Consider the following 243,793-nt stretch of genomic DNA (forward strand, 5'->3'; position numbering starts at 1 on the left):
TTCAGCTGATTTGAAACTTGAGACAGGGAAATTCCCTTTGTAGGCCAGTCGTATCGAGATGGTGTTTGGTGTGTGGTGTGACCAGAGGAATTAGAGGTACGTTTTCCTAAAAGATGTACACTAAAAAGGGCTCATTATTTGCCAATTCAAATTACACACACTGGGGTCTCTAGCTGCTCTGGAGAGCAGCTTCCCAGCTGCATGCTGAGTCCATCATCCCACCACCTCTTCCAAGGAGAGAGAGATGAGCTGCCCTTATTAGAGCTCATGGAGAAGTGAACTCTCTGCTTGTTAGAGAACCAAGATTATTTCAAAAGCAAAAATGTCCAGTTAGGGTGAAAAGCCAGAAATTCTATTTCATAGAATGGCAAGTGAAGAAAAGCATTAATTCAGATTCATTTTTATGGTGCTGATCAAAATATTTTGGAATAGGATGTTGTACAGAGTAGGAATACTTTGTTCTAGCTCAGGAAACAACAAGCCTATGTCCCCTCTGCTGTTGCAGTGCCTTGAGAAATTTACAGTTTGCCAATCTCACACTTCAGTTCAGTATAAGCATTGCTCCCCGGCCGACCTGCATTTCTTGTGCTAACCTATGATCAAAATTCACGTGAAATGCAGCATTGATCTGACCATGGTTTGTTGGTAAAATGCATTGGAATAAAATGGGAACTAATGCCTTAAACTGCAGCTCCTTGAGCCTCAAAAACCAGAAAGACCAAACAGTTTAATTCAAAAATTCAGATATATACGATTTAAGTCAGCTTACATGTTAGATTTGTTTCCCCAGTTTTTCCACAGATAAAAAAAGAAAGAGAAAGGTATCTTTCACAGGGTGGAATTATTTTAGCTGAAAAACTGTTGATGAAATAATTTTTTCCAGCTATACAACCACTCATCAAGCATCTTTTCTCTAAAATACCTTCCGTTTGCAATTCAGACTTGCTGCCACCTCACAGGTACTTTTTTTTTCAGACAATCTAAAGCCTTGCTAACCTCCTCCTTCTCGTGGAGGATCCTAAAATGGCTGTTTGTGGCAGAACAGGCTGCCAAAAGAGATCACAAGAGATCATTGCACCTGACTCTTTTTTTCTTTATTTTTTTCATTTTTGTGAGTTGGGGAAGAACTTCAAAAAGTAACAGCTTCCTGAAATCTTTCTCATAGACCTTAAAACAAAAATGACAGAACAGCTCCTAAGAGTCAAAAAAACAACCCACAGGTGTGCATGAGTATGTATAATATGGAAGAAGAAGTAAGTATGCTCTCCAAGGTTATGTTAAAAACAGAAGTGCGCGAAAACTAGTTAACATGTGGGTTCGCCTTTGCTTTTTTGTTTGCGGGTCCCACCCCTGGTAATACATACAGCTCATGGAGTATGAATTATATGTACTGGGTGTTCATGTGGAAAATCTGTATGGGCAAAGCATCCCGGCAAACCACAGTTCCTGCTGGGTGAGTTAAGAGTCTGTCTTGAGGGAATGAGGGATTCAAAACTCCCCATGCAGGTGAGTGTAAATCTCTTCCTCCTTTCATGGTTTTAGCTTTGCTGGTGGCTTTAATTTCCATTTATAACCATTCATTGGAATGAAATGAGAGTCTCGAGGTGCCGACACACAGTTCATTAACCCCAGATTTTTTGACGGGCTCTTTCCTTGCTGTGGTTTCTCTGGCTAGTTCTGCTCACTGGAGTGATCCCGAGCTCGCCACTGGTCTCACCTGCGTCCACGGTGTAAAGGGAAGGTGCAGCAGGTGTCAGTTTGCATTGGGAGCAATAATTCATGGCTTCTGAGTCATGCTCTAAAGCCCAAAGGGTGTTTTCCTGCATCGCTTTCCCCGGTACCAAGCCTTTTCCCAAAGCAACAACTCTGGGCATGTTAAACTTGGGATTTTTATTTGCTTTTTCATAATAGTAATGAGTTGAAAGTGTTTCTGCATTATGTAATCATATAATTCTGTTTTGGGGTTTTTTTTAAAAGCCTAGAAAATAAAACCCAGAGTGCTGTGGTGAATTTATCCCTTGAAAATTAGTAGAGCCCATAAGAAGGAGATTGGATGATGATTGGTTAAAATTAGTCTCCCCCTGAGCTTTTGGCAAAGAATTGCAATGTGTAATTTATGCAGCAGGCTTTCTAATCCACCAGGCTTCAATAATGTAGTAAAAATATATTAGTAATGTAGATACATGTGGCTGAGGTTAACTGCCTCTGTTGAATTTTTCCAAAGGAAAAAAAAAAAAAAACCCAAAACAACCTTTTGCTTCGGCAAGCTAGGAAGGCTGTCCTGGGATGAAGGCCAAAACAGGTATTTTGGCTTGTTCAACTGATCCTTTGGGAAAAAGCTTTTGTCTTCAAAAGCCAACAGAAAACTGCCACAAGCACCTTGAATTTCTACCGAAGAGAAAACCCAAATCAGGTCTGAGATGCTGGAGTACTGTTGCCTACAGTCAGCGGGCCTCATGTCTGTTATTGCAGGCTGTAAAACACAAACATCTGGCTTGCCTAGGTGCATATGGAAGAGTGCTGATGCCAGGACTGCTCTACGGTTTGTGGGACCGTGCCTGACCTAGTGAGGAGATGTATTACCTCATTGTGCTGGGCAGCCAGGTACAGTCAGAAATTACAAACTTCAACCCATATAAGGCTTTTAACAATTCACAAAAACGGTTTTGTCTCTCGCCCAGAATGGTTGAAATTGCCTCAGTGCGCTTTAAATCTTGCAAAGCGTAAAATCCCCAGCAGTCGGTGCCGGGTCATGCTGCCAGGTCCCATGGCTGGCAGAGGAAGGGACCCCCTCAACTCTCCGCTGGGGTCCCCTCAGCCACAAGTACAGCCTCGCAGGCTGCGCTGCTCCTTGGTTTGCTCACCTGCGGTGAGTCCACATGGTTGCCCAGAGCCCATCTGCCTGGTAACGTGGCAGCCGCTGCCAGGGACGTTTGCCCACGCTGCTGCAGGCTTGGGGCCATCTGAGGATGGACAGCGTAACTTTACATAAAGCTTTTCCTGCGGGGCAGGAATGCCATATGTGGTTGTTAGCAATCACTTCACATGCCAAGTATAATTCCTCAGCAGCAGAAAACAGAAAGTTATCACAGCAGGCCAGCTATATATCTGGATATACAGGAATATGTACTTTGTCAGCCTCATGCAGAGCTTGTATCGGGGTGTCAGCAACAGGGGAGTGAAGTTTTGGAGTTGCGAGGTGTTCCTGTTAGCCAAAACAAGAGGCAAACTTGTATTCTGTGCAAGGCTTTTATTTTTGGAGGGCAATCATTCATTTTATTTAAAAAAAATACTTTATTTAGCCCCATGTTTTTCTTTCTGGAAATGGCTCAGCAATCTGAGCATTATCCATGCAAACCTCCACAGAAGTAAAACTTGCTAACTGTGAAGGCTCAAGGCTTTGCTCTACCCAGAGTAAGCCATCTTCATGCTACCGAAGTCAGCAACACTATACACTTGCACATCTGCTGAGCATCTTGTCCACAAGTATTTGCAATAAGCTGGCAGTGATATTTATTTCATAGATCAGGATTTTTTTTTAATTCTTCTTCATGTCATCCAAGATACAGACTTCAAGAACTGCTTCTCATCCTCTATGTCTGAGTCTGTGCTCAAGAGAGCTGTCCGTGAATGTGACCAGAGAATTGGGCTGCTGGCCAATAAAGCTAATATTTTAGGAAAGGACATATCAGGCAATGTAAACTGCCCTCACAAGGAAAGTTTACATGTCTAAAATGCCTAATGCTGTTTAATCTTCTTCCTCCCCATGTACTGCCAACTTTCTCCAAGAGAATCAAGCTTCCTAAGCCATCCTTTCCGACTGTAAATTATGCTTGAATATCTAGCCGAGGGACAGACTATGTAGTTGCTGGCCTGTCTCAAATGGATATATCAGGTAATTATTAGTCTCTGTAAACAATTCACAATCAGAGAAAGGATTTCTTTGTTTTAATTGTATGCATGACAAATGCATACATTAAACTTTAATCTGTTCCTAGCTGTTTCATAAGCAGCAGAGGAGTTAACATTAAATACATTATGAATTATTCTAAATCCTCTAATCCTGGAGTTTGTGAAGAACTCCATTGTCCTTTACTTCCCATATCCTGCTCTTTCTAGACCCAAACAAAACATCACACACCAAGGTGATTGTGCTTGTGCTCAGTTGCGAAAGAATACTAAGAGTGTGCTGGATTTTCTCGGTTCCACCTACATTCACTACCATTCCTAGATATATTTTTCCCTCTGTTGGCTCATGCTGCCTCTCCATTGGGGGTTATGGAGTTCCTTTAGAAATTAGCCCATGCTGCAGTTGCCAGAGAAATGCTCTTTCTCTCTAGATTCCATTTGCTCTTTTTTTTTTTTTTTTTTTTTTTTTTTAGCATGTAATAGTATATGTGTGCCTGGGGACTCACAAAAACCTGAGGCCTCTCATTATATATTCTTCTGCTCCTGTCACTGATGCACAGAACTTAAATGCTGGCTATATGTTTTTTACTCTCATGAAACCTTCAGTGCCACACTGACTTTCACCTCCATCTCATCTGTTTTAAGTGGGGTTTTTTTCTGCAACGTCTCTGTGGCTCAAGTCCTTATTTAGTTTGCTCTGAAAAGCTGCTCCAGTTCCCACAGTCCCTTTTGGAAGCTAAACCCCAGTGCCATGCAGGGGTTAAGGTCCAGAGCTCTGTGTTGTATTCAGGACCAGAGCAATCAGTTCACAGAAGCAGCTTCATTAGAGACAGATGCCTCTGGGATGAGGACTGTGGTTTTGATACTATATATGTGCATAGCCCTATGCCTGTAACGCTTTTCCTTGTCTCACCTTCTCGTTGTATTTGCAAGAACTTACAATACCTTTATTTTTAGCATTAGTGGCCTATTTCTAAGACTTTTATTATAAAAGATTTCAACAGGTGATGGTCCCAGGTGTGTTGCCCTGCAGGTTAACACTCTGCCTATGCAAACTTAACTTTTCAGGTTTTTAAAATGTCATTTTAACAATATTGACATTGTTTTCCATAAGACAGCTTAATTGTTATTCCCTGGCTATGAAGTAATGTCACTCAAATCACAGCTGTTAGAAAACATAATAATCAAATTGTGATCCAACGTCTGTCATTACTCTCAGCTAGTTTGCCATAGGTATCAAATACAGAGGTTATACATGAGATCATGTATTATATTCTTTAAGGAGATCTGGATAGTGACAAGAGTAATGCAGAACCACTACCCAGAGTCAACGTCAATGAATACTCCCAAGCCAAACTTGTACCGTGGATTTAATGTTTAATTTCAGACTGTTTTCATTCTGCCTTTTCTGTCATGTGTTTTTAACAATGTTTATTTTTTAAGAAGTTTTCTAATATTAAAAACAGACAGTAATGGATTGTCTATGATATTTCTTTACTTGCTGGCGATTTGTCTCTTCCTTTGGTGTACTCCCGTTTACGTTGAGTTTTACATCATGTCGAACTTGGTCTAACTGCAGTCCCACTCCCCCGCCATTCCCTGTCGTGCACAGCCTGGTAATGGTAAATGGCAGGTAAATCTCTGGCCAGGGCAGGAACTCATTCAGTGAATGGACTCAACACCGGAAATACTTGCTCCGATACTTTTTTCAATCCAAAACCAGGTATTCCATTTCCATAGGCAATTGTAAACTTTTATTTTTTTCCCCTCAAGATTTTCTTTCTCCTTACAGGGAATAATCTGCCCTGCGTATGCCTTAAGTTTTACTCATCTGTATTCCACATGAGTCAACTTTCTCTGCAAAATCTTTATTTTAGATTCAGATGTCACATTAATCAGTGTAGTCATGCCCCATTTGTAATAATCATCTCATCTAAATCCAACATAATATTCCAGTCAGTGGATGCAGCTAGCTCTTGAACTCTGATATTTTTTCCTTTCCATTGCTGAAATTTCTTTTATTCGGAATATGTACGCTTTGGACTGGTCTTCGGTATATTCTTTTCCTTTTCACAGACTGATGTAAAAATGTCTGGTTTTCCTGCAGACAGAGAAGTTTTTTCCAACAGCTGGACACTCTGCATGTCTGTGTTTGCTCCCATGTGTGCTCCTTACCTTCTGTAGGTTGGGCTGTCACAGACTTTGTAGAATAAGCCCAGAGTTGCCTGTGCTACTTGCTGTCTGAGGGTCTTCCCACCAAGATCTGATGGGTACATTCTGTACATCTAACCTTTATGTTTCTTCTAAGTTTAAATCCAGCAAGTTTTAAAAAGTTTTGGATTTCTGGTTGCCATTAAAATACTGACATGACTAAAAGACTTCGTAAGCAGTCCGGAACAAAGCGTTGACTGCACAACTGGCATCCTTTGGTTCTCTGTGGCATAGTTTGATACAGGCTACTTGTAAAGCTATAACTACTAAATGTCTCTCTAAAGCCTAAGAAACAGAAAAATGACAAAACTATGGCTACTTTATGCTTTTTTTGTTTGGTTGTGTGTTATCCTGGGGGGGGTTGTTTCGTTGGGGGTTTTTTTTTGGAAGTCTGTAGCCTGTCATGAAAAGAATATGTGCTTGTTCAAAGCTTCTTTATTTGTTGCATTCCTGGAAAGTTCAGGATGCAAAATTTCCATGTTCCTTGCACATTGTTTTTTGCTTTGGTTTCTCTCTTTTAAAAGGCTTTTTTTCCATCTCTACCCCAACCCTGCTAACTAGGCAGCATGGTTAGGTGCTAAATAATGAGAAGCAAACACCAGAACATACGAGATAGAGGGGCTGTTGATACAACTAAGAAACATTAGAAGATAGTGCTTAAAAGGGAAAGCAAGCAGAGCATGTCTGCCATCAAAGGCTCCAGGTCAAAGCTCTGGATGACTAACTAAACTGGTTCCTCTGGACAGCTGCATTTCAGCCCAAGCCCTAAAGACTGGATAGCCTTACCACTTCTAAAAGAATTTGGTAGCTCTGCTATTGATTTGTGGAGGCGAAAAGCCAAAAATTTGCTTATGTTTGTCTCTAAACTCGCAGGCATCTGACGAGCTTTCTAGGAATGGGCGTCACAGCTTTTCTTAAGGACCAAATAAAAACTGAGCAGAGAGTTTATTGTTCAGCTCCCTGTACTTGCGCTCACGTGGCTGGTGCCCATGTCTATTACTAAACATTCTGACTTTAAAAAGTGACTTGAAACTAATAAAAATAGGGGTAGTTTCCATAAAGTGGTGGTCTCTTGCTTTTCCACTGAACAGACCCAAAAATACTTTGGCTCATGTTAGATAACACAGTGAAAGAGAAAATGCTTTTTCTTTGATCCGTAGAGTTTGAACTGCAATGTAAACCAGATGGGAAAATCCCAGCAGATAATTTTCCCTTCTTTTGACCATTGAGGGCCATCAATCCAATCACATGAGCTCAGAGAGCCCTTGAACAGATATAGCATATTTACAAAATGAGTTGGACTGAGAATTTTATTGTTTGAACACAGTGGCTGCATGGAAATAATCTAATGATATGCCTATCATATTGTCTAAGGAAAGGCTGAATTGTATAAAAGACCTCTCACTCTGACATGGATCTGAGACACAGTGACTGAGGTCAGGAAATCAGGACATTTGTGGAATTCGTAGTTTGACATGCTTTATTTTTAATTGCCCTAAAGACTATGGGCAGCTCAGTGCTTCAATGTCTGCTGTACGTCATATTTTTGTCTTACCCTACTGCAAACAATTTTAATAAAATGTGTATTAAATTAATCCCAGTTTTACCGAAACAGTTTCAAAAGAGCGTAAAACAAATTGTAAACTGAAGTGGAACAATCCTGAAATACAATAAGCTTGTAACAGGCTGTTTATCAGACACATATGTTCCACTTTTAGGTTTTATGAGCTGAATAGATTTCCTACAGATACATCTATGCTGCAGAAAAAATAGTGGTAGAGAAGGAAAAACATACTGATATGTAAACAGGCTATGTAAAGGCTTAAATCACCTAATGAGCATTCCTTAAAGTGTCTCCATTTAAGACTTGTGTACACTGCCATTTACTTTTTACTTTCTTGGCACTTTGTTTATTTAGGTATACTTTTACGGCATTGATGCTAAAATCTATAGCAGTGTTCTCATTGTCAGTCTCCAGTCAACAGTGAAGAGCAAAGTCTCAAGATTGCTTTGGTTGTGTCCAGGATCTCTCATACACCCCTTCCACCTAAAATCAGGCCCTGCTGAGGTATTTACATAGAATGGCACATCGTGAGACCCACAAGGAAAGTTTAAGGAAGAAAACTTTATGGAAAACTTTATATAAAGGGGTACTTGCTGCAAAGCTGCTGATGCCTGGTCTGTCTCTGCTGTAGCTGTCTAGCCACACCTGTAATTTTCTGATTAAAGATTCAGCCAGTAAAGGCATTGGCTCCATTTCAGTAGCAGGTACAGATTTCTGTTGGTCTCAGTAGTGACAGGCAAAGGGAGGTGACCTCTATTTTAACAGATGAGTCCACCGGAGGTAGGGAGACTGTAGGCTTATGCTGCTGTAACTCCACTCTTTTTAATGGATTTATTGCAATGCTGGCATGCACCAGCGTTGGAAAAGATTCAGGGCCAGACACAATCCTGCAGAGTGAAAATACTTTGGTTCGATCAAACATTTTCTGTGGTACGGCTGTTTGTTGGCAGCACATAGACTTCAAATCTTGGAGAGGTGATCACAGGCAGGCAGATGCATTACATTACAGAAATTGCCATGCTTGGCACTTCAGGGTGGCACCTATTGTCTTTGCAGAAAGAAAAAAATCTTTGCTTTGATAAAGCTTTCTGATTCAAATTCTGTAGAAAGCTTGTTCACCTGGAATGGCTGCTGCATGCTCCGCTGTTAAACTTGTCAGTGCAGGGAGAGCTGCATTCCCGCATACAAGCACATTAGATAACTCATCTGCCTTTAAAGTGATCTTGGCATTTATTTTGGAGACTCATTTGATTATGTGAACACAGGTGTTCTCAATGCTGTCATTCTTAGCTCTTCAAAATTCTCCTTACTGTGTGGATTGCAGAATTTGACCTTTTTCATTAAGAAATTAAATTTTTCCTGCCTAGATCCTAATAGATATTTAAGAAAGCAGTCTGTATTCCAGTAAACCCTGTTCCGCTTAAGTAGATGCAAATGACTCTCTAGCAGGTGGCTTAGCGATCCAGTACAGCCGACATTTGCATACCTATTTTGAGCTAACTTACTGCTTCGTGACTGCTCTTGTCCTTGCAAGTGAGTTACAGTTTTCAAGATGCTGCATATGAATGCAGGACTTTGTTCTTAAATCGTGCCAGCCAACAGGTTTATTAGCTTGAGCAAACACTTTAGCGACTTGCTCTGTCCTTTGGAGCGCAAAAACTAGAGACTGAAATGGAGAAGTTTTCCAGAGAAAACCATGGATAAAGCTTAAAAATGTTTAGGCCTGTGTTTGTTATTGAATAGAGGAATGATACAACCAACCCACTGGAAGAGAAGGCAACTGCATTCGTGTCTAGTTATTTTATGAAAGATATATGCTTATATGTCTGCTTGGCAAAACTAGTTTTGAACAATAAGAAAATATTCAGAATAAGGATAATTTCAATTTCAGTCACCGTTTCTGCAATTGTTATCATAAAACTGAGCTACAAATTGGAAGCGCTTTGCCCAGGTGTTTAAACCAAAAAAATGTTAAGCCTGCCAGTAGTTTTTCCATGTTGGGATTACATGGAAAAATCTCGGTTTGTTGGTTTATTTTTCTCTTGCAAAATCCAGGTATTCCCAGGTCTGCTGTGAAGAAAACCAGGTAGCAGTTCAACTGGGCTAAAAGAACAGCTTCAAGCATTTCAACTGGACTGCCAAAGAGAGCAAAGAGAGGAGACAGATGTGCAGCATGAGCAAAACATGTAAGGTTTCTCATACTCTCTCACCTTTTTTTCCAAAAATATTTTGTTCTGCTGTTCCCCCATTCTTCTTGTTCAGACTTGCATGATTTAAACACTGCTGCAGACCAGGTTTGGTACTCAGTGGGGTTGTGAATGTTATGATCAAACAGTGGTTTTGAGGTTTGTCAAAAAGCTTTTGGTGGCTTTTCTCTTCAAGGTTATAAAGCTATAGTACACAACAATTCATGGGAGACTGAGGGTTTTGCTGAAGTCCCAGACTATATTGCAATTCAGCCCAGGGAGATTAGTCACCACATCTTTGCTACTTACTTTCTGTTAACACCAAGCCCCTAAACTGCAGTTCATTTCTTACCCTTCCCATTGCTGCAGTTGTTGGGTACCAAATTCAGTGGACCATTATAAGGGGACAGCTTAATGAGGAGTAGTGGTCACTGCAAGCTCCTCTCCATCGCATTTCAGTTTGCTCACTTGTTCGGGTAAGGATAAAGGCATTAAAGTATGGCAAGGAGACGTGGATTCTGCTTCCATCTCTGTCACCAAACTGTCGCACGGTTTTGGGGAAGTCACTCCACTCTCTGTGCTGCCCTCTTATTGCTTACAAAGTGGGAATGCTGGGCTCCACTTTCCCTGGGGGAGTGCATTGAAAACCACAGGCATTGGTTTCTGTATGAGAGCCCTGGATGAACAGATTTTCTGCTTTGCAGTGTGTAATGTGATCAGCTTAATAATTCTGCTTATTAAGAAAAAAATGAAAAGAAGAAAGGAAGGTAAAGGTAGGTCACGCTTCACAGCAGCCTTCTCCACTGAAGTGTTTGCTCTCCAAGGTCTACTTCCAGCATACTACAACTACCTATAAGAAAGATCCAGCCAGTGTAATTTGAAATTTTCATTTGTTTTGAAACAACTGTAATATATGATGTTAATATGTGGGTAGCTCTAACCAGTCTCAGAGGATTTATATATTCCCAAAGTGAGTGTGCTTTTGACTAGTTATTGTGTGCTTACGGGAAGGATTTGTCATCCAGGGAGATTTGTTTGTAAAAGTGGTGCTTGAAATTAATATCTTCCAAGTCACGATTCAAATTATGGCCCTTCTGCCACAACGAATTTGTGTTGTCCCTCTCCTCCCTGACCCATCCACTGCTGAAATTTTTGAGTTTGACCTGTTCAACACCAAGATGATCTCTAAGACCCTGTGAAGGATAGGATATACCAGCGTGTTAGGTACTTTGTGAAGCAGCTCAATTTAACTACCAACTTCTAATAGAGCAGCTGAGGCAAAATCAGTGTGTAGAATACTTTTAGCAAACATGGAGTGTAAAGTTCAAAGTTAGGCTTCCAAAAGGCATTTAGTGGTGGGAAGGTGGGCTCAGGCTGTGGCTCGGTTGAAGAATTCTACCTCTCACTGAAGTCCTAGAAGAAATAGAGGTAGATTTGGGGAATCTCTTTCTCTATTTGAAGATACATTTGTTTTGCTGCAGCTTAAATAGTGAGGAAATACTTATGCCACCAGTATTTTGAATACATTGGTCATACTGCTGAATAGTAATGTATTTTTCATATTTTACCGGGTCTCCTCTGTTGCATATATGGCTTTTTTATTATTATTATTATTTTTTTTTAAGCAACCACAAACAGGGAGCTTTTCTTTTTCCTTATATTCTTTGATTTCCAGATTCTCAGGCAAGTTTGCCAAGCGTTCAGGAAAACAATTCACTGCTTAGGCATTCAGTGTATTTTATTCCTGCTTCAGTTGCTCTTGGTCGTCTTCTCTCAGCTCTCTCTTTTTTTTTCCTTTTTTTTCCTCTCCTTTTTCTCCATTTCTTTTTTCAACCCTAATGTGCATTTTATGACTTTGTCCTTTCTTTTGGCAATTAGCAATATATGGATTTTGGAACACTTTTGCTTGAGTGTTAATTGTCCTTCACAAATTAGCCAAGGTCACTGGCTTTTGAATCAGCGCAATCTGCAGAGACAAGCACAGAGCCAGGAGCAAAAATGAAAGGAAAATATTCCCTTGGCATGGTAATTGTCTAATATACAAGCAGGTGTAATATTTGGAGTACGTCAGTGGTGTAGCCTGTTGATTCAAGAGAAAGCTTCAAACTGTATAAAGAATTGAATCTTTTTGTGAAAAATCACATTTTTCTTTGGTATTTGGTTACCTGCATCTCAATTCTCAAGCATATCTTTGTCTATCCTATAGCTTATTTGTAACATAATTACAACATAAAGGCCTGTTGCAGTGCTGTTGGTGTTGGTCAAATATCTATAGATATCTAAGTATCTGGGTGTTAAACAGCAGTTTTCTCAGCAGATCTTTTCCTACCAAAAAATGCTTTCATTTTGAAAGCAAATTTTTTTAAATAACATTTTTCCAGAGTAATTTTTTAAAAGTGCTTGGATAATGTTAGAAAATAGCTGAAAGTGCATAATTTTTCCTACCTATGATAGGTGTTACTGTAATTTTGGGGTGTGAATAAATAGGAGAATTTATCCTAAGAAGAAAATTACAAGAAGCTGAAGAAAAGGAAATTCCAAATCAATGTCTTAGCTCAGTCCTAGCCACAAATAGAGGAAGTATGCAAAAGCCACCTTAAAATTAAATTAAATACATGTGAACATGTGTGTCCATTAAGTAGATGTTTATACACATCTATAATGTTATTTTTGTACATGCTTTAATAATTCAAGCATGTAATTAAAAGCTGTGCATAAGACTTTGTAAGTGACTTAGATCTTGTTTTCAACAGTAATATTGGCACTCATGAGCCTTTACTTCCTTGAAAGTTAATGGACCATTCAGTCCTAGATGTTTGGAGCATTCACATTTGCAAAGGGAATTTGTTATTTGCGCTTGTTTAAATGCTATTTAAAAATGAGTTATGTCTGAAAATGTACATGCATGAGGAAACAACAATAAGAACACCTTTTACCTGAGCATTTTTTTCCACCTTGCTGCCTCCTCCATACATCAGTGGCACAAAGCAACCTGAACACAGCAGAGATTGGGGAGCTGCATCTCTTGGGTTCATCCCTTAGGCTGGAGACAGATTAGATGTAGGGAGCCACAGATCTCCTGGAACCTGGTGGAAATGCTGCAGCTGTGTGATGGTGAGACCTTTGCTGGCATACTTTACCCTTTGTCAGGTCAAAGCGATTCAGGAAACATTATGGAGGTACTGTGAGCCAGACTTCATTTGGCTGTTTCCGCTCCGGTGGCTTCGCTGAGAGTCCCTCAAAGGATGGGCACATGCAGGGGGGCTGCCTGGTGTTTTCTGTTCCTTTTCCAAACTGTACCCTGCCCTGCTTATAGTTTCCATTTACTTCCACTGAATAAGTATGAAGAGCATATCTCATCCTTGACCTCAATGAGAAATGTTAGCAGTAAGGTTTGGAAAACACGGATGCTAAGTCCCTTAACAGATCATCCGCTAACCACTAGGTTCATTTGGGAAATGAGAGCATGGAAACCCTGCTTAGTAATATCTACTGCCGCATGGCTGCCCCAGCCAGTGGCAATATGCTTTCTGTGGGAGAGGAGCCAGCCCTGGAAGGTCATGCAGAAAGCTAGTCCCCTGAAGGAGCCAGTCACAAATATTCCCACTGTGCCCCAGGGAAGACCAGGGCAGGGTTGGTATCAGTGCAATTTAAAATATCAGCACGCTGTGCCCACAGCAATGCTTGATAAAAGTATCATGATGTGTGTCCTCCCGAATTTTACAGACAGGGTTGTGGCAATGACACAGATGAGATGGTTCAGACATGTGTCTGCCTGGTGACTTGGGAATGCAGAGCTGCTCTACCACTGTGGCACTCACCACAGCATCAGCCTAAAAGAGATTTTGGCACAGCGTGTGCCACGTTGTCTCCCATATGGCAAGAGAACTCCATACAGTCCTTTCTGAACAGCCCCAGCCTCTCCAGCCGTTGTGTGGGATCGCACATCCAGGGATGTGTGTGGCAGGAGTTTGAACTTCCACAACCTACACTCTCAAACAAGTCATGCACAAATGCAATTGCTCACCAGCCACGGGGAAAAAAACCCCAATGCGCAGTCTGTTCTGAGCAGCGATCCCGCCTCCCAGCTAGCTTCCCAAGTTCTATCCGGAGCACGACATTACATGGCAGGGAACATCCCTTTGGCCAGCCTGGGCCAGCCGTCCTGGCTGTGCTCTTCCAGCTTCTTGTGCACCTGGCAGGGTGTGGGAAGCTCAAAAGTCCTTGACTTAGTGTAGACACTACAACTACCTACCAACAACTAAAAACATCAGTGTGTTATCAACCTTATTCTCATACTAAACCCAAAACACAGCACTATACCGGCTACTAGAAAGAAAATTAACTTTATCCCAGCCAAAACCAGGACACCTTTCTAACCTCACTGTTGTCTTTCTGCCAAATTTCAACTTCCTTCTCTGAACCTTCACAGTGATCTTCATGAGTGGATGGGGAAAACTGCCTTTGTCAATAGGTTTGGTTTTTTTTTTTCTGGAAAACATCTGATCTTTTGGGGATATTCCCTAATCGACCTCAGGTAGAGAAAGAGCATGGAAGATTTCAGCCCTTGAAAGTTAAAGGTCTGACAAAGTTACAAGCAACTGGAACCGGTGGATATGATGGAAAGTATTAGCCTGGTGTAACAATGGATGGAGCAGTAGCAACACCTATAATTATAATTGTAAGTGACAAAACAGAAAGGAAAACTACATTCCAAGGGATTTAAAAGAATTTTTTTAAACCTGGACCAGATTGTCGCCTCCCATGTTAAAACCCACAGGGGGGGATTTCTGCTTGGAAACCACTACGTGGTGATTTGCAGACCTCTCCCAGACCAACTCATCCCAGAGGCAGAATCTCTCTGCTCTCCAAAGGGCACAGATTTTCCCTTCCGATGGGCACAGAGATGCCTGCGCAGACTTGTTTCAGGTCCTGCCCTAAGGGTCTTTCTCACCCCTCACCTCACCCCTACCCCTAGTTAGCCTGTTTTCTTTGGAGACGCCCTCGTAGCTGTCTTGGTTTGTTGGGAACAGTCTCCAGAATGGAAAAGGGAGAGATATGGAAACTATGCGGCCTCCAGCCCCGGGGCTGCACAGGTTTTACAGAGAGGGAAAGGGACAGCAGAGATGGGTAAAAACCAGATCTGGCTTGGATGCAAGGAAGCATCTGCACAGTGTGAGGAATGCCAATACCTGGCTGCTGGCTTGCTGTTTTCCTAAAATATTACAACTGCCCTTCTGAGGTTGCTAAAAACCTAAATAAAACAGCACTATGCTATATTAACATTTTTTTCTTTTTTATGGTATGATATTTTTAATATAACTTTTGGCAGCATGTGCTGAGAAGCAGAGATTTTCACTGAAACACGGGACCTCAGAAGAAAGTCTGTTTGTCCCAAAGTGGCATGCTGTTTCATGACCTTTCACAGATGTTTCATGAATTTGTCATCCTGAGCTACAGAATGGCTTTTGTTAGGATGTAGAAATCATTCTGTACTTGCAGAGCTGTTGGTGACATGACTCATGGTCCCACTGCATAGACTTGGACTAGTGCAATAGCTGGATAGAGGGAGGGATTTTGTTTTTTTTTTTTTTTCCTCCAGTCTGTTGTGGTAACAAAGCAGAGAAATTTCACTAACGTTTGCTTTCTCCCCCTCCAACCAGTGGTAAAAGTCTTAAATACACTCATAAGAAAAATGAGTGATGATCTGTAGTAAGGATTTATTAGTTTATCAGTTACTCGAATTTCTCCCTTAAGATTACTCAAAGGGCAATTAGAGGTTTTTTTCTCATTCATAGAGAAGGGTCTAGGCAAAGCCAGGTAACAAAGAGCAAAGCTCAAAACAAATGACAACACCGTGAAAGAATCTGCCTTCAGTCACTGAAGAGTCCTCACAAAATCATCTAGTTTATCAAGAAACCATAGTCTGGGATTTATTATCTAACAAATGTTTATTATTTTTAATATCCAGTGAGTGTTTTTCAGATACACGTCCTAGAAAATGAGGGAAACATTCCTTCAAGCACTTGCTGAAACTCTCTTTGGACATTATGGAGCCACCTCTATCCTCTCCTTAATTGACAGCAGGCACCCTTTAAGCCAGCCAGCTGAGACACTTAGAAGTGCCTCTCTTGGCTGTCCTGATTGCAGGACAGGAATAAAGAGCAGGTCAAGCCACTCTCCCGGACTGCAGAAACCTAGCTGAGGACAGAGAGTTGGGTACAAGGCTGGAGGGTGGAGGGACATCTTTGGACCTAACTGAACGGTCCTGAGTGCCTGAAGGCCACTGCGGGTGCAGTGACGGTACAGCGAGGGAGACACATGCTTCCCTCCAGGGGAAAAGTTGCCCTGTCCTTTCTGTGACAGACACTTACAGCTTTAGTCCTACCCGGGGGCAAGGGAGCTCTGATGCTAACAGCGGTCAGGAGAGGTAACCTCAGATGCAGCCCATAGAAAACCTCAGGGACACTCAGCCTCCTGCCCCGCGGTGTCCTTTTCAGAGAGACGCTGCTCAGGGCTGCCCTGTTTTTTCCTGGGGCTGCCCTGCTTTGGTTCCTGGGAGGACAGAAAGAAAAGCAGTGAGACAGGGATGTCAAATCAAGCAGGATGAGATGTGATGTTTGTAATTATGGCAGAAACCTCTAGAAATCTGGATTACAGCATATAAATTCTGGCGCTTTCGTCCCTCTTTTGTATCAATATAATTTTTAAGAATTAAATCCAATACTCAACAAACAACTAGTGTGTCAGAGCAGGAACTGAACTGCAAACCAACAATCATGTCATAAACGCTCAGCTACTCCTAGGAGCCTGAGTGAGGGGAAGGAGTTACTCCACAAGGAGAGCGGTAGCGACCACAGCATAGCTATGAGCACGGAGGGTCTGCTCTGAGGTGTCCCAGAGCACGTTCTCTCCATAGCACCTTGGAGATGTACCAGATGTTGCTCTTGATGTTTGCTTGCAAATACCAGAGAGAAAGGCTGGCCTACAAGAGCGTGTTTTCCTTGCTTGCCCCACTGCTGTGTCAGCACTAGGCTAGGGCACCTCTGTGTGTCCCAGAGAGGAGGTGGTGGGGTGACATAGCTATGTGAGATGAGGGGTATCACTGGGGAAACAGGCTGAAGGGGTCCCTGACCCCTCCCAGGAAATCTGTGCCTGGTACCTACGCAAGGATGGCCAATACACCACTTCATAAGGACATTATGGAGATTCATCACCACTACTGCTGTTTGCTGCCCCAGGCACTAGCTCAGCCCTTGATTGCCAGAATTAAGGCTGGCCTGCTAAGCCTTCTACCTCCACAGCCACTAGTAACGGCCTACCTATGTTCAACTGCCCAAAATTTATGTGGCATGGATGGTGGCATGTTGGTGCTCTTATTTTGGTAGCCAAGCACATTGTGTATTTTACAGTTCATTTGCAGTCTCCGAGGTAACTAATGCTGATTTATGTCCTTCCGTTGTGAAATCCTAGTCTTGTGGTGTCAAAATGGCAGGCCTGCTCCCAGGATGCTGTTAGGACCACACATAAGCACAGTCAGTTCGCCACAATGCACATCTCTCACTCGCCTTTACAATATCGCTACGGGGCAAAGAGTAAAGCCTATTCATAGCCTGCCCCTCAAACCTTTTAAATCCTTCCTAACAGAGGCAGCATGACAAGGAAAGCAATGAGCGTAGGAACCTCATCAACGGCTGTTGGACTCTCAGTTGTAGAGTCCAGCCCCTCTGATGTCGCTAGTCAGCAGGAATCAGAGTGCAGTGTCAAGCCAGGTGGCCTTTTTGGGAAAGAGGCCTCTTGAGGGCAGGATGGACCCTATTCACCCATGCTGCCCATAAGGACTCCCCACTCAGTCCTTGGAACTACTTGTGCAGCAGCCACACCTGAAGACCGAGGCTCCTGGTCTGGGGAACTTGGGTGGTGGACGTCTGGGACCATGTTTAGCTGCTTTTCTATGTTACATCCCCCTTGCCACGCAGCCATGAGCACTTGGGCAGCATCATACTTGAAGGAATTTTTAATCCAATCCAGCTAAGAAAAATCTCTGGGGCTTTCCACCTTGGCATTTAGTATTGCTGTGTGAATAGGTGGTTAAGAAAACATAAAAATATAAAACAAGCCATAGGAACTGCCATAGTAGGTCAGACAAAAGTCCTTCTGTTGCAAGCAAAGCAATCGAGAGGCATATGACAGCATTTCTCGTGGTACGTACTCCCAGCTTTCTGGCCACCGGCTGCGTAGGGACGTCCTGTTCCAGGCACACTGCAGCCTGCACCTCCTGGCACTGCTTTCGTCGCACATAACATTGTCATTACAGCGACTCCTGGGATTGCAAGTATGGATGAGCGCTTTGCTGTGTTTATCAGCAGAAAGACCGCTGAAGGCAGTTTTGTCTGTGAGCTTGGCATGCAGGTGTCATTCTTTGCGGCAGGGAAACAAGGAGAGTCAGAGTTGAGCACAAAAAATAGAAAAGTCATAGGGAAAGAAACAGAAAAAAATGTATCATCTGATTAATTTTGCATCTGTTCTTACTTATGGACTACGCTCTTGTGTTGACTGGTTACCTCAGATTCAACATTCAAATGTAACACGTGAATTATTTTTAACTCCAGCCTGGTAAATATCAACTATCTGCTGCTAAAACTGCATTAGCAGATAAGTTGCCAGGCTAAAGTGAATTCATTAACCAGCAATGGTAAAAACATTTACGGGACAGGAATGACCAGAGGAGGAAAGAATTGAGACATCCCAAACTGCAAGCAAACACACTCTGACATTTCCCCAGCAGAAAAATTAGTCAACAGGACTATGAACTCCTGAACTGATCTGTGTCCCCTCAGCTTGGCCTCCCTGATTGTAAGCTGGAAGAAGTCTCCATCCAAGCAGGCTGAAAACATCTGCTCCACAACAGAAGCTTTTCCCTGCACATCTACCCACCTCCATTTTCCTGATTGCTGGGCTTATAGGAACGAGCTGTCTGTGCAGCTGCCTCTCAGGCGGTCTCTACCCATCAATATGGTTTTATTGGCGAAGCATCTGCATATCCTACATGCCCAGACATTTTGGTGAATGTCACGTGGCAGGTGTGACTCTAAGTCACCAAGTCTTTTCCCCATAGTACATCCTTCATGCTCAAGAGCATCCCGCAAGTCAAAATAGAGAATTGCAGAGACATGTCTCTTTACATAATCTAAATGTTCTGCAACATGCTTTTTTAATTAGACAGTAAAGAAAACTAAATGATTCCTTCCTTCCTGCTCATGTGGTTCTCCTTAGAGCCACCTTCTTCCCACCATCCCTCCTCCTCCTTCTTTTCCTCCAAACCAAAGCAACATTCCTCATTTTGCTCATGACGCTGTTTCCAGGACTGCTGCCTGCTTCCAGAAAGCAGCGCTGCCCCTCTATTCCCGTACTTCAGACTCGAGAAATGGACTAGCTGGGTGAGACCTTTCAAACAGAAGGTTTTACCAGTACAAAGAGCAGCATTTGCATTCTTCCTTGGGCTTGCTGCTGCCAGTGGGCTTTGCAGGGGCCCCAAGAGGTGTGACGGCAGGCCACAGCACCTCAAAAAAACAGTGGTTGTATCTGCATCTTGCTACAAGTGTGACGGTACCAATTCTGGGTCACTTCCTTTGCCCACCCTGCCATCTCAGCTGTGCTTCATAGGGATGTTACCAAGGATTTTTCTGCCAGCTACACAAACAGTTACCATCATTTGCTTTTCTTAGGGCAAAAGTACTGCTGAAGATCCTAGCACAGAAATATAATATTTCTTAGTTACCTCAGGTGGGTCCAGTGGTTCAGAGTTGTTCCTCAGCTGATGGTTTTTCTCAGTTAGATTTGTTTAAAAATGAATGGTTTAAGATCAGTTACCATCTGGCAACTAAAGCCCTCGGGGGAGTCCACTCCTGTAATCGATGAGCAAGCTGGGCCAGAATTAAAAAATGGGAGTGGGACTGTGCATGTAAATGTAAGACAAAGGACAGGTGGACAAACAGAAAATAAACACCTCTTACTAAAAGACAGAATTTCACTTCTCCTGAGAAAACCTTGAGAGGTGGGATAGATGTACTCGGGCTCAGCGTCACACAGATGGATACGTGGCCTTGGGCGCAGCCAGGAGCGGGGTGGGATGGCAGTGCCGTCCTTGCACCTCTGCAGGGATGCTGCTTGGCACAGCCAGGTGGGAGGAAAATCTCACCAAATGATGAGTTACGGGCCTCTGTCTGGCCAGAAGTGTCACTCCTGGCTTGGAGCACTTGGATCTGGAGGCATATGGTCCAAAAGCAAGTTGAAGGATGTTTAGATCTGTGAGTGGGGTGGTTCAAGGCTTCCTGTGTGTAAGAAATAAGACCTTGGATATGTTTTTATATAGAAGGAGTTACTCTCATGATGTCTCAGTCCACCTCCAGTTCTCCCTCTGGCTGGAACAGACAAGATCCTAAATCTCAGCTCATCAGATCTAAAGAGATAACTCCAGTCACAGCTTTGCAGCTGAGGGTTGAGTCATGTGGAGACAGGAGGAAATAACAGAGCCAGAGCTGTGCCGTACCACATTTTTTTGTCCATCTTGAAACACATTATTAGACACTTGGATGATGATGTAGTCTCCATCTATAACTTCAGAGACTGCTATAATCTGCTATATACTGCTATAACCTCTTCTCCCCCAAAATCTGCACATCTTGTCAGGTGCTGGCATTCCTCTTTAAAAAGAAATGTTCCTCTACAGCAGGTTCTTTTGACAGGTTTTTGCTGCTAATAGGTCAGAAGTTAAGGAAACTTGGTTAAGTGCTTGAATTTCACATATAAGGTCTGTTCCTACTAAAAAAGTACTTGATTTCTACATAATAAAATATATGGAAATAAATGGGGATGATGGTGGTGCAGGGAAATTCTTTGAGTCAGGAAAATAAATTATTCATTCAATTTTCAAGGGATCTATATTAGGATATGGTATTTTCTGTAGACAAAGTGGTAATATGGAGTGTTCATTCAAGATGAAAATGGCTAACTTGCCAAAAGATTTTGATTAGCCAAAATTTTATGCTTGGAAATTTACATCATTTCTTAATCCTGTTCCATAAAAATATACTGCCATACGTAAGTGTTTAACATCACATTTGTAGGAATTTGATCCAGTTTAACACATAGTAAATTAGTTACATGAAGGTTGCTTGCTTTATGCTACTCTGTCTGTTCCTAATACTCTGCCTGTCTGACATTCCACTCTGCCCATATGTTCCATCCCTGACATATAAAAATATAAATTCAAGATGAGAAGATTAGGACCACCCTGGAATATTCTGCCTTTACTCTTTTTCTTTCTTTTTTTTTTTTTTTTTTTTTTAAACAAGAATACTGTAGTTTGGCTTCCAAGTAAATAAAGAAAAAAGAAAGCTGATAAGAATTCATTTGCGGATGATATGCAATATGTACCTGCATGGATTTACAACATGAGTCTCTTCATTTGTGTGGAGTTACAAGGCTCATGTCATGTTTTCAGGGGCAGGTCAAAGAGAAGAGCAGTGAGTTTGTTTTTAACACAGCAATCCTATCAGTCAGAAGTAAAGACAAGTTTCCCAGGTGATCAAAGTACATTTTAAACTAGCTGACTTAAGGAGCTAATATTAATTTTGGTGGGATTTGGGTCAGATATGAAAGGATTTAATCCCCACATAGCTAATCCTCCCAAGAGCTAATTTAAATGGAGACTGATCTGTCAATTACAGCGTTGCTTCACTGCACAGTAGAACTTCTGAATTACTGAGACTCAATTTAGCTTGAAAATTTGTTAAAGTACTCTGGTACTTGTTCAAATAAAATGGAAGCAAATGACCGAATTGAGAAAGCAGAAGTCTATTTTTTTTTCTCCCATCTTTAAGGATGGATCGCTTTGACTTAAATTCTGTTTGGGGAGCTTGCTTGGTGATGTTTTTGTATTTTTTGGTCAAATGTGACCAAAAATGCAGATTCAAGGCAAAGAAAATTATGTTTGAATGTGTCAATTTATAGAAACAGCTTTTTAAGCTGGCTGAAAAAGAAATCTAAATGTTTAGTGTCAGTATTTTCTCCCAAAATCCATTTGTTATTTTGAAAGAAAATTTAGGTTTTGTACCTGAAGGACATTTGGAAGACCCCATTGCCTCCTGTACTCCCGAAATGAAACATTTCATGCCAGGTTGACCGAAACAACCTGTTTGACCAAAGACAAAACATTATGGCTATTAATTTCTATGTCAAAACTTGATATGTTCGATTTCAGGTTACTCTAGAGCAATGCCTTTGATTTGAGGGTTCACTCATCAGCCTCAAGTGTCTGTTATTTGTGCAGCTCTTCTCCGGGAGTCTGACAAGTCAAACAGCAAGAAGAGACCTCGGTAAGAGCTGAGCTGTGCAACCGGACTGACAGATCACAGAAAACATTCTAATTCAATTATGAAAAACATTCTCCTTATGTCCAAATTTGGTTAAAATTCATGACTTTTGAGTCCTGTTCCACACAACAAATGTTTTGTCAGACTCCATAGTGATAACGTAGCAGTGTTTTAATAGCATTAGAGAAGACAATGATATAAGCAGCCTCCTTAAATTGCCAGAAGTTTTGCACTCACTAATAAATACAGCTCAGTCTTGGCTGATTAAATGTGGAAGTAATTTATCCAATTGAAATGCTCCGTCTTTTGCCAAGATTTTGTGTGTGTGTTTGGGCTGGACTAGTCAAGAGTATAAGGCATGCTAGGATGGGAATCTCTCCTAGGTTTGGGATAACGTTTCTCTTTTCTGACCCTTATTTGCTCCCCTACTTTGCTGCCACTCAGCACAAGGACATTTTCAAAGGAGAAGAGTAGGGTGCAGGGTTGCTTTCTCAACCTGTTGGTGTATTCAGCCTTTTGAGTCTTTATTGTCTTCTGCTTCTGCATCATTGTAGCATTCATTTTCTCTGGAAGAAAAAAAAAAAAAAGTGGCAGTCACACTTCATTTCTCCTTAGTCAGCTCTATGTTGGGCATTTATCAAATTCCCCTTCAAAGCGGTGTTAAGGTTTCTATCGATTTCAGTACGTGCTGGAGCAGATCTTTGCACTATACTACCCCCTTTGTTTTATGTCGACAGGTTAGTCTGGGTCTTTGCATTTTTCTGTCTCTGAAAGCTTTTGGAGGATGCCTGCCGCTCTCTCGGTCTGTTCTCCCCTTTCCTCCCTGCGACCAGCTGTGAGTGCCCCACTGGCACCAAAAGGTCTCAAAAACGTACCCAAAGCATTGCTCAACGTCAGGGGACGTTTGCTCCCCTGCCTCTCTGGCTGCGTAGCAGAGAGGAGACTGAGGCGCACAAGGGCCACTGAGCTCTTTGTGGAGAAATGGCTGGAGGCACCAGGAGGTTTTTGCTGCTGATAGGAAGCAGCAACTCGGCAATTGCCACGGGCAGGCCAGAACAGCGACCAGCTGCCTCAGGATCCCCGTGAATAGGATCACCAGGCAAAGCTAATGAAGTTTTCTCCCTGACCTGGGATAGCTCTCCACTAAGCGGAGCTTGACTGTGGGATGAGGGCACGGCACCTCTTCTCTGCCATATCGGGGCACCCGGGCACTGCGCGTTGCCTCACAGGGCAGCACCCACCTTGGGGCACAACGTGCCTCTGCTCGGGGCCATCAGGAGTTTGACGGGAAGGGCAAGCATTGCTAGGATTTGCTCCATGCATCCCTCAGCTGAATACACCCTTCTGGCCAAGTACTTGCTATTCGTGTGTGAGAACATAAAATTTGCTGTGTCGGTCCTTTTTTCCCTCTTCCTCCCCTGTATTTATTTGTCTTTTCTGAAGTTTAATGCACTGTAGCCAGTTGAATAAAATATGACAGTAAAAATCCAGGCTAGCGTATGATAGAAGTCATTGCTTTTACTTAGCACTAGAAACTTCCTGTGGCTGTTAGACAGATAAAGGACAGAGTGGCTCTGGAGCCAAAGGCGTCATGCTGTATTTTCCAGTTATTTTTTAAGCTTTTTTGATAGACATAATTGCTGAAAATAGCAGTGCTGGTAAAAGCAACCTTAACATTTATACCAATGTAAAAAACACCACTAACAAGGGACTTTGTTATACAGGAATAAACAAAGTTGGTTTTCTTTATTTTGTTGCACTTCCTCCAAGAGCTTTTCAATAGTTTGGGGACGGAGGTTAAGAAAAGCTCAGAACATTACTTTCCCTTTAATCCTTAGATCCCTCAGCTGACTCTACACTTTGTTTTCATGCTGAAGGGGAAAAAAATATTTTCCTGGCAGGTTGAGAATGATTTTTCCATTAATCTTTTCTTTTGGAGCCAAAATACATTTTTTCACAGAGATCTGATGTGACATAATACTGTACCTGGAATTTCACACTAAAGAGAGTGGAAAAACATTCTCACCACAGCAAGCACTCACAAATGGGCTACAAACCCTTCAGTAAAACTGAGAAGCCAAAAGAGCAATTTAAAAAAGGGACAGAAAGGGAATATGGGGCATAGTCATTTCCCATAGGGAGGAAAGCTCTGAAATGTCGTGCTATTTATTAAAGCCTTTCTTCAAAGATAAACTGATAGACTATGGTATGTAGTGGCACAGGCCAAAAATTATCTTGCTTGAAAGTTATCTCAGCAGTTTGAAATCCTATTAATTAAAAAAAAAAAAAAAAAAAAGAAAAAGGCACATGAGGGCAGAATCTCAAAGTGTAAATGCGAGGAGCAATAAAAATGTTTCAGATTAATGCAATTCAAAGCAGAACAGAAACTGCTTCTGCAATTAAATACATATGTACATGATCTTGGATTTATGGAAGTTGATAGAATCCACCCATCTCCCTATTTTTGGCTTATCAGTGTATTCTTTCAACATTTAAAGTGTTTTCTTCAAAGCCCAGAACTGGAGCATCTCCAGGCAGTTTAACTGTCCAGATGTGGAGTGGATTTCCTAAACATTTGCAGCATGGGGAAGACATGATGGTTTTTGCTTGAAAGCCAATGAAAAGAAGAGAAATATTTTCAAATTCTGACTTGGTTTTCAAAAGGACTCACTGGAATGTGTCTTGAAAAATTCCCAGGCCTCAACAGACAAATACATCTGTCTCGATATACATCTAATCATGGTTCTGTGGTGAATTTGTCTGTGGCTGCCTGTGCATTCACAAGACACAGCCATTCCTGAGTTGTTTTTGTACCCATGGTAAAGCACAGTAAAGTATTCAAAGGACTTTTGTTAGAGTACTAGATGGCTGAATTTCTCCTTAAGCCTAATAGAGCTCTAAATGGTGATCCCGGTACTAGAAATCCCTAAACAATCCTGGAATAGGAGATAGATTTAACAAAATAGGTCCTTCTGTCAAATATTTTTGTACCATGAAGAAATGTAATGCTTCATTTAGTATGTTTTGAGGCCACAGGGCAAAACAAGCCTTGGTGTAAGTGAATACCACACTCTATTTCTACCTGCATATCGCATACCTGAGCTTGGCCTGACATTTCTAGTGACTCTAGCTCATTTCCAGAGTTTTAGTCCACCGAGACAACCAGGAGGATTCTGGTGACTTCCGGGTGGGATGGCACTTAATGTACTGGAGATACTTGCTTTATGCAGGGCTGGCATGAGATTGCTTAGTCACGTCACTGACCGCTACCAAAGAAGGAATCTGGAAGACTGGTTACATGGGAGACTCTTTCTACCATAACTAAGTTTTTTGAGCTAGTCAGCCCTGACTATACTGTGGAAATACAGAAACTATTGGTTTGTGCTCCATTGTCACCTGTACAGGCAGCACTTTATAGCGATGGCGTAGAGGAAAAGCTACCAGCTGTAAGAGCTGCTCCTGTACCAAAATAGCCACAGCTAAGCAAGATGTTTCAGGTGTTGAAGGGCTGTGAGCTGTGTAACTGCAAGAAACCATTGCTGTTGTATGCAGTGCCTTTGCATGAAGCTAGCCTATAGAGAATATGCATTGAGTCATACTCTTCATCGTATGCTGAAGTCCTACATACACGCTGCTTCCCTTTCCTAAGAAACTCATGCTCACTGCAGGGATGGTGTTGGAAATGCTCCATCCGTCTCACCCAACACAGGGCCCAGCTAAGCCCCCCGGTCCACCCCAGCTGAGGGAAGCAGCCACTTCCTACATATGAGCAATAAAAAATGTTTTTCTTACATTAAAAATTGTAATAAATCTCACCCCTTTGGTGTATGCCCTGGGCTCCATGCAGGCTTACTACGCTCTATTTGTATGACTCTCTGCCGAACTATTTCTGAGAATTTCAAGTGTGAAAACAAATAGAAAAGTTATATGTGAGGGAAAATCTACTGCCTGTGTTTGAAATCAGTTCCTAAATCTGTGGCTGGCTAAACCTCACCCTGATGTTATTGTGTGGTTACGGATTTTGGATGTTCTTTTTGCTGGAAGCTGTGAAGCCAAAGTGCACCCGTTCTGCAGAAGATCTGCTAAGGGAAAAAACAACTGTGTACCACTGCTGAATGCAAAAGTCAAAACAAAGATGGGAGCCTCTTTTGGCAAAATCCGTCAGGCTCTCAGTGTTATAGTGGGTAGGAAAAGGCTGGAGAACTTGTGTATCATTGCAGCCCAAAATAGAGCCATAACATAGTAAAATAAAAAATAGTAGGAAGCGAGACAAATATTCCTCAGTAGTCATTTTCCTCTTTCCCCTTCCATCTGTCCTCTCTCCTTAAATCTTTCAATTTTCCTTTCCCTTTTAGCTTTCTGTCTCTGTCAGGCTAATTTTTATTTTCTGTTTGGGGAGAAAGCAAATGATTTTGCTTTGTTCACTGGAAGAGCTGGAGCTCTGCTCAGAGTGACCAGGGAGCAGCCTGAGCAACGTGTTTGCATTGCTAGGTATTGTTATAAAGTTAATTATAGGCATTTTGGCTTCATAAGGATCTTTTAGCTAAGCTATAAAACAGAGGTTTTGTCTGCTTATGATCCTTAAAAAAAATCCTTCACCATGACCCAGTATCCTGATCAAACATCAATACTTATTTTCCGGGATCCTGTTGTAAATCATTGCGTATGGCTAATATGAGAGTGTTACAAGCTACATTTGACTTCAGGAATGTCAACACTGCAGTAGCAAGTGATAAAATACCCAGTACATACAATATTTCTGTTAAAAAAATAGTGCTATGCCATCCTTGTCTGCATTAGCAACCCTCTAGCAAATGTACTCCTGTGCTGGGAAGATGTAGTGGCCAGCAACAGGCACTCATGAAGTGAAGGACTTTTTCTCCCGTTTGCATTTCCCCTTCAACCTAGCTTCACAAAGGAGCTTTGATGCCATTCGCTGCCTTCTCCAGCTACCTTCCTTTCAGTAGTATGTCTGCTTCCAGATCCTCTTTTTATTCATCCATGCTGACTGGCACTCCAGCACCTGTGCCCTGCCCTACAAGCCTGTAACTTCCCTGTGACCACAAGCTGGATTTATCCAGCTGTGACAAACTGGCTTTGTCCTCAGGAGCTGGGCAACATCTCCTCGTGCCCCTGCAAGACCTCCACGCAGGCGTTGGGTGCCGCAGATCTGGCCCATCTTCCCTCTCCCTCTGCAGGTCCACAAGGCTGAAACACCTTTTGCAGGTCTGTGCCTGACTTTCCCCCAGCTGAGGGACACCCATCGGGGTCCTGGACAGGGCACAGGGATTCACTATTTTCTTACTTTCTCTGGCAGCAGAGACAGATGTCTTAGGACCATTTCCATAACTGAATCTCTCCCTGTGCTGTAGCTGATGTAAGTGCTTTTGAAATAACATCCTTCTGCCCCGTGTGCATGCCCTCCGCACTTCAGCCATCAGGGTATCCTCTTTCTTCCTTCTTCCTAGTTCTGACTGTGTCCCCTGGCAGCCCCTATACATTTATCCTTCTGAGGTAAATTAATATAGATAATTACTATGGGGAAAATAGTATGCTATTAATTTAGTAGATGATTTCTTTGTTCTGTTCCATTTGTCTAGTTGATACAATCCGCTTTAGCGCTCCCTTTCCACAACAAAAGCAACAGCCTTAATGCTCAGGCAGTTTGCACTGCCCTTATTTCATAGCTACTGCTACTAGCAGGTCTGCTGCTTTTAGTATTTGCTGACATGACACTTCACTGTGGCAAGAAGCGTTTGTTTCTTCCAACGTTCACAAGCATATCTCAAAATCACGTGTGCAAACTTTTTAGTCGACATTAATAATATTTTCATTGTGCAGGAAGCCAAGCCAGCAAGACTGTGGGGGAAATATGGGAAGTCTGAATGAATGAAATCAGACTGGGATTTTAGTGTAGAGACCCCTGTTATACAAATTATCGCACAATTTGCTGAGAAAACATTGCTCACAATAGGAAGACCAGTGCAATTTCTCTCTTTTTTATTTTAACTGCCTTATTTTTTAATAAAATCTTGTGCCATTGTTTCCAGAATGCTCTGTTTGAAAGAGTTGAAATACTAAAGGGTAATTTTGGGGAGGATGACCCTTCAGTTAACTTCTGCGTTTTAATTCACAGAATCACTGCAGAGCTTAGAACTTCTACAGCTTCTTACCTCAGAGACTTCTCAAACTTTGGGGCTGGGTTCCTCAACTTCTTAAATTTAGCACATGTTGTTGGATGGAGTCTCCAATCTGCCCTCTAATTCTATGTTTTCCCCAAATATTAATTGCACATTTATTGGAGCTAAGGCTGTTTCTCTGTTGTTGCTGAAATGCTGTTACTTGCTTTCTGTTTTCACAGGTTTGCAGTATTTTTATCCCCTTCTAATGGATGGGATTTTATTTTGCTTTAGTCTTTGTTGCTTAGGCTCGGCGTTTCCTTTCTTTAGTAAAATGTGAATTTGGTTATTCTAGTAGATATGGTCATCATTTCAGCTACTAATTGAGCTAGATACACAAATACGTACACGTGCGCAGATGCACACGCACTTGCGCGTGTGCGCACGTAGTCTAGAATATGTGTTCCAATGCCTGTGACTCTTGCCCCTCACATCTCATTGCCTATCCCTGGCTGCAGTTTGCAGCAGTTCCACTGGTGGATTGTGTCCTGCTGGGAGCCTCAAAACAGCCTTTTCAGGTCCTCCCCTCCAGCAGGACTTCCAAAGTTGTTATACCTTCAGTGACACGGTCCAATTCCTGAAGGACAGCTCTAAGATCCTGAATTTCTTTGCTGTTCCAGGAAATGCCCTTCACCATGGCCCCTTTTTTTTCTGTATTCAGCTCTGTCTATTTAAAATGAGACTTTTGGTTTAGGGTCTTCTACAAATGCATACCTGCTCCGTAGAGCTCTTACATCTGCAGGGTCTTTGCCTGGCTTCCCAAACTTGACTGCAGGGATGGCTCTTCATGGGCACATGCCACCTCTACCCCTGCTCAACACTTGTGCCCGAAGGAGCCCACCCCGAAGAAGAGCCACTCCGGAGCAGTGCTGGCACCGTGTCCTCTGTGGCCATGACTCCCCAAACTTACAGGCATGTGCTGTATTGCAAATCTGGGTGTATCACAATGCGCAGTGGATGTGATCATATGGCAAACCCTGCTCTGGCTACAGCGGGCCCTGCTTCTGGACAGCCTGCAGGGCTATTACACTTTCCAGGTTATCTGCTTACAAATCATACATAGCTTGGTATCATGCCAAGGCTATTCAGCAGGCAGCTAAGAGATCTGTGTGCTGGTCCATATGAATACCAGGTGATTTTCAAGGCAACCTCTTTTCCAGGCTTTGCTTATCACCTGGGAGGCAGCTGATATTTGCAGTCTCTAACCTTCTTAAAAGGCCTTCCCATCCTTTGTTTCATGAATTTAAGCCCTTCCCATGAGCTTTTTCCAGGCTGAGTGCTTCCTAACACCTCGCACGCAGGGCTGACAACGCCAATAAGAGCCAGTTCCAATGGCCGCTGCTCTTTTTTAGTGAGTCAGCTCCCACATCTCGCTTGGCATCAGCTCTACGAAATACATAGATACTACAGACACAGCAAAGTGTGAATGCTCAATTAATGTTACCATACACTTTCCTAAATATGAACTTATTTCCAGGGTTTCTTATATGCTAGCTTGGATTCGATTGAATATAATTGGCTGTGTCATTTGCTCATAAATATTTATCCTAGGGAACTACCAGCTGATAAACGTTCAAAGGGCTGTGGACACCAGTGGGAGTTAGGCACTCCACATTTCTGCAGATCTGGACCATTAAGGGTGTAACGCAGAGTTAATAGAAGGCAATCCACATAGCGCCATCTTGAAGACGTGATCTGTTGCCAAAGAGATTCATACACCGCATAGCTATTGAAGAAATATAATTAACGTTAGATTTCAGTGCAGGAGAGAATTTAGGGTCTCGCCAGTGTCGGGGAGCCAGTACTGGGGACTCCTCCGTCGGCTGGACTGCACAGCCCTTGCGCAGCCGGACAGACTCCGTTCTGCTGCCCCCCTCTGCTGTTCAGCGCAGAAAACAGCACACTCCCAGCCAGGCATCGTCTCCCCATTTCCAGAATATTTTCTCTTTAGCTGGTCTGGGACGGAGGTGGGAGGGGAAGGGAGCCTGGCTGCAACTGGATGTGTTTATTGTGCTTGGCAGCTGGCCACAAACGCAAAAGGAAATAATGCTGATTTCCTATGCACAGTAATTCTCCTTTTTGACTTTTTTTTTAATATATAGGGAAGAAAAAAGATGGTTTGCTGGAAAAGCAAAATAAATGGGACACAAAATCAGAATTGTGGCAGGAGAGATGCAAGCTAAATGTGCAGCGTGTGGAGATGGGCTGAGGCAAAGAAGCTTTAAAGGTTTAGAGTTAAGGTCAAATGAAGGCTGTGGTTCAACTTCAGATTTAAAAATATTGACACATTAACATGTCTTGCTTTTTCAGGATGTCAGTTCCTTTTAAATGGGAATCTCAGTGTAGGGCCTTTGTGGGTTCAGATTGGACTGCAAATAAATCAAAATCACATGCAATTCTTCTTCCCTCTCCCCCTAAAAATCCTTCTCAAATAACTTAGCTTTGAAATTTTGAATTCCAGTTTAATTCAAATAGCAAGCAGACTAAAAGCAAAGGCATTACAACATTAAATAATTATAAATGATAAAGTGACATCCTCAGAATTTTTAAGCCTGCCAGTTTAAGCAACCATTGCTTAGATAGAATTAATCACCTAGATTGTATTGACTTGCATTTCTTTCTTCAAATCAAACCCTGCTGCCAAATCATTCTTTACGTGTAAAAAAGAAAGAAAGAAAGAAACGAAATCTCCACCCATTTTGCTCTGTGGTCCTGATATGAGTAAACAAAACACACAGCTTGGACAGAAGACAGACTTTGCTTGCTATCTTCATCTTTTTCTCTCTTTTTGCTGGATCAGCCATAACTTAACTGCATTTTTCTAAAGCCTGACTAGCATTTGCAAGTTCAGCACAATGGGCCAGTATTTCTGCAATTCCTGTCTACCTACACTTCTCCTTTCACTTTGTCCTGTTTTGTCAGGAATAATGCCAATAAGCTCAGAGGGGGCTCAAATGTGAAAAGTTGGTATATCCTCTGGATGAAACCCCTTCAGGAGGGCTCTAAATGGTGCGATGGCATTTGGACTCTCCCCACCAGTAAATGTCCAAGATGGTGAGGGTTGCAAAGGCCCTGGGTGCTCTGACTTTCCTGCATGGAAAGCAGCGCACTCCTCTCTTGAGCAAACAAATACAGTGAACAGGAAGGTCTCCTTCTCCGGCTGCTGAGTCAGCTGGTGAGATGCAGGCAGGCGAGATGTTAATTTTCTGTGTTCAAGTGCTGTGTCTTGTGTGGCTACCTGGTCCATTTAGTAATTTTTCCAGGATGGAGGGGAAAAAGGGGCCCTGAGATTGCAGGACAAGCTGTGAAAGAACATGGATTTCTGTGTGGATCGTCATAGTGAGGGCCATTCTTCACAGAGAGAAAGCAGCTGATTTAAGCCTGCTCTGATCCCTCCATTAGACTCCCATTCGCAATTAAAATGGCTGCACCATGACTCTTGTTAACTCCTTCAGAAACAAAGTGAACTTGGTTGAATTGAACTAGTTTAATTCCGCATAGGAGCATCCACATGGATGTTTAGTGTGGTTAAACAAATCCTCTGCAAATTCACATCTTTGATAAATTTGGATGGATTTCCCCTATATCCCGATATGCGTAGACCCCGACTATAGCAGATCTAGGGAACATTTTGCTTCTTGAGGGCCCAGGAGGCCTCTCCAACTCATTTAGTAGACCAGAAGTTTAATGTGAACAATCAGTAAAGCAAAGAATTAATAACAATATGGCCACAGGCTGTGAGAAATGGAGTCGCATATTTTATACTCCCAGGTTTCAAGTATTCCGTGATTCATTACTCAGAGCAAAGATCAGACTCAGATTTGTTCTTTGAAAATACAGATCGCTGGAAATCATGTGAGTAGAGATCGCCAGGCCTCTGTTAATTAACGTAGGCTGCATCTTGCGTTTGTGACAAGCTGCAGTCAGCATAATGTCAAAACCCGTGCATGCTGACTGCCTGTATTGAGAACGGAGGGTGCAGCCTCCCCTTCTTTCTCAAATCATATCACTGCCTTACGGGCAATATAGCAGGGGTTCCTTTCATTTGTTTTCGAGCCTCTGAGTTTCCTACGTTCAAGTTTTTCTGAATTGCAGATCAAAAGGGAGATATTTCCAGTATAAACTTTGTAATCCCGTGATTTCAAGAGCAGAAGCTTTAAGTAAATCCCCAAATTTTCATGAGAAAATTGCAATTCTGTAGCTGCCTGCATTCCAAACGAGCCTGCCCAAAGTATTTCATTTAGATAGGTTATCATTCCTTATTATCTACATAGTGCTGCCAGTGACTGTAAAAGCCCTAGAAATAGTGGCATTTCCATTCATTTCCATGTACAGCTTGTAGAACATACTCATGACATGAAAATACCGCAGAAATGCAAGGTAATTATTATCATTATGTAACTCCTTAGCATCCAGGAGCAGAATTAACAATTTGAGTGGTGCCTATAAGAAAACCAGAATACATTTCAGTAAGCCTGTCATTTTTGATCTCTCGAGTAATCTTAAATAAAATTGCACTGGCTTAGTCAGTAGGGGGGAGAGAAAAGCGAATTTTTATAATCTTCACTATGATGACAATACATGTATTCCTTCATTTAAATAAAATCTCTGAACAGCACCTGGAATGTCACAGAGAAATCCTGCATTGGGGATTTGTATGCAGCACGCTTGCATACCAAATGTCAGAATTGCATGGACAAGGACAGCAGTGAAATGTAAAAGGTGATGGATAAGACAGATGGCTGAGCAGAAGTGGTCTGCATTGCCATGGAGAAAAGCCTGATGCCATCCTCAGCAATCAGTGCTCGAGCTTGCAAGAGTCTGGCTGCTATGGAAGCATCCGAGCCAACTCTGGGTGTTGCAATATGCCAGTTTTCCAAGAAGCAGATTGATGTACAGTGTGTACTATTTTTTATTTTCTTGAGGGAGGAGGGGAGAACTATCTATGGATTTGGGGCTGTCATTTGGCTTTGAAATTTGTCTTATCAATGCATTTATTGACATGTAGGAAGATTTCTTTGAAATAGAGATGATACTGTGAATATTGGCATTTCCCCCTTGGAAATGACTTCTTTTTTTTCTCCCAGGGAGAGCAGGAAACCACTATTTGTACAGAATCTACTAATTTCTACTCACTGTTCTGTGTCTAATCTGTGAGAAAGGTCCTGTGTTCCTTCCTGGAGACTGATAACAGTGTTGGTCTCTGATTTTCAGGGAGTTTCATTACCCTTTGTAGGCTTGCCTTTGTGAGGGGACTGCACTCCCAAGGGGCCCACGCAACGGCGAGTTAGAGCTGATGCCTACGCTGGGAAGAGGTTCCCGTTGGGTCAGGCTTGAGGCTGTGTCTGATTATAACTGGGACTGGGAGGGAAGTGGGGCGGGAGCCCTGGCTTCAGGGTTTGGAGTATTTGCTGAGCAATACAGGCAACCAGGATTGAAAGAAAGTGAGAATATCCCCAGAAAGGAAGCGTGAAAGCTTTCTGCCTTCCAGGTCTGAAATTCTCTGGAAATATAAAGGTCTACCAGAGAGAGTTTAAACAGTGACTCAGTATGTAACTGCAAGCAATGGGTGCCAAAGTAAAGATAGTTAAGCCAAACTGGTCTAATTTCTGACCATTGCTTTTTCTAAAGCATTTGATGATTGTGAAAGTTTCCATTTAATTTGCAAGAATGCAGCTTGACGTGAAACTGTATTACAGGAGTTTGAGTGGTACAGGCAGCCCGTGGAATGTGAGCAACGTGGTTTTAAGTGGCAAACCAAGAGGATGGCGAAAGCACAGAGATGTACGTGATGGCCCAATGATCCAGCGTTGCAATTTTGGGAAAATGTTGAACTCTTGGTAGGAGACTAGGCTGAGTGCAGAGTTGAGCAAAACACTCAGGAAAGGCTAAACCCTTGACAAGATAATTAAATCGTAGCCTGGGAGGAAAGTCCCCAGCTGCAATGAAGCTCACAGAGAGTGGGCAGTTCTGGGAGAATTCACGCCTGGTAGCAGACCTGAGGCAAAAATTGCTGTGAATCTCCAATAGAGAGTATATAAAAAATGTGAGCTGCACAGACTGTGCAAACTCCCACCCCCAGCTACGCCATGCATTTGGGGAGCGGTGCTGCCATGGGTTGTTCTCCCTTGGGAGAGACAGCAACCCCAAGGGGGTGACAGCGGTGACACGGGTGCCAAAGGGGACCCAGCGTCGCAGCGTGCGGCATTGCCACAGATAGTGAATGCCAGCAAATGAGATGTGGATTCATTTTCAGTTGGGTGGAAGCATGCAAGCTAGCGTGGTTTCAGAAGCAGGGATCTTACAGTACAGGATGAGCAGCCGTAGGAGGGAAAAGTCAAATTTTACAGTGGTAGGAAAAGCCCCTGTGAGAGTCTGATATAGCCAGTATCGGTTCTGATGACAGATAGGAGAGGGAAAGGCCATATGCTAGAAAGATGGGGGTGGAAATGACATAAACAGCAGCTCAGCAGTATTCCCTTATGTTGCTTGGGTCTAGACCATTATAGCTGAGGTCACTCCAGTCCAATTTCTGGACTGCAGGATGTTGAATCTCTCTCTAACCCTGAATTTTAACCTTTCTCCAGGGAGCAGATCTGCAAAGGGAAGATGCTGGGTTGGGGGATGTTTCTCTTCTCTTGTTTTGACTGAGGAGAGAAGACTTTGCCTAAGAGCAGCCCCCAGTCTTGCTTATGGATCCTGTTTTTAGGAGATCCTTATTGCAAAGAGAATGAGGAGAAGGGTGTTCTCCTTTCCTTTCCAGCCTCCTCTCTCCTGGAGTAGGACCCCAGAAAAATCTGGTGCAGGGTCCAGGAGAAAGACAGAACAGACTGAAGGAGGAGGTGACATCTCCTTGGCAGGAGGGGGGGATGCTGGAACAGAGAGCCCTTTGGGCCCAGATCTGGCCAGCGGCTGCAGTTCTCCCATTGGGACTTTCTAGAAACCATGCAGCTTCAACAGAGAAATTAATGCTCCCAAGGTGAGGGTGTGGAAAAGAGAGCTGAGAGAAAAATTAATTACGAATGAGATGTAATCATGCAATAGTACAGCTTCAGTGTCATGTAATTTCTGTGAAAACACAGCATGGTTTTGTGCTCATGGTTAGCAGGGGATGGATTCAGGAAGCTGTGTTAAATTCTTGGCGCTGTGTCTGATTCACTCCATGGCCTTCAGGAAATGACTTAATTGTGGGGTCCTGCGAGGTGCTGAGCACATGCTGAGGAGCCTTTCATTCCTCTGAAGAAAAGGGGGGTTTCTGGAGCAGAACAACAGCTCAGCACCTCAGAGGGTCAGGATGTGCTCATTGAAAAAACCAGTCCCCTTGTCTTTGTAGCTTGCATAAAAATTGAATTCAAGAATCCAGGGTGCTGGTATCCTTATCATCCGCAAAGCAAAGAGAATGGTTTGCTGGGGATCTGTGAGGAAGCCAGCTAAAAAGGGCTGTAATTGAATTAAAGGATGGACTGGCTTTACTGAGAGAACAGGGAACAGAACCACTCAGGCAGACAAGCTCACATCGTGAAACAAACTGCAGGCTGACACAACGGCTAATAATCTGCGCTTTGGTGCAATAGGCAGGAATAACTCAAAACCTCTGTGGCTGGCAAAGGGGAACTGAGAGTAATGAGGGAAGCTTGTTTCCACTGAAGCCCATCCCACAACCACTGACCAGGTCATCTGAACGTCAGCCCGAGTCGGCTGGCGGGGGACCTGCCCGTGGCGGTGCCGTGCCAGTGCAGCAGGTCCCTGAGGGGAACCACCTTTTTCACTAGACGTGTGAGTGCAGGGACTAAGGGGTTTCTGGCTGGCGGCGAGGCAGACGGTGACAGCACTGGCAGGACTGAATAAAGATACGTGCCTGTGGCTGGTAAATTTTATGTGCAATCCAATGCACACTGAATATTGCCTGGGCAGGACTGTATTCTCCCCAGAAACAAACAATTTCTCCAAATAATTTCACTCAACTGAAAATGGAAAAGGCTTCTGCGCACGATGGTTACTTCTTCCCACCATGCTTCAGGGATGCACAGTTCCCACCAGTGCTGCCCTGACATGGTCCCATGAATGTCCAGCCTGGTGCTCCCCATATGAGGGATCCAGGGCAGTGCTCATCAGTGGAGGGGGGAGATGGTGTCGGCCATCCTGCAAAGTGTGAGAGATTTGCATAGCATAAAGTTAAAGTCTGCTCTTAGGAAGATCATGGGACTTTTCCCATATTTTCATTGCAACTGGCTGCTTTTTTTTAATGGTTTTGTATTGCACCCCGGGAAGCCACCTACCATATGCACCCAGATAAATTCACGCTGGGAGTCCCGTCAGGCAGAGCTGGGCTGCACTACACCCTTGCGATGGACACACGGGCTTGGTAATGTGTGTTTTTTCAGGCCAGAACAGTAGATATCCTCAATCCACCAGATTTCCATGGCTTTCCTATGGAAGCCTCTAAAATCCTTTGTCTTCCTCCTCTGACCCCATGCCTTTGCTTTCCCCAGATACCCTGTCCTTAGATACAGACAAGCCTGAAACATCCAACAGCAAACATGAACACTACCATTACCCTCTGAGTTATTTACCGCATTTCCCTCGTTTTTGACATCATCTATCCCATCTTCATAGTGTGCTGGTGATAACATGTTTTGAGAAAGTGACACCACCATCTGCCGCCTAAATTGGTTCATTTTACTGGTTGTTTAACCAAAGAGGTTTGAAAGCATTCATTCGCCTTTTTTTGCTACTGAGCTGCGATGTTCCAGGAGCTCCAGAAAGAGATGTCTCAGAACTGTGCTAGGAACTGCTGTCATTGAATTAAATTGAGTTAGGCTGAGAGTGAAATTTGGCCCCATCTGTTCTACATAATCTAGTTCCTAAATCAGGAAAAACAGTCACCAAGAAATGACACCCAGTATTTTATTTTTGTGGGAATTTGATTTTTTTCACTTCTAAAAATACTCAAGCTAATAATGCAGACTAGCACGCTAAACAAGTTCGTTTCACCTACAATGAAATGATGATGTTTGAGGCTTTTTTTGTTACTTTTTTAGAGAAGAATGTGTCTAAGTAATAAAACGGTAATTAGTTTCATTTATTGGAAAAAAGAGACTGAGGATAATTAGTCCTCAACACTGCAGTTTTTAGAAAGGATGATTAAAGGTGAGCAAAAAAGAGACAACAGATGTAGTTCTTAAGCACTCAAGAACATTGCACTGTCTTAAAGAAAGGAAGAGTGACGTATTTTACCCGAGTAAGTTACTTTGGAGCTGAAGATCTCTAAATCTACTGGCCTCGAGGAGGCCACTTCCTACCCATAGGTGGCTGTCCCTTCCCAGCACCCGAACGGGCTCCTGGTTGGGGTCTGCCCTGTCCTGCTGCCAGACCTCTCCGCTCTGCAACGGACAAGCTTCACGGGGCTGTGACACGTGGCTCACGTTACTCTCTCCACTCTTGGAGGCGATGCTATAATTGCCATGGATATTACCCAAGTTCGTTAGAAGACTATGGGACAGAAATGTCCATACATGAGATTGCTCTAGGAAGTAAAGGACCTGTTAGTGGATTGATCAATAATCTGCTTTATAGCAGTGGACAAGTAAGTGCTGTTACAGGCAACGTTTCAAACACTGTTGCCTGGGAAGAAGGAAGTCTCTTAAAAATCACAGTTCATTTGTAGTTTAAAAAAAACCAACAAACCCAACCACAGATAGTATTAAAATGGCACTCTAAGTGTGGTGGTATCCAGGGGTTTTCTCCTGTGGTTGTTCTTGCACAAATGCGTGCCGGATTGTGCAACTGCACTCCTCCCTTCTGGCACAGTCTTGCTGGTTGCATGAGATCAGGTGCAGGTGAATAAAACAAAATAAAGCACTCTGGCCAAAATTTTCAAACCTACACATATGCATTGGATATGAGCAGCCTGATTTTTCAGAAGATGCCCAATATTTCCAACTCCCCTTGAAGTAAATGGAGCTGCTCCAGTTTTCTTTGGCAGCAGCGGAATGAACTCAGTTCTTGTGTGGAGGAGGCCATTCATTCAGGCACCTCATACTGACCGAGGTGCCTGGCTACAGAAGACCAAGCGTGGATCTCTCTGATGTTACTGTTTATCAAATGCCATGAACCAGACAACAACCAGCACATCAGAGTTAGGAGGGGTTTTTGGGGAATGAAGATTTGAGGTGGCTAGATTATCACTCATCATCAAATGCTCTCAGGCAGGGGAAGAGCTCTATTAACTTTAAAAAGGGGCTTAGAAATCAGACCTTAAATTATTTGCTATGCAAGGAATGTATTCCTTATCCTTTTGAAGCGCAGGGCAAATTTGGGACCACTGCATTTGGATTCCAGATGACTCTACTATAATGAAAGGCTCAGTTTTATAATATCAACATATGACTTCTCTTCAAAGAGAACATCCTCTCAAAAATGCTTATCTTACTGGAAATTATACGTTATGAAGTGTCAAACCTGTAAGTGAAACTATTTATGAATAATTTATGTTTATAATACAAGAATGTGTTAAACTTCACAGATTCTGGAGGATATTTTCATATAAAAAGTACATAGTGTAACTTAATACTATCACATCCCAGCACCTCTGCAGTTTACCTTCAATAATATTATTGGGATACATTTATTTCAATGCAAAATTAAAATGGAAGGACTGGCTTGTTTCCTGATATTATAGGATGATATCTACTGGTTCATTTAAATTACAGTAATCTGATTTTGGATTTATTAGCTAAGTTCCTGTGCACTTAGGAACTCAATTGTTGTCAGTATGTAAAATTTAGCAGCTTGCAAAACGTAAAAAGGGCCACAGAAATGTTCTGGGTTATATGTCACTGGGGGATAAGGGTTGGTTTACTTTAAAACAGGTTTTAACAAATAGTGCCTATCTGGAGTATGAAGATAATTTTGCCCTTGATCTTGGAAACACTTCTATGCTCCTGCTTTTGTATGACCAGGGGTACCAGTATGACCAAGGGTACTCTGTACAAGGGGACTGAATCAGGGACCTGTGTATATCACAGAAAGAGCACGGAGGAGATGATTAAAACAAAAAAAAAGGAAGGTTTTTGATTAGAGGGCTGATAGTTGGCATAGAAAGTTTTGTTTTGAAACAAGATTGATAATCTTTTGGTGTTGAGAGGTGAAAAGAGAGAAACTGAGGCTCTGAAAGCAGAGACATACAGAATTTGGGTAGTGCCACAACCGAGGTGCAGTCGCTTGTTGACCCTGACTAAGCCAGAGCTCCTGTGGGGGCTGAGATATTTCTTAGAGCATGCATGAGGCCCCTCATGCAAGCAAAATTTATTCGCAAGCACTCAGGATATATGCAGAATATACGCCTTATTTCGTTCCTCCATCTTTGAACAGAAAGTAATCATTAAAAACCTTTCTGTTATAATTAGTACTCTATCAAATTTTCCAGGCTCTCTCATTGCTCTTAAGCACACCATGTAATTACTGTGCTGGGGACTTGCCATGCCCGTGAGCTCACCTTGAAGTCAAATTATTAATAGTGGGACTGATGCTTATTTGAGGCAGTCTTTACAAAACTGTGACCGATCACTTCAAAAGCTACTGATAAAAGAAAACCCTCATGCGCTGGCCCGCCTTCTTGCAGTCACCAGATTATTGCTTACAAAAAAGATGTGTTGCTGCTGATCATGTGTGAGGAGGAAGCCTATAGAAACTGCAGTACCTGTGTGGAACCCAGGAGAGCCTGCAGACACAAAGACTACAGAGTTAACAGGAAAATAGTTAACATTACAGCTGGGTGCCTTCCTCTGAATAAGCCTTCTCAGCTGCGCTGTGTAATAAGTGCAGTCTTAATTTGCCACCACCTCTGACTCTGAATTACCTTACAGGGCAGTTTCAGCTTCTCAGCCAGGCAGTATGGAAATGCAGCACTTTTACTGGGAAAACCATTGCAGCTAGGGAAGTGTACGAGTAGCAATGTGTAAGATCTCCAGCCAGACATCAAGACTTTGTCATGCTGGGCAGTGCCACAAGTGGAGCAGAGGGTGGTCAATAATCCCAGCAACTAAAGGCCCAAATATTTAGACACTTAGTAAGAGTGAGGGGAAAATGTTTGGCTAAATGCAATGGGATAAGCATCTACATCTGTAAGCAATCCTGTAGGGTCTTTAGGGATCTCAGAGGCCTCAGGCACCTGGTTCCCTGTGTCGTCTCCGGACCATCTCCGCATGAGGACAACCTGGAGAAGCCACTTTGCTTGCCCTGGAAAGATGGAAGGCAGAAACACTCTTGTTGAAAACCTCAAATAGCTCTCGGATCAAATGCATCTGGAGGCAGAAGGCTGATACAAACCTGCATCAGTGTGATGCAGATGCCTCCAGCTGTTTTGCCAAAAGCACGGACCTGTTTTCACACAGAATCACAGAATAGTAGGGGTTGGAAGGGACCTCTGGAGAGCATCTAGTCCAACTCCCCTGCTAAAGCAGGATCACCTAGAGCAGGTTGCACAGGATCATGTCCAGGTGGGTTTTGAAGATCTCCAGAGAAGAAGACTCCACAAGCTCTCTGGGCAGCCTGTTCCAGTGCTCTGTCACCCTCACAGTGAAGAAGTTTTTCCTCATGTTCAGATGGAACTTCCTGTGTTCCAGTGTGTGCCTGTTGCCCCTTTTCCTGTCACTGGGCACCACTGAGAAGAGTCTGGCCCCATCCTCTTGACATCTGCCCTTTAGATATTTAAAAGCGTTGATGAGATCCCCTCTCAGTCTTCTGTTCTCCAGGCTAAACAGACCCAGCTCTCTCAGCCTTCCCTCATAAAAGAGATGTTCCAGTCCCCTCATCATCCTTGTAGCCCTCCACTGGGCTCTCTGCAGTAGTTCCTTGTCCTTCTTCAACTGGGGAGCCCAGCACTGGACACAGCACTCCAGATGTGGCCTCACTAGGGCAGAGTAGAGGGGGAGGATAACCTCCCGTGACCTGCTGGCCACGTTGTTCTTAATGCACCTTCTTGGCCACGAGGGCACACTGCTGGCTCGTGGAGAGCTTGTTGTCCACCAGGACTCCCAGGTCCTTCTCTGCAGAGCTGCTTCCCAGCAGGTCAACCCCTAACCTGTACTGGTGCTTGGGCTTATTCCTCCCCAGGTGCAGGACCCTACACTTGCCCTCATTAAACTTCATTTCGTTCTTCTCTGAGCAACTCTCCAGCCTGTCCAGATCCCACTGAACGGCAGCACAGCCTTCTGATGTATCGGCCACACCTCCCAGTTTTGATTCATCAGCAACCTTGCTGAGAGTACACTCTGTCCCCTCATCCAGGTCACTGATGAATATTTTGAATAAGACTGGAATTTTAATGCTTAACAGTTTGTTTCTTAACCAAATCTGTAGAGACTTAAGACACTTTGCTTTCTGGTTCATAAATACATGATGCCTACTTTTTCAAGCAAAATATTAGCCACAAACTAATGGGCCTGATTTACCTTATTGGGGAATCAGACACACTCGGGGACATACGATGGGTTACATACACATCCCTTAAGTCCTATTAAAATTGATTCCACAGTTTAAATACTGAATAGATCCAGGCAAAAGATCAGGGCAGATTTTCCACAGAATTAATAAAATAAACAGCCTTTGGCAAGGGGATCATTAAATAAGAAGCATGAATTGGAAACCTACCATTAAACATGATCACTAGTATGCTGTCTGCCTGGCGTCAGAGAAGCAAAGATAACTTCTGGGAAGCCCTCTAAATTCCAAAGGTAAAACGAGCACGAAAAAGAGCAGGACAAAACTGTGGACGAAACCATGCAAGCCATCTGCCAACAAAGTTAGCAGATCACCCAGGGAATCGATGCTGGACATGTCCTGGCAGTCAGGGAGAAAAGCAGAGCTGATGCCAATTTTCCTCAGTATTTATCAACACTATTATAGCACTGTAGCAAGAAAAAATCCAGTCAGATGAATGACAGGGGATTTTTTTCATCTTTCTTCCCCTGAAATATACGCCAGGGAAGTGTCAGCTGAGACATCTGGGAACTTCTGAAGGACAAACTGTGCAAAAAGTTTAGCCACAATCCATGAAAGCTAGAAAAATCCTGTTTTGAGTGATATCAAAACCCCAGCAAATGAAGCTGTTCCTGAAGCAACAGGCTCTAGCTAGCTAGCCGGACTTTTTATTTCAGGCTTGAGTGACCAAAAAAAACCCCTCTGAGAGGGAGAGCAAGGGAAGTGTTTTCATGAAATGCTGTTTCCTTGGCATCAAAAATGCCTTTGGAGGGGCTGGGAGGTCCTGCACAGCCAGACAACAGCCGGCACTGTTGGTAAGAGCGAAAACAGCCTTCTGTGACCTGACACGTGTTTTATTTCTGGTGAGGGGATGAAAGCACTTGCGATATGCTATGACATTTCTGTCAGTCCTGAAAATGCACTTGACGTTCCCGCAGAGAACATCGCGTTTGTGGCTTGGGGAGGGGTGGGCGGGAGGGTCCATCCCCTCCTCTCTGTGCAACCCCCGCAGCAGAGCTGCAGCAGCATCGCATCCTTGGGGGGGCCCCAGTGGGTGCCAGTGGGCTGGGGTGGCACAGGGTAGCAAATTCTGCTGCTGCTGTTCCTCAGTGTCAGGTCCCCTTTTATTTTTTGCAGTCCCACAAGAGCCAAAAATGCATTCACAGAGACCCGACCTGCCCAGCACTGGTGCTCCAGCAGGGAGCATGGGAAACAGCACAAGTGGTGAAAACTGAGCAAAAAGCTTACACTCCTTTTGATTCCAGTAATCCCTTCTCCAGCATTGTTCAAACCCCAGATAGACACTGTTTTTCCTAGATAGACGGGGTCAGATCCTCGGCTCCTATCAGCTGGCGCTGCTCCACCAACCGCAGTGCAGCTGACGCAGCCGTGCTAATTTGCTCTCACCGAGGATTTGACCCGCCGTTTTCTTCTTGACAGCATCCCTTAAAAGATACATGATGTTCTGCAGGGCCAGGCTAATCTGCTTGTGGAGGAGCATCCATTGTTCAGCCTGCCGCCCTTATCACCCGCCCTCGCCAGAAAAGAAGCCCGGGCTGGATGCTGGTGACAGCCCTCTTCAGGCATGGGTCTTGCTGAGACTGTGAGAAGCCTCCTGCTGCAGAAAGCCCCCAGGAAGACGGGAAGCAGCCGTAGCTATGAATCACCCTAGAAACAAATGATTCGCTATGGGTAAATTCATGGAAATGGCACGGTACTGTAAAGTGTGACTAAGGCTATTATCCCAGAGCAATGGAAAGTCTCCCAGCCCCGCCTCGTGCCTTCTTGAGAGTATGTTAATTATTGCTCTGGGTGTGAATACTCCACGTCTGGAATAAGTGACTCTAGCCAAGCAAGTCCATTGCCCTTTCCATGCGAAACAACACTGGATTGTCTAGAAAAGACTGTTGAAAACATCTGACAAAACATCATTTTAGTGTTCAAACAGCTGTGATTCAGCAACAACTGATGGACTTGAGGGTGGGTGATTATTTAATTAAAGGTTTTTCCCTGTTGCGCTTGCTGCAGCAGGGATCAATATGATGAAGACAGGCAGTCCCGTAGGGCTCTTAGGCTCTCCTAGCAATGTGTTAGGACAGGAGACATGTGAACTCTGCTGCTCTAAAAATCCTCGCTCAATCAACTGTGAAAAACGATTTCTTGGCTCCTTGACAAAAAAGGCGACAAGATTTGTACACGCTCTGTCCCTACCATCATCCATGAGCTCTGTGGGCACTCAGGCCCTTGGAATTAGCATTGTAACTTAAAGCAAGCCAGTTAGGACTGACTGACAGGCAACGTTGCTGATGGAAGTCCCACCTTGTGATGAACCAGTGGTGCTCGATAGCATTCCCAGACACTTCTGTGTCCCCTCATATTACACGAGCGTAAAAGTTCTCTCTGCAAAGTTGAACTGGATAGTTAGGAACACAATGGGAGTTTCACTCTCCTCTAAACTGCGTGTTTCTGGGTGATGCCGTAGGTTTCCCAAACTTTAGTTAATATTGGATCATGTTGCAGTTCGGTGTCTAAAGGATGAAAAAATCTCAAGTAAGTAAAAGAGTCCAGAACTGGACTGCTTCTCATCATGCTGGTTTTTCTGTTCCCATGTTATGGCCCTGCACTTTCAAAGATGCCTTTGAATTAATCTTTTAATTTGTTTTAAGGCCTGAATTGTCCTAATGGGCTGAAAATTTATATAGAGAAGCCAAGAGGATAACTTCAGAGGGAAAAGTATCGCGCCATATTATTGTGCAGGAAGCACAGAGGTATGCACAGTTTTTCTTTACAAAGGCTAGACACCTTTTTATATAAATAACCTTGAAGCAAGAGCATTACCATAGCAAGACCTTCACCAATAACTCCTTAAATGCCTATTAGCAGACTGCATATACAATATGAACTACAACAACATTACTACAATTCTGCTTAGCTATTCCAAAAGAGAATTCAGGCCAGGACTGACAATTATACTAATGCACTGTGTTGGTTAATTGAAGGAATTTATGACATAAGATAAATGTCAGAGTTCAAAGCCAAGTGTGTGCATGTGTGTGAGAGAGAGAACGTATGCAGGTAGGGTTGTCGTCAGCCAGAACACTAAATATAAACCTCTCTGATTTTACACCTGGGAAAATATCCAGAAATCCTTTCTAAGCAATAAATTATATGCTTGTGGGACAGTGATGATATAAAAGCAAAGCAGCACCTGTAATGAGCGTGCAACCATCACAGAGACCTGGAAACATTCATGCCAATTAATCTGGGAGGGAAGAGTAAGAATGTGGCGATGATGCTAGAAAGTCTCATAACATACCCACCTTGTCTTCCTGCTGAATAAGAGCACAGACTATTAATGAGAACACTATTTTTTCCCCTACCGGGTTCCTGGAAAGTACTTGCTTGTCAAAAATAGTTCACAGGGTCGTGGTACAATAATTTTCACTAGCCGTTACTGTTTCTGTCAGCTCAGTGACAACAACTACACTGTGAACTTGGAAGTTCATTTAAAAAAAATAATGATGAAAGCATGCCTTGATGAATGTTTACTCATCGGTTGCTTAGTATATGCAAAAAATTTTATCACCCTTAATTGCCTCTGTGATACTGCACTCTGAGAGGAATATCCCTCAAAGGAAACCCTTGGGAGAAAATGCTACTCTCAGCTTTTATGAGACTAATGCGGCTTGGACTGAATTGATCAAACTCACATTCCACGGAGTAGCTTAAAGTGCCCATTTAGCATTATACTCAGTTGGCAGTTTGCGCTGTCTAGTTTATAGATCAGTAAAAATGTTTCCCTTGGTTTTGGTTTATCCTACATTTTAGCCTATATTAATATTTAAATTCACTTTGAACAAACAACTTCCCTTTGATGACAACAGGGAAGATTAATGAAACTGAAGTGAGGTAAAGGCAAACTTTGGGATTTATTCTTCCATCTGCTCTCTGACACATATTGGCTTTTTCATTATAGCTCCTAAAGAGAAACTGGCTGTACAGGTTGGTGTAAAGTGCCACGTGAGAAAATGGCATTGTACTATTTGGTGAAGAAGTCTCTAGTCCAAGAGCTTTGGATCCAAAAAAGCACTTCAATAAGTGCCTAACTTTCAGCAGCAAGAGTAGTCTTTAGTCCTTTAGTGCTCGGTGCCTGTGCTGCACTTACGGCTCCCAGGGTGGCTGGGTGGATGAGAAGATGATGCAACCTCCCTCGTGCTCAACAAGACATGTCTTTGTGGCAGAGATTGCCTGGCAAACACCCTTCTTCTAGGTCACCTAGAAGATGGTCTTTGCCCAGCCTCTTCTTAAGAGGGCTCTGCTCTCTAAGTGCATGCAGGGCTCAGTTTACGAGCCTCTGGCACGTGAACTTCATGCCTTGGGTTGCCTGGACAAGCAGGGAGATTGATGCAGGCTCTTTGGCTCACGTGATGGATCTGTGTCCATGGGTTTACTCTGCTGTCTGGTTCCTGTATGCAATGCACTCCTTGCATGCTATGGGAGCGGCACGGGGAATATGTCTGGTAGTAAAGCCCTTTCAGTGTGGAGCAGAGGGCCAGCCTTGGCAACAGCTCCACACCAAAACGCTTCTCCCCCAGCGAGACAGCTCAGGCAGGGCCAGTCCGGAGAGCAGCAAGAGCACCAGTCCTGCACTCCAAAATGCAAGGTCCTGGCACCTCCGTGGAGCCTGGGGTGCAGGCAGACGGGAGCTCTGCTTGAGAGGTGTCATGGGAAAGGACAGCAGGGACTGTGATCTCAAAAGATGGAAAAGAAAATATGCCAGCCTTTACTAGGGTCTGTGCATAAACCTTTTCACAGCACGTATTGTTTTCACTCCTGCGCTAGATAAGTCGATTAGAAGCTGCATCAGCTACCAGAGGGTATATAATTTAAAGAGCTCCAATGCATATCCTATACCTAGGATGCTATTTTATGCAGACTATAGCCAGGGAAATAGCTTTTAGTATAAAAGGGTTTTGCTAGAACCTGAGGCATATGCAGTTAGCTTTCAGTTCACAATTTTCTTCTTATTGAGGGCAGGAGAGTTTGCTTTGGGGTAATCAACAACTTAGGCCAGAAGGGACCAGTCTGGTCTCGCACGTAACACAGACCAAAGAATGCCCCTCTCTTAATTCCCATGCAGAATTCATTAGCAGTGTTTGGTGCTAGAAAAACAGCCAATTATAATGTTAAGCTTTCCAACTGTGGAAAATCCACTACAGCCCTCATTAATGTTTACTTACCTTCACTGATAAGCAAAAATGCCTTAGCTAATTTATAGTCTGAACTCGTCTGGTTTCAACCTGCATCTACTGAGTCTTATTATACCTTTCTGTTCCAAAAGTGCCCTTATATATGAAACTGTAACATTAGCTAGAAAGAAAAAAGTCCAGGGGTGATATTCCATGGGAAATTAAGGTTCAGGCAGATAATGATGGTGCTCCTTCAGTGAATACATGTAGCAGTGCATGTCACCTTGCAGAACATAGCCAAGAGCTGCATTTTTGGGGTAATATACGTCAATCTCCTGGGATAGGAATTACATTCTCTACCCAGAGTCTAACGTCAATTACAGTCACTGTCTTTTAAGACGTTGAAACTACAAAAAGGGTCAACATATGAAATATTCATGCTGACATTTCCTTATAGCACATCCTTTCCCGGCTCAGCCATTTCCTTAGCAATACAGCGTATTGTACGGTGCTCCCCCGCTGCCCCTCTTCCCCTAAGCCCTGTGAATTCACCCAGCCTTGAGGCTCCTATGGTCTTGTTCCAGGAGAAACTCGATGATGTTTCCTAAGCTACTGCTCTGCCTGGACTGCTCGCAGCCCGCGCGGTCTGTAACCTGTCTGTGTTTCTAAACCTGTGTGATTCTTTCGGCCAGGCTCCAGCCGCCCGGCACCAGCCTGACCCCCGTTCTTGATACGGTTTCATACCTCACAGCATCACATTATCAAAAAAAATTCTAGCGATAAGCAGTTTATAGAACGTGTTGTACACCAAAGCAGGGTGAAACCCAAAGATCCTTACAGTTTACAGTAAGAGAAATTGTCAGAAAACTCACTTGTGATCACTCCGCAACCTTTCGTTGACTCTCTGTTGAAACCGATAGTGTATTTTTAACATACATCAACTTACGTGTAAGAGCAAAAGGTTAATTTCACATGCAAATGTTTTCATTTAGAGATGTCTAAAACATTTCCTTGTATGAATGTTTTCTTTCAACAAAGCTGAATGGGAAATTCATTTATGTAAATCTTCCTCTGCAAAATCTTTCCCTGCAAAATCTTTGCCTTTTAATAAATCGACATTTTCCAACAAATATAACACAGCACGATACAACAAAAATAATTGACAAACTATCTCCCAATCTGATTATGCCTAATTATGATTAACAAACTCATGCTGCAAGGTTTTTATTTTTTTCTTTGTCTGCTAAACACCATGTGCGCTTCTGGTGATAGAGAAATAACAGCATGCTGAATGAGACGTGATTGCCAGTTCACATGGCAGTTCCTCATTTTAAAGTATTTCATTTCCTAATGTAACCTTGGGTATCTTATAATGCCGTCCATCACCGCAATATTTTGAGCACTTCCTTTAAAATCGCAATATAAGGAGTATTTTCTGAGTGACTGGCACTTCTCCCTTTTTGAGGTTGTAACATTGTGGAAGAAGGTGACAGAGATGTTGCTAGTGATGGCTGTTGCCTGCACCACACATTTCCTCTTCTCCCCCACTGGCTTTGTTGAAGAAGGAAATTTCCACTGCGGAGCTATCCCAAACTCTTCTGAAGATATAGCCATCATCTTTTTAGTCGTATTCACCCAAGCCCGGGATTTGGAGGGGTTGTAAATCAGGGCTTGTTTATCTGGGGAGGACTATGGAGTTAGACCTGGCTTTTTTTTTTTTAAGTTGTTCCTTCTCTTTGACGATTATTCTGGACTAGCTCTTCCATGAATGTTTGTGAGGTGATACCCTGACAGTGAGTAGGGCTAATTTGGTGTGTTTAAAAGAGCAGTACTCAGGCAGCCTGCCCAGCCGCAAAGGTCTGCCCTTCCTACACACTGTGAGCAATAGGACAAATTCCATGTTCATCACCAAAAGTGCAGATGTGGTGACGGGGGTGTCTGGAAAAGTGGGTGCGTGCCACAGCACCAGGAAACCCGTCCTCCAGTCCCTGCTCGGCCATTAAGCTGATGGATGCCTGCGAGCGAGTGCCTTGCTGCATCCCACCTTTGCTCCCTCGCATCCTCCCTGAGCCTCCACGACAGACTGAGATCATTACCGCGTTGGGGAAGGCGCTGCTTTACATTCTGTATTGCTAGGAATATGGTGGCCAGGTTGTGGTAGGGTCTTTGAGGTGCTGCTGAAATAAAAATAATTAAAACCAAAACAACAGCCTCGAGCACATAGAAGTGATAAAGCAAGTTTGTTTAGAACAAGTTGTCTCACAGAGGGATATAGAGATTGTTTGTATTAGCCCCAGGTAAAGCACCAAGCGCTTGCATCCTCTGTGCAGGAAAACAAACTGACCCAAATTCTTTAAAATTCCTTTCATTCAAGCAACCCCAACTGACAGCAGAACCATGTGCCAGCTCCAAAGGAAGCAGCATCAGCAGTCCCTTCTTCTCCAGCTTGCGGGGCAGCCCCAGACCTGCGGCTCGCTCCTTTCCCAGCGCCGCGGGGCTCTTGGCAGGAGAGCTGATGTGCACTGGTGGGGTAGAGGGTGCTGGTCCGGCTCTCTGACCAGCTGCTGTGCCCTCTGCTAGGTGCTCTGCCCCATGCCACTGCTCTGATCTAGGCTCTGGGAATGCTGATTTCCAGTTTTCCTCCTCAACTGCTATGCCTCGGACAAACGTAGACATGAACTTGGGACCTGAACCCATCCTCATCGAGCTTACTTCTTTTAGTTAGCTCTAGCAACACCCGGTGAGTCGCCTGAGCTAGCTGTGTTTGCTCTGGCACACATCTGTGTGAGAGCAAAGCCAAATCACATATGTCTATCAGGTACTTTGTATACAAAAGGTGCACTGAAAGACACAGCCCAATGCCCTATCACGGACACAGCGAGGGGAAGCCAAACTGCCTGCGTGAGTCATTCTTTATCAAGAAACAAATTTGATTTCCCCTTTTAGGTACTCTCTGCAGTAAAAATGGAAAGCTGCAGCCTGTGATCCCAGCTAGCCCCCTGGTAAAGTGTCTGAGCTGGTGGCACTTCGGTGGCTTTGGAAACAGTTCTGGGGCTCTCTCCATTGCTGCCGAAGCCCCCTCCTTCCCAGGAGCAGAAGTGTGTTAATTAAGCCAGCAAAGCTGTGCAAGCCAGGCTGCCAGGCTCTTACAAACTGCCTCATCTGATCCTCTCAACAAAGGGATCGTCTCAGCACCATCGGGCTTCAGTCGGTTAATGATGAACAAAGTGCTCGTTTGCGCTCAGAACACGCTCAGCTCCTACGTTTTGCTTGTTCGGTAAACAGGTTTTGAATATTTCTGTCTGAATTAGTCTCAGGAATACAAACAAGAGAGGGGCAGTTGCAAAGTCTGTAAATTCCCTTGCAATTTCTGGGGTTTATTTCTGTATTAGCTCAGGTTTTAAATTAGCGGCAACTCTCAAAATTTTCATATCTCAATATCAGAAACTAGAAACTGAAAACCACAGAAACTACTTGTAGTGAATGACCCTGAATGACCTTCCAGCTTATGATGACCAAAATTGAACAGGTTTTTCTTTCAACACCTTTTCCGATCCTTTCTGTTTTCTCACTAGTGATGTGCAATCAACAGCTCTGTCATTCAAGCTTTTAACTTAGAGATACTTTTGAATCTTCCTTTTTGCTTTCTCAGTACATCCAAGAACTTTCTGGAAGTATTTAATGCTTGTAAGTACAGTCTAATAACACAGAAAATTAAAATACTATAAGGTGATCAGGTGATGATCCAGCTGGCTCAGCGTCTTCTTGTTTCTGACTGTTGGCAATAATGCAAGTATAGGGAAGAACATAATAGGGAAAACATATAGCAATGCTTCCCCGAAATACTCACATAGGTGCCAGCAATGTGCTGTGCAGGGACTTCTTGACCCCCAAACAGTGCCTTTGCAAAGACTAGCTCTTTATGGCTATTTTTCTGCATTTGTTCAATTCCTTGTGAACTTAGTGAACAAATGTTAGTGTCCCATTGTCCCGTGACAGAGAATTTAGTCTTGTTCATGGCACCCGTCTGTGAAAGTAATTTTTTAATGAATTTTAGCTTTAAAGAGGGCTCTTCCTTTACCAGTTTATTAACATTGGTAGCAGGACCAGAAGTCACTGCACTAGCGACCTGACTCCTTCAAAGAACGCTGCCTGACTCCGGTGCCACCCCCAGGCAGCGTGTGACCAGGAGTTGGGTAAAAAGAACGCGAATGTGGGACTTTGGGTTCAGGAAGGCAGTAGTGCATGAACAGCTGCCAGTGACCGGATGTCAAAAATTGTAAGGCAGTCCAGAAGGAGAACTTGGGAGACATTTGGGTTGACTTTTAATGAGGATTGGGTCTTTGGTACCTAAGGGTGGGAAAAACAGATGGGCACAAGGTGAAATCTTGGGACCTGCTAGCCTGACAGGGTGAGAGATTTGGCAATCTGCAGAAACAGGATCCTGCATAAAGTGAACTTGTGATGCTGGAACTAGCTTGCTTTATTGACTGTTGGAACTGTTGATTCACTGAAACATTGAACTGTCAGAGGCCACTAGACTTGAATAATATACTACTGCTTGCAAGGAAGATCTCCAGACAGTGATATTTCAGTTGGCCTTCCCCAAAGAAAAATGCGTGGAAATGGCAGGAGGAAATACAGCAGAGAAGCTGTGGTGGTAAATGTTTGGCCTGCCGATAGAGTGACAGTGACCAAGTTTGGGATTTCCAGGGGGAAGAGATACCAAGGAATAAAACGGCAGCAAAGTGGCCTAGAAGCATTCACTGATGTGCTTAAAAGGACTGCCTTGCATCAAGGATCAGAAAGGTCTTGGTTAAAGTGACACAGGCAGCACCCAGTATCCTAGATAGCTGCATGTGTTTGGACTGCTCTGGCTGGAGGAGACAATCCTAAAGATACTTGGAAAGTTGTGAGATTGAGAAATGGCTAATGTTAGGGAAAAGCTTTAGGGTGAGAAGGTGCTTGAACCTGAAAAATCAGGAGTGACTTAGACAGAAGGAAGGGGGCAGGGCAGCCAAACCCTGGACCCAGAGACCTCTGTGATATGAAAGCATTCACACTTGAGAATCAGAGATGCTGCTTCAAAATAATGGGCACCAACTTTGGGAAAGAGGTTTAATCTGAGGGGACGGAGTTCACTATGATGTGCCTCCTTGGCGGCTCAGCAGAAGATCCTCAAATGAGGATCAAGGCAGAAGCAAAGGAGCAGATGTGCAGAGTCCTCTGGGTAGACTAAGTGCCCTGCTGTGCCTGCTGTCACCCAGCTCCCTCCACAAGAGGAAGGAACGACCTTCGACGGACATGTCTTTTCCCAGAAATAACTATTTCTCTGGGATTAGAGAATGGGGAAACTGGAAAGACCACAGCCCAGGTGGGAAGAGAAGCGTGGGGCCTCCAGGTGCAGGGAGAGCTGGGGGAAGCAGCCCACCCCAACCCAAGCAGGAGGGAGGCTCCAGCTTCTGGCAAATGCCCTGTATGGGTGAATTGAAGTAAAGCATAAGCTGAGATCAGAGGTTGGCAGGGGAGTACCTTTGTGTGGTAAACAGTCTATGATGAAGCGCGTTTGAGTCTCGCAAATTCCTGATAGAAGAGCTTGCCCTATACCTTACAGAAATCTGTTTAGATGGGGAACAAAGTAATCAGTCTGAAACCGGTCTGCTTTAGGATACAGATAAAATCGACAATTCTTGTTTCTTTGAGAAGCAGTTTTGCTAGTGGCTCTCCCAAAACGAGTTCATTATCTCATACCTTCATTGCTGTCGTAATCAGGTTCTGAAGCTGTTTGCTTTACCTCCATTTCAGTTTCTTAGAGTTAGTCTCTCAAATGTTTTATATACAAGTTCAAAGACTCAACGATGCTAGCAGCACACAGTTCACATCAAGTATAGTCTTGCTTGTTTTATTGCAACTGATAACAATCTCATTCCAAAGAGTGGAAACACTATTTCTGACTAATCAGCTCACGCGAGATAACTTGCATGCTTCATTCAATATACAATGATTACAGTTAAGCATTACCCCATACAGAGAATATATTCAGCAAACTCATTCAATCCTTCTAATTGTGCCCATAAAAGTGTGTAATGTCCTCATATAGTTGATGCATTGTCGTGACCATGGTGCTCTGAAGGAGAGAGATTCTATTCTCACAAACTGCTAATTGCCACAATATACCATAGCTGTTACCATAAGTGATAAATTCCTGAAACTACCTCACTGGGATTTGGTCTTCTGTATGTTGCACTGTAAAAATCAGCTGAATGGCACCATATATATTTGGGGAAGAGGGCACACTAAATGATTCACATTTTACTTTTCTTATCCAAAGAGAATTGCAGACAATACTGCATAACACTACAATACCGTGTTAATACTGTCACTGCCACTTGAGTAATATATTTTTGCAGATAAAAAGGAGTCTGTTTAGCAGGATTTCAACATTTCTCAATGTGCACTGCAAGGATGAATCAAAAGGGCTGAGTCCTTCCAAAGTTTCTAGGTCACTTCCACTACTCTCTGATTCTATGATTGCTTTAGCTTTGCAATGCCAAAAATTTCACAATTTAATACTTTCTGCCAGTTATGTTGTTTGTTCTTGTAAATCCAAGCTGACTTAATAAATATTTTTCTTTATTTCTGCATAGAAAGAAAAAAATGTTTAAGACCTTGCTTATACTCAGAAAAGGCAATTAGTTGCACCCTGCCAGACATGCAAACCAGTTGGATGGAAAGAAAAATACAGACAGAAATAACTGATCTACAAAGCAACAGCTTTATCTTTGTGGAGGTGCATACAACAATGCCTCACAATTTTAAAACTCACCATTACCTAGTTGACTGTTCAAAACAGCTTGCACTGAATATCTTGGTTTTCTTGTCTACTGAGTGGACTTGTAGAAACTAGTCCTGATTCTAGCATGTTAAAAACTCTTTATTGACCCACTAGGAATGCAATTTATTGCTGATAAGACACCATGAAGTGGAATATGTAAAAGAGTTTGTTGACTGGGATGGTCTTGTAATGCTTGGCAGGAATGTCATTTCTTACCTGGCTGTGGTAGTCATAAGCTGCATATCAACACTAAATTATCTTTTTTTTTAAAGGGAATTTTTTGTTAGATGGAATACAGTCAGTTAAGGTAGATTCTTTTTTTTTATATGCTCCCTTTTCCTCACCTGATTTTCCCTTTTTGCAGGTAGAAACACACAAAACCAAAATAGGAGGAAAGTATGACAAATTGATTGTGCGATGACAGATTTATCTCTGGTTGTTGCTTGTAATCATGTGAAAGTCATCTTAATGAGAAAACACATACATCCAGCCACACCTTGCATTTTGCATAATTACATGTTGGAGTTTTTATAAATTTGTGTGCTCATGCTTTTTTTCCCCTCTTCATATTGCTTTCCTCAGCATTTGCACCCTGGTGAGGAAATACACAGCAGTGGCTGCTAGACTCCAGAGGCCTTTTCGGTCTGGGGGGTCCAGGCCTACGTGCAGCAGCCCCATGCACCGACAGCACTGCCCCCAGCCTACCTTGTAGCTGTTTCCTCCATAGCATTTGTCAGGTCTACACATGTGTTCGTATTTTTGCAGCCAAAATTCTTCCAAGCATGGATCACCCCCATTCCTTAATCACGGTTATGGTTTGCTGATCAGGAGTTATTAAATGGACAGTGTGTTAGCCCTGAAGACTGCAGAATATACACCCAGGGTGAAACTCCACTAGGATGCCACAATATTCAGAGAAGGATATTGTGAGGATATTGTAAGAGGATAATTGTACTCTGCTTTGTCTCTCAGTCGAAGCCCTCTAGTTGTCTTACATTGCAGAGAAGTGGCACAAAGAAGAACAGATGGGCCTGGTAAAAAGCCTGGGACAATGCTTAAAAATGTCAGTGGAGGCGTGGGAGAAAAGGGGTTACCACCTTAGTGCTGTGCCCCTAATTTTCTTCAGGGATTTCTACACAACAGATCTGGTGAGGAAAATGCAGAGGTGCCTTCTCCAAGCAGGAACTGCCTGCGAACCTTTTGTGACCATTCCCATTCAAGGAGACAGGATCGGTGTGAATTTTTCAGGAAGAAAATACCTGAGCGTGCATCCCCAGTTGCTGGATTTTATTGCTGCTTCTGTTCTAAGCATCCAGTCCTCCATCAAAAAGGGGCATCTTTTTCCATGGGGGTCATCAGCTTTAAACTACACTTGAGTATGGAAGCAAACAGTAGATTGGTAAAATGAAGACACTGAAGATTTTTCCCAGTGCCTGAAACTATATCATCAAACCCTACGGTGCTGGCCCTGCTTAATTTGACTCTACGTGTCAGTCTTAGGCATTAACAAGTTATTCCGATGCTGCCTATGGACCAAATATGAATGAGGCATCCTTGTACAAACAAAAAGTTGTAGGCAGTCTCTGTACTACACAGATTGAAATAGAGGTAGATCAGACATAAATGGGGTAGGGAAAGGAGTAAAATGCATAAGCAATGAGGTTCACTGGAATGATGGCAAAATTTAGGATGTTTGCTCCACGGGTGTTCTTCTTCTCCCTTTTCTGATGGGTTGAATTAGAAGGAAATCAGATAAACAGAAAGAAAATTGTGAAATGAGGATGGCTGAATAGAAAAGGTGAAAGAAGGGAAAAGAACAGATCGATGAATGAATGACATAGAGGTGACACAATCACGAGAGAGGTAGCACCAGAGCCAGCCAGCACACAGCAGAGAAAAAGTGATACAAAAGTAAAATGTTTTCCAAGCATCCAGAAAGCCTTGCTTCGGCTGCTCTCACCAGCTGGAGTCTCAGGCTAGCTTCTCCTGGCAGTTTTCCCCTAAGACTCAGCAGTGAAGGGAGAAGAGGCACCACCCAGGTCTCTCTGCCCTAGAAATTGTGTCTATACATTCTCAGGAAAGGCAGATGGTAGACTGAGGTGTCTCAGGTTTGGGTGAGGGTATGTAGACCTATAAAGCAAATAAAACTTTGAATCAGTTTGCTCTACGAACTTGTGCATGAAAAAGAGCAAAGTTAAAAATAAATAAAACCCTGCTTCATACTACATAAAGGACAGTGGTTAACACTATGGCTTTTAAATAAAAATAATAATTAAAAAAAGCATTGGATATTAATTAGTTGACTAAAATTTCTGTGTTGGAAAGTAGGTAATAGACCTTTGGGGAGGTTAACAATCTGACACAGAGGCTGGCAGAACAGGCACCCTGGAAAGCTTGCTAGCTCTATTAGCTCCTCAGCCCCAGGCTACCTATGACTTTGAGCCCAGGGTATCCAGTTAAGCCAAAGAAATAACTTGACCAGTGATCTAGAGAAGGGAACCAAGAAGCAACTGAGCTGGCAAAATTTTAACTTTTGTTTCTTGCTGCTTTTCTCTTCTCCTCATTTTGTATGTGCCTCTTGCTTAGAGTTTAGCCTTGCTGTCCAAGATTGAATATTTTTCCGATAAAGCTCTCAATCCATGAGAAGAAATTATCTAAAAAAAATCTTTGCTTCAGCTGGATTAGTATATATTATGCAATGGCTGATCTGATTGTGCTATGTTCTTGCTTTTCTTCAGCCCTGACACTGCAGGTAAATGCTAAATCTTTGAAAATCTGACATCTTGAATCTTTGGAAATCTTTGAAATCTCTGGTACTAGACCAGTAAGGCTGTACAGTCACGGTGCTCTCCAAACCTACTTAGTCTTCTCAAGAAAGGTTACACTCTGTGATGTCCACATGGTTCAGAAGTCATCAGCTCAAAGAAAAGACCCTTTTGCTACCTGTGCTTTCCTTTTCTTTGCCTCTCTTCCAAGTGTTTTATCTTGTCTCCTTGTCAAGACCAAACGCCAAAAATCTGAGTTATTAAGAGCCACTCCCCACCCCCAAAATAAATCTTTTACCATCTCCATAACTATCTAAAAACTATTGCACATCCAGTATTGAACAGAAAAAATCCCATAAGGTGATAAAGAGAGGCATTAAGTGAAAGCTCAGTTCATAGTTCTTTCTTCAGTGACTTTAATTCCTTTTTTCCCTCCTATATCTTCACTAAAATTTTCAAAGGGTTAGTAGTGGTGGTTGTTGATGATATGACTAAGCAGCTCTCTCCAGTCTGACTGGAGAGCAACATGTCCAAAGCGTACATGACTCATGTTGTCAAGCAGCCATCTGGACGGCATGACCACCCTGACACCTGAGAAACGCCCCAAAATTCAGACTATTTGCATCATATCCTGATGTCTGGCAAGTCTGGCCACAAGAGAGGGGAGCCTGCAAGTGTTTCAGGCATTCACAACCATCCTTTTGTTGGATTGGGGCCTGGTGCCAAGATTTGTGCTATCTTCTGCTGGCATGGACCAACATTTGAATCCAACCCTTGATATTTAATTAAGAAGAGTATTTGGAGCATCTGTTTGCAAAAGCAGTCAGAGTGTATTAGGATACCAAATAATGAGCACTTTGCAGCATGTTGTGAGGCCATGCATTTTGTTATTTAGAGCTTTCTTGGAACTAAATTCCTTGCAAAGATACACAGGATGAATTAGAAAAAGAGTCTAAATGTTCCTTCTTCTTCTGACCCCCAACACAGTAATGACTGTATGGAAACCACACTGCAGAACCACACAAAGAAAATGTCTTGTAGACCATATGATAAACCTAAAATTAGAGCACTGGTTTGTTTAGGATTGGCTTAGAATTTGCTTAGGAAGACAAATCACTTAAGCTGAACAGAAAAGAGTACAAGGAAGGATGCCAGGGTAGTAAGAAACAAAAAGCCTAGTTTGAATTATCCTTCCTTATTCATTATCATAGCTTTGATTTGGTGTTTTTTTTTTCTGAAAAGCAGATGATTCTGCTTTAAGCTACAAGAACATAATCACTAATGTATCCAGTGAATATAATATGTTTTACATCTAGGCAAAGATATTAAAGTCCTATAGAAATGAAATTAGAGTTATTTCAAATTACAGGACATTAACCTTACACACTGTAGAAAAATAGAAATGGCCTCATCTAGGTTTTGTTTCTGATTATAGCTTCTGGTGAGCAATAGGATGTGATGGACATGTCATTAACCCAGGAATCAAAAAATGCTTATTTAGTTACAGAATAAAATCTGCTTGCTCCCTTAAATAGCTATAAGTGAATGCACTTTGACATCTAACTTTGATTCTTACTCTCATTCTTTGGGAAATTGCGATAGGGACCTTCTTCTTGCGCTACAATGCATAACAGAATTGAATAGCTGGTGAATAAGGTAAAAAAAATATCTCAGAGATGAGCTGTAAAAACATTAAAAGCTTCCAGACAGGTCTTTCAAGAGAAGAGTGTGATGATAAACATGAGATGCAGTAACAACCTTATTAATGACAGAGGACAAACCACGATGGGAGTTTAATGGATTTCATAGTGTATTTTATCAGATGTTCTTATGTTCTGAGCTGCTATCTTCCACAAGGCTAGCAGCTCTTTCAACATGGTGAGGGAAAAACAATCTGCAAATACCAACCATTTGCAGAAAAGAGTGCTGATGAGGCGCAGAATAAAAAAAATGTGGGAAGACAGCCCCCTGGGTAGGCAGGAGCGGGGAGGGGTAGACAGTATCCAAACACAGTTCACACCAAGGGACAGAATGGAAGTGGTGGGCCAGACCTCTTGGGAAGGACAACCCAGGAAAGTACTCTCGGGCTTGGGGGGTATGGGCATGTGTCTCGAAGTTTTTGGGAACATGGAGAAGGGCTCTTGTCACATCGTTGTTTGAGCACCTTCAGTGCATGTTCTCCACCAGCAGCACATACAGTAACAGCAGGGGACTGCCCAGGTGGCTGTATGGCATCCTCAGCCTCGTCCCAAGAGCAGGGGGAGGCTGATAAACTGTATTGGTAGTTTTTGTCTCTGTCAATAAATGCCGGGCTGGGATGTGGCTTTTAAAGTACTCTGTAGGAAGATGAGAAATCTTTATTTTCGATTATATGGAAATGCACACGGCAGTTTTCTTATTTAAACTGGCATATATTCAGGAAGGTGGAGGCATAGGAAACTAAAATCCTATAAGAGTAAAAAAGAGGACTTCTCCTTAAGGAGAATACACAAAGATGAGAGTTCAGGTGAAGTAGCTCAGTCTTGGGGTCCAGGGGAATATCAGCAACATGTAGAGCACCTCTTCCTAGGACTAATTTTCATCTCACGTTCTTGCCTTCCTGTAGCTGAAAGACCAAATAAAGCCCCAGATCAGCATGTGCACATGTAGGCATTCCCTTTCAGATGCCACTGCTTTATAGTCATGCTTTGATGCTGGGGAAATGTTCCCTTGCACATGAGGCACGGTTTTCCAAAATAACACAGATATCTAGGTATATAACTTCTTGCTCCTACCTCCTCTGGCTGGCTTGAAAGTTGTATTCACTGTCAAGGTTAAACTGCTTTTTTAAAGCAAATCATCATCTGTGTTTCTAAAAATTAGCTTCATTGTGATGCAATGTCAGTATTAGACCTATTTATTACTATTAAAGTTATTTGCTTACCATTCATATTTTACTTACATGGACTATTAAACTATATCAGTTCTTTAACTTGTTTCTAATCAGTTTAACTTTACGATGTGACTAGCATAATGACATGTTATTTAAGGGTAGACATTGTGAAATAACGGAGGCATGTTTATTCATTATTTAAAGATTTATAAAAATGGTTCTCTTAATGTTATCTTAAGAAAAAATAATAAACTCTAATTTTTTTTGGCATAAGCTAGCCTCTCAGTGACCCTTTAGGCCATAGAAATGAAGCTACTGATGAGCATCTAGCCTCTAACCTTCAAAACATTTAAATATAACAGATGCTTTCTACTAAGAGGGCTCTTGCTAACTCACAAATTTCTTGAGTTAGACCACAGCACTGTGTTATAACTCAGCAACAAATGATAATGAAATGATGGCTGCAATGCTCCACTCCTCAGAGAACTTCTCTCCACATGTGCTCATGTATCCCATGAATAAAATGGGTTTGGTATGGGAACTGATGTTGCTGGTCAACATAATTACAGAAGGGCTTTCCAGCATGATGAATCTCACAGTTGCAGCAATGAGGGCTGGAAGGGAGTCCAGGAGCTCATCTAGTCCATCCTTTTGCCTTGCGGCAGAGCCAGACAGACCTTTCCCACATCTGGCAGCTGTTATTAAGGCCACTCTGTGGTGGTGAGTGCACAGCCCCCCCAGACCTCCTAGTCCTGTCTTCAACTAGCCCTTATGGTTAAACATTTTGTCTCCTAATATCTAACCTAAATCTTCCTTGCTGCATTTGAAGCCCTTTAGGTTGCATCCTCTCCACAGGGGATATTCCAATAAATACTAGTTCATTCCACTCCTCTAACCACTCCTCTAACATGTTTTAAGAAGTTTCACATCTCCCCCTAGTTCTTCTCCTTACTGGACAAGATAACTCCAGTTCTTTTAACCTGTGCTTATAAACCAGAGTGTCTGATAACGTAGCGTGATTCATTACTCTCACCCTGGCTTTCTCCACCAGATCCATACTCTTCTCAGCCCGTGCTCGCAGCGCTCCAGAGTAACATTTGACTTTTCACACCTTTATGACATTGTTGATTTTGATTCAACTTGTGATATATTTTGGTTGGAAATGGTGCGTGTTAATTAGTTTGATTACAATTATTACAATGAAATTGGGACAGGTAAACAATGGAATAGAAGTAATTATACACAACAGACTTGTATTTTTGGTTGACTTTCTAGTAGGATCTACCACTCTCTGTCCAGTTTTTACTATTTACGCAGGAAGAATTTGTTGTTACTTCAACACTTGAATTCTTGCAACTTCTAATGCCTGCAAATTTTTGGTTTCTGTCGTCTTTTATCAGGGTAGATAGTGCCATCATCATCTGAGTGCAATATCCCAGTGAGGGTCTGCTGTAATAGACATGAAGATCCAAACCTATTCAAATTTATTTTTCTTATAATGTCAAGAAATATTCTCTCTCATTCATAAAAACTGAGATGAGAAAACAGATATTCAAGGTAAAGTAGCCTGTAAAATACTTGCTTTAAAGAGGCTCCCCGTGGGTATTTTGCTGTACTGTATTCCACTGCAAGTGTTTAGGGTAAGAAAAAAGGGGCCAATTTTTTTCAGTAAATGTCTAAAAATAAAATGCGTTTGGGTTGTTATGTTAAAAGAATCTGAATCTTTGTACAACTGCTTAAATATGTTAAAGAATCTGGACCCTAGTGGGGTTTTCCAAATGCTGAGCTGCCTAATTTCATGACAATCAAGAGGAATTTGGTAGCTAAATACTTAGGCATTTTGGAAAGCCTTTTTAGCACCTGTCAGTAGTTAGGGCAGATGTCCAAGGCTATCCTGTGAGCAGTTAGACTGTTTTGGTTCTGCTCAGTGAGATGAAGGGGCAAAGCACTGAAAGACTTTTCTTATTCATTTCTTATGCCTTGAAGGAGTGCTTGGCCCGGTGCTGCCTTTTTTTTCCAGAACTCAGCAATACACTGTACCTTACTTGGCAGATTGCAGAGAATTACTAAAAAATTCATAACCCAGAAACATAATAATATAAACAGTAATGCTGGATGCTGCAGTATGTATGAAAATAGTTGATGCCAATTCTAAATGTATAATGCTAATTACCATAACTAGATTTGTAGACGCTAAAATGACATTTGTGTCTTTACTTTCAACATAGGAAAATGAAACATCAAGAGGCAAAAACATCTCGCAGCAGACAACAAACTCAGTGTTGAAATTGGTCAGTACTGCTTTCAACAGTCGCTTGCTTAATTATTTCTTGCTTTCCTTGTGCTGCTGCCAAGAACAAAGGTCATATTTAATGGCTGCCTAAATCATTTGCAATATTTTTTAGACTTGCCCTAGAGGTAGCTGATGTAGATCCTTTTGTACTTGGTAGGAAAGTCTCATATGGATTACCCTGTTAAAGAAACATTGCCTTTATTTATCCTTCTAAACTGATTTGAATCCCTTCACATCCTTCAAAATACATACTTTTTCCCCCTTTCTGTTTGCTGTCAAATGCTGTAGTGACAGGTCCAACAAGGCAACACTGGTTGTTTCAAGATTATACAGCACTCAGGACACCCACATCAGCTTTGAAGTAAATTAGTGGGAGCCACAAGCACTTTCCTCTGTCAAACATAAAAGAATCTATGTCATCACAGCATCATAGTAATGACATACAACCTTAACCAAGAGTCAGAGACAACAGCACAAAACTGAGGACCTAATTCTCCTCCGTCTTCTCCTTCAAGTAGAAAATGTCATGACTCCAGCAGTTGGAAGTAGTGGTTTACCATCACTGTTCCAGAAAGTGAAATCAATCAGCGTGCTGATCCAGCAAGGAATATAAACACAGGTTCGGCTGCACGCATGTCTGTGTAGAGGACATGAGACAAATTTTCAGCAGTGTCATACGCACAAGCAGTCTCTCAGAAAACACAAGTGGCTAAAACATGATTTGGTACACACCTTCAGCATCACTCTTGGCTTGGAGCTGAAATTATCCATCCATTATCTCTCACAAAAGCTGGAAAATAAACTTGCTCCTGTGTTTTAAATGAAAGCTGATATTCTGAAATCATTCCTTGGCCCAGGAGTATGTGCTGGTAACACATTAACCAACATGAGAACTGGTAACACCACGTCTATACCTAGGCATGTGCTTTCAGACCTTGCGAGACAGAGCAAGAACAGCTAAGCTGTGCATATGCTCCCCCTTTCCCTCAACGGGACCATAAACCAGCAAATTGTTGCACGAAGCTTAACTCTCATATTGAGATATTCCACTGAAATGATATGCGGTAAGCTTGTGATTAGCTATCAACAGATTGTCACTTAAATGTCATCCTTAAAGAGTTATTTAAATAAAATGAAATAAATTTAGCAGAGAATCAAGCTGCACTGGGGGGAGTTTAGCTTGTAGGAATTTGCTGTCCTACTAGGTCTGAGCCTCGTTCAGTTTTAATATAGTGTGTAATGACATGGGTAAAACTTACCCACATTTTGTATCATGGAGACACAGCAAACATTAAAAACCTTTTAATTAGTCATTTGTACTGACAGTAAAAATATCCACAATTACTCTTAATAAGCCCCAACTGGGAGACTGGCTTCCATTCCTCCGGAAACAGGCACACGACCAGATCATGGGAATTAGGAAGAAAATGCTTTCCTGCATTTGTTCATTCTCATGTGCCTGGCCACTTGGAGGCAGCTACCTCAACAAGTACCAAAAAGCCAGTTTCCAGCACTACTTGAGGACAGCCTAAGGCATTTGTCATTTCCAGAAAGAATGATGAAAGATCCCAGCGCAAGAGGAAGGCAGGGGAGGGAGAGACTGTCAGTGTAAATACTTGCAGTAGCCCAGCACTTCCTAACACACCCCCTTAACCTTTACTGGTAATAAATAGCGTGAATCTTCAAGTCAGAATTCGATGCTTTTACTTATATGGGGCTCTCCTGAAGTTTGTTATACTGGTTCCAGCAATGCCCAGTCTTCCCAGGAACGGCTTGCGCGTTTCACATCTTTTCTTTTGGGCAGTGCCTTGCCGACTTTTAGGTCGGTTTTGTCCACGGCAGGATATACGTTTCTATTTCAAGGGGCATTATTATTTCAGAAAAAAATTGTGGTAACACGTGGTGGCAGCAGTGAGTAGCAAGAGAGGAATGATGAAACAAGGACTCAAGCTTTGAATAGCATAAGGTATGGGCAAATTCCATAAAACTGTTGAGTTTTACACATACCTTTGTTCCCTCCTCCCATCTGTACATTTCTACATTCTTGGTACCTATCTTTACAACTCCCGGTATGACGTATGGAGGTTTTTCTGAGGGCATTTTATCCAGGGTGTGTATCTCAACATTTCTTATGAGCAGTTCAGATCACATATAGAAACAGCATGATCCTCAGAAACACATGAGCAACGTGACGCTTCTTGCCCGCTTGCTATTTAGCGTACTCCTCAAGCCCGGGTTGCACGAGGAACCTCTCATACAATATCTATTGCCAGTTCAGGGCTGTGGATGGGAAGCTGAAGCCTACAGTGAAATGCAGAGGGAAGGGTCTAGCTTGCTATGGTGGGATGTTGCGTCCTTGCTCCTCTTTTTCCAATGGAGACATTTCCTTCTGAGTGCTCCCTCAGGTACTGACAGCTGTTTGCCCCTTTGCTCTGGAGTCAAAGGCGATGCTACCTGTGGTAGGGAAGGCAGCTGTCTTTTCTAAGCAAATCCTTTTTTTAGAGTATTGAGCAGATGGCAAACATAATTAGGTTAAAATAGAGCTGTATGTAAGAGAGAAATAATAATATAAAACTAGTTAAGCAAATAGTAAGTATGTTTAATATTTTCAAATTTTTTAAATTTTTTTTTTTTTTTGAAAAATAAATATTAGTTTTCTGAACATTGTCAGCACTATGTGGTAATGTCAGTGCCTGGAAACTTAATTTTGGAAATTACTTTGTGTTTGGGGTATCTGAGCAGCCTAATGATCAAATATCATAGCACATCTCTGGGCTCAGACTCAAGAAAAGGCATAGTAAATGTCAGCACACCTGACCAGATTAGCATTTCTACCTCATTCTGAAACTTGTGAAGATACATTGTCAAATGACAGGCTGTGAATGGCAAGGGTTAGGAACTATCTCATGAACAGCTCTGCAGTCTGTGGAGTGGGGACAGAGCGGGTGACTCGGGGACGGTGAGCTCAAGGACCCCCCCTCACTGTAGGCTGCCTTTGCTCTTCAACCAGCGCCCTGTGAGCTAAGGGGGGAACAATAGCGGGGATTTGCAGGCATGACAGAGAATGAAGTCTATACCTAAAAGGCTGCCAGCCTTTAACTGCAGTGGTAATTCCAAGCATCCCTCGCCCATCATGGAATCAGTGTGGCTGGTGAGACACCCCTTCAAAGGCAGCTGAGAGGATGGGAAAACATGACAACACATTATTGTTTAATAAACTAAACAGAAGGTTAACACTTGTACATTTTCACTGGTTTTACAAAAAGATTGTGGACCGCAATTGTCATGGTCTACAAATTGATGACAGAATTGAAGGCAGATGCATTTGCAGCAATGGTGATTCCGAAGCTTTTTCCGTGAGACTGTAGTATCTGTAACAAATGTGCACGAAGAATGGATGAAGGGCTGCTGAAACACTGCAGTCCTGGAACCGTGGTGATGCTGATTGGATTTAATGCGGAAAAAAACTAGTGGGGAAGAACTTTCCACCCATGCAAGAAATAATAGCCCAATAATGTAAAGACTGGTCAGTTTTGCATTGCCATTTTCTCGTTTCCTGACTAATCATGTGTGAAAGCTTTTATTCCTGATGAATCCATATTCCTGTCTATGCCTTCTCATGATCTATATTAATTACTCCCGCCATACCCTAGAAGTGTCCTGGGCAGGATTTTTTAGTAGCCTTAATAGTATTGTTCACATAAACTGATTTGTACCTTGGCCCATGGGGTATTGCAGAGATGATTAAGGCATTTTCAGGCCATAAAGACATTTCTATAGGGTTGATGGAGAAACTCTAAACTCTAAGTATGCACAGGTGTGCATGTCATTTATGCAAAAATGTATACTGTCCATCTAATATGCAAATCTGAATTGAAATTACAGTCTGAGGTGATGTGCTGAGACCATAAGCCACTATTCTGTTGAAATTAAAGTCTTCAGATTAAGTTCCGTGGCCTCCTGATTGAGACATTTGTTTTGGAGCTATGCCTGCAGAAAGTATGTGCAGCTTCCAGTCAAAGGGCATTTTAAGGGCGGGGGGGAATACAGGTATTTTAATATGTAGTCTTCAAAACCCCCACTTTTCACCTGGGAAGAAGAGTTATCCTTGCCACGGGAACCCCTGTGTGAGTGGACGCAAGAGAGGAAAAGAGAAACCACACATGACTGGTCCTGCCTGAGCCTAAAGCAAGGCCTGGCCAAGGCATGAATGCTGTATTTCTGAAAGAGATCTTATCAGCCCAAAAGAGGAAATGGAGAGAAGATGTGAAAGATGTGCCTTTGTTTTTCTCGGGGGCATCCTGAACTTTTGCTAGCCCGCTGTGGTTTCCCAGTGCCTTCTCCTTAGGACAGAGCATTGCCTTGGAGGGAAACAAGAAGCAAGGAAGGAGAGCAGTATAGACATTGTTTGCATTAGCCTTGCATCTTCCAGAGATGGGAATATAGCGAAAGTGGAAAAGTAAATATAGGAAAGAAATTCCCAGATTTTCTACAGTTGCTTCCTTGGTCTTTTTAGCAGGCCTAGGTTTTGGGAACATTTGGTATCACCTCCACCATACAATAAGTTTCAGTACTCTATGTGGTTGTATGCTACACAAATTTAGTTGCTGAGTGCAACAATAGTTTTACAGCACTGTTAGAAGATGGCTAGAAACACGGTCCCATTGCAGTTTCATTAGCATAATTGGCATCCGCACTTATATGGATTCAGCATTACTGAAGCTGTTTCAAAGGCACTGATTATGTGCTGTATCCCTTGGAGCAGTATTTCAGGCGGAGATCCCACTGGGATGGAGCAGACATGAAAAGGAGCCCTAAATTTTATAGTGCTGTGTTAGTATTACTACAAGAAAAGTGTAGTATCTGAAATAAGGTTATCATGCATAGACAATTACCAGCTTAATGGATTTACACTGTTCTTTTAGATTTATCCTGATCAGTTCTCTGTTACAGCTTCCCTTGATCATCTAATAGGTTTGTTCTTTCCCTAGAAACCGAACTTCAGCATTTTCTGTTACTTGCATGCAAAATGTAGGCACTTACTATGTGATCTTGGAAAGAAGGCGTAGCAGCGTTCTCACCACATTGAATTACACGGACCTGTTAGCAGCAGCTTTCTTGGATTTTTTTGTTTTTCTTTTTGAAGTAAATGCAAAAATGCAGCTGAGCATTCAGCACTCAGTTGTCCCCTGGTCTGGGGATACGCTCGAGAACAGCCAAATAACTTCTGACAGTGGCAACAGCTTCTGAGAGCCCCAACTTGTACTTGGAGATTGCTGGAGTTTCAAGGATGTCCAAACCACCCCCCTTACTCCAGCCAGCCTCTGCACTGCAACGTAAACCCCTCAGGACTCCACATGTCTGTCTTTTTCTTCTTTTTTTTTTCTCCCCCTGGATGCACCAAGAAGCAGGTGTACTGCTTTGGGATAATTTTGCAGTGGAAGGCTAGTGGAAGGATGCTGAAGAGGGTTACAGAACCTGACTTGTACTTTTTTTTTCTTTTTAGAAGCCATTTCAGTTGTTAGATAAATATAACAAATATTCTTTTTATATATATATACATACACATGATATATATTTATACATGTGCTATGCAGATTTAACATCATATAAATGTTTGCGTATTATGCAATAAGGAATAGGGAAATTATGAAAAATGTCGTTGTTGCTAGCGTTACAGTATGCGTACATGCAACCGTGTACATCCTGAGAGACCTGGCGGCTGCCAAGTCCCCCTGTCCAGGTGGGGACCCTGACTACGTACTGACCAGTTCTGAGGACAGAAGCTAATCCAGTGTTGGCTTTTGCTTCCCCAGGTAGAAACCCAGGTGCGCTTTATGGAAAGCAGCCGTCACTTCTTTCTGGAGAAAGGTCTACAGCAGCAGGTCCCTGCCATTCGGGTTATCCAGAATCATCGGGATCTACCCTCAAGGCACGGGGCTTAGCGGCTACAGGATTAAACCCAGATTTGCCACTTGCGACAGATCAAGAGAGACATGATAGTAATGGAGAGCTAGTAGTTTTTCAGTGAGTCCTTTGTCCCTTGCCATTCCCAAGTTAATTTATCCTTTCCCATACCTTGACAATTATTAAAATTAAATGATTTGAATATATTCCATGTTTTCAAATTAAGAGCGCTTTTTTTTTTTTTTAACCCAAAGGGGACTAGAACACTGAGTGTAAATATAAAATATAATCTCAGAAAAGACCACAGGCTCCCTTAAACTGTCTTTGGGACACATATCGGAGCAGAAAATTGGTTCCTCCATTTTCTTTATTAGACTGCTGTGGGAAACAGCAAAGAAAGCATCCCATATTTCTTCTGATATATCACAGAGAGTAAGCTATAGAGTACTGTAATACAGTGTTAAATGTGAATATATTTTTGGGAGGATGATTAGACTTAATAAGGGTATTTAAAAACAGCACTAAATATGTCAGTGTGAATGCAAATAGAATACTTTTATTATTTCTAAATTAAACTTAGAAATAAGAAAAGGGATTTAAATTTCTTTTTTATTTTTTTAGAAGAAAGAAAAGAAAATCTAAGTTTACATTACAAAAGGGATAGCGAGGATTTCCTTGTTTGCTCTTCAGAGTTTTCTTAAGCCTGATGTTTTGAATCAATAAGTCAAACAGAAGAAGGATAGCTTCAGATCAGAAATGAGGAACCAGATACATATGGAATTCTCGAGGCAATTAATATCACTTTCCTGTACGTTTCAAAGGAAATGTATTGTGTCCTGCACAGAAGTGTTTGTTTTGAGGCGAACAATCACCAGCTATCTCACAACTTCTTTGCATTGTTTCAGTAGGAAGAAAAATCACAAAGTCTCTGTCTACCATACTCATAAAAAAGCAAATTGAACAAGGACCGAAGGGCTGTAGTTCAAGCAGCGAGCAGCCCGAGATGTCCCAGCCTCACTAATGGGATGTGCTTTCACTCACGTGCATTTTGGCAGCAGCCAGAGGAAGCAGTTCCACGGCTCCCACCCCTCTCGCCCAGCCCCGTGCTGTCCTTGACCATTGCTGGTGGGATTATTCCTGTGGCTGTGCCATCAGCTGGCTCAGTGGACAGATCACTCAGGGGAAATAAAAAAGGAAAAGCAAAAAAAAAAAAGCCAAGCAGAAAGAAAAAAGGTATTTTTCAGCCTGGCTGACCAGGTAGCAGCAGTGGGTCCCCCCCAGCAGTGAGAGGTGGCATGGGGGGGGCTGCCTACCTCAGCTCCCAGGAAACCACAGCCTCACCGCAAGAATCCTCTGCTGAGGAATGGGAAAGAGTGAGGGGAGAGCTGGTAGCTCCCTTCTCCCACCCTGGTGTTTCTCGACGTGGAAGAGCAGTGTGCTGGCTCGGGGGAGTTGGATAAAGGGGCCGTGTGAGAATGGAAACAAGGGTAGAGCCAACATCAAGCATTCAGAAATCCTCCCTGAGTCGGGCCTGCAGAAGTCATGAGGTCTTTAAAAATAAGAAACGTGGTATTCTTTTTATTTTCTTGCTGCATTCTTAGACTTTAGGATACATGAGATATTGAAGGTACACATTCTTAGACTTTTCAAACACAGGGACTAGATACTTTCTTTGATGCCACCATAAACCGAGATTCTCATGCTGTTCAGAAAATATACCCAGTCTTATCTTGGTGACTGTTCATCTATCTGGTACATCTATCTAGCACATCTGACACTTGTGTATCAGAAAAATGAAACTGGAAGATAAGTCAATCAACACTTTCCAGGCTGACCGGGGCTGGCCATGATTTCTTGCTGCCAGCCCTGGGGTGAGCCACGTGGTCCCTGAGCTGCAGGCACCCGCTGTCCGCATGCGAGATCCCGGGCCACCGATCCGCTGGTGTGCCACACACACTGGTTTGGGTCGCCTCCTGCTCTGGAGCTTGCCAAGTCGGTCATCCTCGGGAAACAATGCTTGCCCTCACCCTGCTGATTTAATTTCACAGACCCTTTGAAGATCAAAACCTTCTGTGAACTAGTAAAAGTTTCAGATTATGGGTAACTCCTCTTGGCTTTATGGTTGATCAGAGTATGCCCATATGTATTATTTATTATGCCGCGGAAGCATTTTGACAGAGTTGGAAAATTGGCTATCGGGAGACAGTTCCAGCTCTGCATAGCTGACGGTCCAAGAGAAATGACAAGAATGATTGCACAGGGGAAAATCTGCAGCTCAGCACACACAGACCTGCCAATATATACACGCAGATCTATATCCTGGATTGAGATATGTAGCTTTTTACTACCCTAACTGAAGTGCCAACTTTCTTCTTCCTTCCCCTCCTCTCCTGTGTGTCCTCACACGGCTCAGCCTCATGCTAGCCTGTCCAAAAGCCTACTAAAAGAAAACAGACACTGATTTCACGTGGATGAATACGTGATTCCCAGCTGAAATCACTTTGCCTTGCACAGTACTTCTGGTTTGCCTTTTGGGTAATTATATCTACCTCCTAACAAAGGGCTAAGCAGCCATGGCCCATTTTATGCAGGATCTGGCCATGTCAGTGCAGAGGGCATGGCTGGGTTTCCATGCTGAGAACATGGTGGTACAATGTCCTCAGCCCTGAAGATGTAAACATCTATACCAGATGTCAGGTGAAGCGGTTTGCGTTGGGTTTTCCCATGGTGGAAAAGCAAAGGTATTAGTCAGTAAAATGACTTTTGAGGTAGATTTTGGTTCAATTTGTTCAGCACAGAGCGAGGCACAATTCTAGCTGGTCTCCGCAAGTGAAGTTATTAACAATCCCTAACAGCAGATGCGATCACGCAGTAGAGCTGGTCCGTTTTCCGACCAGCCATGGTGCAAGGTTAGCAGCTGGCAGTTCTGGGCGGCTGGGGAAGGTGCACCACGGGCTGAGGCACCATGCAACAAGCCAGTTTGCTTTCCTCTGCCAAAAAGCTGCCAGGGAGCTGTGGGTTCGGGGCTCTTTATACCCTGTGATGCTCTGATAGATGTATTTATTTTCTGGAAGTGTCAAAAGTATAGCCAGATTCACTCACCCCGACCTCATTGGTTTATTCCTGTCACGAACATTTCAGACCTTTGAAATCACGCCGAGCAGGTCAGCAGCTCCGACCTTTGGCTGGGCAAAGCCACAGCCATAACCTCCTCCGTACAAACCCCCAGCAGGAGGGACCCCGAGAAGCCTCGTCTTCCACCGTTCAGGCACTCCCGTCCCTTTGCCGCAGGCATCAGCAGTCACACAGCCCTGCCCGCGGCGGGGAGACCACCGAAAGCTATTTCCAACCACGACCCCAACCCATCATCGTGCCCGTGAGCACCCAACGCCGGTCAGGTTACCCGTTAGCTGACACCAGCCACCACGGCCGCCTCGTCTCCATGTCCTGCACTGCTGCCGCTTGCCTGAGGCAAATGTTCTGTGCTCGTACAGTGGCTACTGCTGAAACGGATTCTCTTCCGCTGGAAGCGTGTTGCTCTGATACTCAGAGAAAGTTGCAAAAGAAACTCGTGGCAGGAAATCTTAGCTATGACACTAATGCAAATAATAACAATAAAATGAAACCTTCCACATATAGCCAACTGCCTGCACTAAATGACAGCAATAAGGAAACATCTATATATTTATATGGGTACAACATATAGTTGTGGGGGTGTCTGAGCCATATTTCAAATGCAAGGAGGATGCAACTTAGTATCATACCTACAGCAGGTCTAATGGCGATTCTCTTCCAAGATTTGTATTTTGGAGGACATTCAACTTATTACCTACTGTGATAACACAAGGTGTTTTAAATTCCACAGCGTGACTGCATGACATAATTCTTGAAAACCTAATAAATTCATTTTAGAATATTTTATATAATTGGAAAACCTGCAGTTTAGAAACAAAAATCCATTCTGTGCATGCAGGATTTTCAATACATGTTCACGTTCAGCTTCACTTACTAATGGGCATGTGTGCAAATGCAAAGTCTTTCCCTAAATCAACACTATATTGCACAGACCAGCCGCCTGTATAGAACCATTGCCAAATATGTTATATGGAACTTTTCCAGTATTTCAATTTAATTATGCCATTTTGGTGTATATAAATTTAAATTTAGCAAATTCACCTTATGGCAATGTAGAACTCTACAGTCAGTACTTTAGGGAATATTTGGTGTTAATGTCTTCAGTAAAAGAGCTTTAATCACATTCATTCCAGTGCTGGCTGATGTGGAGGTTATTCTTTCCACTTCTCCAAGGAAAGCATCATACTTTGCTATTTAAAAAATGAAAATACAGGCTATGCAGCATGCATTCTGAGTTAAGAAACTCAGGCTGTGGCAGGGAAGGAGAGAGAGCATATTCACCGGTACGGAGCCTGAACAGAAAACACACCGCTGGCAGCTTGCTCCCGTTCAGGGCTCAGTCTTTGCACCTACTAAAAGAAAACACCGATTTCAGCGCTGAAGTGGCAGACTTGGCTACCAAAGAGCTGAAACACCTTTCTGATTTCATTTGTCATGGCATATGTTCTAGGGGAGGGTGGGGGGAGCAAGTTATCAAATCATAATTAATAATAAAGTTGTAGGTGTTTTAATGCATTCTCTCTGTGCATGTCAACTGTCAGGTCCAAAGCAGCTCTAGAATCAGTGCTAATGAAAAACCTCAGACTAAAATAACCATGTATTAGGTTCTCTAACTGCTGCGACTGACAGAAGTACTAACCCTTACCTGTACGACTCCATCTCTTTTTAATATTTTATACAAATGAAAATCCTCTAGCATGAGAATGAAGACAACATCATGAAAACAGGAATAAGGTTGTCTATTAAGATGCAAAGATAAATGCAAACAGTTTGCTTCATTTTCTCCTCTTTGAGTTACAAATTTCTTGCTGTCATGAAAAACCTTTTCATCTTCCCTGAAATTCATCACAATGGCACTCAGTTGACAAATATATTCATCACAGTGGTGTATTTCCCAGAGATTCCTGTCTTCTGCCTCAAGCGCTTTATTCCTTTAGATGATAAAAGTATTTATCTGAGAAGAGTTTACATACGTATCTGCGCGGCTGTAGACTCACGTACACCATCAAAGTATTCAAAAAAATCGTACTTCAAGAAAAAAGACCAGCTTTAAAGATGGATATTCTTTATGGCAGAATCTTTATTCTACAATGGATATACAGTGATCATCCTTCCACTACATTTGGGCAATGAAATGCTCTCTGCTGTAGCAATTAAGGAGGCCGTAAGTGTATTTTATGCACTTAAAAGTTTTATCTGAGGTTCTCAACGTGTGGCAATGCAGCTGCATTACTACATTGATGTGGGTAATAGCCATTTACATAAAATGGCAGCAGGCAAGAAAGCCTTACTTGGTGAGAATACGTGTGTCCGGTTGCTGCAATTTGGTTTGTATTGCAGTCTTGAGGGAAACGAGAGCTGAGAAAGTTGAACATTATTGCAGCAACTGTGATATTGGTAAAACAAGCTTTTCTTCATCTTCACCCTTCGTTGTAGGACACACTGTCCCCATTTTCATGGCACCTACTCCTGCAGTATCGGGTGTGAAAGGGGAACTTGTGAAAGCAGAATCCCAAATCATCCTCCTTTCTGAGCTCACGTTGTGTTACATGTAGCTAATTTTCTCATTTCAACTGGAATATGGCTATTTGAAAAAACATCTTTTCCTTCACTCCCCATCCCCCGCCCCGGTGACTACTTAAGTGCTTTATAACCAAATATATAAACTACACACTGGAATCAGTTTCCCACAATTGAAACCAAACCACTCTGAAAGCAAAACCCAGAAGATATAGTCAATAAGGCATCTCTAGCTCATCAGGAGAGGAAATTTATGTATGCAGAAATCCTCTTCTCTAAATGAGGAGCTGGCTGGGATATTAGAATTACATCATCCATCATTGGAAAGTAAGGGGTTCAGATGCTCAGAAACTTCTCGTTCAGAAGCCAGAACCTTTATTTTGCTTCTCACATGAAAATCAGTGTTTCCACTTTAATAATTCCACTTATTATTCCATTTAAGACTTTGCTAGACCACTGGTGAACTGCATCTTTAACAAAATATCCCTGTGTAGCAGGTCATGTAAAACCTCCCAACAAGACTTTTATGGTGCATTAAGCTTTTGGCCAGCCGAGATGACTGACCAAAACTCATTCCCTTTTGTGCTTCACTTTGGGTGTTACTCTTTGAAGAACTGGCCAAGCCTGAAAAAATAATTTGCAAGATCACATCCCACTGGAGTTTCCAGTTAGTCAATACTGTCCATGCTGAGGTACGATGAGCATGGCAAAAGGCCATTTTGAGGCATTTGTTTGTTTATATAAGCAAAACAGAATATTTTGTTAAATAAATATTAATAAAACATTCTATTTTGTTTATATAAAGAAATATATAACAAAATATTCTATTCCATAAACACTAGTTCAAGGTAAGTTGATGTATGTATGAGGGTGCTGATATTCACAGTGTTTTAAGAAGGAGTCATCTTGGGATGTGCTAATACTAGAAAATATGTTAATTATGTCTTTTCTTTCTCTTTCCTTGTCTCAGTTAAATTTAAATCTACAGTTTATTTCTTTAATTTTTATTAGAATCATTTTGGCTTTACAGCTACTTAGAATTAATAGTCTTTTATGATCGCATTCCCAAAGGTGTGCAACTTCTTTTCACTACTGTTTGGACAGTTTTGAGACTTATTAAAAAAAAAGAAACCATAAGAAGAATTGGGATAAAATTCTCCTCTGTGTAAAAGTGAGCCCAGAGCCCAGAGTCCTTTACACCTTTCTTAAGCCTCTTTTAGGCTCTGTCCTGCTGAGGAAGATAAACTTAATTTTAGGGGGGGGTGGGGGCTGGGGGGCAGGGGGGAAAGTACGTTATTTAAACTAGAAGAAACATGAACAAGATTTCTAACATGCAAGTTCAAGCCAAAATTGCTACCTTTGTAAAAGCCACTTTTGTATCCCCTTGTTGAGTACGTTCTTCACCAGTAATACTGGCAATGAGGCAGCATAAGGACACACCGAACATTTTTCAAACACGCCACATTTTTCCCATCAAACTGCAAGAGATGTAATTTCTTACCCTTGTTGCCTCACTTTATATATTAATTTTCTATTTTCTCTTGCTCCTACTTGAATTTTCCTTAGAATACGTGACTGACAGGAACTTATAACTGTTTGACAGGCCCTTGCTGCTTGCTGATCATACAAAGGACACTCATATTTGCCCTACCCTCCTCCGAATATTAATTTTGTTCTTTGACTAAGGGAGGGCACACGAGTTATTTCTCCTCCTGTCTGCACCAAACAGGGATGAAATTGGTCAAATGAGCATCCGTAAGCATAATGGTGCTTTAGAAATGCCAATCAATGATATTTGATTGATGATGCCATTATGATATTCAATATGTTTCCATTACAATCAGTAACTATGAACAGCCAATGATTCAAAATGTAATCTCTGGGACAGAATTACAAAACCTTGACTGGTTTAAACTTTGATAGATAAAATGTGCCACAGCATGTGTAAAAACCCTTATGATGATGCTCCCAGCATACCATTATAAAATGAGTGTGGTTTCCATCAGAAGACTGGCTCCCAAGTAATGCTGATTCAGGGTCATAAAGATAAATGCATCCTCCCGTAGGAAATTATAACATTATATTGATTTCAGACACCTTGTATTCTGTGCAAAAGTAAAATTAGCCCTGCTTTGATTTAGGAGTACGGGACAGTGTTTGGAGGAGGGCAGTGGCAATCAGGTCTCCTGGATTCTATTCCTAGCCACGGCAGTGACTCGCGCCATGACCTTGTGTAAGTCTGTCGACCTCTGTGCCTGTTTACCCATGTAGAAGAATGAAAAGAGAATAAATACGTACTTCGTGGGCGTTGAAAGCCTTGGCTAAAAAGAGCTAAGTATACAGGAGGCATTCCTGGCAAACTAAATAAATCATGAGCATGTTTCAGATGAGTTCACAGAACATCTCCACTATGAGATTTCTATGGTCTCTTCAGTTCGATCCCATTATGTATTTCAGTGCAGCACATATGGTCCTATCTTTAAAACGCTGGGTAGTGTTACACACTGTGGGATAAGTTACAGCGTGAAGATTTAACATTAACGGGAGCCATGCAGTTAAAGCCTATCGCACTCTGCTGAAAGTGTGCCCTCAGGAGAGCCGCATTGCTAATAATTTACAAACCGTCTGATTTAAAGGGTGATGTGGAAATTTCTAACTTCTGCAGATGCATATTCCGAACATTGTCAGAAATGTCGTAGCTTTCAGTATGTTTGTATGTCAATACTTCTGTGAAACACTATTAATGTTTTTAAGGGATGCCCGTGCAGTTACCTACCTTGTAACACAAGCGTTTAAAAATAACATAGGTGAAGTTACCCTGATATGTATGCTAGTAAATGAACAGGAAGTGCTCATTGCCTTACAGCTCTGCTACATTTAACTTTTGAGGTTTCATTTCTATTATTTCTATCGCTCTGCAGTCAAATACTGTATTTTGCAGGACACTAGCAGATCAGATAATATTGTTGGTGATATTATCATATTTTTGTTCCAGTTGTGATAACCATTTGAACTGTTTACACAGAATAAGAATAGGACAATAATTTATATTGTCACTTGAGAAAAAGTACCCAGGGAAACCACGCTCAGAAAATCCCTCACTTCTGCGTTACCCACCTTCATGTATGTAAGCCATCTCAATAACCACCCGTGCTTAAACTGAAACAAGACAGGTATCTCCAGAACCGGTATTGTAACTTCCACGTTCTACCACTTAAACTTTTTCTACTATATTAGCTTATTGCTCACAGAACAAAACAAAACAAAAAAAACCCAACCAAAGACCTGGGGTCAGAGTTCAGTTGGTTGATGACATAGCTAAGTACATATGGTAAAACCAGCAGGCCTGGTCCCTAGCTGTAGCCTGAGTATTGGAGTAAGTAGCTGGGGAAGCAATAAAATGAAGATGCACCTTCGCCTAATGAAACAGAGCCTGGCTCTGTGCTGCAAGAGGTGCTACTGATTCCAGGTGCGACATTTTTATATATGATTTGTCTACATATAGAAATGACTCTAAATAGCAGGTGAAGTGAAACTAGATGTTATTCTGAATAACTCCATAAAGTGATAAGCTTCACAGGAGGAAGCAGAACTTTATCAGCTCACAGACATTCTTTTCACTTTGAAAAGGAGCAGTCTAGTTTGGGGACAGACAAAGGCAATGTTTCCTGAGTCATTTTCTCCTTCACTGACTGCATTGATAAAATTATCTCTAATTTCCACAACCATTGGTCTCTTTACCATGTCATTATCCTAGTCCTCAGCCATTTTGCAGTGTCAAAAATCTTACCTGGTTCATATTTGCATACAATATGCTTTTATTCACAAACAAACGAAAAATGTTTTTTTTGCACAAGTGCTAACCTGGGGGCTATTTGAAATTAAAACATTTACTTCGCATAATCAGCATTTCTGGCCATATCTAGATGTCAACAAAATTGATTTAGAAAATGTGACAATGTTGAGGGTTTTTTTCCTTTGCCTGGTAAAATAGGATTGCAATCTTAACCAGTTAAAATAAAACAACACAAACAAGCAAACGCCATCAGGCCACTGCTATTCAAAGATAACGAAAGATCTGCCTCAGCTAGCACCTATAGAAAACCCTTCTGTTCTTCTCATGCTGCCAGCCATCAAAAGAATATGTTCACGTGCCAGGCTCCTACTGGAATCAACAACAAGCTCATAAGCAGGGGCAAAAATACACAAACGAGTGTTCACACGGAATACACTTAGTTGCTTTATTAAATTTTCTTTCTTCTTAAGGTAAAACTAAAGTCTAAGTAGATTTAACTACATGTGGAGTGTTAAGGAGAAGTCACAGTCTATTTTGAAGCTACAGGAAAGTCAAGAAACTGGAAGCATTCGTATCAGTGTTGTCTGTAACAGTATGCAATTCCAAAAAAACCCCAGCCTCTTCAGTCTGGGTTTTTTTTTTTGGGGGGGGAATCAAATTTTAGGAGGAAATAACCCATCCAAATCATAGTTATCACACTGGGCTGGCTGGTTGCAGTGTTATTTTATGGAAGAGCAACACTTCATCCAATTTCAGTGTCCCATATACTGCATTTTGTTCCTTTCGTGAGAGGTTTTTAAGGTACTATCTATGAAGATTTTCTTTCTGTCTGATGGACTGAGGCCTACCACCAAGTAAATTACTTCTCAAAATACGGTATGAGAATTACACAGGCAACATGCCAAAAAACACAAACATTTAATACATAGTGAAATAATCTCTTTTTAGAATTATCTCCTGTATTCAATTTGCATACAGCCACTCCATCCCGCCTTTCGTCAAAGTGTCTCTTTGTGCCCTCACTTGGCCTGTTCACGCTACCCAGCACGATGCCAGTTCTGCTGCTCCTTCCTCCCATGCCAATGAACGCTGGAAGCCGGGGTCTGCGATGGGCCCCTCTGCCAGGCGGCATGAGGGGAGTACGGTGCAACTCCACACCTGCACCCGCACCCGCCTTGGGCCCGGGTGACCCCGGGGTTTAACGCGTCCCCCCGCCAGCAGAGCTGCAAGCAGAGGGGGCTGCAACTCTGCCACACGTTTCTGACACAAAAAGGTGGGAGCAGGGGGACGGCCTCTGCCCTCGGCAGCCAAGGGGCTCACACCGGCTCTAGGCTGGCGGGTGACCGCACCCCGGAGGGCCGCGGGCGGCTGCCGGACCCTTCCCCCGCGGAGACCAGGGGCCGGGTGCTGCCTTTGGCCGAGGGATGCCGGAGGACTCCCACCTCGGGCCAAGCCCCGAACTCGGCAGTGCCGATAACCCCCACCCGGGGCTTTTCTCTCGCCTGGGGACACCACGGCGATGCCTAAGGGAACCGCGGCTCCCCCACCCCTCCGTGCCCACCTCACATTATCTCCCCTGCCAGCCCGCCTCACGGCCCTGCCAATCAGCGCCGCTTTTACTCCGCCCCGCCTCTTGCCGGCCAATCAGCACCGCCCTTGGTGGTGCGGGCCGAGGCCGCGGCCGGCGGCGCGGGCGGGCGCCTTTGATGCCGGCGGGCGGTTAATTCAGGAAGCTCCTCGGGAGCGCGAGGAGAGCGGCGGGGCGGGGCGTCGGGCCGAGAGGGCGGGACTGGGAGGCGGGGCTGGAGAAGGCCCCGCCCCTGGCGGGTCCGCCGCGCGCCACCGCCCGCGAGTTCGGCGCGAGGCCGCGGCGGGGAGGGGGGCGTGGCCGGCGCGAGGGCGGCGGTGGGGGGGGCGGGGCGGTGAGCAGAACCGAGCCGAGTCGTTGGTGGCCGGAGGCGGCGGCCGGTCGGTGCGGCGGCCTCGCCATGGTGTTCCTCAAACTCCGCGAGCAGGTGGGTGCGCGGGGGCGGCTGCCGTCGCCCGCCGCTCCCCTCCTTTCCCTCTCCCGTGCCGCCGGGCGCGGCGGCTTCGCGCCCTTCCCCGCCCCCTCCTCGCTGTGGTGTGCTTGTGCGTGCGTGTGTATGTGTGACAGGCGGCGGGCAGGGGGAGGCAGCATGGCTGCTGCGGCGGCCCGGCGGGGCCGGGGCCGGGTGGCGCCCGCCCGGCGGCGGGAGGCGCCATGTGCTCCCGGTGCGGGCGCCGGTGCCCCCTCCGTGGCCCCGCTGGGCGGGCGGGGGCCACCGCCCCGCGCAGGTATTGGGCCTAACAGGTGGCCGTGGGAGCCCGCCCGCCCCCTGCCCTGCCCTCCGCTCCCCGCCGCGGCGGCGGGCCGGCTCCGGGGCGGAGGGAGGGAGGGAGGGACGGGCGGACGGCGCCCTGCCCGCGCGGGGCTGCCCCGGCCGCGGGTCTCTGCCGTGCCCGCGGGTCTCTGCCGTGCCCGCCGCCTGGGGAGCGGAGGAGAGGCCCGGGAAGGGCAACGAGAGGGTCTTGCGGGCTCCTCCGGGCCAGCCCTGCCAGCGCCTGTGTTTTGGGAAGGGAAAGGTCTCGGGACGCCGCCGGGGTAGGGCGAGGGAGCCTGGGCCTGAGGGACTGCCCGGTGTGAGGGGAGCGATCTGGAGAGACCCGGCGGCGGAAGGCGGCGTGCCCGGGAGCGGGACCTGGCTCCTCTGCTCTCCTCCCGGACCCGGGCAGCGCTGCCATTCGCAGTTTCGTGTGCCCGAGAGCTGCCTGCTCGTCCCTTCACGCACCACCTTTCCCTTTCAGGCCTTTAAAATCTTTTGTTCGGTAGCTGTATCTTTCTTCTCCGTGGTCTTGACAAACCATCCCCGAGTCTACGCTCCCCTTCGAAAAACGGAAGGCTTTTCGTGCCTTTAGTGGTCTGTTGCTTTCATCACATCACACCCTTCTTTGTTTGCTAGACTCTTCGGTTTCCATCTCAGCTTATGAAAAATACTTGTCTTGGCTGCTGTGTCCTTTTTCTGGTGTCTCCCCTGTCCTACCTATTGTCTCCCGTGCGGTATCAAGATACAAAGGTGGGAGGGTCTGCTCTGCCAGTTTGCCGCGTGTAAAAAGATGCTTGCTAGAAAATGTCTCTTCTCATGTTTTCATGTGTGTTAGACCAAATTCTCTCTAAAAACTCCTACACCCTGCTGTTGATCTTCTTGATACTCTTCCTTAAAATAATGAACTGTAAGGCTTGGAGACCCCACCCCCCAATAAAAAAAACTGCATAGAAAAAAACACCTAGAAACTTGGCAGTGGTTAGGTAACTGGTATCTTGTGTCTATTATGCTGATCAGTTACCTGCAAGTCCTTTCATCAGCCTGCATATACCTCTGTCTCTTTACGCTTAGGTCACATAGTCCCTTGGGATTTTGTTCTAAAAAAGTGTTTAGCGATATGGGGCTGGGATCTTTAGGTCCTGCTGTATTGTATGTAAACTTAATGAAGTGTCATATATTTTTAGAGCCTCATCTATGAATGAACAATGATTGTGGACCCGAAACATGCTTAGTGTCTGAGTTAGGTTTTTTCTTAGGCTTCAATACTGTTCTTCTATGGGAGGCTCTCCACAGAAATGAGCACTTACTTGTTCATCTATGAAATAAGTCCTGTTAAAATCAGGAAATACAACTCTTCTGCAAGTAATCATTGTGAAATAACTATCAAAACACCCATCATCAATATGTTAACATGAAAGTACTGTATTTCAGAACTTTTCTCCTGGGAAGGATCCTGCTATTGACTGATGCTGAGGTGAAATGCTGGACTATGTGGGACCACTGGTCTGACAGAGTAATGCATGTGAGGCTTTCAGCTTCTATTGTAATGCAAGTTTTAATCCAGAAGTATGAGGTGGATTTTTTTGTAGAAGCTTCATAGATCTGTAAAGGTGCATTGATACACTGGGAACTGAAGTATTCTTTCATTTAAAAAGGGGGTGCTAAGGGCAGGGAAAGGAGAGAGGGAAGGGAGTGCTGGTTTTGAAGAGGCATTTGTAGAAGGAGTGATTTTTAGCAGCAGCTGTATTTCTGCTGGTCAAGTGTCAGTTGCTTGGTAAATCAGTTATTACGCACTAAATTATGTTAAAATTGCTTTCTTTAAGAATGCCAAAAATCATGAGGAATCATATGAAGATGAAATATCTCAGTTTTGCTAATTACAGAGAATTCTTCCAGGTCAGTGTTGTTGTGCAGTATGCTGCAAGGTGGTTTGACTTCAGGACTAGATGCTGCGCTAAGATTATAACACCACCAGCTCATTATAAAAACCAACCTGTTGTACTATATGAAAGTAGAGGTGTTTATCTTCACCATTTCATGAAATGTGCTTCTCGTTTGCTTGAACCATATACTTTGCTTCTTAGTGACACGTTCATTTAGAATAAAGTAAGTTGTCATGTGCGTTTGTAGTCCCTATAGTGAGTCTGTCTTCAGTGGTGGCTGTGTTTCGTGGGGGAGCGCAAAGGCTGCTCTGTTCTTTGTACTGTTCAGCTAATAAGGAGGAGGGAAGGGATTTGCTAGTTTCCTTCTACAACAGTCAGATCAATAACTTTCTGGAGCAAAAATTCTACTAAATGAAGTATTACTTTATTGTAATTCTCAAGATTTTTTTTTTCCAAAGTCAACCTGTTGATTTTGTTCTTTGATAAGGACTCTGCTACTTATTTGAATGTCAGAATTACGCTGGGGAGCAGCAGACTTAGGGCATACAAGCAGCTTGACATTTTCTTACACTTGGTTTGGTTTAGTTTTTTAAGTTAACTGCAAGCTAGCGTAAAAGCAGCGATTGAGAACTTAACAATGAGGTGAGAAATTCTGCTGTAAGGCTCTTAGTTGAACTCAGAGGGTGAAATCCCAGTTCTACTTGCAGTTGATTAATTTACTTAGTACACTGATAAACAAAACTTTGATCCTACAGATGCTTAATGTGTTTGTGAAGCCCAAATATTTGGTTGTCTTTGGAGGCTGATTTGATATGTTTAACTTTCAGAATAAAGGTTTTCCATGCACAGAGAAGAGTAGGCCTTTCCTTGAGTTCAACAAGCAGCCAGCAGGTACATTCTCTACAAATTTGTAACACTGCTTGAGCTTTATTGCTTTGCAATCCTATGGGGTAGGAATATCTTTCAGAGTTTTGAAATAATTCAAGGTGTACGTTGCACTTTCAGAAGTGACTTATGTTTGCTTTCAGAGTATGTTAGGTATCAAAAAAACCCTGTAAGCCATATTTGCAAAAATTTTATTTGAAGCTCAATTGAACTATATTGAGTAAAGTTGATAACTGTAATGCTCAATAGCAAACTTTAACTGGGATAGAGAGAGCAGTCATTCAAGTGTCAAGTTAGAATCTGTAGATTGTTCTTGTTGCTCTTGGTTTATTGTACAACATTGGATGGACACATTTACAAACAGAGGAAGCAAATCTGCGAATTCTGTTACTGAAGGTTAAGCCATTCAAGGTGGAGATGAAAAATATAGTAAGTGTACCTTATGATTAAGGTATTTGCTCTTCAGTTTGTTTGCCTTCATGCTGTCCTGGTGCTTGTGTACCAGGTTCTTCTAGATGAGAAACTGCTTTAACTACTAAAATGCCATGTGAGAGGGAGGCTATAAAAGTTTGTTTCTTCCTGAAATGCTGGTACTCTCCTGTAAGAAACTGCACTGAAAACAAAGTTTAGGTCAAGGTTCACTGATGTTTTATCAGACCTTCTTTTTGGGGTGGGGGAAGAAAAAGGAGTAACTTGCTTGTGAATCTCCATAATGGTATGCCTCGATCTCCTGTATGAAAGCCCTCTCAACTCTGCATAGTGAACTGTGGAAGGCTGTCTTCTAGGTTTTTTTGCTATTCAGTCATAGTTTCTAGGTATATTAACTGTTCCTGGAACAGGTAAATTCTTACTGTAAAGGGCTGTGCGTTAGTCTATCTTACACATAAGGGGTAATTGACAGCCCAGTTTTTCTTAGTGGGTGGGTAAAATTTGGGTTGCCTGGCAACCGAGGGATTCCTTGCTTTTCTGTTACAAGCCTTACCTGCATATGTGCCTACAGGTCATCTTTTGGGCTAGCATAAGCCTACATTTCAGTTGAGTTTTATTGAAATGCATGAAGCTCTGATCAAAACAGGCTGATTTTTTTTTCTTTAATTTTGCAACTATATAACTATTTGTGGCAAAGCTCATTGGATGCAGCATCATTATAGGTGGTAATTTTTTTCTTTCAGTACATCATAATTTTACTTATGCATTTCCTGTTTTCTCTGAATCTTAAATACGTAATAAGAAATCTTACAGCTCTTAATAATGGGCATTTGAAGAGAATTTGTTTGGGATTTTTCTGTGTGACTCCTCGACTGTGCTTGAGGCAATGCATTTATTCCCAGAAGTCAGATGTGAGTGGAAAGGATTGGAGTATGAACAACTGCATGAGGATATTAGAGCGACCACTTATCTTGAAAGTCCTTGAACAGTGAGAGCACTGACTTCTTTATAGCCCATTTATATCTTTCTCTTAGCTAAGATGGATCTTGTTCAATTGGCAGTTAAACAAATGTTTGCAGTGTCATAGTGAACGCTCTGAATGCTTCTATGGTTGCTATTTTCATTACTGCCAGCGTTAGACTTCATTCTTTTAGAATTCATGCCAAGAATAAATGTCCCAACTAGTTCCTTGTTACGCGAAGAGGAGGAACGGTCTCCTGTGGTGATGAAAAGGAGCTGCTGCTGCTCGATGAGGGAGGGATATGGTGAGAATGGAATTATGTGGTATTGCTCTACAAATTCTGTTCAGACATAGACTTAATAAGATATGTGTTTAATTTTTTTTTAGTAGAAGTTGCTTTAAAAAACATTACTTTCAGGAATCTTGTTGTTGAGAACCAGTCTTTGTGCTCTACACATTCTTCCTAAAACTTGCATCTAATCTGTTTTAACTGTATACAAGATAACTAAATTAGGAAGTTGTAATACTTATCAAGACACCTTAAGTCTTACTGCTTCCCAGGCTAGGAACTCACGTGTACAGAAAAGATAAGTTTCTTTAATTGATGGAAAACTTTGAGTAACTTGAACTCCATTTATCTTGTTATACAAAGTAATTACCAGCCCTTCCATTAGAATGTGTTGAGAGAACCTGGTTCTACCGCGTGTTCGTTTTGGGGATCAGATTCCCTGATGATAACTCGGGAACTCCTGACTTGTGAATAAGCAGTTCTTCTCAGTCAAGAAAATCAACTTTTTTTAAAAAAGGGGGGGGGGGAAGGTGTGGGAGAAACAAAGCAAGCCTTGATTCTGCAGTCAGATCCTTATGGCAGATCCTGTTAACTCAGTGGCCTTCTGTGAGGGTATAAAGGTCTATTCATGTAGATAGCATCGAAGGTTTGCGACCATTACTTGGAGGCAGAAGCAGGGAGGGGGAAAAAACAGGCAAATGTGCACTTGTCTATGAAGAAGTGATTTCCTTAGCACCTACAAAAAAGTCAATGATTCCTGTACGGAACTAGTAACTGTTGAGACTCTGAAATAGCAATCTGCTATCTGATTTGGATTGTTACATTCCCAAATTTCTGTCACTGTTTCCATTCACTGAAATGATTTGTGGAATAAGGTGACTGGAATTAAATGTCTTTGGTATTATATGCTTCATATCCTTGACTTCATCTTTTATCAGCTAGTTTGTTTCTCAGTTGCTGTACCTCTTATTTTTCTCTAATCGGGCCTTCCTGATGTCAAACTAATATCTGATCATTTGTTTTATTGCTCCTGCCAACTTTTTATTTTGTTCTTACCTCTACTCCTATTTCTGGAAACTGAGTGGGAGACTCGTTGCCTTAGTTACAGTGACTGTTTCAAAGTTATTTATAATGTTTGTGTTTAAATAACCTGTATCATAATACAAACCACAAAATGCTTCACATCAATAAAAAAATAAACAAAGCAGTCCATTTCTAAGTGCTGGGGACATGCTTATGGTGCTGATTCTTGGTTTTGTTTTCCTTTGGGAAGTGGAGGGCAAGTTCTAATCTGGCATTTGAAGATGAATCTGAAATAAAGTGTCTTGGTGTTACCCTTTGTGCAAATGAGAACAGAATCTTAATATTTAAGCTCCAAAATATCAGGGAATTTGATTCTTCCTCTCCTTCCTAATGACACTAGCACTCTCACCAAGGGGTGGGAGTATACCAGTTAACCATGTTAATTCAGTTGTGATTGCTCAGGTGTTGATAAATTACACAGCACTGACCCATTTCAGCACAAAAGCTAGAGCTAATGCAAGAGTGGTGGGACCGAGTAGTTGGGAGAGAAAGGAAGATGAGACTTGTAGCCAACTGGGTGGGTGCAGGGAGTTAAAGAGCAAGCACCAACAGTGATAGGCAAATGAAAGAGGGGCAAAATAGTCGGTCTTAGCATCCTTGTAGATTAAGGAACTACTTGTTAGCTGCAGCACCTAATGACTGATCTCCTATAATAATGAGATGCTCTTTACTGTGAATTGCATGTAATCTTAGTTTTTCATTGATTATTTCTACAGTAATGTATGTAGGTGAATTGAGTGAACAATACCATGTAAGTGGATTGTTGTTTACATGACTACAGTCTACCTATTTAGGGCAGCCTGAACAGTTAAATAATTTTCTCACTAAATTACTGAAACTATATTTGAATTTGAGAAGTGTAAAGCAAAGATCTGCCTACTCTAGCACTGGGGTTTTGGGTAAAACAAAACCCCAGACAAACCACTCTGCTTAAGCTTATGTTGTTAAACTTCAGAACTATATTTACAGGGATGGGGAGGAAAAGCTTTCCTGTCTCAGAGTAGGAAAGAATGCCTCTTAATTGTAAACTGACTCATATTAGGAGAACTTAGTGAATATTCAGGTTTTGTACATAATTTTGCCTGTTTACATGGGTTAGTCTATTTCTGACTGTGTCCTGAACTGTTGTGAAGCCATCCTAAATGTTTAATGCTTCCATACTTTCAGACAATGAACCGTCATTTAATGGCCTTCCTAATTCCAGGTGATGAGCATTTGTGTGTAAGTTATTCTTGGTCATTCTGCAATCATACTTGAGGCTCACACTTTATGCTGAAATCCTGTACTTCGGTTTCATCTGGTGCAGAGGAAAGCATGCGTACATCTGGATTTTTTAATTTATTTATTTCACTTTGGCAAAGTGAAGATAGAACAGTACCTTAATGAAGGAAGAGGAGGGGGCACAAGCAAGGATTCTAGTCAGCATGACAAAATGAGAATGAAACTTCAGTGGCTAAAGCATTGAGGCCAAAATAAGCCTTTTTAGAGCTTACAGAATTTCTAGCAATCGTGAAGAATTCAATATTTTGTTTCAAGGTTTTGCTGTTTGACCTCTACATTTTGGTAGCTCCATCTATACTGGTACCTCAAACAGAGAAAGTTGAACCTTCCATTCAGGAACCTGATCATCCAATGGCAGGCCGCACAAGAGACCGAGGTTCTACCTAGCAGGTCATAGCTGAAGGACCTACTTGAGTCATAGACAGCTGAACTGGGCAGAAAAAAAAACCCAAACACTTTCAGGAAGTTCTGTAGTTATTTATGTACTAACATCTCTAACTAATGCATAATGTAGTCATTTAAATCCATTGCTGCAGACTCAATTTCGTATTATGTTAGGGGTAATTGGTATTCTGTCCTTCCATGTCCCATCTTTAGGTCATCTGTTTCTTCTGGCAAATGCTTATGATAGTGGGCAGGTAGTCTGTACAAAGCCTTTCTTTTCATCCTGGGCACTCGATGACTCTTTCTTGCCTCAGATCTCTATGTGGTGTCTGTTGCTTTTTCTCTACCTCTGCTAACACTTCATTCTCTCACCAGTGTCACTCCACAAAGTATTGGTGGTAGGTTAAAATGAAGGAGAAACACACATAAAATAAGCAGATGAGGAAAAACAAAATGCTGACATTATTTTTCTGGTTACATTATTACTCATTGTTTTGAATTAGTGAAATGTCCCAAGTCATGGTACAAGAACAGTTCAGAAATAGCACATTAATGGATTTCCCTACCCCTTGCCTCTGTTCCTTTAACTGCAGAGTTCTGTTCAGTTCTTGCTATGTTTGATAAAACACAAGGATCGATAGAAAGAGGTCTTAGGCTTAATACTGTGTTGCTGTGCAGTTTCTTCGCCAAATTAAAATCCTGTGTTATTGGTACTGCCTGATAGCTTTTGTTTCCTTTGCTCCTTGAACTGATTCAGGAGCAGTATTTTGTTTTATAACTCTGCTGTATCTGTTGCATTTTTTTAAGTGTGTCATTCTGGGGCATAATTTTCAGTATTAAGGAGGACTTGTAGAAGAATACTTTCTCTTCTCACTTCTGTCACCTGCAATGTTGCAAATGCCATTACTGTCCTGCATCATTCCTTATCCTATAGTAACCACACAGCTCATGATTTATTTCTTCCGCTCCTACCCCATGATGTTATGTTTTTCTATTTCTTGCCATCCACAAGTACACAGCCATTTAAAGATTATTATCTAATGCTACTTAGATCATAGACTGAGAAGTGCATTAAAATAGAAGGTTTCAAGTAAAGAATAACTAACATTTTATGACTTGTTGGTAGACATTTGTCTATTATTCTTTTTACCACAAGTTTAAGAAATTATAGTTAGAGCAGTCAGGGATGTAAATAGTCAAGTTAATCTACTGCAGAAGAAATAGAGCTCAAGAGAGGATTTCTTTGAAGGCCTTCATGACGAGAGCAAAGGAAAGGTGAAGGGATTTGTAAAGCACTAGAGTGAGACCAAGGAGGACAAAAATGGTTAGGATGTTACAGATTGTCAGTATCGGTGAACAGCAAAGCTCTTCTGATGCACTTCAGAGCTTCATAGTCAAGGATCATCCAAAAGCCAACAGGTATCCAACTACCCTGTGGAGCTCTGTTTGCAATGATTTCAAGACATTGTTTCCTTTTATTACCTGCTGCACCTTTCTACAGCACAGGAAGGGGACTCTCTCAGCATCTATAATCTCAAACTAACATTGTGAATAATACAAGGAAGAGAGTGCCTGCTACTGTTTTCCTACACCCAGAGATGCAAAAAATGGTTTTAGGTCAAGTATATCAAATTTGTCATCTTGGAAGGGCAAATATAGCTGCATACAGCCACATCTTTTATTTTTGAAAGGACTTCGACTTTGCACATTGTGAATTGGCTTTTTTTTTAAGACTCGCAACATTTAACAAGCCATAATTGTTTAAAAAAAGTGTATTTTTCATAATTTGGATTTGAACAGATTAGTTGTGTTTTCTCACCTGAAGGTTGATAAAATTCCTGCGGTGGTCTGCATATGTGTTAAAACTGCTTTAGTAATCATTAAAATATTAAACTTATTGCATACATAATTAAAGAGTAACTACTAGCATCAAAATAGAAGTACCATGGTTTATGACTCTGTGCCTACAAGTAGGATAAGAATTTTGCAGAAAATTTGGTATGACTGTTAAAAAGCTGTTGATTACATCTTTGCATTTCAACCTAAGCTTCATCTGGAAAGCTCTTTTGCTGTTGCAATGGCTGTAGAGAATACCGTAGGCATTTAGGGTATCGCACTGGTTTCCTGTCTCGACATCCAACCCCTTACATTGTGGAGCAGTGAGATACATTTCCTTCTATAAAGTTCTTCATTGGAACTTACATATGCCAAAGAAATAGTATGTGCTCGAATGACAGGAGGAATAGTAATGCCAGCGGTGTCTGTGGAGACTGTCAGAGGAGAAGTTCAGCTCCCCTTCCCTGGAAGCTCGCCATACCGGTATTAGCAGTGCTCTCCTCTATGCTGGTTGGAGGTGTTGCAAAGTCATTTTGGAACTGTTGTTCTGGAGTAAGTTCTTTAGAAAATTGGCTCTCTGCCTCCTGAATGACCACAAGCAGAAATAAGTCTTCTAGGCCTGAAGCTCAGTCTTGTGGCAGCAGTTGGCCAGAGTTAACTGAACCCAAAGACAGAATGAATGTGCCTGCAGAAGAGATCTCAGAAATGTCTGATGGAGTTCAGCCTTCTATGCTATAGGTGGCCTTATTGCCTCTTTTGAAATACATGTGTTTTAGATATGTTCACAAAACCACCACTGCCCCCCCCCCCCTTTTTTTTAATATGTCATGACTACAGTGCCCACTAGTGCTTCTCTTATGTTGCCTGACACCACTTGTTTTTGGGAAAAGTGACTTGTAAAAGTAGGATGGATAAGTGAAGAAAAGAGGAGGAGTCGTTGGAATGATGTAATTTGACCTCAAGTTTTCATGACCTGCTATTGTGTGGAGTACAGTGACATGTAGCATGGCTGTGAAGCAATGCATCTTCACAGAATGCCTGTTCAGAATGCCAAATTCTTACTTTGTATAGTGCGTGGTGTGGCTGCAGAAGTGAGGTGGTAAAGGTTTTGGTATATGTTTGCACTGTCTTGTTTTTTCACTAGATAAGAAACAATAAAAATGACCTGTAACAAGCAAGGTTCAGAACTGGCAGAAACATTAGGGTATGTTTTTCTTGTTATTCTGCTCTTCTTTTAAGAGGTTAATTAACAGTCAAAACTGTGCTAATTATGTGACTTGGAATTATCTACCACAGTGAAGGCCAACATTTTCAGCTGACAGATAGGAGAAGGAAATAGAGATACAAGAACTACTGAGTGCTAATGTGTTTCTGGTGTAGGGTAGGACTCTGTGTGGGGGGGAGAAATGGAGTACGTTGCCTGAATGAACTCCGGTCTTTAAAGTCATGTGGAGTAGGTAAATTTACATGAAAGGGTAGGAGTTTCATAATTTTAGGATGGAGTTTAATGACATGCTGCTTCTTGGGTTGGTTTTTTCATTTGCAAAGTTTCTAACAATAATGATTGAAACTCACTGGCTTCTAATCTCCTGCCTAAGGCCATGGTTTGATATTTGGTTGCAGCTGAGCTTAAACAGTTGCTCATTCTTTTCTTCTGCAAAGTGGTGGAAAGGGTGGGGAGAGACAAATTATTTAGGTTAGCATATGACTGTGAAGTTGTTCCTTCAAAGTTTTCCTAAGTAGGAACTAGAAAGGAGTGTTTTGTCTTGGATAAACAATGATAATGTCTTTCGTTGTGACCCGAAGTCTTGCAATCACAGGAGAGGTGTCTTCTGTGAGTGTCCTTTGGTTTGGGGACTGGGAGGGGAGTGGAGGAACTTGAGTGTGGTCTGCCTCGGACTTCTCTCTCTGGGAAAGTAACTTTAAAGTTGTTGGCCTGAAACTTCTTAGAATGTGTCTTGAAACTCAGCAACATGCTTAATTTTCTTGTCTGGTTCCTGATTGTTTTTGGGTTTGAGTGTGGTTGTGAATTCCTCTGGCTGTGAGAGAACCTAGGGTCTTAAGGATATCTGCTTCTATTTATAACATGTTGTGTTGACTTACACTGACTATGAAGACATTGAAACAAGAAAAGTACTTCTGTAACATACTTGTTTATCACATACGCTGCCTTTCAGGACCCTCAGCTTTTTCCCATTTCCCGTATGACAACTGCGGGCCAGTTTTCTTGCAGCATTTCTTAGGGTGCCCCCCCCCCCGCCCCCCCCCCCCCCGCCCTTAGGCTGATCACATGCACTGCTAGTCATGATTTTACAACTGGAACTCTGAAAATGACATCAGAAAGACTTTCCATTGCCTTCTGTTTCTTCTCAGGAGGTTACAGTGAAAGTCTAAGACTGTGTTCAGGTAGTCCAGTTACCTGAAAACTGTATGTCAAAAGTAGTTTGAACTTGCTACAGCCTTTTGCCTCATAGAAACATGTATGGATAGAAAGCCCTTCAACTTCTTAACTCCCTTGTATGCTTCTGTATGTGCAGCTCTAATTCTTGGACACCATCCAGTGACTGCTTGGAGTCATGCCTGTTGTGACTAGTGATCCCTCTATCTCCCTGCACAGAGATACATGCTTGGGGTAGGGAAGTATCGAATAAGAAAATTCACTCATAGAAAAATGACTAAGCTGAAATAAACTAACGTAGTAATTGGTTACTTCTCTGCAAATAGTAATTAATGAAGCGTGTCAGTCTCAATTTAAGTCTTCTGTAATGGCAGAAAATTTTTCATCTCAGCTCTATGGGAAATGGACATATCAAATAGTAATTAAACTTGTTGGGTTATATTCCACATATCATCCATTATGGCTGTATGGATACCACAACATAAGCACACTGGTCGTGCAAATATTTTTATCAGCAGCTAGAAAAGATAGAATTTTGAATCGCTGTTAATGAAAACCTTATCAAGATGGACTATTCCTCACTTCATTCTGTTTCCCATTTTGATCCTGTTGCAAAGCTGTTTTAATTCAGTGGGTTATGGATGAGGCTATTCATGCATTCAACTCTGTTTTAATTTTCTGGAATAAACGATGATAAAACTACAAAGCTTGGTTTAAAAAAAAAAAATTGGTCATACCTTTTGTCTGTTACAATGCACTGGGAATAATAAGTGGGAATAAGGGTATAATAAAATTGTACTTAACAATCTCCACACAAATCATTGTCTATATGTCACCTGTATGTTTGTTACGAGATAGCTCAAAACACTTATATAACAAAGTTAAAAAGCAAAGAATATGGAAGATATAAATCAGGGCCCTTAGCCCTCCTCATTTTTATTTTTTTTCTTAGAAGCAAGCAGGGAGGACTCAGTGAAGGTCAGGTTACGGCTTCTGTTTCACACTTGTTCTTGAAACTGCTCATCAGCACTATTTATTTATTTATTTTTTTATATATCTGCCTAAAAGTCTTAAGCAGTCATTCAGGGGCTGCTTCAAGAGTAGGTCAGCTGTCTCTGCTTGTGGGCTCTAGAGCAGGTGACTAGAGGATGGTACCAGTGCTGCTCCTTAGTAGGTGTCAAAACCCACATGGGTGACATAAGTGTAAAACAAATGAATACTGGGTTGGGGGGGAGGGGGAACAGACTGACAAACACTTAATAAATAAGTATTTTGCAAAGTCTTAATAAGAAAAGTAGTTTGATATTTAAGAAAGCTTGCTTAAGTATCTGATTCTAGATTTTCAGTGCATGAAAATGTATGCAAAATTTTGAGAACACCTGTATTATGTGGCTGTGAGTGTTTAAAAATCAGGTTCAATGTGAATTAAATTACATTTATGGTAATTTTTTTGCTATTCTGTACTTAATGTTCCCTATCTTATAAGAGATATGGAGTACTTTCTGTTGTTCTTTTTGTATTATGTTGTACAAAGGTTCTCAGTGATAAGACTAGACAAAAGGTTAATCTGTTTTCCATGTGGTTTATTGGCGTGGAGTGTGGGAACTTTGAGGGAATGTTCAGCTCGAGGATGTAGAGAACAGGACAGAAAATTTTTTAATTTAAAAATTACATTACGGAAATATATGAATATACTTATCTAAGTATAGCATCTACTTGCATTCAAAGAATTAAAAAAATAATGCTTAACAAGTATATATTTGTTGCCAAATGATTGAATTCGAACTGGTTCATGGACGGAAGTCATGAGCTAAGCACTTGGAACGAGTTTGTGAAAGTTCACTGTTTGAAAGCGGCATTAGACAGCAGTAGTCTCTTCTGGAACAAATGGTTATTTTCTTTCCAATTACTCCTCTTACTCAGTTTGTTCAGTGTTGAAAACCAGAAGCAGCTGGGGAAAAGAAAAGCTTCTCTTAGGAGGTGAAGTCTGACAGAATTGTACTAATCCTAAAATTTTGACAGACTTTGTGACCAACCCCAAGTGATTGATTCAGCTCACTAACTGTCCATAATGTTTCCTTCATACAATGACTGCTTAACTCGAGAAGTTTTTGGAAGCTTTTTAATTAGTGGCACACATATTTAAAGCAACTTTTAAAATTATTTTTTTATTGAATGCCCTAATAAAATAATAAATTAAAAATATAGCAAAAGTAATAAAAGTATATAACATATCAACATAACAAGTTACTGCGTGCTATTTAAATGCATCCAAAAAGCAAAAATAGAAAACGATAATTTGCTTTGGTTTGACTGGGTCTGCCCTTCGTTTAAACACAGGTAGAAATTAGTTGAAAAAGTGTTAGTAAAGCCGTCAGCTGTCTGTTGTGAAGAGGGATACACCTGGTGAGGTGGTGTGTTCTTCCTGAGTATTTAGTGGGAGCTTGCTTGTCTTGTCCCTGTGGAGGGATTTAAGCAGTCTAGGACTGAGGGCAGAGAAATTGCTGCAGTGCTGCTTTGCTGCTGTGGAGTGATGTGGTACGTTTGCTGGAATATTCATTTTGTAGGGTGGTTCTTTGGTCTCTGATTTTGGTTTTTTTGGATCACGCCTGTTTAGTGCATATCACTTTTTGGTTCCATGTTTGGAAGGTTGTCTTCTCCCAAACTTTTTCCATCCGATGGTCTATCCTCATCACCCCTGAAGAAGTGAAAAATGTTAAATTTTCATGCAGCACAATTCTCCTTGGGCTCCTGTCTGTCAAGGAAAAATATGACTCATTTTATTTTGAAGAGCACTGCACCTAGATGGTTGGAAGTAACTGAATGTACTTTGGAAGTGAATTCTGTTTAGTCAATCTAAGACCACTTTAAGTATAAATGAGCAAGGTCTTGGTTTGGTTTAAGCGATCTGCTTTAGATTGATGGCATTGTTTAGTTTGGATTAATTTTCCTGGGAATGCCTGTGTCTACTGTGTAGGTAGGCTTAGCTGTAACAGTTAACCTGTCTTTATCACACCCCTTTCAGTATTCCATTGTCTGTGCAATGTAATAATATTTTTAAAAATAACTTTTTTACTCCTTTAATTTGCATTGCAAAAATCACTTTTTTCCTGTAACAACCACATCCTGCTGAACTTAAAAGTTGTGCTCTTATGCACAGCAGTCCTCTGACCAGATAGAGAAGATGACTAGCTTCTAGCAGTCAGAGGCACCTGACTTTTCCTCTATTTGCAGGCTGTATTGATGTAGTGGCAGGGGTAGTGCCACTTGTGCGTGGCAGGTAATGGCACCAATTTTCCTCTTGCATTCACGTGGAAGTGAAAGTGATGACTTAAGCTTTAAGCAATTGGCAGATAAAGGAGATGTTTGGCTGTTGGTCTCTGCTTTCTGTCCAAGCAACTGTGTTCTTCCTTGGAGGAAGAAAGTCCTGAAGTGTGTGGAAGTATCCTCTGCATTTCCTGTGGAACTGCATTGAACTGGAAAATGCAAATCCTGCTCTTTGCTCAGATATCTGGCCTGTCATTGACTGTTTTGGGCCTCTTGTAAGGTGAGGTGCTGCTACATTCATATGCTGAAAATGTGTCTCTGAATCTGCCAGCCAGTTCTCTTTTAGAGCTTGCATTTTGTGGAAATAAAAGCTTTAGATCATTGAGCTGTGTCAAAAGCTTGTATCCATACAGTTAACACCTCTGTTCCAAGTAAAACAGTTGATTCTGACTCTTCTCATGTGCTACCTTAAAGCCATGTTTTTGTCCTGTAACAATAGCCTCAAGGCTGTTACAACAACAAAAAAGGATGTGCATTAGCAGTGCTGGAAATTTTTATATGAAATTGCAGACTCTTAAATCTATTCAAAGAGCTGCTTATTCCATGTATTTTGCTGTTTTTCTGCCTCTTTTTTTAAATGGCCTTTTGAAGACATAGTCAATAGGATTAAGAATCATAGAATAAAATCATAGTTTGGGTTGGAAAGGGACCTTTTGAAGGCCATCTAGTCCAACTCCCCTGCAATGAGCAAGGGCATCTTCAACTAGATCAGGTTGCTCAGAGGCCCATTCAACCTGACCTTGAGTGTTTCCAGGGATGGGGCATCTACACTTCTCTGGGCAACCTGTTCCAGTGTTTCACCACCCTCGTAAAAAATTTCTTCCTTATATCTAGTCTAAATCTACCCTCTTTTAGTTTAAAACCATTACCCCTTGTCCTATCGCAACAGGCCCTGCTAAAAAGTTTGTCTCCATCTTTCTTATAAGCCCCCTTTAAGTACTGGATGTCCGCAATAAGGTTTCCTTGGAACCTTCTCTTTGCTAGGCTGAACAAATTCTCTCAGCCTTTCTTCATGGGATCATTTTTGACCCCTGTGGCCTCCCTCTGATCATCTTTGTGGCCCTCCTCTGGACTCATACCAACAGGTCCATGTCTTCCCTGTGCTGAGGATTTCAGAGCTGGATGCAGTACTCCAGGTGGGGTCTCATGAGAGCAGAGTAGAGGGGCAGAATCACCTCCCTCGACCTGTTGGTCATGCTGCTTTTGATGCAGTCCAGGATATGGTTGGCTTTCTGGGTTGCGAGCACACATTGTCAGCTCGTGTCCGTCTTCTCATCCACCAGTACCCCCAAGTCCTTCTCCACAGGGCTGCTCTCATTCCTTTTGACCTCCAGACCATATCGATATTGGGGGTTGCCCTGACCCAGGTGCAGGACCTTGCACTAGGCCTTGTTGAATCTCATGAGGTTCTCATGGGGCCAATTCTCAAGCTTGTCCAGGTCCGTCTGGATGGCATCCCACCCCTCAGGCATGTCAACTGCGCCACTCAGCTTGGTGTGGTCTGCAAACTTGCTGAGGTTGCACTCAATCCTATTGCTTATGTCATTGATGAAGATACTGAATAGTACTGGTCCCAGTACAGAACCCTGAGGGATACTACTTGTCACTGATCTCCATCTGGACATTGAGCTGTTGACCACTACCCTCTGGATGTGACCATCGAACCAATTCCTCATCTACAATCCGTATCTCCAATTTAGAGAGAAGAATGTTGTGGGGGGCCATGTCAAAGGCCTTACAGAAGTCCAAATAGACTACATCCATAGCTCTTCCCTAGTCCACTGATGTAGTCACTCCATCATAGAAGGCCACTAGGTTGGTCAGGGAGGACTTGCCCTTGGTGAAGCCATGCTGGCGGTCTTGAATCACCTCCATGTACCTTAGCATAGCTTCTAGGAGGATCTATTCCATGATCTTCCCAGGCGCAGAGGAGAGGCTGACAGATGGGTAGTTCCCATGGTCCTCCTTTCTACCCTTTTTAAAAATGAGTACAATGTTTTCCCTTTTTCCAGTCACCAGTGACTTCACCTGACTGCCATGACTTTTCAAATATCATAGAGAGTGGCTTGGCAGCTACATCAGCCAATTCCCTCAGGACTCTGGGATGCATCTCGTCAGGTCCCATAGACTTCTGTATGTTCAGGTTCCTCAGATGGTCATGAACCTGATCTCTTACAGTGGGAGGGACTTTGCTCCCTCAGTCACCATCTTGCAGTTCATCCACTCAAGAGGCATGGGAAGAGAGGTTGCCAGTGAAGACTGAGGCAAAAAAAAATGTTGAGTACCTCAGCCTTCTCCTCGTTCCTGTTATCAGTTTGCTAGTTGTGTTTATCGGGGTGGTGTGTGCATATGCTTTCTTTGACCTTCCTTTTATGGCTGACATACCTGTAGATGCCCTTCTTGCTATTCTTTGCTGCCCTTGGCCAAGTTCAACTCCAGCTGCACCTTGACCTTCCTGACCCCATCTCAACACAACTGGGCAGCGTCTCTATACTCCTCCCAGGATACCTGTCCCCGCTTCCACTGCCTGTGCATTTCCTTCTTGCTCTTTAGTTTGACCAGCAGATCTCAACTCAGCCATGGCAGTCTTTTGCCTTCCTTTCCTGATTTCTCACCCCTGGGGGGTGGAGAGCTGTTGTGCTCTGTGGAAAGTGTCCTTAAAGATCTGCCAGCTCTGTTCTGCTCCCTTGTCCCTGAGGGCAGTTTCCCAGGGGGTCCTATTGACTAGCTCCTTGAACAGCTGGAAGCTTGCTTTCCTAAAATTCAGGGTCCTGATTTTACTCTTTACCTCACCCATATCCCTCAGGACTATGAGCTCCACCAGTGCATGATCACTGCAGCCCAGGCTGCCTCCAGTCGTGATGTCACTGATTAGCTCACTTGCATTGGTGGCCATCAGGGTCCAGTATTGCATCCTCTCTTGTAGGGTTCTCTATTACCTGGCTTAAGAAGACAACTGCTGCTTTGGTTGCTGGCCCTGGTGGTACTCAAATCACTTCATGCACTGTTATTCCATATGTGCTATAGCACATCCTCATTAAAGATCCAGTGAAGCCATTTGGATGCACTCTTCTATTTTTGCTTTCAAAAAATACTCTTTTAAAATGTATTGCTTTCCTTTCAGAGAGGGGAGAAGAACTCCGAGAAGGTTTTTACCTATGATGATTTATTCCTGTTAGTGCACGAGCTAAATGTTTCCTATCAATTTCATTTTGCAAATGCATTTTTTTGTTTGAAATACGATTTATGTTTTATCATTCTTTTCCAAAATGCTCCTAACCTTTCTTCCTATTTTTCCCACCCTCATATTGGGATGTCTGGAAATGTTAAAATTCAAACACATGGAAATACAAAAATGATGTGTTGGTACAAGATTTTCCTCAGCAACTGCCACCCTGCTATCCTATAAATACTATTGATCGAGTCTAATCTTCGTTTCTTGGCAGATACCTGAAATATGTGATGCTTTCCTCCATCTACCCAATACCCATTTTTAACTGTTGTTTTCCCCTGGATGTTCTAAAATATGAGACAGCTATATACCAGAAAGTTGCTGGTCGATAGTAATAATCTGAGGGGTTTTAACTCTTCAGTTCTCATGTGTTTCAAACACTGGGGTTTCTGTGAAGGCAAACTGTAACCTTTGAGAGGTAACCTACTGTGGACAAAAGTAGCCTTAAATAGCCCTGAACCTATGTTTTTGTCTTTGATTTTAATGTTGATGAACATTACTTCTTGAAATGTAATAACTTCTTTGAATGTGGCAAGCATGTGTTCACATTGGAAAGCATTACTCTCTTCCGGTCTTAATTAAGTACAGTGTTTTTGAAAAGTAGCTGTAGGTTCTAAAAAATCTGTCCTAAGTTGTGAACTTTCTTGATGGGCTGATTTATATATGAACTGCTGTGACTCAGAGCATGCTACCTTATTTTTATCCAGATAATTACCTTGCTAAAAGATGTGCAAAATAGTATTTAAAGATTTGTTCCCTCAGCTTAAGGAGCAGTGCTATTGTCTACCGTTTTATCTGTCCTCTTAATGTTATGTCAGATCTGAATTCATCTTCTGTTTGCTTTGCTTTCTTCCCAAATTTTTAAACTGAATTTCTTTCTGAAGTACTTCACAAAAAGAATTGTAAAAGTGAAACTGAGGACTGTAAAAACGGTATCTGAGCTGCAGTAGTTTGGTTTTTTTTTTTTTTAAAGCCGTGTCGATCCCCAGGTATATTGTAAGAAATTTTAAAGTTGATACGGCTTTTTGTATATGCAGTTATTGTTTGAAAAGATACACATGCACACACTGAAATAACATGTAGGTAAAGGTTTCTGGAATCTCCAGAGGACCTTACTCCTCTTCTGCCTTGATCATTTTTCATTTTTAGTAGTGGTGTGAACATCAGAGGATCAACACGTGTTTTCACTTACGTCATTTGGGATGCTTTATAGATTCATGGTTCTCCAATCTTGTGGATTCATTCTTTCACCTCTTGTTTTATGCTAGGGAACTGATCAAGCTCAAACCTTTTTTCTGAATAGCAAGTCATTAAGTAGGATTCAACAGCAGGAGTGCTCTTAAATCTATTTTTGAATCTGCTTTTATTTAAAAATGGTATAATACTTTTGCCATGATCTCTGACAGTTCTGCTGATTCATAATGAAACAGCTTAAGTTACTGCTTCATTTGCCTGTGAAGCTCCTCCGAGCAGTAGCCCTTGGTAAAAAGATAGTCACTGAGGAAATGGTATGGCATAGCATCCTCCTACCCCCTCATGTCATTTCCTCCCCCTGCATCAACCCAGCTCACAGCTGGACATATATATTAATGATATTGGTTTTATGTTAATGAGCCTACTTGTGAACTGTGATTACTAGGGGCAGATATCCTTGTGAATATCTGCTGCTACTAAACCTGCTGGGAATTGTAAATGCTGTTAATATAACCTACAGAATGCTCTGAAATAACATGCCTGATCTTAACCAACAAAAAAGTTAGAGGATCAAGAAAATAAACCAACATAAGTGGATGAGATTTTTTTTTAAGATAGTGAACAATTTTCTCATATAACTAAAAGATGAAGGCATGAAAACTTGAAGGAGAAAGTGAGATACCATTTTAAATTAATTGTACATTTAATGCTTCTCAAAGCTTGATATAAATATAAACAAATTATCACAAGGATTTTGGAACAGCAGATGGATGTCTATTCTCCCCCTTACAGCCCCCGAGATATCCAGGAATATCTTTGGGAGAACTTGGTGTCCTTCCTGTAAGTACTCTAGTTTAAATGTAACCATCATAAATAAGCTATGTGTTTGTGCTACATTGAAACAGTCTTTAGCATCATTTAGTGCTACAAACTCTCATCTGATATAAAAGATGGAGCATTGGGTGCCAGATGTGTTGACTTACATATCCTGAGATCCAAAGTAAAGCTTAATTTTATATTATAAAATATATTGCTTTTATTACAACAAAAATAATGTTGGTAAGTTCAGCCTTCCATGTAGTTTAACTTTCCAGGACTTGTTAAAAGAAAAAAAAAAAAGAAACCCGAATTTTGCATATTTTTCCAGTATTAGTAATTTGTTTTGTGATAAGCCTTTACACCTTGGTTATCACTTCCATGAATTTGGTTCTCCCACCCACACAGCTACATTGGGAATAGCAACCTTCTGTGGCATGTTAGCTTTGTCCACCTTTGCTCAGATACTGCCATGAGTCATCATCTTGGATGAGACTTCCACGCCCTTCACTAGGATTAGTCTCACACCACGTCTTTGCGAGGCCCTTGTTGTTTCTTCTGACATGGTTATTGCTTTTACTCTGCTCAGCACAACTTGGGTTAGAAGGCTGCTCGCCAGTGTTGATTCTCTTGGTTGATTCAGTTTTTTTTTTTTTTTTTGTCAATGCATTTTGTCTTGTCTTTGTAACAAATGATTATCTTAAATAGCTTCTTTCTGAATTATTGATGTTCTGGAATGAGTTCTTGCTCCAATCTATTTACGTTCTACTTTGTGTCATGCATTATTCTGTGAGATAAATATATTCACATGAAATACAGCATTAATCACCCTCTGCAGTGTCTTTATACATGAATCTATAGGTATCTCTAGTAATATGCATTACTGGATAGAATTCTACAAATAATTATAAATTCAGAGAATAAGGCATTCAGTGTCTGTTACTGTAGGTAGTTCTATTTTAACTGATAAGTCTTACTCTACTCCACAACTTAACTGCTTCCATAAGATTGAGCAGAGCATCATATTGGTTTGTGTTCTCCCTGCTATCTTGCCAGACTATCCTTTGAATGTGACTACAGATGGTATGACTCATTTACACTTGTCCTAAGCAGGCGAGGTACTTAACACCAAGTATGTGCCTCCAGCTTTTGATTCCTGTGAAAAAGATAGTGTTTCCCTCCCCCCACCCCAACTAGAATTATTTTGCTACAATTCAGTCAGATTTTAGTTGACCTTTTTAAAATTGAGCATCCAGTTGTTGGGTTTCTTGTTGTGTTTTTTTTTTTCTTTTCCCCTGACTAAAATGCAATTGACTTAATTTTTTTAAAAATGCCACACTTCTGCTGATATTGCTGAGGCCACTTTTAAATAGGAAAAATGAAGATTACCTAAGAAAATTGCTCCACCATTTGGATCTAGAAAATACCCTGAGATACTTGTAACCCTACTCTGCTGCTACTTCAGTACCTCCAAAATATAGGTAAACTAGGAAAAAATAGTTATTAGAAAGCTGGTGTATTCTGCAATGTGGGACATGAGTAAATCAGCAAACATTTTCCCTTCTCAAATAGACTGAGCCTAATAGAGCTTCAGTGTTGACTAGACCTTCTTATCCATTCTCTCCTGAATATGCTGAAAAGTGGCTTCTCTTCCCTCTTTAGCAGCAGGGAGAGAAAAGGAAACTTAGGAACTTGGTCGATTGGGGAGGGGGTTGTATTTTCTTTTTGAATAGGATCATTCTCCCCTCTTTTATCCACACCTCGGCTGAGGATCTGCATTTACAGGTAATGCTGAGAAGCGTGCAGTGTGGTCACACTTGGCACTGAACAGCAGCAGAGGGGAAGTGAGAGCATGGGATAAAGTACAGGTTGGTGTATAGTCAAGTGCCTTATTTGTTCAGCTTGTCCCTTTTCACTTCAGTCAGACCGAAAATCAAGCTCCATGTTGTGATGCAGTATCCTTTTTTTCCTTTTGAAGGCAGTAAGTTTACTGAGAAAAAGAATCAGGAATACCTTTTTCCTAACCTTTATTTAATATTGCTATTTTAAATGAGCAAAACTTAGAAGTTTTTTGTTCATTGTCCCATGACCATGTCTGTCTCTATATGAAAATTATATAGTAGCTCTGTTTTTCAACAACTTTCTTTGTTTTCTTTAATCTGTTTCCCATATATGGTGTTTATCAACAAAAATTTGGAGGACCAGCCCTCCCTTAAACCTGTGTAGATGTTTATAGTCGCCCCAGAGCTGCACGTCTGCTCTCACCTGGAGCTGCATGCTTTTGTTTAAGGCTTGTACTCCCTCTGATGGTGAACTGCTGTGCTTCACTTGCTTACTGTGTTCGCTTTCCTCTCTCCCTCTTGGTCTCCATTTTATCTTTTTGCTCTTATGCTGGATTAGGCTAAGTTGTTTTGTGTGTGTGTCCTGATATTTTTATATATTATATATATTTTTAAATATATATAATATATAAATATATATATAAATATATTTATATTTTTAAATATCACAGTCGCTCTTCTGTGATTCATGTGGAGTCTATTTCCTAATGTTTGGCTTAAAGTGATGACTCAATCTCGCTAAAGCTTGAACAATAATTTGCTCTCTTCAACTTAAATTCTTTGTTCCAGAGGTCAAGTATTTGAATAATATCGGCTTATGTATGGTACAAAAAAATAGTACTATAAAGACTTTATTAGTTGCTTTTGCATGGGATCATTATTAAGAAATGACTGTGTTTAAAATCTTGAAATTATACTAATCAAGATTGAATACATAAATCTAAAAGAATTGGCCTAGCAACTTGTGTGTTAATGGTATGATAGCATATGGTAATTTTTTATTAGCCATAGGTAGGTTTGGCATGTGGAGTACAAATAGTGTGAAATAAAGCTGTTTATCATATGGTTACAGAAATAAAGCATGATAGCATGTCTTTGTCCATTCCTGTGTAAAAGATCAGTTTGAGAGAAAAGACAGCTATCCTGTGTTACCCTTGTGGTAAACGAGCCTTTGCTACAACATTAACAAGAGGAGAAGGAAACCAGTAGATCTTTGTGTTCTTATTACATCTCTTTCCTGCTTCAGTAGTAGTAGTTTCAAACATTTGGATATGTTTGTTAAATTATTTAATCTGATATCTAACCTGTGCTTAATGTCAATTATTTAAATGGGTGAAGACTATCAGTTCTGGTTCTTTTGTCACTGACTATAGTAGCACTGTTAGGCATTTACTGCATGTGGTGCTGCCTTTCATGTGTAATACTGGCAGCAGTTTCAGGTGGTGGAAGACATACCAGTAAGAGAAGTTTAAATTACTGTAATGAGTTTTCTGGTGTGTTGGTAGGCCTTTTCTGACAGCACAGGGAGAAGGTAAAATCCAAATTGATGGTGCATCTGAATCAGAGTCCCCTATTTAAGTCTGTTTGAATGAACAGTTAGCACCATTGGGACATCAGGCTTTCAAGTATTGCTTCTGTTTGCTTGCCCGTGCTTGCACCTGCTCAGGAATCGTATTTAGCACAAGTTTGGCAATTTTAGTGGAGGTAGGTGAACCTGTAAACATCAGTCAGAAAGACTGAAGTGTGTAGAGCTATTCTTATACTGAGCCTTTAATGTCTACTTGAATATGAAGTCAGTAGTCTTAAAAAATTATGCCTATCTTAAATTTGTGAAGTACTTAACTAGAGCCTTCCAGGAATTCTGGCACTTGTATGAGAAATGTACAGCAATATGTGCTGATAAGAAATTTTGTGGGCTTGCTCAAGCGTTTTGGTTTTCTTTGGTGTGCTGCCACCAAGTGACAAAACTTGATATTGCATCTTTTTTAGATCCACCAATTATGCTCTTTGTTTTCTTTCTTTCACACTGAAAAAAAGTTAGAATATTACTTTGCACTTTTTGTATATTGGCATATAATATTCCAAATTATCATTTGGAGTAATATGACTGTTTGGACAGTCTGACTGAAATTTCTAGGATAGAAGAATCATCAAAGCTTTTTCATCATTCTGTTGATCAGTTTAGAGATTCTATATTTCTGTCAGTTATTGGAAATAATAGTTTAAGAATGTTTTAGAGTGAAGTGGGGAATTTTCAATTTGAAACAATATAATAAAAGCACAAATCCAAACATAAAGATCAAGTACAAAAATGCTGAGATCAGAAAACAGTATTTGCCAGATCTGAAAATGTGCAATGTATTATAGAAACAAAGCTTGAATCCTGTTAGACATTTCTTTTCAGGGGATCTTTTGATGAATAATCAACTAATACTCTGACGAATACTCAGACTGCTCAAAACACTTCATTGTGCTAATCTAAGCAAAAATGGCATGGTAAGATGAAGGATATCGATGTAGGTAAGGGGAGAGTCGTGCAGGTGGAGTGGGGGTGGTCATGGGATGCTGAGGGTGACCTTATGGCTGTGCAGCTCACACATCAGAGGTGTGCGCTCTACCTTCTGTTGAGCATTCTGTGTGGTCAGGAATGACGGGAGGGGTGTGTGTGCAGAAATTACAGAAAAGATGATGCATTGCCCTGGTTAGGTACCATTGATTACACTAAACTATTTATCATCTGGTTCTTATAGACTTCAGCTCTATAAAAATTGCTGAGCAGTGAAATTATACTTTCTAAGAACATAAAGTAAGAAAGACTTTAGTTACAGCATTATTTGGGAATATGATTAGAGGTCTGAATTGTAGATGAGAACACTAGCCAAGATGCATCTGCACAGATTAGCAAAGCTACTTGAAGTGCTGTTTGAAAAGATAGTAACTTCAAGCCCGAGTTAGAAAAGGTAGTCTCCCTTCGCATCTGTCCCTTGGGAGTTTCCTAGCTGTCCTTTTGCATTGGTATTCAGCTGATCTTACACTAGGTCAGTTTAGGGGCTGAATTAGCAAAAAACAGTTTTAGCTTTCTGCCAGTTGGGCTCTCTAGATCAGCTTACGGGACAGTAAGATAACTGCAGTGATAACACAAAGAAAACACTGGGGACATGTAACTGCTGTGGTAGTCCTTGTCCTTGGCTATACTGGGGATGAATGTCATGTGCTGCTCTGCCCAGTTTGGAAAGGTGACTGAGGTTTTTTGACCTGAGTAATTAATTTATCATTAAGGCTCATCTAAACAATGTTGTAATGATGCAGTTATTTTAGAAGCTTCTGTTCTGTTGTGATTTAACCCCAGCAGGCAACTAGGCCCCGCACAGCCGCTCACTCACTACCCCCACAGCGGGATGGGAGAGAGAATCGGACAGGTGAAAATGAGAAAACTCATAGGTTCAGATAAAGACAGTTTAAGTAAAGCAAAAGCCGCACACGCAAGCAAAGCAAAACAAGGAATTCATCCACCATTTCCCACGGGCAGGCAGCTGTTCAGCCATCTCCAGGAGAGCAGGGCTCCATCATGTGTAATGGTTGCTTGGGAAGACAAATGCCATCACTCTGAATGTTCCTCTCTTCCTTTTCTTCCCCAGCTTTATATGCTGAGCATGATGTCATATGGTATGGACTGTCCCTTTGAGTTGAGGTCAGCTGTCCTGGCTGTGTCCCTTCCCAATGTGTCACTGGTGGGGCAGTGTGAGAAGCAGAAAAGTCTTTGACTCTGTGTAAGCACTGCTCAACAATAATGAAGACATCCCTCTATTATCAACGCTGTTTTCAGCACAAATCTAAAACATAGCCTCATAGTAGCTACTATGAAAAAAAACAGGCACATGTACCTGCTTACCGCAGCTGTTACCTTTCCATTTGCCTTAATTTTCTATGCCCTCTTAACTATGAAAACTGACTCTCTTGAGCTTTGCTTCTCCTCTCCTCCTCCCTTTCTGGGTGGAAATGAGACATCCATGAAGGCTAGTTTTTCTTTGTAAACATCACAGATAAGAGGAGGAGGGAAAAATATTGATGCCTTTGTTTTGGTCCACAAAAATGAAATCCATTAGTAAAACCCACCAGCAGTAAAGATGACAACTGTTTATATACACACACATTGAAACTTCCAGAGATTGCCTCTCTGGCACAAGGAAATCTCATATGTTGCTGACTACATTGCCAGTTCTGTCCCAAGAAGTATTGGCATTTCAATATGTTTTGCAAATGAAAAATTTAATAATAACCCAAGGTATGGTTTTGTTTGCCTCAGTAAACAATAGCAACAGTTTTAACATACTTAAAACCTTTACTTATGAGGTGACAGTAGTTGTTCCTGTAAAATATATCCAACTTGTGATCTATTGGGTTCTATTTAATCCTAGTGAAAGAGGATTTAAGTTCTGAGGGTTTTTTCATGTAAATTAGGAATTAATTTTGCCTGTGGCCATTTCAGCTCCATTGTTAATCTTTCTCTCTCATGCCGCGTAAATGCTACTGCACCTAGTCACATGGCATTTTTCATGGTAACAAATTTCTGTATAATTTCATTAAATGCTGTGTGGCATTAATATTTTGTATGTCCTTGTTCTCCTGGTGTTCTTAAACTGCTTGTGTTATTTATTAAAATAACAGTAAGTAAATTTAATTAAATCCAGCATGGGTTGTACGACCTAAGTTTCACTGGTCCCCCTTACAGAACTGATCTATAAAGGAAGTATCTGAATTGTTCAGAGATCTTCGGGAAATGGAATCATGGATAGACTGCTTAATTGAAAAATACTTGTTTTATGTCCCTGACTTACAAGGTAGTAGGGACGTGTAATTAAGCAGTGTCTTTATTCTGTCTAAGGTAAATGTGTCAGGGTTGCAACTTACCTTAATTCTGCCATTTTCTAGCTTTGTTTAACCCTGGCAGGCAGCTCAGCCTCATGCAGCTGCTTCCTCACCATCCCCCACAGCGGGGTGGGGGAGAGAATTGGACACGTAAAAATGAGAAAACTTGTGGGTTGAGCTAAATATGGTTTAATAAGTAAATCAAAAGCTTGAGTGCGCAAGCAAAGCAAAACAAGGAATTAATTCACCACTACCTATCAGCAGGCAGGTGTTCAGCCATTTCTGGGAGAGCAGGGCTTCATTATGTGTAAGAGTTACTAAGGAAGATAAATGCCATCACTCCAAACATTCCCCCTTCCTCCTCCTTCCCCCAGCTTTTATAACTGAGCATAACATCATGTGGTATGGAATATCCCTTTGGTCAGGTGGGCTCAGCTGTCCCAGCTCTGTCCCCTCTAACTCCTTTTGTACCACCAGCCTACTTGCTGGTGGGGCAGTGTGAGAAGCAGAACAGCCCTTGATGCTGTGCAAGCACCGTTCAGCAGTAACTAAAACATCCCAGTGTTATCAACACTGTTTTCATCACAAATCTTCTACATAGCCCCATACAAGCTACTGTGAAGAAAATTAACTCTATCCCAGCCAAAACCGGTATACTCAGTAACTTGAGCTAGTGTTTCATATGCAGTATTTCTATCTTGTGCATGCCTGGAAAAAGGTAAATACAATAACTAAGTACGTTGGCATATAAATAAAATGGATGAACAGAAAAAATGGAAAACTTGTCAGGAAGCGATGCCTGCAATTTAACTTCTATAGCATGAAAACAGAAAAACTGTATGAAATCATCTGGTTTATGGCAGCACTTTTTAATTGATGATACTTATTTTGATAGTTTCTGGATTGTATAAGGCCATCAGAAAAATTAGTTTATGCTCTGAGTTGATATAGCAGTTGATTAGTAGTAGAAGTCTTTAGGAGTATGCAGATAAGCTTCCATTACTACTTTAGTGCCTTGCACGTGGTTTAGCTTTGTAGCTGAAGTTGCATACACTGTGATTTCTTCCTTTTTTGTTTTGTTTCACATTCCTAACTGTGTCTTATATGTCCTAGTTTCAAGACTGAACATCATTGTTTCATTTGAAATGACAGACTGCTTTTGTTTTTGCTTTATTTGGTGTCTGTTTTCTTGTTTAATCGTGGCAGTGACTCTTGAGTGGACTTCAGTTTAGGCTCTAGTTCAGCTGCTTCTTTTTTTCCTTCTAGCCTGGGAAAATAGATTGAGACTGTTTGTTTGCACTTAAAAGTAGTTCTGAAATTACAGAGTATTGGGGGTAAGCCCACCCCTAAGGGAGACTGTCCTGTGCTAGTATGGTATCTTCTGATTCTCTGAACAAAGTAGTCCCTGTCAACAAAAGTTTACATTAGAGTTTGCTTGCATAACTACTTTAGTATAAATTCACAGTCCTTCCCAACTTGCATGCGTTTGCTGGAAAATTTTTTAGTATAGGTCTCAGCTGAAGAACCAGCTGCTTATGGGGAAGTACCATGGACAGGGCCCGGGCCGGCTGTGGGGGCAGCTCCAGTTAGGGCCCCTTGGAGGGCATCTCCGCGGGAGTGGTTGTCATGGTTCAGCCCTGGCCGGCAACTAAGCCCTGTGCAGCCGCTCACTCACTGCCCCTGCAGCAGGGTAGGGGAGAGAATTGGAAGAGAGAAAGTAAGAAAATTCATGGATTGAGATAAAGACAGTTTAATAGGTAAAGCAAAAGCCACGCGTAAGCAAAGCAAGACAAAGAATTAATTCACCACTTCCCATGGGCAGGTAGGTGTTCAGCCACCTTCAGGAAAGCAGGGCTCTGTCACGTGTAACAGTTACTTGGGAAGACAAACACCATCATGCCAAATGCTGCCACCCCCCCGTCCTTCCTCTTCCCCAAGACCCTTATAAGCTGAGCATGATGTCATATGGTGTGCAATATCCCTTTGGCCAGTTTGGGTCAGCTGTCCTGTGTCCCCTCCCAACTTCTTGTGCACCCCCAGCCATCCTGCTGGTGGGGTAGTGTGAGAAGCAGAAAAGTCCTTGACTCTATGTAAGCACTGCTCAACAATAACAGAAAACCAGCTCTATATAACAAACACATCTCTATATTATCAACACTGTTGCCAACACAAATCCAAAACACAGCCCCATACTAGCTACTATGAAGAAAATCAACTCTGTCTCATCTGAAAGCAGGACAGTGGTGTTCCACAAGACCCTTTAATCGCAGAGCTTAACAGTGTTTTGTGGGTGTTCCTGACTATGGACTTGCAGCATTTGCAGCAAAATTGCAAAAGACATCTTCAGATAGTACCAGTTTTTACAGGATAAGCATTCCTATCAAGAGTAGTAGAGACTTTAAATGGTTTCACTATGCTCCTTTTGGTTTGTCTGAATGTTTCTGTAGCTGCTACGATTTGCACAGAGGTGTTTGGTTTCTGATAGTTGGCATATGGTTAAGATGATTGTATCTTTTTCAGAGTTTCAAGGTAAATTATATTCAGGATTTCGTCTGAATAGATAACTGAACTCATGCTCAGCCGCAGGAGAGAAATGGCACACAGAACTCTTTCAGATCTTTATTACAACAACTGTAAACTTTAATTTTACATTTTGTAAATTTTTGTAAATTGTAAATTTACAAACTCCCCCATAAACTTTAATTTTAGCTGAGTGGCTGTGCGACTGCTTTTTACTGCTAAAGCTCAAGGTAAACTGCTTACCAAGTATGGAAAAGATCTGTATTGATAAATATAGGTGAAGTTCCTAACATGCAAGTGAGACAATTTCCAGGTGAAAGCTAGCTTGAGTGATTTGGTTTTTTTCTTCTTGAATCTGAACCATTTTGTTGGTATTTAAACAACAACCAAAAAAGAGGTATTGACCTTAAAACAAACAAAACCCACAAAAAACAGAACCAGCAAAAACCCCTAAATCAAAGATGCTTCAGTTTATTGATACAGAAGTGTAATTCAATTAAAACAGGCATCCCATAGTAGAGAACATGCTGAGATTTGCAGAACTTCTGCCTGCTCCCATCAGTCTGTGCAGTCAGCTTTTGCATCCTAATTTGGTACTGTGCTGTGAAACCCAGTAGGGGCCTGCTTCATTTTTAAGACACTTTGTGCCTTTCTGAGGGGTATGCTTTAAGTTAATCCTCACAGGGAGAAAGGTGGCTTCCGGTGGTAAAACTGTTCATAGCATTGTTGAAGTGCCCCAAAGAACTTGACTCATTTTCCCCAAGGAGTTCCACTGGCCTCTTTCCGTGTATAGACAAGTGGATTTTGTACCTCTTCACTCCCGTTAAATCTCCTTGGGTACATATACTAATCAAGTGGGTTCTGTTCTGCACTGCTGGTACCAGTTGTATTTTTACAGTTTTGAAGAGCTGCAGCTTCTCTTAGTTCCTTAACCTCATGTGCTAGGAATCTGAAGGCCAAGCTGCTTTGTGGTGTAGATGTCTCCCATAACTTGGCTGCAGTTGGAGCCTGTGTGAAGCTTCAGGTTGCAAACTTGTCCCCTTATGTGATCTTTTCCAGTTTTATATGTTTGTTGGTTTGTTTTGTGTGTTTTCTCGCCTGTCCTGTCCTGGACAAGAATCAAGCTGTAACAACTTCAGTGCAAATCAAACTCTTAGGGGAAAACATCTTGCTTTTCAGGTGGTGGGGAGGAGACTTGGTTTCCCTCTTTCCTCCTTATGTCTGTCTTGGCAATGAAGTGGCTGTAAAGATAATGGTTAACAGTGGTTTAGTTAAGAAACTGAAAGCCATGGTTGCTGATACACCTTATCTTGCTCTTGTGCAGATACAAAAGTGATGCACATCCTTATTCTGAAATACCGTGCTAGCTAAAATATTTCCCAAAACTGCACTTGCTGAAGGATGAGTAATTAGTTTTTGGACTGAGCTTACTAGTTCACTTTTTACAGGTTATTGTTTATGGCTAGAAATTGTTCTTTTGGGGTAAATTGTTTAGAAACATGGGTTACCAGAGAGCTACAAGCTATCAGAAAACATTTGTAGTATAGAGGTAAGACTTTAACTCAAGGAAATTTGGGCTGATTTTGACAGCCCAATAATAAAAAAACCCACAAAACATAAATCCATTATTTGTGTAATGGGTACCAGAATGGTGCATGTTTCTTTGACCTGTCAAAATTTCATGTACCAGCTACAAAATAGTGTGGCGCTAGAACTTAAATTGTTATAAGCATGGGTTGAACTGATGAAGATAAAATTTATTTTTTTTTCTCCTAATCTTAGTAATAGCTGAATTTTTTTTATTCCCCACGCACACACCCCACCCCCCCACCTCCCCCATCCCTGTGGTCTTTAACTCATTCTGGCACCTGATAGAGAAAACTTGAAGCTTGACTGAGTTAAAGCAAGATGCTTATGGCATTTAGTATGGTCTACCATTTCTGCAGATGTTGCTACTAGCTCTTTAATATATATGTGTGCAGCAAAATAAATTTTAGTTTTAAGTGCAGTACATTGGATTCTTTCTCAAGTGTGTACTTCAGGATGACCTAATTTTAATCTTTTATAAACAAGAATAGGTGTGATATTTCCCCTCTTGTTGACCAGATGGTGATAGTGATGATTGAAAAATATACTGTCTTCCACAATGAATGGAATTTACCAGCTGCTGCTTTTTGGCTGGGGTGGGAGGGAATGTGTTGGGAAAATATGCTGACTGGCAGTTTGCTTCTTCCATCTCTGTTAAAGCCAGAAGCCCTGTGGGACAAGGAGTTGATGGGATGTTTCTCTGGGATGGAAAGTGAATCTTATTGTCCTCTTTGATTTGGTTTTAATGCTACAGGAATTCCACTTCAAAAGAAATGTAAAACAAAGCTTGTGTTCAGTAAAGAGTAAATACTTGAGATCTTTTCTTCTTCCCTTAGGCATGGGAAAGCGATGAGGTAAAGGCTTTTTTTTTTACATTTGTTTTTAATAGTTTTATTAAAAAAACCACAAAGCCTCACAGATTTTGCCAAAATATTTAAGTATTGTGTTCAGGAATGTTGTAAATACTTTAGAAATCAAAATTCAAGTGTTCTTTTTTTGCAAGATCAAGAAATTTGAAGTAGGACTTCTAAAGAAATGACACAATGGAGCTTCTTTTAATTTTTAGGAACTAACAATATCCTTTAAGTGGCTTTGTCTTGCATATTTAGGTAAAGATAAATATTTCAAAAGAATGAGGTTTTTTTTTCTCCTCTGCATATTAATACTTTGTGGGTATTGTTAATTAAATTAGCTCTTCAGTATTTTAGAAGAGTCTGGTAATACCCCTAGCAAATAAGCATTATAGGCCTCTTACATTTATATCACTCATATTTTTCAATGTTGAGGACTTTATAATTTTACTTAGCAAGGAGTAGTTTGCTAGTTTATCAGTCTTGAGATATATGATGTGTGACTCGACTATTTACATAGATTGATACAGACTTTTTCCTTGGTGTGTGAGTTTTGGGTTTTTTGGGGTTGTTTTTGTTCTCCTGCCTCAATCAAGAAAGAAGAAATGGCAGAGGTTTTTATTTTCATACACATTAGACAGCCTGTTGGGAAAAGTAAAAGGTAACACACTTCTACTCCAGAATAAGAATCTGGAAAGAACCTCGCCTTTTACCTTTTGTTTTCTGTGGTACAACAGTTCCGAGTAAAGCTTATTGCTACTTTGCCGTAAATTGAACTGGAAATGGTGAATTTTGATAATATTCTTAGGTAATCCTGTGTGTAACTATGAAGGCTTTCATGGACTTGAAAGAGTAAAGGGCTTCTGCATAGCCCCAGAAAATTGTTCAGAGCTAGTTTCTGTCATGTGTGGAAGAACACTTCATGTCTCATTCTTCATATGACATTTGTTCTATTTTACTTCCCGGTCTTTCTGTTCTGCAAGGAGCTACAGGGTCTGTGGTTGCTCCTCTGTCATTTGGAGGGGCTGGAGAGAGGTACTCTGTTGTTCTATGTTCCATGGTTCAGTGTTTGGGGGGGGAGAAACGGGACACCCCCCACTGCTCATCAAAGTGAATGCTAAGTAGTTTTTTTAAGAGAAAATTAGCAATAGGCCAAATAATGTCCTGTACATTTCTAGAAGGACAACATTTCTTAAAAAAGTGATTGGAGTTTTAAAAACAGAGAGAAAAACAACTAAGAGCAGACCTTAAAATTTTTTAAATGGCCATAAGGTGTCAGTGTACATCTGAGGAGAGACCTGGGAGATCAAGACTTCCTTCTGAAAAAAATAGTCAATTGCCTTTATTTCCTAGTGCCTGAAATCATTTGCAGTAGAGAAGGTGACAGCACCTGAGTCAAGACTCCAAAAATTTATATCTGCATGACTTAAAGGTTACATTTTCATAATAATGTGTGTGGTGTTTTTTAAACAAGATGTGTAAGTTTATTGATGGTTTTCCAGATTTTGGGTTAGTTTACAGAACAATTCAGTGGTGTTTTCTCTTGATTGTCATATGTTTTGAGTAGGCTGGTTGCACTAGTAGTTTTCTGGCGAAGACTTTGCACAGCTTGGTACATAAGATAAAGAGGAATATTCTAAACCATATTCTTGACTTTTTGTTACTAAATGTTAAAATGTTCCTAACATATTCATAAAACTCAGTATATTTATATTTTATAGAAATGCTTTTATAAAATAAAAGTTACCTTGCCAAAAAGTGATAGAAAACAATTGGATGCTAGACGTTTTGTGATCTCGTTTCTGCAAAAACTTGAGCCAGATACTTTCCCTTTTCATACCTGCATGTTTGCTGAATGACATTTAGTTATTTGTAGATTCTAAGATACCTAAGCCTATAGATTTTGAGACACATGGGTATGTAGAAGTTAATTTTATTAATGTTTTAAATAATGTACTGCTCATGTATTATTTATTGAGCTTTGATACCATCTTTCTGATTCTGTAAGTATTCCTCTATAAAGTATTTTGTTGGCTTTTAGGAATGCCAGAATTTACTTTGGAATTTTCCTCTGTCAAGTTAATTGAAGAAATCACTGACTGAAGCCAGTGTTAGGAAGATTTTGGAAGAAATGAACCCCAAAATAATCTTGATGGGGGAAAAAAAACAAACCACAAAAAAATCCAAAAACCCAAATCACAAGTTTAGCTTCTAAATCATGTATGGATGATTGTGTGAAGTTGTAACTACCTTGTTGTGCTTGTATGGCAATACATGAATTGTTCACGTGTGGATTCTGCGTGCATAATTGTTTTCGCGTGCATTTTTGAAAACTGGGCCCTAAAATTCTCTAGCCTGTTCTTATTGCCATATGCTTTATAAATACTGTTAGTACTGTAGAGACAATTTGATTAATATAATCTGTGACATTTCTATGTTACAATTTTTTTTTTTAAGAAACTTGCTAGGAGTGATTTATATACTGAATCATAGGAGAAAAACTTGAGGTCTTTGCATACGTAAGTTATTGTGTAACTGGAAAGAATTTGAGTGATACACTTGATTGTAATAGTGTCTATGTTTGAAAAAGTTCAGATGTCAAGAAGGCTGTTTTGAAATATTTTAAGGAAAATATAAGGAATAAAGTAATTCTGATATTTTGTTGCTGAAGGGAGCTCAGCTTATGGGTGCGGTTTTGCAAAGCAATTGAATGACTTTGTCGCAGTGAGCAGTTTGAATGCTCCCACTGCTTCTGTGTCAGCTGTCAGCCCACGATGAGCTGGCTCAAAGAATTCCCCAGCAAAAAAATGAACAGGGGCAGTTGGATCACACAAGCGCCTGTGCTGGCACAGGAAGGGGATGTGAATGTGCAAGGGTTGTGTGGGGAAGGGAGGAGTGAAGAGTGTCTCTGGTGGCCCGCAGTTAAAATCAGACTCATCCACTTCCTCAGATGTCACTTGAAAAAAAAAAAAAAAACCCACAAACCAAACCCAAACCAACCACACAAAACTCCAAACAAATTTGTAGGCTGGTAAAACTTTAATTAGTGTTCTAAATTAATACTGTGTTATATTTTGTGAAATTTAATTCAGTAATGGACTACTCAGCTTTTTAAGGAAAGTGCTTCTTAATCTTCTAGATGACAGAATTGAATAATTGATAGCAAAAGTAACTTTTAAGAATAAATGTTGCTTACATGCTCCTGTCCTAAAGTGATGTCTGAGAGCCCTCCTGGGAGCAACCTCCCTGCTGGGCATTGAGGGGAGGCCCTTTGGCAAGGTTTGAAGCAGCTGGGTAAGATTCTTGGCTGTTGCTGCATTTCCTCTTGCTCAGTTTTGGGAAAAGCCATCCATTTTGGCAGCTGCAGAAGATTCAGATGAGCTCTCATCCCGTAGTAGTGTGCGTATGTGTGTGTGAATATGTGGATTTTATTCAGCTGTGTTTTCCAGAGCATTTCCAGTTGCCAGAAAGGAGTTCTTTCTTGGACATGAGGGAGGTGTAAGGGATTCCTAAAGACTTCTAGGAAACTTAACCTCCCCCAAACAGCAAATTCTGGTACATGAGGCAGCTATTGACCTACACTATTTTAAAGAGAACCTGAAGAATTCATATACAGAGATGCTGAGTGTTTACATACTGAAAAGAGATAAAATACATAAAAACAGTGGTATCCATAGCAACTAGAATTCATTTTGCTTATTTGCATATAGTATTTAGAGTCCCTGGTATGTATGGAAACAAAATCCCACATGTGAACAAGCCAGCTGAACTGTGGCTTCTGTGGTCGCAGTCTATTCATACCTACCTGCATCTGTATTAAAAGTATTGCACTGGTAGGAATGTTATATGCATTTTAGTATTATACTACTTAAATATTTATGAATTTGTTTCAACTCTTAGAACTCTTTTGCAAGAGAATCTGATTTCAATTGAATTACAGAAAATCTTTTCGAGAAAAATAATCAAAGTATTCAGTACCCTCCCACTCTGAAACCCCATCGGGGGCGGGGGGGGGGGGGGGGGAGTTCTCACCACAAGCGCGCGCCCCCCCCCCCCCCCCCCCCCCCCAGCACTCTTCCCATGTGGGGCAGGCAGGGAGAGCCTGGGCTGTAGGCAGATTGTACCGTCATGTGGCTAATGAGTAGGAAATTCTGAACAGAAACTTTTAAAGGCAACTATTTTTCATTTTTCTTTCTTAAGGTTGAGAATTTTGGAACCTTTTAGTATTTCAGCGTCTTCCTTCCCGCTGTGTGACTGACTTCTAAAACATCCTACTAGGACAGTTTCAGTAAGGACAAAAATGGAGAATAGGTCTTTTGAAGGAGTAGATTTTGTTGTCCTAAAGTTGACAAAGAAAATCAAAGATCTATACTTTGAATGATAGAAATTGCGTGGTCTTCTGAGAAAATATTTGCTGTTATCACTCTGTCATTCTAAATATACTATTTCCTTTTGGTAATGCTTCTTGCTTCTTTTATTTATCAGAATGTAATTAATGCTTATGAGTGAGTAGCAAACAGGCATTCAAAGCTAATTTTACTTTCCTTCCCTAAGATGGCTAGACTTGGAATGTGTTAGACAGGAATTGCTTCCATGCAAAGTGTTCTCTTCCTGGTGCTCTTCTGGTGGGGGGAAAGCAGTCTGTATTATAAAATTGCTCTGACTTGTTTTTATGTTGTTTTTTTTTTTTTTCTTTAGTCCAACCCTTGTTATTTCCCCTCATGGTCGTTGAATCACTGGAGGCCAATGAGCGCTGTGTAACACTTCTTTGGATGCATTGCTGTACTCTATTCTTAGCTTTTCAAAGGCTGTTCATTATTCCTCACTCTTAATTGGTTATATCTTGTTGCCCCCGTGACTGGATTAACATTTTGTTAGTACTGGTTGCTGTAATCACACAGCTATGTGAGTCCAAGCAAAACATAGGCTAAGACAAAACCCTGCTAATACAGCTGAAACAAGATGGCTAATAGACTTGCTGTAGCAAAATTTCCAAGCTAATTTTTGCAAATACAGCTAAAATCAAACTTAACTAGGCATAATTATCAGTTGGGAGTCAGTGGGCTTTCTGGCCTTGACCTACAGAGGTATGTTCTAATGAGCTTCTTGGGTTTTGTGTTTTGTTTTGAGAAGGCAAAAAATACCCCACCCTTCCCCTTTAATTTTTTCTTTGATAGTTGAATGGTTCTGTTGAAAGCAGGTCAGTCTTGTTTATTTTCTTGAACACTCAACAACGTATTTTCTTCAATAGTCAAAAGCAATTTGTTACTTGAGAAAAGCAGCCGATTCTGGAAATGTCTTAAGCTGATGTGAGTCATCACTGAAGGTTTTAAATAGTTGAATGTGATGTTTGTTTCCTCCCTTCCATGGCTCAAAATGGTATGAATCATTTTTTTAAGTGTTTCCCAGATAATAGTCTGAGCGGAAACTGTATGCGTTTGTGACTCAAGTTCTTAAATGTTGGTGGAGCACTCGCAACCACTGCTGGTTTTGGCCGTATGGGAATTCCATAGGAATTTCAGACAAACGTATAAAAGCAAACATTTTGTAACCACAGCAACTTACCCACAAGGATTCATGTGGCTGGTGACATAAAACTGTGAAAGCCCTCTATGGAGTGGCATAACTGACTTGACTTTTCTGCATAAACTCTGTAAGTGGTATGGGATAAAAATTCAGTCACAAGAATCACTTTTGAAGTTTGAAGAAAGTCTTGTAGAACACTATGATTTGTGTTACTTTTTTATATGCCTAACTGCTACTATTCTTATCTGCTAAAATGAAAATATCTTTTATGAACCCCAATCTCTTCCGTAGTTTCATGTGCTCATAGTCAAATTCAGGTCTCTCTTTGTTCTTTCTACGTAACTTGGAGCACAACTCAAAAGCGATACATACTCCAGTGTAACTGAAATGGTGCTGAAAAAAATTAACTAATGAATTTTATATAAAGAAGGGGAAAAGGAGGAGAATGGCACATCTGTGTTAATGAATGGCATTGGAAGGAATAACCTGGATATGATTTGGAAAGGAGTAACTGATTTGTCTGTCACCCCAAGCTCATCAAACCTGCTGCAATGACAGCTTTTTATATGTCATCATTTAGAGTGGAGCTAGTGATAAAATCAGATTGGTCGCTCTTCATAGGCAGCTGAGCAACTCTCATTTCTCGAAAGCTACCTGACTAACATTTGATTCTTCAGAAGCCAACAGTATAGCAATCCAGCAGAGTTTTAATGGGGAAATGATAAACTTTATTCCAGGTTTCTTTGCTCCAGCTAGAATTTCATAATTTTCAGTCTCAACAGCAGCACTGTCCAGTGCTGAATCTTGGCGCGTTGCATTGTGCTGCCTTTCCTTTAAGGGGGTTTCTAGCCTTCAGCAGAAGAACCAAAGTTAAGAAAAAAGCAAAGTGAGGATAAAGGCTATTGTCTTGTAGCCCATACAGCTAAATGAGCCTCAGTGGGGAAGCTGACTGGCCCTACAGACCAAATGTGTTCCTAATTATTTGCTGGAGAACCAGCAATTTGTTATAAAACAAACCAAAAAAGCATCCAAATCCAGGGAATCTGAAACTTGTTCTTTTCCCATGTAACAACGAAAGATCACACTCAGGTTTTTTTGATTAAGCAGCTAGTAGGTGAGAATTGCTTCTTTTACTTGGGATACAGGCGTAGGGAATTGGTTTCAGTGCATCGGAGCAAGAAGCTGTTAATCCTGCTATGCCATGCTTTAGAAAACCCCGAGGAGATCTACTGATATCCAAGGATGCAGCCTCTAAGAGGCCTGTGGTGATCTTGTGCATTATAGCATCTGTTCTTGAAGCCCAGATCATGCACTGTATTTGCAAGCCCCAGAATACCTACTGAAGAGGGGGAAAGCAAGCCTATTGTATGGTTAAAATAAGACAATGTTACGTTGACCTTTTGTGACGTGGGTTAGGGTTTTTTGTAATAAATGATGAGCTTGATTCTGTTTTCTCTGCAGAAGCAGTATTGCAGGAAGAAATTTTCAAAGGGAAATATATAAAAGTCAGCACTTCCTGCACTCATCTTTAGAGCGTGACTATAGATCAGTAGAAAAGTAGATCAAAGCAGATGTACTAATTCATCTCGGTGTACGCGTGTGCCCAAAAGGAATTCTCTTAGTTGTTTTATCAGCTGCCCTAATGCAATTTAGTAGGATCCTGTTTTAGTTAATTTATAAGAGTGTGTGCACTATTGGTATGAACACTTTCAAGGCAGTGTGATAGATGATAGAAAACTACGATAAGGAATCCTGCAGTCATTCATTTGCTCCAGCCAAGCTACCTTTATCTGTTTCTTCTCCTTGGGAAGATGTAATAGCATTGCTTTGTAAGCATCAAGCTGTCAGTGCCAGCTGTGACAGCGGGCTGATGTCTTCTAGTGTCTCTGGGTTGTTATTTTTGCTCCACTATTGTTGCGTTCCTGTCCAGTCTCACCTCCCAGCAACTGGCTTGGTAGTGCTGGGAGAGGACAGTTGATATGTGAAAGAGCAAACAGGGGCTGTTGAGACTGAACCTTTGATTTTTGTTTTGTTTCCTTCAACTCTGCTTTTAGAGCTGGTGTGCACAGCTAAAATTGCTGCCTTCAGTAATTATTCCTGGAAGGATACTATGGTTATTATTGTAATTGATGCCATTTTCAGTGCCAGGAAAAAAAAAAAGGCTATGGACATGGTCTGAGCTGCAAGGAACTAAGGAAGCCAGAAGTATTCCTGCTATCAGTGGCTTTTCTGCCTTTGCTCTGCCAACAGGTGAAAATACCTGTAACTGCTCTGTGGGCCTTGCTTTTTTGTACTATGAAAACATTTTTTAAAAGCTATCATACTTGCAAAAAACCCCCAAACTTAAGTGTACAGCTAATAATCGTGGGTTTGTGTGGGTTTAACAAATGCTGAAGTGTTTTGCCTACTTCTCTCTTTGACTAAGCTAGTATTTTTGAGATAATATCTTCTACTACCTGAAGCAGTTTGTCTACATCTATTTGTCTGTCTTCACGGATGCAGAATTATCTTAACTATCTGTAACAACATATATGGATAGATGCATCTTTTTGTGGTCCCTCTTCCCTGAAACAGGAGTTGTTTTGACTTGTAGTTGATTTTATAAGACTGATAATTCCACCATCAGACTTGTATGGTTGTTATTTTGGAAAGCTGTTGGGTGTAAGAGCTGTCTTCCATTTTGGTCAAAAGACAGGGAGGTGGCTGCTGTTAGATGCAGCTCATGAATCAACAGGAGCCCCCAGCCAGAGCACGTATACTTTTTTTTTATAAGGTACCTTGAGAATCTGAAGTCAGACAGATCAGAGAACTTCTTTTATATGCTGTTTGTTAAGTAATTATGGATTGTTGATTTTGATTACAGGGTTGTACTCTAAAAGAACACAAAAACTTCTGCCAGTGAAGTTAAATCTGGCTTTAATAAAAAGGGAACTGTCATGGGTGACACTAGCTAGAAAATCGTGAGGGAAGATGCTGTTCCCTCAAACTTCCACTTTGTTTCAAGAGAAATAGGACTTGTATTTGCTTCTCCAGTTTTTAGGAATGTCTGCTCAGTTCTTTTTTCTTTTTTTTTTCTTCCCCTGATTGCTAGACTCTGTATTTTGGATATCAGAGATAATTTTTTTTTAAGGTATTGATTTATCTTGTACTACGGTGGTTCAGCTGAGAGTTTCTCTACCAGTGTATTGTTCAGATATATAAAATTTGCAAGAAGGCTTAAACAAAAAGTTGCTTAGTAGACTTTTAACACTTTTAAGATATTTTATTGCTCTTTGATCAGATTATATTTCTGAAGTATTTTTAAAAGGTTACGGTTTGATTAAGTATACAGATTAAGTTTACATCTCAATCACAAACAGCCATTTTGTATTACTAATTTTTTTATGCTGCTCCAATAGAGAAAAGTTAAAATGAATGCTAGATTATTTTTCTTCTTTGTCTTATTTGTGTCTCAGTTTTTGTTGAGATGACTGTTCAGTTCCTGGACTTTATTAATTGCAGAGTCTTAATTCAAAGAAAATACATGACTACATAAAATAGTTTTGGAGGTTAATAGAGGCTATATACTTGCATGAGGAAAAGAAATAAGAACTGCCTATGGTATCCAGGAGGTGCAAGCGAAGCTATTTTGTTTGTCCTTGGAAGCAGAAATGTGGACTCCAGAGGCAAAAACTACTCTCCTTTTTCTGCATCCCAGCTATGCATGTGCTGTGGAATAAACAGACCAAAATTGGGAAGAAAGGTAGTAATTTCTTGTTGCTTTAGACTGTTCTTTTCCCTGACTCCACCTCATTCCCTCAGGAGTGGGGAGGAAACAGCAGAGGAGTTCAGATAAATGACTCACAAGGCTTCTAGAAGTATTATAGCTTGTATTCATGGTGATGCTGCACACTAATCTCTGTCTATATGTGGGCAACACTTTAAATATTCTAGCTAAACTATATAAAAATCTGCTTATACTGGGACATGCCTATGCACTTATTGCTTAGAATAGCTACAGGTGTCTTTATTTTCTGAAGAAATCCATAGATTAGGTCTTTGCCTTGCAGAGGTGATACAGATTGCTTAAATAATAATTCATAAGACTGACTTCGGGGTTTTTTTGTTTGGGTGTGGGTGGTTTTTTGGGTTGGTGTTTTTTTTTTTCCATTTTTACTGGAACCTGACAGAACAATTTTCTTCCTTTCCTAGATGCTTAATTATACAAAATATTAAATGAAACCAGTTTGATTAATCTCAGTCCAAAAAAGACTTGGTAAATGCTGATTGGCAAAAGAGAAATCTTTATTTGGGTAGGTTGAAGTTGATATTGCATGTGCTTTGGTAAGGTTTTTATACTGTCATCAGCAGTGCTGCTGCAGTCTTCTGCTCATCAGTTCCTAGAGGAAAGGGTAGACCTATAGAAGGTTGCTATCTTTAGCTGATTCGGAGTTTGTGGGTTTTTTGTCTGGTGTAGATGTGGCTGCCCATCATCAATGTTTTAACCTGCAGGTTGCATTCTTGTAATATATTCTCTTTATCTGCATCCATAAAAGACTCTTGGAAGTTGATTTACTTAAAGGCAAGTGTAGTTTGAGAAGTGCATTTTTTTTTTTATTTGCAAAAAGCCATCATGTCAACACAAAAGCATTTTTGCAAAAATGTATGGAGATTGTACTTTGTTAATAATTAGATATTGTGGGGGCTCTCAGGTCACCCCTTGAGCCCCAGTAGATGTGACATTCTTTTTTCTTTGTCAGGCCATTTTGAACTCTTCTTTGCTACTACTTGTTTAATAAGCTTTCTTATTGGAAATACGTGACATTTGGAGAAGATGGATACTGATGACCTGCTGTCTTCAGTTATTTTAAGCTTTATTAGGATAAACTGAATTTTTTTTTTTGAGATGCAGTATTCTTTCTTCATACTTTTGCAAAGGTCCGCTATGATTCCTAAATTAGTTTGGGGAGAGGAGGCTTAAATTAATCCTCTTGAATTTACTCTGCTTTCATTCTCTATTACTACTATCTCTTCTCCTGCACTGAAAGTTATTAGTCTAGGTAATTTGCTGAAAAAACAAAACCTTAGTTTGATTTCTTTCAGTAGAATTGTGAACTTCAGCTTTTTGCTTTCAGAATAGCTGTTAGGTAGCAATAGAAACTTGTATTTTGCACACCAGAGGATACTTTGGGTGATTTTTTTATTTTTTTTTTTTAAGTTGAAAGAAGAGGTGATCAGAGATGGTGTGTGCATTGAGGTGAAGGCAGTACTTTCAGTTGAAGGGAATGGGAGGGGGGAAGATTGTTCTTTTAATGAACCTCTAAATGCAAGTTCATTGTAAGCAAAAGTTAATGTTTCTAGAACTGCGTTGTCCTTTGATTATGGAAGTAATTGCACGCACACACACACATTCCTAGCGTGAGCAGGGTTGGGTTTTTTCTGCTTACTTACATGGTTTAGATGGCTATCAAGATCAATATAATATTGACTCAGTTGTGTTGGTTCTCTTTCTAATGCAAACTGTGACGTATTGGCTTTTAACTCTTTGACCGTAGTAATGTCACCATTCAAAAATATGTTATGCAAGATATGTTAACTTGCTTTTGGAAATAGTTTATATCAATTTTATTTTAATTATATATATGATTTCTAGAATAATTATCAGAATAGATTCAAATATTCTTAACTCTTCTGAATTTTCACAATTAACTGAGTGTGAAGTCTTAGACTTCTTTAAAGGTAACTATTGAATTTCTAGCTGATTTTTTTTAAAGTGTACTTTGGAGCATTAATTGCAAAGGTCAAAATAGACCACTTTCAAATAATTTAAACTAAATTGGGCATTATCTCTATCTAGCAACATGTCCATCTGGTAATTCCAAAGAAAGCATATGGAACGCTTAGCATGTGCTTACTATATAAATGTACTGACTCTCAAAGTGTTCATTTACACTAAACCATACGGGCTTAGGTAGAAAACCATTACCTAACGTGTGTGTGTGTATAGTATGAAATCCAAGTATGCATTTCATCAGTGTACTTTGCTTGTAGACTTAAAATCTGATTTTTTTTTTTTTTTAAATGACTGTTTAGTTATGCAAGTAAGCTACAGTGTCTATCCCTTAGGGCATTTTTCACACATAGAAAGCAAAAAGTATTCTCTAGGTTGTGGTTGCTGTGTTCCTTAGCAGACAGTATGGTGTTGCAGTAGATGAGCCTCCAGTATGTCCATGTTTTATTTGAACTGGTTTTGCTGTGGCCAAGAACGTGAGTTGTCATATGTATTCATGTGAATCTGTGTTTTCTTTTTAATAAATGGGTGAAATGCTAGAGTAAAGCAGTGTAGTGTACAAACCATTGCTTTTTCATAGTTAAGACCAAAAGTATGAAATTCCAAAAAAACTGGACTTTATGTAATGAACAGAATATATTTGTAAAGATGTTTGTTAGTCACATGCTGTAAATGAGAACATTTGGGAAATTGGAATCTGAAATTTCACGGTGAATCAGAAACTGGTGCTGTGCTCTACCACGCCAGCAGCCCTGAGCTCAGGGAGCCCAAGGCTAACGCACTCTTTTGCACTTAGAAAAACCTTCACCTGTATGAAGTGTCAGTAGGTGTGTGTTAAGCAATTTATTATGTTGCAGTGAAGCTGTCGTAGATGTTATTTCAAAAAAGCGGTAATGTGAGCTTTTCCTGCCTGTGGCCTCAAAAGGTGGGAATTCATTATGTCTATTAATATCCAAAACCTTTAATATACCACTTAAACCTGTCTTTCTCTCTGCTGGGGTTCGTATGTGAAACCTGAATGCAAACGCTTTATTGAAGAGCTAGAAACTTGTTCACCATTGACAAATTCTGTTCTTACCAGCCACTGGAGGACATTAGAAGTGCCTTCATACCGCACAGCAGGAACAAACCCCTTCCCTCTCTTCCTGTAACACTGAAGCCTATCCAGCAACTTTGACAGAAGCCATTTACATAATACACCCACAAGCCAGCATCATTTAGGCAGATTCAAGCTGAAATATTTATTCAGCAAGTTGTAGGGCTTTAGATTTTTATTATTATATTATCTTATATGTTATTATAATACTAGAATTATACTCAACGTAATTTTTTTTTCAAGCTGAGGGTATGTTTGTCTATATTAGTTGCAAAAAAACATGGGTTTAGTCATTAATAGCTGGCTTTTTAATAGTCACCCAATTACTTTAAGAGAGATTTTACTTTCATTTAATTTTCAGAGTATTTATGTGGGGAGTTTCTTGTCTTCAATGAGTTAAGCGAGGACTGTTTTGGTGTTTTGACCAGTGCCATATGAAAGCAGTTAAAATGCTGGAATTGTTTACTGCCTAAATTGTTGTTATTCAGCTGAGCCAGTATACCAGATTTCTCTGCGGCTTTTAGTGGAAAATATTAAACAGTCGCTCTTTCTTCAGTTATAAGATTTTTACGTTTTCAGCTGTGTTAGTCACAGAACTGGCACAGACGTAACTGCAAAGACTGCCCCCCCCAACCAAAAAAAGAAAAAGTGCCTTTTTTTTTTTTTTTTTTTTATGCTGGAGGAAGTTGCACGGGGAGCAGTGGCTGGGTTCTCTGGTAAGTGTGACATGTGAGCATTACTAGGCATTTCATCCTGCCAGGCTGCAGTCGCTGCTCGCCAGGCTGCTGCTCAGTGGGAATGCTGCCGTGGTGGTGGTTTGCGCTCTGCTCCTACGGGCTTTTTTAATGACCGGCTCGGACAGCTAGGCTTTTTTTTTTTTTTTTTTAAGCTTTGCAAGACTATCTGCTGATTGTATAATTCACTTTGTCGAGGGGAAAAAAACCTGATAAGCAGAAGCTCTAACTGAAGAGGAGAATCAGGGTGGCACAGTGACAGATGTTCGGATAAAGAAGTTGGCTCAGAGAAGATGTACGGAGTCTGATTTTTTTATTTATTTTTTCTTTTTTTCTTCTCCCCCTCAATCTGAATGAAGACTATCATGGGAACTGCATTCACATGGTGATCAAAAGAAACACTTGAGTGATGAACTGCTCTTGCAGAAGTCCTCTAAGGCAGTAGTTCGAGCTTTTGTGTGCGGTAGCTAGCTTGTTTTGCTGAAGCATTCTTTCTCAACAGTATTACAGCCCGGTGAAGGAAAATGAACGCTCTGCATTGCTTGTGTCCCTGATGGAGTAACGCCGTCTGCGTTGCTGTCGTTTGGGGAGGCTGGATTCAACCGGCAATATTATTCAAGGAGTTCATTGTCCCTGTGGTCTGACTCATCACATGTAAATGTACTGCAGCCGTGCTGTACATTGCAGATATTTTTCTTGCATGGGAAAGAATTATTTTCCCTTAAGCTGGCCCTGAATAACTGCTGGGAACGGGATGCATTTTTCTGGCTGGACTGTTTTTGACATTGAGAAAGGAAGCTGTAGAATGACAGGATGATCAGAAGGCGCATTTATTTTCAGTCACCAGAAAGCCTGCGACAGTTGATTTAAAACTGACCTTGCAGGCGTGGGTATAGCTGCGGCTGTCTCTCTCGGGGCAATTGTTCCTTGTTCTGTCCTCGACAGGACAGTGTCGTGTCTTCTGCAACAATGATTTCACTGTGGGGGTAGCAGGACGCTGTGGAAGTTGTGACATTAACAAAGACAAATTTGCTTGTGAAAGGACAGCTGTGTGTGTGACAGTGAGTGCTGTTCGAATGGAATTGGATCTTGGGATATTTTTATCAGCTCTTCCACAGTTTCATTATTGTGGTTTTGGTGCCTAGGGAAATTTTATTTTAAAAAGAACTTTTTTTCAGCATTGCCTTGAACATCTCAGGGTGTTTAAATCTGGAAAATGAAGTGTAAGGGGAGATTAGAATGTCCTTTTTTAAATGCTAATACACCAGCAGTAGCTCTCACAAGTTTGTGAGGGCATGTGAAACAGGTGAAAGTATTTCCTCTATGGTCCCCATTGTGATACCTGTGATCTGGTTCCAAAACTACTGTTGCTGGTATTTTTTTGTTTGCCTTTGTTTCCTCAAACGGATGGAATGAGTCGAGTCTGTATTGTTGTTTTGGAGGAGGTAGAAGATGATTCTCCCACATTTATTTCCAAATTACCTCAGGAAAATGTATCTTTACGTCCATCACCCTCTGGAAATGTGCTGGTAAGGCATGTTGTTTGTTGGCGTATTTCCTGCTTTCCTGTTGCAAATACCAATAGTAATTTTCCTAAGATTAATATGAATATGCATGATCTGGAAACAAGACAAGGTGGTAAAACCTGCCTATACTAAAGAGGGGAAGAAGCTGAAAGTTAGGTGTAGAATTAATATTTGCAAGGGCTCATTCTTTTTCATGTAACTATTTATGGTGCAGCAATAACAGATCTGAACTCTTGTATAAAAGCAGAGGATTTTTAGAGGGCTTGGTAAACTGTATTTTGAAGTAAACGGTTTTTCTCTGCTCCTCATTCTTCAATAGTACATTTGTGCAGTACCACTTTAGAAACTGATGTAATCATTGTATTGAAATAATATGCTGTGTTTATTTTGAGAACTGATAGACTATATAGTGTACATCAAGCAAGAGCAATTCTAAGCTAAAATAAAAAATAGCACCAGTTATAATCTTGATGTAACTGTTAGATTCAAGTTACCACTTTCTGGAAATGATCAACACTGAGGACTGTGCTTTTATGGCTTTAAATTATTTTATTTTGTCAAGTGGCTGACTTAAATCTTACTAGCATACCTCAGCAGCTTTTCTTACTTACTAAGAAATCCTGCTATATTTAGTAATAGATGTGTGCGAGCGTGAATTTGTTACCATACTTATCTGATGCGCTTTGGTTTCCCACTCTATCTAAACAGGTGAAAGACTTCTAGTAACTTTAGTCACTTGCTAATGTAAAAGAGGTTTGTTTCCTTATACTGTGTAGAATGTGCAGTACATAACAACAGCCCTAATTTATTATGAGGAGTTCTCTTTTCAGCTGTTATAAGCTAGTCTTCTGGGCTCTTTGCCTTTTTTTTTTTTTTTTTTAAATACATTTCATTGACTTATGAGTACGTTGGTGTGTTTGAGTTTTTTAAAAATTGGAATTTCTTCAGTTGGAAATACTGTTGCTGTGTTGTTGTTTTTGTTTTGTTTTTTTTTATTTCACTACCTGGGATGTTTTATTTTGTCATCATCTTGTGTTTGTGTTATATATCAAAAAAACGTGTATCACTAAAAACTAAAATGGGTTTATATTCTAAGATGTGGGTTTTCTTCATTTCAGCCACCATTGGTTCAAGCTATATTTAATGGAGATCCTGATGAAGTTCGAGCACTGATATTTAAGAAAGAAGATGTTAATTTTCAGGTAAAACCAAACATCATTAACTTTCAATGCATTTTGGTTTTGGTTTGATATAGCTTTCTGCTGTACTAATAACTTTAAAACTTTGCTAATTCATGAGCTGTAAATTTTATTGCTTTTATGTAATAGGCAAAGTAAAACCTATACATACACTTAATACTGGGAAGGGGGAGTGTAGCTTTGTAGATTTGTGTTGATAGTAAGGACTTAATTCTGTATTACTTTCAAAGGTTAGTTCTACAGTGCTTGGGTAACTGAAAAGTTTGTTTATACAGGTGCATCAGACTTTAGAAAGTTAGTCTGCTATGTAGAATTTGATTCTTTTTAAAATAAATACAGCATATAGTATACATTAAAGAACTATAAGAAAAGGGTCTGGGGTTTCAGTAGGTAGGTTAGTAGTGGATTTTAAAAAGGGAATTCTAATAATTATATTACTAAGTAAAAATGAGAAATTGTGTTCATATGTCCTATTTGCAGTGCTCCACACCCAGTCACTGCAGACTTAAAAATTGTACTGAAATGAAATTGAATTTGTTCCATTGGGTGAAATTCAACAGCAAGCAGTTACTATATTTATTTTCTATTAAAATTCTAATATGCGTGTTTGACACTATGCAAGATAATATAGCATAAACTCTTTACATTGATCAGAAATTGCTTTGATTATTAAAGCAGACTGACATAAACCATTTAGGGCTTAACACTATGGGAATGTATGTAGCTGTTTCTTCTCCAAATGCATCAGACTAAGCGTAATGCTAAAAAGCAAAGGCTACCATCTAGGTGCTACAGTGTAAGACCACGATAATTGTTTACATTTTCTTCTTGAGAGATGTAAAGCAAAAGCAAATACTGAGTTTGGTATGTGTATTTTGACATTTAAAAGCATTCTGTGGAATTTATATCTGACCAATGCCAGCTAAAGTATAAGGGAACCCTCCCATTGTCTTGAACAGCTTGAGTAGGACTCTGTATAAGTAAACTTGCTGTCAAATCTAAAGTTGTGTTTGATAAGGTTGGACTTGTTTTCTTCTCCTTTTTCAGTAGTTTTGCGTGTTCTTCAGCAAGATTGTATGATGGATTATATAATACCAAAAGACTTAAATCTTCTGTTTAGTTATGAGAGCATTAGCTGTGTATCCTTCCAGTCTCCTCATATGTACACTGTGGTCACATTGCCATTTTTATTTTTGAAAGTTGATTAGTCTGTATTGTTTCAATTATATTCCTCCATGTGTCAGTTAGGTTTAGTATTCACAGCTGTAGGGCCTGTAAACAAAGTTAGGTTAGTATCTTTCTGCTTTTTTTATTATCTATTACAAAAGCCTCTACTAGATTTCAGTATGTATGTGGTAGTGATTTGGGTTTGGTTTTGTTCCATCTCAAGTTTTGTTAAACAGTTGCCCATAAATATGAAGTCAGCAGATGTGCTTAAATAGGAAGGCATGTAATTGTTTGATGTCTTTGAAGAACGTTACTTCAGACTGCCAGGTGGTTACAGTGAAGAAAAATACTGTAGGTAGAATATTAAAAATCTGGAGGATTTTACATCTTAAATTTTTTTCTTCCTTTCTGTGGATACATCTCTCTTTAACAGAATGTGTGTACATCTTAGGCTAGTAACAGCCAAGGTGTGTTTAGAAGCCATCCAGAACAAATAAGCTATTTTTTCACGGTCACCTTCTTCAGCGTAGGCAAATGCTTATCACACATGACCACTCCTTCCTACCATGGCACTCGTAGTCCTACTGCAGTATTTAATATTACATTCACAAGTATCCCTTAAAACACTTTTAGTCCCACTTGTTGGGACTAAGCAAGCATATAAATTCTCCCATTGTTTGGGAGAATTGAAGTAAAGGTGGATTTTTCTTTGTGTCTGACTATGTGTGTGTTTTGTTACTTTCCTTGCGTTTTTTGTTTGCTGTATGTATTTGGCTGGAGATAATATATCCCTGCAAAGTCTAGATACAAAGTTGTCGTCTTAGTTGTGTGTTATAAATTGGTGTGGAAAGGAGGGAAAAAGTGAAGAAAATGAAGTAGTTACGTGTATTTCCTAATAAAGAGAAGGATCATGATAAACTGTTTTGACCGTTGTGGATTGTATTAGACCAGTGTATATATTGGATTTTTTTTCCACTTTGCTATCCAAGTGCTACAGTACAGTTGTTTGAATTCCAGAGTCATTCCCTCTAATGCCTCTGCAGAATCATTTCCCCCTCTCAAGAGCAACTAATTATTTTGTAGTTTGTATTCTAATAGTTGAGATTCTTTCCTTCCTCTCTTCCCTTGAGCACGGGTTGGACTCTGTAACTAGAGACCTGGCAGGTTCTGCAAATTAATTTTGCCCAGAAGTCAACTGAAGATAGAGTTTTTGTAGGTCTATGTTGTGACAGTGACATTCATCTAGGAAAGCTGTTGGTGTCTTGATGGAACGTGGGTGGTTTTTCTTCCTTCTGTTATCATCCAGCTTCATTTACCTTTTTACTTTTGGAGTATCTTATCTTTAACATGAATCACAATTGGCTTAATACTCTTATAAAGCTAAGTGAGTTGAGTCTGTGTATTTGGCTTCCCAAAGCTAGGCTGTGGTAACTGTTTGATATTATGGTATTATCTAAAGATTGCACTGAGGTTGCATTGTATTACAGCATTATTCCTAAAATAGATGATGTCTTCTACCACAGTGTTATACTGAGAAAGATTCTGAGATGGGTGGCCTTTTATAACATGAGTTGCTGTGTGCGACAGTAGGATGATGTACTGATGGCAAACGGGCTTTTTCAGGAAGAAGGTTGTTCTCTGTTCATGCCACACCAGCCTTCTTGAGTCACGGGCTCAGTCTGTATTTAGAAAGAATATGTTGTATTCCACTCTGTAATCTTTTGTGAAAAAAAGAGCAAATTGACTGTATCCCTAGCTGCTTACACTGGTTCAAAAAGGCTTACCTTCTCTGCAAGTTGGAAATGCACAGCTTTTTTATAGACAAAACTGATTTATAGGAACTTTGTTCAAATGTATTGTTTGGAAGGTGGAGTCTCTTGAGGCTCCAGTTAATGGAAAAAAGGGAGAGGAAGGGGTTCTCCCTCCCCTTCCCCAAGAAAGCTTGAGAAACTGTAGCTGCTTGTTTCATGAATCAGGCTTCAATCACACCCATCACCGATGTGAAACCTGACACAGTCTCTGTTGTATGCATGGCTCTTGCTATGCTCTCTGTGTGTGTATATGTATGTTTTTACAAAAAATATTTCTTGGTACCATCGTGAGCCTTTGAGATTTGGCAGTAAGGAAAATCTTGTGTAATAACTGACACATTTAATATCTCTTTATTAGGTAATGGAGATCCTCAAATTTCCTGCTCTTGCTGATTAGATTAGTATGGCTGATTTGAATTTTATGTACTTTAGTTTTAGCTAACTAAATGATTTCAGCATTGCCTTTTATAAATCAGGATTTGTTTGTTGTTGGTTTGTTTGTTGGGGGTTTTTTTAAGATTTAGAGGCCTATTATTGTTGCAAACCGTGCCATTTCTGTTTGGAACTGAAACTTTTATGATGTATGTTCAGTTTAAAAGATCATGAAAATGGAATATATCATCTCAGCTATTTGTTAAAAATACAATTCTGTGGAGGGAATACCAGCTCACTGTCAAAAATTATTTAAAGGTTGCAGATCCGATTACTGAAATGATTGTTCAAAATCAGAACCATTTTTCTTTCTTCTAGACCTATTAGGATAGTATTTCTTGCCATGAAAAGTGATACTTCAGGTAACCCAATATGCAGTTTTTATAACCCGATTGCACTTGATCTTAGCCGAGGGAATAAACATCTGATCCTCTCTGGAACTGGTGTCAGTGTGCCCCTTGCTCTTCTCACACTAAAGCCAAACAAGCGCTTTCCTTGGAAGAATCCCAAAATCACACAGATCTCTCTCAATGTTCAGAAGTCCTCACTGCTCCTATTTAATATAGTGATATTGACATGTGTGATAAATGACTTAAACATTGAACACCTGCATCTTACTGCTCATTGTGCTTTGTGAGATTAAAATAGATTTTAACTATGAAACATATTTTAAAGGTGCATTACATGTGAGTTGGTTGGGTTTTTCCCAACAGAAAATATAAGACGGGAAAATGAAATTCCACATACTGTACTGAGGACTGTAGCAATCAAGGTTATTTGTATGGTTTCTATTCTGGACTACTTGCCATTCAGCAGAGCTCTTAATTTAATGGCTCTTTTCTATAGTAAGTAACCAAAAAATAAAATACAAGCTCACCTGTGCAACTGTTTTGGGAAGAAAGGAAAAAAAAAAACCACCCCGAAAAACCATAGAAGCAAGCAATCTTGTCAGCCCTCCCTACCCCCACCTGTATTAGATAGCAATGAAGTCTTGCCCATAAATCCCAAGGTTTTTTCCTGGGACTGACAAGGGGTATGATTCGGTAGCACCAAAATGCTGGGTGCAAATAGGAGGGCTAAGTGCATGTATCTGACTCTTATTTTGAGCAATACGGTTGCTGTGTGGATGACTGTTGCAGTAGAGCTGTGGGCTCCATTCCCAGTCCTCCCAAACGTGGGTTTGCATAACTACTTCTTAGTGTTGTTTGCATACTAGGAGAATGTTGCTGGATGTTGTTCTAGGGTAAGATATGACATCTTATTTGATTTCCTGTTGATTTTTTAATTTATCCTACTCTGCAGGTTATTGCATGTACTGAAAGAGGAGGAAAATTGATTTGTTAGTCTAGTGACAAGTCAAGACTTCTCATACAGCATTGGGCCTGGGTACCAGGAGAATTAGATTAGCAAGGGTCTCAAATATCCTGGTAACTTAGGAATGAGTAATGAAAATTAAAGCATACTTTAAAAACCAAGAAAGATTCTTTGTGATGCTGGTATTGGTCAGCAAAGTCGTAAAAGAGGTTAAATAGTAAAAATATATAGTAAATATATGGTCTCCTGGCTTTCATCTTTATACTTAACCTTGTGAGTTGAACTGTGGGGTAACTTGTTTTTCTGCAGACTTGAGAGTGCAGTGTAGAACAGGAAAGCCTGAATTACTTGGCTGAAATATGGAACATTCTACAAACTCTAGTAGAGTTGAACATTATGATCATACAAATAAATTCTGTACCTATTTCATACATTAAAAATGTTTTTATATATGTCATTATGTGGAAAACTGTAATTGCTGTCTAATTCAGGAATTACATTGAAATATCTGTCAATGTAAAGAACCTCATGTAACGTAAATATCACAGACTTGCTTAAAAACAAATAAAAAAGCTATAATGTATAATGAGGTAAAATAATCTTTAGGTGTGTTTTTACCTTCATGTTCATTATCATTCTGTAGCCAATTATTTTACCAATGACTAATGTGGATTTTTTTTTAATGAAAAGTGTGCATGCATGCAACTGCAAATGTAAATTGACTTTAGTTTGACATATTTACGCTTCTAAAAACCTTCCTGCATTCATTTCTATGCATAAAGTGTTTGAGTTATGCCTCTTGTTATTGATGCCTTTTGTAATTTAAGAGCCATGTTAGTGTAAGAATTTGCTGGTTGGGACAAGTGGAAGAAGTCACTTGGAGCAGGTTAATGATGCTTTTCAAATAGCGGTGGTTCATCTGCAATACCATGTTTCTGTGCTTTTGGGGGGGGGCGGGGGGTAGGTGTTCAGGGAGGCTGTTTTTAACAGTGAATGGAAATCGTTTTGAAAACAGCGGGGAAAACTTTGACAGTTTTGCACAGGGATTTGCATGGGCCAGATAAAAGCAATGGGAATGACCAAATCATGCTCCTTTCCGCTTCGGGAATACTGTGACCATTGATCATAAAAAAGGGTTGCGATGTTTTGTAATGGTTTGTGCTTTGGCCTACCCAGAGCATGCTTGCAGGAAATAATTTTCCAGGCCAATTAATCTATAACACCTCTTGTTTCTAGACAAAGCTTCTGGCAGTCAGAGCAAAGCTACTGTGTGGCTTTTGTGTCTAAACTGGTGAGAACAAATAGTAGTTAAAAGCTAGCATGACGTAGCAAAGGGTAAGCAGGAACAGTACACAGTTTTTAACTCTTCCAGCTGTGTTCCTGAAGAGGTGAGAGATGATGGGTTTGCTATCTAGTCTGTCCCCGGCATGCATCTGACCCAGTGTTGGTAACTTACTTCGTCAGGTTCCTGCAGGCAATGTAGACTATTTGCATGAAGGACTCTTTTTTTTTTTTTTTTTTTTTTTTTTTGCAACAAATGTATTTGGTACTGTGGAGCAGCATCTTATTGTATTCCCTGGCAGGACAGACTGTGCAGGCAATGCTCTTAACTTCTGGTTTGCTGATTGGAATGTGAGGGAGGAATTAAAAAGGCATCCATAAAATATTCGGAAGAGCACAACTTTTTTTAGTTCCTATCTTAATAGGTCGGGGTATGAACTTTTCCTTTCTTAGTTGTCGTCATTGCTAGAGAGTTTCACTTCGGTGTACATTTTTTCTTTTTTAAAACTATCAGTCACTTTTTTTAATTGGGTCTTTTGCTAATTTCCAATTGCAGACAAGCATTTAATAAGGAGACATTGTAAAGAGACTGACAATGTGAATGTGTAGTTGTAATAATATCTTGGAGGAGTGCACAATTTAGACCTATTAAAAACAATCTGAAATTTAAGATGTTCTCTCAAAAAATGTTGTAATATCTTGAGACTAATCATAGCAAAGAAGTATTTAGTGAAAAATGGTGACTTTTGATGTATTAATAAAGTACATGGAAATATTTGCATTTTTCTGCTATTGAAAACTTTTTTTTTCTCAGAGAGATTTAGAATGAGTTTTCCATCTTTTATAATGTGCTAGTTACAGCTGGTATGATTCTTAAGATTTATAGCTTCGGGTTTTATCGATCAGATCTAGATGAAAAAAGTTTTAAAACTGCTTGCTAATTTTCCAAATTCTGTTCAACTTTGGAGTTGTTGGGTTTTGGGATTTTTCCACTAGGAAGGTTTCTGCTTGGTTGAACATTATTTGTAATCTGTTTTTATTTCCAATTTAGAGTGCAGCAGATTTGGGGATAAAATTACAGATATTTGTTAGTTTGCAAGACTTTTCAATATGATGAGAGCATCGGATGAGTTATAACTTAGAGTTTGGTACAAGTTATTTTAATTCAGTTTCATCCTTTGGATTATTAAGCACAGTGACTCACTCTGAGTTTTCCTGCACATAAGAACTGCATATTGAAGCGACACATATGTACCTGTATGTGCCTGTACACATACACATACAAGTTATATATAAAATGTGAGTGTGTGTATATATTTTTTTTAAAAAAATAGGGTAGTTTAATGCCAATGACAGTAAGTATATAATGAATTGACAGTGAGAACAGTCCTTTGAAATAACTGTAGGAGGACAGAGACGAAATAAAACGTTCCTGTATAAACGAATACTAATAATGAGAATCTCTTCAGTTTAAAAAAAAAAAAAAAGCCATCACTGGGAAACACAGGGCATGACTCAGTGCAGAAGCTCCTGCCTGGCCTGGAAACCAGCTTCAGGTGCCAGAGCAGAGTCTGAGAGATCTTGTGCTGGGCAGCTGGGGGGCAGGGAGACCTCGCACAGAGCAGGTCAAGTCAGGATGGACATAAATCACAAAACAAGCAGAGTGTGCCTTCAGGTGCTTCCACTGCTAACTGCTTATTGAAGGACTTGTGTTACCCATCTGAAGAACAATAAATATACCTATCTCTTACTCAGAACACATCTCTAATAAGAATTGAGAGAGGTTTTGTAATTAGAGGCATTTTAAATAGTTAATGGCTTTATTTAATTTGGTATGTTTTCATTTTGCATGAGGTGTATGTAAATATATTTTTCATGTGTATGGGAGAGAAGAAAATAGTATATAATCTCAGAGACTAATGGTAGTACTCATCGTCTCTGTCCTGTTTGCCCACAGACTTCTAATAAAATACAGCTGTAGAATGAGAGCAAGATGTTTCTTTCTCCTTAAACTTTTGCTTGGACTTTTGTTAAATGTCAATGTACTATATTGCTTTCTGCTTCTAGACAGTGTCTGTACTAAACTTTCTTAATGTTTCCACCACAAACAGGAACCCCCATTTCCTGTGTGAGCAGCCTCATGAAATGATGAGTCATGAGACTCTCCTGCTTTATAAAGTGTTCACTTCATTGAAATTTCTGTACATCTGAAGAATAGCAGGAAAATTCTGTGAAGAATCCTATTTTGGAGAGAACGCGGTCCTGTGCAGAGAGGAGCAGGTTCTGCCTGCTCAGAAGTTAAAGCCATGCATCAGTTTTAATATGGTGCTGAAGTATCTTGCGTGCAAGAAGGTCTAGAAGTTGCTTTTTAGAAGGGCATTATGTGAATAACACAGGCAAATGTGTGTGGTGTTATATTAACAAGATACAAAGTTAGCTCGTAAAACATCTTGCCAGTAAACATGCTCAAGTTTTAATGAGGTGTTTTTAAGGGAGTAGATAGAGTTCAGCACTACTGTATGGGAATGTCCAGGGGTTACATTGATAAAGAATTAAGTCAGTTCTTTCAAACGCAAATATTCATGTTATGTATCTGAAGGGATAAGAAGAAACTTTGCTGCAGGGAACGTAGGGAAGCTTTTCCTATAGGAAACCTTCTTCCACTTCTAAAGGATCTGATACGAGGCTGTCTGATCCGTGGATCTGAAGCCTGACTGATTCCAGAAACAGAGAACTTTGGAGACTTAATTCTTCCGAGTGTTGTGGAGACTTGCTGCAAGTTGTATATTGTAAAGAGTATCCACCAGCTACTTAAAGAAGATTTCAATTCATAACATAGCAGTCATTTACTGTTACTAACTTTAAAGTTGTGGATTTCCTGTTCATTAGTGTGGAATGTTTTTCAAGCATATCATCTGTAATGAATAATCAGATATCTTATTTCCTTTTTAGTGGTTTAGAGTGAATCATGTTTTTCAGCCCCAATATAAAATGCATCCAAATGGTGTTGAGTTCCTCTTCTGGTGTAGAAACAGATTCAGAATGTTTGAAATACAAATCTGTATAATTAGGCATTTTTCTTCAGAATCGAAACTCTCATTAAGAGAACCTTGCCAGTCCAAAGAGGAATAATTCCTTGCTTCATGTTGATAAGACTGTATTTAGCCTGTGCAAATGAGATTTTCAGACGTATTGAGTTATCACTCTAATAAGAGTGATACAAACAAACCTTTAACAGAGTTATGGGATAATCTGACTAACATCAGCAAATTGCTGCTTGGTACAGTGGATTCTGTGGACAGTAGCTCTCAAAAAGATACCATTGCAAAGGGTAGGACTCTCTGAAAAGAAGAACGTGCTTACATGGCATGGTGCTGCCTTGTAGAGGTAATGAGAAATATTGTTTAGAGACTTAGTATGAATTAATATTAGTGTGGTGTGCTACTCGGGCTAATATATCCTCCTTCTCATCAGGTCTAGTAAGCTCGCCTGGTACTATGCTAATATGGTTATACTGTTTGCTAAACTGGGCAAACAAGCTTGGATGTCTGCGTGGCAGTGTTTTTACCGTATTGGCCGTACACTGAATTTGTTTTACAGTAATTGGGGATTTGACAGACAGGTTTTGTTTCAGTCATTGTTATTTCTTTAACATTGAAAAATTGGCATTGATGCAGAGAACCACGAATGATTAGATAAAATTTAAATGTGTTTCAAGAATTTTGTGTTTGAGTCTCCACGTGATTCTTGATTTTATAGATCATGATTTTATAGATCATGTCTGATTTGCCATATTACTTTTAGTGATGATTACTTAAGATCGTAACCTTCAAACCGTAATTGAAGTTTTGTGTTTCCTGCTGGTTTTACACAACAAGCTAGAGGCAAGGTCTTGAATAGTTAGAGCTTACTGGGGTTACTCCTGGCAGTTGCTGTGCCTGTCACGCAGAGGATTGGTGTTTGAGAACAGAACATCCCCACTGAAAGAGCAGAGAGAAGAAAAAAGCTCAGTAGAGTTAATGTGTATTAACTTCCAGCATGAATACAGTCCTTAAAGAATGCAATGCTGGTAATAGCAAGATAGGATTTGAATTTACTGATTATTTGCAGTAACTTTCTGGGTGAAACCTCTTTATGCATGTGCAACACACCTTTGAACAAGACAATTTTCTCCACTTTGCAAGTGGTTAAAACTATCTTACGTATCTACCGTGGAATATCTAATACACTATCAGTCAACACCATCATTTCCTTTGTCCAGTTTGGCCCTTGTACACAGGCTTTATACAAGGTAGATACACCTTTTGAGTTCCTTAAATCTACTCTGATAAAGGATGGGATGTGTATTAAAAATTGGGAAAAGAAAGTGTTTCTCATTTGCTTGCTACGTGTTGTAGGGAGGGCTATCCCGTCAATGCCCATGGGAGAGGGCTCTCGTTGACTGTCAGTAGGTGGCTGTAGGGCCTGGAAAGGCTCATTCTAGTGTCAGGTCTGAGGACAAATGAACTGGAGGTTCATTGCAACGCGGGATCTCTGAGTCCTTGCTGAAGAGTATGCCCCAAAAGTTCAGATACAATGTCTGTCTGGAATATGAAGTCTGAGGGGAATTTTCTCAGTCCTGTGATACCAACCTGTACCTTCCTGTCTTCCAAACCAGTAGAATTCTGTTCTCTTTTCAGTCTTTAATAAAGTCCTACTTTATTATCATCCTCCCTGATCATTAATTTAATTTCAGTTTTATTTGCATGAAATACCAGTTATATACATATGTATATATGTAATTATGGTAACGTAAATTACATGATGCTGACTTACTGTCTCAAAGGAGTGCAAATGTCTTGCTTTAGTCACTGCTAGTTCTTCATATAATGACTGTTATCTTCTAAGCTTATCCCCTATCCACTTAGCCTAAGGAATAGTGCAAATAAAATACTTTGATCCTAAGGTTACCAGCACTTTTGGAGGAGTTTTGATCCTTGCTAGCAGAGGCTTTCTGTTGGGTTTCTTTTGTAATCAACGTGGGGACTTTTCATTTCCCGTTGCAGACACTTAATGTTGGGTGGAGGGTTTTTCGACTCTCATTTTCATTCTTAAGAATAGATATATTCTGTGGAATTTTTCTTGCATAACAATTTGTCTCTGTATTAGCATAGATTGTGTTGTATGCTGCTTTGAGTTAGAAGTTCAGAATAGTGCAAGGATCTCTTAACAGAAAGACTACTGCGTATTGCAGCTAGATGACCTTACTTTATGAAGGTATTTAACTTAACATGCACAAGCAAAATGTTTTAGCTTGCTCCAGGAAGAGGTGCTAACATTAAACACACAACCTGAAACCCACATTTTTCCCATCACCAAGACAATGCAATTAGTGAGACGGATACCTGATTTACATCAGACACATATGGGGTTGTCATTCTAGCGCTAGCCTTTGCAATGAAAAAGGCAGAAACCCCAGCTTTTCTGAACAAAAGCGTCATTGGCCCGAACATAATGTAGTGGATTTAAACTGGGATGGAGATGTGCATACCTTACCTAGTGTGGTGTGATCTTTCACTGGAGCAAAAACAGAGCCTGTATTGTACTGTTTTCTCTCTTGGCATATTTTCTTATTTGTGTCCTCACATATTACAGATAGATGACAGAGTAAGACGAGGCGGTCACTGTCCCTCATTCAGCCTGCTCTGCGAGTGCAGGCTGGGTTACGTAACATGCTCCACATCACTGTACTCTCATTATGGAAAGTCCATTGTTTTAACATACAGCTTTATTTTTTTCAAAAATAATTTCAGTGTTATTTATCATTATTTCTTATCAGCAACTGCATTCAGATTAAAAGCTGGGGGGGGTTTTCTGCCATACGTACCAGGTAAATGTTTACAAATCGTATACTTGACATTTGGGAAGGGTAAAGCCAAGGGAAAGTATTTAATGAAATCGTACTGCATCTTTTTTTTTTTTTTTATAATATAGCATAGTTTTGAATGCTGTGGAGGTTTGTGGGTGGGTATGTTGTAATTTTAATGATGGGGTGGTTTGCTCTCTCCTCCCTGCAATGATCTAGTATATTAACAAATAGTCCTGGCCCTAAAAGTTGCTCTATTTTAATTCCTGAGTTAAAGGAAGGAAAATACATCCAAAATGTCTCAGCTGTACTGTGAGATCAAGTTGCTCTTATCAAAGGGTAGAGAATAGCTGTTTATTCGTTCCATGTATTGGGCAAGAATTCAGTAGTCTTTATTAGTGATAAATGGGACCAAATTCTTGATGTTGGAACTTCCAGTGAAAGGGAGCAGCTCACAAAACCTGCTCAGTTATTCAGGTCGTTATCCGATGCCTAAATGGATGCTTGAGTTCACTCACAAGGAATCCTAGTCTTTATGATTTGGGCAAAAGAAGTTCTGTAGACATTTTTATAGGATAAAGACCTAGGTTCAGCTTTTCTTACAAGCTGTACTTGTTCTGTACGTGAATTTGAAAACCTGACCAGTGAGAATTCTAACAGTGATAGCAACATTATAAAACCTGCATGAAACATAAATGTTAAAGGGTATGAGAAGACATGTATTTTCAAAAAGCACCCCGACTCAGTACTTTCAAAAAAATAAAAATTGAAGAGACATGGTTTTGAATTTAATTACTTGGAAGTGGAAAAATACACAGATGTTTGCTTATTTCAAAATATCTCTCTTGAAATACTTGACTACAAGCCAAAAAGTCTTCTTGCTCTGTTCCTCTTTAGTTGTGAGAAATAAGGATGCAACGTCTACCAGAATACCTCAAGCCCTCTTGTCCTCATATGCATTGTTATTGATAATTTTTGACTTTTAAGAGTAACGTAACTTCTAACAAAAGTAGGAAATTTAACTTCGTTAGCTTTTGTCATTGGCAGACAAAAATAAAGGTCTTCTGAAACCAAATGAAAAAAAGAAACACCCTCTATTCTACAATGTTTTGTCTGTTTTCTTAGTAAAACATAATATTTTTGAAGATTTAGTACTTCAGAAAGGCCTTCTAGAAAACAAGGCATGCTCATGAACTGAATCTCACTGTTTAACCATCTTAACCACATCAAAATCACTTGCATTTTTTGAGTGTACATCTTTAAATGAGAAATTTTTACTCTTGTTTTCTGAGAGTTTAGCTGGCTGTGGGGTCCAGCAATCGTAATCAGAGCTGGAGTTGAAGTTCAGTAGCTGTTCCTTGCACTAACTGTGACTCACTTTATTTTTGTGCATCTTTCTTTTGGTGCCACTGTTTTAAGTGGACAGGGCTTCAAACAGTTACACCTGAAGCATGTTTTGTGCCTAATGCTTGTGACGTAAGACAGCTAGCACTTGAAGAGTTAATTTTATGAAAAGATGTCCAGAATAGTGTTATTTAACAATATGAATTGCACTGAACTTCAGTTTCCTTTTTTGCCAGTCTTTTTTGTAGTGTAGTATCAACGTGCATTCAAAATTACACTTCCCTAAGTTGCTATGGACATTCAAGTTTGGGATTCAGTAAAAGTTAAACCAGCAGATTTTCTCCCATCCCATTCCTGTCAAGTTGTTCTACTGAGTGCCAATATTAAAGACCAGATCGCCTTTTGGACAAGAGCACTTTGACATCTGATGTTTGCTCATGTAACTTGAACTCTTGATATTATTTGCGCAATTTTTATTAAAGGTATTTCCAAGTGTTACTTAAAAAGAAAAATACTAGAAAGATACAACTGAACTATCTTATTTGTTTTTAAAAAAGAGTTTTTAAGAAGAGGTGGTTGAATATAAGTGGATATCCCAATATAATATGTCACTATAATATATATAAATGTTTTTTCTGTACAAACTTACTTCTCTTCTGACTTACCTTTTAGTTTCTACTGTATACCTACCATTGCCATCTCTTTTTTTTTTTTTTTTTTTTTTGGGGGGGGGGTCTCCACAAAATACAGTGGCATTCATAAAGTAAATCATTTAGTGGTTTAATCCACAGCGTGACAGTTTTTACTATTGTTATCTAGAATCCAGTCAAAGAGCATGCACTATTAAATTGATACTGAAGATCTTAACTAGAAACAACAGCTGTAATCTGCCAAACCCCAGCGAAGTGACCGTCATTACTAAAGACATGTCTTTTCTCCTACAAGACACGGTCTGCGGAGTCATGGGTTACTGCTGTCATAATGAGCAAGAGGGCAAAGATTCCTCCTCAGTATTTTTGTGATTGCTTGGTAGTCTAGATTTTCTCTGTCCTAATATTTAGATGGCATGAAGAGGATATGTCCTGAAACATAATGTGTAGTGATAAAGTCTTCTCAGTGGAAGTTTAATGCTGGGCTTTCAAAAGATGTTTCTTCCAAATACAGTACAAGTGTTCATGCAAATAGTAGCATGAGCATTAGTTCAAGAAATTAATGGAGTCAGCATGACAAATCTAGTCATTTCAACTATGATGTACCTATCATCTGCCTTCAAAGGATACTGTCAAAGAATTGGATATTTTTTGATACTGTGTTTTTATACATTATCTGTGAACACAGGAGTTACAGTTAATACTTGTTAAATAGTCCCATCTCTCTAACCTAACTGGAAAAGAAACTGTTACATTTAAAAATAGTTTCACTTACAGGAGATCTTTATTAAAGACATTACAGGGTATGTAGGAATTTAAATTCTTTCAAGATTTATGATTGTGTATTTGGGGTTGATTTCTGCCAGGAACAGATGGTATTGAAGCAGACAGCTGACAAGTGATACAGCAGAAAACACCTATTAAATGAAATTTTGTAAGTGTGATCATGAAATAATGAGAGTATTCTAAAGTGTTATTGCAAAATTTGGTTTTGAAGAGCAGATAACATGAAGAGGAGTTTTTTTGAAGGGGGAAGTTGCATTCATGCTTTTCCAAAAAAATACTTTAATTCAAAGATTTCGAATCAGTAGATGCTGAACTATTTGAAAGGCAAATTGAAGTTGTATTGAAGTGATATTCCTGGGGAAGCCATAGTCAGGATATGGCAGTCTTACTGGATATGTACAGAATACCAGAGATCTGCCTTTAAGGCATCTAGCTCCTTTAAACTCTCTGTAGTTAGATATAGTTATTCAAAGTCAATTGCTGAGAGAGAACCCAAACGTGGAATAAATTGTTATATCTCAAAGAATACTTACTACTTTAAAAAGAGGTGGATTTGAATGCTGCGTGTTTAAATCAGCCATAGATTTGTCCATTGTAGAAGTTTTGATCCATGAAATAACTAGCAAAACAGTTAAAGCCTATGCTTGAGGTAAAATGAAACAAAGGTGGCATTACCCTTGTTCTAGGGTTGGTAAAGTAGAGGGGAGTTATGAAGAAGCTTGTAGAATCACAGAATAGTTTGGGTAGGAAGGGTTTAAAAACCATCTAGTCCAACCCCCCGCCCTGCAATAAGCAGGGACATCTTCAACTAGATCAGGTTGCTCAGAGCCCCGTCCAGCCTGACCTTGAATGTTTGCAGGGATGGGGCGTCTACCACTTCTCAGAGCAACCTGTTCCAGTGCAGCACCACTATCCCTGTCACTTTATTCCAAAATTGATTTTAACAGAGTCATAAGGCCTTCTCCTATTTATTGCTAATGCCTTAATCCTTATAGAAACTCGTGTGTAGGTGAAACGTTTGGGAAACTTGAAAAATGACAGTACTGCGAGTTGAAGGATTATATGGGGTTTTTTTATGTAATGCAATCCGAAGGCACAGGTAAATATGATGTCGGTGTTTTTGTGACACAGAACTGTCATCCTGAAAACTGATTCCTTAAGGACTGAGCCCTTTGCTTTTTACTTTCCAGTATCTGGAATTAAACTTTGGAGTTTCTTATTAGGAATATAAATTTCTTTGTTGTTTCTACTAGAATACCAACGTTTTCTTTCAACAGTGTAAAACCTGCCTAAATGCTAAGATTACAGCCGATTTAGAGGTATAATAGTCCCATTTGCCTTGCAGATTTTGCAGTTGGAAAATGGAGATGGCAGAACACTTGCTTTTTTGTGTTGCCAGTACTGCAGTAATACTGTGATATTTGGAATTAAGTAGTACCAACAGTGTTAGATTTTTACATTCTGCGTAACAGTGACTTCTATGTACAAACCCCCTTCTCTCTTGAAATGTTTCTTGTAGTGTCACTTATGTTTATCAATTAAAGGAACCACGTTAGGGCCAGTGTTTATATTAGTATGATATATCAGTGCTGCAAGATGTGTGCTTCCGAAGTTGCTCGTTAAAACTGAAAGCTTGGTTAGTCTTATTTAGTGTAATGCTTTTATATGCAGTAGTTCCTATTTGCAGATGAAATTTGTTCATCAAGTGATTACTGTTTTTTAACAAAAAGTAGCTGATCTGTATAGCAGTATTTTAGCAGCATTTAAAATACAGAATTCTCTTTAATTTTACTCAGGTTTCATTTATTAAAATTCACCAACAGAATTTAAGACTTCAGATGGAGCAAAATTAGAATTTTCTTTTAATGGAAGCAAAGACTTTTGCATACTGATGAGAGCTTGCTGAATGCAGCATTTCTGCTTTTGTAAGAAGTTCTGAAAGCAGGTTTTTATATACTGAACCAAAAAACTTTCTCACAGAAAAGTTAAATTAAAAAAAAAATGTCTGGAAGGATCAAAAAGTGCCAGCTGTGAAACTGGCGGGGAGGTGGGGGGGGGAACCCCTCAGGGCTTCTGCCAAAGCACCCTCAGCATGCAGAATACTTGTGGTTGATGGAGACCCTGGGGCTTGGGATTCTTCAAATACCAAGTTCTGGAGCTGGCCCAGAAGATGACAAGCCGTGAGTGTTCCAGCAGGGCTGCCCTGGTGCCGTCGAGCAGGGAAGTTTCCACCAGCCCTTTGCATATATACCCTCCCAGTTTGTACTCCCTGCTGCAAAACTGGGAGTTGGGTTTTGCATATTTTCAGTCAGCTTCAGAGCAACAAAACTGAAATATTTGCATGACTGTAGAAACACAGGAGTGCTGGAGTGGAAACATTGCTTGTGTTTGAGCTGCTTTCATGTTTGTATCTTGGTGGTTTCAGGATGCTTAACAGTTTCTCTAATTCTTTTTTGTTTTTTCTTTAATTCTACAATGAAATTGCAGACAGCATAATATCATAGTCATTTTCCTGTGTTCCTTAAACTGTACGTTATAGGCCCTTTAGCATTATCAAAAAGGCTTAAATGAGGTTGCAAAATATTAGCTGGCTATAGTAGCTCTGCTCCTCCAGGCTGGAGGAATGAAAAGTGATTTTCATTGTTGGCTGCTCTTTACTGCCTTTGGGCTGGGGAAGCAAATTTAATATGTGTATTACTTTTTCCCTTGTGCTTCCTGTCTGTCTTTTTCTATTTATTCCCCCCTCCTGCCCCCCCACCCCCCCAAGATGGTAAGCCCCCCTCCATGCCAGGGACTGTCATCTCTGTCATGAATGTGCAATCTGCAATTGAGTACTGTGAGGCGTTCTGTGGTATTAGTGATAAGTAGTATTGATTCCTTATTCAGGATGCATCAATGTCAGGTTTGCACTGCTCAGTTTGGAATTACTTGTGTGTAATTAAAAAAATTATGTTAGAAAACATTGATAAGATGGTGACTGTAACTTTGACTTTTTCTTAGCAGGAACTAAACAGGGAGTAGGTTGTTCTGGGTGAGGGGTTTGTGTCTGTGGTGGTGGTGACTGGGGGGGGTTGAATGTTCTAAGTTCTGAAATTGTCTTTTATGTTTTAGAAGTGACTTCTTGGGTCTCAGCACTAGTTTTGCTATCAGATCTCTCTGGCCATGAACTTTAATCTTCTTCTTCTTGTATGCTACTAGCTCTCAAGTAGGGCTTCACTGAATAAGGTTATTTTGGCAAGGGAGAGGAGTGCTTTTAACAATAAATTGTCAATTGAAATGTGCATTAATTTTACCGTAGTTGTGACACAACAGTTGAATTAGTAGAAATGTCTTACGACTTAAAATTTCTTGCTGCTTATAATCTTGATCCCTCACCCTTGATGTGTTTGAAACTCTACTGAAAAGATCTAGACATCTGAGCAGAGCTTAGGCCAGAACCAGGATACCAACTGATGATCCATCTCTTTTCTGATTTCTCAGCGGCCTTCCCTCAGAGAGCAAACTGGTTGGTGCTTGGTCATTTTTGTCACTCACTGTTAACGTGAAAGTGATGTTATTTTTCTGATTAAGCTATAAACTGGTGCAGGGAAATTGGCACTGAGCCTGAAAGAGTTGAGAAATATTTTGTGCTAGTCTTTCAAAAGTGACTTTTCATCAGTATATATTATGTACAGCTAAGTAAGTTCTCTTGCTTGCACCTTCTAAAGGACCTTAGATCAGCGTGAACTAATCAAAATTGTTTTCTGCAAAATAAATTGCATCTCTACCTTCTCTTTGCTTATTTACAGTAAACAAAAGAGTTGAAAATGGATTTCAGTATTTTCGCCCCTACTCACACCAGCTTCTTTTCTATTTTCTATTTAAAAAATAACTGCTGAAACTAACATTGAACTTTCAAAGAAACTGTTTCTCACTACTTGTTGCATATGAAAATGACACACTGTTTTTAACTGTGTAGGACAGCCTCAAGTTCCCATCTCTGGGGACAAGTGAATGGTGATTTCTAACTGATGGGTTAATCTAAAGATGTGATGAGCATCTGTCAATCTGTGTATGCTAGGGAAACACTAGTTGACTATGTAGGTATTAAGAGTTCCTTAGGGAGAAGCATGCTTGTCTTAGTAAATGTGACTACCGTCTTTAGAGTAATTATGTTTTCTAAAATATAAAATGTACAATATTTGGAAGATGCACTTTTATGCAGTGTTTTTTCATAACTCATACAGAATGCTAAAACATACTTTTTTATTTTAAATAAAACCTTTTTTCCCCCCTCTTATCACAGGATAATGAGAAAAGGACCCCTTTACATGCTGCTGCCTATCTGGGAGATGCAGAAATTATTGAACTACTTATTTTATCTGGTATGTCCTGTTCCTGTTAATGGAAAAAAAAAAAATAACTCTATGCACATCCAAAGAAATATTTATGTACCTCTTAGTCTGTGTAGCTTTTATTGAGATATGTAATGTACTAGAAATTAAAGATGTTTATACTGAAATTTTGGGTTCCAGATTTATCAGTGTTATAATACTGTGTAGTTCTGCTCTAAAATGTTTCTTTGTAGAAAGATTTCTCAGTTACAGCTATTTTTTATTTGTAGCTTGATCAGCTTTAGGTAGTTTAGCCCTAGTTTAAAAAAGTAATAGTGTATATGTTATAGGTAGACGTTAGCAGCATTGCTTTGCTTCTGAGATAGCCTTCAGAAAAACAATTAAAGTTGAATGGAGAAGATGGCATCCGGAGTTGATTATTATTTTTAAGTATCCTTTGCTGTTGGCTTAAATGCACAGAATATAATTAGGATCAGTTGAAAATCTTAAAATCTTGTGTCTTTTTTTCTGTTAAGACAAAATGCAAGTTCTGTAAAACAGTATACTTCTGTTTTTTTTAAAAAAAAAAAAAAGTAGAAAACCAAGAAACTAAACCAAAAACCTGAAAGCAAAACTTGATGACTGAGATACTGGATTGAATTTTATCTTTGACAAATCTACCCGTCAGATAACTTGAGGCTGAATTCATGATATGGACTTCTAAGGTTAAATAGAAACATTAAAACTTGTAACAGTCCCATAGAACTACTTTAATCTTTAGTCTACTTAATGGCATGCCATACCTGTGCAAAACTGGCTATTTCCACCACCCACACACGCACCCCCTCCCTATCAACCTTTAGTAACAAATTTTTAAGACTGTAGAAGTCACTTCCAGACTTTTGATTGAAATTGCCAGGCACAATTTAATTTGTTATAATTTAGCAAGATATAATCTTCTCATTACATATATTATATGTACTCTCTTTATATAATTATGTATAATTACAATTAATTAATACCACATCATGTATATTTTAAAAACATATTTCTCATGGAAATATTCTATAGTGATAATTTGTCCAGAGAAGTTCACCTGTGTTGCTGAGAAGGTGCTGGTTTTCCCTATCAAGAAAATAAACAAAAAAACCCCAAACAAAACAAGTTCTGGTGACTCTTGAAAATATATTATGACCTCTTTTATTCTGAAAAGGGATCTTGGATTTGGCAAGGATATTTCTTTTTGTTTGGGTTTTCACAATGATTAAAACAAAACCACACAAAACCCCAAAACAACTAACCTTGTTCTAAACTTTGCAAAGTTGTAGTCAGCTGCTACTGGGAGCGAAGCTTCTGGCTGTTCTGGGTGAACCAGAACTGTGACTGAAGAAAATCTCTCTCGGGCAAAGCGCTTATGGAAGGAGTGAGATCCTAGTTCAGATATTAATGAAACAAGATGCTGATTGGGGGATGGCAATAGGGGTAAAAATGTTAGTGATGATATTTGGGCACATAGCCTGGGGATACGTATAAGAAAAATTGAAAAACAAAGGAGGGAAGTGAAGAACTAAGAGTTAGGGCTGCGCGAAGAGCCCAACGTTGAGCTGTTGCATGGAGGAGAGATTGTAGGTTGCTGCTGTGTCTGCGGATTGTTCAGGAAGACTGGGAGGCATTGATATGTCTAAGATAACATTTATTTAATGAAAATCAAGATTTACTTACACAAAACACATTAAATAGTTGCAAAATCAAAAGCTGTGGAACGTATAGGCAATATCGGTCTAACCTTGTTGTGCTAGTGTGCTATGCTGTGGACTTCACTTACATGTGGGTGCCTTGCTGTAGAAGCACAGCCTCATGAATTTCACAGGGAGGGGCTGTGCTGGGAATGAACAGGGGTGGTACAAGTACAGTGAAGAAGGCACAGATGCCAGTTGTTGATGCATTTGTAAAGTGAAGTGGGGCATTAATTGCAGGATGAGAAAGTGATGTCTGCATGTTTCGGCTGTTCAGTTTGAAAGGCTGTGCTGTACTTGGGCACTAATCTGTACATTACCTGCTTGCAAGCTGTGGTTTTAGGCAAGCAGCTTAAACCAGACTCTTTAAAAAGTAGTCACCAATTTAGTTAGTCTTTCTCACTTCTGAATGTAGAGTTTGGAATCTTTGTGGTTTGTGAAGTGTGAGAGCTCACAGCTGTATCTGAAGTTCTGCACCAGCTACTTCTCTGAGAAATCAGGTCTAGGTGTCTCAAAATGCACAAGCCAAGATTTTTCTTCTGACTCTCTTAATTGGATGATGGGGAACAGAGGTTAAGTGTATTTATTCTCTCCATTTCATAAAGATACGGAAAATTCATCTACTGTGTTTCAGCTGGAAATCAAATCACTCCTTTGAGACAGATGTATAATGTTACATTTTGTCATAATAGATGAGCATTAGGGAGCAAATAAAGAACATCTGTTACAGCAAGGTTTGATTGAAGAACACTTGCAGTGTTGCAAGGCCTCTTTTTGAACAATGAGAAAATAGTTTGAATAAATAATGCTTCTGAACAACAGTCTCCTCTGTGTAGTAAATTTGTATGTAAAAATTTTGTATGTGGCTTTAATTGACCTGTTGTAATATATTTGCACAAGGGATTGAATTAAGTAGCATAGACTACTTTCATCCTAGCTTTTCTCACCTTGTGAGAGCTTGGCTTTGCAACTTGTAATGTCCTCTAATGTAGTTTTGCTGGAATGTTATTAGGAACCACTTTACAGTTTTCCTTCTGTGCAAGCTATCCTGCAAAGACAGTCTGCTTTGACTTTTTTTTCTTTCGTCAAACTAGACCTCAAAATTACTGAAGTTAGTATTAATCTTTCCACTGCTCAGTGGCTCTTACCTGATTCTTTCTCATTATTCTCTATTCTTAGTTAAAGTGTGTATCATATGTTACCTAGACATAGGGGTTTTTGATTGGAACGTCTTATGCATCCCCCTTCAGGAGATCCACGTTGCTTTCAAGTATGTCTTTTGGATCATACATTACTGTTACAATATGTTTATATTACTCTGCTAAAGACCTAAGCAACCCATCTTGCACATTCTGAAAATATAACCTATTCAGCCTGTTTGCAGACTTTTCTGGAATAGGTTTTCTTCAGTCTTACCAGCATATTTACTTAGTTTTTGAATTCTTGAGGTACTTTTCCACCAAGCTTCAAGGTTGCTCTGTGACCTCTCCTATCATAGTCTTTCACCTGGGTAAGGGACCTGAAGGTGATGGTTTGGATACAGACTCTGAACAACAAAGAAAATTGTTTCAGTGACTCCAGTTTTGGGGCTGGACATTTAGATTGCCTTTTGGTTTTTATCTTGAGACAGTGCTTCACTGAACGCTGATAAACTGGTCCCCTGAGGATGCGAACATCTTGCTAGCAAATTGGCATATCCCTATGGTCTGTGGAAGTCTAAATATTCAAATCATCTCTCATTGTTAGACTGTAGCTAGATAAGCAATTACCATTCCTAAATTTGTTCAGTAAGGAGGTGAACAGTAAATAAGACAGAGGCATAAAGACGGTTGTTCATAGTATACAGAATGATGGAACAAAAGTTTATAGTTTAGTCACTTGAGAGTCCTGATTTTGGAAGCATTTTCTTTTTTGTATTACTCTGAAGAGTCGTAACACCAATCACAGCTGTATTTTTATAATGTGTGTACAATTCATGCACAAATACATCTGTCATCTTTGCATAATTGCACTGACTTTAATTGTGTAAATACTTGATGGCAAACTACTGAGAAGTAGAAAAGTAAAATAATTAAGTCTTAACGGAATGTCCAACTTCTTGTTCTCTCAGAGAAGTCCTGATTAAAAAAAACCCAAACCCTTCTTTCACTTAAGTCCTGCATGTGAACTGTTCTGGGGAGGCTTTTTGCTTTATAAAAAAATCATTCTTTCTGTTTTTCCTACACTTTTTAAAATGCCATCAGAGTCTATTCTGCAGGCAGGCAAGTGACATGTGAGGAGCAGGACAGGTTAGTGTGATCCCAGAATGTGTTCTTTTGATTAGTAACTTTTTTCATGTGTTTTCTTTAAAATGCCATGCAAAGTATCATTGCTTTCACTGAAGTCAAGGTAGTTCATGAAAATAAACATCTCTATTATCTGTTGTTTTCTTTTGAATAGATTTTGTTACTATATTGCATTGTTACTTAAATACTAACACCATTTCTGTTTGTTTAACCTGAAATTTTCACTGCATGGAGCTCAGTGTACATGAGTGTGCAGTCAAACTCAATCTCATTAAAGTTTGGCAGCCTGCAAGTTTTTGTTGTGCTTTCCTCTGGGTCAGCTGGAAAATGTAAGAATCGTGCTGACGCTGGGAAATGATCATTGCAGTAATAACAGATTTTGAAGGATAATAAAGACCCTCCAATGTTACTCCATTCTACCTGCATTTCTTTCATGTAATTCTGAAGCTATGCAAGTATTAAAAGTCCGTGCAATGGCAGTCCCACAGTTTAGCTCTTGGAAGGCTATCACTGCAAAAATATCAGCCGCACAAAGCTCCCTTTGCTTGAATTGCAGATGTACCCGCATGCCAAAGGCATTTCACAGGGGCCTTTTACACTGGCTGTATCTTTCGGTCTCTTCCTTCTCTTTTGACAATGATGTTGGCCGCTGTTTCCTTTTCTGAGCTGTCTTAACTTCCCTCTGGCAGCAGTAACGGTGAGCTGCTGTGATAAAAGTAGCTCTGATGCCCTTTGAGGGAGAAAATGAAGCTGACTTATGAAAAGGTAGAAGTGTTCAGTAGCTCAAGAAGTCCAAGAACTTCATGCTGCTCTCTGAAGCTCGAGGAGGTAGTGGCTGAGATGCGGCAGAAACTATGAAGTTGTGAAAGGAAATGGACTTCTTATGTTGACAAAGCAGCCAGGTTCTGGAGGATAGCTTTGACTTGTTTGTGGTTTTCCTACCTTTTGTGACCAGTGTATCTCCACATGGGTTTTTTTGTGTTGGTTTGTTTGTTTTTAACAATAAAAAACTGTTGTTGAAACATCATTGTGGCTCGTCAAAAGATATTCCAGTCGTGTTCCTCTCAGATTATTTTTTTTTTCCACTATTCTGTAGATCCTCTGCTATGCACTTAGCTTATAAATTGGAAGAAGCTTTCTCTCAATAAGGTCATATTCATTAATTTTGCAGCAATAATTTTCCAAGTATCCAAGTTTTCAATAGGAAATTACCCTAGACTTCTATTACTGATTGCTCTAGTTCATATCTCAAATCTTCTTTTACTTCACAATTTTTTTTCTGTATCTCCTCTTGAATGTTCACATATTTTTCTATCTAAGGAAAAGTTTTCTCCTCCATCTGTTCGTTCTCCAGTGTAGTCTGAGAATTTTTGCTTGCCACTTTAAATACTTCCACAGTCATCTTCTCTAGATAAAAGTGGATCATTTAAAAAGGAAAAATTTCTGAAGCTAATACTAGCCCTTAGGAAAATAATTACATTCAATCTAATTACAGTAGGACTGCTGGTTATTCCTAGTGATTAATACCTGGGATCTTCCTAATTTCTACAAAGATCATTCCTAAAATTATTTCAGTATACTAGTTGTTAAGACAAAGTTTGTTAGCTTTTTTAAAATGCAACCTAAAGATCTTATGTCTTTTACTTCTAAACAAACATTTTAGAGCTTCAAATACTGAACATCAGGTGTCTGTATTATATATATGAATAAAAACACTTTTGCTTTATTTGCTGATATTACAATATTGCTCAATTGCTAGCACATCTTGTACAATAACAAAGGAAAATACCGTCCTTGACAGTCTAAAAATACAGACTGCACACAGAACAGTGGAAGGCAATTCAAGTACTTAAGTCAGTGCTGTGAGCAAAGATGAAAATGTCTTGTTAGTTCTGTTGTATTTCTTTTCTGAATCTATTTCCAACTAGTGATGCATAAGTAATGTAGCTGCTGCATTCATTGGTCTTCCGAGGAAACTTACAAATAGGAAGAATTCTGGTGCAGAGTAGCTTGGGAAGAGAGTCACAGCAGAAGTTCTTAGGAGAGGAACATGGAGGTGATTTGCTGAGACATGGCTGTATGTAGTTCTATGGCATTTTGTGGAGGAAGAAGGAAGCGTGTGGCTGTTCCTTGCAGCATTTCCTGCCCAGGCATTCATTGCCTATCTCTTCAAGAGATGTTGGAGATGCAGGCTCTTACTCAAATGTAAGGACATTGACACCAATGAAGTAGCAACTGGATTGCAGAAACATACGTCCAGGTATTGGTGGCTAACAGCACGTTTAAATGTGCAATTGCCAGATATGGACTGATGCAATTAAAGCTTCCAGGATTGTTCTGTAAATCAGTGCATGTATCCAGTTGGAAAATGTGTCTATCGGAACATAAATTTGCTAAAAGTAAGCATGACCGAGGTTTTTCAGTAGCTTCTGTACTAGTTTTATTAAATAAAGCATGTCTTTCTAATTGTTAGTCTTGTGAACGCAGCTTTGCAAAATGAACTGTAAGATTCATGGAGGAGGGAAGAAAAATATGTAATACTTCTCTCTTTCCCTCCCCCCCCACATCTTTTTGCAGAGCAAACATCCTTATTTCATATTTGCCTAGATGTGTAACTTACTAGGCTGTGCTAGCAAAGTTGGTGATGAATATTTCGGTTTAGTGCACCAATGTGGAAGAATAAGTTGGTTTGTTTGGAAGGTGCAGTTTTAGGGGAGTGTCATTTACATAATCAGTTCTGAAGTTCAAGCAAAGATGATGGGTATTTTGCGTTGCAGTATTGTTCTTGATATCTCTGGCAAGCCCCCAAATCCTTTTCCTGCAATCTCTATGGCATTAAAAGAATTGAAATATAAGAAGTTTTACATTTAATAAATGAAATATTTGAGCAGTTTTAATACACATGTTAAGACCAGGCCCCTGAATTCTGAAAGATGCAGTGTGCTGGGGGTCTTTTTTGTTTGTGGTTTGGGTTTTTTTTTGGTTTTAACAAATTGAGGATTGAGGGTACCCTGCACTGTGTTTTGAAATAGCAAACTGCTGCATAACTGGCATTTGAAGGCATTTGAAATTTGAGAAACGCCCTGGTTAACACGTCAGTCGGTTGAGCTTCACAGAGATAATATTGCATTGGTAGTGTTGTACAGGGAATTATATACACATATGTGTTCAAACTGTCTTTAAGCAAACCGTGAAGCAAATTTTCTTTAAGCAAAAGATATTTGGTAAAGATGTAATATACTTTCTAACGTTTATTTGCAATGATCTGGAGTAGAGCTTTACCCCAGAGGATGAAGGCTGTAAACTTCCTCACTGTTGCACGGTAGGAGTATGATAGGTTTGAGGGAGCCTTATGTCTCATGGAGCATCTGAAGGGAGAGGGAAGAACGGGAACATTTTCCCCAAATCATGTGCTGGGGAGTAAAGAACAGCCTAGAGGGGGATTATGTCCTCAGATACAAGGCTGGAGAAGCTGTTTTATGAAATTTAAGTCATTCTTGGCAGCATGTCTTCTTGGGGAAATTTAAGGGGGATGTATGTCTGTTAGGTTAAACAAAATAATATTTTAAATTATCTAGAGCTATAGATCTTCCGATTCCCACATTAATAGTGCATATGCATTTTTTGGTAGTGCAATTATTCTGATTATTTAAAACTTTGTCTTTCAATCTAATTTCAATTTTGGAACTCCTCTAAGAGTTGTTTCTTTGGGTGGTGGGGGGAAACCAACTTGATTGTTCTTTCTTAAATAAGTCCATCAGAGACTTAGATCTTTTGTCAAAAGTCAACTTTGTTTTTTCCTTTGTCAGAATATACAAATTTTTTGTGCATTTGGAAAGTTCACTTATTTTAGTGTCTACACATTACACTAATTTAACTATGGGATGTACTGGATCTAGGCTTTCTTACTTCTTTGGGTGGAAGATCACTTATGGGTTGGGGAGCAGATGTTGTTGTGTTGATTTTGTTCTTTTGAAAGGACCATGTTACTTTTAGATATCACTTCAAAATTCCTTAGGTGTTTCTTTGGCTAATGCTGATTTTCTTTCTTACCAGAAACAACAAACACTTTCAGATTTTTTTTTCCTTTAGTTCTAGCAAGTTTGATTAATTTACCACTGAGAAAACCTTTTGCACAGTATCTTTTTGTCTTTATTCCTGCTCTTTTCTGATGTGATTTTTAGGCTGTGTGTTAAAGTACCAGAAGTGTCAGCGAACAACTTAACCGAACCCATAAAGACTAAGCATGTTTTCACTAGAGCTTAGGTAACTGCTGCTTCCTTGGAGTAGAAATGTGCGTTGCTCCCCTTCTGCTGAGCATGGTGCTTCTCCTATCTCAAGCTTTATCACCTGGGTAGATCTGACCTGACCTCAGAACTTGCAAATGCATTTTCCTGAGGAAAATCAGGATGATGATTAGTGATCTAGTAACTGCCTTAGTTCCTTTAAAACACTTCAAATACATTTATATCCTAAAATTAGAAATAGAAATCAGACTTTGAAAGTCTTCAATCATTGGTTGTTGGCTGTAGACACGAAGTCAGGTGGACCTTCGAGTACCATTTTGGCTCTTCTTTTTGTCTTGTCTGCTATTTAAAAAAAAAAAGGTGTGGCTAACAATAACCTGGAAGACAATCAAGAATTACAGATATGTTTCAAATATATTGATTACATTCTCACTTACTGATCATTCAGGTTATTGTCTTTTGGGAAGGATTACCAAATATCCTAAGACATTTCTGGTGACTTTTAGAATCCTCAAATTCTTTTTTTTGTTTGAGTTCTGTGCAGAATTTGATACAGTACATTAAGTTATGGTACATGATATGGTGCAGTATACGAGGTCCTCAGGATGATTGACAAAGGCACGTATTTATGGCAGGATTAAGTCTCTTAACCTTTTGTTAGATTGTGGGAGTTCTCTTCAAATGGACTCGGACTTTCTTCCCATTTCTTCAAAGTTATTTTTCAAAAACTTGTGACCTTGGAAAATAGGATGACACCCAAAGCTTCTGAAGAGGGAAATCCCTAACATTGTAGCCAGCAATTAGATCTCAGGCTCTGGTGCTTGGAAGACCTAGGGTTAAAGTGGGAGTTTGGATCCAGTATCAGCTTCCATGTTGGGTTCTTAAGCCTGAAAGGGATGGGTTGACTAGAAGCTGATTAACTCAGAGAATTGACTTCAAATCTTTGGTTTGCTTAGTATACACAACCACGATTTTGTACAGACTGCTAAGTTTCTTGGTCAGGTTGTTCAGCTGAACTGGGAGAGATAATTTATCTTCTTTGCTGGTGCAGGTCTGGGAGATCTGGATCAAAATACCCTGTCTCTCAGCTGAGTATCCTGACTAGCAGCCTGTTTGACATTTTGTGTCTTACTGGCCTTCCATCCTTTTCTGTTCTTTGCATAGAAAAAACCTAAAGTTGGTTCTGACATCATAGCATTATGTTTAGCCTGGGAAGTTAATAAGCTCTGACCATGTAGCATTAATGTTACTGTGCGATATCATATATTGCTCTTTCCAACAGTATTTCCAAACTATTTTTTCAAAAACATAACATTGTGTCTAAGCTATCGCATGTCTGTTTTCAAATAAAGATGGCTAAATTTCCACTCAAGGTATAAAATGAAAAAAAAAACCAAAACTGTAAGGTTTTATACGTGTGTGTATATATAGCAGTGAGAAATTAAATGATTAAGCTTACTCATTAAGGTTTCTTGTTGAAGTTCACTGGAAGTTAGAATGTAATTGGTTTGCTTCCTTCAGAAAAAAAAAAAAATCCCCAAATCCTTCTTTCCTTTTATTTTTAAGAAAAAAAAATAAAATCCCAACCCAAACTTGTGCCCCTTACAGATGTTTGTGTGACCTTTTTTCCTTGGGGGCAGGGACAGCTGTTTCTTGAGTATGCTTTTAGAAGCAGAGAGCTGTGGTCCTTACAGTCTAGCTCGTGAAGGGAGGTCCAGGAGGTACTGAAGCAGGCTAGGTGACCTGGTGGAGTAAAGAAGATTCATTCCCAAATTCCCAGCAGAGGCAGCAGTATCATTCTGTATACCTGCACCTCAGACTCCCCAACCACTAGAAACCATGGGGAATAAATGTAGCCTCTTTCTCTATTTTAATGGAGAATGTCAACTATAGTGGGAAAGTATGAGACTTTTGTTGCGGAATGAAGGCAAAGAGCCTGTCTTTCTTACCCAGTCTTTTATGTGCCTTTGGAAGTGCAAAAGATTATAGAGGATGCAAAGTAGATGTAAAAAGATGAGTACACTTTGATGGAAGAGTGTCATGGGTGCAGTGTTAAAAGAATTTCCTCAAAACTTCGGCTTCAGGCGGACTTCAGCTGGAGAAAAGGCTCCTTTCCATTTTTGGCATCATGCTGTATTTAATGAGCCTAGAATAAGTATCTTCCAGTAGTTCTATCTCTGTACTTGAAAAGATTTAAGTTTTGCTGTAAATATATTATAAACTTCCGTTATTTTTTTTGTTACAGGAGCTAGAGTTAATGCCAAAGACAGCAAATGGTTAACTCCTTTACACAGAGCTGTGGCATCTTGTAGTGAGGTATGCTTTTTTTTTTTCTGCTTTGTGTTAAAATAAGACATCTCAAATTACCTTCTGTTCTTTGTTTGGTTTTTACGAAGTGAAACTACTCCAAACATTTGGAATTGCAGAACATTTTTGCAACGGTTTGTTTAACCTGTTGAGGGTGTGTATGTATGTATATATGTCTCACATGCCTGAGTAGGAAGGGGGAAAACTATAAACTTCCAGTTCTCAGCTTTGCTCTCTGCCATTTCCCTAGCAGAGGATTCTGCACGCAGTGTTCTGAAGTCCAGTTTATTTCTCTTAAGGTAAACAGAATGGTTTAGCATGAGGGAAGTGGAGATGAACTAAGATTTAGTACAGTTTTTACAGCATAATCTTTGCATTTCTTCATTATTTTTTTACATGCTTGTCTCTTCAAACTGAAGAAATAATGGTTCTATAATGCCTGCAAACATCTTTTTTTTTAAAAAATGATTGAGTAATGTTAGTATTGCAAATCACTTTAAAAGTTATAAATTAAATATGTAGAAACTTTTTGAAGTCTACCAGTTACACAGTTGTGAGATTATAGTAATGTAAATTTGTTATTGTTCCTCTGTTGTTGATGTCCTAATAAAAATTTTAAATGCCTGTAGAAGATCAAAGCAAACAGAGAAATGCTGAGCCTCTTATGTGAAAGAGTTTATGCAAAACTATCTCCTTTGAGATCCTGAGTCAAATCAATGCTCATTTCAGTACATCTCAAAAGATGAAGGCTGTCTTAAAGATTCTGTGTAAATTTTTGTTTGAGAAGATGGAATTGAGTGTCTTGGTTTTGGCAAGCATTGAACTTCAAGTATTTGATCCACGAACTATCTAAACAAGCCTTGTTACAGTTTTTGCGTTTGAATTCCCTGGATAAATTGCAATATTTTGTCACTAGCATTAATAGCTAAGTTACGTGGAGATTGTGTTATTCAAAACAGTTTTGAAAATGAATCTCCGAGGATGCCTTATTCCCAAATCCTATTAGTTCTTCTTGAGGTATTTTTAGGCTGCTCCTTTGGGAGCTGACCGAAGCACCAAATGCTGCATTCTTCAGAGCTGAGGGACAATAAAAGCTCCTTATATCAGTAACACTTGCAGAGAGGAGTGTTGTGGACAAACTGGACCTAAATGATAACTTCAAGAAATGCAACCGCGGTCATATTTTTTTAAATGTGGAATATTTTAAACAAAATGCTAACCAAAGGCAAACGAGATGTAAACCAGTCAGACTATTTACCCAAAAGGCACTTGTCAGAATTCTCCATTTTTAAACACAGTAAGTCAGAGGAGCCCACATATGTGGTTGATACGTGTAGGCACTGATTTCCAGCTGATGGACATACATGGGTTATGGGCATTAGATGAAAAAAAGCTGTAATGAAAAAACTCTTGATAATGATTTCGGTTAAACATCTGGACTGTCTCTTGAAGCAAGGACAGCTACAGTTAAACAAGGACATTGAAACATGCAAAATAGCTGGAATTATGGATTTAGCTGTCAAGTGCACAAGTTCAAGCAACTTCATGTCAAGACGGTCACACTCCAGGCCTTTATATTTGTATGCCTCGTGTACTTTGCAAAAAAACCCCAAAAAACCCCTAAGTAGATTCATTAATTGTTGAAATTCATTAATGCATTCGTGCAGAAAAATGTAAGATACACTATTTTTATACTAGTACTATGGTGCTTCCTTCTACAAAAACAGTAATAGCTGTTCTAAAAATTCCTTTTTTTATTATGTTTTTTTAATATTTGGTTCAAAAAAGACAAAAGTTTAAAATATTGATTAGCTTTTTAAACTACTAAATCTTCTTCAGTTTCTTAGAGAATGGAAGAGCTATTCCATTTCTCATTTAAATTACAAGCCTGTGATGCAGTATTTTCACTTTTATGTTTGTTCTTGTTTTTGTTTTTATTGACAGTACAAGAAATTTGAACATTTTAAATATAATTTATTGTAATAAATAGAATCAAATGTTACTTAGCGTTCTGCTCGTAGCTGAGAATAATACCTAGCCATTGTACCACAGTGTAATTTGAAATTTCCAGTAACTACTTATGATAACATGTTTTAAGTTCAAAGTGTCAACCATTTATTTGTGTGCTCAGTGTTTGAGTTGGAAGCCACTGAAAGCACTTAGTGAATTGTGGGAAGGTCACGGACTTGATATAAAATGCAGCATTCATCGTCCTGTGGATATCGCCAACAGATTTTTTTAATGCATTCCAATTGTGTGCATATTTTAATGGGATTTGTTTATCTTGCTGTAAGAATTACAGTCTTATTTGTCAAATTTTCACAGCTTGTATATTTAACAAAAGGAAATGAATAATCTTTTTGTGAGATGGAATTCAGTGCAAGTTTTGAAATGGTTTTCAAGAATTTTGCAACAGTATATGTTGAAACTTTTTATGACCATGTTCTGTTTTATGTGTGGTTCTCTAAATGTACATTTAATAAGCTATTCTTCTCTTTGCCATTTCTAGACTTTGACAGTTCAAAAATTTTGCCTGACAAATTGATGAAAATGCATTATAAGTTCATAGAACCTCACTAATCCTTAGCAATGGAAGAAATCAGAAGGAGGTTTATTGAGCTTTGGAAATTAGTTGTGGTGACAAAGCAATTTGCCAGCTGGCTTAAGGAGCTGGATAAAAAACCTGGAAGCGGTTGATTCAGTTGAATCCTATAGGGAGTATATTGCTCGTGTTCTTGAGAACATCCCCCAATCTGGATTTATGATAAAGTACAAATCCCAAAGCATAAGATGATGTTTACAAAATAACAAATTGCAAATAGTTCTATTCCATTATACTGTCCTTGGATTTAAAGCTGGCATTTCAAATCTTTACTAAGTGGCTTGTGTTTTTTGTAAATGCTTTCAGGATGCTGTTCAGGTGTTGTTAAAGCATTCAGCGGATGTCAATGCTCGTGATAAAAACTGGCAGACGCCCCTACATATCGCAGCTGCAAATAAAGCTGTGAAATGTGCTGAAGCTTTGGTGCCTCTTCTAAGCAATGTAAACGTGTCTGATCGAGCAGGTAGAACTGCATTGCATCATGCAGCCTTCAGTGGACATGTTGAGGTATGAGTTATTTTTCTTAGCTTGTTTCCCATTCATTGTTCTGTCCAACATGTTTCTAACATTTAGTTTCTCAGTTAAAAATCATGTTTTCCCCATCGCCTTAAAAAAACCCAACCCTTATTTTGTACTTGAATTTTTCTTTTGTATGCATTTGTGTACGGAATGGTTGTGAAAAATACATGTTGCATCATTTAGTTGGAAGGTTATTACAGTGTTCACCTTTCTTAAGACTGGAGTTATCTATTCCTAGTTTAACTCCAGTTAAATTTGGAATAGAAAAAAGAATATATTTTTCTGTTCAAGAGACAGTGAACATATGGAATGTATTCTCACTGAAATGTGGAGGAAATACTTGTAATAAGCTCTAACTCACTAGTTTTCAAACCCTGAAAAATAACCACTGAGAAATTCCCATTGTAATTGTGTATAGGTAATTAGAGACAGATTGGCAATAGGCTTGCTTTTAGCAATTACCTTTAGTGAATCCCTTAGTACTAGCCCGAAGATTTCAAAGATTCCACAGCTTTCCCATATTTAACTTGGAAATGTTTTTGTTGACATCGAGTTTTGTGTTCCTTACAGTTACTTCAGGGGGACAGCTAAATCTTTCAGGCTTCTGGAATATTCAAAAAACAATACATTTAAATCCTTTGGGAATGCATATATTTTTGTTTTCTCTTATGATTTTCTTTGTCTAAGTGTGGTTTTCCATTATGAATAGAGGATTTCTTTTCTTTCTGTTTATCCCAGATGGTCAGCTTACTGTTGTCTAGAGGGGCCAATATTAACGCATTTGACAAGAAAGACAGACGAGCTATACATTGGGCAGCATATATGGGTATGTACATATTTCAGTCCATTACTGTTGTAGTGGTAAAAAAAAAATCACCATATGTTTAGTGGGTTTTATATGCTTCTAGGAAACATACTTACATGATAGGCATTGAGGTTATCTGTGTGTTTGCCAGAAAACCATCAATAGTATACTTCATATCGCCTTGTAAAGGTGTTTTTGTGGTGAGAAAATCAATTTGTTGGAAAAAGAAAAGGAAGGCAAGTAATTTTGTTCTTTAAAATGAAGGAACTTTAAGCAGGATTCTAATCACAGGTGAAAACTTTTGCAGTAATGCTAAATAGAAAGTAAGCATTTAATACAAGGGGCATCTGAAACAGAGGATGGTTACACCAACCTTGGGGATTGTATTTTAAAAGATAAATATTTAATCTCTAAAATTCCAAATTCCTGTCTTGTCATTCTTATTCCAGGAGTGCATAATTATTGTTCCCATGGTATTGATCAGTGCGGTGGCAGTACTGTCAGAGTAATGTACTTCATTGCCGTTTATCAGACTTTCATTTTATTAAGTGATAGGAATTGTTTTCTTCAGCATAGCTGTAATAAATAGTAGAGCTTTGTATCTCAAGCTTCATTTAAAATAGCAATATAAACCATTGGAAGGTGAATCATAGAAAATGCAGATTAAGAGTTCTGAGCTGATACTGACAAAGACTTCTTAGTTCTGGCTGATCACTTTAAGTAATTCACATGCAACTGCTGATTGTACCTGTTCAGGAGTCAGAAAGCATAACACCTCTCTTAACTTCCAGAAAATGCCTTAAAACTGCCCTTGAACATGTGCAATATGTGTTGTATTGTGAGCAGCGAACAACTAAGTTTCAGGATTAATTTCAGGAAGAAGCCAGTTGAGATGATTCCATGGTTTTGATAGTCATTCAGTATTTTAGCGTATTGCTTCATAATTTTATCCAGCCAAGGGAGAAGAATAAAAGCAGTAGTATCAGCATTTTATGAATCTGCATGCCTGGGAATTCCTTTGAAAATGAAACAGGGAACTACGACCAGATTATACATGTGATTTGTTGTTCCAGTTATGTTTTGATGTTAAGTTCTCTAGAAAATACATACCTGTATGCCTAAGATACCATCTTATGAAACTTAAGGAGAACAGTCAGGAAAAGAACGTGATCCTATTCTTTACAGCAGCTTTTTTTCAGAGGTGATCTGAAGATGGGAACAATTTTGTTCAAGTTATGAGAGAGAAATACCTCTTGGAAAGACTATCTCGGTGAAACCTTGAACTGCCATCTAGAGAGGAGTGCCTTGTATTTTTGACAAAAAATTAAGTTAATGTTTAAGGAGAGTAATTTCTATATTGCCCCTTCCCTGAGGTAAAAAACCTAATTTTACTGTTTCTGACATCAAACCAAAAAGAAAACACGCATAAACTAGGAAATGACATGGACTCATTATGTTGACATCTCAAGTCTAGGGTAACTCTGCCTTGGAGGTCTCATCTTAGTCAAAATGCCCCTCAATATGTAGTTAGTATTAATGTCCATTATTATAAATTAGACAATTACTTATAAATAGACATAATGCTTTGCAATGTCTATGCGTGAGGGGGTGGTTCTTAAAACCAGACTTAAGGTTGCTAATTAAACACATTTCTCATCTGTGATTCAAAAAGTAGTGGCATTGAGTATCTTACGTAACTGATTTGGAGGAGTTGCATTTATCCAAGCACTCTTTCCCAGTCTTGCCATGAAAGAGCAAATGGAAGCAGTAACTTAATAGTGGAAATACACTTTCCAACAAAACAAAAGAGCAGTAGCGTGCCAGGCAGTACCTATTTAAATGTGGTCACCAAAAACATTACCCTGAGGTTTGGGGGTAGATAATGAGTTGTTCCAAGGACTGAGAACGCTGGTCTTTACAAATGCAAAACCACACATTTACAAAATTGGGCTTGTTTGTAAGATCTCAACAGTTCCAGAAGTGATCTTCTCACAAGTCCTGGATTTGCACAAAAGCAGAATCAACTATTTTCTTTGCAGAACTCAGTTTCAGACCAATTTCACATTGGTCTTATTTCCCTGGCAGTACAGGTCTGAAATAACTTGATAGCAGTGTAAAATAAGGCTGTGAAATCTATATGAAATGCTAAAAAAGAACAGGACCCTGTTGGGCTGTCTTCAGAAGAAAAGACTTGAATATACCATTAAATTGTGATAGTCACAGCACTAATGCTCTAACTTAGTTTGACACTTTGTGATGCTGCACTACTGATAGCAGTTAAACTGAGACATTGGAAGAACAGTCGTCGTTATCGAGCCAATGTTCTTTGCAATAATGTTTATTACTATTTTGCAATCTACTTACATATGCAAAACATTTTCTGAAACAGGCTGTCCAATCACCTTACTCAACGTGTTTATTTGCAAAATTTTGTTGAATGAAACTTGTGCACGAGGTGGCAGAGATCTGACAGGCATCAGTGAGAGAGAGGACAGACATGTTTTCTGGCTTGTGCTCACCCAGATGGAAAAAAAAACCAAACCCAAGTCTTTTGTTTTTCAGTTAAGCTACATTTATTCCAACTTTAGTGAGCACTATTTGTTAGGCTATTAACAGGAAACTCTCTTAGTGAACGGAGTCTAGGTGGGAAAAATGTAATTTATCTGATGTCAATTATCCTAAATAGCCTTACAGACAATAGAGTAGAAAAAAACCTTTTCAAATACTTCAAACAAGGAAAAAAAAAACCCTGTGACGTGCTCTCTTGCAATTTAGAGCCATTTTACACTGCTCCCATTGTTTGAAGAAAGCCTTAAAGCTTTTCCACCATATAAAACTGACCATAGAATAATAAAAAAAAAGGTTAAGCTTTTCATCACAATACTATAAATAACTTTCTAGGGTTATATCCATTGTTTCCCTTCCTTCCTGCTTTTCACCCGGCTCCATTGCTGTCCAGCTGCAACGCTGCGACTAAAATGGACTTTCATTCCTGCACGTTAGCGTCGCCCTCATTAGTGTATCAGGATGTCTCCTCAGCGCTTCCCACTTCAGGTGCCTTGCTCTTCTGTTTGAGTGTCTTCCACTGATTGCGATTGCTGCTTGCGTTTTCAAGTGCAGGTCAGGGATTTTTTGTTTTGCTTTGTTTTTTCCTTCTCTGTAAAGCTTTTCTGCCACTCTTCAGTGTCTCCCTTCCTTTCACTGCTCTCAATATCGTCTGTGCTTCTGTCTCTCATGTAGGGCTTGTATTCATTCTTGTCCCCGTTATATTTGGGTCAGAAGATGAGTATCATGTTTACATTTCTTTTTCTCTTCTTTCCTGCAATACTGAAGTAATTGAGAAGTGAAATATAGCAGCACTTCACGTTGCACTGCTCAACTGTTTCTGATTGGTATAGCTAGGTGAAGGGTCCTTTCGTATGTTCTTGGGCATGCAGCATAAAATACGTATTGTGGTGACTGAATGTTTATCGAAACAGCTTTGGCTGTATTCCTTTGGGTAGACACTTCCTGTTCAAACTTTTGCACATTCTCTTAGTCATTGAAAAAGCAAAGACCGTTTTTTGTGAAGCAGTTCAACTGAAGGCTGGATTTGATACTTTTTACTTACGTGTCTGACTGGCTAAGCATAAGTATTCAGTGTGCCCCCACTCCTTGTTTAACTAAGGTAAGGGTGTCGCTTGAAAGGTGAAATAAAGAATCCCGCATCTGTCTGTACTCAGGGTAAAGTACTAAATATTTCTTGGTTTATTTACCTGAAGTGGGCTCCTTTTATTCTGCAGACTTTGTCGTGATTATCCATATGTTTTCAGTGATTGACTTGTTTGGCAGTTAAATTAACAACTGAGCAAGAATGACAGATTTTTTGGTTACCTCATTTTCATAGCTTTTCTCTTAGCGTGCAGTGTCAGAACTGTGTGCCGGCACGTGGGGGAGCATGCAGGCACACCGCAGGGGGAAGCTGGATTGCCCTTTGCGGCACCGGTGCGGTGTTGGGGCCCCTGGCCCAGCCACAAAGCTGGCATGGCAGTAAGAGCTGCTGCCCGCAACCGTGGGGTGGGCTCCCCAACCTCTCTCCCCTTTTCCGCCTTCGTACCTGGAATGTCCCACAGGTCATCCCTTCCCCACCACCCTACTCGACTCTTACTCTCCCCCCCAGGGAATAGTTAATGCTTTCAAAACGCTATGGTTCCCCAAAGGCGTGAGTCAGTTTTGAAAATAGAGCTTTCCTAAATCCTGTATGATTTAGGTCAACATTTTAAAGGCTTTGCAAGTAAAAGAAGTTGGACTGGGGGGGGGGAATATATTTTTGTTTAAAAATAGAATATTTTTTCTTTTCATGTTTGTGTAATGTTTTTCGAAGTTTGCGTTGAAGGCCTTAGAAATCTTAACATGCATGTTTGTGGTTTAGGTGAAGGTGAAAGACTGACAGTAACATTCTGTCTCAAGTTGTGAACAGAAATTTGCAGTGTTTAATAATTACAAAGTTATGTCACCTCTAAGTCTCAAATCTTACCAAAAAAAAGCTTTCTGTGTAAGCAGAAGACAAGATTTTTTTTAATATACAAGATTATTTTTGCACTAAAATACTATGAATATTGGAGGGGGTATGATGTGGAATACTCCCTGCTGGAGATTTTTTTTTTTTTTTAAATAGTTCATGATAGAATACAAGAACAATTCTTTATTTTCCAGATTAGGCCCAAATGAATAACGCCTTGTTCATGTTACAACAATTGTACAGTTATTAAGTTTGTAAACTTGTGCTGGTTAATATAAAATGCAGCTCCATTCTTTTTGTCTTTATTCGTTTAGGTCATATTGAAGTTGTGAAATTACTTGTGGCCCATGGAGCTGAAGTGACATGCAAAGACAAGAAATCATATACACCCTTACATGCTGCAGCATCTAGTGGGATGATCAGTGTAGTCAAATATCTTCTAGACCTTGGAGTTGATGTAAGGAAGAATAAAACAAAGTGAAACATATGGTTTTGTTGTTCGGAATGCTCTTGTTAGTATTGTAGCCCACTGTTTATTTAGGGGCGGGTTATGATATAGTGAAAATAGTCTTTCCAAAGGCTTTAATTCACATACTCTTTTTTTGTTGTTGTTGTTATAAAACCTTATTCCTCCAGGTAACTTAAGAGCCTTGCAGATTTTGTAGAATTATTTGGAAATAAATTTGTATTTAGTAGGTTTTTTGTTCATTTGGTATTTCTTACTCTTAATTCATTGGACTGGAACTCAGGAAATAGGAATTCCATTTCCTAGCTTTGCCACACACATCCTTTTTGAGCTGCAGGAAATCAAACTCTTTTGCTTCATTACTTTGTAAAATATAGATGTTACTGACTTTTGCACCACATAAGTTTTGGGAATTATCAAAAATTGTGAGAAGCTTCAATACTACAGAAGGAAGACTTTATTAATATTGAAATGCAAAATAAAAGGCTGTACGATACCTGCGTGTAGGAAGTGTCTTAATAACTGTGAAACTGTGTAAGAAATCTACAGTGTGCATCATATTTTAGTCTTGCAAGGCTGGGGAATGCTGCCAGAGTTCTATCTGGAGAAGTAGATCAGAATTCAGTATCGTCTTGTGCACAACAACAAATTCTATTTCTATACTCCTCACCCATCAACACCCCCCACCATGCCCCACCCACCCCACCCCCGAAGAAGGGGGGGGCGGGGGGGCAGGGAACAACAGCATACTTCAGAGTCTTGTTTGGTTTAGAGATCGTTTGATGTTTTCTAGCTTGGATACCTAAACAGTGGCACCTCTTATAATTCATTAGTGGAAGTGTATGCGATTGCATTTTAGAAGTTTTTAGTTCATAACTAAATTCCTGTTATACTCAGATCCTGCAGGTCCTCAATATAATTGAAAAATCTGTCTGCATGAACATACACATGCTGCATCTAGGAGTTACAAATTTAAATGCCTAAAACTTATTCTGGGGACGCTCAGTCCCTTTGACCTCTGTTTTTAACGGAAACCCACAAATGCTGCTGAGCAATGATAGATGTCCATGCTGTGCTTAGTCTGTTGTGTCAGTGCAAATTGCCACTGTTGATATTTTTTCCATATGTGTGTTCTGTTGAGATGCATACTGCATACAGGAAACTGGTGTGCAGACAATTGGAGGAGGTCGGCTCACTTGTAAAGCAATAGTACTCTGCCCCAGTACACAGTTTTCGATCAAAGTACTATCTCCAGAACTTGCTTTTAATTTCTGGTTTTGTAGAGTTCCAAAATGTAATGAAGAAGTTGTCTCATGACATGAAATATTTCTTTGTGATAATTACAGTAATACAGGGTTTTGCCTACTAACTAATCTTGGGGTTTTTTTTCTCTGATAGATGAACGAACCAAATGCCTATGGAAATACTCCTCTCCATGTAGCTTGCTACAACGGGCAAGATGTTGTAGTGAATGAACTCATAGATTGCGGTGCTAATGTAAATCAAATGAATGAGAAGGGGTTTACACCTTTGCACTTTGCTGCTGCATCAACACATGGAGCATTGTGTCTAGAGCTTTTGGTCTGTAATGGAGCAGATGTAAATATGAAGGTAGGTGAATCCAAAGCCATCTATTCACTCTTAAAGATGCAGTACATCTTTATCAGAGGTAATTTTTCAAAATCTTTGTTACGGTAGTGTTTAGAAGTTTCCACTAATCGATGGAGTACTTCTGTGAAAAGTACCATAGGAAAAATGAGACAGTATGTTGCTTCAAGGAACTTGATCTGAATCTGAAAACCTCAATGGGAGGTAGTAAATAGCCCAAAAGGGTAAAGAAGAAAGATGACAGTACTGCCTGGTCAGTCTTGATTACGTTTACACATTAGAAGTCCATATAATTTGTCTTCCCTAGTCTATCCATATGAGTAAGCGCAAATCATAGGGAAAAATGTAAAAGAAAGTGTTTTTCTTATAAGCAAGCAGCATAAAAGAAGTCAAAGATATTTTAGATAAATGTGTATGAACAGGCTGGAGCAGCTGAAGAGCTGATAATGAAAGGTCCTAAAATCTAATGAACAGGGGAGAGTTGTGAAGGGTGTATTAAAAATACAAAGGTAAGCAGATTAGGCCATTGGAAAGTCTTAAACAGCTGGGGTTTTAATTACTCCATAAAAACTTTGTGAGCAGAGTCTGCATGTTTTTTACATCTCTACTTGGTCACAAGTCTTTGGCTGCAGAATATTCCTTAGGGAATAAGCCAGCTTGTCCTAAAATACACAGGTCACAGTCCATTTATTTTCATTGCCAGCTTTCTGCTCTGCATAATATTCCATACTGGATATAGAATCGTAGAATCATTTAGATTGGAAAGGACCTTTAAGATCATGAAGTCCAACCATTAACTTAGCACTGCCAAGTCCACCACTAAACCACGGCTAAGCCCCACATCTCCATGTGTTTTAAATACCTCCAGGGATGGTGACTCAACCACTTCCCTGGACAGCCTGTTCCAGGGCTTGACAACCCTTTTGGTGAAAATTTTTTTCCTAATGTCCAATCTAAATCTCCCGTGGCACAACTTGAGGCCGTTTCCTCTTGTCCTTGTTACTTGGGAGAAGAGACCAACACCCAGCTGGCTACAACCTCCTTTCAGGTAGTTGTAGAGAGTGATAAGGTCTCCCCTCTGCTTCCTTTTAAGGCTGAGGGTTTAGCCTTACAGGCCTGAGTTCTGTCCTACATTCTGGAAACAGCATTTCTTAATAATGTGTATTCTGTCATGACAATAATCCCACAATGCTAAATATAATAATGATTATGTACATATGTTCCTTACACAAATAAGCACAAAAGAGAAAGATAAATCTTACCAAGCAAAGAATTACTGTTTCCCTATGTGCTGGGTTGCAAGGGTTCATGACTTTGTGCATATTTCTGATGTAGAAGAAAGAAGTGTGTGGGGGGGTTCATTTGGAAAGATGTGCAGCAAGCATTGGGCTTTTATTTTTTGCTATTTGTTTTCAAATACACCTTAATTGTAGGTTAGGAATGAAAATTAAAAGCTTCCAACATTTTGTTAATTAAACACTTTTAAAGATTACTAGAATCTTTATGTTTGAGCTTAAGATACAAGTCTTTGTTTTATGTATTATCACTGTAGATACTGACTATATTTAGTCAGTTATGATACTAAGTAACCTCAGAAATTGTGCAAAGAATGGCTAATATCTTCAAACTGGCTGGCAAAGTTCCTGAATTCTTTGAAGTGTATAATGTGGGTGAACTTTTGTTTGGAGGTGACAAAAGCTGCATGAATATCAGAGAGAGGTATTTTTGCCTGCCTGCCCTTCAATTTTTAGTTACGGAATCCAAAATATAGATTTTATGGTTTCTGTAATTTTAAAAAAAAAAAAAATCCTTAGAAGATTTTCTGGGCAACCCCAGGTTTTTTTCTTGAGCTTACTCTGAGATAACAGAATAATTTTTTCTGAAACATGAGATAGGGATGGGGCTGGGAAACACAGCCTGAAGCGTATCAGAGAGCTGAGAATTTCGGCTGAAGCCTAAGAGCTTAATAAAGATTTGGTTATTGAAGAAAATGTCTTTACAGTGGAAAGGGTTAGTAGCTTTAGCTATAGGTTGGCTGTAATTAAAATGTGTTGATTTAATAAGTGTCAAAACTGTTAAGTGCAAAATGAAGCAAGTAGGGTCATGTAGGGATTTCAAGCAATTATGGCTTGGAAACAGAATTTATCCCCTGTTTCCACACCAACATGTGTTTCCATTGTAATTCCGTTAATAGCATTTTTGTGGATTTATACCAGTGTGACTGAATTCGGCCTGTGAATTTGCACCTGAAGGTGGGAACAGCCTTACTTTTATATGAAAAGTTACCACTTGCACTGCTGAAAAGTGCAAGAACTGAGGCAAAAGAAAATCATTTCCAAGTCAGCTTTTGCTTCCCTGGAAAGGCCTGTAAGGATAAATCTTGGATTTAATCAGAATAACAATCTCTAAAAAATAGCAAAGGGAAATTGAATTAGATTATGTTGTGTAGCTAAGAATAATTTGTAGAGTTAAAATGGGATGCTTTTAGAGCATTCTTACTAAGTATTTATTGAAACCAAGCCTGTTCAGTTTCCAAATACTGAGCCTGAAGTTCAAAGTAGTTCTTAGAATTGTCCTAAGATTTATTTTTCATTGTAATTTTATTGCTTCTGTAATCTGATTCAGTAGATTGCTCCCATGTGCAACCGTTTCTGTGTTTTTAGAGGTAATGGATTAGGTATGGATGGTAATCTAGGGGCAAGTAGACAGTACTATTAGAGCACTTTCTGCTGTGGATGACCTAGTGGGGAAAGCAAAAAGGAAACCCTCTTTTCTTGATGGCAGATGGAGGGTAAGTGCTTGTGCGTATCTGTGGATGTTGGCCTCATCTCAGGAAGGGAATATGTAGCAGAAGATAATGGAACTGCAGAAATTTTAAAACTCTAATAAATACACTTTTTATCACCTCTGTAGGTGGAGGACATAATTTCATACTTGTTTTTGTAGCCTTGTCAGTGTCCATATAATACTGTAGAACAGTGAATCCTGTTAAGTATTGCTCATTATTACAGTACTCTCCCCTCACTATTCAGGATTTCCATGCATGGAAGAACACATTGAAATGAGTACGTAATAGGACAGTATTAATTGTTTTATAGGCCCCTTTACTACTGGAAAATTCAATGGCCTAAATAGAAAAAATATTTTACTTCCTATTGGTGATACTAAAACGTAAGAATTGTTGCTAAGGGGAGATTTCTCTTGGAGGAATGCTGTGGCATGATAGACCCGCATTTCCCCTGACCCTTAGTAAAGCTCAGTAATCTGAGTACAGTTAATATCTGAGTAATCACTTGATAGAACACCTTGTGCTGTGTGTTAATTATTACTGTCTAATAGCAATTACTGCTTTTAGCAAATTTCCTATGATCTTAAGTATTTTGTGGATATGTTTTCTCTAGTGATAGAGATTTGGGTGATTTCTTTCCTATTACCACATTTAATTGAGTTTCAGTAAAGACAAAAGTCGTGATTAGCCCATAGCTATTCTATCATGTGCTCTGATCCTATCTGATCTCATAAAATCTGACAGCTGTAGTTAATATTTGGATAGAAGACCTCAAAGGCATAAAAAAAGGCAATAGAAGCAAAAGTTTTGAAGATACCTCCTTGTTTATGCAGTCCACCCTCCTGGCAACTCAGGAAACAGTGTTACAAATACTTTCCTCAATAAATAGAGCCTTGCAGTTTCATTACTTAAGGAATTTGTCTACTGGTTCTGATTCTGTATATGCTTCCCTAGTGGCAATGTCTAAGAAGGGAATTCTGAATGCAGTCCTATACCTAGGAGTTCAGCTTCAACATGGAAATTATCACCTTCATTTAATTTTATACCTGTTCTGTGTTTGCATGTTGACAGTTGTGTTATTCCTGGGTTGCAAAGGAACCTGAGACTGTTAGACTGGAGAAGAGGCACTGTGGATAGTCAAATCCATTGTCTTAGGGATGCATATTACATGCATTTCTTAAGTAAATTTGAGCAGAGTAAATCTAAAAATCCATTATTGATTGTACTGTGGTTTGTCATTTACAACTTGTAGCTTATTTTGCTGTCATTTCCAAGATCTTAGTCAAGTTGTCTTCTGAGGGTTCTCACTTGACCGCTGTGCTCCTTAGTTTCTAATACTGTCACCTTAGGTTATGCTTATGGCCTTATAAGGTATTTTATTAATGTGCTCAGTGAGACTTGGATCTACTTTTTTCTGCTTCATCTTCTTACTCTTCATTAGCCTTCCTTTGAGATAGTAGCGTATCTGAGCCAGTGAGATTGCAGCCTTCTTTATGCATGAGCCCTTAAATTCATTTCCTTACTTTCTCAGTTTCCCCTTTAAAGTTTAGGATGTTAGTTACCAAAGCAGCTTTTGGTCACTCACTTCCAACTAAGCTTATTTTATATGATCAGTTTTCTTTAATTGATTCGTTAGCTTAAAGAATGAGAAGAGTGAGGGAAATAGACACCAGATGTGTAAGAGTTGTTTTAAAGGAGGAAACTAATTGGACACAGAGAAAATTAATGGTTGGATAAAGAGATTAGAACTAAACCATGAGGAGAAAGATGAAATGTAGACCTCAGAAGAAAATTCTCTTTGTAAGAAAATCAGAGCATAGAGTTTGCGTGGGGAAGATGGCACTTATGATGTGTTTATTTGACCTTTTCTTAAAGCCTCCAATGACAGAACTAAAACTGATTGTCCAATTCCTCAAGTGGATTTCAACACCATTTTCTGTGTTTCTTTGTGTCTGCTATGGATATGTGGATGTGTCTTGGATTATTTACAGTCAAAGAAATCTGCTAGATGAAACATCTGGATGTAGCTTGGCTGTCACTATCAAGTGTTTTATTTCTTTCAATCTAGGTCTGAGAAGACAATGTTTCCTGTAATTGTTGTTTTAGGTGGTGTTTGCTGCTCAGTGCAGTGACACAACTAAAAATTCCACATCCAACTCTGTCTGAAAGGGTCTCCAGCAGACTTTCAGTAACACATCCATAGAAGCTTTGCCATTTGGTTCCAAAGTAAGAGTAAAGATGGGAAGATACTTTTGCACATGACAGCAATTCATGATATTTCAATACATATGTTCATATCGTATGTTCCTCCTATTGTCTTTGTCTTTAACTTTGTTTTTTGTGAACATTTCATACTCTTCAAAGGCAATGTTTAAAATTTAAAGATGTGGTATGCATGTGCGTCTCTTATTTTCTGTGAGTGTCATGTTTGCAATTCTTTGTGTGCATTTGTAGGAACTTTTTCTGCAGTAAGGCTTTCCCATTACCTATGATAAAGTGCAGGGGGGGAAAATCATCCTAAACCAATAATAACAGAAAAAACTGGTTTTGTAAGTGCCTTGAGATTGTGCTGTTAAAAATTGAAACTTCCTTATGCATTACTGTTGGCCTACTTGAAGGACATCTTTACTGGGTGAACGACTAAGTGCGCATTTGATATGTATGTCAAATGCATAGTATGTATTACGGTTGAATAGTTCTACCCTACGATTACTTGTGGTTTATGACAAATTGCTTACAAATATTGCTTTACAGAAGTTTCCATGAAACACATGAGCATTTAATGTGTTGTCTTCTAATATAAAGTGTAAACCTCTATAGTAAATACAGCTATTTTCTTTCAAGAAACAAACAATTTAAAGAAGCATTGTTTTGTTTCAGACTTGGGCAGGGGAAGAGTTGGACGTTGGCTTGTTGCTAAAGTTGTGTGCTGTCATCGTCCTCTTGAGAGTGATTATCCTAAAGGCGTAACTGTGAGTGAGTGGGCAGCACTGAGTTGTCACCCACACCTGGAAGAGTGATTAAGAGCAGCTCTTTTGAAAAGCTTGCCATGTCATGCTGACTTGTCACTGCCAGCATCTGTCTTGCAGAATTGCATAGAAACAATTTAAAGGAGGGAGTAGAGGGTAGAAAAGAAAGTAAAAGAATGTCCTTTTTCTTTTTTTGTGGGTTTTTTTTTTTTTCCTCAGTTCTGGTAGATTACTATTACTGGCCATAAGTAAACACTGGTTTGTTGTTTTGTTTTTTTTTCTTTTCCAGAGTAAAGATGGGAAAACACCTTTGCACATGACAGCAATCCATGGTAGATTTTCAAGATCTCAAACCATCATTCAAAATGGTAAAAAGGCAGAGGGAGTAGTTTTGTCATCAGCTTTCTAGTATTATGAATATTTTCCTCCTCTTGTATTGATAACAGTGTACTGACATTTTTTTCATATCCAATCTCCAGTAGTAATTCAGTTAATGGTGGAGTCTGGCATATCTGCTTACAAAGCTTCATAAGTTACATTAAAGAACTCTTTATTTTTCAGAATGCGGGCAAATATTTTAATCTCTCTTCCATAACGCAGGTTGCAGAAAGTTTGTCCCATACCGTTACATAATTAAATGCTTCTCTCTATTTTGCTTATTATTAATGCTAAATACCGCTGTAAGGTATATAGATTTTAAATCCAAAGTAGTCATTCATGGACAATTATCGATGTTGCCTAAATTATCATCAGTGCTATTTTTCTAACAAAAGTATCTATATGCCTGTGTATATTCTTACTTAGTAATTACTTTTTATTATAGGAGCTGAAATAGACTGTGAAGATAAGAATGGAAATACTCCTTTGCACATAGCAGCTAGATACGGCCATGAGCTATTAATCAACACTCTGATTACGAGTGGTGCTGACACTGCAAAGTAGGTAACTTTACTGACATGAATATAAGCTGACAGAATTTAGAAATGTATTTATTAGGTTAACAAGACTAGTATGATTTTTTTAATATTGTCTTCAGCTTGAAATAGGAAATACTTTGTGTGTTATCCTGTACTGTGCTTTTAAGTATCTACACAGTACATTGCAATTTGTACAAAAAGAATTATATTTTCTTCTAATGTATTTGAAGTGAAAGCTCCAAAAGCTTTAATATGCTGTTGCACTGAATTAATGCATCCTGCTAACTTGTAAGAAAGTGTTTAATATGTGAAGTTTTCCTAAGGCTCAGTATTCTAATTAGGTAGCTTGCTGAACCCACCATGTTCATGCACTTTGGCACACAATCATGTTTGTTTATTTTAATTGTAATGAAACTGTGAGACCTGATTATGGTGTATCTTAGGCGGGGTATACATGGGATGTTTCCTCTCCATTTGGCAGCATTAAGTGGATTTTCAGACTGCTGCAGAAAACTCCTCTCATCAGGTAGGATACTCTTTAAAAATCTTAGGGCTACTTTGTACTTGATGTTGTTTTTCCATAGAATAGCTTTTAATTAAGTCTTAATTTAGTAATACATAAAAATCTTCATAGTTTACTAGTAGCCTGGGGTCAGTGCTTGTTTTTTTAATGGACAGTCGATAGTTAAAGTAAATGCAAACTTCTGTAGAAGTATTTAAAAAAAAAAAACAAACAAACATCCAAATTGAAATAATGTGTCTATAACTTTTTAAATGTTGTGTTTGTGCGTTTTAAGTCGGCTGTAGAGGTGGGATGACTGGTTCAGACCATAATGCAACTTCAAGGGGAAAGACTAATGTTCTCTTAAATGACTTCATCAAGCATCCTCCATTTCTCTTCTGTGTTGTCTTCAGCTTAGTACAGATCAGTCTATTCCTATCTGTTCCTATGGTGGGCACCTAATCATAGAATCATAGAATGGTTTGGGTTGGAAGGGACCTCAAAGATCATCTAGTTCCAACCCCCCTGCTGCAGGCAGGGACACCCTCCACTAGACCACGTTGCCCAAAGCCTCATCCAACCTGGTCTTAAACACTTCTAGGGATGGGGCATCCACAACTTCTCTGGGCAACCTGTGCCAGTGCCTCACCACCCTCACAGTGAAGAATTTCTTTCTAACATCTAATCTCAATCGACCCTCCTTCAGCTTAAACCCATTACCCCTTGTCCTATGAGGACAATTTAATAGCTCTGAAGACTCTGGACTGCTACATTAAGAAACTGTTGCATTGGTGGTTTACTGTTAATTGAATGCAACCTGAACTGTGCTTTGCTTTCCTTGTTTGATTCCTCCTCTAAGTTGGGGAGGGCTGTAAGGTTATTACTTCCCTTGTTGTCTTTATATTGCCTGCCAGGGAAGCCTGGGAGAAGAACTAAAGGAGTGTAAAAACTACCACCAGTAAGGCTTTTTATTTCACTGTCCTGTCATGGACAAGCTTGCAAGGAAAGAACTGTCCTGTAGTTAACTATATTTCAATTGGATGTGTTCAAAATGAGGAATACTCCGGCTCTTTCTCCTTTCTGCACATGGTGCTGTGCTGGCTGTACCCTTACTGGAGATTCAGTACGGCAAAGGAATACCCGCAGAAAACTTGCAAGTGGTGTCTGTGACTTTTACACCAGTTGAGCAAACTTGGATGTAAATCTAGCCTGGAGCAGATAAGGACTTTAAAGAGTATGTTCAGCCTTCAGACTGGAAGGACTAGATACTGCTAACAGCTTATTAGTACATGCTTTTGGTGTGGGGATTGGTATCTGCAGACTATGTGCCCTTTTTGTTTTTGTGAGGAAGAGTCTCATTTATGTAAATTAAGAATCTCTTAAATTCAGTAATATTCATGTTCAGACCTTAAAAAAAAAAAAAGAAATCATCAATCTGCTTTGTCCCAGTACTGAATGACATTTAAGTAGTTAGTGGCATTAGGCAAGCAACCTAGGGATGTGAAAAGGCATCGAAGACTACTTCTCAAATCAGATTGGTTAACTATCTTAAAATGTTTCCTGTATATCAGTGCCGATTGAAATGGGAGGAGAACATAGTGGCACACATAAAACCTATGTATTGGACGATGTGGTGTAGGAAAACAGTCTTGAATAGTAGTACTCTTGAATAACACATCCTGTGTTGTTCAGCGTTTATCGTTGTTGAACAATTCTTAAAAAGGAGAAGGAAAAAAAAATTGCGTTCCCAGGCAAAAGTACCAAAACTGGAGATTTAATGAATAAGCAGGATTCTTAGGAGAATATAGTAGTTTTCTCAAACAAAAAAGTAGCTTTGAAACCTGATTTAAATAGCAATCTTCATGTCAAAATAATATGGTTAGATATGGAGTTGCACAGTTAACATTTGTGATCTGAAATTTGAAGTTCCATAATTCACACCTTTTTGGGAAGAGAAAACTACAATGTTCTCTAAAGGGCTCCTCTGTAAGTAATTGCTATTTACAGCCTTTGCTCCAGCTTAACAAAGTTCTCTCTCTGGCACTAAAGAGCTAAACTGAAGGATGAAATTTAAGTAGCTTCTGGATTTAGTAATGCTGACATCCCCCCTTTATTTTAAAAAAAAAAAAAATCTGCATAACACCGATAAATTCTAGCATATTCTTAAATTTTCCTATTACCTTCATGTATTTATATTCAATATTAGATTGCACAGAAATATTAGCAGGCAAGTAGGATAAGAAAGAATATAGCCTCTTGCATCAGTGCAGCTAATTATCTTTTACCTTATCCCTTTCAGTTTTACTTGAATGCCTGTTTTTCAAAATATTACGACTAGCAAGGATGTGTTTCAAATGAAGTGAATTTTCAGTGCTTAAGTGCTTTTTTGCAAATAGCTATTAAATTTGCTTAGCAAGCATTTCTCTCTCATCTTGTAGATGAGAGCAGTTTTGTGAAAGGTGGTGTTACATAATGATTTTACAAAATACTTGATTTGTAGGTTTTGACATTGACACACCAGATGACTTTGGCAGGACTTGTCTTCATGCAGCTGCAGCTGGAGGGTATGTAAAAAAGCATTCATGCTTTCATATGTAGTGTTCTTTTTTCAATTGCTGATCATTCCTGTTCTTTTTTTATTATTATTATTTCCTCTTTGCGCTTTTCCTGCCCTCTCCCTTTGGAATTTATATAAACATGAAAATAATTTCAAGATGGATTGTATCTCAAACAATAAAAATAAATTAAATATTCAGCTCAGTAAGTAATTATTGGAGTACAGTGTCCAAGTATCATCAGCCTTACCTTAGGTTTATGCTTGGGGATGAACTGAATTTTATTCTAGATTTCCATGGATGATGATACAATTTTTAGAATTTACAGCATTCAAAGATGGCATGCCCAGCTAAGATCACTGTAGGACATGAGGTGGAGAACAGCAACTTTGGGAAATATGTTTTTACCAAATCCATAAACAAAAGATCAATCTAACTAAATTAAAAACCATAATTAAATTCCAGAGTTTAGGTGGATGAAGTAGTCAGAACTACTTGCTCATCACTTGAGTTATGATCCATATTGATTATTGTTATTGTATTGTAGGTTTTCTATAGCAGCTACTCAAAATTGCCTGGAAGAATTGGGTAATAAATTTCATGATACACTTTGTGGGACAAAAGAACTCCATGATACTGATATTTTCATTTTTCTGTTTCAATGTTGTTTAAGTAATACTGTTAAGTAATCATTCTAAGTCAAAAGAATCCAAATCCATGTTGCAAATGATTAAGGTTAAAATGCTATCTTTTCATATAAAAACACATAATTTGTGACACATTCCCTCATTCATCTCCAGTTTAGGAAAGTTACTAAGATAGTGTTTAAACAATAAGCAGTATTGCACATCTGTTATGATGATCATATTGTATTGAATTACACTAAAAAGTAAAATATTTCTGTTGCAACTTATATTTGGCCTTATAAAAGTACACATTAAAAACTTGCCTCTGTGCTGGAATTCTGGTAGCAAAAAGCATGTGGCATGCAGGTGTTATTGTTTGTTTGCTTTAAAGAACTGAAGTTTCTATTAAATTAGGTTAATGTTTATGTGCTTTATGCATGCCATTTGATATCAATACAATTTCTGTATATAAACTTGAAATCATTTATATTATTTCTTGATTTGGTCCTGCAATTATGACATCTATTTTACATACAAAAACATATTTATCAAAATTTTCATGTGATTGATCAGTTCCATTGAAAACCAAGTATGAGATGTATATGTGTAGCAGTTCAGATATTTGCAGAGGCCAATATTAAGGAAATAAAATCTGCAATCACAAGTAACATTGCATTAATTTAATAGGAATTTGGAGTGCCTAAATCTGCTGCTAAATACTGGTGCAGACTTCAACAAAAAGGACAGATTTGGGAGGTAAGACATCCTAGACTTGTATATTGTAAAGGGCCGTTACAAGTATTATGGAAGTAGCATATTGCTATGTGGGCAAGTCTGTGTGTTACAGCTTAAATGGTTTTTTAAGATACAATGTCTCTAAGAAGCTGTGCTTCAGCATATGTTATCAAAAGTTACAAACATATTTTGTTTATTGTGTTTTGCTAAGTAGGTGCTTAGCCTTGTTTTTAAAGACTGAGTTCCATGTTCAGCTGTAATTTTATGTGCCATGAATCTAATGAGTTTAAATTGCCCTGGTCCAAGGACATTAGCGATGTTTGCCAAATAAGGTGTTAGTCAAACCTATAAATCTGTTGTTATTTCTAAGCTTTTTTTATCAAAAAATCCTTTATTTTATTATAACTGCTTCACTGTTTTCCTTTCATTGTATCCATCCCATTCTCTTTCCTTATTCATGCTTTGAACTGTCTTGGAATCACATTTCTATTTTTAGTATAGGATGATTTCGGTTTAGATGGCATGATCAGCATGATGAGTGTAAAATCTCACACACATCATGGAAAATAAGATTTTCCAGGATGAGAACAGCAGGAGTAAGACTTGAGGAGAATGTTATGGATCCAAAGTTACATTTTGCTTTAAATTCCACTTCCATTCTTTCCTGAGAAAGAAATAAGTATCTATCACGACTTGTGTCATTGAAAGGTGTTTTGTTTTGTTTTTTTTCTCCAAGGTTTGGTTTGGGGTTTTTCTTTTTTTGAACGTGCATGTCATATAGAAAATAACGAGAGAGGGAAAAAATTCAAGTAGTTCAAAATTGGAAAAAGCAATTTTAGAGGAGAGGGAAGAGGTAGGATGCTTTAAATTGCCTGACTGTCTCCTCAAAATTGAGATATTTATAGTAGCAATCTCTTTTAAAAAATAGAAACTGGAATTCTGTGTCATCTTCTGAAATTTTATCCAAACTGGTTTATTTAGAGAATTGTTTATGTATTTGAAGCTGGAATAATTTTCCTCTGAGATTATACATCGGTACTAATATTTCATGGTTTTGTTATAAGAAGATAAGGTATATTTTTAAAAGTTTTCTTTAACAATACCTTTGGTATGTTAGTATAGTTAAAAATAAATAATGCTTGTCTCAGGCAAAATTCAGATCTGTTTGTTGGAAACATCTACTTGTTAATTGTTGGAATTTTCTTTTTACCTTGTTTAGTTGTTATGCAGTTCTTAAATTTGTCCGTGTTTTTCCATGTGGCTTGAAATTACTTAACTAAAAATAATATTTCTAATGTAAACTTGATTTTCCTCTATATATTTGCGCAAGAAAATTCATATAAAGCTTTCCTTAAGACAAAGTTTGTGCATATTTTGGCTGGCAAATAGATCCCCTAGATAATCTTCTGCATTATTAAATGGCGCTGTTTTTTAATATTGTAATGATACAGTCTTCATCATAAATACTTGTTAAAAAAAACATAAGAAGGATTGAAGTTTCATTTTATTTTGCTTTTTCTGTCTCTAATATTATTTTGCTGTTATTTACCATTGTACTTTTTATTTAAATGTGTACTAAAGAACTCCACTCCATTATGCTGCTGCCAATTGTAATTATCAGTGCCTGTTTGCCCTTGTGGGGTCTGGAGCTAGTGTGAATGACCTTGATGAGAGGGGTTGTACACCTCTGCACTACGCAGCTGCATCAGACACAGATGGAAAGTAAGTGGCATGCTTTGTACTAAAGCCTTTCTCCTTAGAAATATTTGAGCTGTGAATTTCGTGTATGTTCTGCCTTCAGAGTTGCCAAATGCATTTTTTTAAAGATTAAACTTGACAGTGGGCTGTTCATTGTATATAAAATATTTTATCTAACAAGTATTTCTGAGAAAAATGAACAACAGTAAAATGTATTGCAATTTTTTGGTTATGCCCTACAATGCAGATGTCCTAATTCTGCAATTCATTGGGAATAGATTTTTAAATCCCACATGCTGGGTAGTGGTTGAGTAAACATCATTTGTGGGGATTGTTATGACAATTGGGAGCAGTAGGGTCATTTTGCTTTAAAATCAAATTCTGATGAAGGATGGTGTGTTTTATGGAGGGTTCATGATTTTGCCCAAAAAATCTGTGTAGTTAGACAGAAATATACTGTAAAACTAGACTGTGAGTTACCGTAGGCCTACATCAGGATAGAAATGAACTCGACGTTTAAATATAAGATGCTTTATCCATTTGATGTTTGATTAAACTGTTCTTGTTTGGCATTACAACTCTATCTCTTGTTAGTGTAAAATTTTGTGAAGTAGTTACGCTTTTATTAATGAAATGCATCCAGAAACTTTCATAAATCCATAAATGTCTCTTGCGTGTGTTTCTTTTGTAACTAATGTTTACATTTCATGTAGTTATTAATGACTTCAATGCTTATATAGATAGCACAAAATTGATGAGGTTCCTTAAGTTCCAGACACTGTATATATTGAGGAGACTTGCAAAGAGTACCACTTGCATGTACACAGGTCAAAACAAGCTGGTGTGCAGCATCGCACTTCAAATGCATACAGTGACACCTTCACTGGAGAAGTTCTGCTTAGTGCAGTATCATCTTGTTTTAATACAGCACCTTTTTAAAAGGTGAGGTAGCGGTAGGAACAAGGTGGCATATAATTTCCAGATAGGATTTTGAAGGATAAATAAAGAATACTTTCATGGCCGTTTAATATTTAAACTGCATGCCTTTTTTTATGTAAAGCCAAATTTCAAAACAAGATTGTCTGCTGCTTTTTAGATATACTTTCGATTCCTGCTGGAGTTTGCTGAGATAATTTTACTTTAATTGCCCTCTTACAAGTTGAGCTAGGATTAATTTTAGCTTCACAGTTGCTCTGAAAACCTCCAAACTGTAATGGTTCTTAGATGACATCGTTTTGCCATCTGTCTTATAAAAGGCAGGAGCAGGAATGATGATGGCAATACTGCAGAGCTTTGGGAGATAACTCAAAGAATCGTCTCTGGAACCCATGCGATATTGCCCTTCTGATTAACAGTTGGCTCTCTGGAAGACAGGCTGCAAAGCAGAATGGCCTAAGGAGAAGCTTTTTATATTAATGCAGCAAGATGATTAGTAACAGCTGGAAAACCAGTACTGCTCAGCTCATATTCAAAATAGGAATGAAGCTACAGAATGATTACTGACTTGGAATATAAAGCCCGGAAAAAAAATGTCAGGAAATGATCTATATAGACATTCTAAAGATATTTATGTGCGTTTTTATGGTCTTTCTTCAGACATCTTTAAAGACAGATTTTAGGGACAAGGATGTTTTTGTTGAAAATTATTTTCCTGTTTGTTCCTGTTTGGAAATGTTTCTTTTATATCTTTAACAAATGATTCTGATCTGGAACAAATACCACTAAGCCTCATTTTGAAAAGATCAGAGGGAGAAATATGATTGCAGAATGAGATCAACTAAGCAGCATCTTAGGGGAGAAAAAACCATGCTCTTGCTATGTTAGAATTATTAAATAGACAGTACATCCATAAATAATTTTAACTTATCTGGGCCTTCAGAAAGTTTGATTATTCTCCTTTTAAAGAGGCCTGTTGAGGGCAGTTAAGTATGCGAAAGATGCAAAGTTAATCTCTTTCTGGGATGAGAAGAAACAGCAAAAATAATTGCCTGGTTTGCATGGGAAAGACTGGATACTCAAAGATTTTTTTTATAGACTTTGCTTCCTGCAGTGTAGTTAGTGTATTGTGGGTTTTGTGAGCCCACAAAATATAGAAAGTACACAAGTATAGAAATTTAGATAGCCAGGGCCAGTGATGTTTACTAATGAGCCATGAATGTTAATACAAAATCATTGATTAAAATTAACAAAGTTAGATGATTGGACAACTAAAATGTAGAGGCAGTAATTCTCACTCGATGGGACAAAGTGACTTGTCGAGGAATTCTCAGAAGTCTCATCCTCTTTCAACTCAAATAAAAGCATGCAAGCATGGTTGCCGTTAATGAAATCCAGGCCTCTGTTTACTGGGCAAATAAAACCTGAATTAGTTGGTTAGAAACATAGATATGCTATACAGGTAGCTTTTTATTAGATATGTTGAACTTGTTGTAAAGTTAGTTACATATCGTGTTACATATATTATTATTTAAAAATGGAGAATTTTTACCTCTTTACCTACCTATTTTTTCTTCTTTATCCTGGACATAAAATGATGAGTGTGCACCTTGGTAACACTCTTGTTCTTCTCAGCTTTGTAATGAGACAGAGTACTTTGTAATTAGACACTTCCTTGTCCCTAGTGTTTCCTGCAGCTTCTTGCCCCTTTCATCTTCACTCACCTGGTTTCTTACTTTCAACCTTTGTCTAGGATGGAAGAGCAAAGGTCAGATCTTCAGGAAATAGCTGGTTTTGCACATGTGGCTATCAGGCCCTTGACCCAATCCAGCTGTCTTACTCATGTTGAAATGTGCTTCCATTTCATCACAGCTGGTTCTGGATCTTGTTCAGCTGATGAACTTGCACAGTTCCATCTGCTGACTCCAGGCCCTTCCTTGAAAGAACTTCCAAAGAGTTCTGATGTTGCAGGGTCATGCTGTCTTCCCTCAGGAGGTGGCTGCTTTTGTAGGATTTCTGCCTCTTTCTCCAAGGCTTGAATGTTCTCCAGGGTTTTGAATCATCAAATTTCTACTCTTAACAGCATTGATCAGAGGTCATGTTTAGGATTCCTGCCTCTCAAATCTAAACCTGCCATACCCTACTGCAAGTTTTTCACATGATATCACAGCATAGCTCTATCATACAACTACCTATCAAACAATTTCCCATGAGATAAATGGGAACTAAACCCCTCATATTGTCAGTGTATCCAACCGGCCTGTCACTACTGCTAATGGTAATCTATGAGACCTCTAGATAAACTGTGCTAAGGAAGAAAGATTCCAAGCTGGATTTGACAAGATAACATACTTTTTGGCTTCACATGCATTTTATTTAACTGATAAAGGAGAAACATTTCATAATCCCGGAGAGAAGAAGGGATAGTGGCCTGTTGTACGCTTCAGAAAAACAAATGTCTTCACCGGCAAGTTCAAGGTCATGAGAGTGACTTTGCAAAATGTTGCTGAAATGATAGACAACATAAAATTATGAATAACTAGGGTTATTGCTTGGAATCATTTAGTGTGCATGCATGGAGTTTCTTAAAACAGAAAAATAGGGAGAGGGCGCTGACTGTAATGCCTTATTTTTCACCCTCCTGGCTGAGTGTCTGTGGTTGAAACTGCCGATCATGTTCTACCTTATAACTTTGCGTAATGAAAGTAAGGAATGGTAGGATATAAGTATGCCAACAACTAAGTCTGCTTACTATATAAATAAATCAATACATTAGTGTCTGGTAGTGGAAGTGTATGTGCGTGTGCCTCTTGTATACATACCATGAGGAACTCAGCTATTGGTTCTCTTCCTTCTGTATTAAGTACAGAAGAATGTACTGATACAGAAAAACCTACAAAAATAGTAATCATTTATATTAACAAAGGTAACTGCAATTGTATTAGCTAGGAGGAAAACAGCCATGAAATACTAGTTTTAACCAAGTCAGGCAATTCAGAGGATGCAGGACGTCTGCAGCGAAGGATTCTTTCAAATTTTGGAAGCTTTGTGATTGACCTTAACACTTGGTGTAATGAGTTAGGTGTTCTCTAGTCCTAGCCAATATTGTACATTAAATCAGTGTTCCTGTGTTCTGTATTCTATTTTCCAAATGAATTGGAACAATTTATCACTCAGCGTAAAGTTGAAATTCAACATTTAGATATATGGTTGCGTATGTCAATTTAAATAGGTGCCTGGAATACTTGCTAAGAAACGATGCCAATCCGGGGATCCGAGACAAACAAGGATACAATGCAGTTCATTATTCAGCTGCTTATGGTCATCGCTTATGTCTTGAATTGGTAAGAAAACGTATCATAGATGAAAGCTGTAACAGCTGCTCTTAGAGTGTAATGCAGAGGCCAGGGGATTCCTCTACCTTGGTCCTTCATCTGTAAGCTAGGTCAATAGTGGTTTTCAGCCCCTGTGAGGATAAATATTTAAGCACTTGGTACCCTTAAAATAGGGGCAAGGTGAGGAGCTAAGGTGGTAGATACTGACTTGAAAAGATAATACATTCTGAGATGAAGAGAGAACTGGTTGAGGATGTGGGATATTAGTTTTGTTTTGTTTCTGAACTTAAAAATACACTGCTACATTTTTTCCTGATGGCTGAAATAAAATAACCACAAGTAATCCCACTGAGAAGTGTTAAAATATTCACAAATGTCATCTGAAGGAACAAATTAAAATGTAGGGAAAACCCGTAAAGTAAGGGTGCCTTTTAAAATACTTCACATAGTTACAGTAACTAACAGCCACATAATAGAATTTTAGATAATAAAGCCTCAGGTAGTTTTTTATTAATCCCTTTGCAAAATGTCTATGTTATTTGATATGCTAATTTTACCTTCTCTGTGTTATACAACTTAGTTATTTTTATACAAATTATACTTTTATATCCAGATGTATTCTAACATGAATTCTGAATGTTTTTAATTGCAGATTGCAAGCGAAACGCCTCTAGATGTTGTAAGTGTGTATTATTTCTCACTGTTATAGTACTACTGTACAGCAAAAGGGAGCATGTAATTTTAAAAATACTGCTTATTTTTAGACTTATTCAACCATTTCTTCAATGCATAGATGTATTATTTAATTTCAATTGCAATTTAGATTTCTTTGCAATTCCAAATTGTAAAATAGAAAATTATTCTTAAGTCTTTTTTTTATTTAAACATTCATATGACCATGTTATAAAAGTATGATCTGAACTTAGTGATCTGAATGTATTTGGTGTTCTTAAAAAAACTTTGAATGTTTTAATACTACTAGTGTACTAAATTAAATACGATCTTGAAAAAGACCCAGAATTAAAACTTTAGAACACATCTGAAAGTAATGAATAGAAATGTATACACATAGATATTTTAATCCTGTTTTATAACATTTGTGCCTTTCTGCGGGGGAGGGTCCATTTCTTCTCTTTGGGAAATGCTTTTCTGTTCTGAGAAATCAGTCCTGCCTTCTGGCTTTTCATATGGTTTTCTTGCTGACTTTTCACCTAATCTAAATGCCTACTTGTTGTTTGTTGGGGTTTTTCCTACTACAGCTGTTCTCACCTGTCCTTGTCTTGCCTTTGTATGCATTTCGTCTATATTATTTCATATGACTGCTTCAGGAAAAATAATAATTTTAGATTCGTTTCTGGTTTAATTATTGCATTGTGATGCAAAAGTAAACAACTGTGCTTGGGAGATGAATCGGGGGGTAGGCTTTCCAGTAATTGCAATTCAAACTCTTTAAAAGGTTGAAGAGGATCTAGAATTCCTAAGGAAATTGTAATCCTCTATTATTCTTCCTTTATTATTCAATCTGTGTATCCTGGAAACTGTAGCAGTGATTGCTGAATGTTTTTAAAGGTGAGGGCTTTTTGAACTCACTCTGACTTTCTCTTTCTGCTAAGCTAATGGAAACATCAGGTACTGACATGCTGAATGATTCGGACAACAGAGCACCTATAAGTCCACTGCATTTAGCTGTAAGTATTTCATTCTTTAGTAATGATAGCTCATCTAAGTGCAAACATATAGGTTTATTCATTCTGGATTTTTTTTTTTAAATAGGTCAGCAACAACAAATGAAACACAGAAATAGGTACATAATATTCCCGAATGAGCTATACAGGGCAATTTTTGCATTTCACTTGAGACTTGCTTCATGGAACAGCTTTCATTTGGAATCTTCTAATTAAGATTTATGTTACAATTTATACTAATAGACTCTTAGAAGACTTGTTCTATAAGTAATGACGATTTTTTTTATCGTCATCATTGTTTAGTACAAGAAATGTTTGATCTTAATACTTTAAGAAAGATTTGCACAAAGAGTAGTGTAGGAAAGGACCTGATGAAACTGTCTATGCAAATATACTCAAAATACAGAGTAACCAGCTCAACGTGTAGCTTTCATCTTTTCACTGGACTTCTAGCAATTGAAAAACCACAATGTACTCTCTGAAGATAGCCTAAGTCTCCTGCAGTACATGTATATACATGGCCAAAGTAAAAAGTAATCTTCAATACTGGTAAATGACAGCAGTTAGAAGAGACTGTTCCTGGAAATAAGTTTTGTCTGGGGGCTGAGGTTCTGTATCCATGAGTATACATTTAAAATTTATTATGGAAATTATAAAACCATAGTTGTAGATGTTTATTTTCATTACTTTGACACTCTGTCTTGGCACATATCTAGAGAGTATTCTTTATGCTATTTTTTTATCCTTGTATATTCATTCTGATCTCTTAACTGTTTCATCCCCTAAGTCTCTACTATTTTACCAGTTATGTTAACTGTAGCTATTTGTACTGTATTCTTTTTGCTTACAAATTTTACTGACTTGTGCGTATGTTCCTAATTTGAAATAATCTGAGGGTGATGTAACTATAACACGAACACTGCATTTTTCATTGCTTTAAAATACAAATTGGAGACATACCATTTTCTAAAAGTATTTTCAGTTACTGACTGAAAGGATAAAATGGAAAAACCCCAGCAACCTTCTTGCTGAAATTGTGGGGTGGGTTTTTTTTTTTTTTTTCAAATCAGTCATAGATATTGTAACTATTTACATGCTGCGTCAGTAGTTCTTCCACATGTTAAAATAAAAATACTATCCTCATAGTGTCATTTATGTAATCCTGGGAAAGAAAGGGAAAAATGCAAAGGATAGGAAAACTGAAGAATTTTCTTATTCTTGTAGGCCTATCATGGCCACCATCAAGCGCTGGAGGTGCTGGTACAGTCACTGCTGGACCTTGATGTGAGGAATAATAACGGCAGGACACCATTGGATCTTGCTGCCTTTAAGGGACACGTGGAATGTGTAGATGTGCTCATTAATCAGGGAGCATCAATCTTGGTGAAAGATTACGTTGTAAAGAGGACCCCAATACATGCTGCAGGTACGTGCTAACCTCTAAAATTTTGGCTTTTGAAGTGGATTGTCTTTGTGTTTAGAAGTCTCTATCATTTATGTTCTAAGAAATGGTGTTTAGGAATAGACGATGACTTTTAAGATATATGCTATGCTGAGAAAGGTGTAACAAAGTAGTTGTGGGTAGAAACGAGTATTCACCCAATAAATCATTTCGGTTCAAGGCGTTCTGTTCCACGCTGCTCTCTGGAAGGATGGATTGTCCTTGTCCATTCAGCTAGCCAGGCTAGCTATGCTGACAGGTGTCAATGACATGTTCTGTTTCTCTCTTCGTCTTTCACAGAGCCCAAACTGTAGGACCAAATTTAGATACGTGAATTGTGTTGCCTGTCTTGGCAGTAAAATACTTCTAAAAGTGATTGGAGTCTTGGAAAATTCTGTCAGTTTGAGAAGAGACATGAAAACTATACTTTGGTTTTTTTCCAAGGATTTAAATGACTCCCAAGTGTTTTCAAAATAACAGCAATCCTTTGCAATATTTTCTTGCTGCCTTTCCTAGAAAACTTCTATAAACCTACCTTTCTCAAAGTCTAGCATTCATATTCTTTTTTCCTCTCTTTGAAAATAGGCTTATTTAAATTGACGTTTATAGTTATATTGTTACAGAAATGTTGCAGTAAAAAGAGCATTATGTACAAAACATGGTCATTTTAACTACTTCATTTGTTGTCCATGAGCACAAACTGTATTCTTCTATTTGATTTAGCTTCTCCTAACTTTTGATAGCATTTCTGTCTGCTAGAGAAGCATGAATTGTCACTGTTCTTATGTGCACTGAATACAGCAGCTGTACATCTGAAATAATTTCCCCTCCAACAAACAATCATTTATCTTTCATGAGTTGCATTTAAATGTGATTTCTCCATATTTTGTTTCTTTTCTTTTTGCTTTTTGTTTAACTGCTTGGATAATTACTTCTATGCATTACATTTCCTTCCCCTCTTTCTAAATGTCATTTCGGTTATTTCATAACTATGCACGTGCTACACTTGCTAATAAAATCAGTGTATGATTAGCTAGATATGTGTTTACCTGTGCCTTAAAACAAGCAAAAGTCATGCTTATTACTATATTTAATTATTCCTTCTTGTGGATGTTGTATAAGCATATATTCTAATTATAGTTAATGCACGCAACCCCATTTATATGTAAAAACAAATACCTGTTGGCACTTGATAGTTGGAATCAATTACATTTAACACTATACAGTTGAGAATGAACACTAGAAAATTATTTCAGAAATCAAGCATATTTTTTGTTTTTAATTTAAGCTATAACAATAGCAAAGCCATACAGTGTGTTCTCAAGCTAATGGGCTTTAGTCTGAGCAGGTTACTATTCTGTTTGAGCTGCATACTCAAAGGCGATTGATGTAAAACTTGTATTTTTATGATGTTTTACAGCTACGAATGGTCACTCAGAATGTTTGCGGCTATTGATAGGAAATGCAGAACCACAGAATGCAGTGGACATTCAAGATGGAAATGGACAGTGAGTTTAAACGATACACATTCTGTTCTTCACGAGTTACTGCATTTTATAAAAGGAAAACCTAAATATTTTTAATTTATTAAATATTTTGATTTTATTACTTTAAAGGGAGACGATATTTGAACTAGGACAAATGAGACTCTTTTGCAATAAACATAATGTTGGCAGTGAAAAATGTTCTTGTTTAGTTAGGAGGAAACTAAAATGTGTCTTACTGCCCAGATGCTGAAAAAATGTATGTATGGATGGATGAACTTAATTAGGACTTCTGAATTAGGGGATATTAATTTATTTTCTTGAATCTAAAAAGCAAGTAAGAGTGGCGTTCTCAGAGCGAAGGTAGTGCTAGGGAGGATCATTGATGATGTAAATTTTAACAGCATTGTCCAGAAGGATAGTAGTAGTTATATTTCAGCTGAGTACTAGTCTGTTAAATTTCCCTGTAGATTACACTTTGTTTCACTCTCTGCTTAGGACTCCCCTGATGTTGTCAGTTCTCAATGGGCACACCGACTGCGTTTATTCACTCCTTAACAAAGGAGCAAATGTAGATGCCAAAGATAAGTGGGGAAGGACAGCATTACATAGAGGGGTAAGAGAATATTCCTTTTCTGTCCCTTCCAGTTTTATACATATTAATTTCAAATATAGACTTAATATGTAGTGTTAATGAATTTCTCATTATTCTTATCTTGCCATTCTTAGTTTTTAATTGTCTTTCCAGTTGCTTTCAAAAGGCTAACTTTTACCTGTTTGCTATGTACCGTCAGAATTCTTTTGGACTTCTAGAACCTCTTAATCTTGCTGTAAAGTGTTGACTGGAGAGGTCCCAGAATACAGCTTTTTGTTATGGGGTGGGGGTAGTGTTAATGGGAGGAAGGAAAGCGTGATGCATGCCATATGCCAAATATTCTTTTTTATAGTCTCTGCTAGATAAGACAATTGAATGAGCCCTAGAGATTAGCAGTTCACTCAGTGTTATTCCAAGAAATTATTCTGTCATCAATATGATAATACATTGCTATTTTTCCAACAGAATGACTGTTTCCAGGAATAAAAATAATAACTGTGCTTATTTTGTTATTACTTAGAAATGTAAAATTGCCTGAAGTTTCCTTGCTTTAGTTATTATACACCTTGGCTTATATACATGACTATTTGCAAACTTGTTATTTTGCGTGTGTCTCTTACAGGCAGTTACCGGGCACGAGGAATGTGTGGAAGCATTGCTTCAACATGGTGCTAAGTCCTTATTACGAGACTGTAGGGGGCGAACCCCTATACACTTGTCAGCTGCATGTGGACATATAGGTGTTCTAGGAGCTCTCCTGCAGTCAGCTACATCTGCGGATGCAGTACCTGCAATAGCAGACAATCACGGCTACACATCACTGCATTGGGCCTGCTATAATGGTAAAATACATTCCAGTTAAAATACAGGTCTGAATGTATTGAGATAGAAGTTATTACTACTTAGAAAAGCAACATATAAAGTCTGTTCTCTTTCAGTTCGTATTAGGCAATCTGACAATACGACGGACTTGGTATCTTGAGGGGGAATGCAGTAACATCTAATACATAATACGAGGTGTTTTTTTTGTACTACATTTTTGTTATAAACTGCTTTATTAGTTTTGTGCCTCAAGGAGCCGTTCAAGAAATTCAGCATAGTACCTGTGAATAGAAATGTGCCACGCAGCCCAAAAAAATAACCTTCACAGGGAGTCTAGGGAGGAATGATTTCAGATTAAATCTTTTTTAAAACTTGCTTCAAATCAACCTTGATAGGCATAAGAAGCTAAATTATATTAAAATGATTCAATAAATTTTTTTTACTTCACTGATACTTTTCTTGGATTTGGGAGTGAGGCATTAAAAGGTAGGAAATTAATTCAGCTCTGTGCATTGACTTCTGACATAGTAGAGGTTCTCATGTATTTCACCTCGGAGTCACGCGATAAAGATCAAGAAGTAAGGGTTTAGAGCTTCATTTTAGCAATTACTTTTAAGTGAATAACTAACTAGACTGCCCTCACAGCTGAGGCAACTGGGTAATACACTGATAATTTGAATTAGAATAACATCTCTTTATCACATTCATAAAGCTAAGCTCTTACAGCTTGGTCCATTTTCAGAGTAACCACAGTGGCTGAATAAAACAGAACTGAAATATGCTTGATTTGTAGAATGAAAATTTGACAGGACTTGTGAAAATACAGATCTTCAGACATCAGTGAATGTTGAACTAAGGTTCTCTGCATATATGTATTGAAGATCAAACAGGTAGTTACAATTGTTAGCTACCTGTACTGCAGCAGGCTATAGAATTTTGAAAATAATAGTATCATGGATTGAACTTGTTCTTTTTAAGCTTTTGTTATGACTACCGACTTGGTTTTTCTTTGGGTTTAGCAAGGCAGTGGAACAAAAATAACCCTCAAATAGTGGAGACGTTTTCGTGTAGCCTAAGTGGTGAATATACAGAAGAGTTTGAAATGTGGAGGTGTAAAGAACTAAATTCAGTGTTCTGGATGTTATTCAGACAGCATGAGATCCCTTCTAAATTTCACAGAGTTTACAGTGTTAAATGTCAGTTTGTTTTTCAGGATTCTAAAAATGTCTCAGTTTCTAAATGTAGCCCTATTAAATATAACTGCTGTGTCTTTGCAGCTTTCAAATAAAATATTGCTTAATCTAATTTAGATACCTATTTTTTGTTGTAATCCATAAATATACCTTCTTCCTTTTTTTAATAACTAACCCTTACATTTGCTGTAGGTCATGACAGTTGTGTAGAGCTCCTCCTGGAACAAGAAGTTTTCCAGAAAATGGAAGGAAATTCTTTCACTCCGTTGCATTGTGCTGTGTAAGGAAGTGCAAAATTATTCTTCGTAGATTTCATTGCTGTATATAACAAAAGATTTATCATTCTGTAAATAACAGCCTCTTTAATTCCTTATAGGATAAATGATAATGAAGGTGCTGCAGAAATGTTAATTGATACGCTAGGTGCTGGTATTGTAAACTCAACAGATTCAAAAGGAAGGTAAGAGTGTAAATGCACAGTGGAAGAATGCTTGTAATGTAATAGTGAGAGAGGCTCTGCTAAATTCCATAATCGTTTGGGGTTTTTGTATTTGCTACTTAGGTTAATTCCCCCTTCCCTCTGTTTGTATGCTTTGCAGATTCTTTTCTTTTATTGCGTACTAGAAATAAATTTCAAATTTTTAAAAATCCTGTTCTGATTCAATGAACTTGAATTGACTTTTCATTAGATAGGCAAGTTTGAGCATGTTTTAACTTGTATCATTTTGTGGGTAGTATTTTATGCATATTTTATTTTTTCTGAATCAAGTTGTATCTCTATTGTAAACCACATAGGGGGAATTATTTGAAACTTGGAGATGACTTTCTACAGGCAGCAGTCACAGCTCCAGCAAAGGATCCCAACTCCCACTGATTTCAAAGGATCAGTGGGAGGGACTGCCCAGTGTTTTGTAGCTGCAGGATCACAGTCAGGATGCTCCTTTGAATGAAGTAGAAAGCATGGCTGAACATGGCCGTATTGTCTTTTGATCTGTTGTAGAACTCCTCTTCATGCAGCAGCTTTTACAGATCACGTTGAGTGTCTACAGCTTCTGCTCAGTCACAATGCTCAAGTAAATGCTGTAGATTCTTCGGGGAAAACACCTTTAATGATGGCTGCAGAAAATGGACAGACGAATACAGTTGGTAAAGAGAAAGCTTTATCTATTTCTGCTCTTTGTTAATCTTACTATGGGTAAAGTTGCCTTATAGTTAATGTTCTTGTGGATATATTTTGTCAAAATTACCTTTTCATTTTGCCATTAAGGCTTTAAGAAATATGCCTTTAGTTAATACAACTCTTTATTTCCCCAGAGGTGCTGGTTAGCAGTGCTAAAGCTGATCTGACTTTGCAAGACAGTTCTAAGAACACAGCACTCCATTTGGCTTGCAGCAAGGTGTGTGCGTAGTCCGACTTATCCGTGCTGAGCTTTGTGTTGCCAAGCACTGTTTGCAAATAGTAACTTGTTACTTTGAAAACACATTCAAAGCAATTTTTGAAGAGTATTTGTTAGATGACAGATGTTTGTTCTGTATTAAGGGTCATGAAACTAGTGCCTTGTTAATACTGGAGAAGATTACGGATAGAAACCTCATCAATGCCACCAATGCAGCCTTGCAAACGTACGTATCAGCAGTGAGTGTGTTTTACAGATAAGGTTTTGGTGTGTGTCTGGCTCTTAGAGGAATATTTTTCAGAATTTTTTTTCCAGATTGGTTGAATTTTAATTACTTAATAGGTACCAAGAGTTGAAATGACTTGAAGTGAAATGGTGTTTTGCTCATATTTAAAGTTCTAGTTTAGGATTCAGGGAATCCTGTGTGGAATTACTGCAATCCACTGAGATTACCTATAAACCAATATTTTTCTGTTTTATAAATTATCTAATTTTTCAATTAAAATTCACTTCAGTTAACAACTCATTCAAGGCAAACTAAGACTTGCTCTTCAAAGCTAGCTAATTAAAAAAAAAAAAAAAGCCCTAAGTGAAGTATGCTTTTATTCTTTAGCATGCTTTCTGTTAGCAAAAGACACCTATTCCTACTGGGGGATGAAAAACTATTTTCTATTAAATATTATGGAGAATGCAGTATTCTTAATGCTTCCTGAAGATCTTCTCTGAAGTAGAACTAAGCCTATTTTGTAAGCCCAATCATAAGGAAAACTTAAAAATGTAGTGGTATGTCATACTGGGTAATATATATCAGGATGGGCTATCAAAATTACTCTTCTGCATTTTTTTTTTCCTTTTTAAAGAATGCATTTGTGTTATAGGCAGTATTTGACACCTGATTCATAGCTGTTAGACTGCTTTAATAATGCTATCACAGACCAATTATTAAAAAAAAACAAAACAAAACAAAACCAGAAATTGTAAGCAACTCATGTGTTTCTCTGGCCTTCCATCCCTTCTGGAATCTGTCATGTTCAAACTCGTACAGTTCTTCCAACTGTTCCCAGAGATCTGCTTGAACTAAGGAGTTCAGATAGTAATACTTCTTCCTCTGCTCTTGCTGCTGATCGTGGTGCACCTCAGGCACCATGAAGTAACTAGAAAGCAGGAAAGGGATTGATTGCCTCATTTCTGGCTTGAAGCGAGGATGTCTTGACAGAAGGAAAAGTAAAACTGAGATGGGAACAGCAGTGGGAAAGTATGCTACCGCAGGCTCATGTAATTCCACCCACATGCCTTGGCTCACATAGTCTGATCGAGAAAAAAATGGGGAAAAATAGGTACCTATTCGCACCTCCATGAAATGTTTATATAAATTGCAAGATTTTAACAGTTGTTTAAAATATTACTGGTTCAGCAAATGTTTTTTAATAACTAACCTGACTTTCTAAACAGTTTAAACAATGTCCTACTTTGTGGCAAGATAAGCATTAAAATTTTTGGCCTCTATATTAAAATTATGTTACGGTACTTTTTTCAGTATATCTGTGGTGTGCAGTAGCTCTTGAATTTTAATACTTTAATATAAGCACCATGGATACAGCTGCTCCTATTTGTATCTTTTGCATTTCTGGGCTCAAAGTAAGGCACTTGTTTCCAAATCAAAGTATAGTTCACAGTTAATTCAAAGAATTTTAAGAATGTCAAAATGAATGAAGAGCAATATAAAGCAGAAGGGAAGTAAGCTGATTATTCTGTTTCCTGCTGGGCGGTGGTAAGCTTTTATATAAGCCAGTGGGAAACAATTTTGAAAAATAGTTGCATTTGAAAAAGATATAATTAGAATATTTGAGGTAAAGCTACACTTTCCTTGATAGATCAAGTCACTGCCAAACAGGGTAATGGTTAATAGTTTGAAGTTTTGAAAAGTAATCTGCTTTTCTTGCTTCGTGCATTATACTATAAAAAAATTTTATCTCTAGTCACAACGGAATATAGTGCTTTCTAAAAGGCAGATTGATGAAATGTTTCTGCATCTCTTACGAGCATTTACATGCAATAAAATATGCCTTCCATTCTAATGGTTATTGCCAGTGATAGGCAGTAACTCTCAGATGTGGTATCTGTTACAACAGTTCAGTGTTTATCAACGGTAGGGTACTAGATGTTTTAACTTTTTAATGTGATGAAGTTCATAAGCAGGCAAGTCTTTCCTGGTAGCTACTTCCTTGCTGTGTGGTGTCATAAAAAGAAGAAAGTGCACAATTGTTATTGTACAGATTCTTTGCAATAAGAAAAGAGATTTGATGTTTTTCCCATCTTGGTTGTTGTATCTGCAGTATTTATATAATTTGTAAATAACATACGAGTATAAATACTTCAATAATCACCTAACTAGATGCAAGCCACCTCTCTTAATATCTTGTTCTAAGGTTTATATTTGAGTTTGCTTGTCTTCACAGACCTCTGCATGTTGCTGCTCGGAATGGACTAACGGTTGTAGTTCAAGAGCTTTTAGGGAAGGGAGCAAGTGTACTTGCTGTAGATGAAAATGGTAAGAAAAATTTAACTTTGTTTTCCCTTAAGGAACTGTGGTTTTAAACTCAGCTTACTGAAAAGCAATAACCCTTTGGAAATGTCATATGAGCCTTGCAGTAGGTTCCCCTCATTGAAAAAAATGTGTCGGTGATGGGACATTTTAGCCAAGCAGCGGAAGTGTAAGGAGAGTGAAAACTTTCCGAACAAGGCAGGTTATGGCATAGAAATGTTTGGTTTGCATTTTTAGTTTTATAATGAATACTCTGTGAATACACTAGCTTTGGCATGCTGAAAACGGTCAGAAAAATACAATGCTCAAAGTAAAATATAACTTTCAGCTGTTGAGAAGCTGGATTGAATTGCTATTTATTTTGTCATGGTAGGTATATTGGTGTTAGCATTTAAAAGCAAGTATGAATTACAGATCTCAGTTACTGGTCTCAAGCTTCTGGCTCTCTTGAGTTTTTTGGCACATAGAAGTAAGAAAAAGTAACTGCATTATCACAGAGAATAAATCCTGTACCTTCTAAGAGCAAAAGAAAATTGATCTACTGTCTTCGTATTTGCATATTTTCATGTAAGACATTTGTGGTCCTCTGAAGCTGTGCTTTTGAAAGTATAAGAGCTCCTGCTCTTACGCTGTACCCCAACATATCTTAAATGAAAATAGTAGCTGGGGTTTGCTGTGGGGGTGGGAGAGGGGTTTGCTTTTTGGGTTTTGGGTTGGTTTTGTTTGGGGTTTTTTTTCCCCAGAAGGGATGTGCCTAATTAATAGTTCTAATTGTATTTCCAGTTTGAAAGTTTTTCCTCTCTTGACGTTTACTGTGACTTTCTCTCTGTTTCTCAATTACACTGCTTAAAGTGACACGGGTGATTTAAAGATCATTCCTTGCCTAAAATAGGGGACAGAGGTAACTGCTAAATGAAACTCCCTAAAATGAAAAGATTGGAAAGTGTATCTTTTTGATTTCTGTTTCTCATCACAAGTATGCTAACTGGAGATGTCTGTATTTTTGTGGGTTTTTCACGTGCAGCCAGCCCGTCCCTTGTTAGGGTGGAGCTTTGACACAACAGAGGAAAACATCGTCTGTATAGAAGTCACAGTTCTCTGGCAGCCTGAGGATCTAACCGCAGCATGTTAAAACTTCTTTTTAATTCTGCTCATATTTCAAATCTTAAAGTAACTCTGAGCGCTACCTCATCTTGTTCCTCACTGTGGTTCTTTTCTTTCTAATAGCAATTGCTTTGTTTGTAACTTTTTAAGCAGCCTTGAGAATATTCATAATGAATTATTTTTGTTGGATGAATGTGCCCTTTTAAAAGTACAGTACATGCAAAGCGATGAATGCTTTGAGTTAAGAGAGCGCAATGGAAACTTTCAGGGGACTTATCAATCTATTTCACTTGTCACTGTAATTTTTTTCTTAATTCTTAGTAGCATTAGTATGTCAGCAGGCTTGCTAAACCTGTTGCAAAAGTCATCCTGATTTCCACAGTGTACCTTTTATATTAAATGGAAAAGCTGGCAGTAGTGATAGCCAGATTCTGCTTTAGGTCTACTTGTCTTTGATTTTAGCATTTACTGCTAGAGTCTAAGTGTTTCTAAAGAAAAAACAAATTGCATACATTAATTCTAATAAAAATATAGGAGAAACTTCGATTTTTACTTTATTAAAAAGGCTTTAAATAGCATGATTCATGCATTTTGGGGGTGAAAGGCATCTGTTTATCAAAGCAGACTGGAGAAATAGGCGCTGGAATATTTTGCATCACAACACTGACATTCTCTTACTTTAGCATAGTTCAGGTAAGTTCAGTGATCTGCCACGCAAGCTTGGCATTTCAGATAGAATTAGATGAAATTGGAGGTAAAGTTTTAGTGTTTTACGTGGAAGCGTGTCTTGATATATGGCACATGCAACCAACAGAACCTCAGCTGTTATAGAGTGGTGATCCACTTTTTGTCTTTGAAGTTGTCCTTTTCTATAAAGGCTGCATTGACTTTTTGCAAGCAGTCTCTGTATCTGTGTAAAACTGCTTAATAGTCCTCTGCTGCTGTATCTGGGCTACAGACAATTATTGAAAAACATCAGCTTTGAAAAAAACCAACATTACCCCAATTATCTGCATTTCAGTTTATAAATAGTTTATAAGATATTTAAATTTGAATTTATCTATCTAAATATCTAAGATAAGATATTTAGACTTGAATTCATACTCCTTTTGTTATAGACCATCTCTTAATGTGGTAAGATCACTTTCTGAGATGTTTAAGAACTAATGTCTTTGGGAAAAATGTAATCCTCTTGGTTCTTAAAAGAATAAACGCAACTGAAACAGCAAGTTAACTGTCTGGTGTACTGCCCAAAAGCAGTCATGTTGAGGGTTCATTCTCAGTTCTGGATCAGTTCTCACTCAAACCTTTCAGTTCTTTTCCTATTTTTCTACACCTGTCAGGATGAAACTTTGCCATCACACACATCTACAAAAATTCTGTCTTTTATTTGTTGTATAATGTGCCACCACAGTAGTGAGAGGAGGCATTCTCTAACTCCAGAAACCAACGTAGCATGGAGGTTTCTCTTATTTTCTGGATTCACCATTACAGTGATCATTGGCCTTTCACACTTTTTTTTTTTTAAAAAAAGGGAAATTTTTTTTTCTAGTTCTTTTCCTCATGTTCTAGTTTATTTTGGAGATCCCCAGTTTTCTGGAAGGAATTTTTCTTTTAAATGCTTACGAGATGACTCATGCCTCAGATGATTTTCTTCTCTTTCCCAAGTGTAAGACTTCATTCAGTTTATCTTGAGAACTGTCTTTGCACCGACCGCATTAATAACCCTCTGATTTTCCTGTAGGCGCCTTCATGGAAACTTTCAAGGCCCAGGGAGGGAGCAGCTCTGCGTTTGGGCCGGTGGGGAGCCCTGCTCTTAAGGCAGTGTCCGTCACCCAGCCTCTGTTTTCTGTTGTACAGGGAAACTGCTTCACCTCACTCTGCTTCTATTGCCCCATTTACAAATGAAGATAGCAATTTTGGTGGTGGTGGCGTGTGAAGGTTTATGCAGATACAAGTACAGATTATGAGTAAGAGTATTTCAGCAGAGTCAGTATATTTACCAACATCTTCAAAGAAAATTTAAAGTATTTGTATCTATTGCTGCTCTGACATATAAATGATCACTTTGCAGTTTAGGGACATAAAAAGATAGTTTGTTCTTATAATTTTAAAATAATATAGACAAAAATAAAGTGGTGGAGGACACAGATGTCAGTCTTTTGTGGTGCAAGCAGTTACTTCATCTTACTATGTCTAAGGCAAGAATAAAACTGCAATACTTCATTCCTACTTAGGAAAGCCAGGAGCTTAAGACCTACAAGCTAATATTAGCATAAACACTGGTTTTAAAGAACTTTTAACAGAAGCAAGTAATCTGTTTAATCTTTATGTTGGCCTTTATTTTTATTTTTTTTAATGATGAACTGTGATACTGTGTTCCAGAAAGAACATAAGTATGGGTGTTCAAGATCTTAGCAAGAAGCAGTCTTTAAAAAAAGGAGAGGGGGAAAAAAAAAGAAACCAAAAAACCTAAAAAGGCACCTGGTGACTGCTTGTTTCTGTTCTTTGAACATCTATCAAATCACATTAGTGAAAGGAATGGCATTGAATATGGCCAGCTTGAATAAATTTATTTTGTGTGTCATTTTACCTTCATATGATCTCCAGCAACAGTAGATATTAAATTGCGTGCATTTGGGTATCAATTCTGAGCCTTCTGTTCTGCCCTACATGCCTGCAATGCTGTCTTCATCCGAGCGTAGCAAGCTCTGGCCCTTCCTTCTGAATCCTCTCAAAATATATCTCTTCTGCAGACTGTCACTGTTAACTCTGAGCTGTTTCAGTGCTGCGATACCTTACTAACAGTGAAAACATCTGCTGCGCTTCTGTACGGCCCTATCGCATGGTCAGCTGGTGCGTTTTGTGCTCGGATTGTTTGTGTGTTTCCTTGGATTGTTATGCCCCTTTGGGCAGGGACTTGTTGTCTTATTCTCTTCCAAGCATCAAGCATAAGGTCTGTCCTGAGCAAATAATAGTTTGACTGCAAGATTGTTCCCTGCTTGCTGTTTTCTTAAGTTCCTGCTACATTTTCCATAATGCGACTACTTGTTTAAAACATTGTGCAATTGTACAACACAATAACTACTCCTGAGCTCTATCCTAAACCTTGAACTGGATCCACTTCTACAATAGAGATGATTCCTTAGTAGTTGAAACGCCTGCTGGTAGAATGGGCATTGCCTCATTTTCTGTGCCTTCCTAAGGTCTGGATGGAACTCCATCGTGCGGTTTGCTTTAAAGCCATCTATTATTTAAAATTACGTGTGTGCTTTTTACCTGGATGTTGTACACCTTTAAGTTGTGGACTGGGGGCAGTTCAGGACTTCAGACTCCCAAATGTACCTGAACGTGAGTTTTCCTGTTCAGCTTGTTGTGGGCGTACCTGTCGCATGCAGCGAGAGATGCTGCGAGGGTGCTACAAGGTGATCCAGCCACCGCTTCTGTGGGGAGCCGGGTGGAGGGGGCTTAGGTTGGTCTTGGCAGCAGAATTGGCTGTTCTCTGTGGTTGTACTTACACGACTGCCATGCTTCTGGAGCCACTGTTGCCACCACCAATTGCAGTGCCTCGGTCTTGTGGATGTACCCCAAGACCTGTGCCAAAACTTATTCTCAGGTGCCTTTGCTGAATGATTAAGCCCAAAACCTGAGACAGGAGCTATGCATGGATCTCCACTGAGGAGAATTTGAAGCATTTTTCTTGACATTTAATGAGCAGAGGCAAGTACGTAGGGAAGGGGGAAGCTGCAAAAGGAGAAATGTTAGAGGATTATTACAGCCACAGTTACCCAGATGAGATTTCAGAGCTACATGACCTGACTGCAGATCGTTCCACAGCTCAAGACCTCCTGCATTTGGGGGTTGTCACAGTTGTGTTGCCTGGCAGGAGGGGTTTGGCCGGAGCAGTTGGGCAACCAAGAGGCGTAGTTTCTCTCTGCGAGCCCTAGCCTACTAATCCAGCTGGCATTTCCTCAAACTTCCATGGATTTCTTAGTTGATATCCCTCAAATAAAAGTTAGACATTGGCTTTACAGTTTATATTACCATACATTGTAATAAAGTATAGTTTGATTGAAATTGCGTACGCTGCCTTTACAATTAACTGGCCCCGATGCTTTTGCCAGCTTGTTGTTGAGATAGGATGGTCTTAGTAAAATGACTGTCTGTGATGAACAGCTACATGGAAGCTTCTGGATGAAGCAATGTTTAACATATTGGGCTGTAGTTTCTGCAGTGGCTCTCTAGTGAATGCCTTCACCTGTCACTGTTGGCTGCCATCAGTTGTCTCTCCTCAGCCAGGTGACTTCCTCACCATTTTCAAATCCAAGCTTTTCTCGCTGGCGTAGAGTGTCTCTGACTGTGTTTAACAAAACTATCACATCTCTGTTCCAAAGCCCACTGACTTCTGGGTTGGTTTTGCAACTGAAAGTTAAAAAATTCTAATTGATAATGTATTTAATTGAATGTTTTGGGGGTTTGGGGTTTTTTTTAAACAGTGCAGAACTAAGCAATATAAAATACTTCTGCAGCTGAAAGATGACATGATCTTGGAGAAAGTTTTACATTGTCTTTATTTTAAATTAAGGTTTTGTTTTTCCCTTGACTTTCTAGGTTACACACCAGCTTTGGCCTGTGCACCCAATAAGGATGTGGCTGATTGCCTAGCTCTCATTCTGGCCACGATGATGCCCGTTTCGTCGAGCAGCACGTTACCTTCCCTTACATTCAATGCCATTAATCATTACACCAACACCTCAAAAACTGTCACCTTCGATTCCTTGCCAATCATGAGGAGTGACCATAGCTCCTACTGTACTTTCAACAACATTGGCAGGGAAGGTGGCTACCCGTATACAGAAGAAGACGAACTCAATGACTCAGATTCTGAGACCTATTAGAAGTTACATTTTGTAGGTCTGAAGAGTGAACCCTCATGCTGGAAGGTCAGACTTGTGCTTTTGAAAAAAAAGCTATCAGTGTTTGAATACAAAAAGAGGACAGACCTTTGAGAAGATGTTTTTTATTGTGGTTGCATATAAAAAAATCCGTGAGACTCTAGGAGGATTTTTAAGAGCATATTTTGCAGAAGAAGCATAAATTCTTGAATAAGTACTTGGAATCCATGGCAAAAAAAAAAAAAAAAAGAATGTCAAAACTTTTATTTAACTGTATTCTACCATTCTGGTTTTGGTGCCAGGAGTAATTTCTGCAGACAGGGCACCCTACTTGATGTAAATGAACAACGCTATTGTACAACACAAAGGATGCTCGATTTAAATATTATCAATAAAACGAAAACCATTTTGAAGGCAATAAATGAGTTTGGTACAGTAGGCATTGTTTGTGCTGCAAATTGCCAAAGGACCAAATAACTTAAAGATTTTTTTTTTAATTAAATATGTTTTTGTGAAAACTGGAATAGGTTATTTGAGAAGTCATTTCAACCAAACCGTAATTACTTCTGGAAAAGAAGCTTAGATTTGGTTTTAAATGTTGATTTATTTTTTTTAATCATCTTGAAAGCCTTCCGACACTATTAAATGTACCATGAAAGAAAGCAGATGTACTTTAAGTTTTGTTTTCTTTTTCTTTTAGGTGAAATGAAAACAAACTTGTCATACTTTTATAATACTAAAATTAAACCAGCTAACAAGGTGAAGTCAGGGTGAAAAATGTATAGTGTAATAAAGGGAAGGGGTGGGAGATGGGGGAGGGAAGCAGTAATTGTTGCACAGTTTTAGAGTTTTTAACTTTTGGGTTTTGGATTGAGATTTTTTTAATTTAAAAATACACAAGTAACTTGGAAACTATGAAACTGCATAAAAAAAATTGAAATGTCTTGATAACCCTGTTGTGACTGAGAGTTCTTTTCAATAATTTGTCCACTTCCTTACATCATAAATTTGTATGTAAGATTAAAACTGTATATCCCTATCACTTTTTAAAAAAATAAATCCTGGAGTTACAAGGGGGGGGGTGAATTTAAAAGTATATTTCCCTATTAGAGAAAAAAAGTACAGTGTCTGGTCTGTGGGAAGAGCTGTGTATCTTTGTTGTGCTCCATTTAGAAAACAGCAGAAACAGGTCCCTGTAATGTAGTTCAGACTTGCCCAAATTTTTTTTTTTATTATTTATAACAGACTACTGTGGGTTTTTTAATTGCCTGAAGAATGAAAAACTGACATAAGTAAGCTGAAATTTTGTCTGTTAAATATGAATATTTACTTTATTTGGCTCTGCTTTAACTATAACTGTTACTTTTCAAGTGAATTTGTTTATGTACATGCAAGGAATCCTTGCATGTCCTGGTAAAGTACAAATAAATTACTACAAACTGATTCCAATTTCCTTTTTATCCTTTTTGTATTGTGAAACTGGAAATCTTTATGATATTGTAAATTATAAGCTGGTTTTCTGAACATAGTGTGGAAACACAGGACAATATTTTGATCTATTTGATAATTTTGTGAGGTTTTTGAAGAATTAATGAGCATGTACATAGAAATAGTGACTGCTTGAATACTGTATTTACCTGCACTCTTTCAGTACTTCAAGATTCCTGTATATTTTATGGAGCATAATAAAACCCAAATGTGAGTTCTACTAATGAATAATGTATTTGTATCTACTAAGCATTAATAACAATGTCTCCTTTGTTGAACTCTTAGAACTTATACAATCTATTTCACAAAGGCTTTGCCAGCATTTTAATTCTAAAGTGAAGGTGAGCTATTTAATATAATTTAAAATGTTAAATTACTTGATTGTTCCTTTTAAATATTACTTTCTTAGCCATTTGTGCCCACATTCATTGTTTATATATTTATGTTTGTCTATGAGCAGAATTAGATGACTTCAGGGAGATGGTGATTTCTGTATTTTCTTCCCTCTGACTCTTTGAAAGTGCAGGGCTGCGTGGGAGTGATGTACGTGCCCCAGCTGAGCGTGCAGGCAGCGCTCAAAAGATCCGTACCAGCCTGTCTCAAGATTAACTGCATCTTTTTACATACAGTGGTTGAAGCAGCACAGACCTGTTTTTCCTCGTGGAAAATCTGAATCGGAATGCCAAGTAGCCTGCCTGTTATTTAAAAGGTAACAATCGCGTATTTCTATTAATGAAACTGTCTGCTTTTTGTTGCTTCAAAGGAACTGTGAGAAGAGGATATTAATAGGTCTCTATTATCTGTGTTCTTGTTTGACTCCAGGGTGACCTGTTGCCTCGGAGAGTGGTGTCTGTAGGCACAGGGCAGTCCTATCTTTGATAGGACTTTTAGCAGGGGATCCCTTTTAGCAGGGGACACTCCTATCTGAGAAATTAGCAGGGCAGCAGAGACTGGGAAGCGTTCGCGTCCCCTGCACGCCTGGGTGATGGAGGAGAAAAAGCTCAGGTGCTGGGTTAAAAGTTAAAGGTTTGGATACAGGCAGCTGCAGAACAAGAGTGCTGCTGAGCGCCTTTGCTACCTTATGTCAATCAGAAATTGTGCTCCTCTTCCATTCCGTTACTACTCACCTCTTAAGGAAGAAAATTTTTTGCTGTGTTAAATTGCATTATTTTTAAGTTAAGTTTTGTGAACTTTTTAGAGCTAAGGATCTGTCTCTTTATTACAAATTGTTAATTCCATTTAGTTACATGATATATGTATCTCTTTCATCATTAGAATTTATTCAGTGAGCCTGTCGATTGCAATTTGCGTGTATTTGGTTGTTCCTATTTAAAACAAAACCAAACCCAAACAACCCCATTACTACCTGGCAGTATGGGTAGGACAGTAACTGCGCCTTGTAAGTGATAATGGGACTATTACTAGAATATGGTCTTACTCCAAAAAATGGAATGTGATTTGTTCAAAGAACACGCTACTGCGGTCAGACAGGACTTTCTTAATGAGAGGTCAAGGAATAGAAGGTTGTTTCTGTAAAACAAATAATGCTTCTGTGGCTGGTGGGGGTTTTTTATTTTTTAAAACAAAAAAGTGTTGATACCTCAGTGGAGGCCTGTTCATCTCCAGAAAATTGTATTGGAACCTCCATCTTTCTAAAAGAAATCCTCTTTTTGTAGGGATGAATAGGTCATGGTTATTGTTACAACCTTCATACAAACAATCTCTTGGATTTTCACCAAGAGTGAGCTGGACCACTGAAGCTGTATATAATAATAAAAGAAACCCTTTTTATCCTCGGAAAAAACAAAACCAAATGGAGTTCAGGAATGAGAACAACCAGCTCTGCTCAGCTTTCTGTGTACTCTGACTTCGGGCATGTTTTATGGGTTTTTCAGTTCTGCAGGAGAAAATGCCACGCTGGTATTAACCTCCCAGGCTGAGCTGGTGCTTTTGAGTGTAGTGTGGTGGCGTACATGCTGGATGCTGTTAGATGACGAATCAGTCTGTCTTGCCCACCACTGCCCCGAGTAGCCCCACTGTAATCAAAGATTTTTATTCTAATTTCTTACCAGATCTTGAGCACTCTGTGTCTCCTGCTTTGTATTTCCTCCTATTACTCTTTATTGCTTCCCCACCCCTAGAATCTCAGAAGAGTCATATAAATATATTTGGAACAATCAGAGCTAGATATATGCACTTTTAGAACTGGGATCTTGGTTGTGGTGTGTGTTTGTTTTTCTAGGCAAACATTTTCTCATTTAAAATTCTGACTTGTCTACCAGACTGAAGAACAAATAAATGTTTGGTTTAAAAAGTTAATATTTAAAAACTAATGACATCAACATTTTGCTCCTTTTAACATCTACACAAAGGACAGTAAAGACCCCAAAGCTGTTACCGAAGCTGTATGGAAGATCACTAAAAAGGAGCATGAGAAAATGTTTACAGATTCTTCAACCCAATAATTCTGGTTTTGAGAGGAATTAGCCTTCCCATCTTGCCCAGAGATTATGTCCATTTAAAGGCAACAACTACTGTAGTAATCCAGAATAACATTTTCTAATTATATTCTAGTTTACAAAAAAAAAAAAGAGAGAGAGACCGTCCATTAAATCCAGTTGGTTGAGAAAACACAAGTGTTGTTCTGGTAGCTCAGCTTCTTTATTGAAAAAAAAATTTAAAAAGTTTGTGGTGACCTTTCTGTTAATCATGTGATAACTGGGTGAGAGGACAAGCCTGTAGAAAGATTGTAAGCAGCACTGAATACTGTACAAAGGAGTGTTGTCCAGCATCTACTTGTGAGAAGTTTTTTCATACACATATTCATGGAACATTTGTAAGAGTGCTAGATGCGTCCAGGGAGCCCATACTACGTAATTCCATGTTTGGATCAGTGAGGTTCATGTTGTAAAACCTGAAACGTAAATAGAAAGGTTGTTTATGGAAACAGCAGTTCTGGAGAGCTGGAGGACATGCTCTTTGGCTCAGAGTGGGTGAGGAGCTCTGTGGGCTTCCCCGGCTGTGGCTGTGGGAGCAGCAGGAGGAGCTGGCAGGAGCGTCCTCCTCATCTCCCACCGTCTTGTTGGTTACTGTGGCTCTGCTGATGGTATGTATCTGCTTCCCAAAAGAAATGCCGTCGTGCTTTTGGTTAAAATGCATTGGTTCCTGAGAACAGTAGTTCCTGATAATCCAGGCATGGTTGGAATCAGACTAATAACCTTGGAGAGAATGGCCTTTATAACCTCTAAATAAGTAGTTTAAACACCGCTTCCGTAGGTCTGGATTTAAACTCAGCAAAATCCATTTTAATATCAGGAAAAAGTAAGCATTTAAATTCTTGAAGTTGCTCCATCAAATTCATATAAATCCTTAAATCCAAGATTGACTGGTAATTATTGCCTCTTGTAGTAATCTCTCAATGATTGTGATGACTTCCTTATAATCCTTTAATATGCTGCAGAAGCTGATGGGACGGTTGGAGAAGAATTCTTTCAGACTAGGATTACAGAGTCACAGATTGGTAGGGGTTGGAAGGGACCTCTGGAGATCATCTAGTCCAACCCCCCTGCTAGAGCAGGATCACCTAGAGCGGGTTGCACAGGATGGCTTCCAGGTGGGTTTTGAATAACTTCTCCAGAGAACAAGACTCCACAACTTTTTTTTATGAATCTGTAGCTGTGACTCTAAATTGGACAAGATAATTTATGGGTCTCCTTTACAGATTGAAACCTGAGATGTTAAATGTGAAGAGACACAATACGGGCCTCTCCATTAGCTGACAGCATGGGCTTTTTTATTTTTCTGGAGTCCTTTCTCACTATAATATCCGTATGTTTTGAAGAACGTTAAGTGCAAAGAAACCACCATGCATTTATTTTCTTAAGAATAACCAGTTGTTTTGCCATTTCAAATGTTCTAGTACTATATTTATAATGATGTATAAGCCTCATCACAAAAATCCTTTCGTTTTACTGCTTAACAGGAGAAGCAAATGCTTGGCTGGACATTGTAAATGCAGCCAGGCCCCGTGTATCCTCTTGTACCTACCCAGAGAAAAACTGTCTGAAATGGCAGCCTCGGAAACAGCATTTCTTTTAGTTCTTCCATCACCTAGAGCCCAGGAAAATCACAAGAGTGTTTTGGTTTCCTTTCCCTGGGGGAAAAATAGTTGCAGGTGTGACTATAGTTTTCAAGCTGTGGGCTCTTTTCTGTCTCTGTAACTTCTCACAAGTGGCTGTTCCTGACGGGAGGAAGATGAGTGTCCCTACTCGCAGGACTTGAAGATTACTTGCAACTCTTTCCAACCCGATATCCCAGTCTCTTTAGCACTGTTACTTGTCTTCAAATAAAACAGTATGTAAATTATCCATGCTTTCTGGGTGCTGCGTGTTACTTTACGTTACGAGAAACTGAGCCCCCTCCATTCCATGCTGTGTTTTAGCAATTTTCAAACCAAGGTTGGGAAAGGAATCTTGCAGTATTTCACCATGTAACTGTAAACATAGTTGAATAATATGGAACATAAAGAGCCTTTCAAGCTGTCTTGATATTGTGTCACTAAATATTTAAAGAGGAGAAAAACACCTTACATTCTCTTTTTTCATTAAAATTGCAATAAAAGCAACCAGAAATTTTGCTATTCAGATTCACAACAGAACAAACTAAACCCCTGCTTCCAAGCCTTGTCAAATGACAGACGTGCAAGTTTTCTTATTGTACCTGGGACCCAACTTAGTTCACAAAGCTTTAAGACACTGATGTCTCAAATCTTCTTTTATGTTAAAGGAATGTATTAGATACCTTAAACAGTTTTAAAGTAAAATCTAAGGATTCTTGTCCTATCCTGTCATATATTTCCTATTCCTTGCCAAACTTTGTTACTCAAGTTGTGTGCACAGTTTTCCTAAAACCTTAACAATCTTCCTTAGAATCTGTTAACATCTTACCAAAATCAACCTTTCTAATCTCTTCTACCAAGAGTCTGATCTGCTGTGGGTACCACTAACTCTACTCATCTCTGACTTCGGAGCTGCGTTGCCTACACCTGCCCTGGCAGGGGAGGGAGGGAGAGCACAGTGGATCTCTGAAGTACTCCCACTGCCATTGGCCATTAAAAACTTGATTGAGCCACTAACTGTTACTTGAATCTGTGAATATCTGGAGTTTTCAGGAATGGCATTTGTTGCCACTTTGTGTTTGTTTTTTTTAACCTATATAAATAGAGAAGGAGGGGGTAGATTCAGGCCACTGAATCTGCATGTGCACCATAGTGGTGGTTAGGTATTGTTCAGTTCTGAAAATGTAATCTCCTTCGGTTGGTTCTTTTATTCACTTTAGACGGTATGTCTGAAGCAGCTAAAAAGGGCGGTCTGTGTTTTTGCGTTGGCCCTCTTGGGTTTCCTGTGATGCTGGAGTGTTCCTTAAATACCTGATGCTGCACGACAGGTCACAGCCTGGGCAAGACCATGCTGTGCTTCATGATGATGGCTTCCTTCCTTCCTTTCATGTTGAGTGCAGGAGGCCCTTGAAGCTCAGTCACTTCAGTCCGCTTCACTTCACCTGTAGAGCTCTGCTTCAACAAGCTTACACCCACTTGCGCACTGTGAAGCTCTTCATTCCAAACAGATTGTCCTGGCTGTTACTGGTTCTTCAGCCTGTTCATGTGCCTCTCAGTAACAACTCCAGTGTCCTGTTTGCCAAGCATTCCTTTGGTGGTCTTTCTGGTGGTTTCTCTCACTGTCATCAGTTATCCCCACATCCACCTGGAGAACTCACTGCTCGTGTGAATCCCAAAGCAGCAGATGCCTTGTGAAGAAACCCCCAACATTCCTTAGTAAACAGTCTGTAGCTTCACTCAGGTAAATGCCGGTTTGTTTGGGAACAGTGCTGCATCCAGCAGGGCGATGCTGGGGTTGCTCTTGCAGCGCAGACTTCCCAAACCCGCCCACATGCAGTGGTGAGTGTCATAGGCTACTGCCCAGTCACCCCATTTCAGAACTGATATGTCTGATGTCCCTCCAAGATCCGGATGGGGTGGGAAGTTACTGGTAAGTCTCCATTGTGTCTAGTACTGTTCCACTCTTTCCAGTGTCTCTCTGCTAACAGCTGCTTTTTTGGGTGATGGGAACAAGATATGAGAACATGCTCTAATACTTACACCTGCTCTCCTCAGGCAGGAGATAGAGCAAAGCCATGCAAATGGTAAGGCCAGAATGGCTTATTTTCTAAGAGTTTTGACACACCCAAAGTTAGAATATCTCTGTAGACCACACTTTGCAAGTATCTCACAGATGATTTTTTTTCCTTAAGCATAGCAAATACATGTAATGCTATTTATTTATTTAGCCTAATTTACTGTGCCAGTAACAGTCTGCTTTGGAACTAAATCCAAAGCAGTATTTAGTGGGAGCCTGCTTCCTGCAAGGGGAGGCTTGTCCTGAGAGCTCATATTCTCTAGCCGTTCACTGTTCTTTTCTTTTACACTTGGTCATTATGGTACTAGAACCAGAAGCACAATAATCACAGAATCATAAATCCTTTAGGTTGGAAAAGACCTTTAAGATCATCAAGTCCAACCGTTAACCTAGCACTGCCAAGTCCACCACTAAACCATGTCCCTAAGCACCACATCTACACATCTTTTAAATGCCTCCAAGGATGGTGACTCCAGCACTCTTCCCTGGGCAGCCTGTTCCAGTGCTTGACAACCCTCTTGGTGAATAAATTCCTCCCAAGACCCAATCTAACAGCAATCTATGCTATTCTGTTTTACCGTGTGTTCTGGAATTTGTGCAGTGTTCAGCAAGACCACCACTATTTGTGCCAAAGAATTAATGATTTTTAATAACCCTGCAGTGGGGTGGCCTACTTCTGCATCAGCAAGTTTATGTCTAACAAGATACAGGCATTCCCCACTCCATATTTCTGTCCAATATATGCTGCAGGATAAACCTGTTGTGCTGCTGTATCAAAACTGAGTGTGACTAGGTGCTGGCTCACAGTAATAGAGCTTGGAGAAAAAAGGTTTGATAGAGCCCAAGTTCATAAATATTTATATACTTTTTTTGTGTAAATATTTAAGAAACCTTCCCCAGCAATTTCTTGGTGGTTTTGCTTTCTGAAACCAGAGAGTGAGTTCATTCAAAGTAGGAGCTTACTGAGCACCTTTGAGTATGCATACACGAAACTGCCATAGTGGTTTGAGTTTAAACACATCTCAGAACTTGGACAACCAAAATGGAGACTCGCAGCTCTCCTGTTAGCACTCTGCTCCCCACTGCTGCTCCTGGCCGCTGGAATGCAACTAACAGACTGAGCAACTGGAACACGAGGACTCGCCAAAGGAATGGTTGTGTTTATTCTGTTACTCAACAACTATTATGCAGATGAAGTCGCAACGGCCAATAAGACCACACAAAATTATAACGCTTCAGAATAAATTATCTTCTCTGAATTTAACCCCAACTTAATAGCCTTTGAATATTCTCTTTGCAACTTCTTCACTGCAGTAGAACAGTTTGTCACTGCAGTACTGTATTTATAGCACTTAGTCTAGTTATTGCTCTGGAAACAATGGTGTGTTTTACTCATTTAGCAGCAGGAACCTGCCATCTGGCACACAAAGTATTTATGTAAAAACCTTGCTGTCCCACAATTCATTATGTGCTTTTCATGGCTCTTGTTGAATGAATTTATGAACAATATGTAAGATGTCTTAAAGTCAGAACAGTCTTGAAATGACCTCTCTTTTAAACAGGGAAAGTTAAAAGTACTTAAACAGTACATAACATAGTTGTTGATAATTCATTGATGACATTTTTAAACACAATTCCTTGCACAGTAGGCTGGGAATTATGTCTTAATGCAGTCTACTTTTTCACAATCATTTGATATCCTCCTCCCCAGACTAGCTGTTTGGTAGCTGTTCACCACTGTAACATCAGTTCCTGTTAGAAGTATATGAGTAAGTGGTAATGATTTCAACTAAGAGTTTTGACTCCTAAGAAGAAAAAAAAAAAAAAAAAAACCAAACATGGCACCCTAACCAGAAATCAGAACCTCACCATATACGAGCTGTATGTATGTATACAGATAAGATTTTCATGCATGTCACGCACAGTATTTGTGTCTTTGTTCCCTATCCTATTTTTCTTCCTTTTGCAATGGTTTTCCATTCATTTCCATACTCCTATCCAGGACCCCAGAAAAACCAAAGGATTAAATTAAAAGGAACAAATTCAACTGAAATGAGAAATATTATTTTCCCAATATAAAACATCTCAACACATCACAACAAGCCTTTATCTTTGCAAAGCAGTTCTTTTACTTCTGGTAGGACATAAACTACCAAGGTACAGACTGTACTTAGAGCCTCTTAGGGTAAGTGCTTCACTTACCATTTCAAACATGGAATCTAATCAGTCAGTCATGGAACATACATACCTGATGTTCTAGGCAGTACAACTTATGTTAAGATATATAGTCCGAAAATACGGGCAGTTTTCTGATTCAGTCAAGTATCTGTGCTAGTCTTTTTCATACCATCGTCCATATAGAGCAGCTGTCAGTAGGCCAGAAGATGTTCTATTTTTGCTTATGAAATAGTGGTCGTTTTTCCAGCCCATGTGATCAGCAAAGTCCAAGGTAACACCAGATGTCAGCAGTAAAGGAAAGATATAAGGGGTACTCATATTTCCCCATAGCTGGAAATCTATCAGAGCAGTGGCATCCGTAACCTCCTGTCCACAAGTGCTAAAGCTGAGACCACCACACTTTACTAATGCACAGGCCTGGACATAGTATGTGCCATGCACTGTATGGAGCCCATCAAAAACTCCCAACGCGTATAATTCATCAGTTAAAACAACTCTCCGAAAACTTAAGTAACAACAAAGGGTATTGGCACAAACCTGGAGCTCTCCTTTTTCCCCCCATACAGGAACAAAAGTAAAGTTGTCATACATCATTTCTGCATAAAATAGGGGTGGTAACTGTACACTTCCTTTTTCTGATACCCTGCCAGAGGTCTCTTGTCCCTCCTTAAAGCAAACTTGATCATCCATAGAGGGACTTGTAAAAGTCTTACATGAGGGATGTAAGTTCTCTCCGAATCTTTCATTACTCTCCAAATTGGTTTTGTAGTCTGTGGTAATCACAGGAATTTCTGCTACTATGAGCTTGCCACCATAACTTTCCATGTTGTGGTAGATGAATGACTTGACTGGAGTGTATATGCCACTCCCAGTCATGCCCAAGGTAGGGTGGTGGATATTAGCTGCCAAAATATTGATGTTGAAAGCTGTTGCAAAAGCTTGTTGAAATTCTACAGCAGACAGGAGTGGAAGCTGGTTCATCCAGGCAGTCGGATATACCACTTGTTTCAAATTGTATTGTCTGATGAGGTTCACTGCAGGCTCAAAAAAGAGTATATCAAAGCAAGTGAACATACCAAACTTGCCAGCAAAGGGGGTATCAAAGAGTTTATAGTCAGGCTCTGGAGGAGTATCAAAAGCGTATTCAAAATACAGATTGTGTTTGCGATATGTGGCTACCAGCATACCATCATCATCAAATGCCACATTGGTATTGAACTGGTATCTTCCATCAGATGGACAGTGAGGATCGGTGTGCTCACACGGCTGCTTAGTTCCTAAGTTTGCCACAAGGAATATTTTGTTCTTCAGCGCCATGCAGCTCAGACGCTGAAGAACCTGGAGAACAGAATGGGGAAACATAAGCACTTCAGAATGTGGAGGAGTAAGTTTTCCTTAAGCAGCTATGACATATTTAATACTTTTCAAATTATTATTTTCAACTGGAAATTGAACACATTTGACCTTATCTGTAAAATTTAAAGGTACTGATGATTTTGTGATAGAAGCTATTGGAACCAGTAGTTTTCTAGACTGAAAAGTATTTCAGATACTAATTTCAAAATAGCTTTGAAAAAAATTATCTGGGTTTTATTTCCTGAGAAGTTAGTAAATAAATAATCTATTTCAAGGGTGTTAATTTTCAGAATCTTCTAACTGTTGCAGGAGCACCGATAGCTTTAAAACACCAAAGGTCAACTGAAAGCTCTGACAAGGCAGCATAACTGATCTGTGTGCGCCTTTAGAACAGCAGGCTTCTAATAATGATCATTTGCACCTGCAATGGCTTGTTCCTGCAACTAGATAGTTTTACTCTGAATTTTTAAAAAAGTGATTACTAGCTACAACTTGGAGAAGCAGAGATGTAAATGGATAGATTTTGCTTAGTTATAGAAAGGAAATACAAAAAGTTACAGATCAAAGTATTAGTGGGATGTTTCTTTCACGCCATAGAGAGCTGTACCAAAGACTGTCAGTACTGCAATTTCCACATAGGATCTGAATTGCAAACTAAGTTCTTGCTTGTTTGCGCATCATCACTGGTAGTAAAGCTTCATAGGCCAAAGTAGGTCACCATTTACAACTGCAATTAAGGTTTGCATGCAAATTCTGCTTAGTAGGCACATGGATAATTGCTTAATTTTCATTATATTGATTACCGTAACCTTAGTAGGAATAAATAGTCTGTATTACTCAGCATGGCTATTTTTCACTTTGGGTTCAGAACAGTCGATGAAAATACTGGGTTTGTAACTTGCAGGTCACATCTTCTGAAATCACGCTTGGTCTGTGCTGAGTTGTGACTTCTATTACATTATAGCAGGTCAAGTCCTGTTACTTGTGCTAATCATTTTACACACAATCACTGAGTCAGAATGTTCTGATGTCATTAAGTCATTAAAACTGAGTAATAAGAACACATCAAAAGTGAAGATATCACCATGTTGTTTTATATAAAACAATGTTGTTCAAAATAAAACCCCATACTGCTAACAATGTATCTTACTAGACAATAATTACACTTCCATAGGTTGGGGAGGGGGAGATTAGAAATCCAGATAGTTCATAGACCAGCTAATCTTCTTGCATGTATGTATGTAAAATCCTCCTCTACTAAGAATGAAACCAGCATAAACTGAGAGTTCACGAAAACAGAATCTGGTACTACGCATTGTTAAACTTCTTGCTTACTTTCCTAAGCAAAACTACTAGAGCTAGTTTCTCACTTGGAGCACAAATCTGGCATTCAGTTATTCCACCCCTTCCACATTTACCTCTGTGTCATTGAACAAATATGGCTCTCTGCATGGATTCCACTTCACAGACTGTGAATGCAGAACAAAATCTAGGTAAGGATAAATGGAGCTTCTGGTAAAGTTGAAGCCATGGATTCCATCTTCAGGAAAAACAATGATCTGTGCCCCCTGTATGCAAAACAAAGGCATGTTGTGTAGGTAAAGCAAAACCAACCTAAATACGAAGGGGAAAAAAAGGGACTCCCATGGGTGAAAGAGCTAAAGAAAGTTAAGGATAACCTAAGGATGTTTTGACATGAATGTAGTTGGAAAACGTCTTTTCTTTGACTTCATAGTAGGCCTGTGTATAAAAAAAGCTTATTTAACCTGGTGCATACCTTTAGCTTGAAAAATAACGTATTTGACATTATTTTAAGAGTGTGCAAATAGGAGAAGACTTCATCCAAATTCTTACCAGAAGTATTTTCCATTCATGTGAGTAATGAGACTGACATCATTCATGTTGAAGAGTGATGATGTTAAAACTTGTCTTATTTTTTTTTTTCCAGAATTATGTCATTTGCAGATGAAAGGTGCTGTACCTGTGCCAATGGTGCTGCATCACTTAGGGCTACATACCAGTTAGGTATGTAGGGTTGATAGGGTTCTGGGAGTATTGTTTTCAGAAACAGCTTGCCTGTGGAAACAATTCTGGTAGATTCTGGTAGAAATGTAGCCATGCCAGAGCTAGACTGGCTCTACCTGAAATTCAGGGAGATCTGTTCCTAAAAATTCATGATTCCTCTTAAATCAGACACAGCATCACTCACTCAAATTCCTGTGACTGTTCAAAAGTCAGTTCAAATGTGTTACCTGTGCTATGGCTTTGGGATCATTTATGTGTCTTGGATGCAGTACTGCATAAAACTAGCTATTATGCTTCCAGACTGTGATGCCCAGTCATCTGAACTTCTCAAAAACAAAGAAATAAACAAAAAAAAAATTCCATGTTTTCAAATTATACAACAATTGTAATTCTTCTGTTGGAAAATTAACAGATTTGTGAAATTTGCAAGTCAGTTCTTCTCTGCATAGAGACAGTAATGCCTGCTGCTTCTGACTAGAACCAGCTTTGGGTTTTCTTGGGGAGGGAAGGAAAGGAAGCTGTGCATAAGAACAGCCAGAAATACTAGTGTCTCTCTCTCTCTAAATATATTTAGACCGAGAACCATTCCACAGAGGGTAGGAGAAAGGAATGGAAAACTTTACTTCCACAAAGTTGTTAATGGTGGAACATTCATTTCCAAAGCATTTAATTTCCTTAGTTTTTAGAAACATTCAGGAATTTCCATTGAGAGCACAGGAATAAAATCAAACCCAAAGACAGCTGCCTGTAAGACAATCTTTCAATAAAAACATTCCATTTAAGAAAACAGAAAGAAGCTAGGTATTCAGACCAAAATAGAACATTAATTTCCCTCCACTAAATAACTACAGGCGTGTTTTTCCAAGCTTGGAATAACTCAAGTCAGGCGAGCTGCTAATTGGCCTGATTTTTTTCAGAGCCGCTGGCAGGTCAGAATGTCTGAAAAACCAGACCATAGTTATGTATATAAATATGGCTTTAGTTGCCTGGGAACACAAATGTGAAAGATTATCCTCAAATAGCATCTTACTCTATATATATACATAGGACACGCGCAACTGCTACTAAGCTGCGGCATACCTGTCTTGCAGCAGCCACTACTTGCTGTTCATAGATATCTAGGTTTCTGCCCATGAGTTCCAGCGCAGACTGTCGATCAACCAGGGCTGTTGGGTTAGGACTCAGTATGGACTCGTGCTCGTACACAGCAGCAACATAATGCCCCTCCCTCTTAACTCTTCCAGAGACAACTTGATAGCAGAAGAAACAAACGGACAGCTTCCAGCACAGATCCACCATGGTGTATGCCATAAATCTAGAGGGAAAAAAAAAAACAACAAACAAACAGGTGGGGGGGTGGAACTTGAGCAGCAAATAATGCCAGGAATTTAAATTTACGATTAAATACAGACTGCAATGGAGACTCTTAGTGGTGTTTGAACGGAGTATGTTGTTTTTAAATTCCTGAACAACCACGTGCATATTGTTTCTAAACCTTCAATCTATCTACATTGGTGCTTTAAATAACTGTGCCCTGTTTAAAACATTTTAGCTTCATATATAGTTCTACTGATCTCCTTGCTTTGTCTCCCTTTCCAATTAACTTTATTATTCATTTATAGATCTTTTGCACCATATATCAAAACATCTTTGGGAAAAGTTAAAAGCAGCTCGGAAATTTGCAGTTTCTGCCTCATTTGGTGATGAAGGATGTATTTAAAAGTAGCATTTTCTAAAATTATTTGGACACTATATTTAGTAGTCAAGTAATGATATAACATCAATACAGAAACAGGTAATTGCCAAAAGAATTACACTAGACACTACTTCTGCATTTATCTATCTTTCTATCATTAAAATGCCTCTCCTGATGATGGATTATGGATTCACTCTATTCCAATTCCCATATGTAAATAATAGACTAATTTGTCTCATACAGTGCAGCTTTTTTCAACATTTATATAAATGTTGAGCGCAATTCAGATCTACATTCCTCCTGTACAATGCAGATAGGTAAGCTTAAAAATGCTTTCATAGTAATAATAATAAAGCAAAAATCCATACAAAATGCAGAAAACTTGCATTACTGAGCTTTTCTTAGAAAGAAAAGAAAAGAAGAATTAGTGAGTCCGGAAGGCCGGGGCACCCTCTCCCATATGGGCTCCCCATGTAGCCTTTTGACTTCCCAAGTTGGGAAAATACTGTGATAGCCCAGTCTTCGGTTACTGACTTTTTAATTGTATTTGGTCTTTGGTAACTCTTATCCAAGAAAAAAAAGTTCCAAAACAGTCTTAGTGCCTTTCAGTCTTTGTGATTCACAACTCCCTGAATTTTTCAGAGCAAATACAGACTCAAAGACACATGCATGAAGAGCCTTCTCTTGTTCCCATTAGGAGTTCAGTAGGAAAACAAAGAGAAATTTTAAACTAATCCCATTTTAATTTTTATTCATGTTATATTAAAGGTAGTTTTGTACCTAAAAAAGAAAACTCTATGGCAAGTTAACTTAAAATGTCTTTTCTTAAATTCCAAAACAAAAAGCAGCTAATAAGCAATCCTCAATACTGCGTCTTTTTTTTTTTGTCTAAGCAGTGACTGGTTTAGTATCTAACAATGAACAAATTCAAGTGTGAGGAAAGCTATTAAACAAGCATTTAGTAAGTAGTACCTTAGGTTAAGTCACTTTGTTTGCTTCCATGAGCTCTACACACTATTTGCAACACTGGTTTGATAGCAACACAATCCCGTGTAGGACAGGAAAATCATAACCTTAGTGCCCATGGGAGGCAGAAGACTTGTTTGCTCAACCAAAAACTTTTAATATGTAATAACACTTATTAAGGGTCCAGGACTAACTTACCTATTAGATGCTGCTAAGCTCAATGACATATTAATATTTTCTTGAGCTTTAATTTGCCAATGTGTCTATATATACATGCCTTCAAAGGTAATTTTAAGTTACCTAAAGCACAATAAAAACAGAATAAAGCCTTGGCATCTCTGTACACAGTTGTATTAAGGATAATTCATTTATAGAAACAGTTTTGAGAAGTGATGTACAATAAGCTACCCTTGCTATTCTGCATCTTGAGAAAAACACTTGGTACTTGAGGCGGGGGGGGGGGGGGGGGGTGATTTGGCAAAGCGTATCAAGAACAGTGGATCCTACTTTGTCCTGTGCAGCTCAGCTTTGCAAATGAAATACCAAGGTACAGATGAAGATACAAAGCAGTAGCAGGGGGAGGGAGAGGAGAGGTGGGAAGCCTCTCACAGTAAGGAAGCAACTGAAAACAAAACACATTGTGTTGCACTTCACTGACAAAACTATCTTTTCTATTTATGTCATCCCTTCAGAGCCAAAATGCCTATTTAGGACAGGAATGGGTTCTAGTCAGCCATTCCTCAACAAAGTTGTCAACTAAGATGGAATTAGAATTCATCATTAGTAGTGATGGAAAAAGTTGGAGAGTTGCAGATCACAGGATGTAATTGCTATGCATTAGAAAAACAGCCTTTTTGCTTTCTAAGCCAAACACACTAACATAAAAAATTAACAGATAATGGGCTTCTACAAAATGTTGTATTTTACAGACATGCTTGGAGAATTTTCATTTTTCAGCCACAGTTTATTTTCTGGTGGTCAGAACCAGTCAAAGTACTAATCTGAATCCCTTCCTCTTCCAGATGCACAAGAGATTTAGCACTGAACATCTGACTACACAATCTCATCTGGCTGAACCTGGGCAACTAAAATCATAACTAAAATAATCCCTCCAAGTCCTTACCCTTGGCTGTGATTACTGCTAGTCCCACTGACGATGGCTGAGCACTTACGTGAGTGCCCCTTAATGCCTTTCCCCTATTTGACACCTTAAACAACAGAACCCTACTATCTAATGGATTGCTTCTAACAAGGAGAGCTGTGACAAGCTCCAAGGCTGGGCTTGGGGACAGTAAACTTTCCAGCCAAAATAAGAATGCCATGAGTGTTTACTCAGCCCTTAGGCTGTGAGACTCCAAATAAGTCTCAGCCACATTCTGTTGCGGGGTTTTTTGTTTGGTTTGGTTGTTGTTTGGTTTTTTTTCCTAATGGAAATTGCTATGCTAATAAATGCTTTCCTTGAAGAGAAGTTAATTTGTTTAGGGTCTATAGAACTGTCACCTCACCTGAGCCATGACTTTAAAAGGAATTTTCATGAACTGAAATGCTTTATAATTTAATCTCCTTTTCTATCCCTTTCCTGTGATTTATGTGGTCTTTTGCCTGGCAGATAACACTTCAGTAGGATCTTCTCTCCCAAATATAACTATTTCATAGCAGTATCACTGTCATGCAGTCACAGTATTCTATAGTTATAGCTCTATACAAAAGGTAAAAAGAATAGAGTTTAAGTTTGGATGCCAATCCAGTCAAGTTCTTCCCCCAGTCACAGTGCAGACTGTTTTCCTATTCAGTTTTTCAGAACCATCTAATCTCTGTACATCATTGTGAATTAAAGCATCCAGTCACTCGCTTTTCAACAAATCTGGAAATTTAGAAGTTTGTCAACTTTCACCATACCTAGATGTATACACAGAAAAAGGCAGTACATACCCTGCTTCTTAGCACTTTTATACTCAGAAGAATCCAACACACTGTAAAAAAACCAGAAGTAGCACAGCACTAGTTTGGGTCCTCTTAAGTGATTGATAGTAAATGCCTGTTAAGCTATAGTAACATAAATGGTAATAATTACTAGGCAAAATATTACATTCACTATGAAAAAAATAATTAAAAGCCTTTTTTACATTGAGTGATATCCCTGAATTGTGATGTTGTTGCCATTCTAATATACAGAATATATAACACAACAGCTCCTATATAGATGTAAAAACATAGTGAAATTCAAGTTTTTTCAACTGATCCCTCCTATTTGCTGCTTTTATATGCTGCACTATATTTTAGTAATTTTACTGTGTTTTTATGAAGGTGTTTTTAGCAACGCAGTCATAGGTCAATGTAAACAGTATCTTGCATTTCCTTTTCTGAAAAAAAAAAAAAGTTTATTCTGTGTGCAATGCACTATATATCCTTGCTCTGGTATCCTGGCTTTTATCCAGAGGTGCCGTCTATTTTTATAAAATGCTGCCCATTCTAATATAATGTTTTATGAAACCTTGTTTACATTTCACAGGATTCCCAAAATATGCTTTGTCTCCTAATTAAAAGATCTATTTTATGTAAGTGGAGTGAGGATTGAACGCTGCCCAATACTAGCGGTTCAGCTCAAACAACTCAAGATGGTAGCACAACCGCCAAGTCAGAGGGTGGGATGGAGCATTATTGTAAAACATGTCACTTCTCAGACATGTGTAAGCTTAGTGCAGCCAGGATGGACAGAGCCAGGTAAAATGGCGCGCACCATCTTTCCGTGAGGATTTTGGAGAAGCGTCTCACACTGCGTTTCTGCTTCTCCTCAGAAATGCTGGCATCAGGTATCCATCTAAAACCACCCTGTACTTTGCCCCGCTCTGTGTTAGCTCTCCCTGACCAACTCCACAAAGCTATAGTGTTATGCTGCGGGAGCGGCCGCCCGTTATAAACGCAGTTCGCCCTGCGGGTCCCACAGGCCTTCCAGGTCGAGCTGCCGCACGCCAAGCGAGGCCTAAGGGGAGCCTGGGCCGCCCGGTGACCTCGACCACCCGCTCCCGCTGTGAGGCCGATCGCGAGGCGCGGACCTCTGCTCGCGCTTCCCGCCCTTCCCCCGCCCCAACCGCTGAGAGCTGGGCCCCGCACGCGCCACCACGGCCGTTGGCGGCACCGCCCCTTAACGGTCACGCAACCCCGCACGCGCCACCGCATCGCCACCCTCACGCTGCTCCCCCGCGCGACTCGAGGCCTCGGGCCGCTCGCGCCGCCTGGCGGCTGCTCCGCGCTCAGCACCGCCACAGGCCTACGGTTGCGTGGGAAGGGCATGCGCCTCCCGGGCTCTGATTGGGTGTCCACTCTAGCCAATAGGAGGCTTCCCCAGCCTCCGCCCTGGTCCCCGCGCCGCCTGCCAATGGGGTCAGAGGTGGATATTCGCGGCCCTCGGGCCCGCCCCCTCCGCTGTCTCATTGGCTGGGCGACGTGCCAGTCAACTGCACCCGACCTTCGCCCGAGGGTCTTGGTCTGTCCGCCTTGCTGGTGGACGGCTTCGGCCTGTGCTGGGGTTGGGGCTGCGTGGAGCCGGAATGGCGTCCGGGAGCGGTGCGGAGGGGGAGGCTGTCAGCGGGGCCCAGCTCATCGCTGAGTCCCTCAAGGCTCAAGTAAGAGCGTGGGAGCGGGGAGGCCGGCGAGCAGCTTCCCTACGGCGAGCAGGCGGGGACAGTTCCCGCTGCCTTCGTGGCGCGGGGGTGGGCCGGGCCGAGCCGAACCGGACTGGACCACGGGTGCCCGCGGGGCTGGAGAGAAGCGAGCGTGCGCGGCAGGACTCACCCTGTGTGCCGCTGCCGTTCTTCCGGAGGCGGGCAAAGCGGGCGAGAAGGGCTCGCCTTGTCGCTCTGTGGGAAGGAGGGAGGTGCCGCCGCCGCAGCAGCTCAGTGAGCGAGTCCCGCCCGGGAGCGGCCCGGCCCCGGCGGGTCCCAGTGCCGCCGTGAGGGAGTGACCCCTGCGCCGCTTTCCCCAGTCTTTCAGTTCTTGCGAGCTCACCCGGTACCTGCGTTACCATCCGGCACTGCTGACTGCCCTCTGCCGCGCTGCCTGTGGCAGCTCCTCCTTTGCAGTTACCAAAAGTCAGTGTTGTCTCTAAACTTGAAATGGTGCTCAACTGGTACTGACTGGTCTCAACGGGAAACTTTCTGTTTGGTCTGTGAGACACGAAAAGGTAGTTCAGTTGTAATAAAAATAAGCATAGTATTTTCACCTAGAAGTTTCTTGGGCATGGTACCATCCCAGTTGTTTCTTGGGACCTTTTTTCTGGTAATTCTCTGTGAAAGCATAAGAACATGTAATGATACAAGCAAGTTTCAGAAGAGGCAAAGTTGACATACTGAGAAACAAGAGCATGATATAGCAGAGGCATCCCAAGTAAAAAGTGGTAAATTGAAAAAGCTAAGTGCATGTTGACTGAGAAGCTAGGCTGAACAGCTGTGGAAGCACTGGATTCTGGAGGCCTACAAGCAGTGGAACAACTACACAGAGCAGAGCTGCACACACCAGCTGCCATCGTGTATGTTCCCACAGCGACCTGTGAACTTTTATGTGAATATATCTGTTGTTACGATTTACCTTTAGATTGCCTGCATAGTTAGTGTGACTGTGTTTCACATGTTTATTAAAGCTGTCTTTTGGAAACAATTCTGATTTCTTCTAACATTTTTCTTTTTAGAGTATTGAATACATGTTTGGCATTGTTGGTATTCCAGTTACTGAAATCGCAATTGCAGCCCAAGCAGTTGGAATAAAATATGTAGGAATGAGAAACGAACAAGCGGTAAGTATATATCTATAGTAGGACCAGTTCTTTCTTTTAATTGTTTTACAATGGAAAGAAATTTAATTTATCTTTTCTTACCAGGAAGAATGCTGTCTCTGAATGCTCCTTTAAAGAACCTGTAGAGAAGCAGTTACTGTCATTCTAGAATAAGGGAGTGCACTGGTGGCTTGGGTTGTGTGCTTTTTTTTTTCCCCCTTCCACTTTTAAGTGCTCCCTCCTTTTCTCATAAGGGAATTGCAACTTTTTTTTTTTTCTTTTCATTTTTAGATGCTTTTCTCCAATAAGGGAGAGAAGGTAGCAGAGAAATAGGGAGGAAAAAAATTTGAACAAAGCATTCTACTGCAGAAAGAAAAAAATCATCAATTTTGTCTCCTTCAAGTAATATATTGTCAGATTTTATCTGCCACTTTTTGGGAGGCTCATCTGGTTTTTTGGTTTTCTGTAGCTTTCTATAGACTTTCCATGATACCTCTCCCTTAACGTTTTCTACTGTCATTTTCTTTTGCTTATGTCCTCCTTTCCAAATTAGGACAATATTACCACTCTCTCTAATTGGTTGTATTTTAATTCCTTTTTTAGAGCTTTTTTTAGCTACTTCTTTCCTTTTTGTTTAAAAGGATATTTTACTTGGGAGTTACTACATACAGACCTAAAAAGGTGGTTTTTTTCCTTTCTTGCAGTGCCCAAAGAGGAAAGTTTTCCTACCGATAAACTTGTCCTGACTATTTTCAATAATTATAGTATCTTTTTTGCCTAACTGTGTTTTAAAAGCTCACCAAACAGCAAACCATAGAAAGTTATAATGCTTCTGAATGCTCAAAATAAAGCACAAGCTTACACTTAATTGTATATGTTTCAGCTTTATTGTCTTAAGCAACAGAAGTTAGACTCAAGCTCATTAGTATTTTGATGTTATGCCACTAGTTCTCTATTTGTTTGGTTTACCCCAGTAGTAACTCTTTAAACATTCAGTACTTTCTTAGGTGGTCTGAGGTTGAGTATAATAATCTCAGGTTTATACCTGATTTTCAAGAATGGCTACACAGTCTGATTCTGTATGGGACTGCTAGCAAATGGACCATCAGCTTTCCATACTCAGAGTTATTCTACTACATTTGTCAATTTTCTGTAGCTGATGCCAACAAATAAATAAATACTGTGATTATTATCTTATCAGGAGATTTTTCTTGTCTTTTAACTCATTTATGGATCCTGTCTCTCTATGAATGCTATTAATTAGAATTCTGCCACTTTTAGAAGGAACTCCTTTTAATATTCTGGACCTGCACAGTATTCAGGTGGCTGTATTTTGCAGCAGTGTTCTTTTTCTGTTTTCCACCATGTAGTTCATAGCCTTCGTGCATTGTCCCAGACATCAATAAAGTATTAAAATAGAAGTTCTCCTAAATCTGGTGGTCACAAGCTGTATGTTTTGCTGTCTGATCCTTGGAATGTGAGAATTTATAGAAAAATGCAGATCTCTATATGGAAAATCTGTAAAATGAGAGAGGCAAACATACACAAATATGATTAAAAGGTGTATTTGATTCCTCTGAAGGACTGGGAATTCAACACAGTCTTTTTATTCCTGTACACCATTTAGCAAATATTCTAGTTTTAGCATCGGTTATTAACATGATTAAAATTAATTTCCTCATGTGTCTGTAATTAACAGAAGATTGCTTTGCACTGCCAAATGAGAAGCTGTCCTATTTATCACTCTTAGTAGGCTCTTTTTTGTTAGATTGAAGAAGACAAGAAGCATTCTGCTGTGTAAATGGTGAGGTACTTCTGCTTAGGGAATAACAATAACATGAAGACTTATTTTTACATCAAAATGTCAGTGTTTCTCTTCTTTGGGGAATGGAAGATGATGAACAAAGATGTATCTTGTTTTGTTCTTTGTCCTCGGTGAAGACATAGAGTCGTTGCTTTGGCAGAGGAGAGGGTAAAAGGTTATACATAGTATATTCAAGATATACGTAGGCTTTACACATGTCATAGTTTTAATTGTCTTAAGTTTATTGGTTGTGTGGTCTGGCTGTGGGGGATATGTATACAGCAGCTTCCTTTGAAGACAGCTGTATATGATCTGAGATATATGGAAAACAATGTTTTTCCAGGAGTTGCATTTCTGCCTCATTTCTGGGCCAGTTGTAGCAAAAGCCCATAAAACTGCAGAATAAACTGTTTGACTAGAAAGACCAAATTAAAACGTGAAGTTAAAAGCTGAGTAGTACTACCAGTGTCTGTTAGCTAATCATGGCCTGCAACATGGCATAAGTTTGCTAGAAGCAGTTTAACCTGTGTCCCATGTGCCCTGTGAATGCTATTTATGTTGAAACTCGCTAGGGGGGTGTGTTTGTGTATCTGTCCCCGGGTAATTAGAGATTACTGTGATTGTTTAGAAGACTGATGACCCAGCTCAGTGTTAAACTTCAAAAAACCCCTTTACTAGATTGTTATTCATTAACAACACATATTGCTAATGTTTAGTTCTTAATCTCTAATAATACTTATCACTACATATTCAAAGCAATCTCTTCTTAATAATCATATTCTGAGATGGTCATAATTATACAATATGCTGGAGCTGCTGCAGTGTAGTTTACACTGATGGTACCAGCTGTCAAGGGAATCGGGCTTGAGAACCCTTCAATAAGGGCAGCTGTAGCCAAAGTGTGTGTCATTTTTTTCCACCCCTCATATTAAAGATCTCTTTTTATAAGGCGTTTCAGTCTCTGAACAGATCTTACCCCTTGTCCCCCATGCCTGGAATATGGACTGTGTGGTGCTGGATGGGTGTCACTTTCCCAGGCCAAGACAGTTGCCTTACCCTGTTTCACCTCTGTTGGTTGTTTTTTTTGTTCTGGGTTGGTTGGGTTTTTTCTTCCTTGCTTAGCCGTTGCTGCTTTCCCTAGAGCAAAAGCAGTGTCTTCCGAGCTCTCAAAGTTGTGCTTTTTCAGTGACTAGTAATTGGCCATCACCAAGTTGCTTATTATTCTGGGACTGCTTCTTTCAGCCTGTGTCCATTTTTTCAAGGCACTTAAGTTGCATGCCATAACAAAAAACATCATGTACCAAGCTCAGGTTCATACAGCAAGTTCTCATGACAAGCCCTACAAGAACATTTAACATTAGGTACAATTAACATAAGGGCTTCAGGCCTGCTCCTATGCATGGCAGCACTATTTTGACTGGGCCACTGGGTACAAAAATGCTTTACCGTTGTTTACTAGCTATGTTGTATTAGTTTGCTTGTGTTTGAGGTGAAAACAGAATAATTTCATGAAACCCTGCTTAGTGTGCTTCTACTTGTATGGGAGCAGCAAGCCTCTGCTTTGGCCACAGTTCAAACCCAGCACTTATGGGTGGTTGCAAACTTTGAGTTCAGTGCCTGCATCTGGACATCCTACATTCCTTCCTAATGTTGATTGTGGGTTTGGTGGTCATTGGCATTTTATATGCCTACATCCTTCTTGCCTGCCTGAGGAAAATAAGAGTCTGGTTTCAGCCGATCAACTATGTTGTGACCTTAACAGATGGGCGCCATTACTCATCTTTTAGTGGTGGGGGCGCAAGGTTCATAAGTAAAATGGGTTTTCATTCTTATCATTTACACCAAAAAAAAAAAAAATCTTGTAAGTGTACCTTCAAAATTATTTATGATCTCCTTTCCTCTAAATACAGATAGATTTAGTCATGTTGCTGCATTGCAGAATGAAGCGATAAAAGTTTTAATGGCAATGACTGTACGTGAACCCAAATTCTATTGCTGCTTTATTTTGCCACTCAATTCTAAAAAATTATTGCCATGGAAACTGAACACCATGCTTTGAGCTCCATTAACAGGATTTTTAGTAACACCTACTCCACATATTTCTAAACTTTTGCACACAGATATATGATCAAATTGTTATCTAATTCTTGAATATTAGCAACATTTTTCTTCTCCATGTCAAAGGCTTATGAAAAGTAGAAAGATTTTTCTTGTCCATGTACTTTTTTGTCAACTATCCTAATGCTGCAAAGAAAATAACGGCTAATTATTATTCCTCTATTAAGCCCCACATTTTTCTCAAACAATTGATCTGTATTTGTAGGAGCATGAGGATATTAAAGATAGTTTCTCCTTCTGTGTAAAAGCTTATAAGCCTGTGTTTTCACTCACTGAAGCTGAGATTGCTAATGTGCTGTGTTACTTAGAATTATTCATAGGTTTGAGGAAAATGTATAATAGCTTTGTAAACTTGTAGAAGGAGCTTTTTTGTTACTTATTCTTCTTACCACAATAGTACTCAAATAAAACTAAAAAACAAAATCCCAACTCTATTTCAAAATGAGAGGCAGGCTATACAGCCAGGAGCTTACTTTAAAAAAAAATTTCAAAAATTACTTTTTTTTCCGTTAAGTGTTAGAACTTGCTGAATTCAAGACAAAAGCATGAGTATATGAAGGAGAGAGTTGGCAGTGTCACATGTGTGATCATTTGGAATTCTTTAGAATTCTCGGGTCACCCATAAGCTTCTGTTTCTACTTGATCACTTGTTACCAGGTGAACTTTATATCTGAATGTTTAATATTACTACAGGAATAACATAAAAACTTACTCTGTAATAATACTGCTGCTAAGCTATATTAACACATAGAATCATAGAATGGTTTGGGTTGGAAGGGACCTTAAAGATCACACAGTTCCAATACCCCTGCCATGGGCAGGGACACCTTCCACATGTTGTAGGCATTACTTTTGTGAAAATTATTCAAAATGCTTTAAAATGTCAAAGTTTGCTTTAAAATGTCAAAGTAGCTAAAGCTAAGTGTGATACCAGGAATGGAGTGAGAAGTACTTCAGCAGCTCAACTTGTAAAAGATAATCCCTGATCTTCTAATGAATCTCTTCAGTGTATGCTTTCAACCTTTTCCTTAATTTCTGAAATATGATGTCATTCCAGTGATGGCTGGATTTCTTTTTGTTGCCTCTCTCTTGTTAATCCCTCTTCCATATTAGTCTAGAAGGCAGAAGTTTCTTATCTGTGCTGTTCATTTTGCCTCCCTTGTTATGGGGGTTTTCTTTTATGCTGTTTTTTCATTTTTTAAACCATAAATATTCCTAATGTAATAAATATTCTGGAACAACAGAAGTCTGAAATGTGGAGACGAGTTTTGAAATTTTTCATATAAGCCTTCATTGAACACACCTTATAATGGGGAGGGAGACGGAGTGCTTCTACTTACATTTAAGCTCTAATGATCAGGGCAAAATCTGTACCTGCTTATTTTCAGTATTTTTGTTGAAAGTTATGTACAAGATATCATTAAATGTATATATAATAACAACTGTATAATTAACTCCAATATTTTCAATAGGCCTGTTATGCTGCATCTGCTGTTGGATATTTGACTGGCAGGTACATTCCATATTTATTTATAACAATATAATATTAACTGTGTTAGACTCAACAGTTAGAAGCTAGGAATGTTTTTCTGTTTTGGAGCTGGGTGGTTTTAGTGTGTGCAGATGTAGGGCAGTTAAAAAGGAACATGAATCTTAAAATAACTTGTCAATAACAGTTATCAATATTTCTATTGCTGTGCTTCAGGGCAGGAACAAGGAGGTACTTAAGCTCATATAATATTGTCTATCTTATAACTTCATTTTCTCTCTTTTAATTTCTGAATAGTAGTTTAACACCACTGGTATCAGGGGCAGAAATTGCGCCACCGTTGTTTGTTGTGACTTGGTGGACCTGCTATACCCTAATCTCATCATTTGGGCGTATTACTCAACAAATACCTCAATACAGAGGCTGATCGTATGCCTTCCAGTCTCCTGTGTGCTGCTTCTGACACAAAAGACTGGCTTTTCCTCTTTTCTACTGCATTTTGCTCTTAATGTTGTTGGCCTGTGACTTGTGCTTCTTGGGTATCCCATGGGTCCTTCTCTAAAGTAAACATCAGGTGTCTGCTTGCTCACAATTGCAGACCCGATGATGCAAGTGATCATTCCTTATTCTGTCACTAAGCATGATGCCTGTGTTACACAGTTTTGTAGTTTTTCTTCCTTTGAATAATCCTCTGGAAGTAAGCTGATTTTTTTTCTGATACGTAAAGAGTCTGTAAAGCTACTAAAGAATGCTCAGTAGTAAGAATTGTCATTTTTATCTCATCACCTAGAATAACAAGTGCCCCTGCCTGAATCAGATGCACTTCTTCCTTTGTGAGCTTTCTTCATTGATATCTAGTGCTAAAGTGGAGTTGAGAAAACTGCAAACAGAAGTGGCTTACCAAATTCCATATAAATGCTAGATGATGGAGTAAATGCAATCAAAGAAGTAAGGAGCTGTGTTATGATGAGCCCGCATGTGTTACAGACCTCTATGTGGGTGGCACATAACAACTGTTCACTTGCTTTTTCAATTGGGTTGATACAGCTAAATCACTTCTCATTCCCATGTCTATCTTTAGTCCTTCATACAAACACCTTGCCATTCATACGTTTTGATGACATGAGTAAAACTTTAATATTTTATATTTTGACATGTTACTAATTTTTGTTGGTGATTTATTCTGTGTTCCTTGTGCTCACTTTCCTTTATCTCTTTTTTTGTTTGTTTTTCTGTAGACCAGGAGTATGTCTTGTAGTGTCCGGTCCAGGTTTTTTACATGCCCTTGGTGGGATGGCAAATGCAACCATGAACTGCTGGTAATTTAACTACATTTTTCCTTTAAAATTCTAATAATTGTTTGCTGTTATTTGTTGCAGCTGTTGAGCTCCTCAGTATTTAGTACAGGACTTTTTTTTTTTCTTTCTTGTGGGTAATAAGAAGAGAATTCTTCATTTATCAACCCTAAAAGTAATTTAGTTCTGTTTTTTGTATTCTCATGGATAAAATTCTCCTTTTTTGTCCTACCCCATATATTGGAAAATCTATCAGTATAGCTGATTGTGTGGATATATTTGAAAATGAAGTCGATATTCAGCTTGTAATGCTTTATTGATTGTGGAGAGTCCTAGAGGTTTTTTTCTAAATTTAAATCCACAGTAGTAATTTGAATTACTGCATTTCATATGCGAACAAATTGACAACTGCATTGTTAAAATCCATATTTGCTCCCCACGCAGACATTTAGAGCAGTAATTAAGTATTGAATTAAACTATGTACAGAATGATAGCATTTACTCCCACAAGCCTTCACAGAGACATGGCAACTTTAGCTGGTCTGCCACTGAAAGCTGTTCAGAAAGATGTATGAGCTATTTTGGGTAGAAGCTCCGCTAATACTGTTGAGTTAACTGGGCCTGTTTCATTGGACAGCAGCATGAATACTTGGGCAGGCACTACAGAGAAGGAGTGTTGCAAGGGAAGAGCAGGAGTAGCCCAAGCAAAGGAAAGGAGATGAAAATACAATATACACTGAAGGGTTTGGTTACACCAATCTAATACAGAGTGCCGCAAAAAGGAACATAGCCCCATGTCATCTCCACGCCTTTCTCCTGGCCATGTACTCCTGCTGCTTGCCCTCTTAACAGCTCTGGCACTTGTCTGCCCCAATAATTACATTCAGTTCATTATTATGGCAAAAAGCCGAGCCAGCAAAAATAAGTAAATAACGTCATGTTAGATAAGTGATCTAAATCAGCTCACTCTGCCATCAGGCAAGCATCAAGCACCTAGGCGAGGGAGGGAGCGGATTATGCAGCTGGGAGCAGAGGTAAGATACACCCTGAAGTTCTCATCTCACCATGTCAGGGAATTAGAACTGAGACTTTTGATCTGTGGCAGAGAAACAGCCTGGTTAGGAAGCTTGCATCTAGATATATATATCCCCAGATTTTATGGGTGATTAAATTTAGCATTGTATATTGAGCATGCTGTAAATGTTTCAGCTTAACACCTTGTATAGATAAATGCAGCTGAAGGAAAGATGGTATCTGAAGAGAAATGGTTTAGGAGAAAAAGCCTAGAAAGCTATTGACCCAGTATTTCAATTAACTGAGGATGAATGAGCAGATTAATAAGCCAGCATTCTCTTATTAAGTCAGTATTTAGCATTTTAAGGAGTTTGAGTTTGACCTACAAACTGAATAAAAGGCCAGTTTTCATTCACTGTAGGACAATAATTTATTGTATTTTGTGGAAATTATAATAAAAATGTGTTCCTGCGCTATGTGTAACCTATATTGTAAACTAATGCTGCCTTTCTCAAATAGCTATGAACTAATTTAAGAACAGGACACTAGCAGGCATGTTAAATTTTTGTTCATCTCTTTGGCCTTTGTGTTTTAGTTTGTTTTGTGTTTGGTGTTTTGGTTTGGGTGTGGGTTTTTTGGGATTTGGGGTTTTGGGGTTTTTTTAGTAAAAACTGAATGCAGGTTGAAGTGCTGTCAGGTGCTCAGCTAATTTCTGCTGTGTTCCAGATTGTATACAATGACAATCTAATCTTTCTGAAAAGACTGTTTCCTACTGTGTTTCTTAGTTCTAGTGTTTATGCATGTTACAATGCCTCTAATGAACAAACATCATCTTAATACTTTTTAGCTTTTTAGATTAGCTGTTGTCATTCCTCTCAAACCATCTTGTCACCCATGTTATCAAACTTTAATGAATATTGCTAGCAGTATGACTTGGTTTTAGAATTTTAATGCTAAATGCATTTAGAATTTTACTGCTAAATGCAGATCACTTAATACAGCCAGACTATCCTAAAACTAGTGACTCAAAAGCGGCTAGGAAGTCTACCGGCTGACACACTGATTAAATTTAGAGTCCACTCCTGTGTTGTACTGGTCACTTTCTGTTGAGATCTGTGGATGCTGAAGGTGCACAACGTCCCAAGAGCAGTAGGATTTTACCATCAGGAGAGTTTACAGATGTGATTGTAGTTATAAAAAAATGTATGTATGCTTAAGGTTGGCTTTGTTGTTGTTTATTTTTTATACACTTTTCTAGGCCTTTGATTGTTATTGGAGGCTCTTCTGACAGAAATCAGGAAACCATGGGAGCTTTCCAAGAATTTCCACAGGTATGCAGACATACAGCTTTGAACAAAAAGATTTCAGTTAAATAATTGGTGGAGTTTCTTCATTAGTGTAAGAATAACAATCACAAACACTGACATTTCCTAACAGATCTTATAATACTGTTAGTTTGCTCCCTCTACTGGTGTAAAATTGATACTGCATAAATACAGATTATTTGGAATGTCTTTGTTCATAGTCATGTTAGAATTCATGCTCTGTTTTCAGTTCTCAGCTGGTATATACTGCTGTTGTCTGTCTGTTCTGAGATGGAAGAATGCAAAAGAAGCTTTCCAAGAAAAGAAGCGCCACTTTCTGGAAATAAATACTTAAGTACTCAGAGGAATGAGTATGGCTTTGACAGTTTCCACCAGCTGAGGAACTGCATTTTTTTATGTGGGAGTTTTCAACTTGTTGCTTTCCATTTGGCATTTTTTCTGGTTTATTCATGTTGAAATGAGATGGAAATGAGCAAATGACTTTGATAAATCAATATGGTTATCTGCATTTATTCAGGTTGAAGCTGGTAGGCTGTACAACAAACTGTCTGTCCGCCCAAGCAGCCTAGAAGTTATTCCTGCTGTTATTGAAAAGGTATGAAAAAATATTAAATTAGCAACAGAACATCAAACAATGGTTTCCTACTATATAAGCTTTGGGGGTTTATTTTTTGTATAGCTGTTACTGTAAATAGTTTGATCCTGCAGATGTTAGGTGATGGTTGATTGAGTAAATTAACAACCAGGGAGGTTTTTCCCATGATCTGTGCTATGGAACATGTTAGAAGTAGGTTCTGGTCCGATCTGATGCTTACTGGTCCATGCAGTGTTTTTGTTAGCTTCAGTAAGAGCTGGAAAATTTTTACGAGAGAATTGCTTTTAGGGAGAGGTGCAATAACTAGAAATGTAATACTACAAAATTCAGCTCATTTTGTAACTCTCATTATGTGAAGGTAATTTGGAGGTGGGGCGGTGGAGATGGTTGTGTTTGCTTTTTGGGTTTGGTTGTTGGTTTGGTGGGGGTTTTTTGAGAGTGAGAGAAAACAAATCCTAATCTCAGTGCTTCAGGAAGTGTTACAGAAGTCTCTTAGTACTGCTGTAGCAACACTTCAGTCATGTCAGCCTAAATTCTGCATGTAATGATACTGTTTCCAGAAGGGCAAATTCAGCAGAGCATCTACTTGTAATAGAAGAACTGGAATCAAAAGTAATAGAAAATGGAGGCATTGGTTGTCTTGTGTTTTCTCTGTGCTACTTTAAATAGAATTCAGCGTGAAAGTTTAATTTGGTATTTCCAAACACAACAGTTGATAATGCAGTTGTTATAAATTAAACAAAGAATTTATAGTCTAATACTGTGCATCTACTGAAAGGCTTCAGCTGGCATATAGGGGAAAATGTAAATGGCTCTCAAAACTTGAATTTATTAGTATAAATCAATCTATGGGAGCTTTCCCTGTGGTGGTTAAGCAATATGAAACAGCGTGTTCCTTCTCAGCCTACAGAAGGGTTTTCTTGGGTTTTACACATAAAAAATTTTTAAATCCTTTCAAATAGTGCTTAAAACTGTGATTATCTGTTTTCTAGGCTGTAAGAACCAGCATATATGGTCGTCCAGGTTCCTGCTACATTGACATACCTGGTGATTTTGTGAATCTTCAGGTGAATAAGAGCTCTGTCAAGTGCGTAAAGATTATATTCATTGTTTTTCAAGTCACTGAATAAAAGAAATTTTAGTTTTAAGTTACTTTTGTATTTTCTTAAAACAAGAAGAACATAAACAAGATCAATAGATTAAATAATTTGCTACAGGGTTGAGATGATACTAAAAATCCAGCCTTTAAATCCAGCCTGTTATGTTCCATCATAATGTGTGGTAATGAAATGTGCGAAAAAGGAATGAATTAATATGATGGTAATACAATGATGTCACTTCGTATATCTCTGGAACAACACTATCTACAAGATTAAAGAAACATGCAAGAAAACCCTCAAAGCCTATTTTAAAATACGTATGTATACGTATATCCTGTTCTGATAAATACTGTAACATGGTATGTAACAATTGCAGTTTTATGCTAAACAATAGGATTTATCTTTCAACATTTCTTGTTTTGTATTTTTTAAACAACCTCTTTCATGTTGCTTGACTTCCAGGTACGTGGAATGCTGCCTGCCACCTCCTGTCAGCACAGCTGAATGCTCTGCTGTATCCGAAGCAGCATCTATCATTGCTCGTTCCAAGCAGCCTCTGCTAATCATTGGCAAAGGTAACGTGCTTTGATGTAGCTTTGAATTGTACACGTTCTGGTCAAGAACAACAACCAAAGTGACTTCTTTTCCTCATAAGTGTTAGCCATCTCCTTTTCTATTAAACAAACAAACAAAAAACCACAACTCCCCCCCCCACAAACAAACTTCTTTGAAATCTGATGTTAAAATCTGCTCTGGTTTTAGAATATTTTTATTCTGTTGTATAACTGATGTCTTTTTGATCTAGTTTAAGAGATAATTCAATTGATAAAATACAAGTTTAAGTAGAAAAAAAAACAGATAACCATTGTCATAAGCCAATACTAAGGGATCACTTCCAAAATTCCAAACAAATTCTGTTAGAATACAGAAGTGATATTCTCTGTCTGGTGCTCTGGCATATATAGCAAGAATCAGAATAACCAAAGGTCATTTTTCCATTTGGACTTACTGAAAGTGCCAGCCTACCTGTGTGGAAACACGAAGCGAAACAGCAGGTGTTGCTATTGTTGCTGTTTTACAGACTTTCCATTGTACTCTGCCAGTGTATTTCATTCCTGAAATAGAGGTGTCCCTAAAGATAGAGGATAATTATTCTCTGTGCTGGTTCACTTTTGTCCCTCCTTGTGGAATGTTAGTCGCTGCAGTGGCATTTCTGTTGAAGATACATGTCTGCTAAGGAACAGAATTGAAATAACCAACTTGTTTCGCCCAGGCTGTTTTCCTGTAGATGTGGGTTCTATGTTTAATCAGGGAGTGAAATGATTGAGATGAGATGGATATTATCATTGATTAGGGAATGAAATAGTAGACAGAAGGTAGATCAGGAGAGGGGTTTTTTTCTCCTCTCTCTGGCATGATACACATGAACAAAAGGGTGTTCTTTGAAAGTGAAAGGTAGAAAACTCACAAATACATAGATACATGTTTTGTTGATGTCACATTTGTTAAGTAGATTCTCAATTGTTATCTGGACTTTCTGCTATATATTGTTGTTAACAGAATTTTTTGGAAGAAATACAGAAGTTTATTATTCAGGATTTAAGACTCATGGACTTAAGTCATTGCACAAGGACCAGTCAGTTATTCTAGATTGCCTGGGCTACCTTAATTCATCAGCCTTATACTGAAGGTAGTATCACCATAAATGTATCCACAAACACATATCTTTACAAGGTCGTCTTTGAGCTCTTTTTTTCCTTAAAGGCTTGCAGTAGACGTGTTTGGACAGATTGTTATGGAGCACTTGATACAACAACATGCAGGGGGCAAGCAAAAACTGACATGACACAACACAAAGGTCATCTCCTGTTGCTGCTGCAGAAGTCTCTGCCCAATAATACTGAACTTCACCCACTGAAAATTGTCATTTTAGATAAAAGAATGTCCTATTTTTCCCTGCCCTGCTTTACAGAAATAGCTAAATAGTTCGGCTGAAGTCTTACAAAATAAAAGTTTTTGTCAAAAATAGGGGAAATTTGAACCTGTAGTTTGGCTTATGTTTTGAGTTCTCCAGAATGAAAAATAGCAAGTAGCTTTCATAATGGGAGATAGTACTCTTTCTGCCACTAATATTATCAGGTTAATTGAAATTCAAGCAAATATAGTAGGTTCCTGTAGTATTAAGCAGTCTCTTTCATTTCATTCAGGTGCTGCTTATTCACATGCTGAAAACAACATCAGAAAGTTGGTGGACCTTTGTGGACTGCCTTTTTTGCCTACACCAATGGCAAAAGGAGTAGTTCCTGATAACCATCCAAATTGTGTAGCTGCAGCAAGATCAACGTAAATATAAAACAAGGCTTCTAATCCTAACATCTGAGAAACAACTAGGAATTGTGGTGGTCAACAGATGCCAGGGAAGACAAAATGCATACAACAAAATTTTTTTTCAGCCACATTTTGCACCTCATTTTAGAGCACTGAAGATCTTGCTTGGAAAGAGACAACAGATTTAGGTGGATCACTTTTGACAATGCTTAGAATGCTGACCAGGAAGATGCTTTATCTGAGAGCTAATAATCTGTAACTGTGAAACCTATGGCAAGTAGATGTATCAATGTTGTTAGTGTGTATTTCATAACTTAAAATGAAACCGGTAAACAGTTTATGTTAAACATTTAATTGAGTGCACTAGACAAACTACTGGCTTTTTATTTTAACATCATAAACAGAAGCTTAAGATGCACACGTTGCAGTTGAAGTTTTGCTATCTGCTGTCTCTGCATGGTGTTTGCAATACACTGTCACTAAATTGCAGTTTATTTAAAAAGAAAAATAAGGTATTTCAAACTACATTGAAGGACTGTGTTTAAAGTAACTTTTAAGAGCTCTTTCTGGCTTTTTACAAAATTAATGTGAGTCAACTATAAGAACCCTACTAGGTATGAGTATGCACAGAGTCAGCTTGCAGATGGAGCATTTATATACTTTGAGATTAAAATATTGTCTGTTGTTGAGCATCTTAGCTTTATCACTGTTAAGCATGCTGTTAAGAAAAATGGAGAATAAAAGAACATGCCAAATATTATCTGCCCAGCTGAAAAGTAATTTAACAGGAGTCTAAACTGAGAGGTCCACAGCAATCTTAATTTTGGCTCCTGCTGTTGCCAGTATCAGTAGTGAGCCTTTTGCTTTAACCTCAGCGTCATTATAATGTCTTGTTGGTCTCCTAGTGTAATGATTCCGTTCCCAAACACAGTGTATTAGCAAAATAGTAATTAGTTTTCTTCTCAAGTTCCTAAACTTAAGAATGGCTTGAAGATTGGCTCTGTAAAAGGATAGATGGTTTTCGGGCTAAGCAAGCGGCTTAGAGAAAAGGATTATGTTCTGGGGTTTGCTGTGGTGTTTAGGATTGCTTCTAATTTTGAAAACACTATTAAATTTAATAATAATTCCCCTTTCTGATTCTCTTATTTCCCTTTATTAGGGCATTACAACATGCTGATGTGATCATCTTGCTTGGTGCAAGATTGAATTGGATTTTGCATTTTGGTCTTCCACCAAGGTATCAACAAGATGTAAAGGTTATTCAGGTAAGCAGGAAAGCGATTATCACTCAAGGGAAATCCTCGGTGTTCTAGCATTGTCTAGAGCAATTACTGTAAATTATATTGGTAATGTACTTCATGTGCCAAATACAGCCCTATGGACAGTGCAGTACAGTCAATATAGTTATGGTAGTTCTCTGGAAATAGTTCTGATTTTAATTATTTTTTTACTTATTTTTTATAAAAATGGTTCCAGCTATCAAGGACTTAGAAGCGTCTGTCCTCCTCATTACAGCAGCACCATGTAGTTGACTAATACAGGATTAGACTCATGATACTTGTGTGATCTTTGGAACACTGGAGTTTCCGTGACTGAAAGCAAATTTTCTTGAAATTGGGAAACTTTTCATACTGTTTGACTGCTCTCTCAGCTGGATTTTTTTGAAATAGAGATACTTTCAGATCGAGAGTCGGTCGTCATAAGAGCTCAGTCACTCAGAAATCTTAATAAGAGAAGGAAAGGCTATTTAACTAATTAATGTATTTGGCAATCTGCCAGCTCTTAGAAATACAAGTCATTAAATTGTTTATGTCCTTAAAATCCCCTTAGAGTCTGTGATCAAAGAGTAGTAGTTGATTTCCATGTGCTGACTGGCCTCCCTTCAGTGATCTAGAACATACTCTCAGCTTCCAAACATTGCATCTTTTCCTGAGGACTAGCATAAATTTTTAAGCTAGAATTCCTTTTGACTTATAATACGTCTTTTATATTTCCTTTTTTCTAAAGAATGTAAAGTATTTTTTCATCTCAAAGTAATTTTTTTCACTGTCAAGAGTTAGTATTAAAACACTAATTCAGTTCATGGTCTGTGTGACTTGGTCATAAATTAGTATTCCATGTGACCTTAGAGGTCTTGTATGTTACTGATAAAGTGGGGAAGCTTCTTCAGTGGTCACAATTTACTTTTCAGTTTCTTCATACTAGCTAAATTCTTACTGCCACACAAGTTGACATACACAAACTTTTCTCAGTAAGAAAATTACTGCTTTGAATAGACTTTAAGGGTTTACCTAAGCCTAGATTTTTAGTTCTCACATAATTGCCACTAAAATCACCTCCTTCTCCTTAATGTTGTTATAAAGGTCTATACTGTCTGAAAGAGCTTGAAAGAAGCAAGCAGTCAATTTTAAGGATATATATGAATTTTTATTAAAATGGGTATGTACCATAGGATTTTACTTTGAATAAAGCATTTCCTGATGTCCTTTTAATGAAAGGCAGAAGTAGTTATCTGTCCAGCCGAAACAATGTATGAAGACATTGTTAGACAATGTTCCTCACTTGAACTGAAAAAAAAAATCTCTTTAATAATCCTTGAGTTAATGGTGGTCTTTCTTTTTGAAATACAGATTGATATTTGTGCAGAAGAGCTTGGGAATAATGTGAGGCCAGCTGCAATTTTGTTAGGTGACATAAACACTGTGACTAAGCAGGTACTGTAACGTCGAGTGTCCTCTTGTTTTGACCTTAATTTCCTCTGATTTATTTATATAAAAGTAAGTTGCCAGTTAAAAAAAAAGAAGAAAGAAACTAAAAAACTGTTCAAGGAAAACCATATTTCAGGCAACATACTCATGCTGCGCATCCAGTCTATTCCCAAATTAAATGTTAAAGATTCTGATAAGTGTTGTTGTGATTGTGCTGGGATCTTTCTTGATAACGTTATTCTTGATGCTCGTGATGGTTTTTTAATTATGTTGGAAGAAATCTCTGCAACATTTCAGTGTTGTTCCAGCTCTTAGAAGAATTCAGCAAAAGACCACTGAAATATCCTTCTAATTCGGAGTGGTGGAAGAAGTTGAGAGAGAAAATATCTACCAATGAGGAAAGATCAAAGGTAGTGTTATATTAAAAAGAGGAAGTTTCTCACCTTAACATGTACTGATGCATAGTCACTTTTGTCATTGGTCTGTATCCAGGCTCCTCCATTACTTCTGACAGTCATGTTACCCAGACTTTGAAAATTTATGCCATTCTGGTTTACTCTTACTGGCTTACTCTTGTCTGGCTTATGAACTATAAGTTAAGTCTTAATTGTAAGTTAGGTATTCTAGGTCTTGTATAAATTCAAACGATGTGGAAGTCATGGAACTTTGGGATTGGGTTATTAAAGCCAGTAGTAGACCACCACAGTCAGAGCTACTGTATTACGTGCAGTGACTTCTAAGCAATGGACAGATACTCCAAGTGGAAGCCAGCTTATGTGAAGATGCATTCTTAGTTTTCTTCTGTAATTGTGCTGTTTAGCTGTTTAGTAATGCTGGTGGAAGTATGATCTATGTTAAAAGCAAGTAGCTATTAAGGCCAAAAGACCACAGATGCTTGGCATATGCCTAACTTCTATGCAGTTAATATTCTGCAAGTTCAGGTGCATGTTTCCAAGATCGGGATCTAAAACAAATATTTCTAGCAGATCACTCCTTTGAACTCCCTCCCAGCATACAGATGACAACTCAATTAGGGTTATCAGTAGTCAAATGTGCAGAAAAATTTCACATGCCTCTCAGGTTAAACTGATTTTTAATTGCTTCCCGTTAATGATAGGCCATCCAAGGGTTGCTGAGCTGAGTGAGCCTCTGATAAACACATTGCGTCACCAGGATAGATACAGAAGGAATGACTTTGATGTAGTGCATGGAAGATGAAATACTTCAACCTTACCTAGCAGAGTGCATTCCATCGTTATTATTTACATGTCTCAGTACTGCACCTTATTATAAATTCTATGCATAGGAGTTACTAATATCTCTTATTTTTAAGGGATTAGCATTGCAGAAATTGCTGCCTATGAATTACTACACAGTCTTTCATCACATCAGAGAACTGATACCCAAGGACTGCATCTTAGTAAGTGAGGGAGCAAATACCATGGACATTGGACGAACTATGCTTCCAAATAACTATCCTCGTCAAAGGTGTGGTATTTTCTTTGTTGTACTGACTCAACAGGCTAGATCTGTGTATAAATTTTTTCATTTAGCTGGGAAGTATGATGATCCAGAAGTTTTTAATCCTTTTTAAAGGTTCTAAATAAAAAATAAAAGTTTAGTATGTTGGGAGAGGAGTTAAGGGAAGTTTTTCACTCATATACTGATGTCACGTCATAGATTTTAACAATTCTCTGCGCCTTGTCTGTGTGCTTTGCAATGGAATGGCGATAGTTTCTCTCTCTTTTGCAGAAAGTGAGTGAGGAGCATCATGGTGAATTCCCTGATCTAGATGTTTATTGCTGTGCTGAGTCTGTGATAAATACTGATTTTAAATAAAACCAATTGTTGGGATTCTCATGTTGTAAAGAATTCATGCGAAGAGTTTTTCTTTGAAACACACTTAAAAACAAGGAAAACCTAAGAAGGATCAACTTGTTTTGAAAATTGGATTATATATCGGGCACACTTTCCTGTAAACATGCAAGCCTAAAATGTAGGCACTCAAATTTGGAAGTGTTTGTATGTCACTTTAATCATTATGCGTAATCTAATTTTAAGTAGGTAGGAATTAAGTGCTGTTTCTTGAATGAGGGGAAAAAGTGAGTTCTGTCTGGTGAGGTGAAACTTTTGATCTGACTGTGAAGCTTGTGCCCTCTTGTGACAGTAGCACTAAAGTCGTATGTGAACCTAGATACTTCTTTGTAAACAAAAAACAACCAACCAACCAAAAACCCTACTTCCATTAAAATTGGGGGAAGAATTTGCGGGGTTTTTTCCCCCTTATTTCAAATAAGAGCACAGTAATGTTAATGGTTGCCTTTTCAGATTGCATTGTGCATATCTGAAAGCAAATTTGAAAAGTTAACCCTAGAATAATCTAGTTCTTTATGTACTTCTGTATCCATTATGTGCTTCTGACTGAAATGATCTAACATAATTACAGCTTTCAATTTGATTTCAAAAGTTGAACAGAAGACTAAAATTTGAACAGCGGTATTTAACGGATGGCTTTCAGACTTCTAGTTATATTTTCAAGGAATTAAATATAGAAAGATTTCATGTAGTCTGCCTATCTCTACAGTAATTGAATGTTTTTGAAATATTGTTACTATGCAAGCTAAAAGCATACAATAATAGTTCTTTATTGTAGTACCACTAGTGTGTAAGGTCTTAATTTTAATTAGAGTTCCAGTATGCTTATATCATTAAAACATTTGCAGTCTTACCAAAAGTTTGATCGAATATAATAAAGTATACATCTAGTATCTCTCTATACCAATTGTTTATGAAACAGTATTTGCATAGTATATGGCAAATTATTAAAAGTAAAGACAGGTCACCATGGATTAACTTAAAAGTTTGAGTAGAAATAAGGGGATAGTAATTCTCTATTCTCCCTTTTAGGCTTGATGCAGGTACTTTTGGAACGATGGGAGTTGGACTGGGTTTTGCTATAGCAGCTGCAATGGTAGCTAAAGACCGAACACCTGAAAAGCGAGTCGTCTGCATAGAGGGCGATAGTGCGTTTGGATTTTCTGGTATGGAGGTGGAGACTATTTGCAGGTAACTGGTTTTTGTTCAAGAAGACCCTCTTCGTATATTGCTAGGATCCATTTAACGAGAAGGCCAAGGACGCTGCTGTTAGATGGGGTACTCTTAAAAGCATGTGAAAACAAGCCAAAAAATAGATGTAGTTGTTTTTATGCTGTTACGACTTAATGTGTTACCAGTGATAAATAGATCATGTTTCAGTTGGGAGTGAGTTTGGGTTTTTTTAAATTCTTTTTTATTTATCTGTTTTCCTTTTACTTTTAAGGAAAAGTAGCACTCTTAACACCTTAACAGAAAGATGCAAGTGTCCTGGTTTTGGCTGGGATGGAGTTAAATTTTCTTCCTAGCAGCTGGTATAGTGCTGTGCTTCAGATTTAGGATGAGAATAATGTTGATAACACACTGATATTTTAGTTGTTGCCAAGCAGTCAAGGACTTTTCAGCTTCTCATACTGCCTGGCCAGTGAGAAGGTGGGGGTGACCAAGAAGCTGGGAGAAGGCACAGCCAGGACAGCTGACCCAAACTGGCCAAAGGGATAGTCCATACCATATGACATCATGCTCACTGTATAATAGGGGGTTTGGCTGGGAGGCGGTGCGGCTCAGGAACTAGTTGAGCATTGGGCCCAGGTGGTAACCAGTTGTGCTGTGCATCACTTATTTTGTGTACTCTTTTAGCAGTAGTAGTAGTACTTGTTGTTGTCATCTTCGTCCTTTTCTGTCCTATTAAACTGTTTTTATCTCAACCCACGAGTTTTATCTTTTTCTTTTCAATTCTCTCCCCCATCCCACTGGGAGGAGGGGGAGCAAGCAAACAGCTGTGTGGTTGTTTTGGCTGCCTGCTGGGTTAAACCACAACAGCAAGTATTTCAGAATTCTTCCAAATGCATCTTTTTGTAGATACAACTTGCCAATCCTGATTATCATAATAAACAACAGTGGGATTTATACTGGTTTGGATGCAGATGCCTGGAAGGAGATGTTAAAGTTTGGAGACCCTGCTACATGGTGAGCATCTTCAAAGTATGTTCTGTTAATTAAGGAAGAAGTGACCAAAATGATCATTCTCTTCACTTCTAATGCTTTGTTATCCAGATTGAACTCAATCCTAGGCTAAGTTCATATAAAAAAGAACCAGTTACCAAAAGAAAGCAAGCAACCTAATTCCAGACTATTGTTTACACAACAGTGCAACAGAGATGACTCTCTTAGTTGTCTCAGGTTCCTGCAGTAGTTCAGGCCACCCAGTACAGAGTTCATAGTGGGCTACCCACCAAAATCACAATAACCTCCAAAATTACCTGAGACTTGCATTGTGAGTTTAAACTGGGCTGCTTTTTCTGGAGCTGAGATCTCTGTACCAAGACAATTACTCTAAAGCTTTGCTCAGGAATGTCTCCAGAAGATGAAAATGAGTATGCTACCCTATAAACGTAGCTTAAGTGGTATAGGAAACGTAGTTCTTCCAGCCCAGAAGAATTCATCAGGCCAGCACAATAAATATCTTACACTTTAAAATCAGTGCTGAAGTAATTAAATTGGTCAGTCTGGCAATTCTTCCCTGCCATTAATCAGAGGTTTTCCTTTTCATTACAGTGTACCTCCTGTTTCTCTCCTGCCAAATTCACACTATGAGGAAATTATGTCTGCCTTTGGAGGTAAAGGATACTTTGTTAAAACGCCAGAAGAATTGCAGAATGCTCTGAAAGCAAGCATCACTGACAAGCAAACACCTTCTCTTATAAATGTAATGATTGATCCACAGTCTGAGAGAAAGAAACAGGTATGTATATGTTTTCCTTTCTTTTTCTGCAAGCTTCATGTGGGCAAGCCTCTGAAATCCTCAGGAAGTATCACTTAAACTGCAGAGAAGGCAGAGATAGGTGCAAGGCAGAAAGATTGTCTTTAGATTTGGGAGATAAGAGAATGGGTGATTTTCACTGTGCCATCTGCTTTCCTTGTTTTTTGTATTAATGCATAGTGTCTTTAATGACTGTTTCCAGAATTTATGGTTGTTCTTTTCCCTTCCTGACAATATGAGACAATATGTTTTTGAGCAGTCTTTATTTCCTGTGGATTCCATCTGGTAGTTAATACATATTTGTATCCTCTTCCTCTTACTGTTTGTCCATTCTGATTTTTTTTATTCTGTTTTTTTTTTCTTCCAGGAATTTCCCTGGCTGACTCGTTCTAACCTGTAGTAGAAGATGAAGATAATGGTGGTGCAAGGCAGTGCATTAAGCAAAACTAAATTGGTTTCTAAAGTGGAACTGGTACAGCTGTCTTTTACATAAGCATTGGAACAAAGTGGGATTTTAAAACTGCAATTAGAGGAATCTTTAAATGCTGAAATTAATTAATTGTTAAATGAACAAGACACACATGAATGTATACCAGGCCTTCTAGCAGACTATACAGAATCACTGATGGTAAAATTACATACTCTTAGTCAGAGTTGTACCCATCAAGATTTGTGAATTAAAATCTTGGATGTTCTGGATGAAGGGAGTAAGCTGAGGGTTTTATACTGACAGAAACGCAGAAGTCTTTGGCAGTCTGCAATTATAACAACTTCATTTTTAACCAGCATGCTGCTTGTTAGAGACTGTCCTGTAAGGACCAAAACAAAGCATCTTGTTGTGAAAAAGTGCTGATTGGCCTTATTATGCATTGAAGCCCATTGTATTGATAGTCACTTCACAATTTTACAGGTTGTTTTTTCAGTCTACTGCATGTAGAAGTAGTATATTAAAAATGCAAACTGACTCAAGGGCTGAGTTTCTGTCTGTTGCATTTGGTTTTGTTAACTGGGACTTACAGTGCTGGCAGGAAAAAAAAAATCTTAGATTTTTGTTTGAAGCTTTGCTCTTTGCAAAGGCAATATCATCCCTGTAGGCTGAAAACAGAACTGGATTTGTTAATAGATCATAAATCATTCTAATCAGAAGTATCGAAAAAAAAAAAAC

At 39.5% G+C, this 243,793-nt stretch overlaps 3 protein-coding genes across 18 annotated transcripts; 2 read left to right on the forward strand and 1 right to left on the reverse strand.

Annotated features, from left to right (window-relative positions):
* Positions 1 to 79,112: 79,112 nt before the first annotated feature.
* Positions 79,113 to 203,032, forward strand: ANKRD28 (ankyrin repeat domain 28). 7 transcript variants are annotated; one of them, XM_054816903.1, is made up of 28 exons: positions 79,113 to 79,235; positions 127,002 to 127,085; positions 145,998 to 146,076; positions 156,539 to 156,609; positions 159,509 to 159,709; positions 160,460 to 160,547; positions 165,342 to 165,484; positions 166,892 to 167,104; positions 173,148 to 173,226; positions 173,682 to 173,796; positions 174,219 to 174,301; positions 176,778 to 176,841; positions 178,146 to 178,214; positions 179,775 to 179,915; positions 184,060 to 184,171; positions 184,815 to 184,841; positions 185,776 to 185,850; positions 187,072 to 187,273; positions 188,709 to 188,796; positions 189,271 to 189,388; positions 189,990 to 190,209; positions 191,575 to 191,662; positions 191,759 to 191,842; positions 192,383 to 192,528; positions 192,697 to 192,779; positions 192,923 to 193,005; positions 195,239 to 195,330; positions 201,040 to 203,032. In XM_054816903.1, exons 1-28 carry the CDS (start codon positions 79,209 to 79,211, stop codon positions 201,324 to 201,326), a joined length of 3,162 nt encoding a protein of 1,053 aa, XP_054672878.1. In that variant the 5' UTR covers positions 79,113 to 79,208; the 3' UTR covers positions 201,327 to 203,032. The 7 variants fall into 7 exon arrangements, with proteins under 7 accessions (XP_054672878.1, XP_054672881.1, XP_054672883.1 ...); XM_054816902.1 differs by lacking the exon at positions 79,113 to 79,235 and adding an exon at positions 81,069 to 81,087; XM_054816907.1 differs by lacking the exon at positions 79,113 to 79,235 and adding an exon at positions 99,569 to 99,587.
* An 8,078-nt stretch (positions 203,033 to 211,110) lies between these two features.
* Positions 211,111 to 221,262, reverse strand: BTD (biotinidase). 8 transcript variants are annotated; one of them, XM_054816912.1, is made up of 6 exons: positions 221,022 to 221,262; positions 219,159 to 219,199; positions 217,425 to 217,526; positions 215,645 to 215,879; positions 213,958 to 214,107; positions 211,111 to 212,521 (listed from the first exon to the last, which is right to left on the reverse strand). In XM_054816912.1, exons 3-6 carry the CDS (start codon positions 217,451 to 217,453, stop codon positions 211,337 to 211,339), a joined length of 1,599 nt encoding a protein of 532 aa, XP_054672887.1. In that variant the 5' UTR covers positions 217,454 to 217,526; positions 219,159 to 219,199; positions 221,022 to 221,262; the 3' UTR covers positions 211,111 to 211,336. The 8 variants fall into 8 exon arrangements, with proteins under 8 accessions (XP_054672887.1, XP_054672890.1, XP_054672894.1 ...); XM_054816915.1 differs by lacking the exon at positions 217,425 to 217,526 and having other exon boundaries at positions 221,022 to 221,261; XM_054816919.1 differs by lacking the exons at positions 217,425 to 217,526; positions 221,022 to 221,262 and adding an exon at positions 220,696 to 220,712.
* HACL1 (2-hydroxyacyl-CoA lyase 1) lies at positions 220,719 to 243,592 on the forward strand. 3 transcript variants are annotated; one of them, XM_054816909.1, is made up of 17 exons: positions 220,719 to 220,852; positions 221,914 to 222,018; positions 227,392 to 227,432; positions 228,647 to 228,727; positions 230,976 to 231,048; positions 231,560 to 231,637; positions 232,630 to 232,724; positions 233,200 to 233,312; positions 234,945 to 235,080; positions 236,225 to 236,330; positions 237,696 to 237,779; positions 238,082 to 238,183; positions 239,107 to 239,261; positions 240,681 to 240,839; positions 241,728 to 241,835; positions 242,424 to 242,610; positions 242,996 to 243,592. In XM_054816909.1, exons 1-17 carry the CDS (start codon positions 220,778 to 220,780, stop codon positions 243,026 to 243,028), a joined length of 1,731 nt encoding a protein of 576 aa, XP_054672884.1. In that variant the 5' UTR covers positions 220,719 to 220,777; the 3' UTR covers positions 243,029 to 243,592. The 3 variants fall into 3 exon arrangements, with proteins under 3 accessions (XP_054672884.1, XP_054672886.1, XP_054672885.1); XM_054816910.1 differs by lacking the exon at positions 220,719 to 220,852 and adding an exon at positions 221,317 to 221,409; XM_054816911.1 differs by lacking the exon at positions 227,392 to 227,432 and having other exon boundaries at positions 220,819 to 220,852.
* The last annotated feature ends 201 nt before the right edge of the window (positions 243,593 to 243,793 follow it).

This window comes from Grus americana, chromosome 2 (assembly GCF_028858705.1).
Source record: "Grus americana isolate bGruAme1 chromosome 2, bGruAme1.mat, whole genome shotgun sequence".
Lineage (NCBI taxonomy): Eukaryota > Metazoa > Chordata > Aves > Gruiformes > Gruidae > Grus > Grus americana.

What these genes read in the sequence shown, in the direction of transcription:
- ANKRD28 (XM_054816901.1), top strand. Translation starts at nt 125,770, where the DNA reads ATGAGTCGAGTCTGTATTGTTGTTTTGGAGGAGGTAGAAGATGATTCT. An exon ending in CACCCTCTGGAAATGTGCTG is followed by an intron (nt 125,887 to 127,001) that starts GTAAGGCATGTT and finishes TCTTCATTTCAG; the next exon opens with CCACCATTGGTTCAAGCTAT. An exon ending in GCATCAGACACAGATGGAAA is followed by an intron (nt 179,916 to 184,059) that starts GTAAGTGGCATG and finishes CAATTTAAATAG; the next exon opens with GTGCCTGGAATACTTGCTAA.
- BTD (XM_054816912.1), bottom strand. Translation starts at nt 217,453, where the DNA reads ATGTCATTGAGCTTAGCAGCATCTAATAG. An exon ending in AGCTTAGCAGCATCTAATAG is followed by an intron (nt 215,880 to 217,424) that starts GTAAGTTAGTCC and finishes TTTTCCCTCTAG; the next exon opens with ATTTATGGCATACACCATGG. An exon ending in ATTTGTTCAATGACACAGAG is followed by an intron (nt 212,522 to 213,957) that starts GTAAATGTGGAA and finishes TCTGTTCTCCAG; the next exon opens with GTTCTTCAGCGTCTGAGCTG.
- HACL1 (XM_054816909.1), top strand. Translation starts at nt 220,778, where the DNA reads ATGGCGTCCGGGAGCGGTGCGGAGGGGGAGGCTGTCAGCGGGGCCCAG. An exon ending in GTGAATAAGAGCTCTGTCAA is followed by an intron (nt 232,725 to 233,199) that starts GTGCGTAAAGAT and finishes CTTGACTTCCAG; the next exon opens with GTACGTGGAATGCTGCCTGC. An exon ending in TAAACACTGTGACTAAGCAG is followed by an intron (nt 237,780 to 238,081) that starts GTACTGTAACGT and finishes GTGTTGTTCCAG; the next exon opens with CTCTTAGAAGAATTCAGCAA.